This window comes from Thermobia domestica, chromosome 4 (assembly GCF_964235325.1).
Source record: "Thermobia domestica chromosome 4, izTheDome1.hap1.1, whole genome shotgun sequence".
Classification (NCBI taxonomy): domain Eukaryota; kingdom Metazoa; phylum Arthropoda; class Insecta; order Zygentoma; family Lepismatidae; genus Thermobia; species Thermobia domestica.
The window spans coordinates 179,870,693-180,159,050 of NC_137457.1; the positions used below are offsets into that span (position 1 = coordinate 179,870,693).

Genomic DNA, 288,358 nt, shown 5'->3' on the forward strand with positions numbered 1-288,358 from the left:
AGGTAATGTGTTGGAAAACCGTCCATTTAAAGACTGTTCGCGCACGAGTAAGAGAAGCTGGTGGTAGTTTAAAGACAAAAGTCATTAATAAAGTCAGACAGTTTGTAACTGGTAGGGTTAAGAGACTGTCGCGCAAAACAAAGTCTTCTGCAATTGGAAATTTTTTGCAGCCAAGGAAACCTAAACATATAAAGGATATCTTTTTATAATGTAACTTCTAAATTTAGATAGTTCTGAATGTTGTATCAATGAATTTGATTTATTTTCTATATCTGTGACACAATCAGCTATTGGAGCAAATACAAATGCTGCATATCGTCCTATTTCTAGGTTATTCTATTGAATTTCTTATTCTTGGACAAACAGGGGAATTAATTCGTCTTGCATCTTTATATCTTTATGTACATACTAAAATTACAAAAGCTGATGGTACAAATTTAACTGAAGATGATACTGTTGCACCAGTAAATAATTCCTTACATACATTATTTATTCAAATTGATATTTCGTTAAATGATAAATTAATTAGTTCTTCACGAGGATCTTATTCTTATCGTGCATATGTTGAAACATTATTAAATTATTCTTATGATGCTCTTAAAACATATTTAGCGTTTGCCATGTGGCATAAGGATGCTGGAAAGCAATTTAATAAATTAGAAAATACAAATGCAGGTTTTGAAAAACGTGGTAATAGTTTGAAAAATAGTAAGTCTTTTGATATGTACGGCCGCTTTCATACTGACATTGCAAGCTTAGATCGTATCCTTTCGAATAAAGTAAGTAAACGTGTAAAATTACACCGAAGTAAGGATACCTTTTGCTTTACGTCTCCTGAAAATAGAAGTTATAAAGTTGCAATTGAGGACGTTATTCTTCATGTACGACGCATTGATATAGCTGCTGATTTGGCTATGAAATTAAATACACAAATGGTTTCAGAAACTCCCAATTACCTCTCACAAGAGTAGAAACAACATATCATAGTCCTGCACAAGTCAAGCCTCTCAACCATGATAAGCGTTTCCTGGGTAACATTCCTAAAACGCCTGGTTATTGGTTTCATCTACAACACAGCCTTCAATGGAAAATCACATCATAATACATATGAGTTTCGAAATTTTAACGTTAACAAACTGCAATTATATATCAGCTCAAAATCATTTTCTATTAACCCTCTCACTCCTGATTCTAATAATGATTTATACCTTCTAAGTTACTACACTTTGATATCAGGTACTGGTATCAATATTATTCACACACTGTTACTCTTGATAAATATCCAAATGGATATGGTCTGTATCCTTTTACTCTGTCTCCGAGAGGAAATTTAGACAATAATACATAGAATGTAGTTCGTGATTCCCCTGTAAATTAATAGTAATCATTTTCAGAAACTTGAACTGAACTTTGTTACATGCATTATACATGCCAAATTTGATTCTTTATCACAAGTATACAAAGATAGAAATACTACTGATATATCTTCTAATTTATTCAGTGGAGTATAATGATGGTTCTTGTGCACTTCTATGCTTCCCACGATAAGGAAGATGATTTTATTGTAAAGAACGTTATAAATTTTGACGTTCTCTTTTTTCAAAACTTTATATTCAAACCACCATATCCACTAAATAAGTTATCTGAACCGATGATAAGTACAAAAAGTATCTAATTGAAAATGTGTATTTAATTACCTGGCACGAAGGTGATATAGACTATTCTCATCTTATGGAAATACTTCAAACATATTGCTCAAACACTACAAGTATTTACACTCACAGAATAACTGGAAAGCATTATGTTGAAGAAATTCTTCAATAAAAAGTTACAAATTTAGAAGAAACAAACTGTCCAATTTATATCGCATTACGTTTTCACGTTTACAAATCTACGCATAATAAACATAGTTTCGAACAATATAGGTGCAGTGTTCTTGTATTATTACTCTATAGTGAATACACAAAAGTGTATGATAATGTTTACATGTGAATAATAGTGATAATTACATATCTTCAACAATTAAGAAAAAATCTTAATCAGGTATTGTGAGAAACTGCTAAAATTTTACTTGCTGATAAAGTGACAGGTGCAAGTGTTACTGTAATATACACCACTGACAAACTTCCTGTAATGGTAGAACGACGTGCTGCACCTGTGATTAATTTTGGTTCATTAAATTCAAGTTGATCGCACTGGGTTCAGTATACACTGATGAAAAAACACAAGACTGTTATTTTGATAGTTTTGTTATGGACATTCCCAAGGAAATATTTTTTTTATTTAAAAGTATTAACATTTATCTTACCAATAATAAACAATATCAGCACGATGATTCTGTGTTTTGCGGATATTTTGGTATATTCCTTCGCACTCAATCATTTCAAAAGTGTTTAAAATGTTTAACAAGAACAATTTGTAAAATAATTTTTAATTCGTTTATAAACACGTAAGCAAATTTTTAAAAAAGAAAACTCAAATATCTTTTTTATTTTTTATTATATACAATTATTTTTTAATTTGTATTATATATACAATTTTTGATTACAATTAAGAAAACAATATATTTTTAAAAAGTACATTCCTGCATTTTATTTACAATTCCTCATTACAATCTTGATAATGGAATAGTTAACGCTGTTGATCTTTCATATTTTCACTAATAATTTTACTGCTGTGCGTTAAGATATGCACATCCTGATTTATTTACAATATTTGTGTGAAAAGAATAATATTCTTTAAAAATGTTTAAACTTAAGTCATTTGAGGAAGGACAATGTTTTGTATGTAAATCAATAACATTATCTAATGTAAATTTTCCCTTAATCCAAACAGATTTCTCTAAACATTTACAATAAAAGGTTGAGTTCTTTGCACATAATTGATATACATGGTTATCTCTGAATGATACAGTGTATCCAGTTATGCAATCGCACTTGAAACCGTGTTAATTTAATGCTAACCAATGATTTTTTGGGAACCTAATAACAATAAATTATATTTTATTGCTGATTTCACCAAGGAATGGAAATTTACTGCATCATCACATGTGCTTATACAAAACTCGCTAATAATAAATTCGTTATCAGATATTTTAAAACTTTCAATTTCAAAAATATACTGATTTTCGCAGTGCGAAATTTCATTTTTGCGCTGAATAAGAAATGGTATAATCTGCGCAACTATTTGATAGATCATAAGTTTTACGCATAAAGCATACAAATTAAGTTTTACTATGTTCTTATCCATTAACCTCAAAAAATCACTAAGAGTTTAATCAAGAGAAAAGTACTTCGATGCAAATACTCCAGTATTATAAAGACGATGACAATCATGAAGAATACTCAACTTATATTCTATGCTTCAATTGTATTATTATTACGTTAGTATATTTTATTGTATATAATACACAACTCACATTAGTATTTCCACCAGTATATAACACACATGAAACAAAACCACTGTTCGAATATATTTTTCCGATACGGAACGTTCAATTTCGGTCTGTCTTTTTTTAATAAAACGTCCAGCAATTCCGGGTGATGAGATTAAGATGTTAAGATTCCAAAATGTGCCTATTTGCATAATTTCATGTATGTTTCATGAAATAATAATTTCATGTATGTTTCATAACATTTTTCTCATGTTAAGATTCCAATAATGTGCCTATTTGCACACAAGTGAAACACATCTTAAACACTAGTGCTTGCTATAATACTCCAAGCTATTGTTTCCAATGATTTTGTGGGCACATTCATAGAGTCATTAGCAGAATCATGATAGGACCCTTTTCTACAATCGTCGCAAATTAATATATAATTAAAATTTCATCTTTCAATAGCCTTCTTTATACATTCTAGATCCAATTTTTGACTATTAGAACAACGATCTTAACTTCAAAATCTTGATGCTTCTGATAATACAGGTGGAGATTAGGGTGAGGTTTCGGAAACTGATAGTACTGGTGATTCTGTTGAGATAATATCAAGTTCTTCATCTGAAGATGATTCGTATATTTCTGATTCAGCATCAGATGATGATGCTTCAGTATTGCAACGATTCTTTTTAACATAAGACTGCATGATGTGTCCTTATATATTTTTCTCTTGAAACCTGTATTTAAAGCATTTTCATACGCACAAGGTAATCACGTGTTCACTTAACGCCGAGCCCAAATTGGTTTTCTATTAGTTATTGGCATTTAGTGATGTCTACCCACCGCGGCGCTTATGCTATTTTGCTAATAGGTGGCAACATTCTATGATGTTACATAGCATTAGGGTCAATACCTTGCGTCAGCAACTTTCACTTCCGCTCATACATCCGGGTTCCAAAAGCACGAAAACTTGAGTTAGTTTCCAGACTTCCGCAGCGAAAGATGTGCGAAGACTATGCTCTCTATATGTTCAGACAGTGTTCAAGTAAATCATTACGAGTGTTAAAAGATATGATCCTTCAAATCAAAAAGTACCTCATGAATAAAAATGTATTCCCTCCCACAATTTATAGTACTTCGAAACTCAATTTCTCCTGAGTTTGTGTAACAAATGAGGTATGAAAAATTGGATTAAACATAGGAAAATGAAATGAAATCTTTTAGTTTTATGTCCAACGGATATGCCTGTTAGGCTATAGGAGACCGTGATTATGAGAGATGAGTTAAATTTTGGAATGAATAAACTGGGAGGAAACTGGAAAACCCTGAGGAAACCCACAAGGACGATGTTTGTAAAACACAAAGTCCACACGGCGCGAGCTGGGATCGAACTAGGGACCGTAAGCACGGGACATGAACGCTCTACCACTGAGCTATCGCGCCCTCATAGGATCAAACATAGTGTTTGAGTAAATTACGAGAGAATAAATAATTAATATGATCACAGAATAGCTCTTCTAATGAGCTTCATACAAATACGAAAGAAAAAAAATAATTTTATCATAATCAACTTTTGAACGAGTGTCCAGGGGAATTTTAATACGATCACAGCATATATTATATATTTAAATAAATTGTTACCAGATATTAGATAATACGAGAAAATAACAAGCTGAGTCCGAGATTAATTTTATTTTTTATTATAACTGATTTAATGAGCTTCATATCAATTTTTAATAACGATCACAGCATAGCTGTTCAATGTAAACAAATTATTTTATTGTAATCAATCGTAATAATGCTTTGCACATTTTAACAACAGGTTCCCACAGAAACGACCCAATTAAAAATATTATTGTCTAATAAAATAAATAATTAATATGATCACAGCATAGCTGTTCTCCGTTGTATGCATTAGCATACGAACCAATTAAAATAATTAATACTATCACAGCATAGTTGCTCCATTTCAATAAATTATTACATCATAATCAAATTTAGCAACGAGTTTCCAAGGGAAGCGATCCAATTAAAAGTACTAGAAAAGAACAAATAATTAGTATGATCACAGCATAGCTGTTCTAATGAGCCTACGGATCGAGCAAATAAAAAATACTACGTAAGCAGAGTATGTTATCCATATGTTCACGTAATGCAGGTCATTCAGCTTTCCAGGAAAACCCTCACTTACTTTCTTATGTACCACTTAACGTTACACTTTCTATGCCTTGTCAAATCTCTTATAACCATTAAACTAACGAGACTCAAAAGTTTTTGACGAGCCGCTGCCATCATTCTACTTACAGATAACCTGATATATACGAGAGGGATACATATGAATAAGAACATGACAGTAGTGTCACAGAAACGGTGTTGCAATCCCAACACAAACATTTTAAAAATAGAACTCGTATCATTTTATGACACTAAAGCAATTGTCATAACACATGAAAGAAAAAAGCAATAGAAGGGTTATCAGTGTTGCGAAAGAGGGAAGATATTAAGCTCTAAGCTTCAGAAATGATGGGATCCGTAAAGTGATACGAACAACATTCAACAACAGCAGGACTGCAGGAAGAATAAATTTATATTACGGACCAAATACAGCAGACACAACATCAAGTGACAAACTGGCTTGCTACATTCTTCCCTCAAAAACGACACATGTTACAATAGCCGCAGAATGAAGAAGTATCAAGCGAATAATGCGGAATTGTAAACAGCAAGTGTTCTTTTAGCACAGCAATTCCAATGGCGTTTGTTTGGAATCGATGTCTTAAGAGCTAAAAAATGAACTGTTTTGAGATTGCAATACAATATAAAATATGCATACCTTCCAAACCAGAGAAATGACATTGTAGCACATAATAAGAGTATAGAAGAGCTGTGGCACGAAAGGTTAAAAATCTGTGACAACAACGTATGTCAATTAGATTTGCAAAGATTAATGAGCTGTGATATGTGTCAGTCTACAATATAGGCAACATTAGCATGTGAGACAGTGATGAAGACAAAACGCACTGCATTACAAGTAATGTCGCAACATATTTTAATATATTACAGCAATACGTACAACAGAAAGAACAGAGATAGTATAGGAAAATAAGTATATTTTCGCACTACCTGCACACTCGATTCGACGTATCAAGCCTGTAAGTCACTGGATGTTGTGCATGTTGTGGTTTACTCCCTACATTACATTTGTTCCTTCTGCAGTCGTGCTGTGGTTTTACATTTGTTCGTTTTACCGTACGGATCTCAAAATTCTTCAAATTTAGATCCTCATATCTCCCTTATTTGGCAAAACGGATAACCGCTTACTTTCTTTCACGTTTTATGCCAATTGTTTAGTGTCATAAAATAATATACGTTCTATTTGAGAAACTCCAAGTTTTTGTTGGGATGGCAACACTCTTTCTGCGACACTAGTGCCGTGTTCTTGGTCACATGCCCCCTCCGCTGGGTATCAGGTTATCTGAATATATTTTTCATTTTCTGCCTTCTTCCGGCGCTTTTTGGGGTATAACTTGGTACAACCTCACCCAATCTCTGTTTGGTATATGTATTATGCATAGTTAGAAAACAAGGCATTTCCACACTGAGCGATTATAACCACGATGATCCACAATTAGTCATGGCACCAATTTTCATAAATATCTAACTGTCACAATTTGCATACGTCCTTTGTTAGGTGAGTTCTACTGTTTTTTTAAATAGTAAGAGGGGTCAAATTACGTAACGTTTGAGAGTTGCTATAAAGGGGAAAAAGCTGGAAGAAGTATCGACTGTCAGTCCTATGCAATATAATGGTGGGTCAGGATGTAAACACTAACTTGGTCGAAAAGTGTATGGCCACTCCAATAGATCTGAAACGTTGATATAGATGTCGAGAGAAGAAATCACATATTCCATCATTTCTTAAGTAGGGTAAGGTAGAGACGCTCTAAAACTACTTAAGATTTGTTGTCTGTGCGTACGAGGAAAGGATTATAGATACGGGATTAATGCCTTCATTTTATGCCTAAATTGCTAGTCATGCAATATCTATCAAAGAAAAGTTAGCACTACATAAACTATTCATAAAATATAAACATGTCAAAACTGTTCAACTGTTGACTGGATAAAATTGGATTAAGCTATTGTTTCCAATGATTTTGTGGGCACATTCATAGAGTCATTAGCAGAATCATGATAGGACCCTTCTCTACAATCGTCGCAAATTAATATATAATTGAAATTTCATCTTTCAATAGCCTTCTTTATACATTCTAGATCCAATTTTTGACTATTAGAACAACGATCTTAACTTCAAAATTTTGAGGCTTCTGATAATACAGGTGGAGATTAGGGTGAGGTTTCGGAAACTGATAGTACTGGTGATTCTGTTGCGATAATACCAAGTTCTTCATCTGAAGATGATTCGTATATTTCTGATTCAGCATCAGATGATGATGCTTCAGTATTGCAACGATTCTTTTTAACATAAGACTGCATGATGTGTCCTTATATATTTTTCTCTTGAAACCTGTATTTAATGCATTTTCATACGCACAAGGTAATCACGTGTTCACTTAACGCCGAGCCCAAATTGGTTTTCTATTAGTTATTGGCATTTAGTGATGTCTACCCACCGCGGCGCTCATGCTATTTTGCTAATAGGTGGCAACATTCTATGATGTTACATAGCATTAGGGTCAATACCTTGCGTCAGCAACTTTCACTTCCGCTCATACATCCGGGTTCCAAAAGCACGAAAACTTGAGTTAGTTTCCAGACTTCCGCAGCGAAAGATGTGCGAAGACTATGCTCTCTATATGTTCAGACAGTGTTCAAGTAAATCATTACGAGTGTTAAAAGATATGATCCTTCAAATCAAAAAGTACCTCATGAATAAAAATGTATTCCCTCCCACAATTTATAGTACTTCGAAACTCAATTTCTCCTGAGTTTGTGTAACAAATGAGGTATGAAAAATTGGATTAAACATAGGAAAATGAAATGAAATCTTTTAGTTTTATGTCCAGCGGATATGCCTGCTAGGCTATAGGAGACCGTGATTATGAGAGATGAATTAAATTTTGGAATGAATAAACTGGGAGGAAACTGGAAAACCCTGAGGAAACCCACAAGGACGATGTTTGTAAAACACAAAGTCCACACGGCGCGAGCTGGGATCGAACTAGGGACCGTAAGCACGGGACATGAACGCTCTACCACTGAGCTATCGCGCCCTCATAGGATCAAACATAGTGTTTGAGTAAATTACGAGAGAATAAATAATTAATATGATCACAGAATAGCTCTTCTAATGAGCTTCATACAAATACGAAAGAAAAAAAATAATTTTATCATAATCAACTTTTGAACGAGTGTCCAGGGGAATTTTAATACGATCACAGCATATATTATATATTTAAATAAATTGTTACCAGATATTAGATAATACGAGAAAATAACAAGCTGAGTTCGAGATTAATTTTATTTTTTATTATAACTGATTTAATGAGCTTCATATCAATTTTTAATAACGATCACAGCATAGCTGTTCAATGTAAACAAATTATTTTATTGTAATCAATCGTAATAATGCTTTGCACATTTTAACAACAGGTTCCCACAGAAACGACCCAATTAAAAATATTATTGTCTAATAAAATAAATAATTAATATGATCACAGCATAGCTGTTCTCCGTTGTATGCATTAGCATACGAACCAATTAAAATAATTAATACTATCACAGCATAGTTGCTCCATTTCAATAAATTATTACATCATAATCAAATTTAGCAACGAGTTTCCAAGGGAAGCGATCCAATTAAAAGTACTAGAAAAGAACAAATAATTAGTATGATCACAGCATAGCTGTTCTAATGAGCCTACGGATCGAGCAAATAAAAAATACTACGTAAGCAGAGTATGTTATCCATACGTTCAAGTAATGCAGGTCATTCAGCTTTCCAGGAAAACCCTCACTTACTTTCTTATGTACCACTTAACGTTACACTTTCTATGCCTTGTCAAATCTCTTATAACCATTAAACTAACGAGACTCAAAAGTTTTTGACGAGCCGCTGCCATCATTCTACTTACAGATAACCTGATATATACGAGAGGGATACATATGAATAAGAACATGACAGTAGTGTCACAGAAACGGTGTTGCAATCCCAACACAAACATTTTAAAAATAGAACTCGTATCATTTTATGACACTAAAGCAATTGTCATAACACATGAAAGAAAAAAGCAATAGAAGGGTTATCAGTGTTGCGAAAGAGGGAAGATATTAAGCTCTAAGCTTCAGAAATGATGGGGTCCGTAAAGTGATACGAACAACATTCAACAACAGCAGGACTGCAGGAAGAATAAATTTATATTACGGACCAAATACAGCAGACACAACATCAAGTGACAAACTGGCTTGCTACATTCTTCCCTCAAAAACGACACATGTTACAATAGCCGCAGAATGAAGAAGTATCAAGCGAATAATGCGGAATTGTAAACAGCAAGTGTTCTTTTAGCACAGCAATTCCAATGGCGTTTGTTTGGAATCGATGTCTTAAGAGCTAAAAAATGAACTGTTTTGAGATTGCAATACAATATAAAATATGCATACCTTCCAAACCAGAGAAATGACATTGTAGCACATAATAAGAGTATAGAAGAGCTGTGGCACGAAAGGTTAAAAATCTGTGACAACAACGTATGTCAATTAGATTTGCAAAGATTAATGAGCTGTGATATGTGTCAGTCTACAATATAGGCAACATTAGCATGTGAGACAGTGATGAAGACAAAACGCACTGCATTACAAGTAATGTCACAACATATTTTAATATATTACATCAATACATACAACAGAAGAAACAGAGATAGTATAGGAAAATAAGTATATTTGCGCACTACCTGCACACTCGATTCGACGTATCAAGCCTGTAAGTCACTGGATGTTGTGCATGTTGTGGTTTACTCCCTACATTACATTTGTTCCTTCTGCAGTCGTGCTGTGGTTTTACATTTGTTCGTTTTACCGTACGGATCTCAAAATTCTTCAAATTTAGATCCTCATATCTCCCTTATTTGGCAAAACGGATAACCGCTTATTTTCTTTCACGTTTTATGCCAATTGTTTAGTGTCATAAAATAATATACGTTCTATTTGAGAAACTCCAAGTTTTTGTTGGGATGGCAACACTCTTTCTGCGACACTAGTGCCGTGTTCTTGGTCACATGCCCCCTCCGCTGGGTATCAGGTTATCTGAATATATTTTTCATTTTCTGCCTTCTTCCGGCGCTTTTTGGGGTATAACTTGGTACAACCTCACCCAATCTCTGTTTGGTATATGTATTATGCATAGTTAGAAAACAAGGCATTTCCACACTGAGCGATTATAACCACGATGATCCACAATTAGTCATGGCACCAATTTTCATAAATATCTAACTGTCACAATTTGCATACGTCCTTTGTTAGGTGAGTTCTACTGTTTTTTTAAATAGTAAGAGGGGTCAAATTACGTAACGTTTGAGAGTTGCTATAAAGGGGAAAAAGCTGGAAGAAGTATCGACTGTCAGTCCTATGCAATATAATGGTGGGTCAGGATGTAAACACTAACTTGGTCGAAAAGTGTATGGCCACTCCAATAGATCTGAAACTTTGATATAGATGTCGAGAGAAGAAATCACATATTCCATCATTAAGTAGGGTAAGGTAGAGACGCTCTAAAACTACTTAAGATTTGTTGTCTGTGCGTACGAGGAAAGGATTATAGATACGGGATGAACGCCTCCATTTTATGCCTAAATTGCTAGTCATGCAATATCTATCAAAGAAAAATTAGCACTAATATTGTTATACCCACACTACACTTGTGAATATGGGTGACTGGAATATTTACCGAAGGTTCGAAATGAGGAATACCTATTGACCAATATTGTATAATTGTTTTAGTAGTGTGTTCTTTTAACGTCACTTAGTTTCGAGAAGACCTACTTTTTGTTTCCAGTATGGATCAACAGATTTCTTCGTAACATATTTTCCTTTCCAAATTACATGCTCTTTTCCCTTCGCCATGTCGGACTTCGTAGCATTTCTGTCCATGATTGCTCGTTTCTCACTCGTTTTTTAAATCGCTTTCTGTTAATCAAGTTGTTGGTTAGGACGCTTGATTTGGTAGTTTCGTTGCAATCGTTCCGTGTAATTGGCATCTCATTTTCTCTTCCGAACTTGTACCAATAACACACTCTGTATCCGGACCTACTGTTATGTTCTCTGCCCGTTCAACACACTTCATCTTATAAAATATACATATTCCAGCTATTTTCTGGGCTACAAAAGCAACCTGTTTGCCACGTAGCGGACAAATTTTGTCGCATGATACACTTAAGTTCAGACTTGTCGGATTTTCCCACAAATTAGTGGAACACTTTGGTTCTTTCAGGTTGTCTTTCCATTGACAGAGGTCGTTTGTTTATAACTGACCATTTATGTTTTATGTCTGTTGGCTCCTCTCTTAACGTGTTTTTCAACAGAACACAAACACATGTGTTTCCTATTCCTCTTTTGACAGTACGTTGCATTACTTCATTTCACAAGTCATTCAAAAATTTTGTGTCGGACACATATAGAACCCTGAGGAACCCCGGGACCAAAAATATAACTTCAAAATGTGTGCCCAGATACATAATGAGACTCGTAGTCGCTGATTTGTCCACCTACCAAACCTTTTCGCAAAAAAGCGATATGGGGTCGCACTTTGTGGACGCTTGCACTTTTCTTCGGAAATTTGTAATTTCGAAGGGGGATTGCACCATGCAACTCTTTTCTCTCACAAACGACAAAACATATATTTCCTACTTTGAAGTGATTTTGCATAAGCAATTTCGTTCCTTTAATATGCCCCTTTTTACAAAGGTGGCCCTTTTTGTAAAGAACCCTTTGCCCCTTAATCTATTTTCGAAAAGAAACAAAAATACCTGTCGAATTATTTTCAGTCTATTATATATGTCCGAAGTTTGAAGAAAATCGGATGAGGAGAAACTTGTTAAGCTATTTGCTTTACAATTGCACTTTTTGGACTTCGTGTGTTTTTGCAACAACGTATTCAATTGTTCTCGCCTTTCCGCTATGTTAAATGAAATTCGACAAAGGTACCATTCTCTTATAAGGGTTGTGCTTTTTCTCATAAATTATTTGCTGTTTTTATTTCGAAAACTTAAAAAAAAGTCTTAATATATGTTGTACAATTTAGAGTTACATGTTTAAATACTGATTTGACATCAAGGTCAAAACTTTTGTTGTGTCTGCTAGTTAATGTCCATATTGCTAAATGTTAAAACTAAATTTCAATATGTTGTATTGTCTACGAGTTATATGTAGAAACATATTACAACCTTTATAAAACGGCGTATAAACTACAAGACCTAGATAAAAACAACCATAATATTTGTAATCAGCATGTTGGAAAACACCTACGTGCGGAGTGTCGCGTAAATTTGTTACTTTTTATAAAAGGTCGTATCCTACACACACCCTAAGACCTAGGTAAAACTAAATATCATATTTGTAATCAAAATGTTCGTAAACCCGTACATACTGAGTTTAATGCTAATTAATTACAATTTTAATAAAAATGCGTACCCCACGTAAACTATAAAACCTTCATAAAAGTTAATATATTAGTAATTACCTTATTGAAAAACTCGCATATAACGAGTTTCATTCAGATCTTTTAAAATTTTATAAAAGTCGGGATTTCATAAGACCTAGATAAAAAATGTAATATATTTAATTGTAATTAGTAAAATCCCTTATATACCGAGATTCATACAAATTGATTGTTTCTCATTAAGGAGTGTATTCCACACAATCTAATGTAATATTCGTAATGAAAATGCATGAAAAAATGCATAAAATAAGGGTCGTAAGGTCTCATACCCATCATAACCATTTTGCTACCTTAAGTAAAAGTTGAAAAATGTGCCGTGAAAGAGAATGAGTGATAAATTTACTTGTGTAATTTCTTCTATATTAACTAAGGGTTTTGAAAAGGAGATCGTTAAGAAGAACATGGTACAACACATACATGATCTCTACTATGTTAAATAGGGTTTCACGGTGTTTTACTTGATTGTGAAATGTGTTCGTAATCTTTGCTATGTTAAATAGTGGTTGGAAAACAGAAATGGTGTAATTTTTTTGGGGTGCACTGGAATGATTTACGCGTGGTTTGGTACTGCTTCCGAATCTTGTAAATTAATGCTTTTTCTTATTCTATATTTGGTATTGTTTGAAATATCGTTATCAAACCAACGAATGGTATACATATGTAACCATCACGAATACGTTAGAATGGAACATCTAATCTGATTGGTGCAGTAAGTCCTTTATGTATGAACTACCCATGACAAAAGTAGAAAAATACCCGAAGATATTCAACTTTTGTTTAGCAGTATGAAAATAAAGTCAGAGTTGTGTGTTCATCGCATACTTAATATATGTACGTAAATGATATAGAGAGAAACGTGACAAACGAGGATTGGATCAAAACATATATGTGTTTTACGGAATGGAAAAACAATTGAGTTGAATCGAAATTCAGTTGTTCTTTAGTCTTCCTATTGTTTCTAAATATATCATAGAGGAAAATAGAGATTCAGATTTGTACTGGTATGAAATACTAAGGTTTTAAGCGGCCATATTGCATTCGGGGTGGTCATAGATATTCAATTAAACTTTTGTTTACATTTTGACTCGCCGCCATTTTGCACAAGGATATTGTAGAAAGTCGAGACTTACTCCATCTTCTTTCATTTAATTACAGCTTTTAAACACTGTACTACTAAACCCCTTTGTGACTTGAAACTTTTTAGTTGGAGCCCACTCGAGACTCTGTGGGGGAAGGGGGCTGGGACAAGCCGTTTTAACTTGAATTGTTATCCTTTGAAAATTATGCAATACTTTCTTTCCTGTTTTCACATTTGTCACACCGTTTCTATTTTACAGGGGTGACCATGCACTTCTCAATTAAGTTTTTTTAGTTTTTGGTTCGAAGCGATTTTGCACAGGGTAATCATAGAGAGTCGAAGCTTGCACCATTTTCTTTCATTTTACAACAGCTTTCAAACTATTAATGCTAATGTGCTAATTGATCCCCCTGGCTAATTAATCCCCGTGGCTATTTTAAAATTTTGACTTCGACCCCATCTGGAACCCTGGGCCAACCTTTCTTTATCCTAAAAAGTGAGTTATTAAAAATGATGGGATACGTGTTCGTCGAGTTTTCCATTTACCCAACCATTTCCGAACAAATGACACGGTTCAAACTGTTCTGCCGGCTTTGTAGCTTGTAAGTTAGAAAATATGTTGCAACTCAATGACATTCCGCCCAGTGGCACGTATTACTTTGGGATTCGTCTAGTTATAATATATCGGATGCAAACACAGTTGTCTCGTTCGGATCTCAGTGGAGCTACTTAGTGATCTTCCCTTTTATGGCATGACATAAACAGGTTTAATACAGCTTGAAGATTTGTAATTGTGTATTAATAAACAACACTGAAATGGAATTAAACGGTAATTCCTATGTTCCCAAACACGTAAAGGTAGTATATTAGAGTTGGTGTTATGTACGATCGTGTTTCGCACAAATAGGAATTAAAGCCCATGTCGATGGGTATTAATTAACACGGACAATTTACCAGAATTTTCGTAATCACAGGATATTTCAATTATTTAGAATGCTCATTGTTTGGATTGGGTAAACTTGTTAATCGCATTAGAGAGCTCAGAATATTAAACAGATTATATTGGCACAAGGCATTTACAGAGATTACTTAGATGTTTGAATACTGATTTCAGGGAAAATATCTGGTTTATGTTTGTGAGAATTATTTCCGCGTTTGATTTTAAAAATATTAGCTATGCCTGAGGCACACAACAAATGATATTAACTTCTGACAAATGAGTTTAATCTGCTTTTATGACTTTCATTCGTACCTTGAAGTTAATATCGCATTTTAGTTAAACTTAACTTTAAAAATTGAGTTTTGAAATATATTAGTACATAAAATCCTTCCAAATTAGATATAACGTTATTTTTATTCAAGCGTTAATGCTAGTGCTTAATCCATTTCACTAAATAAAATGAAAGTTCATTAAATTAAATTAAATGCGAAAGATGATAGAGCCAATTTGTAATTGCTACTACATTTCATGTGATGCTTCGTCAAGAAACAAAATAAACTTGTACAATACTCTTGATGTAATTTTTGCATGCAATGAGCTTCTTTTTTATTTTTAAAAGTGATCTCTTAGGTTTGTGGTTTGTATGTTACAGGTCTATGATCCACATAATATCGGTTCTGTGCAGGCACATCCTAATCTGGTACAGATACAAGTGATTTTTAAATATGTTGTTATCATTTGCTGAAACTAATCCTCCATGTAGTGGAGGCTAGTACACCTCTCGTGACTAGGATAGGATCAATTAAATATACTCCTCTATTTCGTATGTTGCCTCGCCAAAACTTTTTATTCAAATTCTGTCAAAGTGCTTGATGCGTAGAGGCAAACTGTGAACTGTTGATATTCCATGAATTACCACATGATAGTGAAGGTTTGATATATAATTTACAATTCTTAGCACATGTAGTTGGTCACTTAAATGTATTTGTATAGTGAGGAATAAATTAAACGAAAACACTGTGTATTTGCATATACAGCTTCATTTTATATCAGTGATATTATGGCAATTAAAATATTTAGTGTAACATTCAACGTAACTTTCAAACAAAATTGCAAGTACTTTGCTTTAATATTTCTATTGCGAAACATTGACATGTCATTGTTTAAACATAAATATATATGATATATTTGGAAATTTGCATTTTTCTTTTGAGCTCTATTATCTGATTTCCGTATAACATAATCTCCTTTTCATTATTAATAAGTGTCATACAGCCTGTAGAAAACAGTATTTTGAAGTTCTTCTATAATCCATTGCCATATAGATTGAGGGGTCAGAATAAAGTCAGATCCATAGGGAAAATTACTTCAGATATGCTCAATACCAGGATGATATAATTGCAATGGCTTTGGGAATCTTACACAATGGTAACAGTAGTTCTCCTCAAAGGCAGATTGAAAGCTACTACGTAACGGTATGACATTACTAATTATATTCATCCATTCTTATCCATTAAATATGCAGATGCGGTTGGAATATTACAGTAAGTTAAAGATTCTTGTAATAATACAAACATTATTCATAGTAGTTCGAGAAGCAATTTCAACGGTTGGAATGATCCCATATTTAGCGGATTTTAATCTAGTATTTCAGGACATAGTATTGGATGTGATTAGATGCCAGAACGGACACATAGTATTTCAATAATTAAAAGGGATCAAATTGCGTGTACAGACAAGGTTCATATGTTTCCATTTACCTACTAAGCACTAAATACTTACATGATAAATCTCTTGTTGCTGTCTTAAGATTCATAGTATGACAAACTAATTATTAGGTATAATGTGATATTATTTTCTATTTTAAGAATAAGTATAAAGTACCATACAACAATAGTATGCATAAGATAAATAAGCCGTTTTAAAAGTAAATACGTCAATACCCTTTAACCTGATTCAACTTCTTTCTATATATTTAAAATTAGTTTTAACCTTTTGTTACTCGCGCCAAATTTAGTAACACAACTACTCGCGCGTTTGCTTTTTTAAAACATTGACAATTTGAGATACAGACAATATATTTAATAACATTCAAATGGAGTAAGGCATGCAATTGTTGAGTAAATTACTACAACCTTTCGAATTGTTGCTATAGTGCTGTCAAAATGTCTTGATCCGTGGCAAAAATGCGAACTAAAGCTCAAACCATCGCACACGCACGCGTTGAGCGAATAAGGGTTCAGCTGTTGCTAAACGAGAGAGTCTTTCCGAAAGGGAGTTGAATTCCTTGAGTCTATAGCAGCACTTGGAACAGAAGACTAGGTGTCAAGTCAATGTATAGTTATAGCTTGTAAATATCTCTTCTCTGACTTAGGGTTTCGAAGTAATCGAATCTAATGCCCTGACTAGCAGTAAAAAGCTCGTGTAACTCATTGCTGTTCTTACGATTGGAATTCCTGTTCTGTCACTTGCCCACTGTGATCTTACATCATCACGTACTCCCTTCTTTGTGGCAATCAAATAAAGACGTCGAAAAAAGCCATTAATTCCGCTCTTGAAGTTGCTGTACACTTGCAGTGCTTCTTCCTCGAAACTTGTTCGTAATTTGTCCAAATACTTTTTAGTACATTTCACAATTTCGTCAAGATAGATAATTGCAATATAGATATTAAAAAAAAAAAAACATGAATTTACTCAGTGATACCCTTAGCAGTAAGTTTCGGTCGTAGCGTCTTTTTCACAATGTTTTTACACTTTGCCTTGCCGATGCTGCCAGTTACTTCTTCCATTTTGTTTTTCTGTCTTTCCCAATGAAACAATATTCACTATTTTCACTGCAAGTGTAACTCAAATCCATATCGTTTGCATCTGCAGTGTTCTTATCTGCTTCACTCTCATGATCAATATCATCTTCATTCACTTTTTCGTTACTTAAATCCGCATCACTTTTAGCAGCCACTAATCTTCGATCGCTAGCATCAGACTCATCATTAATATTGTCAAGCCACTTCTGTATCTCACTTGTATTCAAGAAGGAAAACATTGCTTAGAAAAACAAAACTTCACTTATAAACAATAATTATTACATTAATGATCACGCGTTGGAAAATTTCAAACTCCATAGAAATATATGGTTGCTACTTTTATCACGAGCTACTCGCGCGTCTGAAAAAAGCAAACACAGACGAAACTATTTCCTCAACTTGTACTGGAAGCTACTACAACTGCAGCGCGTCAGCGAGCTTTTAGGTGTAAGAGGGGGAGGAGCAGTGAGGGTGAATCCGCTAATGCAACCGTTCGCAAAAATCATTAGTTTTTATTCACTTGTTTGCTTTTTATCCAACAGCGCGAGTGACAGAGGTTAAATTTCATTTCCTTATGAAATGCATCAAGCAATAATTTACTATGTTGACAAGCTGCAATGAGACATTGAACCTGCAGCATTATGATTCATGGAATGCTAGCATTATGATTCATGGAATGCGTAAATCCATTTCCTATAAACACGAATGATAAATTACTTGAGCTATATTGTACATAATACTGCAATATGTTTTTGTAAGTTAATATTTTTCACCAATCTCTTACATTTACTGTATTTGTTAACTGTTTTCCTTATATTTCTTGTGCAAGATATTGTTATAACATAATTACGTGTAGCTTCCTGAAAACAGCCAACTGTGAAAATAAATCCGCTACCTTCTGTAAGTAAGGAACCCACACGTATATGTATAATCAGTTTTATTTATTGAAACATATTTGTGTGTGTGTGTGCTCAATTGTGATGTGAACATATAGCTACATTTATTGCAACTAAACAGTATATTGCTCAATTAGATTTCTCTTACTTAAAAATAGTAATGCTAATTATTTATCAACATTAACACAGTAATATATTTCCCGGATCTGTCTCAAGTAATTATTGAATCTCTTCTAAACAAAAGGTCATATTATGTTTCATATTTATGTTTCTCTAAGCACTGAATTAGTTAATTTCCTATACTTGAAATTATTATCTTCTATTGGCAGTAAAGTTAGTTGTGTAACTCTTCATATTTTAGTCAGGTTAAGTGAGCACATTATTACTGTGTAATCCAATAATTTCTTTTCCTAATGCTTATTTTAAAATTTCAATGTGCATATCTTCTATTTCAATACCAATAGGAAAACTAGAGTAAGATAAAACGTAATGCACATGCATATTCGATATACTAACAGTAACTTAACAAAGAATTTGCATTCCATCATTAAAGGTGACTACGTAAATACAATATCACATATCATAAAACATACATCGTGTAGAAAATTACATTCAACCTCATTAAATAAAAGGTTTAGTAAAAAAAACACAATTCTTATTGACTTATATTCTTTATGTAAATTCATATTTGTTGAAAGACTTTTACTCTTAAGATGAGTGAAAACCGTAGAGTAAATTAAAGGGTCAATCGCCAACTTAGCTGATCGAGTATCAGCTGTTCTTTGCTACATGGTAGATAATTGGTTGTTAAATATAGCTAACGCAACTGCAGTATCGATCTTCCAGAAAACGATTAGAAAATCAGCAGAATTATCTAGAAAAGGATGGATCGGTCATAGATCAAGTTAGGTAGTTTCAGGTAGCTAAAAGTGGAGTGAAACAATCTGAAATTCCAAGTTAGTAAACATAGTTTGAATTTAGCTTGTTCTCTTAAAATTTGTTACGGGCTGGAAGGAGAGCGGTGTCAGTAGAAGATCGCATTTAGTTAGCAGTAAAGTAAACTATCTTTTCATCAAGGCGGTAGGATATGGATAAAATATAATCTTGTTGGAAATCATATTTTTTCTGTAATTTAATTTTCCTGTATAAATTAATGTTCCGAGATATTTTTCCTTTCGTTGATAATTCATTACCTCCAAATTCCTAGCTTAAAGTAAGAATAGGAGTGTCGTGCTAATTGCTGAACGTAAGGGGTTGCGCAATGGGTAAGAACAAGAATATATACTTCTACCTAGAATACTCTGTTGTATAGACTTCTTACCACTATTTGTCCAAGTTGATTTTTTTTCTACATGGAAATTTCGCTATACCAATAGAGTTGCTATTTCATTACTTTACGCAAGTATATGTAGGATTATTCAACCTCGTTGAAAAATTAACTAAAGCTGATACTGTCAGTGTGAAGTTGGAAGTAAATAAAACTTCATACCATATTCTTCATTTTGTGATAGTAACGTATTAATAACTATCTTAAAATTGCTTCGATACAAAGATCTGTTACACTTTCAGATGTCGGTTATACACGCATTGGAAGAAAATTGGTCAGTTATATAAATTGATTGATAGATAGATATAAGCTCGCGCCACATCTTTAACGAAAATATTGGATTAATGTAGGAGTTAGGTAGCACTAGCAACCGCTCGCCAGACGTAAAAGGAATTTTCGTATGTAGTCAGTTGTGGTGTGTTCAATGTGAAAGGTTGCCCATAGCATGCGACAGAGAAAAGGCAATAAAAGGATTTTTGGAATCGAATTTGCTTGCAAATGGTTAGGAGTACGACAACATGTCAGAGTTTCAGAACTGGCATGCTTAATGACATCGGAAAGCGCGAAAATAACAGTGAAACTAGAGACAAAGATGCTATATTCGGCGCCCAAATATCATTAGTAATTACATGACCTTATTAAAGAATTCAGAAATCTTAAACTCTCGACGTTGGTAGAAAAGAATGGGGTTCAAACTATTTTGTAATTCCCAGCATATATTTAGCAGCGGACAGCGTACGAATATATCAGAGTACAAAACTTACAATATAAAAATAGGTTCCAAGATCTATAGACATCACTGACATGGCCACAAATTTGAATCACATGAAACCGTTCAGCAATAGGAAAGAGTAGCGAGGTGAGAAGAATAATGATACTACTTTTATCGTATGGACAACCTGGTCAGAATTTGTTGTCACCAGGTCAGGGTTTGTTCCCAGAATTTGTTGCTGGGAACTAAACTATGGATGTGAAAAACTTAACTACTACTGTATATTTTATATCTCATACACACAAACCTAAAACCTACAAAATAATACTTATCATGTACTTTTGCATACGGACGACAGCACAATACCACAAATATCACAAACCGTAAAACCTTTGGATGTACTACAACATAAATAACTCAAGTGAGACGGAATATAAACAATACATCCTAACTACCTTAACATCAAATTCAGTATGCCTTATGGAGTATTCCGAACACGTAGATACACAATTGAAAGGAATATATATGTTTTGACAAATTACGGTAACAAATGAAACATTTCGAAAATGTGTTCAAGTGGGAAAGACAGGACTTAAAATTATATTTCTGGACTTTCGGCTTCAATGGGTAATTTATCTTGTTACGTATGAGAGATAAAACCCCCGTCAGTCACACTATCCGGGGAAAAACAAGGAAGCAAGTGGCCAGGGACCTATATGTTAGGTTCAACCCCGGCATTTGTATGATGTGAATGAGGAAACCTCATTCAGGATGATGGCCTAAAAAGCATTTTACACTTTTTCGACCTAGTGTGCCCACCTAGAATCGAACCCAGAACCGCTCGCATCGAAGGGAAGATCTTTCGCCACACAGGGCAACATACGGGGTTTAGGTAGTATCCCATTAAATGACATAGATTGTTTTAAATAGAGATACATATCATAATACTAATTACAGAAGTTAGTCTTCTCGAAGCATCGAGAGATTTGAAAGAAATGAAATAATTTTATAAATTGCTTTAAATGGAGTACTAGTGACATTATTTTAAAAAATCCTTTGATTTCTTTTGTTTTCATAACACAAGAGCAAAATTTTCTGGCTGGTACAAATGAAATAATTTCTCAGAATTAGATAATTTTAATCAGTTTACTCTTATTTGTCATATCTAAAGGAAATATTAAGATATGAAAAGACAATGTAATTATAATGTCTATTGAAAGAAATATAATTTGATGTTTTACTTATCAAAATATGTAAATGAAATGAAACTATCCAAAATTAAAATTCCCAAACCCTTATACCTATGTTATTAATCATTCTAATTGTGTCTTATCATGCCTTAGCTAAGCAGCAGAACGCCTTGGATCAGGATTGTCCTGTGTTTTTTACTTTGGTTATTACATCATACAGACGTTTGAGATATTCCTGTGTCATAAATTTGTAAAACGAAGTAATAAATATAACATTGTATTAACATGATGCAGTGTTGTAGACTATATGCCTTCTGATATTTACATGATACAAAGTTGCGATATTTTATTCGACTATCAGTTTAAAAGTTTTCAGGACGTAGAAATATAAATAGTTTAAAAGTATTTGACTATTAGTTTAAAAGTTTTCAGGACGTAGAAATATAAATAGATCAACGTATCTATGAGTTTGTATGTGTATATGATCTGTTTGTCTCTGTCTCTCTATCTCTCTATCTATCTATGTGTGTGTGTGTGTATGTGTGTGCGTGTGTGTGAATACCAACAAGTCAAAATATACTCATTTGCAGTTATAAACTTCCCTAAGTACTGTTGCGTCCTCCTACACTTGGTTAGAAATGAATTTCTGCATCATGGTTGAATATCCTTCTGTTGGGTTTGCTTAAAAGGGTGAAAGTACAGATGCACCAGATTGCATCCGAGAGAAAAGGATTGCTGTCTTGCTTCTGATATTCTTCCAAACTGTTCTACTTATGTTGCCCATACTTCTTGCCATAACCAGAATGAACTAAAAATTTACAAAAGCTGCGACACACACAGACATAGAATCATAACAGCGGACCTAATATCATTAGAAGGTTGTCATTTCTTTCTGTTTTAACATGGATAACTGGAACGACTTTTCACTTTATTTAGGTTAACCTTCCGTGTAACCCAAATCATATTCTTAAAAAATCTTCATTGATAACTTCTTTCGACACATTTATACTGCATTTCATTATTTCTACCGAAACTTTGTGAGAAGTTAGCAACATATGCCTTTGAAAAACTGTCCATTCCTCGTGCGAAAGCGAAAAGGAAGAACATAAAATTTTAATATTATAAAATATCTCTGTATCTAGTATTGCTGCACTTTTGATATAAAAAGACAATTTTATAGATTAGTAGAATTTTATATTTATGCTGTAAATGTACATTCTGTACAACATTATGTAAATGTGACTGATCATAAACTACACATGTTTACTATAGAAACTACAAATACATTATTGAAACTTCTTTTTTCTCTTCTTGGAAACACATAATTCAGTTGCGACAGCAATAGACATGCATTAGTTTGTTGTTAAAATTTTGAATTACGAATGTGGTGTATCCAGTGGTGTTGAGATTTGTGCAGTATAATTCACATAATGTCACGTGTCATTTGTGAATCAATGTTTGTATAAACATTAAAACGAAATATAGTGATAATTATTTAAAAATTTATTTATTGTGGAAAGTATTTCATTGTCATCAAGCATCAATCAGAAAATTTAACAAAAACCTCTTTTTTTAATACTGAGATTTTGCACTTGGTTCTTTTTTACAAAACGAACGAAAATCAAATAAAAGAAAAATAGCAAATGATAAGAAAGTATATCGAACTAAGGCTAGTAGTATGCGTGTGGATACATGACAGTATTACTTTTATTTTTCTTCCCTATTTCTGTCTGTAAATTGGTATAATTAGATATGTGTTGTTTCAAAGCTCTTTCTGACAGCTACATACATTTCTTATTATTTATTCCAGCATAGAAAAAAGAATAGGTTCTAATTCCCTAACTGTTATTAGTTATGCTCACTCAGAGATGTGGAAAGTGATAAACAGTAAATATATATATATATATATATATATATATATATAGATAGATAGATAGATATAATAGTCATTGAATAACACATACTTTATGTTACATATGAAATTATTGCTAAATAATGAATGCAGATAATATTAATTACAATAGTTATTTTTCATTGAGAAATAGACATATTATAGGGTATATGTTATATAAACAAAAGAGAAACCTGAAAAGATTATACTTCAAAATACTTTTCTGTGTTTAACAGCTGGCTGCATAAGTAAGTATATCTTCCTTTGATTCGTTGCGAAATAGTGTGCTCTTAAAGATAAATTTCGTAAGTTTAAGTTTATTAAAGAATTCAAAATTAGTTTTAAGATAACTTGAAATATATCTATGTAATTTAAATATATTTTTGCTTTGTCGTAAAGGAGAATGATATATTAAAAATAATGTTCACCCACTGTAGATAAAATTATTGTGATATAATCAAAATTTAGGAGCTGTTAGGAATTCATAGAGAATGTATTTATAAACAAACTGATTTAAATGAAAAAATCACATTCATATAATATTTAGAGGAAACAAAGTGTTTTATTTCATGAATTGTTTACTGCTCCGCAACAAATTTGGATAAGGAAAATGGTTCCAACTTCAGTTTTTTTTGCCGTATGAGCAAAGTTCCACTTAATTTTTGCTACTGTATGTGATAAGATAGGAATATGAAAGCATATAAGAAACATGAAATTAGCTTAATGTCCTGAAAACAATGTGAAATAATGTGACATAAAGAAAGGAAATTCTTCTGGTTTCATTAAAATATTTACTATTAAGATTCCATTGCTCATCGTCAGACGTTTTCTCACGTGTTGTAACTAGGAATTATCACAGAAGTGGGATTATCATAAAATTAGAAACTAAAAATAGCATCTTCAAGTGTAGTCACTGTCCTCCTATTAAAGAATAAGAACTATGTAATACATTAATATAAGATCTAAACATAAAATATGAATTAGTTTTCAATTCATATTTTATGTTTAGATCTTATGCTGTAAATGTACATTCTGTAAATTCATTCTGTACAACATTATGTAAATGTGACTGATCATAAACTACACATGTTTACTATAGAAACTACAAATACATTATTGAAACTTCTTTATTGAAAGAAGTTTACATTACTTATTTCATTATTATTACATAGAATACATTATTGAAACGTTAATTTACAAAAAAAAATATGAATTAGTAAAAATCACATCGTTAAATATTTAGATTCTGTCACAACTATAATAATTAAATTTTGGGGAAATTCATATTTATTCTGGAGTAGTTGTATCAAGAATAGGTTCATAAGTTACACAGTTTGTCTTCATACAAATTTTAAGTTTTCAGAATTTATTCTAAACTAATACTCAATTTTAAATTCTTCGTGACTAAGTGGAGTCCATAAACACCTTATATAAAGGAGACATATGTTTGACTCCAGGCAGAGGTTTTGTGGTTTGTATCCCTTCCAAGCATGACTTATATAATGTGATCTGAACCTGAAATTATTTCTAAAACGAACAAATACATTTTTACAAAGAATATGAGTGATTTGAACACAAAGGCATATTATTTAATTTGATTTGAGTTCTTCGAAATTATTACCATGAAAAATCTCGTAACTTAGTATGCATCGTTCTTTGATTGTAGTTATATACTTGTGAATTATTCCTCCCAGGATTCCTCATAATGGTAACTTTATGGAAACAAGCCCAGATTTTAACCCTAACTTATTCTGAGTTCTGATTTCTTGGAAGTGTAATTACTTGAATTTGTCCTACTCTGCGTCCAAGGAAACTTTATTACACTTTATTGCAGTGTACTAATAACTAGTTGAGTTGATTTTGAGTTTAACGTCCCGTTCAGCAGCGAGGCTATATGAGACTTGGACCTGCTGCTTAACGTGGAATCCGAACCACATGAGCTCCCGCCGGGAATCGAAGCCGGGTCTCCCACGACAAAGGAGCGTCCGCTAACCGCTTAGCCACGGAGGAGCTCTACTAAGAACTAGGGATGGCCATTTTCGGGAAACCTGTTCTTCGATTTTACGGAAATTTCATTCTTCGATTTTTCATTTTTTCCAATTTTTTGTCTTCGAAAATTTTTCGTTTTTCGTTTTCTCCCCAAAATTTTCGGTTTTCATCTTTAGAAATATTTTTTGTGTTCCCCCTATTAGAAAATAGCGTTTTTCGCAACATTTTTCGTTTCTCGAAAAGTTTCCGGAATAAGTGGAATGATAATGTGGGAAAATGGGAGTACCCCTACGAAATGCACGGAGACGATATTGTCCAGCACTAACTTACTTGGCCGTGGACATTATATACAAGATGCAAGCGTTCACACTGAGCGCACTTGGGTATGTATTTAACTTGCTTATGCCGAACGTAATTGTTAATCACAGATTTTGTTAATTTTCATGTTTCTGGGATACAGTTACACTAAGACCAATTTCTAAATTATTTCAAACTTCGTTGGGTGGAAGCGGAGTTAAATGGCATCCTACATATAGGACGCTAGAAAAATAAGATATGTTTTGAAAGCTATATACAGTAGAAACACGTAAGGAATACAAACGAGGGTCCTTTACATTTATTGTGCTGATTATCACAGCATTCAAAATAGCATACTCATAAAGATTAACATAGAAATATACTCATATAAAACAATTGAACGGGTGAGATTAAGAAGGGAAAGATTCCACATAACCAAACTTTTGGGAAACTGAAAAAACTTCATAGTAACCAAACAAGTAGACACAGGAAGAAATTTACTATTGGAAAGTTGCTCCTTATAACCTTAAGTAACATATAGGCCAAAGTGTTTTACCATTACGTTCTTATTATGGTTATTATATGAGTTTAAAAACGGTGGAATCCTTCCCTTTTTAATCTCAACAGACTTAGATGTCGAAAAAAGTAAAGAAAAACGTATTTCTGAGCTTAAAACTGTTCCTTACTTATTGTTAAACCAATAAAAATAATGAAAATTAAACATTATTCACACATGTTATAACAATAAAATACATGTGATATTGGGTTGTGCCTTTGTACACTGTTTCTATTATTACTCACTTTCCCACTCTCATGCTCATCAGTAGGCCACTCTAAATGTTTATTGTAAAATATTCTGGCTTGTTCCGGCAAATAGTGAACCGCTTTGGCAACATTCTCTAGTTTCTTCCTTTATATGAGACCGATTCCATTATATGCCTCTTCAACAGGAGGGTCGGCTTCACTACTTTGTACAGTTTAAAAACTTCAGTTTGTAGCCCGTCTATAAAAATGTGAGCTGTAACATAGGCCTATCCACTTTTTGCTGTTGTGAATGTTAAGTGTTTGTCGGTACAGATTTTTAAAGGCTGTTTGGTTGGAACACTAGCACAAGTCTTTTTGAAAAATGTCGGCCACAATCCTTTGAAATTCAGAATTTGTTCGTTTGAAACGGATGTCACCTGAAACAAAGACTGCTTGCTTTTTGCAGTGCTAATCATATCGTTGTATTGAACAGGTGAATAAATCCTATCGTGGCGTTTCATGGCTCTCTTAATAACAGCAAAGTTCCGGTCGCAGAGGAGAAAAATACATGTACTTCATTAAATCACCTAATAATAGTAAGAAACAGGAACAATCTCACCAAAGTGTGATTGCGGTTTTGCCCGGGACATGAGTCACTGAACACGTATAGAGTTTTTACTTGAGGGTCAATACTGTTGTTTATATAGTCATACAATAAAGAACACACCTCCTTTGCTCCTTTCTTTGCAACTCCTTCATGATAGGTGTAAATAGTAGCTTCTTCATTTCCTAAACTATGAACATAAAACACGTAATGCCATAACTTTCTTAAATAGAACATTTCCCTAACGGGTATGCACGACAAAGGAAGATTTTGCATAAAATCAAAGCAGATTCTATGTACGTCATTTCTATTAGAGCATAGTTCAGTTACTTCTTGCATTTTCTTCTAAAATTTACTTGCTCTTCTTTTATGAACCATCAATTCAGCTACAGCGACTCGTTTAGCGTTGTCATTCAATGTCGATGGTGATATTTTTGTATTTAGGTCTTCACACGTTGAACACACGTCAACTTGCGGCCTACCGAATCGGTACCCACAATTTTCCTTGTAATAAGTTAAAAAGTACTCGTATTTTATTAAGTCTTTTAGTTCTGGATGCTTTTCCAGAAACAATTTATGCTTCTTTGTGCACGTCAGTCCAGAATCTAAATATGTAACAGGATTTGAAGAATAGTGGGAGGTTTTTTGAGGTAAGACTCGATGTATTCCTTTAGCACTATTAAAACGTCATTGGGAAATTTCTTATGGTTATCGTGTTTTCCTCTCATGTCGGTAGGTTGCTCGCCTTTTGCTAAAATTTGTGTTAGCCGATAAACCACTTTATTGTAAACAGCATGCAAGCTCATGAAAGCTATCCGGCAAACTTCTACACGGTTAGAATCTTTCATAGCAAAATATTTAAACGATGAAGGAAATTTCTTAGAATCAGGACCTTTAGGCCGGTGCCGTTCAACATCATGTCGTTCTATCAGACCTATCAGATAACTGTCCTGTTCATTCTTTGGTCTACCACTATAAACACATTGAATTATCTTTTCTTTGGGTCAGTATTAAAACTAACTGTACACATTTTTTTGCATTCACAATCGGGTCCGGTCTTCTTTTTTTTCAAGTAACCTGAAAAAAACTTGTAGTCACAAACTCCTCCCCCTTTCGTCTTGCTGTTGTCATCATTGCTGTGATATTTCCAGATTCTCTTCTCTTTTTAACGAGGCTTTCTTCACACTCCGAAGCTTCAGACATTGTTTGAAACACTTATTAAATGATAACACAGAACAATCACAAATAAAATCTAAACTAATCGCAATCTCGAAATCAAGCAACTGAAAAGCACGTGTGTTGCATTCTCAAATCACTGATCGCTCTGTTGGAGGGAAGGAAAACTAAGCGCTGCTGAGAACATGGAGCTAAATAAGAATATCCTGGAGTGTCTACCGAGTAGAGTAAATTGAGACTACCACATGTCCGCGCAACGGACCTTAACTCGGCAATATTAACCGATCATATTTTCTATAAAAAGCAATTACAATACTCGTACTAACGGAGTTAGATATAATATGAACTAGAGGAACTGCATATGTGAAGCCTCTAAAAGTGACAACAAGGAACTTTCCTAGGAAATAACAGAAAACTGGCCTCAATTTGAACAAATTCCGTTTCATAGCAAAACAATAAGAACAGCACATACCTAAACACTCCAGTATGTTCTTATTTAGCTCCAAGGCTGAGAATAAGAAGGGAAAGATTCCTGGAATGTTTCCTTTCTTAACCTCAGTCAAATTTTTCACGTGCTCCTATGTCATAATGAAGAAAGGAATCTTTCCGTTTTTCATGCCAAAATATGCGACTTAATTAAAGGAACAAAATGGCTATTTCAACTCATTTTGACAAAAAAGTGGAATCTTTCCCTTCTTAATCTCAAAGATTCATTTCGTTTTCTCTTGAAATTTTACTTTTTTGTATGGAAATCGATGAAACATTTCACATGAACACCAACATTGCACTTACACATCTTGTTGTAGTTTTATATGCGAATTATAACATCGAGTCTGATTTTCTTGTCGGGTGTCATAGTGTTGATACCCTTCATATCTTAAGTCTTGCCCTAGAAGAAATGAAGAGGATGGCCTTCGTGTCGCTTTCGAGTACCTCTTCCGTACCTTTGACTTATATAGCAGGTTTCTTCTTACATTTAGCTGATCCAATTTTTTTCCTGAACTCTCTTCTGTAACAACCACGAATTTTGAACTACTAAATCAATCATATACATAATAAGACATGTGTATAACTATTTGTCTCCTATTTAGTTCATTATTAACATATAGTTTGGTCCACCGGACAGGCTACTTTCATGTTTTGATTGTACAATTTTAAAATAAATCGTTGGTCTTTCTGCACTTACCTTCTTTGAAGATTGAGACCAACGATTAGGTATGGAGAATGGTTCTAAAAATACAGAATTAAAAGCTATCGAGAAAACACTATTCTCATTCCATTGACATACTGTAATTTCTTTCGTGGTCTTTGCAACTGTCAAATGACCCTCAATTTTTATCTTCATTACATTCTATTGGAGTCTCGAGAAACCTCTTTTCCCTTATTATAACCGTTCCATTTATATCCTACTTCTTTTGAGTTCAACCAAAATGGGGATACTTGTAAAGATGATATCAAGAACAAAATGATATCTCGCTGATTTTCTCTCTACCAGTTTCTCTGCGTATAGAAGAACTACAGAACCACCTACACATGCACGTCCTGGATTATACTCCTAGTTTTGTCCTTGGAATGGTTCAAACCAAAGGCAATAACCTAATCGTATACAGTTGCACAACCTTTTAAAAGTACGTGCCTTCCAAGTTTTCAAACTCCAGAATCAGCAAATCAAATTGTGCAGGAAACAGAAGCCCGAATCTATATTAAGAAAGTAAAGGAGTATAATTCAGAAAACGACGAAACTGAAATATATGCGTACATAGACTTCATTATTTTGGCCCTATTGACAAAATCGGCAGGAGAAAGGTTGAATGAATTGTGGCCATGTGAAAATGGACGTTCAATATTCCAAGCAACGACGTCACGGAATCGTTTCAACTATCGCCTTAGCTTTTGTCAATTTCATAATATTGAAACTAGTCAAGATAAATTAGAAACACAAGATATCAGCGCTTCCATGACTTTTACAGATCTGGAAATTTGCAAGCTATGGATCAGTAACTTATACATATTTGTGGAAGATTTTTTTGTATGTTTATCTTCTAAGTATAACCGGAAAATACGATATAAAAATTTACTGAGTGTGCAATACTGAAACATCGTAATCATTCAGAGACAAAATATATGATTGTCAGCAGGTAGGGCATGAACGAGGCATTGTAAAAGAACTGGTGAAGTAACTTGTAAAGCCATGGTTAGATAAGCGAGGAAATATAACCATCCGTACGGAAATGATTGAAAGAGGTGAGCGATCAGAAAATACGTAGAAATAAAGAAAATGTATTATATAGAAAATTTCAGTACAATGTATCATAGTACACAGATGTTGCACTATATATATATATATATATATATATATATATATATATATATATATATATATATATATATATATATATATATATATATGTTTACTATATTATAGTAAATAAAACTAAGGAACTGTATTTAACAATGCAATAAAAATAAAACCTAATAAAAAGTGTATACTAACAACGTTATTGGTTGGGGTCAGCACGGACCCCAGGTTGGCATTAACGTAATCTTTGAAAGGTTGGCCTCATAAGGTTAAGCATGTTTTAAAGTCCGCTGCATCCTCGAAAAATCTGAAATGGTGAGACTGATATGACAACAGGAAACCTTGTCGTTCACTATTTCAAAGTATAACGTATCAAAGTAAAATAAATAGTCCCAAGCTCCCCTGCAGGGTACCCAACGGGGTCCAACTGAAACTTTTAAATGGGAAGGGGGTCAACTTGCATAACGTGTGAAAGTTGGTGTTAAACAAAAAAATATAAATCAAGTCTCGACTCTCTACGATAACCCTGTGCAAAATAGTTGTGGGTCAAAATATCAACAATCTTGATTGCAAAGTCTACGGCTACTCGTATGTATCTGAAACGATGGAATAGATATAGAGACAAGCACACATATATGCCATTATTTCAAAAGTATAATGATTCAAAGTAAGAAAATGTCCCAGGGTCCCTCGCAGGGTCTCAGACGGGGTCAAACTCAAAATATTGAAGTAGGATGGGGTTCAAATATAGTATCGTATGAAAGCTTATGTTAAGTGAAAGAAGAGGAAACAAGTCTCGGCTCTTGATGAAAAGATCTATTACCACTTCTATTAATCTGAAACAGTGAGACAGGTGTAAAAACGAAACAAAAACTAAAATGTATCAAAGGAAAAAAGAAATATCCCAGTTTCAACTCCAAGATTCCACACGGGTTCCAACTCAAAGTTTCAAGTTCCAAGGGGGTTTAAATAAGCACATGATGTGAAAGCTTGTGTTGAATGATACAGAATTGGACATTGGATAAGTCTCGACTGCCGATGAGCATTGCAAAATGGTACGAGTCATTTCCTTTGATACATTCTAGTTTTTCTATTGTTTTGTTTTGTTTTGCACCTGTTTCACCGCTTCAGATTAATAGGGCTGGCAATAGACTTTTTCATCAAGAGTCGAGACTTGTTTTCTCCTCTTTCACCAACATAATCTTTCATGCGTTACTCAATTTGAACCCCTTTCCATTTCAACATTTTGAGTTGGACCTCGTTTGGGACCCCGTTTGCGACACTGGAACTTTTTTTTCTTTGAATCATTATACTTTTGAAATAATGATATAACCGCGTTTTCGTTTCTACACCTATTCCACCGATCAGACTCATACGAGACGATGAACTTTGCAATGAAGATTGTGTTGATATTTTGACCCACCGCTATTTTACACAGGCTTATCGTAGAGAATCTCGACTTGATTTGTCTTCTTTTATTTAACATCAACTTTCATACGATATGCAAGTTGAGTCCCCTTTCCATTTAAAAAATTCAGTTGGACCTCATCTGTGACCTTGCGGAGGCAATGGAACAATTTCTTTTACATGGATAAGTTATAGTTTTGAAATGATGACAGACATGGTTTTCTGTTTTCATATTTGTCCCACCGTTTCAGATTTTTCGAGGTTGCAACGGACTTCAAGAAATTCTTAAAGGTGTTAATAAAAATGAGTAGCGTGTTGCTTTCAAGCGAAATGCTTGAGACCTCCTCAATTTCGGTAACCGGTTTTGACCTTACCTTGACTTAAGCTTTAGGAAATATATACATCATCCCAACTTTGTGGGTTCAGGTTCAAGTAAATCCCGTGTTAGTTTGAATATAAATACCAAGTGGAATTCCTCGAATTAAAGCCAACAGCATTTATAAATAGAACTAAGAACAGGTCAAAAGTTTGCTATTCTACCGTAGTTCAATAATAAGTTATAGAATTAACGAAATTCAATCTGCACTTACAAAAGTTTACCAACAAATTGTCTAAACTCACTTCTACCAATTGATCTCATTTGAACCAAATTAGAAGAAAATTTAATATTTGTATCAGTAAGACTCGACGTAAGCATGAAACACAATGATTTGAAACAATTGGAATAACAACTATCGCGTTCTTTTACGTATATACGAAAGTAAGATGTTCGTAGTGTGGCTAATCCAAATAGATTATCTTTCATTCAAATACATATTTAAAGACTCCATTAGAACATATATGAACCATTTTAAAGTTATGAAAGGAAATTTAAAAACTCACCAATATAGTAATTATACAACGCGATCCTCATCTTACAATTTCGATTTAGACACACTTGTTATATTCACAAAATGAAAAATCTAATAATTAACCAATTTCTAATTTCATAGTTGTATAGAACATACCTTACCATTAAATGTTCCGTCGAGTACTGTTTCCAGCACACATCTAATCAGCATAACTCAAATGCTGGCTGAAATCAGAGAAGTAGCCAGAGGAGGCGCTCTATTTAAAAATTTGACAAACAAAACTATTCTATGGAAGACCCAAATAGAATGAATTTAGATAATAATAAAACCAGCTAAAACAGAGTGACACGTTACTAACAGAGTGAAACGTTACTAACAGAGTGACACGTTACATCATGAAACTGTGAGCAATTATTAAGTTTAGAATAGCACTATCTCTGAGAGTAAACCTAGAAGAAGATTTCAGTATCAATATAAATAATGATGCCAATTATTTTGATTAAACCTAATTCATTATGTAACATTTGTATAACTTTCTGAGTATTGAAATAATAATATAAACATCGGCCATTACTCTTAAGGAAATTGCAATTTTAGTTTTGTACTGATTGAGGTTTAAAGGTTTAATTTCCTACATGAATAGCTGAGAGGTGCGGAATAGAAATAATCTTTACTTTTGTGTAGCAGTACTTCTGCGTTCATACGAAATATCATTGTTACTAAAATTCTTATTATTTTGTGAACAATATGCAAGTATTTTTATATTTGAAATTTTACAAAAATTGAAGCAAATATTAAAAGTTTCCTTTCGAATTTTGTTCTTAGTATAGGTATCAATAATTGCCTGATTACATTACCCTTCTTAATTTAATACCGGATTTTTTCTGATTTCATAAACGCAATTACAAATTAAAGATGTACATTTTTGCATAGAAACGTTCCTCTTTGTTATGTAATTTCTTAATTCGAATTTGACTTTTCTAAGTATGCTAATAAATTGCGAGTGCATTCCTTTTATGTATTTTAAAATTTATATTTGCCATGTTTTTAGAGCATGTTTAAAAAGTTTCTGCTAACATTTTTTAAGAAATATTTTTAAAACTTTTCATGTTGTAAAATAACAACCTTAAAATATTAAATATGAAGATAATTATTTTTCATCAAGTTCAACAATGAATTACTTTGGCATCAACAGGTTGTAGCGACATTTTTGTAAGGTGCGGTGATATAGGGGTAAAGATCAAGCTGTGAAAGATTTTGAGAATGTTCTCTCTCTAGAGCGAATTACTTTGATTAAAAGATTGGTTTTGCACGCCTTATACATGTAACCCAGTTGTAACATTCAGCTTTAATACCCACTCGGTTGTGACAGTCAGTCATTAAGGTATAGCCATAGAGTCGTTTTTAACTTTTTACAATGTATATGATTAGAGCTATACGCATGTATTTGGAAAACAGCTAAGGCTCTCTTTCTTTCTACATGCATACATATTGTTTACCAGAATTATCATTGATAAAATTGCCTACAATACGTTTTGTTTTCATTCACTGTTTTCTTTCGTTCACTGGTAAAATACTGATCTCCTCTACTCTCTCTACCTATACATATTAAAGTCGTAAGCATATATGTGTGAGTTTCGACGAACATTGACAGTGATAAATGAATTTATACTTAAAATTATGATATTTTTATATATTGATCAAAGTTTATGATCTAAAAAGAATTTCAAAGAGGGTTTTGGATTTTAAAATAAATTATACATTATGAGAGTAGAGTAGAAGTGCATTGTTATTTTCAGGTATATTTGAATTTGTCGAAAGATCTAAACGTTGTTAAATATTAGAAACTATATGAATGAAATAATAAAAATAAATTGAATAAGATGATCAATCAAAAATATTATAAGTGTCTATAAGTGACCATAACTTACTCTAATTTAAAAATATACAAATTGGTGTAAATTTATCGTCAAATATGACTTTTTAATTTTTACTTTCATAAAACACTTAACAAGTGGGGTTTACAAAAGTTAATCTTCAAATCATCTATTTCAGTACATTACTTCGTAAATGTCAATAATAATGAGTAATAAATTTTGTTATAAATTAGTTAAATTTAATTATATTTCAATTGTAGTTGTAATTGTATTTCAATTAAACTCCTTGGGTCAAATATGTGTATGTGTTTATGGAAATATCGAAATGCTGATAATATTTACTAGTATAAGTTTTCGGAGGTAACAAGTTAAGAAACTAGAAACAATTATGGCTTAATTTATTTTCCTTACTTGTTACAGACGGATTTTGTAATTGTAAGTACATGATATTATTTTCAATAATTATACCTAACACAATGCTTGTTTCTAACTGATGTGTTTAATATAATAATCAAAATACTGTTATTATTAGTAGTAATAGTAGCAGTAGGAATAGTAATACAATTATTATTGACCTAGCAATCAATTTTATACTTTCTGATTTTCTAAATTGTGACCAGATCAACACATTTCTTTTGGACAGAGCACACAGCTTTTGCAATTTATTATATTACACTACCAGTTCAAATAATTTTTGAGAAGAGAAATAATTTCGTAACATCAGTTATTAGCAGTCCACTTATAGTTTCATTTGCCTCCTAAAGTGAACGACCGATTATTAACAATTTTCTATAAGACCAATATCATAAAACACCGCAAACATCCTTTCATGACGTTTCCTGAAATATATGTCGTTGAAACAAAGGACATATTTTATATATTATTGATGTGCAGTATTTTCTTCCAACTTCAGTGCAATTTAATGACAGATAATAACATTTATTACTTTTTGTAGATATCTTGTTTCCACAATGACGATTTACGCAGCCTTCGTATCCTTGGATTAAGGTTATACTGTGGAAAGGAATACATATATATATATACATCCTCACGGCATTGTCAAGGCTCTATATTGGTATTTTATATTTAAAATCGCAACCGGGTGTTTCTGACTGCCGTATACTGTTGTTGTCCGATCATCACCTTTGTTCTTCGCGCGCACAGTCATTCGAAGAAGTGAAAACGTACTCTGTACACAAACAGTTTATAGTTGTGAACTCGGAAAGCCTGGTACTTCTGGTTGTCAAGGTCAAAAAGTGGGAGAAAAAAGGATGTGTAGAATGTAAAGAGGGTGCAACAGTGTAAGAAACATATTCATTTGTAATTCGTGCACATTCCGCCTGTAGCGCTACTGTGGCACAACGTATATTGAAACTGTATGACTCTTCTACACCGCTTGTAGTTCTATTGCCGTAAGTGACGACCGAAACTATGTTGTCAGCTGTGACTGCGATAAGACACTGCTGTACAACTTCGTTTATCTTTAATCTCATTTGTAAATTAGTGAGAGTCCAACCATGTTGTTTTTGCTTGTTGCACGCGCTGAACGGGTTTCCGCGGAGCGAAGTATTTAAGAAGTTGACTACATATTCTTGTTTACGATAGAAATATGATAAGTACTTTGAATTATAATACGGTCTTAAATTGGTTAACTGTTGAAAAAAATACGAAAATAAAGCTGTACTTGTAAATGTACATAAGTTGAGGACGTAACTACTGACAGTGTTGATTACAGATTTTCTCGTGAAAGAATTTCATTACACTAGAGGTGAAAAGCAGACGTCTATTTAGACAGTCCCCCCCCCTTCCCGTTTTCAGACTCAATCGGAAATGGTATCAATCGTTTTTACAGAAACGTGTAGGCGAAATTTTCGTTTGCACACAACTAGGGGCGCCGCCAGAACGAAACCAAAGTTGGAGGCTGTCTAAATGGTTGCCCTCACAATGTCGAATTCAATCACAAATGGTTGCAATCGTTTGTACATCGTTTGTACAGAAATGTCCAGGCGAAATTTTCGTTTGTACACAATTAGGTTCGGCGCCAGAACGAAAACAAAGTGAGGGGCTTTCTAAGAGGTAGCCCCCCACCATGTACAATTCAATCACAAATTGTCGCAATCGTTTGTACATCGTTTGTACAGAAATGTGCCGGCAAAGTTTTCGTTTTTAAACAATTATGGGCGCCCGCAGAACGAAAACAAAGTAGTTAGCTGTCTAAATGATATCCCGCGCAGCATGTAAAATTCAATCACAAATTGTCACAATTGTTTGTACATCGTTTGTACCGAAATGTTTTCGTTTGTACAATATTAGGGGCGCCGCCAGAACGGAAAGAGTGTGGGACTGTCTAAATGGTAGCCCCTACCATGTCCAATTAAATCACAATTAGTCGCAATCGTTTGTACATCATTTGTAGAGAAATGTGCAGGCAAAAGTTTAATTTGTACTCAATTAGGGTCGCCGCCAGGACGAAATCAAAGTGGGGCTGTCTGAAAGGTAGCCCGTCAGCCATGACCAATTCAATCGAAAATTGTCGCAATCGTTTGTACATCGTTTGTACAGAAATGTGCCGGAGAAATTTTCGTTTGAACACAATTACGGGCTCCGCCAGAAGGAAAACTGTGTGGAGCTGTCTAAATGGTAGCCCTACCATGTCCAATTCAATGACAAATAGCCGCAATCGTTTGTACATCATTTGTAGAGAAATGTGCAGGCGAATGCTTCGTTTGTGCACAATTAGGGGCGCGGCCAGAACGAAAACCAAGAGAGGGTTGTCTAAGTGGTTGCCCCCCAGCATGTCCAATTCAATCACAAATAGACGCAATCGTTTGTACATCGTTTGTAGAGAAATGTGCCGGCGAAAGTTTCATTTGTACACAATTAGGGGCACTGCCAGAATGAAAGCAAAGTGTTGCTGTCTGAATGGTAGCCCCTCAACCATCTCCAATTCAATCACAAATTGTCGTAATCGTTTGTACATCGTTCGTACAGAAATGTGCAGGCGAAGGTTTTGTTTGTACACAATTAGGGGCGCCGTTAGAACGAAAACAAAGCGGGGGTTGTCTAAGTGCTTGCCCCCCACCATGTCCAATTCAACCACAAACAGTCGTAATCGTTTGTACATCGTTTGTGCAGAAATGTGCAGGCGAAATTTTCGTTTGCATGCAATTGGGGACGCCGTCAGAACGAAAACAAAGTGGGGGACTGTCTAAATGGTAGGCCTCCCACCATATCCAACTCAACCACAAACTGATGCACTTGTTTGTACGCCTTTGTAGAGAAATTCGCATTAACAATTTTTGTTTGTGCACAATTAGGGGCGCGCCAAAACGATAACAAAATATAAGCTGCCTAATTGGTAGTACCTCCCCACGTCCGTTTCAAAAGAAAATCATCTCAATCGTTTGTACATTGTTTGCACAGCACTGCGCAGGCGGAAATTTTGTTTCTACGCTATCAGGAGCGTCGACAGATCGAAAAGAAAGGGGAGTTGTCCCACTATGTTCGTTTGAACCACAAATTGTCGCGATCGTTTATACAACGTTTGTGCAGAAATGTGCAGATAAAACTTTCGTTTGTTCTAAATAATATACGGATGTGAGTATTTTTAATATTTGACCTAGATGATATGAAAGTTGTTTGAGATATGTCGAATTCTCATTTCAAATGTTAAACCAGTGTGTCGTGTTTTAACGTTTTTTGATAGTTAACCTAGAAAGTGAGAAAGGGGTTTGGGACTACAGCTATGTATTATCGTTTTTGCTGTTTAGCGATCGACGTTAACCGGTTTTAATAAAGGTTGCTGAGATTGAAAATGGTACCAATTACATTAGTGGACAAAAAAAACATCTTTTTCTCTGGCACACGGAATGAAAATATCTGATTCTAATAGACCTTTTCACGTAGAATTCGAATCTGCAATAAGTTTTTCTCTATCATCCTTAGTTTTCCCGTCACAGAGGGATTTTTAAGAAATTTCCTCTAATATATATATATATTACAATTTTCATACCTGTAGATCGGGTACCTTAGGTATATAAACGCACAAATTATATTGTATGTTAGCTTGATATATAGTTAGTAAGCCCTTTAAATTTCATAAGAATAGCATTATTCTTTCTAGAGAAATAAACATATTTATATAAAAAATATACTATGTGTACTGTTCATTTTATCATATTCATTAGTGCAGAGAAAATCACATAAAACTTCCACGAAAATTACAATATAAGCAAGGTTTATATCTCACTGGATTTGAAATAAAATGTATTTTCAATGATGTATACTCCGTGTTACCATTTTATATCAGATTAATAGAGAATACAAAAGAAGTGAGAGGTATCTTCTTAATAAATGAACACTCACTTACCTCAACTAATACGTTTTAATTGTCGATTTTCTTCTGTGTTTGGGTTCTGGAACATCTCTTTTAAGTATCCAACAGTAATCAGCTAGCATTTTTGAATTCCACTGTCACTGGTATCTCTTTTCCATGGAAGAATGTCCTGATAAAAATGTTCCCCATACTCATCACTAACAGCCCCAAGGTTTTCAGGAACGCAATGTAAGTGGGAGTCTAGAAAGTGAACTTTAAGGGACATGTTGCAACCCATTTCCTTGAACGATTGCAGGAAATCACTCACAATCTCACGGTAATTTGGGGCTTTCGTGTTTCCTAGAAAATTCTCTGTTAAACATTTAAATGTACACTAAGCTGCTTTCTCTACTAGAGTTAAGAGATCCTCAAATTTTTGGTCACGAATCAAACATCTTATTTGGGAATCTACTAAAATCCTCAGCGTCACTAACCCGAGGAAATTTTTCCTTCAGGTAACAAAATCCTGCATTACTTTTGTCCATTGCCTTAACAAAGTTTTAGAAGAACCCCAACTTTATGTGAAGAGGAGGTAGAGTTGTCTTATCAGGGCTCACCAGTGAGGAATAAACAGCATAATTCTCTCCAGGAGTTAATACATGCGCTGGACATTCCTTCTTGATGTAAGTTCCGCTTTGTTCCTGCTGTCCCATTCGCAGAGGAAACAACAACATTTCGTATAACCAACCTGCAAACCCATTAACAAAGAAATGACTTTTAAATCACAGCAAACGGTCCACTTGTATTTGACATACTGAATTCTTTCTAGGGACCGCGGTGGCTCAGTGGTAGAGCGTTCACCTCCGGTGGTTGGGATCCCGGATTCGATTTCATCCCCCGCCAAGTGAGCCTTGTGGTGGACAAAAACCGCGTGGGTGGGTTTTCTCGGAGTTCTCCCGTTTCCTCCAACTTCCTTCATTCCACCATCTCATTCATTACTCATCATCACCGTCTCCTTTAGCCTAACCGGCATTAGCGTGGGACGTAAAACTCAAAGATTTTATTTCACTTTCATTTTGAATTCTTTCTAACACTATTTCGATGTTTTCATACGTTTCCTTCATATTGGTTGCATAAGCCAATAGCACAGAAAGAAATTTGTTGCCATTGTGCAAAAGGACATCCTTAAAACTAGTTTTAGAAGAGACAATAAACAATCTCCACTCTGTACTTATATGTGCATGTCCAAGTGTATCCATCACAGCACAGACATTATTACAATACACTAAATCATTTTCTTGAGAATAATAGTTTTTAAACTCTGTATGAAATTTTCGAAAAATACACACTTTAGTGTCACGATGGAGCAGATTCCAGCCTTTAAGTCAAAAAGCTAGAAGTTCTGTCTGTATCTTGGAGAGTTTTAAATCCCGAACGAGATCATTTAGTTCACCCTGAGTTATCAGATGAGAATCTAATGTAGATGTGCTTCCTACATAAGTAGGATCATCTTCTTCATTTGGAACTTCAGCAGTTGCCTCAAGTATGTAATCCTCATTTACCGTAAGATGAGGAGCAGGTACTGATATAGGTAATTCTGCACTGTGTGGAACTGGACTAATTGCTCATCGCAAATTAGGGTACTGTACTGTGTGGTTAGATTTACTGGTTATTTCTTTCATCTGTGTGATACAAAAGTAGCAGTCTGAAGAATGATCTTTTGTTCCCTTCCAGATCATCGGTACTGCGAAGTACATGTTTCGTTTGCCATTTGCCCACCCAGTCAGACGTTTCACGCAAGCACAACAAATGTAGTGAGGAGCGAAATTCTTATCTTGGTCTCCAACACAGCAGCCAAAATATAACTGGTAACACTTCCTCACAAGTGGAGTAAAACATCGACGTTGCAATTTCAATGTCAGCTACCCACATACATAACAGAAATTGTCCGGTTGATTTACACACTTCCTCGGCACCTTGTATGCAGTAAGGTATCACACACACATACAAACAGGAATCTACACTCCATCAAATTCCCACAAAATTCCTCTAGAAATTCCCTCATACAAAATGTAGAAATGGTGTACACATCATTGAAAATATGTTTTATTGCAAGTCCAATGAGGAATAAACTGTGTTATATTGTAATTTTCGTGGAAATCATGTGTTGAAGACCAACCTGACCCGACCCGTGACCCAAATTGACTGACTCGACCCGATGCCCCGACCTGTGATCCGACCCGATTGTCACTACCCGACAACCCGACCCGACAATCTCATACGATTAACTCGACCCGAATTTCCGAACCGAGCTGGCCCGATTGACCCGCCCCGAGCTGACCAGACCCGACAATTTAACCTGAGTGATCCGACCCGAAGTGAACCGAGTGACCCGACCTGAGGTGACCTAACCCGACAACCGACCCGAGTGACCTGACCTTACAATCTAACCAGTTTGGGAGAAATAGAACCTTACAAAGCTGCCACCAAAAAAAAAAATGCTGGCCAATTCGTATGCAGAAACTATTGTTTCGGCTTTTTTATTTGTAGTATAATTATCCTCCTCCTCCTCCTCAGTGTTCTCCCATTAATGACAGGCCAGTTTCCGTGAACTAGGTAAGAAGGTTCCATTTTTGCGATTTCCCGCTAATATCATCCTCGCAACCCAACATAATGTACCACCCTCCTTATTACAATCTATCAATCGCAACCTTCCTACACACTCTCCCTCTCCTGATATCACCCACTTTACTACATCTCTCAGAATGCAATCCCTTAGCAAGATCAAAATTTGTGATCCGTCCATTTTTTCGCTTCCTTATATCGTCCAATATAGGTCTCGTCTCTTGCGTTTTTTCAGCATTTCCTAATTCGCTTTCCTCTCTACCCTGCTAAACTTCTCTATTTAACTCCACATCCAAATTTGCAAGGTTAAAATTTAGGCAATCAAGATCGAAAGTAAAAATAAAATTTTAAGTTCTGAAGACAACATGATTTTCTAGTAAGGAATGTATATAGAATTTATTTTAATGTTTTTTGCTGTGTAATAAACAAAAATTTCATTACATTAACATTCCGATTTTTCTATTTAAAAACAGCATTGCTGTCTGATAGAATCATAAGGAACTAATTACAATGAAATATCATTCTGTAAGGAATTACCTTTTTAATTTTTTCTTGATTAATTTATCTAGAAGATATTTGCAACGTTATATACAATCAGCGAGCAATTTAGTGCCGAGAAAGTCAAATCACTACCGCAGCAATTTTAATAACAACAATAATAATAAGGCTAAGGTCAGTTGCTGGATGAGACGAGACGAGACAGAATTTTCTTGAAGGAGTACGAGAAGAGACAGAGCTCTTACAATAGAAACACATGTACTTTACGAGGCGAGACTACGTTCATGACACATTTTCGAGACGAGAATGCCCCGAACCTGGTCTCGTCAGCAACACTAGTAAATATATCCAACATACTACCTGGTTGTGGCTGTTCAGATACACCGTGAAGGTACGTAAGGACAGAGTGAACATGGAACCTTCACAGAGCGTCAGAAGGGCTTCTTTGCTATACTAGTTCAAATTGGGGTAAAACGCTGCTCCGCGGGGCGGAAGATATGACAGGCCTTTGGTGAGGGTGTCGGGACTACGCGGAGAGTGCAGCGGTAGGACGGTTTAAGGACGGTGACGAAACACTCGGAGACGCACCACGTGCAGGAAGGCAAAAAGATGTTCAAAATAAAGATCTTCAAGCAGCAATTGAGGCGAAGACAGAAATGTGAGGAACTGGTACTACAATTCAGAGTTAGTGGAGAAACCATTAGGCACCACCACCATCAACTTGTGAAGCACTGCAAGTTCCGTTGATGGGTCCTACATGATTTGACTTGGGGCCAGAAAGCAACGCGAGCAGACACCTATGTTTCTTTGGTGTCTCCTCTGAGGAAGAAGCAATATCTGGACAGGGTGTTGACATGTGATGGGAAGTGGATGCTGTACGAAGCTCTACGGTGCCGTTATCGTTGGTTAGCTTCCCATGAACCAGTTCAAAAACAGCCCAAGCCTGCACTGTGGATTCTCCTGTGCATTTTGTGGCCTGCGCGCGACATCGTCCATCGGGAATTGCTATCAGCTGCTCAGAGCATCAATGCAACTGTGTACTGTCACTTTCTGGATCCAGCACTTCTGAATCGCAATGGGTACCTCCTGTTACAAGGCAAAGCTAAGCCCCACGGGGCTAAGATGACCCAGGACACCATTCTACGCCTTGGATGGGAAACACTATTGGATCCACCATACTCCACGGACATTGTACCGTCCGATAATCACCTTTTCCATTCCTTGGACAATTGCCTTAGAGAACGCCAGTTCAAATCGCTAGTAGAGGTTCAATATGCACTTGATACTTTCTTCGCTTCACGTCCCACCAAGTTCGACTGCGATGGAATCCATAGCCTTCCGGAACGTTGGCAGAACGTCGTGGATGCTGGTGGAGACTATTTTTGATATTCCAGGTACGTCTTATATTACATATCAATGTTTGATGGTGTTGGTGAAGAGGGGGCGGAACTTTCTTGTCACTCTTAAAGTAATAATAATAATAATAATAATAATAATAATATTAATAATAATAATAATAATAATAATAATAATAATAATAATAATAATAATAATAATAATAATAATGTATCCTGCCCAAAGGCAGATGTTTGACCCTAAGGTCCATCGGTATTGATTCCAGTTCGTTCCAAGTAAGATCCCTGGTGGACAAACACCGTATGCATGGGAATTCTCGGTGTTCTTCCATTTCCTTCCACTTTCTTCATTCAAACACTTCAATTATTTCTCATCACCACTGTCTCTCTTAGCGTTGGTGTATAACGTGTTACCTTAACGAGATATTTCCTTTCAATTTCACTTAATGTGACTTTTAACTTGACATAAAAACGCTGAAAGGAAAAAAGTCAGTCGTAATATTAATTACAATTACCATGCCAATTAGTTAATATACGGTTAAATTAAAATTTTATTACTATTTCAGCTACAATTAGTCACAATTATCATTCATCCACCAACTTCGAATTGAATTCTACAACAAAGCTCCTTATAGTATTTCAAAATAAGTGAACAATGTGACAACCAGACTCGACCTGACCCGAACCGACCCGACCCGTAACCCGACCCGTTCGAGAGCACTATCAAAGGGATACAATTTACAGTACAATTTATTTTGTAAATAAATAAAAAAACTGCCATAGATTAAAAAAATATCGATAGTGTATAACGGAAATTTGTGTTTGTAAAGCACTGTTGAAAAATTTCGAAGTTCAATATTATGTTTTCGATTGCAGATTCCAAAATACCCACCAGAAGTGAGCTAATAAGAAGTTTGTACCGGTCACCGGCCTTAATCAAAATCAAGCAGTATTCCCGGCCAGGCCGGAGAAATACCGACCAGTTAGCAACTAAATCAGAATGCTCAATGCACCAAAATAATTCACCATGCATTCTATAGATTCTGGAAAATTAGTTAAATGAAGAGGTTCAAATAAAACAAGATACTGTGTTATAATTTTCCCTTTAACAGTCTACTTTCTGAATTCCTTATATCTTTCACTTATCTATTTCCTGTACGAGATAAGAATAACGGTTTCTGTGCAAGTTAGAAAAAAGTGCATTTTTCTCATAAGGATTCAGCTCACGTAAGAAATAATGAATGCATTTAGTAATAAGAGCCGAGGATTGATAAACTAACTCAGCAATAACGATTATAAGAAAAAATATAATTTCATCATCGTTAGAATAAGATGAATGTAGTGAATCCCACTTTTGTGTGAACATACCAATCGACATAATGGTGTGTACAAAGTCTCGTTTGAAACATATTCATAGTATTTGACACTTTTTTTAATGTTTCTACCATTTAGACAGTCCCCCACTTTTTTTCGTTCTGGCGTAGCCCCTAATTGTGTGCAAACGAAAATTTGGCATGCACATTTCTGTACAAACGATGTACAAACAATTACGATAATTTGTTTTTCAATTCGACATGGTGGGGGGCTACCACTTTGAAAGCCCTAACTTTGTTTTCGTTCTGGAGGCGCCCTTATTTGTTACAAACGAAAGTTTTGCCTTCACATTTCTGTACAAACGACGTACAAACGATTGCGACAATTTGTACTTGAATTCGACATGGTGGGGGCTACCATTTAGACAGACCCGCTCTTTTCTCGTTCTAGCGGCGCCCCTAATTGTGTACAAACGAATATTTTGCCTGCAAATTTCTGTACAAACCACGTAAAAACAATTGCGACAATTTGTGATTGAATTGGACGGAGTGGGGGGCTTTCATTTAGACAGCCTCTCCTACATTCTTTTCGTTCTGGCGGCGACCTTAATTGTGTAGAAACGAAAATTTGGCTCCTACATTTCTGTACAAACGAAGTACAAACGATTGTGACAATTTGTGATTGAATTGGACATGGTCGGGGGCTATCATTTAGATAGCCTACCCACTTTGTTTTCTTTCTGGCGGCGCCCCTAATTATGTACAAACAAAAATTTGGCCTGCACATTTCTGTACAAATGATGTAGAAACGATTGCGACGATTTGTGATTGAACTGGACAACGTGGGTTTGCTACCATTTGGAACGCATCCCCATTTTGGTTTCGTCCTGGCGGCGCCCCTAAATCATAACAAACGATTTTTGGTCTACATATATCTGTAGAAACGATGTCCAAATGATTGCGACGACTTGTGGTTGAATTTGACATGGTTGGTGGGGCTGCCATTTGAACAACCCCCCACTTTGTTTTCGTTCTGGCGGCGCGCCTAATTATGTACAAACGAAAATTTGGCCTGCACATTTCTGTACAAATGATGAAGAAACGATTGCGACGATTTGTGATTGAACTGGACAACGTGGGTGTGCTACAATTTGGAACGCAACCCCATTTTGTTTTCGTCCTGGCGGTGCCCCTAAATCAGTACAAACGAAAATTTGGTCTACACATATCTGTACAAACGATGTCCAAATGATTGCGACGACTTGTGATTGAATTTGACATGGTTGGTGGGGCTGCCATTTGAACAGCCCCCCACTTCGTTTTCGTTCTGGCGGCTCCAGTAGTAGGGGTCCCGTTATATTGAGCCGAGTCAGCAAAAATTTTTGTGACGTCATAGGTCAAAGGTCAATGACCTTGGCCAGGGGTCAATGACCTAGGGGTACCTAGGACCACCCCCTCTAAAATTTGGCAGGGGTACCTTGGCCCACCCCCTAAATTTTGGCAGGGGTACATAGGACCACCCCCCTTAAATTTTGGAAATTGCCAAATCTAAAAATTGGGTGTGGTAGCCTAGGAACAGGGTATGTACCTCTATCAGTATTGGGTGTCTATGTCGTTCCCTTTCATGGGTAAAAAATTGCCAAAAATTGAAATTTCGGGGGTTTTTGACCTAATTTATCCCCTTGGATGAGGTGTTATTACCTTATATAGTTATATGGTCGTATACAGGGGTTCATTACCTTTCATAAGACATGGGTATATTAATGCACCCATTGAGAAATTTGGGAGGGGTACCATGGCCCACCCCTTAAATTTTGGAAATTGCCCAATTTAAACATTGGGTATTATAGTACAGGACCCTAATATGTATCATGATAAATTTGGGTGGTCCACCTCGTCCCCCTTTTAGGGGTACAAAATTGCCAAAAATATAAACGTAAGCAATACGTTATACCACGTGTTTGGTTTTCGGCCTAATTTATCTCCTTGGATGTGGTCATATTACCTTATATAGTTATATGGGCGTATACAGGGGTCCATTAGCTTTCATAACATATGGGTATATTAATGCACCCCTTGAAAAATTTGGGAGGGGTACCTTGGCCCACCCCTTAAATTTTGGAAATTGCCAAATCTAAAAAATTGGGTATGGTAACCTAGGACCATAGTATGTACTTGTATCAGTATTGGGGGTCTATGTCGTTCCCTTTTATGGGTAAAAAATTGCCAAAAAATCAAATTTTGGGGGTTTTTAACCTAATTTATCCCCTTTGATGAAGTATTATTACCCTATATGGTTATATGGGCGTATACAGGGGTCCATTAGCTTTCATAACATATGGGTATATTAATGCACCCCTTGAAAAATTTGGGAGGGGTACCTTGGCCCACCCTTAACTTTTGGAAATTGCCCAATTTAAACATTGGGTATTATAGTACAGGACCCTAATATGTATCATGATAAATTTGGGTGGTCCACCTTGTTCCCTTCTAGGGTACAAAATTGCCAAAATATAAACGTAAGCAATACGTTGTACCACGTGTTTGGTTTAGACCTAAGTTATCCTCTTGGATGAGGTTCTATTACCTTATATGGTTATATGGGCGTATACAGGGTTCCATTCCCTTTCATAAGATATGGGTATTTGGTGCACCCAGGGAGGGGTACCTTAACCCACCCTTAAATTTTGAAAATTGCCCAATTTCAACATTTGGTATTATAGTACTGGACCCTAACATGTATTATGATAAATTTGGGTGGTCCACCTCGTTCCCTTTTAGGGGTACAAAATTGCCAAAATATTAACGTAAGCAATACGTTATACCACGTGTTTGGTTTTTTGACCTAATTTATCTCCTTGGATGAGGTCCTATTACCTTATATGGTTATATGGTTATGTATAGGGGTTTATTTCCTTTCATAAGACATAGGTACATTTGTGCACCCCGGGAGGGGTACCTTGGCCCACCCCTTAAATTTTGGAAATTGCCCAATTTAAACATTTGGTATTATAGTACTGGACCCTAACATGTATTATGATAAATTTGGGTGGTCCACCTCGTTCCCTTTTAGGGGTACAAAATTGCCAAAAATATAAACGTAAGCAATACGTTGTACCACGTGTTTGGTATTTTGGCCCAATTTATCCCGTTTGATGTAGTCTTATTACCTTATATGATTATATGGTTATGTATAGGAGTTTATTCCCTATCATAAGACATAGGTACATTTGTGCCCTCTGGGAGGGGTACCTTGGCCCACCCCTTAAATTTTAGAAATTGCTCATTTTATATATTTGGTATTATAGTACTGGACCCTAACATGTATTACTATAAATTTGGGTGGTTCATCTCGTTCCCTTTCACGGGTACGAAATTGCCAAATTTTAGTACAACCACGTGTTTCGTTTTTTGACCTAATTTATTCCCTTGGATGAGGTCCTATTACCTTATATGGTTATAATGTCATGTATAGGGGTCTATTTCTTATCATAAGACATAGGTACATTGATGCACCCCGGGAGGGGTACCAATGCCAACCCCCTTAAATTTTGGAAATTTTTCAATTTAAGCATTCGCTATCATAGTACATGACCTCAATATGTATCATGATAAATTTGGGTGGTCCACCTTGTTCCCTTTCATGGGTAAAAAAAATTGCCAAAATATAAACATAATCAATATGTTGCATCACGTGTTTGGTTTTTGGCCCAATTTATTCTGTTTGATGTGATCTTATTACCGTATATGGTTATATGGTCATGTATATAGGTTCATTTCCTATCATAAGACATGGGTACATTGATGCATCCTTTAAAAATTTGGGAGGGGTATTTTGGCTCATCCACTCGGTTTTAGAAATTGTTTAATATAAGCATTTGGTATCATAGTACAGGTCTCCAATATGTACCACTATAAATTTGGATGGTCCACATCGTTCCCTTTTCATAGGTAAAGAACTACCAAAAATCAAATTTCGGAGGTTATTGACCCCTATTTAGCATGTTATATGGTTTATTACCTTTATATGTTTATGTTCCCTTTTAAAATTGGGAATTATCAGATAACAAAATTCGGTAAACGTTTTCTAGGACCCATTGGTATTCCTCTTATGGCCAAATATTCAAAATGTAAAGGTTATTGACCGGCTTTATTATTGAATAAGTACAGGATTTATTACTTTTTCATAAGACACAGGTGTATTTGTGTACCAATCTTAAATTTTGGAAGGGGCACATTTCTTATTGTCGTATCAATAATTGGTAATTGGATAGTATCTCATTCATTGGGTAAATCATTATGATCACGTGATCGGTTATTGACCTATGATGGGATTAGGAGTCCAGGACATTGGTACATTGAATCTTTGTACGATAATTTGATAATGCGTCATTGGTTTTGATTATTCCCGTCAAATATAAACGTAAGCAAGACGTTGTACCACGTGATTGTCCTTGATGAGGTAGTGTACAGGGATTCATTTCCTTTGTTGTGGTACTTCTTAAGTTTGAGTACACACACACACTTCTAGAAAACAGTTGGTTCTACTCAGGTAAACAATTGACGGACATTATTGACCTTATTGAACATATTAACTCTAAGACTTAGGTATATCAAGAGAAGTATTCTTTAAATTTGGGAATGGTGATAAACAGAATTTTAACATAAGGTGCGAAATTTGAAACAATACATTGAACTTTAGTCACAGCTCATAGTCTAAGATCATTGGTGGTGATTGATTTGAAATCTGATAGCTAACCTTATTGAATCTTATGACTCATAGACGAAAGGCAATACATGCTACAACACTGGCAAAGTTATTGTTAATGCAATTTGATTGGTTGATCACTATCTTTCGTGCAATCTGATTGGTTCAAATCTTTGCTGTATTCAGTTTTAAGTTTTGTTTAACATTTAAAAATCTTGGTTTCGTTCAACATTTTGCACTCACTGATAAATATGATCAAAACCGTTTATTTGTTAATCGAATAGTTAAAAACCGGATAAAGTTTGACGGTTAACCGTGAAACGTAACATTTTTTAGTTTGAAATTTCTTTTTGCTTGAAATTTTTTGTTTGAAACTTTTCGTTTGAAATTTTTGTTTGAAAAAATTTTTGTTTGAAAATTTTGTTTGAAATTTTTTTTTGTTTGTAAATTTTTGTTTCAAAATTTTTTTGTTTAAAATTTTTTCGTTTGAAATTTTTCGTTTCCAAAATTTTTTTCTGTTTAAAAAATGTTTGTTTCAAATTTTTGTTTCAAAATTTTTTTTTGAAAATTTTTGTTTGAAATTTTTTGTTTGAAATTTTTCGCTTCCAAATTTTTTGTTTCAAAATTTTTTCGTTTGAAATTTTTTGTTTGAATTTTTTTTTCGTTTCAAAAATTTTGTTTCAAAGTTTGGTTTGACATTTTTTAAAAGTTTGTGCACTCATTAGTAAAGAACCGGAACTGTTAGAACAAAAACCTCTGGCAACATTGTGGTGCAATAGTACACGTCAGAACACGATAATGCAACGTCATCAGTTTTGCATCATCGTTCGCGTTAGTATTCATGATAACGTCATCATGGCTACTTGTCTGCAGTTTCTAAACACACGTGATGTGATAAAATCATTTACCAAGATTACTGATTTACAACGAAGTGTACCTTATAGAATCTTAGCTAGCCAAATGATCCCTACAAAGTTTGGATTAAGAATCGTAGTGAAGCTTGAAAATGATAAGAATATAATTTTACCAGCAAGATATTTACCCATGGAACCATCAAAACAAGAAGAACTGCTCCGTTTCTTAAATACTGGATCTGTATCTTTATGCTATAAAAGACTCTTGGGTCGAAGTCATCAACTTGAATTTAGTACACAGCCAGATTCGTCAGCCATTGTGATGAAATCATGAATCAGCACATCAGACATAGTTGTATGAATGTGGTTGGTCAGCATGACGTCAACAACTGTGATGAAACCATGAATTCAAACGTCAGCACATGACGTCAGCCGTAGTTCTATAAATCAATCAATACCGTGAAATCATTTGAGCAAGTGCTTTTCAGGAGGAAAGATGTGTACTTCTAACGATAAAGAATTCATCTTCGCAAGCTATTATCCAATAAACAAAACATGTGATGATTGGTATCAGTGCTAGAACATTTGACCCAATGATTCGATTGGGCAAAGCAGAACAATTTGGTGTACAACTGACCTGTGAAGAATGGCACGAATCGACCAAATGAATGATGAGCTAAATGTGACCATAGTCAAATCATTAGGCTCAAATCATGAAGTGGTCCTCGAAGAGAAGATGGTGCTGTTACGTAAAAAGAGTACATTTCATGTCCCTCGCAACATGGTGTATCTAACACAAACGGAATGGAACAAATTCATCAGCGTATTTCAGTGTGTGAAACATGTAGTGGAAGTGTGCAACAAAACAAGTATATTCCTTCAAAAATGTGTTATGCATATTGTACAACATGTATCTAGATATTGTGAACATCGTTCGTGGGTGCATACCTGTATTGATAAACAGTTTATTTGTGATCAAATGGACATTGAGTTTCCACCAATTGATATTGCAATAGACCTTAAAAGACTTCAATTGGAATTAAAATTATATGCTAAAGACAAACTAGTGCAAGAAGTTCAAAATACATTGTATCGACAATATCCAGAACCACTATCTGGTATGGATGTATGTGGAGTGTAATAAAATGATCCATTTCAATGAATTGTGTTTTTTTCATTTCAAGAACAAACCCCATGTTCTGACGTGTACTATTGCACCACAATGTTGCCAGAGGTTTTTGTTCTAACAGTTCCGGTTCTTTACTAATGAGTGCACAAACTTTTAAAAAATGTCAAACCAAACTTTGAAACAAAATTTTTGAAACGAAAAAAAAATTCAAACAAAAAATTTCAAGCGAAAAAATTTTGAAACAAAAAATTTGGAAACGAAAAATTTCAAACAAAAAATTTCAAACAAAAATTTTCAAAATAATTTTGAAACAAAAATTTGAAACAAAAATTTTTTAAACAGAAAAAAATTTTGGAAACGAAAAATTTCAAACGAAAAAATTTTAAACAAAAAAATTTTGAAACAAAAATTTACAAACAAAAAAAATTTCAAACAAAATTTTCAAACAAAAATTTTTTCAAAAAAATTTCAAACGAAAAGTTTCAAACAAAAAATTTCAAGCAAAAAAAATTTCAAACTAAAAAATTTTACGTTTCACGGTTAACCGTCAAACTTTATCCGGTTTTTAACTATTCGATTAACAAATAAACGGTTTTGATCATATTTATCAGTGAGTGCAAAATGTTGAACGAAACCAAGATTTTTAAATGTTAAACAAAACTTAAAACTGAATACAGCAAAGATTTGAACCAATCAGATTGCACGAAAGATAGTGATCAACCAATCAAATTGCATTAATAATAACTTTGCCAGTGTTGTAGCATGTATTGCCTTTCGTCTATGAGTCATAAGATTCAATAAGGTTAGCTATCAGATTTCAAATCAATCACCACCAATGATCTTAGACTATGAGCTGTGACTAAAGTTCAATGTATTGTTTCAAATTTCGCACCTTATGTTAAAATTCTGTTTATCACCATTCCCAAATTTAAAGAATACTTCTCTTGATATACCTAAGTCTTAGAGTTAATATGTTCAATAAGGTCAATAATGTCCGTCAATTGTTTACCTGAGTAGAACCAACTGTTTTCTAGAAGTGTGTGTGTGTACTCAAACTTAAGAAGTACCACAACAAAGGAAATGAATCCCTGTACACTACCTCATCAAGGACAATCACGTGGTACAACGTCTTGCTTACGTTTATATTTGACGGGAATAATCAAAACCAATGACGCATTATCAAATTATCCTACAAAGTTTCAATGTACCAATGTCCTGGACTCCTAATCCCATCATAGGTCAATAACCGATCACGTGATCATAATGATTTACCCAATGAATGAGATACTATCCAATTACCAATTATTGATACGACAATAAGAAATGTACCCCTTCCAAAATTTAAGATTGGTACACAAATACACCTGTGTCTTATGAAAAAGTAATAAATCCTGTACTTATTCAATAATAAAGCCGGTCAATAACCTTTACATTTTGAATATTTGGCCATAAGAGGAATACCAATGGGTCCTAGAAAACGTTTACCGAATTTTGTTATCTGATAATTCCCAATTTTAAAAGGGAACATAAACATATAAAGGTAATAAACCATATAACATGCTAAATAGGGGTCAATAACCTCCGAAATTTGATTTTTGGTAGTTCTTTACCTATGAAAAGGGAACGATGTGGACCATCCAAATTTATAGTGGTACATATTGGAGACCTGTACTATGATACCAAATGCTTATATTAAACAATTTCTAAAACCGAGTGGATGTGTCAAGATACCCCTCCCAAATTTTTAAAGGATGCATCAACGTACCCATATCTTATGATAGGAAATGAACCTATATACATGACCATATAATCATATAAGGTAATAGAACCTCATCAAAGGGGGAGAAATTGGGCCAAAAACCAAACACATGGTACAACATATTGCTTATGTTTATATTTTATCAATTTTGTACCCCTAAAAGAGAACGATGTGGACCACCCAAATTTATCATAATACATGTTGAGGCCTGTACTATGATACCGAATCCCCTCCCGGGGTGCATCAATGTACCTATGTCTTATGATAGGGAATGAACACCTATACATTACCTGACCTTTGACCTATGACGTCACTAAAATTTTTGCTGACTCGGCGCAATATAACGGGACCCCTACTACTGCTCCCCTAATTTTGCACAAACCAATGTTTCGCATTTGTGCACGAACAATTTATAAACGAACGATTGAGACCATTTCCGATTGAGTCTTGAAAGTTCTGGGTGGGGCTGTCTAAACGGACGTGAGAGGCAATACTGCAAAAATACATGTAATTCGCATTGAACAGCATGGGTGGCAATGTTCATTTCAGATTTTCAAGGGTGGGGAAATTGAATAAACGATGACTGAATATAGTACTGTGAAAATTATAGTAACTCAGATTGTTCACGCTCGTCAAATGCGATAAAGGAATTTCTAGGCTTTAGTCCAAAGAGACACCTTTTTAATCATGACTGACTGCCATTTCAATAATGTGTTTTATGGTCGTATGCCGGTGTTCCCATCCCTTCCCTCCCCCTCCAACTAGGTACTTGATATTTTTTCTATTCCAAATTTTTGTGCTAGTTTTCTGCCAAAACCTTGATTTTTTTTAATCTCATCGGTTTCGAGTTAGTTAATTATTTAAGTTTAGGATTCCCTTTCTGCATCGATGTTATGTGAGATATAGACTCAAAGATTATGATGAAATCCAAACACGGTAATCGTCCAAATTTTGTAAGCTCTACAGTTATCAACGTTAAAATCGGAAATGGCCCATTTCTACCACTTGCAGTTGGCGAATCACCTCCATGAAGGAATTCCCTCAAGAGGAATCACTGTAGTTATTTATTGCAAAAGCACAATTAAAAAATTCGCATTCGTCCAAATTTATCGTGTTAAGTAACGGCCGCTCGTATGTACGTACTGATATCGATAAGTTCCACTACGCGATCCCAATTAATACTTCATATATCCCGGCCACACACGCACACTATCATATTTACACAAGAAAGTATACCTGGTAGTATCCACACGCTTACGCCGAAAACTAGAATTACACACACAGAGATAGAGAGAGAGAGAGAGAGAGAGAGAGAGAAAGAAAGAAAGCGAGAGAGAGGGAGAGAGAATATCTTGTTGTACCTTTATACTGAATGCACCATTACTCACGAAATCAATTAAAACAGAAAAAAAGTTGTAAGTTAAATTTTCAAAGATTGGTACCACTGCTGCCTCTAACACATGAAATTGGTCCATAATGATTGATTCGTAACATTATATATATATAGGTTTCTTACAGCTAGTATAACAAAATGCCTTCAAATTGACCAAAAAATAAATAGTGAAATTTATTTCTCAAATTTTGTACAATCGAAGTCGGTGGGCATTATGGGAACAGTCTACAATAAAAACATATGCAAATAAATATTAATATACTTCACGTTTTCCAGTGGGTGCAAGAAAGCTTCGAAGAGTGTTTGGCGTCATAATCATAATCATATATATAAAATTCAAATTATAGCTTGAGGTAATGTAAATACTGCGGTAGGTGATTGTACATGACTAGTACACGAGAGAACGTCATGTGAATATATGTATATACATAATCATGAAAACTCCTAGTAATCGGGTAAATTGGTGAAAAGGAGGAAAAACGAAGAACACCACGCACGTATTCCCGATTTAATACTACCCATACCATTAATATATACAAAAGTGTACAAATGTAGTGTGAAGACTTCTGCCGGGTGAGCCTAAATCCTATGTTCCGTGGCGAGTAATGAGACTCTCATTCCAGATCCATGTCCTGGGTGTCAGTATTGTGAGTCAGTGAAGTGAGTGCTGCCATTTCAGTGTCGTATATCATAGTTTCAGTTCGTGACGTCGAATAGACCAACATGCCCACCGTGTTCCCAAATGCTGAATACGCAGAGATAATATTCGTCTCCGGGTTCTGCAAGGGCAACAGCTATCAGAAGTAAACGAGTACCGGCGTTAATTTTAAAAAATCGAACACCTAACATCCGTGTATTTTTTAAAGTTTACCAGTCCATCGGGGACCATGGCACAGTACCTACTCTTACATATGCTGAAAGGGATAGAAGGCTTCCTCCTGCAACACGTCGGAGTAAACTGCAATCTGGGGAACGCGGCCACAAACCAAATACAATCGCATAACATGTCGGCTCGAGATCGAGTCTGATATGGCTGTGTGTAGAACATTAGCGGAGAGAGAGACACGCGTCTGTAATATTTTTAGGGTGTACAAAACTTTCATGATGATGATGAAGTGATGGTTGCCCTCTGTACATCGGTAACGCAACATGATCATTTAATATCGCATTTTATGCTCACCGAGATGATATAAATGATACTAACAATGGGCATTCTTGGAGTATTACCAATTCGCATGCAATCATCCCCACAAATTTCCAGCACAGATTGTCGGTTAATGTGTCGGGTATCGTGTCGAACGACAAACTTAATAGCCCAATCATCCTAGAAAATAACCTGAAATGACCTACTTTACGTCAGTTTCTGGAGAAAATACTTTCTGCGTTTGAGGACACACCACTGGACATTAGCCAAAACATATACTTTCATTAATTGTACTACTAGTAAGAAATCGGTGAATACGTACGTGAGATGCTTTTCGTTCGTACTAATTTTCCTCAATTGGCTAGAATGATAATAGAAGAATTGATTTGATGAAAAGTGGGAAGAAGCAGGAGTACCTTGAGAAAACCCACTGATACGATCTTCGGCACCACAAACTTACTTGGCCAACCAGAAAAACCACACTACCACTGAGACACTGCGCCCAATGGTTGAATAAAGTCCATGATAATAGAGGAATTGGTGGAATTAATTGTTGGAGGAACCTGCAGTACCCTAACAGAACCCTCGGATACGATCTTGTCCACAACAAACTTACTTTGCCCACCAGAGGAAGCGCTCTACCACTGAGCCATCGCGCCCAATGATTAACGTAAGTCAATGATGATAGACGAATTGGTGGAATGAAGTATGGAAAGAAGCGGGAGTACCCTCAGAGAACCCACGGATACGATCTTGTCCATCATATACTTACTTGGACCACGGGAGAAAGCTCTTTAGCAGTGACCCACTACTCCCAATGATTGATGCAAGTCTATAATAATAGAATAATTTGTGGAATGAGATGTGGGAGGAAGCGGGAGTACCCTGACAAAACCCAAGGATACGATCTTGTCCACCACAAATTTATCAGGCAGGGGATCGAAACAGTAAGGACCACAGAGGAAGCGTTCTACCACTGATGCAGCGTGACCAATGATTGAATCAAGTCAATTATAGAAGAGGAATGGGTGGAGTGAAAAGTGGCAAGAAGCGGAAGTAACCTGACAAAACCCAAAGATACGATCTTGCCCATTGTCCATTACAAACTTACTTCTCACAACAGACGAAGCGCTCTACCACTGAGCCACCGCATTCAATGATTAAAATAAGTCAATGATAATACAAGAATTGGTGGAATGAAATGTGGGAGGAAGGAAGAGTAAACTGACAAAACCCACGGTACGATCTTGTCCAGCAGAATCTTACTTGGCCCACCAGAGGAAGCACTCTACCACTGACCCACCGCGCCCAATGATTAAACCAAGTCAATGATAATAGAGGAATTGGTGGAATGAAAAGTGGGAAGAAGCGGGAATACCTGAGAAAACCACGAAAACGATCCTGTGCATCACACAACTTTGTTGGCTGGGGTTCAAAAAAATAAGGACCCTACGCACGAGAAGAAGCGCTCTACCAGTGAGCCACCGCGCCCAATGATTCCAGCAAGTGAATGATAATAGAAGAATTGATGGAATGAAAACTGGCAAGAAGCGGAAGTACTTTGAGAGAACCTACGGATACGATCTTGTACACCGCAAACTTACTTGCCGGGGATCGAAACAATATGGACCCCACACACAAGAGTAAGCCGTCTACCATTGATCCACCGCGAGCCGCAAAAAGAAAAAGAAGATAGGAAATAGCTAGAAGATATTTTAGGAAGCAATATATTTCAATGGTAAAGACCACTACCCGATGATCGTATTGATAACTCCATGAGCATAAAAGACTGATACGTCCCTCTCCTATTATGTCTTTTTAAAACCATATACGCTATCCGGTTATTATACTTTATTCGTCATCCAGATGTAATCAGTTATCCGAATGTTCTATTATCCAGATATCCGTTATCTAAATTTTATAAATTATCCGGATAAATCCATTATTTGGATATTATTTGACATCCGGATATCATCCGTTATCCGGATCTTATCATTCACCCGTTATCCGGACATTATCCGTCAGACGGATATTGCAAATCCGGATAAGTTTCTATCCGATATCACAATAAAAAATTCTCCAGATGTGGCCATTTCTAATGAGTATCGTCACAAGCATACAAGAACTAAAAGTCTGCTAGAAAAGAGCAGGGGCGGATCCAGTGGGTGATCCTGGCGATTGCCCCCCAGAAAGAGAATCTTTCTTATTTTATGTATAAATAAAACCCATTCCAGAGTTTGGAGCTCTTAAAAGTAGCTCTAAGTAGGAGTATTATCAACCACCGAGCCCCCAGAAGTCCATCGTAGATCCGCCTCTGGACAAGAGAATGGGAAACACTTATTATTCACATTCAGTTTGCACATCTAAACAAATAAACAATATTTTCATTCACTTCCATCTAGTACTGCATTCTACTGAACTGTAACGACTTTTTATGTTTAAAAATAATCATTCATTTTTCAATAATTGTAAATGTTTATAAGTTCAGTAATTTACCATGAATAGAGTCAACTAGAAGTGTTTTTGTAACGAATAAATAACAACACGAACTGAGAAATATCTTCTCACAAATTGTCGAGAGTTGAGAGTCGACAAACTTTATTCTTTCCTTTACCGATTACCTCGAAACCGCTGTAGCCAGAATTAGCCCAGAATAGGGGACTAATATTAAGAAAATGAAAATCTCAGGAAGATGCAAAAGTCTTTTACTCTGATAAAAAAGAATAAAATCTCTAATTTCTAGTGCTGTTAGTCTTGTAGTCCGTATCAAAGTACTGATAGAAATATGACCAATGAATTATGACTATTTTGTAGAACATTCCACTTTAATATCACAGGAAACTTATCTTCCGACTAGCTTGGTTGTGAAAAGCTGTAGAGTGTATTGGTATACTATGTAAAGTATGTGTACTGTCGCTGATTTGTGAGAACAATCAGGAACAGAAGTAAAAGGTGAATTACAGTCACAGTTTTCCGTTAAGTTTTGTATTTAAGGGGAGACGGAAAACCTACTTTTATCTTAATATTTGTTTTTCTTAATATTTCTATTCGGGTTAACACCCTTCCCCCTCAACATTGAATACGGAAATTGGAGAACTTATTTAGAATTTGGTTGTTCATTCCAGTATATTTCAAGCATCACTTCTCGAATCTGGGCCTGTGATATGTCGATACATCGCCATCATCAATATTTATATTATCATATATCAACATTCGATATCTCGAATATATAGACATGAATATATCATACTAAATTTTTGTTATCCATATTCGGAGGGCGCGGAGGTATAAGTTACACCTAAGACTTGCGGTGGATGAAGAAATTAAACTTACTTATTGCAATATTGTTTTCTAATCATAATATCTTTATTACCACAAATTGCAATGTAAATACATCCACCTGGAAATTTGCAATATTATATGCTATAATATGTTAGACGCCAGAACTTTTCTGTTAACTGAAAAAAGAAACAAAAAATCAAGTGCAAAAGCAAGTGCTTCCAACTTTGAACTAGAATTTACCATAAGAAATTTTTTTATTTCTCTCTCTTGGAGATTTCCACCCCTTTTGGCCTTTGGGACCGCTCATTGACAAAAAGTGCACACATGATCGCTATGTGCATTCATGCTCTTAGGCAGAGTCAGAGATTTTGAAAAGGATACGACTTTTTAAAAATAATAATAATAATAATAATAATAATAATAATAATAATAATAATAATAATAATAATAATAATAATAATTATTATTATTATTATTATTATTATTATTATTATTATTATTATTATTATTATTATTATTATTATAACAATGGGGTTTACAACAAATGTCCCATTTCTTTATCTTGCGTGGGAGAGCCGCAAGTCTGCTACGCCACTGGTGTCCCCTATTCTGTGTTTGTGTCCTTTTCGTTTCGTTTAGCTATTTGTTTTCGTACTGTTAGACTTTTATATGAAACCTTTATATTATGTAACTTTCTTTTTATGAGCTTCTTTTTTTGGTGGGGAGGGGGGAAGAGAGAAATGCTTTCTTCTTATATCTCTTTCTTACCATTCATCTTGTTTGAACTGCTTAAGTAAGTCATTTTGTAACTTTTGATGTCATCCAACTCCGTCACAATAATAAAATTGTCATTCTTAACAATTTGTTTTATTCTCTTATTCGCAGTTTGCCACACTGATATATTTGTGACAAAATTGAGGTTTAGTCCAACGCCTTTCGAATTTGCAACCAACCCAACCGCCGAGCTTTTCGGGTTGCCTGTTATTGCAGGGAAAGGATAATTGCAGGTGGTAATGAACTTTTGGAGTCGTGTATACATTCAAATCTTGCAAACGGTCCGAGATATTGAAACAAATAATCGAAAAATCTCCCCTTTATGTTACCGCTTACAGGCTTTTATCATTCACGTGTGTCTGTAAAGGAACATGTATAAAGAAACATGATGCTTTGAGAAGTGACAAGGATATTCCTGTTCATATGTGAGTAATGTGCTGTGTACAGAGCGAAGGTTCAGCTAGTTTTGTATAAAAGACTTCCTCAGTGTATTCGAATGACAGAACAAAGAAGAGAATTCAAGAGATTACTGAAAACCTCTCTATAACTCCGTCTATAAAACCTGTCAGGCCCGTGCTGGCCCACCGGGACGTGTCCCGGTGCGCCCTCCGAAACATCACAGTATAATAAAGTTACAAGTTTTTAGTAATAAATTCTTACAGTTTTATTGGTAAAGAACGCGTGAAAGGTGCAGCGCGCTCTTTACACTATGTATCCTTGCGAGTCGACATCAAAGATGAACGATTTTATTTTCTCTTCTGTAAACCACAGTTCTGTACAATAAATACATGCAGTTACAATTGGTAAAGAACCCGTGAAAGGTACAGTGCGCCTCTTACATAAGGCGCCCTACGAAACATCACATTATAGGTAAGTGGTTTTAGTTATCCTGTGTACCAGCTTTATATAATAAATTCAAATAGTGATTGTTAACAAAGAAGCTGTGAAGAATACAAGGCGCCCTTCACAATTCATACAGTTGCTTTTGGCAGAGAACAGGTAAAGAGTATAATCACTTATAAAAATATTATAAAGTTATGTAGCAATAAAACGAAACAACGTGATACATCAAGAATAGTTCGGATAGTCAATGTACGATGCATTCATGAAATACTAAACTGACACTAGTCTCTATTTTACGATTTTTACGACATCGAAGCTTTCACAGTCTTAATATGCATCCGTATATCCGAGTATATTGATTGTTCCTGTGTGTTTTAAATCAGTGTTCGGATAATCAGAACTTATTGTAATTCTAAAATATAGCTATATTAATTTCCCTAAAATGTGGTCTTCCTGTCTCCACGGCACGGCGCGTCCTCAGGTTGTGGATCGAGGAGAAGGCCTCTGGGATATAGAGATTAGCTGCGAATATACTGAATAAGCAGTCGCGGACAGACAAGGGGTGATCCTCCAGTTTGGGAGTTTGGTGTGTTGCTAACAACTCATCCTGTGGAAAAAAAGGCTTGTTGAGATATATTCGCAGAATCCTCGGATCGGAACTGTAAACTTTGCAACATCCAGAAACCTTATCGTGATGATTACAAAATTCCCACATCGCGACGTTCATAAATATACTTGGACATCACCAGACGGAAAAACACATATCAAATCGATCACATTTTAGCAGACAGAAGAAAACAGTCTAGCACAACTGATGTTCGGTCGTTCAGAGGAGTTGAGTATGATAATAAGGGAGTGACTATCGTTGAATAATGGAACCGCCTAACAGAACTCAATATCTGAAAATGGAGTGGTTTAATTTAAAGAAATTAAAGGAGAGTCAGGTGAGAGGGGAGCCAGGTTGAAGTGTCGAATAGTTTTAGAAGGTTCGGAGTGCACTAGTGTTAAGGATACTTGGTTGAAATTAGGGAAAACATAAAGATTTCAGCAAAAGAAATATTGGGACACGCAGAAATACGAAGGAACAAATCCTGGTTCAACCAGGAATGCACTAAAGTAGCAGAGAAGAGAAAATAGAAGGAACAACGTAGGCTACAAAATCCGAACGAAATAACTACATAAAATTTCACTGTCGTCTGGCGGAAAACTTCCAAAACTTTTAGAACAAAGAAACGCGATTTTTGAAAGCTAAAATTAATTAACTTGAAGATAATCGTAAAACATTCCGGACATGTATAAATGCATCAACGGGCTTTAAAAAGGCTATCAATTTCGTACTTATATATTAAAGAAAGCTAAAGGAACAGTTCTCACTGATCAGGATAGCATCTTAAATAGATGGAAAGATTTCTTTGACGATTTGCTTAATACATAGCCAAAAACTAATGTGCGTGGAGAAAGTGAAATGCATACAGTATAACCGTATATTTCAGAACCTAACCAGACAGAAATATAAATCAGTATTAAAAAATTAAAGAAACACATATGTCCGGGTGTAGACGAAATTCTGGTTGACTTAATTTTAGTTGGAGGAGATTGTAGAGGAAGATACACAAACTCATTCTCCTTATCTGGAACAAGGAGGAATTACCACAAGAGTGGAAAGAATCATTGTTCCAGTTCAGAAGAAAAGGAACAACACTGATTTAATAATTATTGAGGCATTTCTCTTCTGTCAACATCCAATAAATTTTCTTAAACATTCAACATCCTATAAAATCCTTTGAAATATTCTATTAGCAAGATTGACTCCATACGCTGATGAAATTATTGGAGATTATTAGAGCGGATGTAGGTAAAATCGACCAGATATTTACTATTCAACAAATATTGAAAAGAAATGGGAATACAATATTCTGGCACATCAATTATTGATTTTAGACTAGGGTAGGAGGGAAACATTGTATACACGACTCCAAAAGTGTATTACCACCTGCAATTCTCCTTTTCCTGCTATAGCAGGCAACCCAAAAAGCTCGGCGTTTGGGTTGGTTGCGAATTCGAAAGGGGTTGTCAATTTTGTCACAAATATATCAGTGTGGCAAACTGCAAATAAGGGAATAAAACAAATTGTTAAGAATGACAATTTTATTATTGTGATGGAGTTGGATGACATCAAAAGTTACAAAATGACTTACTTAAGCAGTTCAAACAAGATGAATGGTAAGAAACAGATATCAGAAGAAAGCATTTCTCTCTTTCTCCCCGCCCCACCCAAAAAAAAAGAACCCATAAAAAGAAAAAGTTACATAATATAAAAGTTTCATATAAAAGAATAACAGCACAAAAACAAATATCTACACGAAACGAAAAAGAGACAAACACAGAATAGGGGGACACCAGTGGCGTAGCAGACTTGTGGCCTTCCCATGCAAGATAAAGAGACAAGACCCTAGTTGTAAACCCCATTGTTATAATAATAATAATAATAATAATAATAATAATAATAATTATTATTATTATTATTATTATTATTATTATTATTATTATTATTATTATTATTATTATTATTATTATTATTAAAAAGTCGTTTCCTTTTTTTAAATCTCTGACTCTGCCTCAGAGCATAAGTGCATATAGCGATCATGTGTGCACCTTTTGTCAATTAACGGTCTTAAAGGCCAAAAGGAATGGAAATCTCCACGGAAGAGAAACAAAAAACTTTCTTATGGTAAATACTAGTTCAAAGTTCGAAGTACTTGCTTTTCCATGTGATTTTTTTCTTTCTTCAGGGAACAAAAAAGTTCTAGCTCCTAAGAAATTACATCATATAATGTTGCAAATTTGCAAGTGGATGTATTTACATTGCAATGTTTGGTAATAAAGATATTTTGATTAGAAAACAATCTTGCAAAAAGTAAGTTTAATTTCTTCATCCATCGCAAGTCTTAGGAGACATTTATACCTCTCATCCCCACTCCCCGAATATCGATTTCGAAAATTTAGAATGATTATATTCATGTCCACATATTTGCGATATCGAATGTTGATATATGATAATATAGTAATCGATGATAGCGATATATCGACATATCACAGGCAAAGATTCCGAGAAGTGATGCTTGAAATATACTGGAATCAACAATCAAACTCTAAATAAGTTTTTCATTTCCGTATCCAATGTTGAGGGGGAAGGGTGGGAGTCTACTTAGCTACAGAGGCCATATCAATTGTGTTCTCAAACCAGCCATTACACCAGCTATTATCAAAGTCAGCCATTGTCTGCGAGTTACCCCAGTTCCATTTGAAGTTTGAATTGAAAACCTGAATTACAAAATATCCCAAGTCCACTCTTTTTCTTCGTATTTTTCGTTTTCTGTTTTTTATGTTAGCATCTACGTTTCAGGGATATTCACTTGCATAATACTTAAGTCCAAGTCAAAACTTTTTTTAAAAAAATCAAAATAATTTCAGCTAAACAGAATACCATTCCAAGTATAATATTCTTGTCTTTCTTCTAAAAACAAAAAAAGTACTCCGGTGGACTTCGGATGTTCTGCAATTCAGATCTTCAATTTTATTTACAGTCTTTAACCATCTTTAACTCGCAGGCTCCTTGCTTTCATAAAAAGCATTTGTTGTGTAGATTAAAATAAAAAAATAATTAATCTATATTCTTGGGAACTTATTGTTGCACCAACACACATATATACAGGGTGTAACAAAAAGGTACGGCAAAATTTCAGAGGTGGATTCCTTACGGGTAGACAAGCAAAATCGTTCATATGACCATATGTCGGGAAATGTATCATTACAGAGTTACGGCCATTGAGCCGCCTAATGGTGGAAATAGTCATATTTTGGTGGCTCCTAAATGTGACTCAATTTAAACCTCAATAACTAAGATCCTAATTAACCTAGGAAGATATTTTTGATATCTATATATTTCTAAAGGACGATGCTTTCCGCCTATATATATAGGGTGAGTCAAAAGTCTTGGACACCTGCATAAGTTTTAAAATCGATGGGAAAAGTAAAAAGGGATGATGGGAAAAGAGGTTTGATGAGGGGCTGCAACTTTTGGAGTTTATGTCATTCATGGCCGCCATCTCGAAATCCGCCATTTTGGATTCAAGTCTTTTTTAAATGGGAAAGTGTATGTCACATCAAATAACACTAGCTTGAGCTAAGAAATTTAGTGGTGTGATTAGTTTTTTTTCTATCTTGTATAGTTTAGAAGTTATTAATGTTCAAAAGTGGGAAATTACCTTGATACTGACCCAGTTGTCTCTGTTCCAGGTGATCTAAAATAGGTCTGACACGTGAACAGAAGATTGAAATCATCCTTATATCAGTGGAACGCAGCTACCGAACAATAGCAGCTGACTACAAAAGACGGCACTCAGACAGAGAACCGGTATCGCACAGCACGGTGGCTCACGTGATCACCAAATTCCGAGAGACGGGCTCTGTTCAAGATAGGGCACGTAGTGGGCGACCAAAGACTGCCACCAATGACGAAACTGCAACGGCGGTTGTTGCGTCGTTTGTGAAAAGTCCTACACGAAGTACCAGTCGTGTGTCTCTAGCATGTCCAATAAGCCAATCCTCCGTTATCCGGATATTGCACACCAATCAGTGGCATCCTTACAAGCTGCACATGCAACATAAACTGAACGAGGATGGCCCTGATCGCCGGTTGGAGTTCTGCATGTGGGCTACTGAACAACATGAACTGGATCCTGCGTTTGTCAAGGGCATACTGTTCAGTGACGAGGTGTATCTCACTTTGAACGGGGAGGTTAATCGACATAATTGTCGACACTGGTGTGACGCAAATCCGATCTGGGTTGACCCGAGTCGAGAACATAGTCCAGTGAAGGTGATGGTTTGGTGTGGCATATGGGACACCCGCATCATTGGGCCATTTTCAGTTACTACACCTTAACTGCACCACAGTATCTGATGCTGTTGCAGGACTTTGTGTTCCCTGCCACACTGAACGCTGACGGCATTTTCCCATCTTATTTTGAGCACGATGGACCCCTCCACACTATAGACTTGGTGTCCGTCAATGGTTGGATGAACAACTGCCACGGAAGTGAATTGGTCGCCGTGGTCACGTGGAGTGGCTGCCCAGATCCCCTGACTTAACACCCCTTGATTTTTATCTATGGGGACATCTTAAGCAGATAGTGTATGCTGAGACAATCCGTGATTTGAGACACCTGGAGGAACGCATCCAACAAGCCTGTGACCAAACTTCAGGAGACATCTCCTCCGTGTGAGACTCCAGTCAGACTGGTTACAGGGACTACAGTTGTGCATTGCACGAAATGGACAACATGTAGAACATGTGTTGTAGCATTCAGTATCAAGGTAATTTCCCACCTTTGAACATTAATAACTTCTAAACTGTACTAGATAGGAAAAACAAATTACACCACTAAATTCCTGAGCCAAGCTAGTGTTATTTGATGGGTCATACATCCCCTTCCCATTTAAAAAAAATGACGTGAATCCAAAATGGCGGATTTCAAGATGACATACACTTCAAAAGTTGCGGCCCCTCATCAAACCTCTGTTCTCATCATTACTTTTTACTTTTCCCGTCGATTTTCACTTATGCAGGTGTCCAAGGACTTTTGACTCACCCTGTATATTTTATGTATGTGTGTGAGTACCACGGTGGACATGGGAGGGTAATTACTTGTTTTTTGTTTGATTTTTGCATCGTCATTTTGGAGATGGCATTCCTTGGGGATACACTCATAAAATGCCTATCAGCGGAAAGCTTAATTTTTGCAGAACACGTTGATACTAAAATTACCTTCCTATCTTAATCATAGTTTGATATATTGAGGTTTAAATTGAGACACATTAAGGAGCGACCAGAATATGACTATTTCACACCAGTAGTCGCCTCAAAGGCCGTAATTCTGGAACGATGCATTTCCCGACATATGGTCATCGGAACGTTTTTGCTAGTCTACCAATAAGGAATCCACCCACGAAGTTTTGTCGTACCTTTTAGTTACACCCCCTATATACAAGATCCGTTTTGTTGATTTACGAAATCACTCTTTTTAACTCAAAGAATTTACAAAAAGGGTCTTGAATGAGGTGGTCGCACTAGTAATGACATCCCGTAGCGTCGTTACGCAACACACACAGTATAAATAAAGCTTCAAAACCACAAATTACAAGTTTTGCCGCAGATAATTCGGTAAGGTGTCTGCTTGTTGAGTGGGCAACCCAGATTCATATCACGGCTGGTACGGTTTGCTTTTTTTCCCTTTCAAAATACGTTTCTATATGTTTATATTTCTTCTTAATAATTACTTTCTTGCAATCTTAAATTAGTTGGTAATAAGTAGTCACAAGATTAAAATACATGTATGACTACTTTATCCGTATGTGTGTACTCATATATGTATCTTTACATATTTGTTTCCTTCTTGGGGCCGCGGCGGCTCAGTGGTAGAGCGTTCAACTTTGGTGCTTGGGGTCCGGGTTCGATCTCAGTTCCCGACAAGTGAACTTTGTGGTGGACAAACACCGTGTGCGTGGGTTTTCTCGGGGTTCTCCCGCTTTATTCATTCCACCATTTCATTCGTTACTCATCATCACCGTCTCCTTTAGCCTAACCGGCATAATCGTGGGACGTAAAACCCAAAGATTTCATTAATTTCTTTCTTTCAACTAGTGTAGCCACAAAAGCAGACAGAAACCTTTGATACGAGACACGAGACGAGAAAGACTACTTGTCCCGTCTCATTTCCGAGACGAGACGAGACGTCTCTTGAAATGCCTCGTATCGTCTCATATCTCAAAAATGAAAAGACTCATAAATTATTGCTTTCGAAAGTATACCAGCGTTTATTATTTCAAATGAGGACTATCTTAAAACAACAAGGAAGGCCTAAAGTTATTTTTTAAATGATTCTTACAAACAGCTTTCATTTCTATTTTCCAACCGATTCAAGTTTACCTATTTAGTGATACTGTTCCAGATTCAAGTAAAATGTTAAACCATTCTTTGAGATCAGTGTTTCAGAATATTTCATTCCGAGGGCTGGTGGTTATATCTATGTATAAAAATCCTTTATAGAAATACAAGTTCTCTTAATGCCAGTTTCATCAGCAACTAACCATTATTCATGAGTTTTCTCGTTCCGAACAAAGACAGAAATGTGTAGGCCTTTTCCTGTACTGAGTTTGAAAGGATGCTGGTTTGACAATAAAATTTGGTTTCGTTTTATTGTTTTCTGATGTTATTCGAACCAAAGTCATTTTTGAAATCAGAAAGTCACATGGGCCTTCTTATATTTTAAAGTCTCGCCAGAGGTTTTGAAAAAAGGATTTAAGAATAAGTGGGGAAGGCTTGCCTTTCGACTGTACCTGTCGTAATAATTAATTACGGGAAACCATTGGCGCCCGAAGAATTTTAAAGGGGGTCATCTCCTTGATTGCTATATTACGCCTGATATTTAATATTCGTAGTTTGCTATATTACACATATATTTTCGTGAGCAAGGGCGGCCGGGCCCCTCCCCTCCCTTCCGGCGCCCGTGGTCGAAACTAAGTAGTCGTTGTTTTAAGCAGTGTTTCTTCCAGACATGTTTTTGGGGTGCTGCCCCCTGGAACTCTAAGAGTACCCCCCACGGGGAGACCAAAGTAACACATCTATAATAGAATAATACCAGCAGTACCCCCGGAATCCTAAATATACCCTCCCAGGAACATTTTTTCTGAAAGAAACACTGATTGGAAGATTGTAGTCGTGTTGTGTGTTGTGCTGATGACCAAACAAAAGTGGTTAAAAGCTGTAATTTTAACCACTTTGTATAAGAGCTCCTTTTTGTGGGCCTCATCCGCTCTAGTGTTGCCACGAGACGAGACATTTCTCGTGTCTCGTTTCACGAGACGACAGCTTGAAGTCTTCTCTCGTCTCATCTCGTGGAAACACTACTTTCGACCATGTGGGTTACTGCCTCGATCTTGGAAATGTCCTCGAAGGGATTGTGCTATGAATTACAGATTTTATTCGAACTAATTGACTGACTCCGATGCAACATTGTTCGCAACATGCAACATTTCGCCTATTTGCAATGTAATGGAATAGACAAACATACGTTTATATGGTTACATGAAGGCGGTCCCGTGTTCGATTCCTGGTGGGGGCACTCGGTCGACAAATTTAAAAGTTTTTCAGGCCAGTCACCTTGAATGAGATTTTCCTTGGTTTTCCACATTCACACCAGGAAGATGCCAGGGTGATACCTTAGGTTTCAGATCACTTCCTTTCTTCCCCAATCCTTTCTTCCTTCCCTTTCCCCGGAAAGTGTGTTCGCCTAGAGATGTCATCCCTCGAACGTGACGGGTTAAATGGTCTCAGATGCCGAAAGCCCAGAAATCTAAATCCTAAATCCTAAATTTACAAAGTTACTTCTGGGAAACAATGTTCTTTCAAAATATATTTCTATATATTGATATTTATTGTTATTAATTGCTTTCTTGCATCTTTCCTACATTATTCTAGATTAGTTACCATCGGTTAGTTTAGTCACATTATGTATAGCTAAATACGGTTACGTATGTTTACCGTTTCTTTTCTTTTTTCCAAAATACATTTCTATCTGATCACATGTATTGTTAATAATTTATTGGTTGCATTATTTAATAATTTATTTCATACACACAACAGATAAAACAACTCATACATTTTAATTACACAGCAAATAGTTCTTTGACATGGAGGGAAATCTCCTTTGGCTATAGGAGCATATAGTATTACCAGTGGGGATTTCCCTCATCCCCCTTGTAATTCGCACATCGTCAACAGATATAGAACATTGTTGAACATTTCTTGAACCACTTCATCACACTCCTAGCCTTGTGATATGGTGCATTATTTTGTCGAAAAATGTCACTACCGTTGGGAAACATGGTCGTCATCAAGGGGTGTACGTAGTCTGCAAGCAGTGTGCGATACGCGTCGGCCGTCATTGTGCTTTACTCGAGCTATACTAGATACATGCTCACGTGTATGTCCCCCAGAGCATTATTATTATTATTATTATTATTATTATTATTATTATTATTATTATTATTATTATTATTATTATTATTATTATATTTGAAGTACAATGAAATATCACGACATTAATTATTAGTTTTAATTAACGGAATTGAGCTGAAAATTAAATCTTGATTTCGAAAGATTAACCATTAAGTTTATCCGTTCTGTACCTTTCTAAAGTAATAAATACTGGAATTGGTTTCAAGGGTGTTTCTGACTGAATACTTTTTTCAAAATAATATTAAAAATTATAGAAAGATTTTCGACACATTCGAGTCGAGTCGAGATTTTTACGAAAAGTCTCGACTAGACTCGTGTCTCGGTTCGAAAATTAGAGTCGAGAAATAAATTTGTCTTGACTCGTCTCGAATTTTACAAAGTGTGTCAACTCGAATTTCATTAGAGATTCGAGACATGTCTCGACTCTTGCGCATCCCTAAATATTCATATTTTAAATGTGCAATACTACCTCGCGAAAAATGACCCCGAAGTTAATTTTAAAAAGTCTACTTTCTTCTTGTTAGATTAGTCATCGTGGTTTAGGATAGATTATGTAAAGTCAGACATGGTTATGTATGTTTACAATTTCGTTTCTTTCTTTCAAAATGCATTCCTATCTGTTAGCATTTATTATTAAAAATTTATTTCTTGCATTTATTAATAACTATCAGAAAAACCCATTATTCGCATGGTGGCTGTATTTGGAAGTCAACGCCTCTATAGTATCGCCGTTGATTTCAGCGAGTGCGAAAACTTTGGATTTGACATTAATATCGGCCATTTTGGATTACTTTTACATGTCAGTTATCATCTTCGGTACCCTGACCCTCAACTAAGTGGGGTTAATTTGGAAGTTAATGCAATCGGAGTTTCACCATTGATCTCAGCGACCGCGAAAACTTTGAATTCGACACTAATATCGGTTATCTTCTACTAATTTTACATGTCCCTGTAAACGTCTCCTGAGACTTCCTGGTTCGATTTAAAAAAAAGTTTCGTCTTGATCCGGAACCTGGGCCAAGGTACCCAAGATTAAAATTTGGTAACTCTCGGTCCTCTTGTCTGGTCTCCAGGCAGCACAAAGATACATACATACAGACAGACAGACACACAAACAACCTTTTTATTTTATTTATATTAGATTAGGTGTATTTCAAACAGTGCTTCTTCCAGAAGTGTTTTTAGGGGTACTGCCCGCCCGGAGCTCTGAGAGTGCCCCCCGGAAGAGACCAAAATAATACATCTATAATATAATAAAAAATAGAAAGTTATCGATAGTGCCCCCGGAATACGAAGTGTGCCCCCCCCGGAACATAGTTTCCGAAAGAAACACTGATTTGAAACACAACAGATAGAGCCAACGGCTCCGACTTTCCAAAATGTATGTGGGTGCATATAAATGGCGGGACGAGTTATATGTTTTCAGGGGTCTCGATTTTTTTTGATTGATTTCTTTTTAGTTAAAATCTTTTATGAACACTGTCATAAAGGGCTGTGCTGTGATAAAGTAAAATATACCGGTAATATAAGGATAAGTTGGGACTGTCCTAGTTCAGTCGGTAACACGGCTGACTTAAACGTAAAGAAACAGGTTGAAATCCGGGTTCAAGTTTAATTCCTGTAATGCATATTCCCAACATATATAATCGTGGTATTTAGTGTATATTTTCAACAACTTACATGATGCGCAATGAGTGCAAGAGGCAGTGATATTATCAATCGTTACTAAAAGAAAATACTACATTCATACAAATTAAAATGAAAATATCATCATAAAAGAAAATAATTTTAATGGTATTGCAAAAAGAACTTGCAAGTCTTTTGAAAATGAAATCTTTGAGTCTTGCGTCCCACGGTTATGCCAGTTAGGCTAAAGGAGACGGTGATGATGAGAGATGAATGAAATGAAGAAAGTGGTAGGAAACGGGAGTGCCCCGAGAAAACCCACGAGCACGGTGTTTGTTCACCACAAGGTTCACTTGGCGGGGACTGTGATTGAACCCGGGACCCCAAGCACCAGAGGTGAATATTCTACCACTGAGCCACCGTGCCCCCTGCAAGGATTTTGTTGTGGACATAAAGTATAAAGTGACTAACTTAGTGTGTTCCTTGGTTGCCTTTGCAAAAACACATTTGAAACAATGAATTATGTTTTAGAGGTTAGAAATTTTAACTCCAATCTCTATGTTTTATTTGTTTATGTTTTAATAGTGTCAAGCGAGAAATATTTATTTTATTATGTTCATTATGTTTCGAAACTAAAAATCTTGCCTGCAGCGCCCTGACAAGATTATTTGTGTGAGTGCTTTAACCAGGGAACACCAAGGAGGCGGCGCACATAGACAGAACAACCCCTAGCATTTCTTACACAGTACAATGTTGTTTGGCATATAACGTTGCTCCTGTACTAGCGAGTTCCAGCTAGTCAAGCCTTTTATTAACAGCCGGAGGCAGCATTCTGTTATATCGTTGTAGTGAGTGGCGTGTTAAAATACTCCTAGTATCAGTTTTTTCATTGTTCGATTGACCTTGAAGGACCAACAAATGCCTTTCGAGGAATACAAGTTCCCTTTAATTCATGAAGTTAATACAGAAATGACCTTCAAACCTATGCTGTGCATAAATGCTGGAAGTCTTATAAAACGGTTTTATCCGTGTGGTTGTAGACCAGAGTCCTGCAAAGCCAGGCCCGAAGACGGCCCGGATGCATCTGTATTCTGTGTCCGTCTCGACCCGATCCGGCCCGAATCTCGAGCCGGGCAGAGAATAGGCCGGACTCTAAACTTGCCGGGCTCTAAACGGGCCGGGCGTAACCGGCCTGAGAACAACCAAGTTGATAAATCAAGTCAATCCTTCAATATGTAATGGCAAATGAAAAATATGTCGTCATAATATTGCACTGTCTATTTGTCCTTCTCAAATAGGAAAATCGTGTGAAAAGTTACCCAAGGTTTGTTTTCTATATCCCTATACTATCTGTCTATTTGTTATTTGTGCTTGCTCTGTGCAGCCATGTTTATTATACAATAATACAGCTCATGGACGTAAAAGTCTTATACTACACTCATTAATGCATTACAAGTAACAGAGAAGATATGTAAAACTTCTACACCGTATGTGATACTAATACTACAACTACTACTGCTAATACTATTATTACTATTGCGATTACGAATGCTAGTGCTAATTCCACTATTGCCCCCTGCTGCTACTGTCCCAGATAGCAGAAACAGCTTGCCACAAGCATGATATAAGCTTGTCGTGACAAGGATATAAGCTTGTCCCAAGCTTGTTACGACAAGTCTGTAAGCGTATATCAAGGCTGATTCAAGCGACGAAGTTGACAGGCGACAAGCATATTGTAGGCTTATACTGTAAGATTGTTTCAAGCTTGTCAGCTCAAGCTTATTGCAAACTTGTTACATAAAGCATGCTACAGGCTTGTTACCTCAAGTTTATTTCAAACTTGATACGTAATGCTTGCTCCAGGCTTGTTACCTCAAGTTTATCTCAAACTTGGTACATAATGCTTGCTACAGGCTTGTTACCTCAAGTTTATTTCAAACTTGGTACATAATGCTTGCTACAGGCTTGTTACCTCAAGTTTATCTCAAACTTGGTACATAATGCTTGCTACAGGCTTGTTACCTCAAGTTTATCTCAAACTTGATACATAATGCTTGCTACAGGCTTGTTACCAAGTTTATCTCAAACTTGGTACATAATGCTTGCTACAGGATTGTCACCTCAAGCTTATTTCAAGCTGTCCACTTCAAGTTTAGCACATGCTTAATATGTCTCGTTTATTGCAAGCTTCTCAGTAAAGCTTGATACAAATTTATTTCTGCACGTGAGAAAATCATTCATCTGCTTGGCGACATGTATAATGTTTGATGTGAAGGTTAGTATAATGTTCAATGTGTAAGTTACATAAATGACGGTGTGTATTCTTTTGCCATCTGAGGTGTTTAGATATTGCCATCACTTTATTGGCATTATTTTAAATATATATAGGGGAAACCATACCATACTTACTATTAATAGTAAACATAGTAGTAAGCTATGGTTTCTGCAATGTTTTTAAAAGAATGCCAATAAAGTGGTGGCAATATCCAAACACCCTCAGATGGCAAAAGAACACACACCATCATTTATGTAACTTACACACTGAACATTATACTAACCTTCACATCAAACATTATACATGACGCCAACCAGATGAATCATTTTTTCACGTGCAGAAACAAATCTGTATCAAGGTTGACACTACTGGGCCTCACATCAAACCTTATACAAAATGAAATCAACCTCATATAGACAATAATCCTGCAAAAATAAACGTAAAGGTGACGACGAAAGAACTGTTAAACCTACATAAGCAATGTTCTGAAAAAGAATAGTTGTGTTCGGTCAAAATGAAAGCAAAATAATGTATACTTTCACACTCTGTATTATGCTTCTTTCCTTCGTCCATTATGCGTCTTTGCAGCACGAGGTTCAGGTTTATTTCTGTTGAGTAACATTATTGAAATATCATGTTAAATTATAAATCCATGTCTCACACAACATTGGTGTTGAATATATACCCCATACTCCAGTCTATTGAGATTAGTATCTTATCTCAACATAGAAAGCAACACTTTTCCTGAGTTCCTTGGTGAATATACTATGCGACCTGGCAGATCAGCATCCAGTTAGTTTACCATTAACCACAGTTTGATGTTGAAGCTGAGCGTCCCGTTTCAGCACGAAGTTTTACATGAGACACTGACCTGTAGAATCCGAACAGTAATGCGTTCAGTGTTTGTAAGGTCTTCCACTGGGAATCGACCACGACCCTAGGCGCACCAAAGACGTACACCACTAGACAAACGTCAAGGGCTAAGCAAACTTTTAAATTATCAGATTTCAGGAAAGAAAGAAATATAAATTAAATCCTAGAACCACTGCTACACAGGGTGCGAAATACTGAGGATGGCCATTCCCATACTTCAAAATTTTGGAAGAAAATTCATCCTCAATAATTTACTGGAGAGATAAGGTGACATCGACACTGTCAGAAGTATACAAACTATTTACAGTAAATCTGTGCAGTTAGTGGACAACCTAGTGGATAAGCATTATCCCTAACCTTACATATATCAATAATTTTGGATGTTCAATATATGAAATCTTCATTTCAAAACTTTCCAGTGCAATTTTTTTTTACTTATTTATTTACTCCTATCTCTCCCCGATCATAACTGTTATGATTTCGCATCCTGCTGCTACATAATTGAAATAAATTATCCCTACATTCTACGCAATAACTGATATAAGGTTCCATGAAAACAATCAGCTTGTATTACAATGTTATTTATTGAACTTATTTACATATTTTGTATTATTTCTAACTTATTTCCTTAATTGGGTTCCTCAACTTCAACGGTGTGACCTTCCACTACAGGTTTTGAATTTCTTCGTTCTCTGCAAAATAACGATCATAAATACGTACTGAAAAACATGTAATTGATTGCACAGTTAAAAGAAAACATTCATATTGTTTACCTTATAAATACGCTCTCATTAAAATACATTATTATTCTTTGAAGTAAGTGCCACACAAGGCAACAGAGTCTGGCACTCGTTTCTCAGATCTGGTGATCCATGGCTTGGAAGCACTCCAAATATGATCTCTATAGCATTACGGTAGAATTTTTTATAGTGAATTAATATTCCCTAATCGAGCTCACCTATTCAGATGTTAGATTTGTAGTGTGACACTTCTTATTCAAAGTGTCTTGACTATGTCAAATACAATATAATTCATCTTCCCATACTGAAAATTAATAAAGTAATTTTAAACACTACTATACACAAACATTACCCAAACACTCTTTCGGTTTAGCGGCATCCCTTATATTCTACATTTTACGTTTTACAGCCTTATTTGATTAAATTTTGACGATCACTCATAAGAAACACTTGAAAGGAAAGAATCGCGTTTGTTACAATTACAACATACTCTCCCACAGTCTGATATTAAGTCGTCTCGGGATCGCACGAATCTGTCTGGGTCATACAGGGTCAGGGATCTGACTACTTCGGGATCACGAGTCACGAAGTATGTTACTCGTTTCATCACTGGTACCACTGCATGGTATTTATTCACTTTACGTATTTCAATGTTCTACTGCCAGTAAATTTTCAGTAAAGTTTTTTTTTTTTTTTAATTTCCTAGCTGAAAATGTGCATTGTTCTGTGAGAGCATCAATTGAGATAAATCCAGAAAATGTCATATTGACTCACTCGGTACTGTTGTATAAGCACGGCGTTACGAAAAACAAACGAAGTAATCACTGATATAAGAAATCACTGAGAGATGGAAGAACAAATATTTACTTATTTCTGTAATTTTCTCTCCATGCCTTGTAATGCCTTGAAATGCAATCTGATCTCACGATTCACAGGAAAGATAGGTCATAAGTGTGTGAACTATATACCTTGTTCACGGAGCAACATAAATGGCAGATGATGACCTACAAGGCGTTATCCTGCGTCACGTACAACAGAACGCATGGGAAAGTGTAGTTCGCAATTCACAGGAAAAGTGTAGAATTTACTAAAGTAGGCACCGTGTACACGAACAACTTCGTACCATTTTGCAACGAGTTTGGAACATACCTTAGAGCAGAGTTTCCCAACCGGTGTGCCGCGAGTGGGCCGCTGGTGTGCCGCGAGGAAATCGAAACAAATTATTAATTCTATAGGAACCAAATTGCAAGACATAGGGGAAATATATATTTGTATTTCACATTACTATGAACCTCTACTATAAATCTACAATTTTAAGTTTCATACTGTGTTACTTTTCTGTACATTTTTAATGTTGAAAAACGTATTTATCATCGTCATGACCATTATTGCTTCTTTATTGTTGCAGACTATTTCATAACTTGGAATTTTAACATATCATTCAATAAATTCAACAAAGCAAACATGCATACAAATTACCTACATTTGTGTTTTTAAAGTATAGAAGATTTGTTTATTTGTTCGTTATTTAGTGACCTTCCCTTTTAGTTAAAGGTTAGATAAAGCTTTCGAAAGAGAAAGTGGATTTTTAAAAACCCGAGTCCTATATTTCATTGCAATTGTTTTCTATTTTAAAATTAGAATGAAAAATAAGCATAATGATTTACCACGGGGGAAATCAGTGATCGAGCTTTCTTCTCTGTAAGAAGGAGATCAGTAATCACATTAAAATACCACAGTATTTTATATTTACAAATAATAATAGTAATTATATATATATATATATATATATATATATATATATATATATATATATATATATGGGTGTGCCGCAAGAATTCAAGTTGCACCTGTAGTGTGCCGCAAGTTGAAAAAGGTTGGGAAACGCTGCCTTAGAGGTTCAATGAAATATTTATCTTTAAAAATAAAAAATAAAAAAGTTACTGGTAACTAACACGTAAAGAGGTGTTAAACAACAATTCACTGGAATTATTTGTGACAGTAAAACAAACGGATTTTAATCCTGAGCCTTACAGCGGAGGAATACATCTTTGCAACGTTTCATTCTTTCAAAACACAAGAATCACTGATAGGAAGACATGCATATTGCCTTCATCATACATATCAAATGAAGAAGGGATGACTCATTACCGTAAATGTAACACTAAGTTTATTTGACCCATATTCATGGAACGTCGTGTCGGAGTCATTAGCGTCGTTTCACAATTCATTATAGAGAAGTAATAAATACTCCTGCGACCTATCGACCTAGTTCTTTATATCCCATCTTTGAAAGCAGAAACATTTCTCAGTGTACATGGCACAAGGCAGGAAAATCACTTCATTTACTTCAATCCAGTCAAATTCTGAATGCATTTTAAGACCTATGTCTCCCTATTTATTTTCCTGTTAATTTGTTGTTGAGTGTTTACGCATACGCATACTTTGGCGTGCTCTATCCTATTGAAATCTTTTTGTCTTTGGGGGGAAAAAACTACTCTTACTTTTTTAATTCTTTTTTATTACTGACACTGCTGAATGAAGTCTTTATCTTGTGGATAAAACATTAACCTTTATTTCTTGTTCAATTCTTTTTCATACTAAATGAAGTCTTATCTTCCCGAAAACTCGGGAATGTCTTTGTAAGAGAGAAATGTGCATTTACTATTATTTTGTCTTTTAACAAAATTTTCTAACTGCTGAAGTCTTTATCTTCTAGGAAAAAAATCTTTCTTGATTAGTTTTAATGTTATTTTACTTCTTTTCTATCTCCTGAATGAAACCGTATCTTCTGAGAAGGAAAAAAAAACTACAATACCATCTGTATCTTAAATAATTATAGTACTTTATTGCTTGTTTCTATACTAAACGAAATAATCTTATCGTCTGGAAGATACTGCAATTGCATATTTCTCTATTACAATGGCATTGCAGAGTTTTCCAGAATGTAAGATGGTTTCATTTAGTATAGAAAAGAAGTAATTAACTCTAATCAATCAAGAAAGAGGGTGGTATTGTAGTTTTTCTCTCATGAGATGAGTTCGTTCAGTAGATAGAAAAGATGTAAAATAACACTAAAATTAGTCAAGAAAAAAATAGGTTAGTTGCTTTCTGTTTTTCATGCAGCAGGTAGGAAATGTTTTTAGAAGGCAAATATAACAGTAAGTGCCTATCTCTCTATTACTCTGACATCGCAGTTTTCAAAAAATGAAATTTCCTGCAGTATAGAAAACAAGTAATCAACACCAAAATTAATCAATGAATAAAAGTTATTCTTTAAAAAAAAAAATTTCATTCAGCAGATAGGAGTAATCAAAAAATAAAATTAACAGAGGTACTTTCTTCCAGAAGACAAGAAAATAAAAATGTAAACAGTAATGAATCTCGATTTTAGTTAAAATTTCCATCCTCCGAGGAAAGTAACAGGCAAGTTGCTAAATTATAAGGGATAATAAAATAATAAATACATACAAGGTAAACATTTCATCTCATTTCACTGTGTACTAATACATGAGTGCGTAAAAATGAACTCATCTCGCTATATAAAATACAAAGACCTAAGTGATTGAGTGACCGACAGATCTTTGCACAGGCCAAATCGCTTAAGATAGACAAGTTGAATATGGACAGTACATGGGATTTGTTACGTAGGATACCACTAAGGAAGGATTTTTGCAAACTCGACAGGAAGGGGAGGAAAATAGGTGTGGGACGTATTTTTAAAATATGACCATATCTCCGAATTCCTTAAGGTTACAGACTTGAAATTTGATATTCGGATGTCTCATTTCAAATAATTTGACATATTTAAGCGGTTTTTGATATTTTAGTACAAAGGAAAAAAAGAAAAGGAGTGAGGATTACAATTATTATAAGATGTCGAAATCTCTGAATTTATGAAGGTTTGAAACATGAAATTTGGTATTTTCATATTATTTAAAATAAGTAGATAAGAATTTAAGCGCTTTTGAAATATGCCTCGGAGGTAAGAAAGGGGGGTGGAAAGAAAAATGGATAGGGATTATAATTATTATAGTAAAGTATTTAATCCCTTAAGGTGAGAGATTTGAAGTTCAGTATTTCCATTTCTCATTTAAAATACTTTGCCACGTGTTTCGGCCCTTTTTTTTTCTTTTTTGACATGCTAGTAAAAAGGGAAAGAAACGATGTGGAGAGGAGAAAAAAAAAGGTGGGGATTACAATTATTCTAATAAAATGTCGATATCTCTAAATCTTTTAAGATTTGAAATATGGAAGTAACTTCTCATTTAAAATTATTACAAAAGCGTTTTATGATACATATCCTAAAAGGAAGAAAAAGGGAAGGATTACAATTATTATAATAAGATGTTCATATCTTGGGGTCCGGGAAAGTAAGAGGCATTGAAACGCTGTAAATCTCTTTTTCCTCCAAATCCACAGAATTCTATGCATATGATATTGATCTAGTGACCTATAGATGTGAGAAATGTAGTGAATACAAAACGTATATGTAGAGAAGAACGCGTCCATGGACTAAGTTGCAGATCCCTAGCTTATTTAGTGATGGTAAGAACTTTCCGATTTCTCTCGTGATTGTAAGGAAAATAGGTAAAACTATACTTACCTACGCAGTAGTCTAGGCCCTGCCTGCTGCAGCCAAACACCCAATACTTCCTTCACCGTTTCTTCTGTTGCGACGGTGTACATCTTACGAACAGCAGCCGAAAAGAAAGATAGAATTTCAAGCAAATACTAGCGATTTTTATTCTTTAAAAAAAACTGTCATTTGAAATAAATTTCCCTCTTAAATAGCTTTACGGAATTATGGTATGGTTTCTAAACATGGATACCTAGAGCTGAAACTAATTCCTATATTATTTTTCAAGTCACCTAAGCTAGGCCCCTATTTTGTGATTTTTATGTAAGGGTACTATAGAAAGTTATCTTCCACCACACTTTTGGTATATTATATAATGGAAAAGTTACATTTTTCGATACAAGTGTAACAAGACTTTCTTCCGGTGCCCTTAGTGGTGATATGGTTTTGAGTCAACGTTTAAAGTCACCTTAAATAACACTACAAAAAACACATTAGGTTTTGGCTACCTTCGTTGTCACGGAAAATTGAAAGATGAAGACGACAGAAAGACGAAAGTTTGACTACTCGCCGTCTTGAAAGCTTGCAACTTTCTCTTTTTATACTGGAATTATGGTAACTTCGAAAGCTATGTTCTTCTAGTGTTTTATCTGCGTTCCAGTGTTAGACAAAGAGCTCTGAAATTTTGCACCTTTAAAATATCGGCAGGGGAGACAGTTTGGCATACTATGTAATACTACCAGACTAACAGTGTTGCCAACCCAACAAAGTTATATTCGTGTGGTAGACAGTATCAAATTTACAGGTATACACGAAAAGTCTGGTGCAAAATTATACTTCACAGTAGTGATTCCTACACTGTACTTCAATTTAAATTCGTTGACACGTGTTAGACAAAGAGCTCTGAAATTTTGCACCTTTAAAATATCGGCAGGGGAGACAGTTTGGCATACTATGTAATACTACCAGACTAACAGTGTTGCCAACCCAACAAAGTTATATTCGTGTGGTAGACAGTATCAAATTTACAGGTATACACGAAAAGTCTGGTGCAAAATTATACTTCACAGTAGTGATTCCTACACTGTACTTCAATTTAAATTCGTTGACACTATTGACTTTATTTAGCCCTGGAATCATTCCTACCTTGGAATTTTATTTGGTTTTAGATTTTCCGTACACCTTACAAATTCTTTTGAATGCTTTTCAAAGCAAAGATTTGTTTAAATATGTACTTTGCCAGTAAAGTTTTGTTTACAACATAGAGTGTTGGATCAGTTATTGAATTTCCTATACATTCTACACAGATGTTATATTCACCCAGAAAGGGTGAACACATTTACATATTTTACTACTTGACAGTAAAAGAATCCTAAAGTACTCAAAGCATACTTTATTCATGAAGAATTACTTCTGATTGCTTGGGACATACTAATATGAGAACACACGTCCAGTACGAGAGAAGTAAGACTTAATAATTAGTAAACTGGAATTTTGTATGGTTACTAGCATAAATAAATAAATGAAGTTAAATATTTCAGTACAACTTTTCAAATCAACTTACTGTGGATCTTATTGTACATTTGGTTGGACCCAAAGGTGTGCTTTTTTGCTTCATGATCCTTGGTTTCCTGCCAGAGTAGGAGAATTCCATTGCGAGTTTGTCGCACAAAGTTCTTCTTATTGCATTGTGAGCGAAACCTTTTAAAATCCTTACCACCAATTGACAGTAATACTTTTACCTGAAAGAAAGGAAAGTATTTAGATCTAATGCATGCTGAAATCAAAAAGAAAAACAATATATATAAGGGTCCGTATTGTTATGTTTTTCTACCAGTGGAAAAAAAAACAAAGCATGAATGAAACTAGATTAATTTTTAGATACCGTAATGTGAAGTGTGAAAAAAAAAAAGCGTGGGGTTCTGAGTTTCACGGAAGGTCGTATCAAATGGGCTACGTGACTAACAAAAACTGTTTGCCTGGGATTTATTTGGTAACTTTCAGCTTTATATCGGAATAGCGGTTATTTAAAAGGACCATTGTCCGTTTGAATTAGAAAAAAATACTATATATATATATATGTGTGTGTGTGTGTGTGTATGTATATGGAAATTACATACACTTCCAAAAGTAACAAGTAACAGTGGGTTAATCAGTGCTGCCAACAAGTAGTGTCAGAAAATAGCTAAATGACGCACAAAAACTAGCTAAAAATGGCTCAACTTACCTTAACTTATAGGTAACAGAATTTAGGAATAAAGAAACTAAATATTTGGTACTTTAAGTCTACTAGTTTACAAAGATGTTCTAATATTATTTATCTTTTGATATCCTCAAATCAAACAGTTTCACAATACAATTTGTTCCTTCATTGACTAGAAGTAATAAAATCTCTTGAATTATTTTCAACTTCTAATGCTGGGTATGGCTTGATAACACTATTGATCTATCACAAAAATATATACATGCACATGCACGCATCTCAACAAGAAAAACTCCACCCAAACTAAAAATACACTAGAAACTAATCAAACAAATTGACTATGGAGAAACCAGATCCAGGAATCCCAATTTACCGTGACGGATAGGTGAGACTGATAAAAGATATCTAATTTACTGTGACAATGTAAGTGCTGTTGTAAACAAAAGAATTAGAAAAATACCAAGATAAACTACTTTTTTTTAGGTTTTTCATATTTTCTAAAAAAAAATGACTGCAAAAGATTTAATTGCCGCATAAATGACTATATTAGCAAGTATGAATGGCAAGTTGACCAAAATTATAGTCCATAGCTAATGCACATGATAATGGCTAAATTGGCAAAAATGGAGTTGATGCTAACATTTAGTCAAAAGAGAGATGTTCCAAAAAGACGTAAATTAAAAGATATAACAAAGATTTGAAACCTGCTTCATACATTTGTACAGGTTTGATAGGATACTTACATATTTCTTTCCGAAGTTAGGTTCTTCAAGCTTTCTCTCAAATGTTTGAAAATCATTGAACGTTCGCAGAGGCAGAAGGCCAAGAAGTTCGGATTCTTCGTTTATGGACTCTGCTTTCACACTCACACCATTACTTAGAAGTGTGTCGACCTTCTTCTCGACGGAAGATACTCTTTCACTAAGGTCAGCTAAAGTAGATTGCATTTGGCCAAATACCATTCTGATATCTGCAATAAATTTTAGGAAATATTGTTTTGAAGGTGTTAATATAACTAGAAAATATATTATTTCACAAACCATTGAAACAATTAAATGTACATTCATGTTCAAAATGATTGTCGCATATCTATAACTGTCTTCTTGTGGAAAATTTTATAGGGAAAGAATTATAAGCACGTAAATTAGAATGAGTAAAACAAATGGACAAGAAAGTTTTATTTTCGTTTTATTGTTCTTATTTACTGCTCTTTTGACATGAAATTTGCCACATACATGTCTTTGCCGATTATGCACATACCAACATTATAAGAAATACAGGGCGAATTCGTTATCAAATTTTATTCCTACAACAACATATTTATAGACATGCGACAATAATTTTGAACATGGTACGTTTGTGGTGGACAAACACCGTGTGCGTAGATTTTCTCAGGGTTCTACCGTTCCCCTCCACTTTCTTCAATCCATTATTTAATTCATTCTCATCATCACCGTCTCCTTTAGGCTGCCCCGCATAACCGTGGGACAAAACTCAAAGATTTTATTTAAATATGAGTTCGCTGTTCATTTAATCAGAAATCTTGGGGGGAAAAGTGGGGAACAATTAGGAAGACGTGTGTAGAAGACCACTATGTTGCAGAATTATGACCAGGTCATTAGAGTATGACGTCATTCATCAGCACTGCGGAAGGAAAGGGTTGATTGCTCAGAGGTAGAACGTTGCCTTTTGGTGCGACGGATCTTTGGTTCAATCTCCGGCCTTATGAGTTTATGATGGACAATATCATATTCGTGAGGGTTTTCCCGTTCTCATGCCACTAATTCCTTCATAATCATTCACTATCATTAGTCATCCGTGTATCTTAACATTAACCCTAGGAAGACTAAACTATAATTGGTCACGTGAAAGACTAAGGGGGGTCAATTTTGCTCGTGGTTGTAAATTCCAATTTTAACCCTACTAATGTATTTTAAAGTTATTTAATGACTGATACTAATAAATGTGAGTTGTAAAATTATTTTAAGACTTGTGAAATTTTATTTTAATAGGAAATATTACAAGTCCCAGTACAGACTACTACCACATTTGGTTAGCAGACATGAAGTAGCTTGAAATACATTAGCCTGTGTAGACAAGTTACTATACTAAACCTGAGAGTATTACGTTTGCTCAATGTATAAAAGTAGATTATGTTAATTTAGTCATCCATTCAAAGAATAGATAAGTTTACATGATCCTTTCAAAGTGAAACTGTACTCCTCTTAACATTTCTAAGTTGCTAAAAAAAATGTACTTAGTCTCCTGCGCTAAAAAAAAAAAAAAAAAAAAAAAAAAACTACCACAATAATGTGCTTTCTAATAAAACTAAATTTAAGTTTAGATTACAGAAGAAAATACAAAAAAATTCAAACGTTGTAAAATTCATTTGTTCGGGCAAAGAGAAAAAGAAAGTGCGGGCAAATTTGACCCACCTTCGTCTTTCTATGGTTAAGGACATAACAGCGGGGTTATGAAGAACGGGACCTACAGCTTAAAGTGAGACTACTCAGTTTGCACTCGAGAGATATTGTTCTTCATTTGAACTCGAAACCAGAATCCCTTGATAACAAAAGCGATAAATCCACAGACTTATCATCCACGGAGGTCAACTGATAGAAATACGTTGCAGTGATCTTGCATACTTGTGAATATTTTAGGAGCCACTTAAGAACCAAAAGGGAAAGAACTGCAAAATGGAATCACTCTATAGTTATACACATTAAATCAATGGACAATTTTAAAAGACTATATAGTACAGAAGATCTAATTTAGTCAGTCAGAAATATAAGCTTAATTTAATTTGCTAATCAATACAAGAAGTGACTAATAGTTCTGAACCATTCATACTATCTTTCTAAATAAGTAAAACTTTTTATTATTATTATTATTAACAACAGTCAAACCTAATGGAAATCTCTGTTTCGTCGATCTACTTTCCAATGTTATAAATTTAGACACTTAATCAGCTTCTGTGGAAAAGTTTTGTTGACCGTCCGCTAGTGTGGCAGCGCACTACAGCAGTTCGGCGGGAACTCCAAACTTGATAAAATAAAATCACAATTAAAGAGACAAGTTAAAAAAGTATTTTTCACGAAACCAACCCCCACTCAACTTGTAGACTATCATGCCTCCGACAAGGAAAATTCAAGCTTAACCAATGCTGAAGGAGTAGACTGCTGAATAATTTATGATGTAATGGCAAATCATTTGCAGAACTAGTTGACCTATGACCTCTAGTTTGAGCGAGTTGCGTTCATTTCTCGAGGTTGCGACCCTGTTCAATCGAATCATCAGCTTCAAATTACCTTTACTCTTAAAAAAAAGGGGGGCAACGGTTACTCCACCTTAATCTAAGGTAAACGTATTTATATATATATATATAAAAAAAAAAACTGGTGTAAAGCAAACATTCCGGTTTAAGTGAAAAAAAGTTAAAAAAAAAAAAAAAACACGGTTTTGGCCAATCCTGAAAAATAGCGTTATTTCTTTATTACATCCGTTCAGATTGCAAATATTTTTCTGAGATTTTAGATCCAGACTTCATTCACCTGGTAGAAAAAAAAGTAAACAAAAGCACTAAAATCAATTAAGAGACAGAAGTTACTGTTTTTAGAGGATAAAAAGATAAAAATGTAAGCAACGAAAAACCTAGTTTTCTTCAAACTTACACCCTCGACTTCTTACCTAACAAACTTCAAACTAATATGCCAACTTATTTTCGCGTAATAATCCATTTTGAATTATTATTAATATCTAATAAGTAATTTTTCGAAATTCATCGTTCTTTTACCGTAAACCCAAAAGTCCATACCCTATCGAACCTTTCCTTGCTCTTATTGTAAAGCGATGAAATGAGTGATATCACTTAATCTAAGATTGATGAAGTATACCTTAGAATAAGTAATTGTTACTAAATAAAGTCGGACATAAGTATTTATATTCTTCAATTTTGCCCCCAACCTCCGAATAAATATGGAAGAACATAAGGAAGGAAAGATAAGCATGATGCATTCTAAAATGAGTGAAATGTCCAGGCTTGCTTGCTGCATTTAAATATCATCCGTACCGATTCTTGGGGAAGCCACATCAGTTAAAATTTTTAGTGTATCGGTGAAAGCTAAAACAAGAAAGCTTAGGGAATGTATTAATTCAAAGCAGTTTTCTCCTCGATTGTAGAGATAAAACGTAATTTTCATTACTTTAGCGGACGGCTCTCCAAATTTAAATCGATTTTGTTGATTTTTTCACTAGATTTGAGGCACTACTTTACAAACACTTCACGAACCACAGCTGAGCGAGCGGAGGGGATTAGAAGCCCCGTAGGACTCGTTTTTCCCCTTATCTTTTAAGTTACACACGATTGGCATTGCAGCCATTGTAGACTGTCATTTTCCAAAACTTAACATACAAATACTGTCATTTCGTTCCTTGCTTGTATTCAACCGCCTTCCGCCCGGGCAAATAGCTCCACCATAACATACTTACTTTCCCATGTATAGTCATTTGCACATACAATTTATTGAGTTTAAAACACTTACATTATCATTTAACTACCTTCATTATTAATATGGGGTTAACTTTAGCAGATGGCTCTACCTAATTAAATAAATTATTTTAATGTGTTTAGACTTAATAAATCGTATCTGTTATATAGAATCCTACGAAATGGAAAATTAAGTATGTTATGGTGGATCTAATTGACAAGGCGGTAGGCAGACGAATACAAGCAAGGAATGAGATGGCAGTAAGTACATATGAAGCTTTGGAAAATGACCGTCTGCAATGGTTGCAATGCCAAACGCGTGTAACTTAAAAAGTAGGGGGGAAAAACGAGCCCTGCGGGGCATCTATTCCCCTTCGTTCGCTCAGCTATGCTACGTAAAGTGTTATGTAACGGCATATTTTTTGAACTGGGGGTGGCAATATTTTGCTTAAATTTTGTACTTTCTTGGTATATATTTTGTATTTTTTTATGGTTTAGGTAGGTTAAGTTAGTTTGGGTTAGTTTAGGTTAGGCTGGGTTAAGATACTTGGGCATTACTCGAGCAGATGCTTCTACCAAATGTTCACACATTGCATTTCCCGGTTCCTTTTTGTAGAATATCCACTAAATGAGAAGATAGTGCATAAACCACGAACCAACTTGTGCTAGGTGGCCACAAAAAAAAGCACGAATGCCATCTAACCGAGTCAGGGCAGGAGTGTAGCTGGGAGTCCCGAGCGGAGCGAGGGGATGCGTCCGTAGAGAGCAGGCGTGTCAGCGACGGAGGACATGCACATAAACGAGGAAAGTGGAAAAATACATAAAATATCCGCAATAATTTTTACATGGTGATTTTACCTGAATTCGTACTTTCTTCCTATATTTTCTGTTTTTGATGATTTAGGTTAGGTTTGGTTAGTTATGTTAGTAATTACGGTTACGTAACACCAACTCATTTCTCCTGTAAACACGGTGGTTTTACTTGATTTTGGCCCCCAAGTTCCAAAATTCTCTATATGTAACAGTATTATCTCAAATCTAGTGAAAAATGACCATAAAATCGATATAAATATGGTACAGCCGTCTGCTGAAGTTAACTCTCTAATTTTTGTACTGATATTCAGGGGTGCCCGAGGAAAATTTTCTAGGGAAGGGCCCATCTCCATGGTTGCTATATTACGCCTGGTATTTAATATACATGATTTCCTATATTACGTATACATTTTCGTAAGCCAAAGGGGGCCCGGGCCCCTCCCCTTCGGGCGCCTATCCTGATGCTAATTGTCAAGAGCCATCACTGACTTTAAAGAATCCAATGGCTAAATATGGTATACATTATACGGATGAACACACTTAAAAAAAAGAAAACAACATAAAAGGTATAAACATAAAATTCCATTCATATTTGAAAAGTAATACTATCCTAAAAGCGCTCAGCGCACTAGTCTAAAATAAAAATCACCTTTTTATTTTGTAACTAAAACTAAAGTAGGGCTTACTATTACATGTCATACACATAGCTTACGTTTGTTTACCTTTTGGAAGAAATCAAGCGCCAAATCCCAGACTACTCACCAATCCTACAGATGGCTCCATTTGCTAAACAATCGACAAACGTCAAGCGTTTTGAATCAAGCTTGAAATAGGCTTAGTAGAAAGTTGATAAATTCAAGCTTCTTTTCAAGTTAAAAACAAGCAAAAATAAACATTGATTGTCGCTTGTCGCATTCAAGCTTCTTTTCAAGTTAAAAACAAGCTAAAATAAACGTTGATTGTCGCTTGTCGCATCAACTGTACATTGCTAAACCAAAATCAAGGGAAAGCGACCCTTGATTTAAGCTTACATGCTATCTGGGGTTACTATTACAACTACTGCTACTACTTATTACTATACTAATACGACAGCGAATACCACTACTGCTATTACTAGTAATACGAAAACAAAACAACGCCAATGAAATCTTTGAGTTTTATGCCGGCTAGGCTAAAGGAGGCGGTGATGATGGTGGAATAAATGAAATGAAATGGTGGAATTGATAAAGTGGGAGGAAACGGGAGAACGTCGAGAACCCTCACACACGGTGTTTGTCCACCACAAATTTCATTTGGCGAGACCTGGGATCGAACCAGAGACCCCATCCACCAGTGGTGAACTCTCAATCACTGAGTCACCGTTCCAGGAACACCTAATCCGCCCTGGCGTCTTGGTGATTTATTTTATCATAATATTTTGTTATATTTGTAGTATCATACTATGATATAAAGAATACATTAATGTAACATCATTTGGTATTTGGGTTGCTAATTGAACATAACTACAAATTGCACTGATCTTATGAGCACGCCAGTTCACGGTTTTGGCCTCCGTGGTCTAAAGGTAGCGTACCGAATTCTACTTAGTAGGTCAAGTACTTGACTTTGTCATACGTTCTTTAGGTAACTACGGCTCAGGCTGTATGGATGATGATGGAATGAATTGGTGGAATGAAAACAGTGGGAGGAAGCAGGACCACCCCGGAAACTCCCACGCACACGGTATTTGTCCACCACAAAGCTCACATAGCATCTGGGTGGTAGTTCTGTACGGATCCAATGAACTACGGAATAACGTAGCAAAAACTCCCTACTCTGTAAATATATACTGCTAATATTCGTAAGTTTCAAGCTTGTAAAAGAACGTAGCTGTTTTGTCTTTCTATTAAGGTTTACGATATTTCTATCGTATCTTGTCTGAGCTGCAAAACGAGAGGTAATACGTTTATCGATTTATGGTTAGGGATTGGTCCTTTAAAACATTTAATTAAATCGAGAGGTGATAGAAACATACTATCCCGCGAAAAACGTACATTTTCTTTTGTGACAGATGATAACAGTACTTCAAGTTTCACTATTGAATTCATATTGTTTGGAAATCTTCGTTTCATACTGTGAAACGATACTTCTTTTAGTTTGGTATTGGTACTGGTAACTCCTCTAATATATGCAACAAGTTGAAACTCTTCGTCATAGATTAAAAATGTAGCAATACACGTTGAAACCGAGCTTGGGTAACTTCAGCTACTTCATTTTTGAATAGGAATTGGTGGAAAGTATTCTTGGGATGCTGAATTCTTGGAGGAACATTTCCTTCCGACTCTGATATATTTTAAAAAGCCGTATCTTGATATCTCCTATTATTTTGATTCCTGGAAACAAGAATTGAAATAGTAAATGATAGTTAATTGGAACCACTTCCTGTTGATCGTAAAAAAAAGCCGTATCCTGATATCTCCTATTGTTTTGATCTATGGAAAAAAAATTGAGATAGGAAGTAATAGTTAATTTGAACCACTTCCTGTTCCGGTAGGGTGTTGACAATAATTATGGTATGTTGCCTAGAGACGGTAAATCATTTGGACAAAAATGTTCTATCTGTTACTGTTTTTGTTATATGGCGAGGAACGTTCAAAAAGAACATGGCTAATTTTAACAAATTCTGCTTTGATCAAAGCTGCCACGGAGATGGAGGAGGCTATTCTTGAGACGATGAATCGATTGCAAAAAGCCACTTTTTAATATCTTTTACCATTTTTGCTCTACGGAAATCAGTATTGGAACAGGAAGTACTAGTAAATTTGAACAATTTCCAGTTTTAGTAGAGTTATATGGATAGTAACTATATGTTTGTTCAGAGGCTGAATCGTTTGCTTAAAACTGTTTCTAGCTATCTGCTGCCGTTTTCATTCTATAGCGTTAAACGTTGAAACCGTTATTGAAACCAGAAGTAATAATAAATTCTAACTACAGCCGAATTTAGTATTGTAGATATTTGTATTTAGACTCTAAATCATTTGCAGAAACCACTTCTCACTATCCGTTAACATTTTCTTTATATATCGACAAACGTTGAAATCGGAAATGGCTAATTTGAAGCAATTCCGGTTTGAGTAGAAGGTTAACGGAGGAAGTAAAATATATTCTTTGGATACTGAATTAATTGCAAAAGACCACATCTTGATGCATTTACTATTTCTATTAGGCGGAAATTGGAAATTCAAACCGGAAGTAATAGTAAATTTCAACCATTTATAATTTCGGTAGAATATTTTGTGTACCCATGATGTTGACTCTAGATGGTAACTCGTTTTCAACAATCAGTTCTCGCTTTGTTACCGTTTTATGCTATGACGATGAAAGTTGAAACTGTTGTTGAAACCGGAAGTAACAATAAATTTAAACCATTTTCAATTTTAGTAGAGATTGTGAATGACCATGATATGTTGCCTATACACGCACAATCGTTTACAAAAAAAAAAAAGTTTTCATGTATGTTACCGTTTTCATCTATGGGTTAAATGTTAGAACCGGAAATTGCTAATTTGAACCACTTTTGGGTTCAACATAAAGTTAACGGATGAGATGGAACCTGTTCTATTCAATGAATGAAGAATCAATAGCAGAAAACCATTTCTCTATACAGGGGTGGATCCAGGACCGACTTCTGGGGGGGGGCGGCAGGTTGTCATAATGCTACTTTTAAGGGTTCCAAACTCTGGGATCGATTTTATTTATATATAAAAAATAAGAAAATTTCCTCTTCTGGGGGGGCATCGCCCCGATCACCCCCCTTGGATCCGCCCCTGTCTCTATATCACTTTCTGTCTTTGTTTTGGTATCTGTCAACAGACACACGGATGAAACCACTCTATAAGATTTCCGACTTTATGCACAGCGCAGTTTGGTAGTTTAAAGCCTGTCTTTGGTTCCATAAATATTATTAACACTAACATATCAATGATACTCTTGTGTATGAAAGTTAGCCGTGAAATTTAATCTAGATTGAAAGTAGTTGTGGGAAGGCCTTTTGCTATAACAGATTTGTGGGTGTTCAGATAAAACCAACATAATATTTCTATTTCACAACGGGTGAGTAATGCATAGGTCATTTCTACTCTATATCAACTTCACGGACCAAAGCGACTTGTGACTTCATGTGAAACCATTTGTTAGTTCTTCAAGGTCAATAACAACAATATAGCTAATACTAGCACTACACGCGACCCCTTTACTTCGATAGAAGAGGCAGATTCAATAGACGTGTTTACGTATAAAAGAAGTCCTACGGCACTTAGACTGGGTGAAAGCAACAACATTCTATGCGAAAGAACGCTGTTTGTTCTATCTGTTCGAGTTTGCTTGTGTGTCTGTCTGTGTGCGGCCTGGGGATCAGACGAGTTGACTAAAAGTTAATAAATTTTAATAACGGATACTTTTGTCCAGGCCCGAGACCAGGACCAAGTGGTTTTTAATTTTAAAAAAAAATCGAACCAGGGGTCTCAGGGGAGGGGGACGTTTACCGAGACATGCAATAATATTAGAAAATTGCCGATATTTGTGTCGAATTCATAGTTTTCACCGTCACTGAGATCAATGGTGACACTTCAATTAGCGATGACTTTCAAAATGAGCTACCATTGAGTGCGGGCCGGAGTCACCGGGAGGGGGGAGATGTAGAGAAACACGTAAAAATAATCCAAAATGACCTATATTAGTATCAAATCCTTAGTTTTCACGGTCGCTGAGATGAATGGTGATTCTTCCAGAGGCGTTGAATTCTAAATACAGCTCCCATCGCTTGGGAGCCAGAGGCGTTCTTTTTAAATTTTGAACCAGAGGGTATCAAGGGGCGTTTCCCGCGATATGTAAAAGTAGTAGAAAATTACCGATATATTTTCGTTTCGTTGTTCAGTTGGTTTACATAGATATTTTATCTGACCCATGCGAAAAGTGGTTATTTTCAGCTAGTTATTATTGAATGCAAGAAATAAATTATTAATAATATACAGGGTGGCCCAAAAGTATGTATACAGTACCGTACTGATCAGCTCATTGCATTTTATATAATTTCTTATTTTTATCCATCAGGTAGACTTACTTTCTTTATTATTTGTTCTTAATATCTTTTTACTTACATCTTAAGCTCAGAAGAGCCGAAGCAAATAAACTCATACACTAGAATGTTATAGTTGATCAATACAGAGGTGTATGCCTACGTTTGGACTACGTGAACAGATAGTAGTGCATTTTGAAAGAAAGAAACGAAAATGTAAACATACATAGCCGTATTTGACTTTACATAATCTATCCTAAACCCATAATCTATCCATAATCTATAATGTAGGAAAAAATACAAGAAAGTAATTAATAATAATAATAAATATGAACATATAAAAATATATTTTGAAAGAAAAAAGTTCCCCTGGCAGAACTTGTTTACTCCAGACGCCGAAACGTTAACCAGAGTTGGAGTGGGTGAGTGAGTCAATGGGTCGGTGGGTCGAGTTTTCTGAGTGGGACGTGGGTCAACAGCATGTGACCCACCGTGACCCACTGCGACCCATCACCCACCATGACCCACTCTGCTCACTGCACTGTAAACAGCATATTTTTTCACCCTCGACTCTAGCCATAGAAAGTAAAAACTAAAAAGAAGAAGAACATTGAAGAAGCAGTTGAAGTTAACTTTATATCATGGCAGTCACGGTGGTTCATATCAAGGACTGCCTAATATCAATATTAGGCAGTAAACTAATATCAATCGTTTTCGATTATTTTTAAAAATGAATCCTATATATAGAAAATGCCCCCTCCCCAACGAAAGGGAGTTTTAAAAAATTATATTGAGATTAGGGCCTAACTATGTATATGCCAAATGTAATTTCAGTTGACTTTGATGTTGATGATCACACATACATAGTTATATTAATTTTTATATAATAATTCATACATTATAGGTGATTCAAAATAAAACAAGTAGTTAGCTCCTTTAAAAACTCTTAGGCTGTGTCTGAAAAGTCAAGAAGTAAGTCCTATTGCTATTATTACAATTGCAAATATGATCAATTTCCTAAAGTTCTGCAAGAGTGCCTGAAGTTCTTTCTTCAATAGAAACAAATGAAATAGAAGAAAAAAGAAGGCCTTGAAAGTAAAACGTAGACAAATTCACCAGTGCTCAGAAGAAGCTGACTACAATGCACTGAGCAGAATGGGTTGGTGAGTCACAGTAGTTCGGTGGGTCAGCGTTTGTCAGAACGGATTGTTTGGTCAAAATGGGTCACGGTGGGTTGTGTGTCGCAGTGAGTCATATCCTGTTGACCCACAACCCACTTAAAAATCTTAATCTAATTGACCCACTGACACTCCATTATTTCAGTCATTTTTACCGAAATCCAGAATATCACCATCTTTGGTTACTTTCAAGTGGCCTGGTTGTGGCCAAAAGGTCAGTAATTATTGGTTGTACCCATTGGGACATTTTCACAGAATCACAATATCTACAACATATCACAGTTTCAGTCATTTTTACCTAAATGCAGAACATCACCATTTTAGCTTACTTTCAAAAAAGTCATCTCGTAGTGTCCAAACGGCCAGTGATTATTGGCTGTGCACATTAAGACTTTCACTCAGAATCACAATATCTACAACATATCACAGTTTCAGTCATTTTTACTGAAATCCAGGTCATCATCATTTTCGGTTACTTTCAAGAAAGTGGCCTGTAATGGCCAAACGGAAATTGATTAGTGTGTGCCCATTAAGACCTTTTCTCGGAATCACAAGATTTACAACATATCACAGTTTCAGTCACTTCTGTCGAAATCCAGAACATCGCCATGTTCCGTTACTTTCAAGAAAGTGGCCCGGTAGTGGCCAAACGGTCAGTAATTATTAGTTGTGCTCATTAGGACATTTTCTCAGAATCACAATATCTACCACATATCACAGTTTCAGTCATTTTTAGCGAAATCCAGAAAATCAACATATTCGATTATTTTCCAAAAAGTGGTCCTGTAGTGGCCAAACGTTGAATGATTAGTGGTTGTGCCCTTTTCTCAGAATCACAAGATCTACAACATGTCACAGTTTTATTTTTTCGAAATCCAGAACATCATCTTCGATTACTTTCAAGAAAGTGGCCTGGTTGTGGCCAAAGGTAAGTGATTAGTTTGTGTGCCCATGGAGACCTTACAAGATGTAAAACATATCACTTTTCAGTCATTTGTACCTAAATCCAGAACATCACCATGTTCCCTTACTTTAAAAAGTGGCCCTGTAATGGCCAAACTGTCAGTGATTAGTGGGTATGCCCATTCAGACCTTTTCTCAGAATCACAAGATCTACAACATATCACAGTTCCAGTCATTTTTACCGAAATCCAGAACATCAACATTTTCGATTACTATCCAAAAAGTGGCCCTGTAGTGGCCAAACGGTTACTGATTAGGTGTACCATTTTCTCAGAATTACAAGATCTACAATATATCACAGTTTCAGTCATTTTTACCGAAGTCCAGAACATCACCATCCTCGCTTACTTTCAAGAAAGTAGCCTGGTTGTGACCAAACGGTAAGTGATTAGTGGGTGTGCCCATTGAGACCTTTTCTCGGAATCTCAAGATCTACAACATATCACAGTTTCAGTTATTTTTTTAAGAAATCCAGAACATACCATGTTCAGTTACTTTCAAAAAAAGTGGCCCTGTAGTATCGAAACGATCAGTGATTAGTGTTTGTGCCTATTAAATCCTTCTTTCAGGATCACAATATCTACAACATATCACAGTTTCAGTCATTTTTACCGAAATCCAGAAAATCAACATTTTCGACTACTTTCCAAAATTGGCCCTGTAGAGGCGAAACGGTCAGTGAGTAGTGGTTGTGCCTATTAAATCCTTTTCTCAGAATCACAATATCTACAACATATCACAGTTTCAGTCATTTTTACCAAAATCTAGAATTTCACCATCTTTGGTTACTTTCAATTGGCCTGATTGTGGCTAAACGGTCAGTAATTTTTTGGTTGTTCCCATTAGGACATTTTCTCATAATCACAATATCTACAACATCTCACAGTTTTAGTCATTTTACCTAATTCCAGAACATCACCATTTTAGCTTACTTTCAAAAATGTGGTCTCGTAGTGTCCAAACGGCCAGTGATTATTGGCTGTACCCATTAAGAGTTTTTCTCAGAATCACAATATCTACAACGTATCACAGTTTCAGTCATTTTTACCGAAATCCAGGCCATCAATATTTTCGTTTTTTTTCAAGAAAGCGGGCTGCTTCTGGCCAATGGTCTGCGATTAGTGGTTGTGCCTATTAGGACCTTCCCTCAGAATCAGCAATCTACAACATATCACAGTTTCAGTCATTTTTACCGAACTCCAGAACATCACCATCTTCGGTTACTTTCAAGAAAGTGGCCTGGTTGTGGCCAAAGGTCAGTGATTAGTTTGTGTGCCCATGGAGACCTTTTCGTGGAATCACAAGATCTATAACGTATCAGTTTCAGTCATTTTTACCTAAATCCAGAACAACACCATGTTCCGTTACTTTAAAAAAAGTGGCCCTGTAATGGCCAAACGCTCAGTATTTGTTGGTTGTGCCCATTAGGACATTTTCTCAGAATCACAATGTCTACAATATATCACAGTTTCAGTCATTTCTATCGAAATCAAGAACATCACCATGTTCCGTTACTTTCAAGAAAGTGGCCCGGTAATGGCCAAACGCTCAGTATTTATTGGTTGTGCCCATTAGGACATTTTCTCAGAATTACAAGATCTACAACATATCACAGTTTCAGTAATTTTTACCGAAATTCAGGACATCACCATCTTCGGTTACTTTCAAGAAAGTGGCTTCGTTGTTGCCAAAGGGTCAGTGATTAGTGGGTGTGCCCATTGAGACCTTTTCTCGGAATCAGAAGATCTACAACATATCACAGTTTCAGTCATTTTTACCGAAATCCAGAACATCACCGTGGCCCTGTAGTGGCCAAACGCTCAGTAATTATTGGTTGTGCACGTTAGGACATTTTCTGAGAATCACCACATCTATAACATATCACTGTTTCAGTCATTTTTACTGAAATCCAGAACATCACCATGTTCCGTTACTTTCAAAAATGTGCCCTCGTAGTGTCCAAACGGCCAGTGATTATTGGCTGTGCCCATTAAGACTTTTTCTCACAATCACAATGGTTACAACATATCGCAATTTCAGTCAATTTTGCCGAAATACAGGCCACCAATATTTTCGGTTACTTTCAAGAAAGTGGCCTGGTTGTGGCCAAAGGTCAGTGACTAATGGTTGTGCCTATTAAGACCTTTTCTTAGAATCACCACATCTACAACATATGAGTTTCAGTTATTTTTACCGAAATCCAGAACATCACCATGTTCCGTTACTTTCAAAAAAGTGGCCTAACGGTCAGTAATTATTATTTGTGCCCATTAGAACATTTTCTCAGAATCACAATATCTACAACATATCACAGTTTTAGTCATTTTTACCGAAATCAAGAACATCGCCATCTTCGGTTACTTTCAAAACAGTGGCCTCGTAGTGGCCAAACGATCAGTGATTAGTGGTTGTGCTCATTAAGACCTTTTCCCAGAATCACAATATCTAAAACAAATCGCCGTTTCAAGCAATTGCTATGAAATCCAAAATAACGTTAAGTTCTGCTGTTGTCAAAAATGTGGCTCTCTAGTTACCAAACGGTGAGTGATTGGTGGTTGTGCTTATTGAGACTTTTTCTCAAGATCACAACCCATCATAGTTTTACTGATTTTCATTGAAATCCAGAATATCACTATGTTTGGCTGTTTTGAAAAAAGTAGCCCTCTAGTGGCCAAATATCAGTGTTTGGTGGTTATGACCATTAGGACCTTTTCGGAATCACAATATCTACAACATCACGGTTTTAGTATTTTTGTCCAAAATCTCGAATGTTGTTTTCTTCGGCTTTTTTAAAGAAAGTGGCCTCATGGTGGCCAAACGGCCAACGATTTTTGGTTGTGTCCATTGAGACTTTTTCTCAGGAACATAATACCTACAACATAACACGGTTCCAAGCAATTCCACCGAAATCCAATTTCCATAAAGATTGTTCGCGGTCCTTTCTCATTTCGAAGGAGCATTGCCTCTGCAAAACTTCTCTGTGAAAAAGTTCAAAACCCGTATTTTGTACTTTGAAGTCATCTTTGCATCGGCAGAGTATCGTTCCTTTAATTTGGTCCTTTTAAATCAAAGGTACCCTTTTTTAAAAGGGACCCTTTGCCTCCTTTAAGCTGTTCTCCGAAAGAAACAAAAAAAAGAAAACATGTGTGCATTTATTTTCGGTCTAGTATATATGTGCCAAGTTTGAAGAAAATCAGATGAATAGAAATCTTTGTGAAGCTATCTCCCTTATAGTTTCACTTTTTGGACTTGACAAGTCATTTGTCCCGAAGTCCTCAATTTCTTTATTACTTCAAATTGCATTGTAAATAAATGCACTTGCAAATTTGCAATATTATATACTGTAATTTCTTAGCCGATACAATTTTCTGTCCCTGAAAAACAAGAAAGCACCCGTCAAAAGCAATTCCTTGAACTTTCCCCTAGAATTTATCATAAGAAAGTTTTTTGTTTCATTCTCTCAGAGATTTGCATCCCTTTTACCTTTAGGGCCACTCATTGACAAAAGGTACTCACATGACCGCTATATACAGACATGCTCTTAGGTAGGTCAGATATTGGGAAAGTAGACGATTTTTAATAATAATAGTAATAATAATAATAATAATAATAATAATAATAATAATTATTATTATTATTATTATTATTATTATTATTATTATTATTATTATTATTATAACAATTGTGTTTACAACTAGGGTCCCATCTCTTTATCTTGTGTGAGAGGCCCGCTAGTCAGCTAAGCCATTGGTGTTCCTTATTCTGTGTTTCTCTCCCTTTCTGTGTCGTGTGGATATTTGTTTTGGGGTATTAGGCTTTTATATTAAACCTTTACATTATATAATCTTTTTCTTTTTTACGAGATTTTCTTTTGGAAAAGGAAAGAAACTTCCTTCCTCTTATGTGTCTTTCTTACCATTCACCTTGTTTGAACTGCTTAGGTAAGATGATTTTGTAACTTTTATGTCATCCATTGCCATCACGATAATAAAATGGTAAGTCTTAACAATTTATTTATTCTCTTATTTGCAGTTTGCCACACTGATGTATTTGTAACAAAATTGAGGTTTGGTCCAACGCCTTTCGAATGTGCAACCAACCCAAGCGCTGAGCTTTTTGGGTTGCCTGCTATTGCAGGAAAGGTAGAATTGCAGGTGGTAATGCACTTTTGGAGTCGTGTATACAACATGCTTACAGAATTTGCAATACTGAAAAAGGTAGATTAATTAAGATATGTTTAAATGAATCCCAAAGTAAGGTTCGAGTAGAGAAATTCTTGTTCACGAGCTTTCACAATGAGAATGGCCTGAAAGAAGGAGATGCGTTGTCGCCATTATTATTTAACTTTGTTCAGGAGAACACTATAAGGAAAATCAAAGACAGGAATCAGGTCCTACAGCTGAATTGTATTTACAAGGTTATGGCGTGTGCTTATGATTTAAATTTAATAGGGATGATAGAACAATAGAAAGGAAGGCAGAAATCTTACTTTACGCTTGCACAGATATGGGCTTAAAAGTAAATGCAGAGAAAACTAAATAAATGGAAGTTTGTCGGGATCTTAATATTGCATTTTATTGATACGTTAAAATACCAAATAATATTTTCTTTCGACAAAGTGGATACTTTCAAATATTTAGAATCATTATTAACAGACCAAAACCATAATAACAAAAAAAAAAAAAAGTGATGTCAAATGAAAGCAGGGATTTCGTGTTATTATTCAGTTAAAAATCTTTTGTTGTCGTGAATTCTGTTGAGGGATTTGTAGCTTAAAATATAAAACGATAATCATGCCTGTTGTGCTTTATGGTTGCGAAACATTGTCACTGACTCTGAGGGAAAATCGCAGACTGATAGTATTTGAAAACAAGCTTCTTAAACCAATATTCAGACTCCAAGAGGAACAGGAGAATGGTGGAAACTCCATAATAATGAATTGCATAATTTTATACCGTTTACAAAAGCATTGTTAGGGTCATCAAGTCTAGGAGGCTCGAACGGACAGGTTATGTAGCCATAATGGAAGAAATTAGAAACGCTTTCAAAGCTCGAACTGGAAATCCAAATAGGAAAATGAAAATTAGGAAGACCGAGGCGCAGATGGGAGGACAATATTAAAATCTCGCAGAGATTCAAATATAAAGTAGAAACTGGATCCAGTAGGCTAAGGCCGGAAATCAATGGATAGCTTTTGTAAATGCAGCATAGGCCATAGAACTATATTAAGTTGTTGATATATTTAGCTTCTTTTTATTTGACAGAACTGTTACTACAGGGACTACAAAAGTTTTTCTGTAGTAAAGAGGAATTCGATTCAAGGTTTCCACAAATGAGCTATTTACGTTAATACTAAAATAAATTTGGCGGTGATTTTGATATAGAAAGGCATCAATACTTTCTTTTAAAGTATATCTATCTATCTATATCTATCTATTCATCTATCTATCTATCTATCTATCTATATATATATATATATATATATATATATATATATATATATATATATATATATATATATATATATATATTCCCGTTTGTATGGGCGCCCTTTTAGTAGATTTGTCCACCGCCCTGATTAGTATACCAGCACGGCCCTGACTCCGCTGCTTTATTTCCGTGAATGAATACCTAGATATGTAATGAATTAGATTACTGAAAGTTTTAGCAATATCTATTTTTTTCTTTGACCGTAGATGTAGGCTGATATTTTAATGTAATCAGGATATAAATGTCACAACTATGTATTTTTATGTATGCCTTGACTAGTCTTATTCATATGCACAAATTCCTGCAAAATGTTTCATCATAAAGACGAAATAGAATGAAATTGCCAGTAAAAGATTAAGCAAATGCATCTGCATTTAATCATTTTTGTATAATTTAAAGTCGATATTTAATCTCAATATATCAGTTTGCAATTGCAATGCAACTAGCTCTTTTATCTTCATTTCTTAATGTTCCTTCAACATCTCTTTAAAAAAGTATTAAAAAATACTTGTTTCCACCTTCAATGATAAGAAATTTTGTTTGTGGCAAAGACTAGTTTTCTTACCAAAATTGTGATAACTAACTAAATGGAACAGGTGTTCGCTTCTGTTCGAGAATTATGTTGTTGTATTTGACAACAATAAAGCAAACGTAATGAAACCTAAACGTGATTTATGAATGTACTATTCCAATAGAAGGTCAACTTAGTAAATTTAAGAACCATTATCATGAAGTGTGTTTCCAAGAATAAATATTTATTTTAAATAATATTGTTATGACAGATTTTGCCACCCTGTGCAAATACACATGTTGAATATATGGTAGAGCCGGAACTGATGAAAGCTATTGTTGGAAAACTAAATTCATTGTCTTAATATCTCATTTTGTTTTTGTTGTATAGCGATCCAATATTCAAACCGAAAGTAGATAAATTCATCACTTACGGTCTGCATAGAGGATGAAAACTGAGATTTAACTTGGTCTTGACACATATTTTTTTAAATCGTTATTTATAATAGTTTTTACTGCTATACCTCTCGATAGACGAATCAACGGAAAGGGTGGGTCTGAAAGACTTTCCATACATTGGGCATAATATTTCGAAGTCTTACACTAGTTCAATCCAGAAATTGATTGCTTATGCGATTCTAACTAATTTTGTATTAGCAAATCTATGCCTAATCTTTGGCTATTTCTTCTTCAGTGCATTAGAAAGGCCAATATCAAGTATTTATTGTTGTAATCGAAATCCATTTTCAACTATGATTAGTTTAGTTCTACGCTCGGAATATCCCTTTGGGGATCCGACGGTACAACTTTCCTATTTGAGCTTTTCCGTGCGTTTGTTTTTTTTTTTGTTTTCCAAGTTCAGAGGCATTCTAGAAGACCTTAGGTATGGTTTCACACTTTCTTGCGTCAATACATAGGAGGTGATGACGTCATAATTCTAAAATATGTTTTCTTCTATTGAGCCTATGTTATTTATTTTTTTGGTAGACTTATTTCTGCACGTAGAAGATTGAAATTTTGCACAATCATGCAGTCTACCGAGTAGTATTTAGGAGACTTTTCCAGATTTCTGCATTAAAATTGGGGGGATCCAGATGGGCAAAAAGTTGAAAAAGGGATATTTTTACCTAAAAATCCCTTTTTTCGAGATTTTCCCGTTTTAGGTACATGATGGAGACATGTGAATGGTCCTGCCTGAGAGGCAGTTCTATTCTGAAGAAAATGATGTGCAAACCATGATCCTAGGGTAATTAGGGATTTCTCAGAGAATTTTTACAAAATATCCTTCTGTATACGGGAATATGGTACATTGTCGGTATAAATATTTTTTGGCAGGCTTACTTTTGCACCTAGAAGATTGAAATTGTGAACATTCAGCCCCCCTAATAGTATTTATCAGATTTTGTTCAGATCTCTGCGTTAAAACAGGGGGTCGAGAGGGGCTAAAATTTGAAAAAGGCATATTTAGACCAAAAATCCCTTTATCGGGATATTCCCGCCTTAGATACACGATGGAGACACGTGAGTAATACCGTCTGAAAGGCAGGTCGATTCTAAAAAGAATGATGAGCGAAACATGACCCTAGGGTAATTAGGGATGTGTCACGGAATTTGTATCAAAATATTCTTCTGTAAAGGTTTTTGGCGAGCTTATTTTTGCACCTAGAAGATTGAAATTGTGCACATTCAGTCCACAGAGTAGTGTTTAACAGATTTTTTTTTAGATTTCTGGATTGAACTAGTGTAACAGGGGGGGGGCAGAGGGGCTAAAAGTTCAGAAAAGGGGATATTTAGACCAAAAAAATCTCTTGTTTTGGGATTTTCCCGCCTTAGATACATGATGGGGACATGTGAATGGTTCCGCCTGAAAGGCAGTTCTATTCTGAAGATAATGATTGGAGGATTATAGTCCTGGGTTAAATAGAGATGTCTCAGGAAATTTTTTACCTGAGACATGGTGTTTTGCGGTAATTTGGGGCATTGTGGGAATTTTTGATAAAATTTCTTTCGCCCTTAGTGTTCAAGATAGAAACTTGAAATTTGGCACACACATTTAGTATACCAAGTACTATTTATCCGATTTTTTGAGATCTCTACGTTCACACAGGGCCGCTCCAGAGGGTCCCAAAGTGTGAAAAAAATCCCCCCGAAATTTTCCATTTGACATCATTTTTCCTTCTCCTGGTATATGATATGAGCATGCAAGTGGTACCATTTGAAAGCCAGTTCTATTCGGAAGAGAATGAGGTATGAAACATGATTATAGGATAAATAGTGACGATGCAGTAGCTGCTTGACTGAAAGTCTAAAAGACTCCCCAAACCCCGGATCCCTTAAGATATATACCCTGTTCCTTCGTTCGTCGAGTCGGCTTCCGCCTTAGTATCTGCGAATACAAAATGATACTCTGTGTGAACATTCTAGATTGGCGCATCAACTACCATCGTGATATGCCTCTTTCTATTTTTTTAACAATCATAATAATTAAATTTATTTTTTTTTATTTTTCACCATTTATAGAAACATGTTTTCTTAGACATGATAATTTAGAAAGCACAATATCAGACTTGTTAGGAAGAATCAATACCTTTTGCTCTTCATTTCTTGTAGTTGTTCTGCCAAGATTGGCACTAAGGTTGGTACCTCGGTTCCTTCCATAACATATCTTTCGTCTTCTACGAGCTGAAGAATAACAATGGCAATCCTTTCTTCTTTTACGACTAATTGTAAAAAGGGTTAAAGCCAATGTTTTACAAATTAGATTCTCATACATGTCATATCTATATTTAAAAAAAAAACCTTCCTCGTCTTAGTGCCTAGACGCGTGCTTTTATTTCACAAGTACTCGGTTCGATTTCTGATGGGAAAGTATTGAACACGCTACAGTGATTCAGGTCTAGGGTTCTTACCTTTTGATAAGCTTAAAACGCGACACAGTTGTTCAAGATGTGCAGAGCGACAGTTCCTGAAGCCCAACATTGTAAAGGGAACAATTTATTGATAACAAAATTGTAGGAAGAGGTACATTAATTCATGAATAAAAATTGCAATGAACGTAAACAAAAAACACATGGAACACGAAGCTCGTAGCATTAGTTCAGAGCTAAATTGAACAGAAGTTACCGACCATTGAACCAGTAAAAGAGTAATATCACTGGCGAGAGTTTCATTGCTGCCAGCAGTGCTGTATTTACGATTTTGTTTCGGGGGCTTTGCTAACTTTCGGGGGGGTTGCCTGATAATTTGAAAATTCAGCCAGAAATATCACATACTTTACTATAGTAAGATTTCTGGGGGGCTTAAGCCCGGAAGCCGCCTCCATAAAAACGTCACTGGCTGCCAGCATGTGAAATTTTAGCGATAACATCAGAAGGAAGCCCGCGGCAGTGGGGGAAGGTCCGTAGGGAGCATAAATGCGGGTAGTGGAAAAAAACACTTTATACCTACAGCTCACTTGTATACTGGGTTCCTAATGATCTGGAGAAATCAATTTCCCTGACTTCTCCCTGACATTTGGCAGGAAATTCCTTGACTTTCATGACAGGTGCTGGATGAGATTAACATATAAATAAGTATTAAATTACTGTGAATATTTATATATCAGAACATTTATTCTATACAGACAAACAGTAATCAATTGCTCATACGTACATTCCACTTCGCACCCATAAAAACTTGAGCACCGTTCCGTAGTGTGATCATTATTGGTTGGCTAAGCTGAAATTGATGCAAAATTAGCGTTAAAAAGTTATATATATATATATATATATATATATATATATATATATATATATATATATATATATATATATATATAAGGAGAGAGAGAGAGAGAGAGAGAGAGAGAGATTATAAAATGTCAGTGGCTTTCCCTGATTTCCAGTGAGAGTTTCCCTGACCTGCACCATTTTTCCTGATTTTTTTTCCCTGACCAGTAGAGACTTCGGTACGGGTTATGACGTGGTAGCTGTATATTTGTGATCATAACATATACTTTTCATAAATTGTGCAAAAACACTCTGGCCTGGCAATTAATGCTACACAATCGTCTTTCACATGCACTCACTCGCTTTCACCGTTATAATAGTTATAGCACTTGTAATTGTTTCACACTTGTAAAATACCAGTTTTCCATATTGTGCAGAGTACTTCACCAGTGCAATTTTGTATCCTAGACAGTCCTCTTTCATATGCATTCACCAATTTTAACTGTAAAATAACCAAATTTAGGATGATCCATTATAAACCTGCACCAATTTAAAGATGTGCAACTTTATTTTAGGAAGTAACAAGGAAGACTTCTAATATTGCTTCACCAATTTCCTTCGGCGCCCTAACTACTTAAGTTACTCGCCTGCCTACTACTGCATATAATGATGGGTTACGAAATAAATCCTCTGTTGCAAGCATATCTAGTATAAATGGGAAGTTACACGCGCACTTTAAGATATTAACTTACTTTAAGAAAGAAAACGAGTTATTAAGATATTAAGTAACTATTTTTTGCAAACATTTTATTGCTATATTTATTATATATAGCCATTTTCAACGCTATCATTACAAATAAAAGACTCGCGTTGGGTAAAATGTTATAATGCATTAGTATGCATTTTCTCGCTAAACATACCCACAACTGTAGTAGCACTTAAACACTGCACACATCAAAAAGGGTAACGCCATGTTAATGTATATTCTTCTTCAATGGGAAGATCCCTGGTTCGATCTCCGGGCAAGTAAGTTCGTAGTGGACAACATCGTGTCCTTGGGTTTTCTCCGGGTACTAGTTTCCTCCCACATTCTTATTCCACCAATTTTTCCATCATCATTCACTTGCAGTAAATATAGTGACCATTAGCCTCAAGGGCATAATTGTGAGATATTAATCCGAAAATTTTCATTTTATTTTCTTTCGTAAAGGAAATGAGAAATATTGGGATAGTTTTAGGACGTGGGGGCGCCAAAATCAGGTAAAATTATCATGTTTACAGGAAGATGAGTTGGTGTTACGTAAGGTTCAAAAAACGGAGTACTAGCTTAACTTGTCCTAACCCATCAAGAACAGTAAATACAAGGAAAAAAGTACGAATTCTAATTAAATAATTCAGGCCTTACCAAATCCTAACATTACATAACCTAAACTAATTTAAACTGATCTAACCTAACATTAACTATGAAGACATACAGAAATCATATCAAGGAAGCACGAAATATAAGCAAAATATTCTGGCCCACCAAATTGAAAAACATGCCGAAATATTTAATAAAAGAACACTAATCTTTGAGGAATTATTTCTAATCTTTTGTTTTTAAACTTAACCACACTTCTTATAAGTACATTGTAGATATTATTCGTTGGTCTTAAATCTTCATCTTCAAGTTTATCTTTCAAGAAAACAATGAATTTATAGTCATATGTTGGTCGAAGTATAGGTAATCTGCACGCATTTCTTGCAGCAATAAAATTGGACTCTCATTGTACATTTAAATCTCATTATGAATAGGAATTTCATATTTGTTTGCTGGCTGGGTGTTGTGGCGAACACCAGTAATCCAGCGTGCGTGGAGGCCGGAAATTGGAAATGGTAGGGTCTCCTCTAGTTCCGTGGGGAAGATCGGATGCGCATAGTGTCCGGGGTCTCATGAGGTGCTGCATGAGGTCCCTGCCAGCCCCTGCCTTAGTCGTAGCAAGGGGGTGGCATGGATAACTTACTCCACCTATGCAAATCACTACCACAAACCAATTTCTTTTACTCACGGGCAAGGTCGAAGGTTTTCCTTGTCGGTGCATGCATTGTGACCTTGTTATGACATGCATTTTTTCAATTGGAATTTTCTAAATTTAAGTTTGAGATAAAAAAAATTCTTTTTTAAAAATAGTTTAACTTAATATAAACTTGATAATTAAGATTTGTCCGTTCTGTGTAGCATCTAGTTTGCATAGAATTGAAGACGTATTTATTTTTAAGTGCATGCAATAAAAGCGTAATTGTTAACCATTTGCAACTGCATTTTATTTAAATTTTACCAGTATTTGTATGTGCTTACTCACCAATACTCATTTGACCAGAGTGCTCACTTTTCTTCACCCACTCACATAATTCTATGTACAGTAATTATTGACAGTAATTATTTATATAGTCGCCACCTAATAGCATTTGATGTAAGCTGCTCAAACAACATGATAAACCATTGTTGCAAATTTCTGACAACAGGTGATGTGGCAGATGAAATTCATATAACGAAAATTGAACACTTTGTTGAAGGTTTGAAATGTTTTAACACACACGATACTGGCGCCACCTAAGAGCATTTGCTGTAAGCTACTGAAGTAACATGATGAGCCGTTGTTAGAATTTGTAATCAATAGGTGCTGTTGTTGTTAAATACATAACTAGAATTACTATATACTATACTAGAATTACTATATACATATACTATAAATGAAGGTATAACTTGAAGGTAATTACAGCAGCGGATAGTTTATTTTTCATTGATAACAAACCAAAATTTCATAGTATGAATTAAAGAGAGACATTTGGTTCAAAGTTTTTTGGACATCTTTTGAGTAAATTCTTTTGGAAATTTGCCACAATTTCACTTATATTCATATAAATGCAAATGAATGTAACTATTTTATTCTCGGTAACTACTCTTCGACCACTTTTGATACGACGACGGTATATAAATGCACCATAGCCTAACTTAAATGTTTTGCAATTTCCCTCGAAGATGGTTGACTGGTTGACATGTAGAAATATGTTTGTTTGACTTCTAATTTTGCCTATACAACTGCATCAATTGTGATATTTTTTTTTTTTTATTTATGAGCAAACCCTGGAGTATCTCAGGTTTCCATTAGATTTGAGTCATGGTGAGAGCGCATACATGAAAAATAATCGAAAAAGACCGATAATAACGTTATATCAATGGTTGTCGGTATCGCAAAGATTGACAGTGAGCAATGCTCTTTAAATCAAATTTCGTCCCGCATGCATGGGGAATGAGAGGATGGAATGAAATATATAATAATTGCGAAGGACTTATATTAGTGTCCAGTCTATAGTTTCTGGGGTTGCTATAATGAATAGTGACATTCCCTTCCATGGGAGACGAGAAGGGTTAGTGGAAGGGGATACGTTACGGATTATTATCAATACACTTTCACTGAAATATTTATTAAAAGGATAGAGAAAGACTACAAATATTCTTCATCGACCTATTCTCACAGTGCGAGGAATGTACATTTCAGCTAGTATATTTTTAAAACATTTATGTGAACTGACCCTACCCAAACACACTGAAACTGGTAAGAACATCGCACTCATACGAGTCTCAGTTGAAATTTTCAAAATTGAACGCATTCGCTAAAAAATGATATGTCTGGAACTTATACCGCTTTCTTGTAAGATACTTTTAGGAGTTAAAAAACCGGCTAATGGTTCAAAGTTAGTTCTCCTATGATATATATATTGCACTGATATTCTTTCTAGTGATAAACCAATGTTCAAATCTACTTAATACTTCGTTAGTACTGTAATATTCGGTCTTTACTATCAATATTCTTAAATAACTGATATTAAGTCTCATTTTGTTGCTACATATTTTATATATATGTAGCATATATTAACGCTTTTATTTTCTCATATATTAACTCATTTATTTAATTAACTGATATATTAACGCTTTTATTTTCAGGAACACATTATGCCCATTGGCAATTCAAAGGTGAGTTAGGAGCTGTTTACACGGTTGTAAGTTCAGACACTAATAAACTATATTTCTGCTTGTTATTAGTGTATTAATGATATTACTAATTTCTTTATCTCTAAATCTATTATAGCGTTTGCTAATACTCAAGTTACTGATCTAGTTGTGACTTTATGATAGTAGTTATAGTTTCACTCATTTAGAATGACGTATGTTGTCTGTGTTCCAGGTACATCAAAAAGACATGAGATGTATTCCATATTACATATTCTCAGTTGGAGACGATGGATAATTGTACGCTGTAGGAGGTTTGCCATATATTTCTCTATTTTGAAAAGTGTGTTACAGACCGGAATTTGACACCTTAAAGTGATAATCCTTCTCGTAAGTCCAACAGAAGGATCGAACATGCATACTCCTTGTGAGTTAAGTTGGAAAGAAACGAGCTATAAACAAATGCACTTATGATGCCGAACGATATTGAAAGTTGTAGCCGGACAACTAATTTTTTTCTATTTAGGTTAAATGATGACAATAAAAAGGTTAAATAACAACAATAAAATTACAATAATTGAATCTCTCAAATTAATAGCATGCAAGGATTTTACAATCAAAACAATGTCTGTGCAACATAGCAATTAGGATCAGCATCTTTCTGCTGGACCCGAATAAGAATCAGAAACGTGTGCGTTGGACTCACAGAAATTATGAAAATGGACACAACGTGCTGAAAAGTGACGCAGATTTGGAGTACTTTGCTGCCATAACGCAAAAGGAACCTTGGATAACTCTGTACATGATTTGCAATTACTATGTATGAAGTTACCAGCGATCCTGAGTTATATCACTGGTGAGTCCTAAGTAGTCGTATACTTAGTTCAGGCAGGTTGGATTTGAATTTCCATGATTTTGCGTTGCTTATAAAACGAAATGCACAAAGTGAAAAATGTGTCAGGCAAATAGAGACTATTATTAGAATTAAGGATTGAAGACTATTCCAAATACTTTACGGAGATAGTAGGACAAAGCTGCAATAAATGCTAATTATTACACATGGATCATATCTATTTACTCTGAATTCCCTTTCTTAAATCTATCCATTTTTGTTTGAAAAAAATAACTTCTTCGTAACAATTCATTTAATATTTTATGTTGGTAGAAAATCGGCATTTCCGTAACGATACAATTTCCGGATTTACCATGAGGAAGTAGAATGTTTTATGTCTTTGGATGTCTTGTGTTTAAGGTTAAGGAGAATCCATCTCCCCACTCAATGAGGCGCGATCAATGCCGAAATCCTGGTCCATCGGCAATCGATGGAACTGAAGGAAACTCCGTGCTCGCTACTACAGGCAACTGTATCCGTCTTCACTCGTGAGTATGACACCATATACAATGTAACAGAATATAAGTTCATGACCGCCTTTTGAAAGCGAAAGTAAAAGTGAAAAACATAACCATGTTCTATAGTTTACCGATAAAGAATGAAAACATTTAATCAGCCCGAGAAAGATAGTCCTTAAATAATATTTGATTAAAATATGTTTTTTCCAAATTGAAGCGTTTCTGTAGCAGGACTAGAGTATCACTCGTCTGGGCACAATGTAAATTTTCCTGTAATCGTGGACAGTATTGTCTAGGACTTGCCGAAATGAGTCCTCTAATAGACAGCAACACCCTGAATGAAACAGGAAGCTAACGTAAATTGCAGTTCTTAACATGCATTTATCATAATATCTCTTCTTGTTTGAGTTTATTGAAAACCAGATAGTTAACTCGAACTTTAGCATTTTCTGTCCTTTCTCATTAGTTTTAGTGGGAGACGTAACCCCTTTTGGAAAACCTATAGTTATTGCCATCAATAATAATATTTTGGAGGAGCATGTTTTCACGTCTTCTTCGGTCACAATTTCAACTTTTATACTTTGCTGAAACTTTGGTTTTACACCAGCTAGCTAGCTTTCCTATCGAAATTAATTGCATTGATTTTGGAAGTGTGGATCTCAGTTCACTCTAATTGTCAATTAAATTGGATTTCGCCCGAAATTCCGTGTGCCCTACAACAATTTTATTTATTTACAAAAAAAATCCTTGATTTACTCACAACATTATCCAAGTTGTGTGTAGAATCCTAGATTAACTAAGTTTTGTGACTATTTCTTAACACTCAGAAAAACTCATGAACATAACCAAATATATACCAAACATAACCAATTGACTCTACTTAAGATATAAATTTACAATTAAGAGTATTAATCTCTGCTGTAGCCTAAGGGTCTGTACCCACATCTCCCTTTGGAATCATTTGATTATTGAACAAATAAATTGATTAAATCGATGTGCTGAACTCAATGTTTAGAAAACCCACATGAAATGTTATAAATAAAGGAGATAAATGTCTTTCTTAATGTTGGAATACATGAGTATGAAGGTAAAACAATCGAATATCAGTATAGCTGTTGCCCACCTCTCGCAAACACTAACCCCTTAATGCTCTAGCAGCTTTCTGTTGTTAATAGTGCATGATGCATGCTGCCTGTGTAAAAGAATTCTAAAAAATGTGTTTTATAGTAAGATTCGATCACTTACAATAAACCAGGCTATAGGTTGCAATGAATGGCCGTAGTCATTCCATGATTCATATATAGAATAAATACATGCGTAATATAATGAAAAGGAAATATATTTAAGAAGCAAGAATGGTGTAGTGTATTATACGCGGATAACAGTGGTAAGTATTTAAAGAACGTTCCTGGGATAAAATGAATATTGTCATATTGTCTTGGAGTGTGGAGAATGGTTCCCGTCGTTTGCGTGGGTTTTCTCAGAGTTCTCCCGTTTCCTTTCACTTTGTTTATTTCAGTATTTCATTCATTTCTTATCATCACCGTCTTCTTTAGCTTAGTGGCATGGACATGGAATGTAAAACTTTCATTTCTTAAATATAATTTCTTTTTTGCTGGATGGAGATCTCAGAAGTCGTTCTAGTAATTATAAAATGTATATTTTTCTGTATGTTCCCTATCACGAATAAACTTACAGTTTGAGAACAACTTGTAGAAGGGAGAAGATAACAGGGTTTCGTGTGGAAGGTGCAGATATTGCAACAAACTTAAGTGTGCTCTGTGTGCGTGGGAAAAAAGCAAACCAGTCAGGAAACAACCTTCGGCATACTGCGTATTGTCTGAGATAGACAATTAAATTCTAACGTACACTGATAGTCATCTCGATACCGGTCAAGCAAGCTGAACCTTTAACTTCCACAAACCCAGAAGATGGACATAAGCTTACCTAACGGTATTCATGTTTAGAGGCAATGAGCACTGTTAAAAATACTTACTTAAAAATGAGTAAAATTGACTCAAATTTGAGAACATTGTGTTCTCAGAATAGCTCCGAATACATTGTTCTCAAAAGTGAGAAAGTGTGGGTGTTCAAAATATAAGAACAATATATACTCAAACTTGAGTAAATTTTACTCACTTTTGAGTAAAAATTCTCTTAAAAGCGAGATAAAATATTCTTAAATAAAATGAGAAACTGCTATTTCTCAAAAATAACGAGAACATATTTTCTCAAAAATGAGAAAGTTATCCGTAAAATGAGATGAATGTAATCAACATTGAGAAACTCTTTGTTCAAAAACTAGTAATGCTCTCCTCACAATTGAGAACATGTATACTCAAAAGTGAGTAGAAAAGTATTCAAAATGCTCAGATAGCCGCAAAACTGAGAAACACACGTTCTCAAAAATTGAGAATATTTCCTCTCAAATTTAAGAAAAACTCTTCTCAAAAATGAGAAGTTTTTTTTAAAAAAAATAAGTAAAAAAGTACTCAAAAATGAGAAAAAGTACTTATTCTGCTGTTTTGCTGGCACAGGGAAGGTTTCCTGGTACTAGAAAGATAGATTACTCTCACACTACACTGGACAATTTATAGTAAGTACGCCTTCTACACATTAATACTGAAGTTAAAACATTTTCCTCTTAAAAGTTGGAAAACAGAAATCAGTTTTTGAAAAAAAAATACGAGTACTTCAAAAATTACTTCTATTTCCCAGCTTTGAAGATGAAAATGTCTAACATCAATATTAATGTGTACAAGGCGTACTTACTATAAATTGTTTAGTGCAGTGTGAAATTCATCTACCTTTGTAATTTTGGGGAATTTTCCCTGTGCCTGCAAGGCAGCAGAATAAATACTCCCATTCCTATTTTTGAATACTAATATAATCTAATTGTTAAAGTAATTTTTTACTAAATTTTGAATCTGCAAGGTTACATTGTTATGCTGAAACCTGTTGTTTTCATAAATAACATAGATGTGAATTTTAATTTAATCAACACACAAGCTCCTTGTAACTTATTGCGTTGGTTTGCGTAGTTTTAAACAAGTAAGCCTGATATGGTGGACAAATTTTATGTGCACTGGTTTTCTCGATGTATTCTCGTTTCCTCCTACTTTCTTCATTGCATCACTTCATTATCATTGCCTTCTCCTTTAACCTTGAAACATAATCATGCGACGTTACACACAATATTTCTTCAATTAATATAGAAACCAGAAGTTGTAGTAGACCTACCATTTAGTGTTTTAGCAGAGCGATTAGAGTGGAAATGGAATATATTCTGGGTACGCTTAATCGATTAAAAAATATACAATGTGAGATTACTGTCTATGCTCTATAGTGATCAACGTTAACCGGAAATGGTTTATTTCTATCACTACAAGTAGGTGGATCGCATCCATTAACGAACTCCTCCGAGATAATTATCTAGCTGTTGATTGCAGAAAACAATTTTAAAATTATTTTTTGTCGAAGAGTTATTGAGCGGTGTAACGGACGTACTTAGCCAGAGGTGTTTACCCTTGTGAGGATGGCCCTCTTGAGGGCATCCTCACCCTCAAATTCTCTCAACCATAATGACGCGAGGACGATGACAAGCTTGGACAGCGAGGGCGAGGGCCAACTGTCACTGTCAGGGCTAGAGCGAGAACGAATTCCCAACACGAAGGCGAGAGCGATGGTCAACTCTCTTCGAAGGTGAGGGCGAGGGCCAATTCACTGTGAGAATGAAGGTGAGTGAGGTCGGAGTAAAATGAACACCTATGGTACTAACATTACAATATTATATATATCCCACTTGCGTGATCCTAATAAACATCAAATGAAAGACTTAAGACCTGACTCGTCTATGGCGATCTTTATAATAATAGTAGGGTTGCCACGTTCTGGAAGGATTAATATCAATTGAAATAAGATTATAATAAATAAGGAAATTGAAAGGTAACCAAAAACATTTCGATCTGTTTCATCTATGCAAGACAAGGAAACAATAAACCTGGACATCAGTCATTTCTGCTTATGTGTGACGAAAAAAAAAAACAACATAAGTGGCGTCTTTTAGCGGAGCTTCCTGAATCAATACTTGTTCTGCCACACTTAATACACTTACTCAAAGTCGAACAGTTTTAAGAAAGGATATGAGTCACCAACATAAGTAAAATCCTCTTATCAGTTTCCTTCACTGATTCCCTTCCAGGAAAAAAAAGAAAGAGACAATGAATCACACCACAAATTCTAATTTATATAAAATTTAACCGTTATTCGATTTCTACTTTTTTAGCAATTGTTAAACGAATTACTAGAATGCTTTGAGAACAGTAGCGTAACTAAGAATGCTCGCCCCCCCCACCCGCGAAAATGCCAAAGGGCTCTTCCTGTTTCTACGTTCATGGCACACGTACAATTTATACAGTAGTCGAGTTATTTTTCCATCTAGTCAGACACTACTTGCTAATATAAAAAATGCACTTATTATTATTATTATTATTATTATTATTATTATTATTATTACTATTATTATTATTATTATTATTATTATTATTATTATTATTATTATTATTATTATTAAGCAATTACATCTGACTAAAAAGTTTCTTAAAAGAAATAATTTCTAGGAATTAGGAATTAGATTTCTGGGCTGTCGGCATCTAAGGCCACGTTAGCCCATCCCGTATGAAGGATGACGTCCCTCAGCGAGCCCACTATACGATGAAAGGGAAGGAAGAAATTATTGGGAAAGGAAGGATGCAGCCTGGGACCATTATATTAGGTACCTCCATCCCGGCATTTGAATGGTATGAATGAACGAAACCCAAGAAAGACTTCACTCAAGATGGCAGGTCTGAAAAAGCTGTTACACTCTTTCGGCCGAGTGTCCCCACCAGGAGTCGAACCTGGGACAACTCACCTCAAAGGCAAGAGCAGAAATAATTCCTTCCTAACGTTCACATTACAACTAACATATGAAAACTCGTCAAAACTTGTGGAACTTGCTCACATATTTCTAAACCGGCGTATTTTTTTTTCGGAGAGTAATTCGCTGACTACTTTCTCAGTATCAACGTGGTGCCATTCTTCGCTTTCAGTGCTCAGGATTGGCAAAGGGCTCAACCAATGCCGTAACTTTTGCGGGGGAATGGGGAAACTGCCCCCTCCAATTAAGCTTCCAGTTGTTTGATAGGATTCATTTGAGTTAAAACTTTGTTGCTTTGTATGATGTGATATGAACAGGAACTTATAAATAAAGCTTGGAATAGGTTTACCACATAACAGGAAAAAAAATGAAACGAAAATGTGTTCCGATCCTCATTCAGTAAAATGTGTCCTATTAGAGCCCCAGACAAAATATATATTTAGTAAGGCTTTCAACTGGGTGAAATATTGTCTCATTTAGTTAACTTGTGAATTACCGTACTATTTTCAAAAGCATTGCAAATAATTTAAGGTGTTTCTGCTGCCCCACTATCTGAACGAAATACATTCCTTTAAGATGTAGCATATATGTAATCTGGATCTTACTTTAGTAAACCATCAACTGGCGCCCCAAGAAGTATCGAACACGTTTAGTAAGGATTTTACTTCATCATTATTCTAGGGGACCTCAACTTGACATATTTTAGGAGGTCTAATTAATGTTTGGTCTTCAAAGAAAAAGCCCAAGTTACGGGGCTGAGCTCAATTTAATCTTCGACCTTGTTCTACGAATATAAAGTTTGATGGCTTTTAGTGTACTGAACGATCGCTCAGGATTGGCTTCGTCAGAGGCACAGTGAGATACAGTTGCAAAGAAGTACACAAATCCAGAACACTACTAACATAGGAAGTTATCTACGACTAAATAATTGGCTAATTCATTCCAAGTTAAAATTTCACTAAATTGTTTCTTTACTACTCATCGGAAACATGTTAGTTGTTGCAACAAAAGGCGATACATTTTCCGAATAGAATTCACTAAATCTATTATAGCTGGTTCCGTGATTTCTTTTTCCTCTAAAGTACAGAGTGCGCTTGCAGTAATATGAAACCTGCAAAGTGCTTTTGAATTGAGTTGAATTTCAGTTTAGCGTCCCTTTCAGCAGCGAGGCTATGTGGGACGTGGACCTACTGGTTAACGTGAAATCCGAACCACATGAGCTCCCGCCGGGAATCGAACCTGGGTCTCCCGCGCCAAGAGCGCGTGCGCTAACCGCTTAGCCACGGAGGAACTCTGCAAAGTGCTTTTAACATCCAAACATTATAAAGTTATACTCCGAAACTTTAATACCGGGAGCCTGTTAGTTATGCCACTGCTTGAGAATACAGATTCTTTATTCACAGAAAGGAAACTTAATGACTACATATCAGGGTTGGCTGGTTTAAAACATCTTTTAAAACAATGTTTAAAGCAGCTGTTTTTTTTCAATAAAAATAAAACCAACTGGTTTAAACCAAAAAACGAAAATGTTCGTAAAAGTGTAAGTGTTTGTAAAATCTTGATGAACATACATTTGTGGCTTATCACGTTTCACTCCCGTATATTATTCGTATTATATTGAGACCTAAATTCCCCATTCATTACTCAAAAAGATTATACTACAAAAGCAACTCTTTTTAATGTAAGTTTATAAATGTTTGTTTTGTGATTTTTTTGTAGTTATTATTGTTATGTAATTGCAATCAAAGAAACATTCTAAATATTGTTTTGTTTACTATTGATAAAATACATCGAAATGCCGTACTTTGTGTGTCTATGGGGGGAGGGTCATACGGACCCCACGAGAGGCATTTAGTGAAATGTGAAGTATCTTCGATATCTATTTATGTATAAATGAGTCTGAGCCAAAGTGGACTCAAATAATTCGTATCTTTGTGATATGCAAATTAAGAACGTTGTATTTCTTTAATTTGGACCAATAAAAGTCGTTGTTAACTAACTTGAATTAAATTAGTTCTTCTGTACTCCGTAGTACTTTGAAATTGTCCATATGTAATTCAGTATAATGGTTTCACTTGTGCACTGTTTATCTTTTTGTCCTTCTGAAATGACTCTTGAGAGCTATATTAAGAAGCATGTAAAGATCAGTACAACGTATTTTTATCAGGATTCCTTCGTGAGTGAGTCGGCAGACGTATCGCATTTGTGGCCAATTAGTCCTGGTTCCGAGTACAAATGGAGGACATTTTTTCTCGGATGTAACTCGAGAAGCAGTTTTTATTCCGCTTTAAGCTTATGTGACCCCTTCCAGCCCAACCCGGCTGTTGCATAATAACATCAAGGCGAAACAAACTTATTTCTGTCCATATATGATATGAATATATAGAGCAAATTATTTAAACTAAATAAACCTGGTTTAAACCAAAAAAACCTGGTTTAAACCAAAAAACCCGTTTTTGCCAACCCTGCTACATACACAGATGACGTTAGAACCATCCATTACTATGCAAACCAAATTATTTATAAAACCATCCTTCTATTAAGATATTTCCAAAACGTATAACCTGGAAAGTAAATGTATTAACTCTGTAATTATGAAACTATGACTACAATTGAACGATAATGGACATATTCCTAATCAGTAAGGTATACAAAAATTATGTGTCCAATGAAACGCCTGACACGACTTACTTGTAGCTCTGCAATGACATAATCGTGGCTCCTGTAAGATGCCGGCCTTCTCCTTACTATTTTAGCTCCTTTCTTACGTATGATTACACCTTGTGGTAGTAGAAATGGAAGCAAATGTAGTGCGCAATTGATTGCTATAGAGAGAAAATATGACTATATAATAATGTTTGAAATTAGTAGATATTGCTATTGTCTGCCAAAATATTTTTTGAAGTACAATGTAAATCACACTAAATTATTCAAAAACTACTTCCATGAGTTGAAATAAGGTTTTACTTAAAGTGTACTGCTTTCTAAAGCCCTAGACAATTGTTATATTCCTTAGCAAAATAATGGGGAAACATTTTGGGCCGCAGGCTAAAGAAAAACGAAAAAAATATAGTTGGGCCAATATAATTAAAAAAAAAATAACAGTGATTGTATCACTTGTAAAACCAAGCTCTATTAATACTCGAAAGATCATGAAGGGGAATGTGATAAATGGTATTGTGAATGCATTTTTAAACATTTCTCATAATTTGGCTGGAAGTATAATCCACTGATTCTCAGAAGTGAAGTTATATTCGTCAGGTAATGAATCACGTCGTGGGCTGGGTGGAAACGTTTAAGGAGCTACATCTAATCCGCGGGCCATGCTTTGCCCATCACTGTCTTAAGACGTGAAGATAATAAGCCCAAGATGTGCAATTTTGAGTACATGTACGTTTATTTCAAAGGTATTACGTGTTTCAAAATAGTGACTTATTTTTACTTCTCAAAGTAAAGCATATAAAAGCTACTATTTGCTGCGATTGAATTATAACAATAAAACAATGTTTGTGAATAGACACTATAAAAAGATAATGTAAAGAAAGAAAAAAAAACAAATGGGTGCTTTGCCAGAAGTAGGGTTGTGTTGATGACAAATATACTCTTGTACATATTTATACATGCAACCAGAAATATGATAAATATACACGAAAACTTGATCTTACTCACCAAGAACTTTCTCTAGCGAAACCTTAAAGAAAATTATCACTGCCAAACAGATGACATTGAAAACAGACTCTGTCGCGCCGAACAAATTTTTAAATTCAGCATCCATCTGAAATATAAAGATTTAATTGTTATACAAATATATTCTATTAAATAATATATTTTACCTTTTTCTAGTCATGAAGTTCCAAAATAGTTCATTGTCATAATGATTTACTGTAATGTTAGAAATGCGCATAAATGAATAATGTGAAGTAGCAATTAGACTCTTGTTCAGGCAAAGTAAACTATGATAAAACCAGGCAGATCGTGCTGTTACTTGTTGTACGTACAACTAATAAGTCAGATATTCCCGAAATTAGTATGATAAATTTTTACCTAATAACATTTAGTTTTATATTAATTTGGTATCTGATAAAAAACACTGAAATAAGACTAAACCTTCGAGCTAAACGTGTAAACCTGTTCTTCAAAACCTCGAAATATTTTCTGTTTACTTCGTGTTCTTTAGTATTGAGTATTATATTAGTGGCATTTCGGTAGAGCTTGCTACCTTCTCAGTTGCACGAATAACTCACACGGAAAATATTACACCTCTCACGATGTCATCGTAGAGTTTTGCATGTATACTTTGCTTGTAAAATTCTCAACTCTAATGAGGAAGGTAGTAGGGGCTACCGAAATTGTTTGGATTAGAATACTGACTACTATAAAAGACAGAATAAAAGATAAATGCCAGAAGTATTTCGTTACTATGAAAAACCCTGCCAAATCATATCATTGCAAACATTCAAATGAAACAAATGAAATCAAAGTTTCAGTATAATGCCTTACATTTATAGTCTGTATGCTACAGAGGTTGAAGTCTTGAAGGCCGAAGTCCCGAAACAATGAGGTCGTATGTTTTGTAAAGCTGTATATGAGAATGGTTATTTCTTATTTTGAAGGGAAAGAAAATCAGAAGTTCATTGGTTTCTTCCGAACCCTACTTTTGTTTAATTGAAGTAGTAACTAAATATGATATTAATTGATAGACTTGGATTTTGGGGACTAGTCCTTTTCCATCCAGGGGCATATACAAGGAAATTGCGGGGGGAGGAGTAGAATGGTACATAGTAGTCATAAGTATTGAATCTTTTCAAGGCAGATTTTTAATTGTAGATTCCATTACAGGGAAAACGAAGGTAGTAGTTGAATATAAAAAAAAACTTGAAAAAAGCTGTATCCCTTAAACAACGTGCTTTCCTTTCATATGTACGCAGGGAGAATGAGAGATGAATTTGTCACTTGAGAAATAAAGGAAATGGGGGAATGGAGAAGTGGGAGGAAACGGGAGAAATCCGAGAAAACCCACGCACACGGTGTTTGTCTACTACAAAGTTCACTTGGCGGAAGTTGGGATCGAACGAAGAACACTATGCACCACCTCGGCCCTTGGTCAGACGGATTCAAAAGCACTGTACTGTCAGATTCATATCCTGACTGAAATGTACCAGTATAAAGTCCCAGCATTGTACAGACAAGACATTAACCAGGTTGAACTGCACGAAGCCAAAGAATCTAACCAGACGGTAAAGGGAGACAGTGATGGATGAGACGTATGAATAATAATACAAAAATAGGTACAATGAAGGAATTGACATGAAACTCGAGAAAACCAACATTCTGTGCAATTCGCATACCTTCATTTTTCAGGCTCCTACACTTCCCGATGAGTAACGAAACCAACACCCGTGTTAAACAATAAGTAATTCAGCTGAAACAGCCACCGTAGTGTTCGTAGTTTGAGGGAAAGTTCCCTAGTCTAGGGAAATTTCATAGGTAAATTTAGCAAAAAGGAAAAAAGGGAATTTTTCGATAAAACGTGAAAAATTCAGGGGAATTCTCTAGTTGACTGATTAACGAACATCACTACTTAAATTGTTCTGTGTTATTCAGAAATAAACCAATACAATTGCAATAGTTTGTGTGTGCTGCAAGTAGCATAATTTGCACCCATTGTTAGCTGGTGGGGTGCACGGTGGCTCAGTGGGGAGCGCTTATCTCAGGCGCATGGTTTCCTTGGTACGATTTTCACCCAAGCAAGCTTGTGATAAACAACATTGTGTTCGTGGATTTTGACAAGGTACTCCCGTTTCCTCCCACTTTCTCATTCTTCCATCATCATTCACTTGCTTTAATCATCGTCTTCCTTAACCTAAAGGCATAATCATGGGATGTTAAACTGAAAGGTTTCACTATATTTCATTTTGTTGGCTGTGTGTATACTTTTGAAAAAAAAAACTAACGTAAACGTAAAAATAGAAGGAAAAAGTAAATGAATAAAACAAATGTGGTTGGTAGCAGAAGCGTCATTTCAGATTTTGCTTGTGGGAGGGCAAGACTCCTTGATATAAGAAAATTTTCCGTTTTTCACTGACCGTTATTCTACTCAAAAAATCTATATAAATCTCAATCTCAGGGGGTGCAATTACCTCTCCCTCCCCCTAAATGACGCCACTGGTGGTAGTTCCTTAATATAGCTAAATTAAAATTATTACATAACTTATACGTATTGGACGTATTGGACACTCAACAAACAACGGAAAATTTGATAAAGTGAAAAGTTTGTGTCAGTCGAGGGAAATTTTCTTAAAGAAACCTACGAACAGTGCCACCAGGTTCGTCCTGTACTGACTCGGTTAGATAGCATTCATGCTTTTATTGCCACCTAGCACAAGTTCGTTCGTGTTTATGCCATACGTCCACATCGAGCCCTTCTGAAGTTAATCTGTATGTAGTACTGGAGCTTCTTATTTAGTGCTGCTAAAAAAAATAGAACTTTAACCCAACCTGAGAATGTAAGAAATGTGTCAAAACTTGATAGAACAGTCTGCTCGAGCAATGCCTTTTTTTTCTTTTTACATTGTAGCTTTTATGCAACAGATACGGAATCCGTTCATATGGCAATCGTAAAGGAATTGCAATTTTTTAACTAATACTTCTGGTGGTCCCTTGAAATTTTATCTGTGCAAGTGAGCAGGCCGGTAGCCAGCCCAAAAATGTAGGGGGGGGATCCAACCAAATTATAGTTCATTTGCAAGCCTACTGTGAACATTTTAGACAGGCAGTAAAAATTTACGAGCCCGACCCCCTAGACCCCCCGCGTGGATACGGGCCTGCAAGTGAGGGCAAGGTTCTAGATTACTGGTCCCCCTTCCCATTGAGCAATAACAAAGACAGAAAACAAAGTGCCCTGCGGGGCTTTAAACCGCCTTCACTCGGTCTGCAATACTGTTTAGATTAAATGTATAAACTTTAGTAGAGAAAGAAACCAACCCAGCTACTAACCTACATGGGGGACCAGTAATCTAGAACCTTCCCGCAAGGGAGTTTCTTCACTGACTCAAATATGCAACTAAATTTCCTCATTCTCAGTTTTTGAGTTATTTTCTCCTCAAAATTGAGACAAATTTACTCAATTTTTTTTGAGTAGTAAAATGTATTCATTTTTGAATAAATCATTTTTAACAGTGAGGGTGCCGAAAGTATTAGGGGAGATGATTATTTAGAATTACGTCTTAAAAACGTAATCGGTATCCCATTCTGATGCAGTGAAATGTCCCGGCGCTAAATTTTCTAGGGCATGAAAATGAAGATCTAAGTAACGTAAAGCTCAATTAATGCATGATGACGGAAATAACGCGTCAATACCAGAAAATCGTAAAAGTATGACATAACATACGCGGCAGACGACACGTCCGACCAACGAGTGTCGTGAAGAATAAGCTGCTTCGATCCAAGCAAAGCCCGGGTGTGTTGGCTGGCTCCCCCTTTTACATGACTAGCAAAGGCTTTTGAATCCCTGGTTTAGTATGGACTCCAAGTGTGAAATTTCATTTACTTTGTTAACTGACAAATATTACATACGCATTTCATTCAATACAGAATCGCTTATGAATGAAGCATTCTTTTCTTATAGATTAGCCAGAGCGAGCTACTCTTTGGTGTAGAATTCCGACGCAAGACTTAACCTCCCTTACCACAATTCTAGATCAAAGTGAGAAAAAAGTAAAGGGAACGGAACCAGAAATATTTATATTACATGATCAATGTAACAGACGGCAAATCATACTGTTCTCCATCAACGAAGACCTGAGATTCGTTAAAGAAAGAAATCTTTAGGCATTGATGCAGAACTTATACACCGAAGCCGAAAAATCCGAACAAGTTGTACTGTCCAGCGTAGTCCAACACTTTTTATAGGAAAAGCTAGCAATGTTATTATCTGTAAGTCCTAAAATCATTCCCATGTGGATTTTGAAACAGAGTCTGAATTGAAACCTTACGGAAAAATTAAAGTAGTCTAGGCCCCGAGCCCTTCGTTTTCATACATAGACAACCCCTAACAATCAATAATAACCCCATCATTTCAAAATTTGGTTGAGAGTAATTCCTGTGGGAAATGAGGAAATAACCCAGAAAAAAGGGGACAGTTAACAGCCCGGTGGGAATTTGTATTCTGAAACGCGTATTAAGAAAAAGTCTCTCACATAAGTTCCTCGTCCAACGTGTATTTTAAATGTTTCTTAGTGTTATACATAAGAGAGTAAAAGATATGTTATTCCTAAGGTATATTGGTGTATTGAGGAACATAGGGTATATTTACACGTTAAGAGACTCATCAGAATCATGTACTGACCGAGCGGAGAAAATAGGCTTACGACAACTATGAACAGAGCATTCATTGGATTGGAATTAGCCATGGAATTCTACCAATATTTGCAATACACATTGGAAACCGAATCGTAACCTTAGTGTACAGCGAAGCGCAGGTGTTGCTATTGAAGGAATATTTTTACCCAAAACATCCCGATTTATGCTTATTCTAACGATTGTGTAACGGTGAGAGGTATTGGTTGGCAGGTGACTGATCACTTACCACTTTTTCGGGCATTCTACTATTTAAATGACCGACTACGACAAGCAATACGCAGGGTTTTGAATATGATTTTGCTAGATACGAAGTTTCCTTATGGTGTGATTTTGGGAGCAGATTTTGTGAATCAATTTATACTTTCTATACTGAAGGATCACATTGAAGCAATATGTAAGGAAGGGAAAATTTTAGTTAAATTATATTTTAAAACTCCGTATAATATTGAGATTTCTTCCAGAAAACGATTAGACCTGTCGCATGGGTCTGGCATGCACATGACAGATGGAGGAGGGAAGTCTAGCGGTCCTACTAGCTGTTTCATGCTCCTGAATAGTATAAAACCAGCCAACACAGCATGGATGAAATAAAAGAGTATTCCAAAATACTGCGTGTGTAAAACAAGCTGGACGGACTAACGTAGTAACCGCCCATTAGGCTCCATTCACTTAATGGCAGCTTAATTAATCAATATTGACTAGTCAAAAATTGTACACGATCAAGACCCATAAGCGAAGTTGTAGGCTACGAACCATGTTCCGTTGCTATTTAGATAAACTACACGTGGATATAAAATGAGAAACGAAGTTCAAACACAAACTTCCCGTACCTACCTTACCCCCAGTCATTGTTTCACACAGACAAAGTAATGCTAATTCGACGAAAGAACGGAAAGAAGTCCAAAGTGGCGGTCAAAATTGGCCACATAGCCCGCGAATCCAAAATCTTCTTCCTCCCCTATAACTCCCAATCTATTGTCAAATAACAGAAGGAAAGCCGAGGCGTCTGATATTGAAGATATGGAAAGAGAAGTCCAAACGTCGCTCATTCTCTGGAAATACGTCCTAAGTGAATGTTTGACAATCCTTAATACTAGTCAACAATCAATGAGTAAGATATATTCTACACAATTAATGAATGTACAGGAGTTGAATTTGTATACGGTGCTAAAGCCCAATGTCCCCCTGAAAAAGCGAGGGATGGCTAGTTGTGCGAAGAAGATAAACCAAATGTTTTTCACCACTTACCTTTGCATTTAAAAAAAGGAAGAAGAAGAAGAATAGAAATTGGCAGGATGTGATATTTACAACTCCCAATGGCGACGCTGATTTATGGGAATTCATCCCTTCTCAACCGATCTGAATTGCGTATCATTGAACTTATCATTTGAAATATAATATCATTGAACATAAACTGCAAGATAAATTTAAATCGGATTTTCTTGTCAATTTTTGGACTGTGGTACCCAACGCGGACTGAATCCGGAAGTTATTGTAATACTTGATAGTCTTGTAAGAAATTTTGACTTAATATTTCCATTTGCTCGAAATTCATTTTACTTATTATTTATATGTTTTTAGCTAAAGCGTAAAGTTCGTGGTTACCAACCATTAACCCGCATTGGATGAAATTACGAAACCTTAGGAATCTGTTGAATAATAATGATATTTCATTTAATGGAATTTTAAAATTAATTCTTACAAATAAATTGTTACCACTTTCATATTTAAAAGAATATGAGTAATCTGTTTATGTAGAACTTGCTGAGATCACTGGAAGGCTTGATTTCAAAAGTTTTTTTTTTATTATTATTGTTCAGAATACTTAAATTAATATTTGCAAAATTTTTTGAGTTACTTGACGGAAAACATTCCCTGAAGATTGAACCATTGCAGCAGTTAATTTGCTTTTATTTTAGTCATTATTCTTGGCTGAAGAAGAAGATGTTTAGTAAATGTGTAATAAAAATTATTTATTGAACAATTTGTCTTACTATCTGATATTGCTATTAATATTATTCGTGTGTGTGTATGCTCGGTTGTTTTATTTATTTAAAAAAAAACTGGACTATAAATTAACTGGAATTATTTCTTCGACTTTTGGTTCTTCCCACGAAAGCTCCGTCTGAGACAAAATTGAATTTTGTATTTTTTTCCGATTTAGCTACACATGGGAACGTTACAAATCGTATATAATGATCACGAAGCAAGCGTATCACAATACTGGTCAAGAAGATATTCTAAAACAGGGCTCATTCTTCCACTCCCTTCACACCGCCAGGATCTGTAGCAGCGAAGAGTGAACCCATTCCCGTCAGCGTATGACTGTTACATATGTTCTTACGAGTTGCAACTTCTAGTGGAAACAACGAAGAAATTAATGAGCAATCCAGAGACTAAGACCGGTAAGATATTCAGCATGACTCGGACGTATAATGCGTGCCTTAGGCTATCTAACATGAATTTGGGATCATCTTACGTGCATCTTCTTATCAATTATCGTGTTTCAGACTAATGAATTACCTGAATTAAAATCGCCCGTCAAAAAAAATTGTCGAATGTTTCAATTTTGATACCAAGAAGTGAAGTTATTTTAATTAATAAAAATCTTTCTACGAAGCCTTAGCACAATCGACATTAAGAGTTATAATTCTTTGATTGAGGTCGCCATTCTCAGTTGTTTCACGCTACGCGGATAGAAATGTCTTCAATCAGATTCAAATCAGTGTCACAAATTACAGTTCAGTCCTACAGCTGACGTTTTACATGCGAATCCTCCAGAAAATCTGTGTAATCTTTTATATAATGGAAATGTTGAAGTTATAGAAAAGCTAATGAGAGATAACGAGGCATATTTTAGCAAACGTGTCCAGTGATTATCAACTACTGAAAACCCTCCTCGACAATTAGAAAATGGTGTAGATTCAAGAAGTCAGCTTAGATTCAAGAATATTTCTAGACAAAATGATCCTTAACACTGACAAGACATCAGTCTCCACTTATTAATCATTCACAACTATACACCTGGATATTGACAGGCACCTATTAACACATTGGCTGCAATAACCTCGATTCCTATCTCCGTAAGGTAATTGGTCTCCTGGAAATTTATCAGCAATCCAGCAAATTAATTAGAGGAACTTATATTTTATTTATAATATGAGTATTTATTATTGTAAGAAAAAGAAATCCTTTAAAATAAAAGATGATTTAAATGTTTAAAATTTCTGTGAATAATTTCTTAGTTTCACCCCAAAAAGACATAAATTGGCTATAAAATACTCTATATATTTAATTAATAATTGCTAGGTTGATTGTTGATATGTAATATCTTGTATCTTCCAGTTGTTCTTTGATTCCAATGGTATTGCCCATTGGCATTGTTCTTACTTATTGTATTTATGATTCACTGATAAACAGAAAATCAATATAAAACTAAATATCCATGAGGAAACAGCTCTCAGAAAAGCACACTATACTAACACACTCAAAGACCACTTTTCACATGTTCGCACAATAAGATAGTTAACACTCGAATCCATTCATTCAATCACAAAGAACTCTACGTAGTCAACTATACACTTTTCCTTCACTATTTTGAGACACTACTAGAACGGAAAATTCCAAAAGTTGATGCGGTATGTGCGCTGTTCACCTCCTGTATCTTAGTTACAGGGTGCATAATGAACTTGCCAATGCTCAGCTAAACAATCTAAGCATGTAAAGTAGTCAAAAAAAGTAAGATATAAATCGGCTATTGCAAAGCTATAGTGGAAAATGAAGCAAATAAATCATCGTAAATATGTTAGACTTTTGTAAAGAAAAAGAGTTTTTTACAAAAAAAATGGAAACTCGTATCACTTTGTCACTCAGATGAGAACATATAACTTTAAAAATAGTGCGTGGGCCATTATGCGTTAGGTGAATGGAAGGTATAAGTGATTCATACGTGGGTGGTCCTAGGTTCGAATCCTTGAACGTTCTTTCTTTTCCTTTCAGCTAAGCTCACAGTGTACATAAAAGAATTTCTATTTTTAATTAAATGTCACCACAATTAGTGCGACGTCTCAGCATTGATATTAAATCATACTATATTAATATATTTCAATAACTCATTTCCCTATGTCACATAAAGATGAAGTGTTGCACAACGACGATAGTTGAGGAGTAATATGATACAATACTTCATTGCTACTGTAATATATTTATATATATTTACACATTTTTGACACATAAAGAAACATATTGTGGACCGAGAGTTGCAACATAGACTCTAAGTAAGAATTTCAAATGAATTTAGCATACCTTTATGTTAACATCTGGAAATATACTGTGGGGTGTAACGCACTGAAACCATTCCTAGGAGGAAAGGGGTGAAATGTGAAAGTTATAGGATAGGAAATATATTAGTATTTATTTTATAGTTTTTGAGTTCGAAGAGATGAATAGTGAAGCTCCAAATGAGCGCACTGCACTATTTCAGCCATGCATAAATGGAAAACTGTTTTATGTTTTTTCTTTGAAGTTTAATTTTTTAAAAGTAATTAAAATGTATTTTTATTTTTTTTTCTATTGCTTAGTTTTAATTACACGTAATTTATCCTTATTGATATTGTTTTATATTATGCTATACATTTATTATTAACATCTCATCCTTGAAGAGAGGCTTATGACATTCAGAGGAGCAGAGATATACCCAGAGTGTAGACTCTCACTGCCAACCCCCGTATCTTTCGATGTCACCACCTTTTTATAAATTGTTCAGTAGTAGAGGGTTCACCTCCGGTGCTTGGGGTCCCTGGTTCGATCGCAGCTCGCGCCGTGTAAAATTTATGGTAAAGAAACACCGTTCTCGTGGGTTTTCTCGGGGTTCTCCCGTTTCCTCCCACTTTCTTCATTCCATCATTTTACTCATCTCTCATAATTACCGTCTCCTTTAGCCTAGCCGGCATAACCATGGGGCGTAAAACTTAAAGATTTTATTTTTCCATTTTTTATAAATTTTAAATTATTTTAAAGATCATGTTAGACATTTTAGTACGGTATGTCCTCATATTGAGTTTCACCCCTCGAATGCTTTTGCTACTTTTAAAGCCACACAAACGACGTTGGTTGTAGTATAATCTGTTGCACATAACCTGATAGGAAAAAAGTAGTAGAAAATGGATCGATCTGGGCCAACCTAGCTCAACATCAATCAATTCAGGAGCCCCTGGGAAAATGACCACCGTACACCGTGAGCCCACGGTCTTTTATGACCTCAAATTTAGGGGTGAATTTAATCCCTTTTATGAGCACTTTTTAGGGGGTGTATTCGTTCTCTTTTACGACCTCCATTTTAGGGGGTGTACTCGTTCTCTTTTATGAGCATATTTGTCAACCCCTATTTTAACATAGGAGATAACACATACGATTACGAACACATAGAAGAGCAGATGACACGTTTTCAAGGGCGTATTCATTCTCTTTTATGAGCATATTTTTCAACCCCTATTTTAACATAGGAGATAACACATACGATTACGAACACATAGAAGAGAAGATAACACATAACACTATTTTAACATAGCAGATAACATATAAGATTACGAGTACATAACATAACAAGAGTGAACTCGTTCTCTTTTATGAGCATATTTTTCAACCCCTATTCTGAACATAGCAGATAACACATAGAAGAGCAGATAACACATAGCACTATTTTAACATAGTAGGTAACATAAGATTACGAACACATATAAGAGCAGAAGACTACATAACATAGCAGGTCTCCATTTTAGGGGTGAACTCATTCTCTTTTATTAGCATATTTTTCAACCCCTATTTTAACATAACAGAAATGACATAAGAATACGTAACTCATTCCAACCCTTATTTTAACATAACGAGCAAAGATTACAATCGAACACCCACGGTCTACATATAATCATTTTAGAGTGTGTATTCATTCATTCTCGTTGATGACCATTTTTTCCACCCCTAATTGAAATTACATAGGGGAGCAGATAATACATAAGATTCGTTCCCTTTTTTGAGCACTTTTTAGGGGGTGTACTCGTTCCCTTTTATGATTACTTTATCAACCCCTATTTGAACATTTTAACATAGCAGAAATTTATGAACACATTCTCCACCCCTATTTTAACGTAGCACTGATTTCGTTCCCAACCCTTAATTTAACATAGCAGAAGTGACACAAGCATGTCCCCAAACTACTGACCATCGTGAACAAAGGTCAAACTCGAAAACAAAACAACATATCGAGGTGCTGTTTCCACATTTCGTACAAGTTCCAAAATAATGACCATCGAGGTCAAAGGTCAAAACTCGAAAACGGAGCCACATACTCAGGTGCTGTTTCCACATTTAGTAATTGGTCATCAACTACTACGAGTTCCAAAATAGTGCCCATCGAGGTCAAAGGTCAACATACTTAAAACCTAATTACTCGAAAATGGATCCACATATTGAGGTGCTGTTTCCACATTTAGTACAAGTTCCAAAATAATGACCATCGAGGTCAAAGGTCAAAACTCGAAAATGGAGCCACATACTCAGGTGCTGTTTCCACATTTAGTAATTGGTCATCAGGTACTACATGTCCAAAAATTAGTGGTTATCAAGGTCAAAGGTCAAAACTCGAAAACGGGACCACATATTGAGATGTAGTTTCCATATTTAGTAATTGGTTACCAACTACTACAAGTTCCAAAATAATGATCATCAAGGTCAAAGGTCACAATACTTAAAAACTAATAACTCGAAAATGGATCCACATATTGAGGTGCTGTTTCCATATTTAGTAATTGATCATCAGGTACTAGAAGTTCCAAAATAGTGGCCATCGAGGTCAAAGGTCAAAATACTTAAAATCTAATAACTCAAAAACGGAGCCACATATTGAGATGGTGTTTCCACATTTAGTAATTGGTCATCAGGTGCTACAAGTTCCAAAATAATGACCATCGAGGTCAAAGGTCAACATACATAAAACCTAATAACTCGAAAACGGAGACACATATTGAGGTGCTGTTTCCAAATCTAGTAATAGATCATTAACTAGTACATGTTAAAAAGTACTGACCATCGAGGTTAAAGAACGGAGCCAAATATTGAGGTGATGTTTCCAAATCTAGTAATTGGTCATCAACTACTACAAGTTTCAAAAATAATGGTAATTAAGGTCAAAGGTCAATCTCGTAAATGAAACCACATATTGAGATAACGTTTCCTCATTTAGTAAATTTGTGTGATTTATTCAATTTTGTACAAAGCAGAAAAAAAGTGAAGAAGGAATAAATTTGAGTGGCTTATTTACTTTTGTAGTAATGAGAAAGAAATCAAAGGAACACAATTTTAACTAGAGCAGAATTTCTGTACCTTTTTGGGCTATTCAAAGCAAGAATTAACAAGAAAGAAAGCAAAGATATGCCATATTAACTAGCTGAGAATTATATGTCATCTTGTATTATTTAAACAAAACGAAGGGCTAAATTTGAGAAAGCGAACATGGACCATTTTACTCAAATTTGGATAGAGTATTTATCTTTGTATGAACCAGAAAAAAAATGAAAAAGGTTCAATATTTCTATATAATTTTGTACTACCCAAATAAACGAAATTTTATTTTTGTACCAATTACAAGAAAATCAAAGAAGGGTCATTTTATACCTCTTTGTGTTATTCAATTAATAGAGGGAACAAATTTCAGTGGTCTACTTTATTTTTGTACCAATCAGAAGAAAAGCAAAGATATGCCATTTTAAATATTTAAACAAACGAAAAGATAAATTTGAATGACCTATTCAGTTTTGTACAAACGAGAAATGCCATTTTGTACTAATCAAATAAACAAAAAAGCCGAAGAAGGATCATTTTAACTAACTCAGACTTTTATACCATTTTGTACTACTCCAATAAACAAAGGAATACCAACCAGAAAAAAAAGAAGTGAAGATTAGGTGGATTATTTTCTTTTGTACCAACTAGAAAAGAGAAGAAGAGCTACTTTAACTAGCTCAGAATTTATGTAACTTTTGAACTACTGAAATGTTCTATTTTTGTATTAATCAGAAAAAAGTGAAAAAATACCATTTTAACAAGCTCAGAATTTATATACATTTTGTACTAATCAAATATACGAAAGAATAAATTTAAGTGACCTATTCAATTTTGTACCCATGAGAAATTGCATTTTAAGTGGCTCAGAATTTTACTACTCAAATAAACAATGGAGTATTTAGTTTTATATCACTAAGAAAAAAAAATTGCACCATTTTGGAGTATTCAAATAAACAAAGGACTTATAATTTGTGTCAATTCTAAAATCAATTAAACGAAGTAATGCGTTTGAGTGAGCTATTTAATTTGAAAAACCGAAGTTGAGTATTTTATACCATTTTGTATTATTTCAACAAACAAAGGAATAAGCAAAAAAAAAAGGATCATTTTATATCATTTTAAACTAGCCTAATAAACGAAGGAATAAATATGAGTGAGCTATTTAGCTTTGTACGAACGAGAAAAAAGTGAAAAAGGTTCATTTTATACCATTTGGTGCAATTCAAATAATCGAGGGAATAAATTTGGATGGTCTATTTTATTTTTGTACTCATTCGAAAAAAGCGAAGAAGGACAATTTTATACCTATTTTTGCCATTCCTATTTCCTTTTGTTCCAACGAGAACCATTTATAACAGGCTTAGATTTTTATGCCTTTCTTGTAATATTTCTACCAAACAGAAAAAAAGCTACACAAATAAACAAAGGAATAAATTTGTAATAACCACAAAAAAAGCGAAGAAATGCCATTTTTAACTAGCTCAGAATTTCTAGACCATGTTGTACTATTTAAACAAACAAAGGGATAAATTTGAGTGGTTATTCAATTTTGTAGCAACAAGAAAAAGGAAAGAACTAACATTTTGTACTTATCAAATAAATGAAGGAATTTAGTTTTGTACCAAGCAAAATAAGAAGAAGCAGTGAAGAAAGAATAAAATTTGGATGGACTATTTTCTCATGTACCAACAAAAAAGAGAAACCGAAGGAGGAATAAATTTGGGTGACCTATTCAGTTTTGTACTACTAAAATAAACGAAGGAATAAAACGGAGAAGGGCCATTTTATTTAATTTTGTAGTACTCAAATATACAAAGGTATAAATCTGTGTAACCCATTCAGTTTTGTACTAAGCAGAAAATTTGTTGGCTTTTTTTAAAAAGACCATTTTATATTTTGTATTCAGATTTTCCGGCTAATTTTTGCGCTCTACAAATAGAGATCATTTTATGTGCCTTTTGTAACGAAGGAACAAATTTGAAGGAGGCTCATTTTAACTAATCCTGCTGCGAGTAGATCAATGTGGCATTATTGCGACTTTCATTTTCAAATACATACGGATTAAACCACTATGGTAAAAAAAAATACTACTCTCTTCTTATGCTTATTTGGAGTAGACTTAAAAGGATAAACAATTAGAAACCCACTAGTAGGGCGTCGATTTAGTAAAACCCGTTATGCTTTCTTCTACGGTCTTCAGCATGTATTTTAAAACAAGAGCAGCAAGATTAATACTCGATACTTGGAAATTGACCCAACAGGCATCTGTTAAATTTATCCATATCCGTAAAATATTCTTTGGTGTGTAAAATTGGATCCACTCATCAGTATAGTAGTTAAAGATAATTGCTTCCAATCTCGTAATACCCTGTAAAGGCTTGTCTGAACAATGAACAAAATAAATTAGATAGTTACCCAAGAATTTGGCAAATACATTTGTTGTAAATTTTAATGGAAGAATTACCTGTATTCCATCTAAGACAATCTACACTAACGGAATCATCGTTGTTACAAATAGTGTTAATATTCTTGTCCTTCGATTCAAAAATTATAATACCTGCAAAATCTTGTATAATATTCTGTTTGTAGATGTTCTGAAATTTTTTTATTGGCTCATCTGCTAACTCCATTCTAGTACTTCTTACTTATATCTCCCAAATACTTTTGCACAATTTGTGGTACACCTCTTCCTCATTTAATTTAACCTTAAATCTGAGAAATTAGATGGTATAAATGTGTTCGGAACATTGTCGCAGAATGGTGGTGGAATTGTTATCGGGTAAGTTTTTTCTTTACCTAATAACTCTCTCAGAGATGATTATTGCTGGTAGACTAGAATACACCTTTAAAACTCTTGTGCAATGTAACCTATTTAAAAAGTTTTAATGTTCTTGTAAAAACTACTCTCATTCGAAAAGTAAACTGCACTATTTCAGATTATTATTATATTATAAACACAGTGCAATACCGCTATTAATTGGAAATTCTTACACAATGTATCATTATTGTTGTCGAAGTATAATGTAATACCACCTAAATTCTCTTAAGTCTACTCCAAATAAGCATAAGGAGAAAGTAGTATTTTTTGTCATAATGGATTACTCTGTATGTATAGCTTTATTGTGAGAAAAACCCTTTGTTATTCTTTACCACCAAGTTTCCAAATACTCCGAGGTCTAACAGATAGGTATCAGGAGATACCGTAAGAAAGCCGGTTTTACCATATAGTGTAAAGAAACCAAGTAAATCTGCAATCTGGATACTTGGCCTGAACTCGCACTCATGATTCCAAAGTGTCCTGTGTTCTCCCATAGCGAAAGAAGCGATAATAGCGACCATTAAACAAATATCTATCCATCAAATAATTGTCTACCACATCGTTATAGTGGGCATTGTGTTCAACAAAACATGCCTGTATACCATTATCCAACCGAAAATATCTAACCTACAATACTATGCCTTGGTACAAATCTAAATATTCTATCCCAATTTATACCTTCATTTATTTGAATGTATTTTCTCGGTGGTACAAATAGTACAAAATACTTAGTTTGTTACAATGGTACAAAACTAAATTCCTTCACTTTTCCCAGCTGGTACAAAAGAAAATATTCCATTCAAATTTTATTCATTCCTCACTCCTTTTTTGAACGGTACAAAACTAAATTCCTTCGTTTATTTGAGTAGTGCATTTCCCTACATTTGTTTAAACAGCACACGATAATATAATAAAATGACATATATTGTTCGTACATATGGCACTCAAATTCATTTATTCTTAACTTTGATCTCTAAAATAATAATAATAATGATTTAAAATTTAATTGTCCATTTTTTCACACTCTCTCTTTATCTCTACTTAATTAAAAAAAAACCTTCGTTTCTACTACTACAGTATTTACCCATATGGAACTGTCTCAAAATTATCTATTCGTTTTCTTTTACTAGCTGTAACCTCATAAATTCTAAGATATGGATAAATTTAACAGATGCTTGTTGGGTCAATTTCCAAGTATCGAATATTAATCTTGCTGCTCTTGGTTTAAAATACATGCTGAAGACCGTAGAAGAAAGCATAACGGGTTTTACTAAATCGACGCCCTACTAGTGGGTTTCTAATTGTTGATCCTTTTAAGTCTACTCCAAATAAGCATAAGAAGAGAGTAGTATTTTTTTTGTCCATAGTGGTTTAATCCGTATGTATTTGAAAATGAAAGTCACAATAATGCCACATTGATCTACTCGCAGAAGGACTAGCTAAAATGAGCCTCCTTCAAATTTGTTCCTTCGTTTATTTGTAGAGCGCAAAAGTAGCCGGAAAATCTGAATACAAAACATAAAATGGTCTTTCTAAAAGAAGCCAACAAATTTTCTGCTTAGTACAAAACTGAATGGGTTACACAAATTTATACCTTTGTATATTTGAGTACTACAAAATTAAATAAAATGGCCCTTCTCCGTTTTATTCCTTCGTTTATTTTAGTAGTACAAAACTGAATAGGTCACCCAAATTTATTCCTCCTTCGGTTTCTCTTTTTTGTTGGTACATAAGAAAATAGTCCATCCAAATTTTATTCGTCCTTCACTGCTTTTTCTTATTTTGCTTGGTACAAAACTAAATATTCCTTCATTTATTTGATTAGTACAAAATGTTAGTTCTTTCCTTTTTCTTCTTGCTACAAAATTGAATAACCACTCAAATTTAGCCCTTCGTTTTGTTTAAATAATACAATATGCACTAGAAATTCTAAGCTAGATAAAAATGGCATTTCTCCTTGGTACAAAATGGAATAGATCACTTAAATTTATCCCTTCGTTTATATGGCACATCTTTGCTTTCCTTCTTGTTACTCCATCCAAATTAATTTTTGCGTTACAGAAATTCTGCGCTAGTTAAAATTGTGTTTGAGCTAGTTAAAATGGTTCTTCCTTGTTTGGTATAAAAAAAGTAGAACACCCAAAATTGTTCTTTCGTTCATTGGGCTAGTACAAAAGGTACATAAATTCTGAGTTAGCTAAATTGGACCTTCTTCGATTTTTCTGGTTAGTACAAAAAAGAGGTCACTCAAACAAAAAACAGGTCAGGATTTATCCCATCGTTTGTTTAAATAGTACAAAAAGGTACAGAAATTCTCAGTTAGTTAAAATGGGTTTTCTTCGCTTTTTCTGATTAGTACAATTTTGTTCTTTCGTGAAATCCTTTGGTTCCTACAAAATTAAATAGCTCACTCATATTTATGCCTTAGTTTATTAGACTAGTTTAAAATGATATAAAATGATCCTTTTTTTTTTGCTTATTCCTTTTGTTTGTTGAAATAATACAAAATAGTATAAAATACTCAACTTCGGTTTCTCAAATGCATTACTTCGTTTAATTGATTTTAGAGTTGACACAAATTATAAGTTCTTTGTTTATTTGAATACTCCAAAATGGTGCAAAACTAAATACTCCATTGTTTATTTGAGGAGTAAAATTATATAAAGTAGTCCTTCTTCGCCTTTTGCTGATCCAGTTAAAATGCCATTTCTCATTGGTACAAAATTGAATAGGTCACTTAAATTTATTCTTTCGTATATTTAAATATTCAGTTATTTCTTTTTTTTCTTGTTGGTATAAAAAGTAGAAAATCGAAGTTATTCTTACATAAATTCTGAGCTAGTTAAATAGTCAATTTTCGTTTCCTTAAACAGTACATAATGAGCTAGTTAAAGTAGCTCTTCTTCTCTTTTCCAGTTGGTACAAAAGAAAATAGTCCACCTAAATTTTATTCATACTTCACTTCTTTTTTTCTAGTTGGTACAAAACTAAATACTCTATTCCTTCGTTTATTTGAATAATGGCCCTTCACTTTTTCCAGTTGGTACATAAGGAAATAATCCAATCAAATGTTTCTGGTTCGTACAAAACTAAACACTCCATCCAAATTTGAGTATTACAAAAATGAAATGAAATTCTGAGTTAATTTTAAAAAAATGGTCCTTCTTGCTACAAAAGTGGAAAGCTCACTCAAGAGTACAAAATAGTATTGAACTTCTGAGCCGGTTAAATTTATCCGATTGTTTGTTTCTTTAAATAGTACAAAATGATTTAAAATACGCAGTTATTTCTCGTTGGTGCAAAATTGAATAGGTCACTCAAATTCACCCCTTCGTTTGTTTAAATATTAGAACATGGTCAAGAAAAAATGACATTTCTCATTGGTACAAAATTTATCCTTTCTTTTATTTAATTAGTAAAAGAAGACATATAATTCTCATATAGATAAAATGGTATATCTTTGCTTTTCTTCTGATTGGTACAAAAATAAAATAGACCACTGAAATTTGTTCCCTCTATTATTTGAATAGCACAAAAAAGGTATAAAATGACCCTTCTTTGATTTTCTTCTGATTGGTACAAAAAGTAGTAAAAAATGGTATAAAGATCTGAGTTAGTTAAGATGGTTTTTCTTTACTTTTTTTCTGGTTCATACAAAGCTAAATACTCCATCCAAATTTGTGTAAAATGGTTCATGTTCGCTTTCTCAAATTTAGCCCTTCGTTTTGTTTAAATAATACAACATGCACTAGAAATTCTAAGTTAGATAAAAATGGCATTTCTCCTTGACACAAAATGGAATAGATCACTTAAATTTATCCCTTCGTTTATTTAAATAGTTAATATGGCATATCTTTGCTTTCTTTCTTGTTACTCCATCCAAATTATTTCTTGCGTTACAGAAATTCTGCGCTAGTTAAAAAGGTCTTTTTTGCTTTTTCTTTCGTTTATTTGAGTAGTACAAAATGGTATAAAGTACTCAGCAAGTCAAAATGGAAAAGTAGAACACCCAAACTTGTTCTTTCGTTCATTGGGCTAGTATAAAGGTATATAAATTCTGAGTTAGCTAAATTGGACCTTCTTCGATTTTTCTGACCACTCAAATTTAACAAAAAGGTAAAGAAATTCTCAGTTAGTTAAAATGGGTTTTCTTCGCTTTTTCTGATTAGTACAATTTTGTTCTTTCGTGAAAATCCATTGGTTGCTACAAAATTAAATAGCTCACTCATATTTATGCCTTCGTTTATTAGACTAGTTTAAAATGATATAAAATGATCCTTTTTTTGCTTATTCCTTTTGTTTGTTGAAAATACTCAACTTCGGTTTTTCAAATTAAATAGCTCACTCAAATGCATTACTTCGTTTAATTGATTTTAGAGTTGACACAAATTATAAGTTCTTTGTTTATTTGAATACTCCAAAATGGTGCAAAACTAAATACTCCATTGTTTATTTGAGGAGTAAAATTATATAAAATAGTCCTTCTTCGCCTTTTGCTGAGCCAGTTAAAATGCCATTTCTCATTGGTACAAAATTGAATAGGTCATTTAAATTTATTCTTTCGTATATTTAATATTCAGCTAGTTCATTTTTTCTCGTTGGTATAAAAAGTAGAACATCGAAATTATTCTTACATAAATTCTGAGCTAGTTAAATAGTCAATTTTCGTTTCCTTAAACAGTACATAATGAGCTAGTTAAAGTAGCTCTTCTTCTCTTTTTCAGTTGGTACAAAAGAAAATAGTCCACCTAAATTTTATTCATACTTCACTTCTTTTTTTCTAGTTGGTACAAATCTAAATACTCTATTCCTTCGTTTATTTGAATAATGGTCCTTCACTTTTTCCAGTTGGTACATAAGGAAATAATCCAATCAAATGTTTCAGGTTCGTACAAAACTAAACACTCCATCCAAATTTGAGTATTACAAAATGAAATGAAATTCTGAGTTAGTTTAAAAAATGGTCCTTCTTGCTACAAAATTGGAAAGCTCACTCAAGAGTACAAAATAGTATTGAACTTCTGAGCCGGTTAAATTTATCCGATTGTTTATTTAAATAGTACAGAATGATTTAAAATACGCAGCTAGTTAAAATGTATATCGTTGCTTTCTTTCTCGAAGTAAGCCAGTCATATTTATTCATTCTTCACTTCTCTCTGCTTGGTACAAAACTGAATAGGTCACACAAGCTTTGTTTAAAGTTATTAAAGCTTAAATATTTGACCTTTAACCTCGATGGTCAGTGTTTTCAGAATTTGTAGTAGTTGATGACCAATTACTAAATTTGGAAACAGCACCTCAAAACGTTCCTCTGTTTAAGAGCTATTTGCGTTCATTGGTTCATTGGGCTTTCATTATTTTTGGAACTTGTAGTAGTTGATGACCAGTTACTACATTTGGAAACAGCACTTCAATATGTGTCTCAGTTGTCGAGTTATTAGGTTTTAAGTATGTTGACCTTTGAACTCGATGATCAGTATTTTGGAACTTATAGTAGTTGGTGGTCGATTACTAAATGTGGAAACACCATCTCAATATGTGGATCCGTTTTCGAGTTATTAGATTTTAAGTATGTTGACCTTTGACCTCGATGATCATTATTTTGGAACTTGTAGTAGTTGATGACCAGTTACTAAATTTGGAAACAGCACCTCAATATGTGGATCCATTTAAGAGTTATTTGGTTTCAAGTATGTTGACCTTTGACCTCGATGGCCACTATTTTGGAACTTGTGGTACCTGATGACCTATTACTCAATGTGGAAACAGCACCTGAGTATGTGGCTCCGTTTTCTAGATATTAGGTTTTAAGTATGTTGACCTTTGACCTCGATGATCATTATTTTGGAACTTGTAGTACCTGATGACCAATTGCTAAATGTGGAAACAGCACCTCAATATGTGGATCCATTTTCGAGTAATTAGGTTTTAAGTATGTTGACCTTTGACCTCGATGGCCACTATTTGGAACTCGTAGTAGTTGATGACGAATTACTAAATGTGGAAACAGCACCTGAGTATGTGGCTCCGATTTCGAGTTTTGACCTTTGACCTCGATGGTCATTATTTTGGAACTTGTACGAAATGTGGAAACAGCACCTCGATATGTTGTTTTGTTTTCGAGTTTGACCTTTGTTCACGATGGTCAGTAGTTTGGGGACATGCTTGTGTCACTTCTGCTATGTTAAATTAAGGGTTGGGAACGAAATCAGTGCTACGTTAAAATAGGGGTGGAGAATGTGTTCATAAATTTCTGCTATGTTAAAATGTTCAAATAGGGGTTGAAAATGTCATCATGAAAGGGAACGAGTACACCCCCTAAAAAGTGCTCATAAAAGGGAACGAATCTTATGTATTATCTGCTCTCCTATGTAATTTCAATTAGGGGTGGAAAAAATGGTCATCAAAGAGAATGAATGAATACACACTCTAAAATGATTATATGTAGACCGTGGGTATTCGATTGTAATCTTTGCTCGTTATGTTAAAATAAGGGTTGGAATGAGTTACGTATTCTTATGTCATTTCTGTTATGTTAAAATAAGGGTTGAAAAATATGCTCATAAAAGAGAACGAGTTCACCCCTAAAATGGAGGCCTGTTATGTTATGTAGTCTTCTGCTCTTATATGTGTTCGTAATCTTATGTTACCTACTATGTTAAAATAGTGCTATGTGTTATTTGCTCTTCTATGTGTTATCTGCTATGTTCAGAATAGGGGTTGAAAAATATGCTCATAAAAGAGAAAGAGTACACCCTTTAAAATGTACTAATAAAAGGGAATGAATCTTATGTATTCTCTGGTTTGCTGTTTTTTCGTAGTCTCAGTGTAATTTCCGCTATGTTCAATTAGGGGTGGAGAAAGTGAATACGCACCTTGTGCTATGTCCTCTATGTTTCATAGTGTTTGTCATGTTGAAATAGGGGTTGGAAAATATGCTCGTAAAAGAGAACGAGTCCACCCCTAAAATGGAGGTTGTGTTTTACCTAGTCTTATGCTCTGCTGTATGTTCATAGTCTCAGTGTAATTTCTGCTATGTTAAAATAGGGGTTGAACCCTTGTTATATTACGTACTCTTATGTGTTATCTGCTTTGCTGTGTGTTACGTAGTGTTATGTGTTGTCTTCTCTTCTATGTGTTCGTAATCTAATGTGTTATCTCCTATGTTAAAATAGGGGTTGAAAACGAGTACACCCTTGCTATGTTATGTGTTCGTAATCTTATATGTTATCTGCTATGTTAAAATAGTGCTATGTGTTATCTTCTCTTCTATGTGTTCGTAATCTTATGTGTTATCTACTATGTTAAAATAGGGGTTGAAAAATATGTTCATAAAAGAGAACGAGTACACCCTTGTTATGTTACGTACTCTTATGTGTTATCTGTTCTGCTGTGTGTTACGTAGTGTTATGTGTTATCTTCTCTTCTATGTGTTCGTAATCTTATGTGTTATCTCCTATGTTAAAATAGGGGTTGAAAACGAGTACACCCTTGCTATGTTACGTACTCTTATGTGTTATCTGTTCTGCTGTGTGTTACGTAGTGTTATGTATTATCTGCTCTTCTATGTGTTCGTAATCTTGTGTGTTATCTCCTATGTTAAAATAGGGGTTGAAAACTATGCTCATAAAAGGAAACGAGTTCACCCTTAAAATGTGCTCATAAAAGAGAACGAGTTCACCCCTGAAAAAGTGTTCATAAAAGGGAACGAGTTCAATCTGCTCTGCTGTATGTTCGTTATGTTACGTAGTCTGATGTTCTGCTATGTGTTCATAGGGGTTGAAAAATATGCTCATAAAAGGGAACGAGTTCATCCCCTAAAATGTGGTCGTAAAAGAGAACGAATACACCCCCTAAAAAGTGCTCATAAAAGGGAATAAATTCACCCCTAAAATGGAGGTCGTAAAAGACCGTGGGCTCACGGTGTACGATGGTCATTTTCCCAGGGGCTCCTGAATTGATTGATGTTGAGCTAGGTTGACCCAGATCGATCCATTTTCTACTACTGAAAAAGAGGAAGTTTTTATCCCCCCCACACTCCAGTGCAGAAAATGTTGGTGTTACGTCTTCCACGATCAGTTCTCGCACACGGAGGTATAAAATGTATCTTGATACGTCTAAATAATAAATTACAACTTTCATAATAACACTACGTATTTTAACACACTTAATTTCATTTAGCTGTATTAGTGATTTAAGTAACACGTGTGTTATTATAATGGAAATTTTATTACAAAGTTGTGTTATTATTTTCCTTCTTTTTCCATGTCGGGTTTGTGACATAATGTTGGAATGGCAAGACATGGCAGGATTGGTAATTGAATCGGTATTTAGTTATTGATACAATAATTTCATAATAATATAAAATCGAAAACCAGGTACATATATATGGGAAAATTATCAAAGTGTCAAGATCGTAACAATAAAAACATCTTAGAAGAAAAAAAAACACTTTTCGTTTCCTCACTTACAAATAGATGTCCTTACACTAAAAAGAACAAGAATGATAGAAATATATACCCATTGATAATAATGTTCCAATAACAACGTTTGTTTACTGAGTCTTTCTTACAGAAAAGGGAAAAATGACACTTTATTGTCTTCGAAAGATTATCGGCCTCTATTAACAGGAATAATCATTTGCAGTAATTAACTTGCAAGAGAGAGACGGTTATGGCGTGAAGGATAATCTAATGCTGTAACAAGAAAAATGAAATGAAATCTTTAAGTTTTATGTTACACGCTTATGCCGAGTAGGCTAAAGCAAACGGTGATGATGGGACATGAATGAAATTTTAGAATGAATAATGTAGAAGGAAACGGCAGAACCCCGAGAAAATTCATGCACACATTTTTGACACACGAAGGATCACTTGGAGCGAGCTGGGATTTAACCCAATGCACCAAAGGGAACGCTCTACGGAGTCACCGTGGTCTGCTGTTGAACAAACGTTCTTTATTGTATAAGAAAGAAAGAGTAATGATAAACACGAGTTCGTTCAGTTATATATAAATAACGAACATTGACTTAAATAGCTTAAAGGCTCGTCGTAGCAGAAACAACAACCATCCTTCAAAGATCCTGCTTTACCTTCTCCGTAAGCCTTCTCTTTCGCCGATCTAATAGTCTGTTTGTCCTAAGCTTTTTGGTTCGACTTGGTGACTTAGTGCGTATTTACCATACAAGCAACGTGTCATGCTTATCTTATACGTATTAATTTTACTATTTCTATAATGCCCGGTGACCTGTAGTTGTTGTGAAATAAAAGCTTGTATAGAGTTCTAATTCACCTGAATGTTTGCCTCTTTCGGTCCAAATATTTTTATTAACATTTTGTTTTTGAAACTCCGCAGTTCTGTTCTTGTATCCGTGTTAGGGAACAACTTCCACATTGGGGCAACATTTCTGGTGTATGGAGGCCCTGGTCCGATCCCAGCTCGCGCCATGTAAACTTCTTGGTGGAAAACTTCGTGTATATCTGTTTCCTCGAGGGTCTCCCATTCTTCCCACTTTTTTCATTCCACCACTTCATTCATTTCTTATCATCACCGTCTCCTTTAGCCTAGCCGGCATAACCGTAAGACGTAAACCAAATATTTCATTTCATTTCATCTTCCACAATCATACAAAATTGGGGGATTGAGTTCTTATTGATTTTAATGTTTTCGGTATTTGCTAAGACAATAAAATGTTTTATAATAGGATGAACTTTAGTACATAAATAATATGCAATACTTTTCTTCAAGATAAAAATTAAACACTGTAATTGTATGTTACTCTGGGTTAATAGCTAAAAGGAACAGCAGTGTTTTCTCAACATCAGGTGTAAGTGAATTGGTGTACGAATTCAGAGTTCGTTGCACGATTCTGTTAATGAGAAAGCTTCCCTCCTTGTGAAAGTCAACTACTTGCTTTCCCCTTTTGTAGTAGAAAGTTTTCTATCAGGTTGCCTGAAACAGATTTTAGTCTCGTATGCATTGATGCCAGATAAAATAGAGCGAACATACAAGGAACTGTTTAAATTTCTTAAAATGTGGTTTGGACAGAAGGAATCTCGAGTGTTGAAAGTGGATTTTGAGCTTGCTGCAATCAATGTTTTGCGTGCGGTGTTTCCTAATTCACAGGTTTCCGGCTGCAATTACCATTTCACCAGTGCATCTGGCGGAAGGTTTAGAGTTTATGTCTCCCCGAAGAATACCTCCACAATGAAGATGTACGTCATCATGTTCTTATGTGTAGTGCGTTTGCATTAATATCATCAAGCAGGGTCGATGAAGGTTGGCTCATCGTCATGGAGGACAGTACATCTGGTGAAAAATTCGAAGCATTAAACGACTATTTCATTGAACATTATATGGACATTCTAAAGATTCAGAGAAAAATAGAACTGAAATAGTCAAAGATACAGAGCAAACAATCAAGTGAAGGATTGGCACACGCAGTATATCTAAGAGTACACCACGTATGGTGAATCTTGCGAGTGTACTAAAAGCAGATGACGTATAGTTTTTATGCTTTTCCGTGACAGGACTTCAATTGCAATCCAGAGGAAAGTATAAAGTCAACTTACATCCATCTTTTCAGATTTCAATTAGTCCTGGAGAAGCTAGGAAAGGGCGTGGATTTTAAAAATGTTTGCGAAGCTTGAGGTTACGGATGGGAACGAGTCGAGCTAAAACTCGAAGGCAATTTTCTCTGTCGAGTGCCGTGAGGAGTCACTGTGTTTGAGGGTGAGTTTCGAGTCGTGTTGATAAATAGATCGCTTTAACTCGTTTTGAAATCAAGACGTGATTAGACTGGAAAGCGAAAAAGCCATGAGATTTGTAAGCAGTAGTGTCGAATAATTTTAGTGTTCCTCAGGAGAGGTAACATATCGCACCTTGTCTCGTCTCTGTCGCTCGATAACGAGACGACAATAGATGTTTATAACGAAACAGCCTCAAATATCGTGAACACCAATATAAGTTTATAGGGAAGGCTGTTGTACATTAAGCATAGTGTACCTTGAATCATTCCCTTTTCTCCCAAGTTCTTCAACTTAACAACTCTGCATTTAGCCACGTGCAAGATCATTGTTAGCAAAGTCACCAGTTTTAACAAGAGTGTGGCTGAGTGAGCTGCACTCTTGTTATACGTAAACATGTAATTGCATATCCCCGAACATTACTTTTGGGTTCAAAGAAAAAGGTGTAGTAGGTTATGTGTTCTTGATAACAGAATTTGCATAAATTTATCCCTATAATACCCAGAGTGTGATATCATAGAATCAAAAAAATATGCTTTCAAGTACTTCTGGGAGGACAAAATGACATGAAGTTCAGCAATAATCCAGTAGGTGGTGTTGAGCGTACTGTTACAGATGTGTCACAGTGGGCATTAGCAGCAAAACACCATTTTATTCAATATAAAGAAGTAAAATCCCAATGTTACATATATGTAACGCGGGGTATTATAGGGTTATAGTCGAAGCTGTGTTGTTCCTAATTATAAGCATATCTTGTTTTTAATTGAAATTTATAATAGGGTAGGGGGTGGATATTTTTCGTGACGTAGAACACCTCGTATACCTTGCAACATACATTAGGCGTATAGGCTACATCAGTGATTTCCATATTTTTGATTTACAGTAACACTTCACCATGCGAAGGAGCAAAGATGGACACACAAGAAATAAAAGCGACCAGAGAATGATGAAGGAAGCCTTGCATGTAATTCACACAGTAGATCAGAACAAGATAATGTCATAGAGTAGCTACGAACATGTATATTATAAGCTTCGTTACCTTCTCAAGAGAAGCAAAGAAATATAAAACCTGCTGGAAAAAATATCAATATATGGTGAACTACACTGTGGAACAAGTATTTGGTGAGTCCAAAGAACCTGATTTCGTGAACTATATACGAAAAGTTCCAGAATGCAATACAATTTAACGACGCAAAACGTAAGGAAGTTACTAAATAAGTATGCAGTGGAAATTGAATGGCAAACATACCAATGTGACATTGTTTAAAAAATCAAACAGCTAGCAACCCTTCATTTATTTGTAATTTATCTTGTTAGTTGGTTGCTGTTTTGTTTTTCACAGCAGGCCTATATTTTGCTCACTATATATTAATTATCTGTAGTGGTTTTATGCTGTATGTTTCTCTTTTTCATTTCTTTTTGTTTAAACATTAATATCCACTTTGTAAATTGATCACGGAATACACAATTGGAGAAACTAGGCCTGTTTTATATAAAGTACCAACAGAATTTACTATCTTCCAAGATACACTATGGCTGTTCCAAGGTACAAGAGCACGTCCTACCTAGGAACGCTTTCAGTCATTGCGCAAATTAACTAATAAGTGTCCTTATAAATGTTACACATACATAATGCAATATGCGTATTAAAGATGAAGCACCTACCTTTCAATTCCAAATAAATCCTTTTCTCTGCAACATATTTAATTACCACTTTTCCGGTATTTTCGGAAATGTGTTCCTAGGTACGACAGTCACCCCTACTGTAGTTCTTGCCATCAAAGCTGAGACCTGGACGGTCGAATTTTAGAACCAAATCAGATCCTAAAACCGGATAGTGATGTCAGCCGGCTCCGCTTCGTTCAACTGAGCAAACAACTCCAGCCGGCTCGGTTGGGATCAGCCACCGACTCGATTCGACTCGGCTGAGGTGAGACTTTGGCTGAGCTGGCTGAGTTAAGATGTGTCCATCGGCTCGCTTCGGTTCAGCTCAGGTGAGCCATCGTCTGTGTTCTTCTCATGTGAGCCGAGGGCTCGAGCCAGCTTGGTTGGATGAGCTGTTAGTTCGGCTTATTTCTCAGTTTGGTTCGAAAGTGAAAGCGTTTTCAGAAAGAATCAAGTGAGTGAATTAACACACTTCACCTGCAGAATGATTAATCCTATAAGGAAGGCCGTGTGAAATTGCTCGATAATGAGCACTGTGCAAAAATGCGCACGATTATTATATGGAAACGACAAAATAAAGAAGAGGATATCGAAAAACATTGCATTTTATTTTAGTTGAATATTACGTCTATCACCTATAACCTAGTATGGAGAACACCCTATTTATTTTTTATTTTTTGTTTATTGTTATGCGATAAACTCCATTCTTATTTTCATAATTGGATTTGTCGTATAGGAATGTTCAAAAGTTTATTGTAGTCAATAGTTACGGGTTACTATTCATGCAGGAATCTAGAATCCAGTCCCAATAGCTATTATTTAATTGTAAATTGCATCCTTCTGTTGGCTGGTAGTCCATAGATATAGACTAAATAGAATCATTTATGCACATAGATTAAATCAATTTTCTTAAAAAGAATACTTATCGGAAAACGTATTATGATAAGCAAACAACAAAATGATGTAGACTTATAGGCTTACAGTAAGTCAAATATACATACAACTATTTACAATTTAATTATGTATTAGATACAGGTTGTATAGTATTTGATAATATTCAAGATCTTAAAGATTAGTACAACATAAACAATATTGTTTTCAGTGAGGCGTGGCTATGACTAAAAGTTACTGCAATAGCCTTCGACGGTCAGTGGATAAGATAATGCATGTACAACCCCAGGTGTTCAAACTGGTTCAGGGGACGAAATGAAACTATTTAATGACAGGTGACGAAATGAGAACGCAACTTTACTGCCTAAAGCCTTAGTAAAGATTAAGAGAAAGTTAAGCTTTGTATTAAAAAAATAGAGTCCTTGTCAGTACTGATACCATATGATGTGAACCTAAAGTTTAAGGTGGTTCTAAAGGAATCCAAATCAATATTCACCCACAGGAAATGGAAACCACAACCAAGGGCATCATAGGCAAGTGCGTTAACCACTAGACGAACGAGGAGGTAATATAGATATTTTTGTATATCATTGTTCATATTTCTTTATTGAAACAATTGTAAAGTGCCTAAGTTGGGATTTGTATTTATAGTACATTACGAGTAGATATGAAACAGTAATGTAGTATTGGGTAATATGCATGCTAATTTGGTTGATAGTACCCTCGCATCAATTGGTTTGGGGTTGCTTATAGTTGCCGAACTTTTCAATATTCAGACTTAACGACCATTTTCCCTACTGAAGTCTCGTAAGACGTTGACATGACGCAATTTAAACTAGAGTCCAAACTCAAGGCTACCAAATGTCCTGATTTAGTTGGTACAGTCTTCTATTTTTCTCCTAGTTCTGGCTTTTTAATGTGAAATCGGGCTGCGTATATGCATATTATTTCTGACAGGCATACCTTAATACGATGACCACTCTGTAGTATTGGTAATGAAAATGAAAGGAAAATAAAAGCAAGTCATTGTTTATTATACTGTACGTACAGCATACACTGAGAAAAATCCATTCTCCGGACAGCGGTATATTTTACAAATATACGGAATCCTCTTTCTTCCTACAGAAATCAATACGGAGCATATGTTATCCGTACGCTACATAGGCACTTCCCTTAGATGTAACATGATGAAGTTGAAGGATGACTGATATCTAACAGTCTTCCCTATAATACATCCATATATAGGTCAATCCATGCAAAAATATCGAGAATAAAGAAAAATTGCCACTCGACGTTTTTTAAAAAAATCTAATTTCTTCATGAATGTTTAAGCTATATCAGGGTACTTCCAAACACAAGTAATTATTATTTACAACATCCTATGGCGACACAGCGGCTGCCGACATTCTGCGTTTTTTTTTTTAATTTTAGATGTTTATGTTGTTTTGAATATCTCAGCATGTATTTGGCCTACCAAGTTGAAAATTGCTGGACATCTCCAACTCGTGTTGATGTAAAGCATTTTTGCCTGAAACCACCTGAAGGGATTGAAATCAGGGTCTACACTAACAACATTTTTGGACTTTGAAGACATTCTTGTTAAGATTAAACAACTGACGTAGAGGTCTGAATTTGTGTGTGCATGTAGTCCGGGGGTCATACGTTAATACACAAAAAATTATAGACCTGTGGCTGCTTCCAAAGCAATGCAAAAATTGTAAAGTTGCATTATGCCAATTCGGCATATTTACTGCCCAATATCTCCAATCGGTCTGGATGAGAATATCTGAAATTTTGGGAATAGTTACCTCTTCAGTATACCATAACAAACAACAAAACGCGTTTTGTGTTTTTGAGCAGAAGGGAGTCAAAGTATTAAGGAATGACGGCGTACTCTAGGAGGCGTTTTGTTCATAAATTTATCTGGGAATTTGTTGTTGTGAAGTAAAATAAGGTAGGATGTATGGTTAGTCCAGTCAAGGCTCTCAAGCTCGTTTCTTTCCTCTAGTTGTAACACTGTCCTATCACACTCGCAGCAGCACTGGTGAAGAATGCCTCTACCAGCAGAAGCCGAGTAAGGTCAAAATGCATACTTGACAAAAAATCCGTGAGTAGTACTTTCTCTTCCTGCTTGATACATAAATGATATTCAATCATGTTCATTCTTGTTTTAACTGTCAGCTCATGCAGGTGACTGTTGTCCTTTCGTGTGATGTACATTTCCAAGTCAGTGAAACTTACTCGCTGTAAACACTGACTGCGAGGGGAAGGGAGGGGAGAGGGATTCATAAAAATCACCGAAAATGAACAATGTCAAAGAGCACTTCAGTAAAAACGGAACATATTACTATTTTTTTCTTATTTAACCCAGCGTAATCGGGGCGCGTGTTAGATTCAAGGACGTCTTGAATTCGAGTAATTATCGAGAAATTCTTAATTAGAGATATTAATAACGTGTTATAAAGACTACATTGCCAGCCGTAATTATTCAACGAACTTAAAATAGTCCGTTACTAAATTCTCTATATCTGTGTGTCTGTCCGTCTCTCTGTTATTTGCGATTGTTTTCAATTTTGAACCATACATTCAATAGAGCATCAAAAATAACCGGTGAAAGTGGTTAAATTTTTAGCGTCTCTCTTACATTTTCCGAGATATTGGCCAAAAATGGCCGATTTCCAGATATTTGAGGAGCCATATCTCGGAATGCGTAAGTCGTAGAGAGATTATATTGGCGCTGATCAATATCTAAAAGAATGGTAAATATCTTGGCACCAAATAGTAACCAGTGGCCACTGTCCAACTGGCCACTGGTTTGGCCAATGGCCACCAACTAATATCGGTATCAAAATGTGTATCATCCTCTTAGGTATTGAATATCACTAATATAATCCCTCTACTACTTATCGTTCTCATGATATTGGTCAAAAATGACCAATTTCTAGATATTTAAGGGGTCATAGCTCGGGAATCCTAAGTTGCAGAGAGATTATATTGATGTTGATCAATACCTAGGAGGATGGTAAATATTTTGGAATCAAATAGTAACCGGTAGTCACTGTCCAACTACCCACTGTTTTACCCAGTGTCAGTTGGATGGTGGCCATCAATTAATATCGTTACGTAAATGTTTAGCATTCTATTAGGGATTGACTACCACCAATATCATCTCACTATGACTCACCGTTCCCATGATATTGGCCACAAGATAGTTCCGATTTCGGGAGATTTAAGGAACCAAATCTCGGGAACCGTAAGTCACACAGAGGTCATGTTGGTGTTGATCAATAAGTAAGAGGATGGTGAACATTTTGGTACCAATTAGTAACCGGTGGCCAAACTGTCTATTGGCCAACTGGCCAACATTCAACAGGTATTGGCAAAATAAGTTCGAATTTCTGGATATCTAAGCAGCCATATCTGAGAACTCTAAATCACAGAGAGATGATATTTTGCTAATCTTTGCGAGAAAGAGAAGGTGGGGATAAAAAGATGTAGTTTTACATCTAGGAACAATCACAGTTATCTTTCCCACTTGGTCTCTCCATTCTTTTTAAGCTCGTTCTGGCAATGCTCTTGTAGCATTCTTAACGGCTTTTAATCTCTCTTTTAGCGCTTAGAGCAGTTGGTTAATATTGTTTTTTTTTAGTTTTTATCAATGATTTTTCTCCTCCCTCTACATAAAATTTCAATGACCCACATGAGGATCACGGTGGCTCAGTGATAGAGCGCTTACCTCTGGTGCGCGAGAATCATTGTTCCTAGCTCAGCCAAGAAAGTTTGCCGTGGACAATATCGTGTCCGTGATATTTCTGCAGGTACTCCCGTATTCTTCCACGATTTTATTCCAGCAATTCTTCGATCAGTGTTTCTCCAACTTCTTCCTCTTCTTATTCTTATTCTTCTTATTTTCTTATTCTTATTCTTATTCTTATTCTTATTCTTATTCTTATTCTTATTCTTATTCTTATTCTTTTTCTTCTTATTATTATTATTCGCAGTTCGAATATTATACGAGTTCTGCAGTTATATTCAAATTATGTAGTTTTACGTTTAAAATAATAGGTCTATTTTCTTCTTGAAATGTACCACCAAACTGAATGTTGCGGCGTGCTTGTAGGTTTTCTCAGGGTTTTCCCGTTCCCTCCCACATTTTCATTCCATCATTTCACTCATCTCTCATCATCACCGTTTTCTTTAGCCTAACGGGCATAAACGTGGCACGCAAAACTTAAATATTTCATTTCATTTTTGAATGTTGCGATTTTTGATTTGAGGAAAATTCAGTACTAAGCTAAAAATCACAAAAATTCGGAATTTGTATAGTAATAGCTAATATGGGACAAAATGTGAACTTCCGTCTTATGTGTTTGTATGTGTCTTTCGTTGGTACTGAGTTTGTTTTAAACGAGGCATGCAAAATTTTCATTCTATATTCTTTTCGTTCGGAAATTGTACTTCGAACTAGCAGGTTTGAATAGAGAGAGACTTAATTTTATGTGCTATCTGAGTGTAAACAAATTTGATCAAAGATAGGACTGATTAGACAATCGGTCGGAGATCGGAAGTTGAAGACCCCCTTTTCGAATCACATTGTACATATCCACGTCCCACATATCCTCGGTGCTGGTCTAGACGTTAAAATACAGATCTAACAACACTCTCACAGTTCAATGAATAGTGTCAGTGATAAGCTCTTTACAGCAGATTGGGCGGTATCCTTTCTCAGTAAGCGTTAATAATTAGTAGTTTCTTGAAATATAAACCAATAATAATAATAATAATAATAATAATAATAATAATAATAATAATAATAAAAATAATAATACTCGTAATAATAATAATGATGATGATAATTATAAATTAGAGAAGTGTCCAGATGTTGCTAAGAGATAGGGGTTGCATAGGAACAAATATCCAAACTAGAGTTGTGGCACTATAGCTGACTGAGTCAGCAAGAAATTTAAGCTCCCAGTGGGATACTTTTGGCCCTGGAAACGTTCGCTGCGGTCCTAAACCTGTGTAAAATAGTATGTTGCTATATGCTCATGCTCGTGGACGCATATCGGCTGTAGAAACAAGATGAGATATACCATTTCCTCTTCTTGTCGTTTATTAGCTAGTTATTTGAACCCCCTTCCCTCCTGCGAAGCTAAGAACGGAAGCTTCTCGTAGGTTATAAGCTGTAGCTGTGATATTCAAGCTGTGATCGAAGCTTCCCACTAGATTGTATGAAATTGGTCTTAATTGCTAAGGCAAATAATGTATTTCAGACATTTTTTTTGAAAACGTTCGACGAGAATCGGTACATGCAGATGTTCTGATAGGCTGGGCGCTGAGTGGTTAGTTTGGAAACACATTCCTCTAGAAATTAATGATTAGTAATGTAAATTATAAAACAGGCTGTTGCTAAGTGTTAGAAAACCTTGTGGGAAAGTTATCGTCCTGGGGACGCTCCCGGGGCACTGGGTTGCAAAGATGAATATCGTGGTTGATGATTGTTTTAAAACGTGTTGGACTCCATTGATTAAACATGATCTAATAATGGAAGCTTCTCAGAGCATTTCATAATGTTTTTACAGTAGGATGAAAATTTGTATACTCAAGTCAACAGGGGCCCTTGTTTTGCATGTGAAAAGTGTTATATAAAGAATCAAATGAAGGAAATGATGATGATGATCTATGTAATGACTAGTAATTAAAATCACTTATGCAGAGAATTCAAAGATCAAATTAAGCCAACGAATTTGCTGCTTATATTGGAGCCGTGATGAGATATTGCTTTGAAACATATTCTCATAGCATGAACAACTGCATCATCGTATTATTGATCGTATTCCCTGAGATATTGTTTCGAAACATTCCCGTAGAGATACCTATATACACAAAATGGAAAACGACTTTCCCTAGTCTTGATGTGAAAGGTATTATATGATGTCTGTATTGAAACCGTGATGAGAAATGTTTTGGATGTCTAGTATGCGACCCCGGTTATTGAAGACGTGTCTGAACTTGTGTTGACATTTCTTATCGAAGGTAATTACTTGTGTATGTCTGTTTGTGTGTGTCTAGGCCGGAAAAAGAATAAATCGAATTCAGATTGGACAGTGAAGCTATGTGCAACACAACCTCTTCAGCCTGCAAACTTTAATAGTGTATTTGGTGAATCGTCTTCCGTTGGAATCGCTACCTGTGAATAAGTGTGATTACCGGAAAATTTTATTAATATAGGTAAGTAAAAAAAACAGAAACAATAATATATTACTAAAAATGTTACGGTCCATGAATATTTTTCAAGCGAAAAAAGAGTATGTTATGTCGTTTGATTGATAGTTTATAGTTTCTCAGTTACATATTTAGTTTATAAACTCTTTACAATCTATAGATATTTAGCAGCCGTTTCTTTCCTTTTTTGTATTTTGTTTCACATAAAATGAACCCTCCTAGTACTAATAAACCGTTGTCAGTGAATGATCCAGATTTTGAAGATACAGTACGCAGAATGTTAGAATGTGACGAAGAAGTGGACGATCCAGATGATTTTGACGATTTTGATTAGATACTGGATGACTCTGACACCGCCCTTGACTATGCAATGTGGGAAAGTGAGGAAGTGTCAAGTAATTACACTTCAGATAACGAGGCAATGCTAGAAGATGACGAGGGTGAGTCGAGCGATGAGTCAAGTAGTAAATTCAATGGCTTTACATGCTCCGATGCTTACATATTTCTTTAACCCTGGAACTCCAGACATATTTTTATACCTTTCTGTACCAGTCGGGTCCAATGGACCCACAGTAATATATTGGAACCCTCTAACCATATAATTAAATTTTTGGGAGAAAATGAACAACTAAATACTGAACAATGCCATTTGAGCAATGTATTTATGACGAATTAATAAAATACACTTCGTACTTATTGTATTTACTCCGTACACTAGAAATATGGTAACTTATCAGTATTACTATTTCTTTATATGAGCTCAAATAGAAGTTCTAATTTTTAGGCATAATGAAATAGTCAACCTTTTATACTTGAAATACCTGAAATATACCTGAAATAGTCAACTTTTGTACTTCTTTGGACAGTACGAAACTATCATGGCACCCTGTTGCAATCCAAACAAACTGCTCCCTACAGCCCTACTTTTATCCGCTTTGGTAAATGAAGTTGGGAGTTGTGGCTTACTCTTCCGTATAGTTCCGAAGTAGGTGAGTCTTCGTTCCTTCAAGTTACGTGCAAGAGAAAGACTTGTAAAGAAGTTATTCCCAGTAGTATTTCTACCACTTCCAGCAATTTCTTCTGTCAGTTGAAGAATGACTCTTTCCCCTTGATTTACTTCTCTTCCCTGTTCTGGACATTTCCGCTATATATTTGCATCTTCCACACATAGCTTGTGGTGCTATCACAAATAACCCAGAACTTTATTCCATGTTTACCCGATTTACTCGGTATGTATTGCCGAAAGGGCACGAAAAGTCACAAGCTGTTCGTCCACCGTCATTTTATCTCCCGGAATATAAGCGTCCTGTAGAGTTTTAACCCAGTCTTCAAACACTGCACGAAATGGAGATAGTTTATCATCAGGTATTCTCTGCCGCCTGAGCTCTGCATCATCAAAACCTGGAGCGGAATTGATTTCTTGAAAACGATTCCTGCTCATAATGGAATTGAAGATAGGCCGACCGTTTTTCTTACTCCAGAACTGCCTAGTTTCTTCATTCTTTGATTTTTATACCCTAATAAGTATTAACATGCCGATATATTTCTGAAGTTAATCAACACTACCAGGTTTCCACTCACGAGAAAATTTTATCCTACCTTCCTTGTTAGTCAACTTTCAAATTGTTTCCAGAATGTTCCTACGAAAAAATAGACAAAAAGCAGATTTCTCATCAACTTCCCTGTTAGCATACCGTGTAGGACCACGGTCCTTTCTAGTTACATTGGCAGCACCAGCACGCCCGCGACTGGTAGAACATTAGAATTTAGTACCTCTCACTATGCCACTTCTAGAGCGGAATATTGCTTCATCTTGCACGTCGCTGTCACTAACATAGGAAAAACCACTCTCACATGCAGATAACTCTAATAATTCACACTCCACTTCTCCATCATCTGTCGAATCACCAGAAAAATCCTCCTCTTCTGTCAACAGACATTGGCGTATGTCGTTATCGGAAAGTCCGCCACGTGCCATTATCCTCACACACTAAATCCAATGACTAAAGTGAAACGTACACTGGCTGGTTTAGGAAATATTATAAGTAGAAATTTATAATATGCCCCTGAGAAGTGGTGTCAGGAAGAAAACACCATAAACCAGTAGGCATTACGCAGAAAAGAAATAATTAGTTAGTTAGGAAAATTTACTAAAACTGCATTAAACTCCTTTATAAATAAAACATTTGTAAACATAATACTGATAACAAAGAATAAAGAACACACTGACGTTAATTCTGTCATCTATGCTCCACAATGTAAATCATAACTAAAGTTAAACCAGTATTTATATTTAAAGTATACAGTGGGTCCACTGGACCCACCTGGTACACAATGCTATAATATTTTATATACACCACCTGACTTAAAGGAGCAAAGTATTTCTGACATAACATGGGAGAGGAGCACCATAAAGAAAAAGTCACGGAATATTAGCGACCACTCACGTAAACTTACTCTGTAATTAATAAACGAAAAGTCATATGGGTCCAATGGACCCGTTTGGGACTCCCAGGGTTAAGATAATGAAGAAAATGAACAGGGTCCTCCAAATGCTTGGACAAGTAAACATCCACCTAGAAATGTAAGGGCCCTAGCCCATAATATTATAAGAGGAGGATTACCAGGGATAACGGGACCTGCACGACATTTGACAACTTTTTTTTTGACGCAGATACTATTTCAAAAAAAGTTACTAACCATGATGTAAAGTTAGCATCTGTTCGTGAGTAAATACTCCCTGGGCAAAGAAAACTTAAGTAAAGAAATATCACTTTTCAAGAGATAAATTCTCTAATTGGTTTGTTTCTATTATACTCGATTATAAAATCCAATGATGAAATAAGAAGTCAGTTTTCACAAAAGAAGACTTTAGCCGACCGGTATTCCGGGCTACTATGTATCTGAATCGATACAAAGTTCTAGTGGCGTCTCTAGATTTGATGATACTCAAACACGAGAGCAGCGAAAAGCTAACAAGCAGCAGTTTTTGAGAGATTTTTGATAAAATCATTAGTAACAGTCGGGCTGTTTATCGTCCTTCAGCCTACGTCACAATTGACGAGATGCTAATACCCTTTCGAGGACGACGTAGTTTCATGATTTACATGCCAAACAAATCTAAGAAATATGGCATAAAGGTCGTGTGTTTGGCCGATGCCAAAACCTCCTATTTTTGCAACGCATACATTTACACTGGCAAAGGAAGTGATTGAGTTGGATTCACTGAAGGTGAAAGGACACTCAGTATACCAACACAGTTAGTCATTCGTTTCAGCAAATCTATTGAAGGAACCAACAAAAATGTGATCGCTGATAATTGGTTTACGTCGCTGGAAACTGTGGAGGAACTCGGTAAAAGGAAGCTCATTCTGTCGGCCCCCTGAAAAAGGACAATACAGAAGTATTGTAGTTGCCGGTGTGGATCTCAGTCGTGGTAGTGGAATTCCAGAAAATTGTAAATTTCAGGATTATAAAATAACAGTGCATACAGGATTTTTAGGAAGTGATGTTATGTTTGAAAAAAAACCAATGGATAACGAGAGAACACCTTTAAATTTACTTTTCATGGATTGAACGCTGGAATTATCATGGAATTATAACGTGATTGAAAGCTTGACAGCATGTTTTAGGTGTGTTTTATTGCGGAAGCTGTCAGAAGAAATATACAACAAAGCATAGAGATTTGAAACATTGTACGGCATTATGTTACCATTGTCATCAGAAGAAACCAAATGATTTTAAAGAAGCGCATATTACATGCAATTCTTGTAATCGAGGATTTTATGGGCATTCACGCTATGAATATCACAAGTCACTTCCTCATCAAAATGGAAAACATTTATGTTCAATTGTGAACTACTATAGCCAGTGTTTGAAAATTTATGTTATGAAAGAAAAAGGATGCCACGTTTGTGGAAGAAGGTATTGCAATATTTGCTGTACTACTGTACCACCTAATCATGAATGTTACATGAAAGTGAATGAAAGAAAAAATCAAACAGCCAGTGAAAAAATATTATGGAGAAAGAAGCTATAATTGTATTTTGTGATATATATTATACACAAGATAAGAAAACAGCAGATGTGGCCGCAATTATATATACAAATATACCTAATGTCTTGGCTAGTCAGCATGCGTGTTACCGTTGTTATGAACATTACAACAAAAAATGATTCTATAGTTTGTGGAAAACGAGAAAATATATTTGATGGAGAAAATGTCATGGAAGGCTTTCTAACATATCTACAAAAACGAAGTCCAAACATGAAATTAGTATCATGCATTGCAAAATTCTAATGACAATGATACACATTTCGTCATTAAGACCATGGTTGAGAAGATGAATTTTATTCCAAATGGGGCGAAAGTTCTATCTTTCAAAGTTGGGAACGTAATCTTCATAGACTCACAGAGATTTCTTCCTATGCCCTTAATAATTTAAGTGGTGAGTTTGGTCTTCAATCTTGCTAATGACACTTTTTCTTTCGACGTGAAAACCAAACATATGAAGGGACATTTCTAGACACTACCCCCGTATTATGGAGCAGATACCATCAAATTAGAGGAAAGGCACAAGTTTCTGCAATGGTATACTGATCATCGTAATGACACTTTCAAACTGAAAGAAGAACGATTTAGGATTTAAGATTTAATTTTCTGGGCTTTCGGCATCTAAGACCATTTTGCCCTTCATGGTTATGAGGGATGACGTCCCTCGGTGAGCACACACTCCGGTAGAGGGGAAAGAAGGAAGCGGCCTGGGACCTATAAATTAGGTACCAGCCAGGCATTTGCCTTCTGTGAATGAGGAAAACCAACGAAAATCTCATTCAGGTTGGCTGGCCTGAAAATGCGGTTTACACTTCTTCGACCGAGTGGTCCCACCGGGAATCGATCCCGGGAAAACGAAAGAAGAACTCATCAAGTAATGTGTACAGGATGTTGACAATTCACGCCTAGCATGTATTTCCTTTATGAATACATTTGAATCTGAAACAAATGTGAATCCTTTACTTGAATGCATTACAATCGCCAGTGCATTTAACTTGGTGTATCGAACAAGTTTCTGAAAGGAAATAACGATTGGTATTATACCAAAGAACGGGTATCGATAGAGAGATGGACAATCAATTGAAGCAGTACAATGGATAGCTTTGGAAGAAAAAAACAAGAAACATTGAAATTACCAATGCTGCAAGTACTGAGGGGAATCGAATTGCATCAATGAAAGTAGATGGTGAATGGACAGATCTCGATACTGGAAAAACACACGAACGGGAGTATGAAGGATTTTGGAACATGGCAGTATTTTGCTACCCTAACAAAAAAAATAAATCCATGTATAACAACGCTGCAGATACCATGGTATTTCGATATGAAGCAACAAAGAATAAAATTCGAAAATTTAAGGATTTTGGCTGCGGAGTGCACGAAATATGGGGCTGTGAATTTAGAAAATCGATTGACAAGAAATGAAGAGTTGAAGAAGTATGTTAGCAATCATCTTTACGTAAAGTAAGCATCCTTGAATTCTCATTACGCTTTTTCATGGCGGACGTATAAATTCCATACGTTTGTACCATAAAGGTCAAGAGTCTCAAGAAGAAACAATCTGTTACAAAGATCTTTTAGTCTTTATCCGTATATAATTAAAACTAAGAAATTTCCAATTCGTTATTCTACTATATATCTGCCTGGAGATTCAAATATTCCCAGCATTGAAGTAGTAGAAGAATTAGTTAAACCACGTATTCTACCTTCAAAGATCTCTTTCACCCAGTATTACCTTACAAATCAAATGATAGTTAGATTTTTCCACTTTGTCGCACATGTTGTGATGAATTAAACGAGACACCAATGCGACGAAGACCTTGTTCTACAAGGTACATGGGTAGCAGATGAATAACAAAAGCATTGGAGAAAGGGTACCAAATAATGGATTTTCATGAAATTTGTTCATATGATATTTTTAATATGTTGAGTAAACAAAAAGTAACTGCTTAGTTGCAAAGTACATAAACACCTTCCTGAAAGCGAAAACGGAAACTAGTGGATGGCCATCATGGTGTGAAACACATAACCTAAAGGAGAAGTACATACAGCAATTTTATTAAAAGGAAGGAATACTTCTAGATGTAAAGAAAATTAAACAAAATCCAGCACTTAGGAGTTTAGTTAGTTAATGCTAAATTCCTTTTGGGGAAAATTTGGTCAACGTTACAACATGGATCATGTAAGCATTATTAATGACTCCAAGGAATTATATGAGAAATTAACATCTCATGATATAGACGTACATAAAATATTTCCAGTTAATGATAACATGTTATATGCATAGTGACAATACACAGATGAAGTTCCATTTCACTATAAACAGTAAACGTTGCCATAGCCACATACACAAAAGATTGTAATTGTACAATATTTAGGGTAACTACAAAAAAGAGTATTGTATTTTATACTGATTCAGTAATTTTAAACCGAAAACCTGGTGAAAGTTCAATTCCAACTGGCGATTTTTAAGTGATTTAACAAATGAATTACTCGAAAATGCTAGACCTATATTTCAGAATATGTATCGGCTGGACCCAAGAACTACTCGTTACATATTTTTTGATCCCAGTTCGAATGAGGAGTTTCAAGTATGCAAGATACGAGTCTTTTCATTAAACTATGAATCTTCTAAACACCTAAATTTTGATGTAATGAAGAAAATGATAACAAATAATGAAGAGGCAGAAGAAGAGCGAGACTGTCGTCCCATCGAAGTCAAAATTACCAACGAGAAAAATATTGCCGCAGGAAAGATCCTACTATCGTCAGCATGCCCGAAACAAAAGTTTATAAGATTAATTATAGTAACGACGTAGATTGTAGAAACTATTCCATATTGGTACGCTCCTTCCAACAAAAGAAAAAGTGAAATGTAATTCGTGGTCTTACAAGAAGAAAGAATTATCATACGTCTTAACATGGATACGACATGGAAGTATCCTTTGTTCATATATTGTTGTTGGACCAAGTGGATGAGGAAAAACATATTTTCTTATACGAATCCTGTCTAATGTATCACATAATGTTAGTACATGTCCCCGTCAAATTTATTGGTGCTATGTAGAATGACAAAATGCATACAGAGAAGTTTCGACAAGAGTACAATTTATTGAAGGATTATATCGAAGAAAAGACTGTCTACCGGAAACTGGACCTCATATTATTAATCTTGATAATCATTTGTGTGACGGGAACCGCAATTTAGTTGATTTCTTTACGAAGGGTTTACATCATACAATATTAATGTACTATTTATAACACATAACATACTTTATCGTGGAAAAGGAAGCAGAGATATCAGCTTGAATTGCTCTTTTCTCGTATTATTTAAAAATCCAAGAGATATATGGGAAATTAAAAATATGAGTTATCAACTATCTCTTAAGAATCCAAAATTTCTTCAAGAAAGTTTAAACGACGCAACAGAGTTATCATATGTATATTTATTTATTGATTAAAATCAGTATACGATAGATGAACCTCATTTACAAACAAATATATTTCCTGATGATATTTATTATTACGTTTATATTCCAACGAAATAGAAGAATATGTTTCTAATGTTAGTTTTAAACTGTGATTCTTCATTCTGGCAATGTGTCAGAAAGTGTAAAACACGGAGATCTTCTCCGTATGCTGAGCAAAGCAAATTTTAATTTACGTAAAGCCATTGTGGTCAGTGCCGACTTTTCACTTATTCGTAGTATTTCCAAAAGTTGGTATAATGTATTAAAATTGTATGTACCTCTTACAAAGACACAGAAAGCAAGATTAATTGACACAAGAGGACCCTTCGATATCTTTTGGAGAAAGGAAACTATCGAAGAGAAGAAGCATTTAGTAGCAAGACCATCGCAAACAATATTGGATAAACATATTGTCAGATATAAACCAATCAGTCCACTAGCTGATAATGCACCTATAGAATGTTTTATCTCAGGAACAAGTGATGAGTACATAGATCTACCACATGCTCTTCTTTACGTTTAAGCTCAAATCGTTAAGCCTGTTAGATCAGCATTTTGTGAAAGTGATAAAAGTGTTGCTTTTATTAATGACTTTTTAAATTCTATGTTCGGTGAAGTGGAAGTGTATTTAAAAAACAAACTGATTTCATTTTCATCTCATAATCATCCATATCGATCATATATTGAAAAATGTTAAATTATGATGAATCTCCAAAAAATACTCTTCTTCAATGTGCATTCTGGTTTCAAGATAATGCTGGACATATGGATGCAACATCTAGTGGTAATAGAAGATTTCAACAACGTCACGAATTAGCAACAACAGTACACAATTTGACATGCTTGGACATCTTCATTGTGATGTTATTATCAGGATATTTTTTTACTACAAGAAGTAGAATTACCTTCAAGTTAATTCCAAGAAACAAATCTTTGTCTCATCGCTAGTTATTCGTCTGTTGATGCTAAACTAAATATTTTAAAATATTCTAACTGCTTTACACATTAAAAAGATTGATGTTAATCCGATAATAAAACTAGCACACGACAAGCTTCTGCAATCAAAAACAGCCCAATGTCCTCTCACAAGAGTGAAAATGAAGTCATTCGTCATTCTAAAGGATCTTGAATCAAAAGCAATCGATAATTTATTTATGGGAATATTACCAACTGGAGGGATTGTGGCGTTTACTCAAAATTATTTCTATACGGTAACGATAACTTCAAATCCATTTCATTTCAAACATTTTGACATCAATTTCTTCTGATTTTAAATTGATGGAGAACCTATGCTTTCAAAACCTTTACAACCAAATTTCTAAAACAACCTATATGTTTCTTCATATCGTACCTTATTCTGTGTATCAGATATTCACTTTTCCAATGGTGGCAACAATACTTTTCACCTTGACTTTCCTCCAAGATACTCTATCTCTGTTTTCGACATTACGCAAGATGGAAAAGAAAACGCTGTGCAGCATTGGAATCTAATACACCACAGATGTGTTCATCTGGAAGTTCATTTTAAGAATCCTTTACCAGCACGGGTCTCATGCATCACATATGATGAATTCCAATCTCTCTTTAAATTGGATCATTAGAGGAACATCATAATGGATTTTATAAGGACGTTAGTATTACTATTATTTAAATACAGTAACATATAGGTACATGTCTGGATTTTCATTTATGATGTCCTCTATACTAGATTTGTTGCATGCACTTCAAACAAATTCTATATTACACAATCATTTATTGTCGTAGGTGCAGCGAACGAGTTACCAATGTATGTTCCACTACCTACCGCTATCATCATAAATGCAGTTCCCGCTAATAAAATCTGTACCCATTGGATTTATGTACATATTAATACTGATGGACGTGGCCACTACTTCGATACATTTTGATTTCCTCCAAATGTACTGCAACATACGTAGAAATTCACTTTATTATACACTTAATATTAAACAAGTTCAGAGTGTGAAATCGTTCCTATGTGGACATTATTCATACCCATTCCCATGCTTTAAAGCTAAAGAAAAGCCCTTAAGCAATTTTCCTTATACCTTTTCATTAACTCCACAGAAAAATGATTTCCGATTGCTCTATTTACTACTCCAGGTTATTATTTCTCCTGTATTCGTATTTTCGTGTCTTCATGATATTATTATTATGACTTATTATTGTTGGCGTTATTATTATTGTTATTTTCTCATCTACGTTTGTTTTGGATGCTTTTTATTATAGATGAAATAAATTTTAAACTTCTGCTATTACTGCAGATAATCATTTATCCTTCTTTATTATTATAACATGTTTTGTTTACATATTTTCATTTTTTCATTTGTTGTTCTTTTATTTGTTCATGGTTATAAATAAAATGAATGTTAAATTATGTTTTTCCATTTTTTCATTTCAGAGAGTAAAACATCGTCAGCGTGTGTATGGGCAGCATCATTTTACAGTATGACTTCTATCTACGTTCCGTCATCATCACCAGCACCGACAGCATCGTTATATATTTCATCTGTTGAGTCATCAGCAAGTGGCCAAAAAGACTTGAAGAACTGTGACTTTTTAACTCATTTCAACAGTGAAAATAAAGTTAAAAAAGATGTATTATACACACCTCCGTCTTTCTTGTGTAAATATTATTATCAATAAATAGTTTGTATTCTTTTTTTCTCTTCGAAAACAAATGATTAATTTATTATTTTCTTCCATTTCCTAATATATAAATGTTTTATGAGTTTCTTACTGTTTTAAAAAACGAATCAAGAACTGATATTTAATTCAATGATTCTATAATACAACTGAATAATAGTAATAAATTCAAATACTTAATCAGATATTCTTCCGTAAAATAAATCAAATCCGTGGATTCACTATTATTATTATTATTATTAAAGGACTTTGTTATTAAAATTTAATATTAATGATTTTAAAGTTTCTTTTTTCAAAATAAACAAGGCCTATCTTACTTAAAACAGAGTGGTATAACAATAATGATTTCAGTTACTAACATTTATTTAACGAACGTTTCAAGTATTTGTATTCAGTTTTTATTTTTATACATAATACTTATAGCATGCAAGGAAAAATATGTTAGGAATTTCTTAGCATAAAAACGTTAGTACACGAATAAAAAAGACTATGATATTGAAGTGTATGAAACGAGCACACAACACAAACACAACATTTCATTTTCACTATATTTTTATTTTTAATTTATAACTACACTTTAATATAAATCAATTTTCCATTTTATGAACAGACTTCCACTTCATTGATACCCTCCAAAGGTTAAGAATCGGGTTCCCCCCACCCTGGCTCTGTCTGTACACTATCAAATAAATCAGCCGTAATTGAATCTATGAGTTTTTGTTTGCAAAATACTTTTATTTCCAATTTTAACCTTTCACCATCAATGTTCACATCATTGTTCTTTTAAGAAATACACTTGGAAACCTAAAGTTCATGCCGTTAATAATACTCTGTTCATCTACACACGTATGGAGTCCGGCAAGTTTTCTGCATGTATGACACTGCAATTCTACATTATTGCGAATAGTAACTTACACAATGCCAAGTATTCACGTAGCACAACACTGTAAACTTTCCTGTTTTTCACAGCATGTTTAATTCATGGTAATAGTTCCAAGAAATAAAGCCAATCACTTTTAGTTAAGTACACAACTTTTCGAGGATCATGAAGTGTTCCTATTTTCTCTAACTTAACTAATTTTTCAGCCATTACTTTTGGCACCGCCAGTTCGTTGTTTCGTCTAGGAGATTTTATAAATGTATTTTCCACTTGAGAATTTAAATAATCCGTAACAATCGTGGTCAAATGTACAATTTTCTTCCACTCCGATAATTTTAACTCCACTCCAAACACAAGTCCATTACCAACACGAATCACTGGCTTAAATGTATCACTATCCTATTCAATATAAATTAATTTGGTTGTCATTGAATTAAGTCCATAATCTATATTTAACAAATACTTCTTCTTGGTATCCATAGTTGATGCACAAGCACTCAAAGACATTTTACTCCAGTAAGTGATCAACACACGATAACGCCACTATGCATACTGATGACTGCGCATGCATGAAGGGGACGGCGAAGAGGAAAATATGTTAAACATACATTACCACTTTGGAAATACGTTAATAATGCACAACTATCTGGTTCCAGTTTTCAGTACAGTTCCTGGTAAAATCACTTTTTTGCCTCCTTCAAATGTTACAAATGCCTTCCTACCCTAGAGCGTTGTAATTATCTCACCGTTAACAATACAAAATGGTACGCCAATCTCTAAATCGCGCATTTTTTAAATGGTACCATTAATGAGATATTAAGTTTATGTAACAAATTCATTGACGATGACATCTTTAATTTAACGTTTCTTCCTTTGCAACAGCTGGTAACGGAATGATCTACACAAACACATACGTTACGCTTGCGCTCTTTGCAGGAGGGGCGAGCGCGGGTTCAAATAACTAGCCAATACCCAAGGAGAAGAGGAGAAGACAAATTTCATCTTGTTTCTACAGCCGGTAGGCGTCCAAGAGCATGCGTACATAGCAACATACTAATTTACACAGGTTTAAGACCCCAGGGAACGTTCCCAGGGCCAAACATTTTCCCACGGGGGAATCAAATTTTTTGCTGACTCAATCATCTATAGTGACACATCTCTACTTCCAACTTGACAATAATTGGTTGGAACGACTTTCTGGTGCGTTCAGCCTATTTTAAGTCTTGCTCTTGTGACTCATGTTTGATGTTGAATTAATTTACCAATAATTCACATGCGTTCTTTACATCCTAACATTCAGTTGGCAAATTTAAGTTTCAGAAACATGTAACTATTTTGTACTTTGAAATTATTATAGGCCTATGCAAACCTCACAAACTCCCATAAATATTACTGAAGTGACATTTCACATGCGAAAGGCAGGAACTCTCATGCTTTAGAAAGGTGTGGGGTTTCTTCATTATTACTTCTTCTTGATGATTGTACACCTTTCTAAATTACTTGTAAAATGCTATATTTCTTCTACTGACAAATAAAACAATAACTACTAAAATGGAATATGTTATACTAGGGCGTGTCATTTTTGGGGGTGAAACATACTTTTTGCAATTTTTCGTGATGAGGGGTCTTAAAAGTATGTTTTTAGGTATGAGAAATTCAAATCCGTACTTAGTTTTGTGATTAAATAAATTCTAGCTAGGTAAATCAAGATTTGAATATAGCACAAGAGCAGTTTTCGGAATTTCATACTGAAATATTTTCGAAAATGCCATGCAATGCTATAAAATAAATTATTTTTCCGTATGAAGCATTTTATTAATCATCAAACATATTAATAAAGCTAGAGGTACAGTAAGAAAGAGTATATATTTCCAATACTTTGAGAAAACACTCAATAAAATTTCTTCATACATAGACCTACGTACTGAAATACTGTATTTAGACTCTATATTATTGCATTGCAGTTACTAAGAACAGAAAGCATTATTTTGATTACGTATTATTATACTTTATAATTGTTTTAGTAAAACATGTAACATTCTCTATGTTTGAAGTGTGTAGCTTCTGTTACAAATCTTGAGAAACACATTTTTCATTGGTTTTAAAAGCACCTTACTCAACCACATTGACAAACTACTAATTTTCAATTATAATGAATTATTTTGTAACTGCTGCATCATACAGTTTATACACTTCTTACATACTACTATAGTATTACTATATATATGCTACATCTGTGTTACATTTTGTGATAAAGCTGTAATTGTTTTACTTAATATAAATGTATTCAAAAAACAGCAACAAGTAAGCAATACTATTAACGCGCAAGTTACTCACAAAAAAAGTTTCATTATATCCTGTTTTGATTCATTTTAGGGCATCATCTGAGGCATTGCTTCTTGAACTATCATGTACTCCTCACGTTTCCCATGCGTATAGACTTTAGCTGCTGCCTTTGTAACTTGTTTCATACACCTTTCTATAGATTGAGAGTGATTTGGCCACTGTGGTACTTACATCGGAACGTCTACTATTTTCTTTACTACTACTGTTGAAAGTTTGCATGTCAAGGGAGGTTCATAAATACGTTTAGACCAGTCGATCATCTCTAGCACGAACGAGGCATTGGGGTCGATAGCAGGTGCTTTCCTTGGACGTACAGAGAGATTTTCTTGTACTGCCTCATTTCTCAAGTTAAGTATCTTTTGAAGTACAGCATCCACAATAATCTTCTTCTGCATATTAAGTCACTACAGTTGAAACAAGATGTGGCGTGGCCCTTTTTCTCAGCAATGCTTGACTTTGATGTTCAATACGCAGGATAATAGACACTAACAATGTATTTCACTATCCGCCTAAGACTTATGAGATATTTGACGTCCATCTTAAATGACTGACTGGACCAATTTCAAGAAGCGCCAGATCCCATGGAGGTTTTCCAGTGAGAAAGGCCTGTGTAATCTGATATCCGTATGCTCGATCTGTAGATAAATCTTTTACGATATTTTCACTCAGCGCAATAAGAGGCTCTCCAATTGAGAGATTTTGCTATGAAGGATCGATTCCAAGTCCAGTAACTGCGTCTAGCATATCTCCAATAGTACCTATCCACTGATTGCTAGACAAAATTATGCCATCCAATGTTGTGACTAAGTGTCGCAAAGGTAACCCGCTGGTGTGAAGAGCACACACTAACCAATTTAGCTTACGACCGAGTTTGACTTCTACCCAATGCATAGTACGACCTTCCCAACCAGTGTTGACGTTAGTAGAATCACCTCCAATTGCTTGTAAGATTTTATCAATGCCCTTCTAAAATCTTCCAAGATTATCAGCAAAAATTTCAGCTTGCTTTTTATTGTCACAATCTTTCTGAGGAATGAAATGATAAAGATAACGTCCACCTGGCTCGCTGTAAACAGAATAGTGTTGTTCTCATATAATCCCAGGGAACTGGTGATTTGAATTTTCTGCTACCAACATAATGTTCGTAATATATTCACGACCGTCAAAGAAGATGCAGTCGATTATACCTTGCTGACAGATCTAATCAAATTCTTGGTCCACGGATTTCATTATTTTTTTTCTTGTGCTCTCTTCACTTTATTGTAATCAATCACAAGCCTTTGGTCTTTGTCGGTCATCAAGCCAACATCCATAAGGGCGGCAGTAGATATGGCAGCTATGGCACGCAAGCCGATACCATACCAAATGCTCTGCATGACAACATGGCTTAATGACGGGAAGTTCAGAGGGTAACAATTCTCTGCCGGTTCCAATTAAATTACTCATATGTGTAAATGTTTTACGTTTTGTTTTTGTCTTAGAAGTCATTGTAAAGAAACATCAAGAAACCACGACTAGTTGACTATAAGCACTAATATAAGGACTAGTTGAAAAAGTTTACGCTCAAATTTGAAGCTCTTAATCTTATACCCTTGGAGTTATTATATAATAAATGTGAAAACTTTAGCACCCGTTTAAAATTGAAAATGTATCTAATTTAATAATTGTAGAATATAAATTTGACATAATATTAAAACTGTAATTCAGCAAGGTGCAAATAGATAAAACTAATGCATGTATTTCTGCTTAATAAATGAAATACAACGCTGGCGCCATCTATGAACGACAAAAGTAAATTTGTAAAAAAAAGGAACGAAAATGACAAAACTTTGGACTGATATTTACCTAGCAAAACAACAATATATCGAATTTGTAAATATATGCTTCGAAATACAATGTCAAGTCTCAACTTTTTAGCACCCCTCATTTTAGGATTTTGAAAATTGAAAAAATCGACACGCCCTAATGTTATACTGAACAAGTTATTGATTTTGATCTAACAAGTCAACTTATACACACAGTGCATAAACCCCCGTTCAGATTGAGTTTTCCCTACATTTAGGAGAATTGCTTTGATCCCTAGTACAAAACATGCAGTTTAATGTCCTACTCTCATACAATCTCCATGCTGAAACGGAATGACTTATTTTAGCTTTATTGAATCAAGCGAGATAAGTTCGCAAGTGTCAACTTAACCACTGGCTTGAGGCAACTTTCGTGTTAAAAGGTTTCAACATAAGCCACATTAACTTTTTCTTTAAAGCATTATAGTGATTATAATGTTCTTATAAAGTGTCTTAAAGTATTATAGCAGTCCCAATACCAAACCCATGTGCGCAAACTTGAGCGTGCTCCTTGCTCACGAATATAACTCCAATAATTATAAAATGAGGACAGGAAAACACCTTCTCTTTATTTTATATTTATTGTCTTCAGTCAACATTCGCTACAATTACTGTAATATTCACTTTTCAACATATGGGAAGGTTGTTTTTTCAAGACACGAAAGAATCAAGTCCAATTTCCAAAGTTGTGAGAAAAATAATAAAAGATACGAAAATAATAATAAAAGGTATTACAACAGTCCTAAAATTTTCACAGGGTATATGCTGTTTTGAAAACATCTATGATTGGCATAGAAGACATATATGGCATTAGAAAATGCATTTTAAGAACTAAACTACGTAACACATATGTATTACTAATCTTATTAAAATATAAGGGTTATGATATTTTTGTATTACCTAAAAGATTTCATGCAAATTTCTTGGTAATACTTCTTATATACATATATCATTTAATGTTGTAAAACGTTTAGGTACATGTAAGGAGTCAACCAATTGCAAGAAATTACAGAAAAAATCGACCATGATGTACTGAAATGAATTATAAAAATTGTAGAGTGGAAATATGAATATGACAGTAAAGCAAAGATTTCGTGCTGATATTCTGTCATGATCAATATACTTCAACAGCAACTAAGAAAAAGATAGAAAAGGTGTTGTAGACACCTTTTTATTGGAATCAACACAATCAAATAAATAAATTAATTAATAAGTATAAACGGAAAAAAGTACTATATACCCCTTGAAGCAGAAAATATACTCTAAAGACTAAGATTAAACAGAAGGTGTACGACATATACCACCTACAGTTCTGTTTGTACATTAATACTTTAATATTATTATTATTAATTGAAGCAAGAACGTTCGTACGCTTTTTAACCACTCCTGCATCCATTTGGCTGCTGTGGCGACATTTGTTAGTGTGGTGTGTAAAAATCACTCGTGATCCTGTCAGTGTCAAATGAAGTTCTTAGAGCTTATTTGCTTTACGAGTTTAATTTAGGAATAGATGATGAATAAGCAGCTAAAAATGTGTTGCGTTCTGAAGGGGTGTAATAAGTGTACGTACAGCACGAAAATGGTTCCAGACCACTTCAACTGATGACGAGACCTTGCAAGAAAGCCTCACTCTGGGGGGCCTAAATCAGTGGGTATGGATCACCTGAAAGCCGCTATTGAAGATGATTCCAGTCAAACATGTGAGGAACTTGCTCACCGATTCAAGGTAACCAGGGAAACCGTTCGGAAAAGTCTGCATCAGTTGGGGAACTTCTGGAAACTGGGTCACTGGGTCCCTCACCAGCTGACCGCTACGAGTAAAATTCTAAGACTGAATAATATATGTTCATCTTTGTTGGCGAGACACAAAATCTGTCCAATTTTGGACCGTATATTAACTTTTGACAGGAAGTGGGTCATGCATGACAATAAAAAACTGTCATACCAAGGGTATCACCGAATGATCTGAAGCCTTTGACTGCAAAATCGAACATAAATCAACGCAAGATTTGGTGGACTACAAACGGTATTGTGCACTACGAATTCTTGAAACGTGGTAAGACAATGACCAAATAAGTGTATTAACCGTAACTGAGAACGGTAGCCACCAAACTGACCTAGAAAAACCAGCACTAGTGAACAGAAGAGGTGTGCTCTATCATCTGGAAAATGCGCGACCTCACACCACAAACACACTTTTAAGTGGAAATATTCGTAAGCAGTAACAACATTAACCCTTAATTAGTCGCATGCGGAATTTTGTTCCGCACTTTTACATTTCTCTTTTTGTTTTCCTTACTTTCCATCGTATGCTTTTGAACTTTTGTCTAGCTGTCTTTTAAAGTTTCATGATTAAACAACAATACATATTTCAATTGTTGCCCAAGCTACTGGTAAATATTTTGTTATTTATTTTGGAGTGATGCAGTTTGCGGAGCAAAGTTCCGCGCGCGACTAAATAAGTTACCCTTTTTTTCTCCTACAAATTCTACGCTTTCTTTTAGTTTATTATTTTTAGCCGACAACAATTAAGCGATTCGGTGATTACGAAACATATCACAAGAAAACGCCACCACCACTATTTTTTAAAATTTATTTTACAAAAATATATTTTCAGGTACAGTTCATTTGTAAGCAACTGAAGTTATAAGCGGTTTATATGCGCATTGTGCGCTCTGAAAATAAATACATAGAGAAGAGAGTCAGTCTTTTCTTTCAAAATGGATCATCATGAACGTGATGTGGACAGAATTAGAAACATGTTGCTGGAAGTTCTGGCTGAAGACGACAATTTAGATGTTCCGGATATGGAAGTTGGTGATGAAGAAGATATCATTGAAGAAAGCGACCATATCTCTGCCAGTGAAGAATCAGGAGATGAAGGTGAAGTGTTGCCACAAGCAGATCATGTGAAATCACTCTCAAATACTACTGCACGGGGACCATATCTTCTAGGAAAGGACAATGTCACTAAATGGTACGCACATGCTCCGCGGCAAATTATACGAAGAAAAAGTCCATTTTGACCCATTTACCAGGAGTCAAAGGACATGCTAAAGAAGCGAAAACGCCGAGCGAATTTTGGAGTTTGTTCTTTAGTATGTATATGCTGGAGAGAATCGTTGAATTTACAAACCAGTGCATTGAAACACATAGGGACGCTTATAGCAGAGAAAGAAATGCTCAAAATACTAATATAACAGAAGTAAAGGCCTTGCTGGGCCTTCTGTATCTTGCAGGAGGACTGAACTTGCAGGAGGAGGATAATTAGTCAATAGCATAAAATAGCTTAAGACGACTATTAAAACAAATATTTGAACCTAAAATTAAATAAAAACTTTTTTAAAAAATAATATTACACGAGTTTTACTATGTAGTTATTATGCGGAACAAAATTCCGCACGCCACTAATTAAGTAACTTTTTTCACGCGACTAGTTAAGGGTTAAACGGTATAAGGAAGGTAAGTGCACCCTCCCAGCCCGCGTGGTTACACCTACCCCATTGGCTGGTTTCCCATGTATATATTGTAATGTTGAACAAGAAGTATACAATATTCTCTTCGGTATTCAGAAACGTAACTGACTTCCTCAAAATTCTCTGTTTTACTGTCCTCCTCCCCGAAAAAGGAAAGAAATTCAAGCAAGCATTGTCACTGTATCTAACTACTTTATTATGGAAGTATTCTGATTATGACTGTAAAGTGCACTGCAACGACTTGACAATAATGTGAAAAGACAGAAGAACATAGGAATAACTGGGCGTTTCAATTGGCTCTCTGCAATATGCTCAATATTACAGCATGTAGTTGCTGAACTCGTCATTAAAAAAACTTAAAACGCATTGTCTCGTTCAGTTTTATCTATATGAATATAATTGAAAAATAAATTTCCGCATGAGGATAAGTACTTATTATTTACTCAAACACTTTAAAAACAATTTTGAACTTCAAAATAAATGGTTGCACAATCATGTAACACCCAAATCTCAGAACTTGGTTGGGAGCTTGTTCCTCATCGTCCCTACACCCCCGATGTTGCCCTTTCGGTTTACCATTTATTCTTGGCCATGGACAACTTTATGCGTGGCAGGCAGTACAAAACTTAACGAGACGTCAAAAATGCAGTTGCTGAGTTTCTCAAGTCTCGGAAACAAATATTCTACAAAACTGGCATTTACATGCTTGTTGAGCACTGGGAGAAGGTTGTAGAAGCAAATGGAAGTTATAAACCGTTAAAACCCTGTAATTGACAGTTTTATTTCATAGTACAAAAGCGCACGAACTTTATTGCTTCCCTGGTATTATTATTATTATTATTATTATTATTATTATTATTATTATTATTATTATTATTATTATTATTATTATTAAATCTTTTTACAGTATTTGGAAAATATTTTTAACCTGTGAAAGGATCTTCAAATACAGGTCTCAAATACGAAAAATGTTCTAAATGACTAGAAATACATATTTTATCTTTGTGCACTGAACGCAAAATATTGAAGAATTAATGTTCAATGTAAGTTGCTTTTAACAGACTTTTTACATCGACCTGATTATACACTAGTTGAATGAGGTATATCATATGCTTTAAGGCTTAAAAAATATTTTTAGAACTACGTGTGCTGCATCGTATTTAAGGATTGGAAGCCACTCCCACACTCTCCAGGCATACTAGTAATAAAATAAAACATACATTTATGGTATTGATTGAAACAAATTTCGAACTTATTAAACAGCATCCTGCCTGTCTTCGTGAAAATAACTACGGGGAAAATAACTGTCATGCTCACACTTGTATACGTTTGTAAAACATTTTTGTGAGCTTTAAAATCTTCCCTTTCTTTCACTCTTCCGCCACTTACTGAGAAGATATAAAAATATTGAGTCAAACACTTGTAAGTGGAAATATTCGTAAGCAGTAACAACATTAAACGGTATAAGGAAGGTAAGTGCACCCTCCCAGCCCGCGTGCTTACACCTACCCCATTGGCTGGTTTCCCATGTATATATTGTAATGTTGAACGAGAAGTATACAATATCCTCTTCGGTATTCAGAAACGTAACTGACTTCCTCAAAATTCTCTGTTTTACTGTCCTCCTCCCCGAAAAAGGAAAGAAATTCAAGCAAGCATTGTCACTGTATCTAACTACTGTATTATGGAAGTATTCTGATTATGACTGTAAAGTAGGCTGCAACGACTTGAAAACAATGTGAAAAGACAGAAGACTGGGCTTTAATGTGAGAGATAGGAATAACTGGGCTTTTCGATTGGCTCTCTGCAATATGCTCAATATTACAGCATGTATTTGCTGAACTCGTCTTTAAAAAACTTAAAACGCATGGTCTCGTTCAGTTTTATCTATATGAATATAATTGAAAAATAAATTTCCGCAGGAGGACAAGTACTTATTATTTACTCAAACACTTTAAAAACATTTTTGAAGTTCAAAATAAGTGGTTGCACAATCATGTAACATATAGCAGTAGTTTTGTCCACGAGACTAGAGATACACGATTTTCTTGATGATATATTAGACGAGAAAGAGGTCTTTCAATACGAAAAGTTATATTTTTCGAGACGAGAAAGGACTTTAACGACTGCATTTCGACGAGACTCTTCCAAATTGCTACTGGTGGGCAGCACCAAGTAGCAACTGCAACGTCTGTTTCAATCCAGGAAAAAATGTAGAGAGCTCAAGTGTTAACCTTAGGCATCCTCTGTACCTTTCTCTAGTTTAAATATAACGTTCTAATAATAATAATAATAATAATAATAATAATAATAATAATAATAATAATAAGAAGAAGAAGAAGAAGAAGAAAGAAGAAACCACTTTCTTAGGAGCTCCGAACCATATAGTTAGCGTACGCGTTTTGGTCACGGAACATTCTGCTTCTATTTCTATTGAAAGCTTACGTGTTATGGATACCACAATAAGCTATGGATTTCTGTTTTATGTAACCTAGTACCTAAAATGAGACGCTAAACTTTAATCGAACATCGGAAGTTAGAAGTATTTCTACTATGTAACTTCAAAGTTAATTTTCACAGATTTCGAGGTGCTTGCTTATTTATAGATAGATAAAACTGACACTACCTTTTATTTCACATAAGGATTTTCATTATCACTCTTGTTTCTTGAGTATAGGCGTTGATTTTTATTATACTTCCAAACCATGCTAAGTGTCAAAAGGCCAATAGAACGACTCTCTCCGTCCAACCGTCTGTCGACAGGAATCAGAGCGAAAACAGTAAGAGATATTGAGGTGCACTTTCTCAAAATCTAATCAGTGTCTGTAGAATAGGTACCATCTCCTCCATTCATTCTATATTCAAACAGGCACTGGTTCAAGTAGTATTTGCATATTTCAACGGTTTATTACCATAGAACGAAAACGGGGAACATATCGCCCGCGACTGCTTATTCAGTATATTCCCAACTAACCTCTATATGTAGAGGCCTTCTTCTCGAACCGCGACCTGAGGACGCGCCATGCCGTAGTGACAGGAACCCACTTAACAAATGAAGAAATGTCAAATATAGAAATGTCGAACAACTATTCAGTAATAATAATAACGAAGAAGAAATAACATATATAAATGAATATCTGCAATAAGTACATCAAACGGAGATGTATTCTTTTTAGTGTTGATGAAACCGTACGATGGAAATCCCTTAGTGACTTTCCTTCAGCTTCTGATCATAAATATAAGTAAGAAAAATATGTAAGAATATTCTTCAGAATAATGTCCGAAAACAAAAGATGATTTCACACTTTCAATTTGTATATTATTGAATTAATAATAAACAGAATTTCTACGCAGAATTTGTATGTGCTGTATTAGATTTAGAAGAAATCCAAATCTTTGAAGTATTCTGTAGGTCCGTCATTATTAATACACTCTGCTATCCAATGCACAACTATTTTAGTAGTAAACCAGATTAGATATTTATTACCATAGGTGTAGGTACCGGGACATGAAAAAGAAATTGATTCGCTGCAGATACACCTATGTAATAATTATAAAGTAAAGAATGTGTTTGAAGATCATGAAATAATTCTAACGTAGACCAAATCATATATGCATGCTTGCATATATGATGTGTTATTTAAATAATCATAGTAATAATAATAATAGCCGCAATAATAATATGATACCTTTGAGAATCCATTATGATACCCCTCTGGTGATCTACGTCTAAGAGGAATTGAAATTTCTCATATGTTATAGAAGACACCGGTGCTAGTATGGGGTTCTTCTAATGAACTTTCACACGAAAACAGCCGTGTCTAACGAGGTTCTGATGTTGCACGGCGCTAGCTTCTCCATCTGGCGTAATGCCACAAGCAAAGATACTGTACCATTGAGAAAAGTTAAGACGCAGAATGTTATTACCATGATAGAAATACTTAATGTCTGAACTAGACAAGAAAGTATGACATTAAGAAACGTGTAGTGTTTTTAAAATGTTGTTGTAAAGGGTTTGAAGGTACAGGCTTTCCATCAATATTCAATGAGAAGAAATTTATGCTAAAACGTTTTAAATTAAATATGTTTGAAGTTATCGTTCCTATATAGGTACCATTTTATTAAATGTCACAGTCACTCAAGTTGCTAATACTTCTATGAAGAAAAATATTGTTTTTGATTTACGATCCTTTGGAATGAACAATGACTCCATTTGCACTCTTCTTAGAGAATATTTTGCTTATTTTGATTGTAGAAGCTTGTTATGTGTGAGTTTTATTGTAGGAATAACATTGATACTTTTAATATGCAAAACATGGTCTAAAATATTAACTTTAACATAACAGAGGAATCACTACTGATGGGACAAAAATTTGGCTTAGAAGAAAGTAATTTGATGTGTATTTCCATTTCTTGTATTAAAAATAATCCTGATTAAAAACTGAATGAAGATATCCATGAATGTCCATGTAAATTTTGCATTGTTTTTTTTTTTTGTCAATTTATAACGTTGTTGAAATCCCTAATTTACAGTAGTTTTTGCATCCCTATGTCTAAAACTATCTTGAAACCATAATGCACATTGTAGATGAGTGTTTTTAACAGAATCTTTATAATTCAACAGAATTTCAATGTGTGATTGATATGTATGAGTATGAGATTGAAATGAAACTAATTTGTTATTTAAATATACTTCCACTTTGATAAACATAGGGTTAAACGTCATTCATAGGAGCCACAGATTTATCACTTCCTGCGAATGATGAACAAACGGGTTTAACGATTTGAGCTTCAATATAAAGGAAAGTGTTTGGAATATCTATCTATTCATTACTTATTCCTCGTCTGACAAATTATATCTGTATATTATTAGCTTGTGAAGCGACTGGATTATATGTAGCAGTATGATTATTTAATATACCGTTTGCGTTGGTTTTGTGGAAAAGTATATTTCCCTTTTTACAAAGTAGCAGTATTGATGATCTAACAAAAGCATGATGATAATTTAATCAAATATGTCGTTTGATATTTTCCTCTTTTCATAAGACTTGTTTTCCTTTGCGTGTACGTTGACTCTTTTACATCTCTAACTTTTCCTCTTGGAGATGTGTAACCATGAACGGTGAAAGAGAGAATGATGTGTAACTTTTCTTTCCGTTGGTATATATCCATTCCTAACATAGATTTCAATTTATTTTTAGCTTTTTCCTGTAAGATAGACCCCTTCGTCAATCATACGAAGGATTCATTCAGAGCATTGTATTCTAGAGCAAACGGTTGTTTCCTGTATATCACGCGTGATGTTATAATCTTCTTTCATTCCATGTAGTTGTAATTTTTCTCTTTTTCAACACATTTTGGATATGGAGAATAATATTCTTCTTTCTACTTCAGGCTTCCTTGATTTAGTTTGCATAATCGAATGTGTCACAGTTTCTTCTTGTATTCTCAAGAAATGTAAATATTTTAAAGATCATTAATATACTGATTCAATATTTCTTCATCACTAAGGAAGGGGATATCTAAAATGTTTTCATTTCTTGATCCAAACTAGAGTCACGTTTCTCCAACGCTGATTATGTTAATGGTGATTACATAATATTAAGAACTTTAGATGGAATGAAAATTTTCTTGGATTGTTCCATATCACTAAATGAATAGTAAACTTGAGAACGCACCACTTAAAATAGGAGCTAATAATGTAAGTAACAATTCCCTAGTAAAAGCTGCTTTTTGATGGAGTTGTCTTTGTTAACGAGATATCGAATCATCCTCTTGGATTGTTTTAATCTTCCTTTTCTGTTTCTTTCTAACAGGTGCAATACATTTTAATATCACTCGGAAAAACTACGAATCACTGATGAGTCTGAATTTTTGTTCCACAGTGTTCCAAGTACATAAACCTTGCTCTGCTCTTGGATACAAATTCAGAGAATGATGAAACACAGTATAAAAGTGAAGATAGAAAGACAGCTTGTTCATTGTAATTTTCTTCTTCTTCTCAAAATCATTTGAAAATTAGCGTAATGATAATCATCAGCAGGAAATATATTTCTTTGAAGCGAATTTCATCAGACATATCCTGTTTTAAATAAATAAATATCCATATGGTAACCTTGTTGCTCCGTTAATGATTTCTTGAAGAAATGTTGGATTCTTAGGAGTTAATTGATAACTCATATGTCAAATTTGTGATTTATGGCCTCCGTTATTGAATAATGCAATATAAGAACAATTTAAACTTATATTTCTGCTTCCTCTTCCGTGATGAAATGTGTTTTGTGTATTAAATATTTCACTAAGATTTCTATGATGAGAATCCTTTTCAGACATGCCAACTATTTTACTGTTCACCCCTCATATGACCAACAACTATAACAAGATGAGGTCAAGTGTCAAATAAAGAAGTCTTTTGTTCGAGAAAATCCTTCAATTTATTGCACTTTCACTCGAATTTCTCTGTATGCATTTTGTCACTCTCCATAGTATCAATAAATATTAAGAAATGATGTATTAAACATGCGTGATAAATTAGAAAGTACGGTATTATAAAGGATTTTTTTCCACACGCAATTGCTGCACCAACAATACATAAAAAGTTGTGTTTACATGACGTATTCATGTTAAGGAGTGTGCTATGTCTCTCTCAAATCAGATATTTGTAAATATCTTTATTATATATCTCTTCTTTGCTTTGAAGGAGTGTATCCCTATGTCATAGTATCATACAGATTTTTAATTCTAGGAAGTTTAAGTTATTCACCTTGTTCACCTACAAGAAACTATCATCTTCTTCATCACATCAAAATTTATGTGTTTGGAAATTTAGTGAAAATCCTCGTACAATACATACTTTGTACTTTTGACTTTACTGGAACTTAATAAAAATAGTTCTTGGAACTATCCGCTACATATTCTACGATATATACTTCTTTACCATATTCGAGTATTTCATTTGTTAAATTACCTAACGACCATCAGTAGAAATTTGGTTTTCACCATGTTTCTTTGTATTAATTATTGAGTCGGCATCAAAATATAGTACGCTTCCTTGTAGTTGCTTTCATATCACACATTTCTAACCTACCTTGTGCTTATGTATATGACGCTATAAAATAGTTTAGTGTCGGTTCTGAACAGGGATTATTTGTATACACAACAGGTGTCATCATTTACTGGACATATTTTATGAACATTTACAACATGAGCTGCAAATTTATCATATAATTCCTTATTGTTATTAAACATGCTTACATTTTCCATGTTCTCAAATTGACCAAATTTTTCCCAAATTGAATTGAATATTAGCTTATTAACCTTCTAAGTGCTGAATCATGTTTATTTTTTTTTACATACAGACTTACTACTTTTACTTCATAAATTTTTGGGATGAACTTTTCTTTAGTTCATATCCCTCACGCCATATCGGCCATTCCGTAGTTTCTGCTTTTGTTTATAGAAACATTTATATATTCTGCAATAATACACCATATTTGTTTCTACAGCATATTGAACAACATCGCAATTCCAGATCTCTGTAATATCATTTATTTTTATTTTTTTAATGCTTTCCTTCTATCATCTGTTCTCCAAATACCAGGCAGAACTCTTTCTTGGTCACTTAATTACAGGTTGACTGATTTAATTGATGACCACATGCAGGACAAAATGGTAACATTAATCTGCCATTTGATTTATAAGGGAAGACACATTGATATAAATGTTTTCAGAGGAAGGATACCTAAGTTATCTAATCGTTTAACATCTTCAGTAGAGAAAAAAGTGGATTTGTAGGCAATAAGAGGGTGAGATGGCGAATTGGAAATTTCTTAGTTGTGCATATGTATGGGTAGAGACTCTTAACGTCACATCAGTCATTTGACCTTCTACATCACTTTTCCTTCAGGCTGTTATGCTTTGTAACACAATCGTATGGCATTCATAAGTTTTCCATAAAAAGAGTAACGAGAGTTTCATGGTGTTTTCTTTATGTATGGAAGATTTATAACATACTTCTTCGTCTCTTCATTTCCTGCCAATGCTGTTTAAATTCACAACCAAAATTTCGTGAATTTCATATTTGAAAATCTTTTCTTTATTTAATCTTCTTGTTGTCGCTTCATATCAAAATTGTATGATGTGAAAAGAATTTTATATACAGGTTTATCTCTGTAATTAGGGTACCATATGAGAGAGCAATTTGTAAAACAGTTTTCATATTTCCACACGTTTGTTTTACTTCTATCGCCTTTCCATTCACCATCTACTTTCATAGATGCAATTTGCTTTTTCTTACACGCACAGCAATACACAGACGATACAGGTATAAGACTAACTAACGATCTTAATTTGGATATTTCTTGTTTTCTCCTTTCCAAGCTAACCACTATTTCAATCGTTATACACCTCTCCACCGATTACCGTTCTTTGATATGACACCAATAGTATTTTCTTTAAGAAATTTCTTCGATACACTAAATTACAGGTGAGCGAACTGTTAATGCATTTCAGTAATGGGTTTACTTTTCTTTCTTACTCAAATGTATTCATAAAAGAAATCAATGGTATGCAAAACTCCTGCATTTTGTACAGAGAACTTTATGAGTTGTTTTATTTATACATTTTAAAGCTGTCATTTCGTTGTTCATTATGTAAAATTATTTCTTCGTTACATTCTCTGATTCAAATATACTTGGAATATTTATAAGTTTACGGTATGACAAATGAATTGCACCTCACTTACGCACTTTGGGATTATATATTTTTCCACGTTTGACCTTAGTTGTCACAATTAAAATAATATACATCTACTTATAAGAATATGGTTCTTCGTTCTATATCTTTTTGCATTACTATATCAACCAGACAAACAAATGGTCAAAACAACGAAAACAAGAAATACTACAAATATGATTAATATTATAAAAATATAATACAAATATTTAAATTATTTTTCATATATATCTTCTTCTTTTTCTTAATAGCTTGGGCACTTTACATAGCACTTTTACTCGTAAATAGAAACAATATTTTGAAATACATAGAAAATATACACTATCGTTGTATAATGGCTACCGAACTACAGGACTTCTTTAAATTGATCACAATTAAAGAAATAATTCTGGACCGTTAGACATTTCATACGGATAGTCACCTTATTTCCTTCCCTTCACAAGTATAAAAATTCCAATTCATAAAATAATATGTTATTTTCATTTTATCTCAATATTATTTTTATATTCATTCAATAATCAATATGATTTTATTTATATAAAATTATCGTCGAGAAGGACGTGTTCAAAATGTGGTAAATCTGTTGGTTATTTCTAGGTACTAAAATAGATTCTTTAACTCAAAGCCATTTGTACTCCTTAAAAATAAAGTAGGTGTGACTTAAAATACAACTTAACATGTTTAATTTATTCGGACATATTTAACATAAGTTTGATAGATGATATTTGTATCGATGCGTAGATGTAATTGCATTGAATGGGAACGAAGTAAAAATTACAATGAAATCATAGCAATTTCAAAGTGAAACAAAACAAAAACCAATTGATATCACAAAACATAATCGCATAATGAAGAATTCATTACACTAAGGATTAATCTGAAACTTCGATATTATCTATAAGTTTAGATAAAACTTCTGTATTAACTAACTTTTCAACTAACTGCATCCATTTACTTTTTGTATATTTGTAGGACGCCATAACTTTATTTCGTCTATATTTAGTAAAACCAGAAGTTTACCGGTCCATACATATTTTAATTCAAGTGACATTACCAAAAGATTCGATTAGGTTACATTGGATAGCACAGTCTTGAGTAAAGTTCTGTGTACTCTTTACTTCACCAATTCTTTTGTCCCTATTTGAAAATTTCTGTCACCTCGGCAATTACTGCGAAATTTGCGAGTTCGTGAGAAATTATCTTGATTATTTACTTTATTCCTAAAATCGATACTGTTATTATTTCTGTTTCTTCTGAAAGTAGGTTCGGTCGTATTGCCATTACGAGAAAATCTATTATTATTACAATCTTCTCTAACATTGATATTTCGAACAATGTTAGCTAACAGTTAGCTTTATAACTGTTATTATTTCCTTGCAATCCAATTTGACTTTCATAATTTTGAACTATCATTATTGAGTTATTAAAATTAATACATTGCAAATAGATCAATACTTGGTTTGACATAAACGGTAATAATATTCTTATTCATGCGATAATACGTGATTCCTGCTGATGTGAGTTGATCTGTTTCAAATCATTACGCTCAGATTACAAAATCCGTAAGTCGTTTGTCAACTTTAGTGTCTAAACGTCGGGTTCTGATCTGGGGATCCCGGTCTGCTAACATAAAGTTGCTCTCAAAATTTTGTAACAGGGCATTTTTAAAATCAAAATAGTTACGTGGACTACCTCTGATTGTTTTGTTTCTTACCGAAAAAGGTGGTAACAAAATATGCGGTAAAATTTTGAGGAAATTAACTTTATTTTTCCAATTAATTCATATTCAATCTCAAATTTCTCTAGAAAATTACTCGCTGGGATGTCCTCAGTTCTCCAACTGAATTTAGTTAATTGTCTTATTTCACTGAATTTCACGAGACTATTATTATTACTAAAACACCTTAGATGTCGAGGTTTTATGGGTATATGTTTCCTGCGACGAGGTCTTCGTCCTCAATACTAGAGATGACGTCCTCACTTTCACAATAGACTTCTGATAAGTCGTTGTCTTCTTCACAGGGTATTGACTCAGGTCTCCTATGCTCTTCATACACAACGTGGAAGGCAGGGTCAGGATTAGACATGGCTGTAATAACTTTCTCATTGATGGTATGCATCTCTTCTTGTAGTCTTCGAATTCGTTTTGTATTTTAGTTGGCTTGCCTCTCGACTACATCAATAGTACTTCTCACCACTGCAAAGCTATGAATAATTTGTTCCTTCCTGTTGCCTGTTATTTGAAATTTGGTATTTATCTTCCGCATTACTTATTCCAGTTTAGAATCTATCTCCCTTGCTATTTGTTATCCAACTTGGTACCCAACTTGGAATCCACCTGCTGTCCTATTTGTTGTACTAATTGTTGCAATCTTGTATGGAATTAGGAGTCCACTTGCTGTCCTATTTTTTGTCACTTTTTCCAACCTGGTATCCAACTTTTGTGTTACTTGTTCCAATTTGGTATCCATCTCTTGTATCATGGAAATCATCTGGTGTCCAATCTGTCGTAAAAGATCCATCATATCCGTTGAAATCTCAAACGTTGGGAAATCTGCGTCTTCAATTACTATATTGGCATTAATTTATGTCTTCGGTAGATTTTTCTTTTATTACATAACAAAAGATAATAAGTGATGCTGATTGAGATAGTTTACTAATACTTTTGACTAATCCTAAAGTTCCACGGTTTCGGCACCATATAAATATTTGACGTAATTTCTTTGTTACCTTCCTTGATTCAAATATACTTTCAATATTTATAAAGTTTACATCACAAATGAATTGCACCCTAGTTATGCGCTTTTAGATTATATATTTTTCTACATAACTCGCTCTATATCCTTCTACAATACCATATCAACTAGACAAACAAGTTGTCATAACAACGAAAACAGGAACTATCTTGAAACAATACACATATTTAAATTATTTCTTCATATAATTTCTTGTTCTTGTTGTTAATAGCTTGTGCACTTTACATAATACTTTGCCCATAAACAGAAGCAATATTTAGAAATACATATAAAATATTCACTACCGTGGTAGTTATACCATTCCAGGAACAAAATTATTTCTTCTACCTTCATGGTGTCTGGTCTATAATGCTTATTATCTGGAAGTGCAACTCCATACGTTTCGTTCTCTCGTCAAGTGAAGATGTTTGGGAAATACCCCTTGGAAGATTGAAGACCAAATGCACTCCTAATTTACTTAATGGCATAAGTATAAAGCTTGTTTAATGTATTAAAGTTACATTACCTACTTTAAGAGATAAAATTTTCGCCCTATTCATTATTACAACTACTTTAGATTTTATGTTCTCTACTATAAGCTTTATTTTGAAGTGCTCATAATACCTCTTTAAATATTAATGATGGCACGTCGTTCTCAAAGATGCGTATCACATTTTCTCCATTCCATATATATTCACGTTTTCCACAAAAATCTAGTAATTTTTCATGTTGCTATCTTCATAACAACTATAGTAGGTAGCTGACTAACCAAGATAGTGGGTATATGCTCATGTTCCTTTGCTTCATCATCTTCTATTTTAATATCTTTGGTGCATTCAATATCATACCAAACATTTATATATATATCTTTTACATTAATTTTTTATGAATTGTCTTTTTTGATCCTCTTTCATTCATTTTCCTGTCACATTCGTGATTAGGAGGTACTATAGTATAACAAATGATGCCATACGTTTCTCCATATAGATACTTTTACCTTCACAAGTTTTCGGAGCACTTTGCATTTCGCATTTTAAACATGAACATCATTTTTTTAATTTAGTAAAAAGTTTGTTTTGTTTTGTTTTGTTTTGTTCTTCCTGGGCTGGTGGGGGTCTATCTTTTTGTTGGACAGGTTTCTATAGTTTTGTTTCACTTCTTCTTTTTCCGGGGCCACGCGTTTTTGTCGACGGGAATGGTTTTCTTGCACTTCCATTCCCCTTGACCGCGTTGGCCCCATGCTGATCCTAAGGTGTTAGGCGTGCTGAAGGGACTGCCAGTAGGTAGCGTTAGTTCTCCCCATTAACGCCCCGGTGTGACCTCACACCCTTTTTTCATTTGTAACTGTTTCTAAAAATCATACTTATATGGGCAAAAACACTTTAAAATCTGATCCGGGCTCTCCCTCACGGAAGAAGCCCAAACAAACTGAAACGGAGATAGTGGAAAAGACAAAAATGGTGACTCCTGTTGTGCGATATCTTGTAATCAAAGATAAAGATGTTGACAGTGCCGACTCTGAAGAAAACCGTCCGAGTGCTATTAATTGCTTATCCCCTTTCGTTATTAATAAAGTTATTAATTATCAAGCCGGACAGGTTAAAGATATCAACAAATTGCGGAATGGCAATTTATTGGTGGAAACCATGGACAAGAAACAAACGGCGAAGCTCATGAAATTGACTTCAATTGGACCAGTGAACGTGTCAGTTGAACCCCATCGTCTACTGAACGTTTCTAAAAGTGTGATATCGTGTTGGGATCTCCTCAATGCTACCGAGGAGGAGATTAAATCTGAGTTGGCGGACCAACATGTTATAGATATCACTCGCATCAAAAGTAAGAAGTCAGGTGAACAAGTAGCTACACATTCACTGATACTTACTTTCACTTTGCCCACACATCCGGATTCCGTCAAGGCTGGCTTCTATCGTTTACGAGTTAGGCCATATATTACTAGTCCCTTGCGCTGTTTCAAATGTCAACATTTTGGGCACACCAGCACGTCGTGTAATGCGAGTGCTGCTCTTTGTGCAATTTGTGGCCAGGGTAGTCATGGTGCGGAACCCTGTACAGCGACCAAGCGCTTCTGCGTCAACTGCAAGGATGAGCATTCTGCTTGGTCTCGCGACTGTTCAGCCTTTCAACGCGAGAAACGTATCCGAGAGTTCATGGTCGTTGAGAAGATTTCAGCTGCTGACGCTAAGCGTCGATTAAAGGACAACATTCCTCCCTCGCTTTCTGTCCCATTTGCTCGAGTTGCAGCTGCTTCTCAGAAATATGTAGCGACCCAAACGTCCAACGTTTCCACCCAGACGGATATTGTCCCTGAGAACCGTAGTGACCCCAAGACCCCAGTAGCATCCACAAGCGAACTTTCTAAAACCCCACGTGTTTCGGTTAGTGGTGGTCTTCGGCGTACTCCTCCCCATCGCCAATCGCCTTATATCGCTGGCCTCAAGCTTAGCCAGCATATACGAAGGCTCAATGAGACGGTTCTTTCTCCTAAGAGACAGAAATCTACTGCAGTTCTTAAGCCACCTGCAGTTTCTCTGAAATCTGACATGGTGGAGGACGAACTGATGGATTCCGAGTGGGCTGTTATTGGACCTCGTGGGAAAGTTCGCCTTAATCGTTGACATCTTCCAGTATGGCACTTCTTCAGTGGAACCTGAATGGCTGCAGTTGTCATCGTGACGAATTGACACAACTAATATTTTATCACTCGCCGGTTCTCATCTGTTTGCAGGAAACGCATTTCAAACCTACCCAGTCTTTTCTTCTTTCTGGATACACTATGTATCATTTTGATAAACCAGATGGTGACCACGCTGCTGGCGGCGTGGCACTCTGTGTCACTGATTCTTTTCATTCTCAGGAGATTCCCCTTGTCTCCCGCCTGCAAGCAGTTGCGGTACGAGTATCTTTCCCTCACAGTTTGTTCATTGTATATTCCTCTCCTAGAAACTTTTACCACCGCCGATCTGCTCCAGCTCTTCCATCAGCTCGATCCGCCAGTCTTGCTTGTAGGAGACCTTAATGCCTATCATCGCTTGTGGGGCTCTGCGCGTACTGACGGTTGTGGCCGTCAGGTAACTGCATTTCTTGAGGAAAGTGGCTTGCTGATACTAAACGATGGCTGCCCCACGCATTTTTCCACTGCTCATGGTACCTAATCCTGTCTCGACCTCGCCATGTGCAGTGCTGGCCTTTTGGCTTCCCTCACATGGAGACTGCATCCTGATTTTTGTGGCAGTGATCATTTTCCTTTGTTCATTGACGGTCTCCCTGTCGCAGCTAGTTAACCTCTTCCCCTCTTTAATCCGAAGCGTGCTGACTGACACAAATTTAGCGGGCTCAGTGAGTTTCATTGTCGTGATGATCTCCCTGTAGTTGCTGTTACAGAGAATTTTGAGAAGACTGTTCTTGATGCTGCTCATGGTTCTATTCCAGAATATGGTGGCGATATGTCATGCCAACGTGTTCCATGGTGGTCTGCGGAAATCCTTGAGGCTATCCTGGCTCGTCGACGTGGTCTTGTAACTTTCACTCGTCATCCCACTGACGAAAATCTTTAGCAGTTCCGCATTCTGCATGCTCGAGCTAGACGTCTTATCAAGCTCTCGAAGCGCCAAAGTTGGAAGACTTATATTTCGTCTATAAATACTACCCTCCCGCATTCGCACGTATTAAGACTCGGTTAGAGCGGAACTCGCTAAATTTCCGTAGCGCCAACAGCGAGGATTACAACTTCCCTTTCACGCTTGTTGAGTTCGATTCAGCTCTTCGTCAATCGTCCAATACTCCCCCAGGGCTAGACCGTATTTCGTACGAAATGTTGCGCCACCTCTCCCGCGATACTCAGCTAGCGTTATTGCAGCTGTATAATCGCCTCTGGGTAGAGGAGTTCTTTCCGCCTGCTTGGCGTGAGGCCCTGGTTCTTCCAATCCTAAAGCCTGGGAAAGTCGCAACTAGCCCCAGGAGCTACAGACCCATAACTCTTACGAGCTGCGTGTGTAAGTTGTTTGAGCGCATGGTCAACAAGCGCCTGGTGTGGTATTTGGAATCGAATTCACTTTTGAACCAGTTCCAAAGTAGATTTCGTCGTTCCCGATCCACTAAGACAATCCCGCTTACCTTGAGGCTGAAATTCAAGACGCATTTCTCCACGGCGAACACCTTGTAGCTATATTTTTTGATTTAGAAAAGGCGTATGACACTACATGGCGTTACGGAATTTTAAGGCATTAAATGACTAGGGTCTCCGTGGCCATATGGCAGAATTTATTAGGAATTTCCTTTACGAGCGACATTTTCGAGGGCGTGTGGGATCTAGTCTCTCACAGCGGTTTGTGCCAGAAAATGGTGTTCCACAAGGCAGTTTCCTTTGTTTGCTGTTGCCGTCGACAGTGTTCTTTCGCAGATCCAGGCTCCTGTGTCTGGTCTGCTTTATGTTGACGACCTTGTCATTTCTTGTCGCTCCCGCCATCTTCGCGGCATTACTCGACAGCTTCAACTGACTCTCGATCGTCTTGTTCGCTGGTCGAATGAGGAGGGATTTCGCTTTCCCACTGTGTTCACTTCTGCCGCCAGCGTACTTGCATTGTTGATCCGGACTTGTATCTGGGTGGCACCTGTTTGTCCTTCGCTGATACGGTCGGTTTCTTGGGTCTGGTCTTTGACCATCGCTTGTAGTGGGCACCATATATTCGTAATCTTAAGTATACTTGTCTTCGAGCTCTGAATCTCTTTCGTGTCGTTTCCCACGGAACATGGGGTGCTGATCGTACTGTTCTGGTTCGCTTGTACCGTAGTCTAATTCGGTCCAAGTTAGACTATGGCTGTATTGCCTATGGCTCTGCTCGCGATTCCTTGTTGCGCCAACTGGATACAGTGCATCACCTGGGTATTCGGATTGCTACTGGCGTCTACCGTACTAGTCCCGTTGCAAGCCTGTACGTTGTAGCCAATGAACCTTCCTTAGCGTATCGTCCCAGGAGACTCCTTCTTAATTATTCTGCATATGTGCGCTGTATTCCAGACCACCCTTGTGGACCACGTGTCCGTGATGGTAGGAATTACGAGCGGTATGCTGCACGTCCTCGCTCTACACGTCCATGGTACATCCGGGCGTGTGAGAGTTTCCTCGCTGATGATTTCGTGTGGCAATCTCCTTCGTTGGTTCAGTTTTGTGCTATTCCAGCATGGTTGCTTCGTATACCTCGTTATGACACCAGTTTGTCTGTACATTCGAAACAGGCTACTTGTTCCCAGGTGTACCAGCAAGAGTTTGCTGCACTGTTAGATCAGTACCCCGAATTTAATGTGTTCTATAAGGACGGTTCTAAGGATGGTGATTCTGTAGGTTGTGCTTTTGTCACCGACGAGGGCAGCTCAGAATTCCATTTGCATCGCCTGTGTTCCGTCTTCACTAGTGAATTGACTGCATTTAAGCTTGCCTTGGAATATGCTCTCACGCTTTCATTACGACGTTTATTCGTTTGCACAGATTCGCATAGCGTGGTTCTGAGTATACAGAATGTTTTCAGCATCAACTCTCTCGTGCAAGACATTCTTGTGAGATGCCATCAATTGCAGCAGCAGGGTTGTGTCGTCGTTGTCTGCTGGGTGCCGGCTCTTGTCGAACGTGCCGACACAGCTGCCAAGAACGCCGCTTTGGGCGTTGTTGCACTGGAGCATACCCTTCCCTGCTCCGATCTTTGTCGTCATTTTTCCAGCTTGATGCGTTCTCACTGGCAAGCGGATTGGGACCAGGCGATTGCGAATAAACTTCACGCAATTTAGCCGATCCTCGGAACGAGGCATACATCTTCTTCCTCTTGTCATCGAGATGAAGTGTTCCTGGCGCGTCTGCGTATCGGACACTCTCATCTGACGCATAGTTATTTGTTGCGTGGATTAGATCGTCCGTGTTGTGAGGAGTATATTGTCCCCCTGAGTATTCAGCACATTCTTGTTGAATGTCCTGAATACTCAGTTCTCAGAGAACGTTACGGACTGCCTTGTCTCATTACCCGTCCTTAGGGGGATTATCGTAAGCTTGTTAGCCGGGTAGTTAAGTTTGTTTCTGATTGTGGAGTTGCTCACATTCTCTGAGCTGTTTTTAGTCTTTTGTGATTGTTTTATTCCTGCTAAATTTTTATATTTTCTCTCGTCTTTTATTTATTTATTATGTATATTGTAATTGTTATATGTTTTAACTTATTTATTCTTTTATCTTCTACCTTTGCCTGTGTTTCCTTTTTCGTTTTGATTTAGCACCGCTTTCGTTGTTTGCACCGTATTCATTTTAGTTTGTTTTCATTTTAATATGCAGTCCTGAGCAACGTTGTTCATCGAGACGGGGACATATAGCCTCGTTGCTGACGTCCCCATTAATCCCCCTACTCATATTCATAATCGAGTCTAATTTATATGACGTATGTATGTGAGTAATACCATCTTGAGAGTTTATTTCGTATCCGTTGGAAATTCCGGAATTATTTAATTTAAGATCTAATACTTCTTTACGCTCATATCGAACTTTATTTCACACGTTCTAGTGTTCATGAAACAGGGGGATCAAATGTAGTTATGCATATTGGTTTGCAGCCATAGTTGTGAAAATATGGGGAAAAGATCCAATCCCCCACAGCTGAACTCTCGCACCCAGGAAATGTCAAAACTCCCAAAGAAACGGTCAAAAGCACCACGCAAATGGACGTATGGTGCAAATTCATAAAGGATCTTAACCCACACAGAGAAAACAATCACTTTCAAGAAATATAAAAATGAGCATATAGTCGCACTAAACCCCACTCGAATGTACACACACCCCAAATGCAACGAATGTTATAACTCACAGAAACAAAACTTCACATATATATGCGGTCATAGGCCAAACACAAATGGACAAAATCCCCACACATTCGAACAAATCCCTCAGATTGTGAAGAATCATGATTGTACATCTTGTGAGGTTCACACGCTTGATTTATCTTACGTCATAATTGTGAAGATTTTAGTAAAATTGACAGATGTGTTAATGGTTTCTAAATAATTACAAGAGTGAAGTCCATTATACGCATTTATAAACAGAGTACATACATGCGATCCGAACCCGATCATGTTATTGGATTACTGCCACATCGTTTGTTAACACCACAGTCCATTTTATTAAAGTTGAGGTGGAGTCGATATAATCATCAACGTCATATAAGATTTTGCATTAGAGGCTAAGAGGTGAGCAAGATTGTTAACTGGCAAAAGTTTCACGTTTTCTATTAGTATATTAGAACGCAGTTTACTGAGGGCATATGTTTATTGAAACTCAAGCGGGGAATTTGCCTCCCTCAAGGTGACGTCTAGGTTACAATAGTTAAGCAGAAATAAAATCTAACATTGTGTTTAAGTAGTTTCTCTTGTTCTTTTTTAACACACTGTGGTCACGTTTTTTTGTGGCACGGAGGTCACACTGGGGTCCACAGGACCCCATCACCTTTTTATCTTATTTAATTTTTGAAATATATTTTTGCAATAGTTTTTGCTTTTACTGTTATGTAATACGTTCCATTTACAATTATCAATAAATTTGCAATTACGAGGGTCGGCTGATATGTTCTCGGCCCGAGCTGCTTCCGAACGTACTACCCTAATATTGTTGATGTCATGTGAAATGTTGATCTTTTATATGTTTAAGTACCCAATGGCAGGATTCTACCATGAACAGTTTTTATTTTACAGGTAATTAAATGAACCATGGTGCAGCTACATGTCAAATTCACCAAAGAGAAGTTGCGATGTGTAATGAAATTCTCCTTCCTGCAACAGAAGTCGCCCAAGGAAATCCATGGTTGAATGCTAAACAAAGTGGGTGGACAGTGCCCTTCATACTCCACTGTCAAGAAATGGTGTGAACTTCAAGCGTGGTGAATTTTTGAACAGAAGATGATGACAAGTGTGGGAGGCCGATGTCAGCGTCAACGCCGGAAAAATTGGACCAGTTTCATGAAATGATTTTGAGCAACAGACAGATTTTGCTTCAGAAGATAGCTGTCAAAGTGCATATATCCAAAAACGTGTTTGGTCAATATCCTATGATCACTTGGGCATGCACAAGGTTTCTGCGAAATGGATTCCGAAATGTTTGAACTTGGATCAGAAATGCGAACGTGTGAGATCATCGCACGTGATTTTACGGTATTTTTCGAACTCCAAGGACATTTTTTTGATTCGGCTTGTTACCCAGGACGTAACGTGATTGCATTACTTTGATCCGGAAACCAAACAACAGTCATGCGAGTGACGCCACTCAGGATCTCGAAAGCCCAAACAATTCTAAACACAAAAGTTCGCAGGGAAGGAGCTTGCCTTAATATTCTGGGATAAGGATGGTGATTTGCTCTCAGACTACCTTCCAAAGGGCCAAATAACTGCAGAGTATTACTGCAGTCTGCTGGCTAAGGTAAAGGACGCTATTAAAGGAAAGCGCAGGGGAGAGTTGACACGAGGTGTCTTGTTCTTGCAGGACAAAGCTCCCGTTCACAAGGCTGCGAGAACAATTGATCTTCTAAGGAACCCAGGGTTTCAGTGCATTGACCACCCACCAGATCTTTCCCCTTATTTTTATTTTATGTTTCCAAAACTCACTAATTGTCAGAGTTATGAATTATACCTCGTTGTAAAGCTTCTGTAACACCAACTTTAATCAGCTAACATTTGTGTCATCCGTGCCAAAGCCTTAGAATGATAGTAATAAGAATATTTTTAAAAAACGGGAACTTTTTATTTGTTTTTGTAAATTTGTGAAACGCTGGCAACACTGTTACTTCTCCTACGGAGGGGAAAAATTCAAATGCTTAAATTCACTAGAAATGAAGGGCGAAAATTCAATACCAAGCGAGAAAAAGTTCCGAACGTATTTCCTAAGAGAATCATCCTGTATATATTTTATGAAATACTTTTGTCTACCCTGACGTTGGCTGCCCTTGGTAGACCCCTAATTATCACAGAGATATAAACCATACCTGATTCTGTGCTCCATACCATATCATGGAGCACATATTTCAATGAGGAAACTCTTGTGCCCCCGCGCTTGTGACAAATAAAAGTGATGGCAGCTTCCCACAATTTCCAGGTGTAAAAAATAAACACTGAAAAAGGGTAAATTCAATATACCTCTGATTCATCCCTTTCGAGCCCAATGGCCACACACAGGGTATCACTAGTTAGCATGTTCATTTATCTTTGTTGATGCCACTTTTATGCTTGTAGCTAATGTTTGGAGAGAGTTTCTCCCCTTATGCTGAGGTGAGGGGAACTAATACATAAAATTTTCCCGTAGCTTTCCGTTGCGAAACCTCTGATGTTAATGAAATACACTCCATTGGAACGTGTAATCCATCTTGAAGAGATAGACACTTGAAACATCTTCTTACGTTAATTAGGAGGTTAAAATTGCGAACTACGAAGGTTAAAATTACAGGCTCAGCGCTTGAGCTGTTGGTCCCGAAAAGGTTAATGCTTTGGTAATTGTTCTTTAAGAAAATACTAAAATCTTTTATACCACTGCCGCCATCATTATTGGTAAACAAAAGTTCAAGTATTTCATCTTCTTTTAACTTATTCTGAGCCATATTTCATGAATAGAAATGTCAGAAATAAAGGAAAACAATTGGAATTAGAAAGCAAAAAAGAAACAAACGGTTACATGCTGGTAACACTGGGGTCTGTTGGTTCTAAACACATTTCACAACCATCTTGTGTAGCACGCAGCTCGCAATTGACGCAGTTTGTCAACCATAACAACAGGCACTGTTACCAAATGAATTTACATGAATGGAAAATTAAAAAAAATACAAAGGAAAACAGAAAAACATCTGATCAAACCCACAGTGACCACGAAGGGTTTATAAAAATGGACCAAAATGAAGATAGTATCCGTTGAATCTTATGGCGATAGAGCTTCAGAAACACCTCCAGCAAAACCTGAAGACAACTATCTATATAATTATGTAATATATATATAATTGTCTTCTTGTTTACCTAGAGTTGTTTCTGAAGCTCCACCACCATAAGATTTAACGGAGAAGGTCTTCATTATATGCCAGGTGATTCAGGTTGAATGACATATTTTTTTTTGTGATTCTACATGTGAAAATAGGCCGAAAAGCTCCTATTAACTCGTCCGAATTTCGATCGCGTTACGGAACTGGAACTCGTTGAAGACTTCACACATCCATGAATGATTTTGAAGACAATTGTGAATATTATTTACCGAGATGCTCTGTAGGCTATGTGCTGGACAGAATAATAATGGGATAGTTGCGTGATCCATCCTACAAGAGATATTCAAAACGTCCATGCACCATAATCATTCCACTTGTCAACCCGTTGAAGGGTATGTTGTGTAGCACATCGAACTATATCTCGGCGGTCTTAATGTGAGCAACAACGTCGGAGATGCGAGCGACAAGTTCTCCATTTGCATCGTTCTTCGTAGCGTACACATCCCACTTTAGCTAGCCTATAAACAGAAGTCTAATAGGGAAAGGTCAGGCGATCTGGGATTCCAGTTAATTGATCCGCCGATGCCAACACAGAGTCGAGGGAATATGTTATTTAAAAAAACCCTTTGGAATACCTTCCTTCTTGGAATTATCAAATGGCTGTAGTATTCTGTCACAATCTCAGGGGAACTAGCGTTATACTAACCGTACACAAACAACATGTAGGCGTTTTCCGCGTGGGTAAACGTATACGGCATTTTGGCACCACGGGCACTGTTGACTTGCTCAATTAAGAAACACTGAAGCACGACTCGCACACGGTCTCACGACTGCTCACTTAACCAACCCATTTAATATACTGGGTACACTTGAAGCTGTTGTTTCTGTGCAATGTCACAATTGGTGCCATCTGTTGGAGAAGCCCCATAACAATTATAGCATATATCAGTCAACACTTCCACCATTACTGTGTTCAACACATAGACTACACATTTCGATAAGTAATATGCAGACTGGTGTTTTCAACCAGCTAAAATTCTGAAACGATCGAAAATCTGACTCATGTTCATAGAACTTCTTGAAATTACTTTCACCTGTACATTCAACTCACAAATTATGTGATATTCCTCGGGAATCAACCTTTCAAAGGGAAATATAAAATAGACTGTTTTCAATTATTCTTCTCAAATAAAATTATAAATTGAAGTTACAGTATATATTTCCTGAACCTTGCATTGCACCCAATTTTCATTACCCTGCTACTGCCTTTTCTAGGTGACAGACATTGTGATCAAACAACTCAATGCTAATAACATTCTATCGTCATGACAAGAAGAGATACGACTGAAAATAGTGTAATATCATTACTAATCGTATAGTTACAATAGGAAATGCAATAAGAGATGTATCCAAGCTGAACTATTTCAAAATTGACATAAACATTGTTTTATAAAGGCCAACGTTCATGTTATATTTCACGAGTCCTATGTCCACACAAATTTAGATATTGTTACATTCAATACGGCATTGTGAAATTTTTATAAGAACACTATGGGATATTTATGCACGTGTGGACAGTTTTTACTAGTGGCATTAGCGTTGGCTATTTGGGCCGATAGAAAGTAGGCAATCTAGTACTGTTATGCATATAGCATGAGCTTACCTCTAAAATGAACTCCCTTGAAATTATTAATGATTTAATCCGGTGCAAGAGAAGAAGATTCACTATACAGTCTAAGGTTTCTCGAAAGCATTTAGTTTAGAGTACAATATTTACTGAAATAATATGTCAGATTTAATATTTATGTTTTGTGAAGAATGGAAGTATGGAGCATTACTCAGAGAAAAATAAAACTAATGTATACAAATCTTGAAGATAAGATACTTTCCCTAAAGTGCTAGATTTAACCTGTAGGTTCTATAGACCTTCTCTCAGACCGCTGCGATTTTTTGTATCATTATATTTTCCACAGCCTTACTACTGCAAGTGGATCTTCTCGTCTACTTTGCAGTCTAGCAATTTGTTACATGTTCTGAAATTCGTGTTATAGTTGATTTCATGTGCGTAGCGTTGGAAGGGTCAAGCGGTCTCAAAGAGTTACTATAGTAGTTATGTGACTATTTTGCTGTTGAGCTGTCTTTCGTTATCTACCGATTATTATTAGTTCTGTGAATTATCATGTGGTACGTCTGTCACCACACATCAAGTAATGACCCAGAGAGTGGAAAAAACAAAATAATCATATTTCGCAACATGAGTAAAGCGGATTGGATAGTCTAGACAAAACATGTAAAGAACATACATCAATTTTTCTAACAAGGCGATGGCCATTGGCGATTTTATGAGTGGTCTTCTTTTGAAGCTTAGTCTCATTTTCACTGATATAAAAAACAAGCAGAATGAGCGCTAACACGGAGCAGTTGCAGTGATGGGTTTTGAAGGCAAAAAGCTTAATGGTACACGTTGTCAGTCCTATTTGTAACTCCATATGGTGTTCTTATCTCAACATAATGATAAATCGATTTCACAGTGATGGGAAAGCTCTTCTCGGTTCGTTTCTACCTTAGGTTTGCAGTTTCGTTATTTTTTTATATTTTCTGCTTTTCCTGTATGTTTGTTTCCTGGGTAATGTTGAAGGCTGATTCTATGAAGCAAGAAAAGTATTATTTTCTAAGCAATGAAATGTAAACACAATTAATTTGGAATAATCGCCTTTTATCCCGAATATTTCCTTTTACTTCTTGTTGTTTATTTCTGCTTTCTTTCTATATTTCTCCAAATTACAAATTAGATTAGCTTTAAATTCCTTCCTTTATGTTTCAATTTTTCTTTAATGCAAAATTATAACTTGAAAACACCTGAAATTGTTGAAAAATGAATAAATGAATCCATTAAACATAATAAAATTGAATGAAAATTGAAGTTGAAAAATTTAAACGCATATATATGAGAAAACAAATTCAAAATGAAGGTGTATTTAAATTGAAAGCCCTGTATATCATTCGTTTCCTAAGTATGTTACTTGGATTCATAAATAACTATGGCTTAAACAAATGAAAACTAAGATAAAAAGTATGAATGCAAAGATTCAATATAAAACAATATCTCGAACTAATGAAAATTATCAAACTGCAAGACAAGATTAATGTATGAATTCGTAATTAATTGCTCAAATTTGTAAAATATTTGTATCATAGAATAACAAAATTAAGTAATAAACAATTATAAAACATATTTTAAAATTACGGCAATAAAAGTGAATCAATATTCCTGAAATGAAAACCTATTATTGCATACTTTGAAAATATTCATCTTTTAGTAAGGTATGTAGTGATGCGTAGTAAGCATTAGCAAATAAAACAAAATGCAAGATTATTTAAGTAAAAGTCAAAGCGATATAAACTAATATTGTAAAGACATTTATATATTATTCGCTTCTAGACTTCTGTGTTTTACCAACGTACTCAAGCACGAATTCCTACACAAATTGAATGAGAAAGAATTCTTCTCTGATTGAAAAAATGTTATTGTCGATATTATTAGCACATAAGGGTATGCCACAATCTTAATAATAAACTTTTAAAGAAACCAAACCCCAAAATCGTATTACAGTTTCTTAGGAATATTAGAGTGAGAGGAGGGGTGGTATAAACCGCAAACACAAATACAGGTCAACGGGAGGGAAAAGTGAAGGAGAAGGTATGAGGTATCTTCTATACGTCACTCTCAGTGAATGTCAATATCAACGTGCAAAGACGATAAAGTTCATGTGCGACGAATACTACAGAGAAGGAGCAAGGCGGCGCAGCATGGAACACAGGCATGAGATAAATGTGTATGAAGAAAAGACAAATAGGTTATCAGACACGGTTATCTAGTCAAAGCGCTGTGATAAAGCATGCGCTGATGCAGGAATTCAAATCAGGAATGTTTTCATGGGAGAGATTTCTAAAGCAAAACGAAAATAAATCCTTGCTACGAAATCAAGTATATATATAAACGTTTCTTTAAAGCCCCAATACAGAGATAGGTGAAAGCATTCGAGGCAATCCTATAACATATAAAACGCACGAACAAATAAAGGCTGTAGTCGTCATAAACTAAGTTTATTAATAAGTTTACGTAAATAAACAATGTTTAAACCACTATTAGGTTTCCTATTATATCCTAACCTACAAGTAATGTATAATATCGAATATATATATATATATATATATATATATATATATATACTAGTAAGATCACAATATTTAAAATTTGTATGGAAAATCCGAGTAGCGTACGTAACAAACGGCACATAACCTTTTTGAGCCGGCACCTTCTGAGACTTAATTTTTTATGTAAAGTCGGATAAGTTATATATATAATATTAGTTTCTGGTGAATATTCTTCCTAAAAGACTAAAATTAACGCAATTAAAATTCAAAGAATAGCAGAAGGACCGTGAATGCGGAGTGCTACAAAGAAGAAACGAAGCAACTACAGAGAAAAGTAGGAAGACCTCCGAAAATCCATTAGGTGAAACTGGTATGAAAATTGTCTGAACTAAAATCATCTGTCACGGAAATGAAAAAGCATTCAAAACGTGTAACATTGGAGATGATTTGAAGACAAAACTTACATGACGTTAAAGAAGGAAAAAGATTAACCTCTTATGGATAACTTTTAGCTAATCCTCTAGATAATGAAAATAATGACCTATTTGTGTAACCTCCATGTCTTTCCCCAGAATACCAGTCCAAACCTAAGAAAGACGAGGAATGTAGGCAACGAGATAGCACTCGAACTTGAACCTTGCTTGGCAAACGGAACGGAGTTGGAACGCCACAATGGATGGGGAAACCAAGGTTCACCTCCTAAACTAAAGGAAAAAGTTGGGCTAGCTTTGTAGGGTAAAAAAGAGCCCTATTTATTGGCCACAGAAGCAAATCTCTCGATGCCAATAATCGTGAGGTGGATTTATGAGGAACGGTCATTGACAAGCTGAAAGGTATTTCTGAGTTGCTACATAGTGCAAGTCCTCCTTAGGATGAGATTCATGACAAGCTTTCATAACTTGAAGAAGGTCGACGTTATGGAACGACCGAGAATGAAAGAATAAACTAAAAATCCTACCAGTGTGACTATGTGAAGAAATGCCAATGCTAAAGCGCGATAAGTAACCATTGCAGACCCTGAGCAAGTCAGCGATTGACTATGAATGACAAGTTACTAACTTTGTGACTTAATACGTCCAATTTGACTGCAAACGCGTCAAAATTAGCGGAATAGTTGAAATTCGGCATCACAGTGGGAAAAGAACCATCCATGAGGATACTAAAATTGTCACAAGGTACTATTTCGGGTCAAACATTGTACAACTGACATGTTTATATAAAACGACCTGTTGTAAGAGCCTTTGTGGATGTGTACATCCAAAAAAGATGTAAGCAGCAAGCCAACTAACGAATAGAGATACACAAATTTCTCCGAAGTATGATCGGAACGAAATTTATAATGGGACAAGAACAAATCATTAATACAAAGTGAAGGATGTTCTGGAGAGACGACATTAATTTGACAAGGAAGATATGACTATGCTTTCGACAGAGTGCCATATTCACAGTATAGAAATGGTTATTATGCAGGTAAACAAACGGTGGTAAAACAAGAGATGTTAATGTGTTGTCAGATAAAACTCAGGTGTTCACAATGGAATTGAGAAGAGCTATACCCGTACTGTATATAAGGGGAATCTCCAATAGAGTGGTAATGACGTCATGGCCAAGGCAATATTGCAACAAGGAGACCGTCGTAACAGAGTATAATATTTTTTATATTTTATTTTTTTATTTTCTGCTTTTCCTGCATGTCTGTTTGCTGGGTAACGTTGAAGGCTGATTGTATCAAGCAAGAAGAGTAATATTTTCTAAGCAATGACATGTAAATACAATTAATTTGGAATAATCGCATATTCCCCCGAATATTTCTTCTCTACTTGTTCTTGTTTATTTATGCTTTCTTTCTGTATTTTTGCAATTTACAAATTAGATGAGTTTTAAGGTAAGGTTCAGAGACTTGGGTATTACTGAAGTTAGAGAAGAAATATTTAGAGAGTTTCGAAATGTGGTGTTGGAGGAAGATTGAAAAGATAAAATGGACAGAGAGAGCAACAAGCGAAGATGTTTTCAAACGGATAGAAAGATAAGAAAACACATCTAGCCACCATTCTTCGTAGAAAGGCAAATTGAATTGGACATATCTTTCGAAGAAATTTTATTCTTCACACCACCATGGAAATAAAGATGGAAGGGAAGACAGAACTAGTAAGAAGAAATAGTTATTCGATGATTTGAAATATAGGAGAAAATATTGGAAATTAAAAGAGGAAGCTGAATATTCAGAAAATTGGAATAAATATTTCCAGGTCAAATCTAAAAATTGAAAAAAAAATTATAAATTAATACTCATTAGTCTCAAGTCCTGCCGAAAGGAAGGATATTTGATAATACTAGTAACTGTGATATAAATTGTAAGTTTGACATTTTGTGAGGGTGAAAATCTCTTAGAAGATCATTATGTTAAGTCTTTAAAAGGAGGTGGTACCATCCTAAACTAACGCTAATTCGGAATTTTGAATTTTTATTTTAATGTTACTTTTGATATTACAAAATTATATACTGATATTCCGCTAGGTTAGGTTGATGTTACAAAAGTTTTAATAGAAGTACAAAATGGTTTAATAGAAATTCAATATTTTAAGAATTTTTGATAATTTAAAATCATTGGGAAAAAGTGCAAATAAAACCAAATATTGAACTTTCACTTTTTCTCTTCAACTGCTTAGGCGCAATTTCTCGCACTGCACTGAAGTCTGTGTATTACATACATCTTTAGAGAACATAGACAAAACATTTTCATGATTTGATTTTTAAACTGATGTCAGCAGATGGAAGACTGTAATGGCATTGGCTTCAAAACTGTCTGTTTCTCGGTATTTTAATTTGTATGATAAGGTATTACTTCCAGAGGCGAGCTTAACATTAGTGTTCACAGTAATTGCGTGAAATAGTGTTAGGTGAAATATCAAATTCCAGATGTTTTTTTATATCAGAACCATTTCCCGTCTTTCTCGCGTGTCTATTCAATCCTGGTAATCCTCCCTTTACTACGTTTTGCACAGGGGTTCGAACACAAGTATCTCTAGTTTGCTCTTTTATGTACCATGGGTACAGTGGATTATACTCGTTATTTCTCGATCGACGAAAAACATACTCAGGCAGATTACTATTATCAATAAGTAGTCCAGTCTTATCTGGTATCTCAGATTAAATTTCATCATCTTTTTCCTTTTCATCTACCTATTGCTTACATAAATTGAATCTTCCCCCGCTCCTTTTTCTGCAAGAACATAATCTGGAGCAGCATCGGAATCATGCACAGGGCACATATTTCACTGCCACAGTCACTAAGTTCTCCGTTATCTAACATCAACCTGATACTATCAATAGGCACAAAACGGTTATCTCTAAGTAAAACATTTTATTTTCATTTGGTTGTTTCATTATGCCTCCAGAAAATCATGTGTAACTAAAATAATAACAAAATCTACGTTGCTATAATGAAACTAGTCGAAATACTGTATATGGCGTACAACGTAATATGTGGTATGAAAGACTGGGCAGGAAGTGACATATACTGCAATATCCAATATCTGAGATCATGGGGGTATCGAGAAATAAACTGTAACAATCGACTCGCCCACTCAAACTGTGCAACAATAAGATTATCGTGACGATGGTTACTGAAACTTAGACAATGCTAGGTGAATCAGTACTACAACATGAAAAACACAAATAGTGTTTAAGGTCTCGCAGACGGGTATTACGCTTAAGGTGTTAATGGTCTCTAGGGACTCACTCCGTTGCTGATGGCTCCTAATTTTTAGTGCAAGAACCTATGCTTGCTGTGTTTATTGAATGGAGTAGGTTTGATTCGGATGCACGGTTGTCAAGCTTATGTCAGCTCCGTGTCATTAATAGTAAGGGTCTATTAAAATCCAAGATGCAAAACGATGCAAAATGGGTGCTAAATAAAGAGATATATAACAAGATGTTTGAGATGATTGTGTTCCAAGTTAATAGACCTCTTTTCGCCTCTGTATTTTAGTTCCCATATTTTAAGTTACATACGCTATCATTGAGGTTATTCAAAGTATTATCGGGGTTACGATCTTTTCTTTTCTTATTTCACAGCTCATAGTAAGAAGAGTGAATGATTTAATTTGCAACTTGAGAACTCTCAGAGTCGAAAAATTCTTCCGAGGAACGGTCCTCACCTCAATGCCAATCAAAGGGGGCCGCGGTGGCTCAGTGGTAGAGCGTTCACCTCGGTGCTTGATTTCCCGGGTTCGATAACAGACCCCTCCAAGTGAAATTTGTGGTGGACAAACACCGTGTGCGTGGGTTTCCCCGGGGTTCTCCCGTTTCCTCCCACATTCTTCATTCCACCATTTCATTCATTACTCTTCATCACCGTCTCCTTTAGCATAACCGGCATAGCCGTGGGACGTAGAACTGAAAGATTTTATTTCATTTCATTTCAATGCCAATCATGGACCACAACTGAAATTTTGCATTCAACTACAAATAGGTTTCATTTTATTCTATGACTTTGTATCCCATTTTTCTCTCTTATTTCCATCTGCAGTTCGTTTATCTTTCCGTCTGTCATTTTACTACTGTGTTCTGTCACTTTGTCCGGGGCCATAATGTTTACCGTATCTGTACGAGGTTTCCTTAAAGGTTTCATAGTATTCCTGAGAAGGTGTCTTTACTTTGCCATTTTGCCCAACAAATGCAGTTCGCTTTATAATGGATATCAGAAACCCAATCTTGCCCAGTGTCACCTATCTCTTTTATCTATTTTCCGCTAACTGCTGTTTAATTACAAACCCCTACAGCATTTCTCTAAAAGGATCCCTAAGGAGTAGGTTATCATTGAGGGTGACTTTTATATCAATCAAAATTTCCAAAAGTAAATTGTTTATTTTGTATTTCCTACCTACATACTTGAGTAATGGCAACGGATTAGTAATGGCACACTTTGGGAAACAAGAACGTTCAGAACGGAGCCACATTTTCACTTTCTCTCACTAAACCCATGTATTTTATAGACCCATGTATACGCAAGGACTTTAGTAGAGGAGCAGGATTATATTAGTATGTGTCCGCAATCGCTGACAAATATGTGTCTAGATCTATATTATCTGTATGGATCCTCCTTAGTTACGTCACTATTTATGTGAAGAATAGTCGACCTTATATTCTGACGAAATATTGCATATTATATAACTACTGTTTACGGAAGTTCTAAAATAGGTTAATAAGAGAAAGATTAAAGTTATCAGTTTTACTGTGATTCTTGTGTGGTTATAAGTTGGCAAGATTGATTGCAATATTGCCTTACATGACTCTAGTATACATGAATATTTTAAAGCTTAAAATATGTCCTTGTCTTCTTCCAATCGTGTGAGTGTCCGTCTATCAGTCTTCATATATTTACTAGTTTTCTACACATACTTGTCCCTATATTCATATGTTTTTAAAGATACAGTGCGTTCTACGAATAACACTAAGGTCCACCTCCTGAAGAAACGAAGGCAGATAGAAACATGAAACCTATTGGAACCTTCAAGGAACTTAAAAGGCAATATTCACCTGAGAAGGAGAATCCCCCACAAGGGGGCTAAAGGGGGTTACTGGGGGTAATTCAAACATTTTAAATAGCAACCCCCATCTTGTGGTACCTCGTTTGAAAGGTAATCACGAGTAAAGACCACTTGTTAAAATTGTAAGTCTCTAGCATGTCCGTAGCCAACATGGCGGCCATCCGTGAAGGACGGTCGAAGTGCGTTCAAAGAATAACACAAAAGCTCGTCTCCAGAAGCAACGAAGGCAGATAGAAACGTGAAACCTTTTGGAACCTTCAAGGAACATAAAAGGCAATTTTATGCTGAGAAGGAGAAATCCCCACAAGGGGGCTAAAGGGCGTTACTGAGGGTGATTCAAAAATTTTAAATAGGAACCCCCATCGTGTGGTACGTCGTTTGAAATGTATCACGTGTATTGACCTGTTCTGGAAAGTGCATGTCGATTGCATGTCCGTAGCCAACATGGCTGCCATCCGTAAGCTATGATCGAAGAAACATTGCAACCCTGTAAGCAGAAAGTAACATAGTATGATTTGGAACATACCTCATTAATGCAGGAGATGCTCGAAGTGTGCACCGCCCACTTCCTGGCAGTAATGTAAACGTTGGACGAACTCCTCTTGAACACTGATAAAAGTCATTACCGGTATAGAGTGACATGCATCAACTATGCGTTGGCGCAACTTCGCAATGCTGTGCGGAAAAATATAGTTCGGCAATGCTGGTTCGGCTGCGTGCGGAAAAATATAGTTTTCAAATAACCCCAGAGAAAAAAGTCGGGTGGACCAAGGTCTGGCGAACGTTCCGGCCATTCAATGGTGCCGCGACGACCAATCCATCGTCGCGGAAACTCACTACCTAAATAGTCAAGTACAAGGCGGTGAAACTGGGCAGGACAGTCGTCATGCTGAAAAACGGGCGGAATCTTTCAAATTCTTGCGGATCCTTTTCCATTGCCTCAACAATCAACGGTGCAATAAAGTCTTGCAGCAGCGCCAGGTACTTCTCACCCGTTAAATTCCATCGATGAAGAGGGCCCGATTATGTGATTACCTAAGATACCCGCCTAGACATTCAGCGACTCCGGGTATTGAGTGTTGTCTTCAGGAAATACATGAGGGTTTGTGCCACACCAATATCGGCAGTTATGCCTGTTGACCTTGCCATTCAAGTAGAACGTACTCTCATCGGTGAAACACACGTTTGTCAGCACAATGGTCCCACGTGCCAATGCCTCACACATCTGCTCACAAAACTCGATACGCATATCGGGATCATGTTCACTTAACTCCTGGACCATATGTAGTTTGTATGGATTGAAGGTATGTTTTTTTTTAAGATTCTGTATGTGGTTGTGCGTGACACACCACACGTTTGAGCGACAGTTATTATGGACTGTTGGGAATGCACATTCAGCTCAGCCAACACTTGTATCTGTGTTTCGTCCGTAGCAACACTAGGGTTTCGCGGCTTTGGGGCTTTGGTCACACTGCCTGTCGTAAAGAATTTTATTAATAAATGGCGTACAGAAAAAACACTAATTGGGTTGCGCACATTTTGTTCATTGAACAACAGTGCTGTTGCACTCTACGAACGATTCATAACACCAAAGAGTAACACAATTTCAATTCTCTGTTCAATAGACCACATTATGTAAGATGGTCAAACGCACCAGCACAAACACACGTCTACGTCCTTCAGACCTAGTGTTCCGGGTTGTAATGTAGCGCACTGTCGGTCACAAAAGCACATCTGATAGTGGTGGACGAGTAAACAGAGTAGCTTTGCTAAAGTACGTGTGTCCAACACCAAAGCGCCACCACGGACAACTCGTCGTCGTGAACTACATCTCTTCGTCCGTAAGAGTAGCAGTTCGACAGTAGCGCAATGGTAAAGTGTTGGTTCAGTACACGTGCGGTCCGGAGTTCGAGCCTCGGAGAGTTCAGATTTTTCAATAATAGTATGGTACTCTCTTTCCTATCGGTTTCATTTCAATTTGCATGTTTTGTATTTGCAATACTGTTATAGTGTTAGTTGTGTGGTATGTGTATTGTGCATTCGTTCCGAACTAGACTTTAGAGTTTGTTGTGGACACGGTCTGGTCTCTATACGCGATTACTTTTCCAGCGAGGTACAACACGATCGGGGTTGCTATTCAAAAGTTTTGAGTTACCCCCAGTAACCGCCTTTAGCCCCCCTTGTAGGGGATTCTCCTCCACAGCATAATGTTGCCTTTTAAGTTCCTTGAATGTTCCAAAAGGTTTCATGTTTCTATCTGCCTTCGTTTCTTTTGGAGACGAGCTTTAGTGTTATTCGTTGAACGCACTTCGACCGTCCTTTACGGATGGCCGCCATGTTGACTACGGACTTGCTAGCGACTTACAATTTTCACAAGTGGTATTTACTCGTGATTACCTTTCAAACGAGGTACCACACGATAGGGGTTGCTATTTAAAATTTTTGAATTGCCCCCAGTAATCCCCTTTAGCTCCAATTGTGGGAGATTCTCCTTCTCAGCATAGTGTTGCCTTTTAAGTTCCTTGAAGGTTCCAAAAGGTTTCATGTTTCTATCTGCCTTCGTTTCTTCAGGATGTGGATTTTAGTGTTATTCGTAGAACGCACTGTATATACATTATTGTACTGACTAACCCTCATGTATTTCTATCAACTCTAATATTTTTTTTATTACAGCCATCTATAATATATTATATTTACTAATTCCTAGAGTAAAATCTATGATTGTTAGTGTACTTATCGTTAAACATTGGTTGTTTACATTTCGTTATCATCAACTCATATTCTGCGTCTTGAAGGTAATCACAGTCATGCATGAGAATGTATTTCTAAGACTTGCTATTCGAGGATAGCGTTATTGTATAATCATTTCTCTGTTCTTTGAGTACGCAAGGATATAATTCAACCATTCATTCCTTTTTGAATTCCTGTTGTTGAACGCTGCAGCTGAATGGATGTTCAAAGTAATTAATATTTTGTAGTCACCAGTGAATCATACCATCTGATACATTACATTTTTTTAAATATGTTTCCCCATTGTACACGAGGGAAGAAAAACGAGTTCGGAGTACTTCTCGATACCACTTTTTTCACATACTATTATTCTTTCTTAAGAATGTTTCTCTTTCTTCTGCAGTGTAACTCTACATTTTAAGGTTGATTCTGATGACAAGGTGAGGTTGATTTTGCTACCAAAGAAAGGTCACGAAATGGATCAGCTGAGATCCGAAAGTTAAATCATATTTTGTAGTGTAAAAGCTATTAGCTGGTAGGTAGTTTGCACCGGGTCATTTGTACGCAAACAATTGGGTAGACGGAAAAGTCCAGGAACAAATATTCCATCATTTTAAGGACACAATTGCTTGGGTAAAAAGTTCGCTCAGCGTCCTCCTTAGAGTCAAAGACGGGTTCAACGCAAAAGTTTCAAATGACAATGGGGTAAAGTAGCATATCATTTGAAAACTGTTGTAAAATGAAAGAAGATTTAGCAAGTGTTGACTCTGTATTATAACACTATGGAAAATGGCGATGGGTCTAAATGTAAACAAAAACTTAATTGAAAATTCCATGACTACCACTATTAATCGGAAATGATGACACAAATCTGGAAACAAGAAAACATATCTGATATTGTTTTCAAAGTGCAACGATTTAAAGTAAAAATGGCTTGTCCCAAAGCCCGGAAAAGATCCCAGAAAGCGTCCAATTCAAAGTGTTCAAAAGGCCAAGTGTTTAAGTAGAGCTTCATTTGTAAGCTGTTGTTAAATGAAACAGGATGGAAAAAGTCTCGACTTTCTACGATACCCGTGTGCCAAATGACAGCTTTCAAAATGAAAACACTAACTTAATGGAAAGGGTAGTGTCACCTTGAAACAAAGATAGCCGCTTAAACCTATGTCGAAAATGGAGACACTTCAAATTGGTGAAGCTAGGAAGACCGAACATCGTATGAATGTTGATTAGTAAGAGTATATGACGAAAAGATACGTGATGTTCAGAAACGAGACATCTTGAGTTCAAAATACCTGCACTATATATCACACACATGTCCTGCTCAGATCACTGGACCTGGAGAAGCAAAATGGTGAATTTACGTTTTTGTCAATTGTATATCTATTGTCAAAATGTCAAAAACGGTGGTCTATCATCTGTAACACAATATAGCTGCCATCGTGAAAATGACTGTATATAAATGCTGACAATTATGTCGCATTTGCAACCACAGCTGACAATTACGTAACATCTTTATTCCTTCGACCTGCTGAAATAAAAAAAATCTGCTAGTGCCGACCGAGTTACAAAAGTTGTTGCCACCAGACGGTAAAAGATAAATTCGTCTGTCATTGTGAACTCATATTTTATTTGACAACAGTTTTCAAACTGTGATATTTAACCCCCTTGCCTCCGAAATTTTGAGCTGAACCCTACATGTGTTTTTACTTTAAAATCGTGCCTCCCATGCTTCTCTGCTTTCACACTTGTCTCACCTTTTCCGATTTATAGGGGTTACATAAAATTTAAAATTAAGTTTTTATTTATATTTTTACCCGCTACCACATTGCAGAGGGTTGCCGTAGAGTGTAGAGACGCGCTCCATCTTCTTTCATTTCCCAACAGCTTTCAAATGATGTGCTACTTGACCCCTTAGTTGTTTGAAACTTTTGAGTGGGACCCCGTCTTGGACCCTGCGGGAGACCTTGGGGCAAACATTTATACATAAAAAGTGTCCTTAAAATGATGGGTTGCATTTTCGTCGATTTTTCCATTTACTCAACTGCTTCCGAACAAATGACCCGGATCAGTCTATTCTGCCTTCTAAAAGCTCCTACTTTATAAAATATGTTCTAACTGCGTCATGCTCTGGTTATTCTAACCCTTATTGCCATTTCTAACTCTAGTTTTGGTGAAGTTACCCTATTTTTCGTTCTCCGATCCTAACTCCTGTTACACTAAACACTTAATTTGTACTGTTTCTCAACGGTTTCTTCCGGGCTAAGAATATTTGCACTATTGTTTCAACCTTTTCCTTTCTTATGGTTTCTGTCTATTCTGATTAAATTTATGTTCAGAACTTTGTCTTTTCTTTGTCTTTTTCAGCATATTTAACGACTACTAAATGGACCTTTAGAAAACATTGTTGTCGCTTGTTCGTTGTCTGACCCTATTTCCAAGTCTGTTGTGTCATATTCAGTGTAATCAATTTCTGATTCACATCCCATGGTGCGATCGTCGTCGACATCTTCAAATTCGATACGCTATTGGAGTACTATTTCGCATATACAGTAGTTATCGTTCTCACCTTAAAAGTTGGGCCACTACAGTGACTTTCTCAACACCTTTGCGAATGTCGTATGGTTTTGTTCTAATCTTTTTACGAGATTGCCAATTTGTTTTCCTCTATTCCTACCAGAAGCCTCAATGCGAAAAATAATGTATAACAAACATTGCGGCTGTTGGGATGAGCTTACTGTTCCGTGTTCCAAATCAAGGCCATGTGACAGGGATCGAAGACACAATCCTTGTTGAACTATTTCTGCTTGATTGATGTTGTTTAAGAACGTTCGCATATAAGTGTCGCGTTTGGGGATTGTAGATGGCACCTACCGGCAAGAACGAGTTAAAATACTCAAAGTTCGTGGTGCAAAAACGTTATACGTTTCTTCCTCCTCACCATTTGATTCACTTTCTTTTCACGATCTTTCCCAATGTAAAACTGTCCGGGGGCATGGAGCTCTAAAATCGTTCACAAATTTCTTTCTTGTACATTAATTCCTTTTCTGGGACAAAACTATCTTACGAATGTTGACTAGTACTAATGATGGCAAAATAATCACTTTCTACGTATATATCGTTACTGGACTATGGTTCGACTACTTTCTCCGAGTATTTAGCATCATACGCTTTAGTTTTTGGTGAATCGTTTGATAATAGAGTGAGAATAAGCAAGGATTGAGAGGATACCGAAATCACTTAGACTTGGTTCTGAGGTCGATGTTGTCCGCCAGTCTAGCGTCTGCTTTTCTATAGACTTAGCATCACTTTGTTAGTGTGAACCATTGAATTGCCCGTCAGATTGGATGCGCGGAGTTTGTGTTTGAACTTCGTTCAGCCTACTCTGTGTATGTATCTTTGACTTACATGCTAGCGGAAGTGTAGGTCGTGGCATATCACGCTTCGAGTCATTCCTTGCGTACGGTTGGTGCTGGGTACTGATTCAGTTGTACCCCTAGGAAACAGCATATACAGAGGATTGCACCATATGGGACTCAGGATAGATGTGGTAGGCGAACTGCGGTGTCACGATTTCCTCTTTAAACGTTTTTTTATTTATTCATTCCCACTGACAATTTCAACATCCTCGTCTTCTCTAAACACGAGAACATTTATGAAACTATGGACAGACTTTTCATTCTTTGCACCTTGTTAGAAGTCGTGGACTTTGCATCGTCGACCTTACACAAGGCGGCCTTAGAAGTAAGATGGGAATTTTCGTCCTCTATAGTTGCCACCGCCCCGCATGCTGGAGACTGTGTCACGACTGGTGAGCAGGTCCTTGCCCATGTATGAATAAAAATGTTGTGTCTCTTGTGTTATATCCCTATGACGTTTACGAATCCTTCCTTTATAAATCTGATTACAGATGGTTTGAGTAGTAAGCCCCGGCGTATATCTACTCCAGTCCGCAAAAAATTTAGAGACTTTATAGGTCAAAGGTCAATGACCTTGGCCCGGGGTCAATGACCTAGGGATACTTAGCAGCACCCCCTCTAGATTTTTAAAGGCGTACCTTGGCCCAAGCCCTAAGTTTTGGCAAGGGTGTCTAGGATGACCACCGTAAAAATTTTGGAAATTGCCAAATCAAAAGAACAAAAAATGGTGTGGTAGCTTAGAACCATAGTATGTACCTCGATCAGTATTGGGGGTCCAATTTGTTCCCTTTCGTGGGTAAAAAATTGCTAAAAGTCAAATTTCGGGACTGTTTCACCTATTTTATCCCCTTTCATGAGGTCTATTTATCTTATATAGTTATATGGGCGTATACAGGAGTCTATTCCCTTTCATAAGACATGGGAATATTGATTCACCCCTTTAAAAATTTGGGAGGGGTACCTTGCCACACCGCTTAAATTTTGGAAATTACCCAATTTAAACATTTAGTATAATAGTATAAGGCATTATTATGTATCACCATACATTTAGGTGGTTCATCCTGTTCCCATGTAGGGTAAAAATTGTCAAAATATAAACGTAAGCAATACGTTGTACCACGTGTTTCGTTTTTGGCCCAATTTATCCCCTTTGATGAAGTCCTATTATCTTATATGGTTATACGGTCATGTATATTGGTTCATTCCCTATCATAAGACATAGGTACAATGGTGAACCCCTTTAAAATTTTAGGATGTGTATCAAGGCTCATCCCTTAAATTTAGGAAATTGCCAAATTTAAGCATTTGGTATAATAGTATAGGACCGTAATATGTATTTCTAGAAATCTGGATCGTCCATCCTGTTCCTTTTTATTGGTAAAATTTTCCAAACAATATAAACGTAAGCAATACGTCGTACTATGTGTTTGGTTTTGAAATAAGTTATCCCCTTGTATATGGTCCTATTATGGTGCATAATGGGTGTATGTATAGGGATCAAATATCTTACATAAGACATCGGTATATTAATACCATCCTTTTAAAATTTGGCAGGTGTACCTTGGCCTACCCCTTAAAGTTTGGAATTTGTTTAATTTAAAAATTCTGCATCATAGTATAAGACCCAAATATGTATTACTATAAATTTGGGTGATCCATCACGTTCCCTTTCATGGATAAAAAGTTGCTAATATATCAAATTTTCGAACGTTATTGACATATATTTTTCACTTGATGAGGACTTATTATCTCATATGATTTTATGAACATGTATAGGTTTCTATTCTATTTCTTAAGATATTGATACATTGTTGCATCTGTTGAGAAATTTGAAGGAATACATTGGCCTCCCAACTCAAATTTTGGAAATTGTCAAATTTAAACAATTAATATAGTACTATAGGACCCTAGTATGTATTAGTATATTTCGGTGGTAGATTTTGTTCCCTTTTAATTATCAACAATTGTTAAAAGTTCAAATTTCGGAGGTTATTGACCCATTTTATTCACTTTTGTTGCTGTTTTATTACCTTTTGTGTAAATATATGTATGTGTTTGTGCTTAGGGGTTCATTTTCGTTTATAAGGCATGAGTACATAGATGCTTTCATCGAAAAATTTGGTAGAGGTACATTGGCTCACCCTTAAAGTTATGAAATTGCCCAATTTTCTATAATAATGTAGGATCTTAATATATACCATTATAAATCTCGTTCCCTTTCATAGGTGAAAATTTCCAGAAATTAGTATGACAACGTGTTCGATTATTGACTCAATTTATTCCCTTTGATAAGGATTTAGCACTTTATATGGGTATGTATAGACGTATATTACTCTTATGTTTTCATGTTTCCCTTTAAATTTTCTTCGGGTACATAGAAGCATTTCTTAAATTTTAGAATTATCAAACATCAACTTCTGGTAAACGTTTTCTAGGTCATATTATTGAATGAGTACATGAGTTATTACTTTTCTCTTATTGTCAAAGGGGTACATCTCTTATTGTCAAAACAAACATTGGTAATGGTTTGTAGAATTGGGTGATCCAGTTTATTTAATTCTTCGGGTAAATCATTGTCAAATATTAGTATGTTCACGTGGTCAGTTATTGACTTATGATGGGATTATGGGAGTACATGACATTTGCACGAGAACATGACATTTGGGAGGATAATTTGAGAATTGTCAATACAAAATTACGTCATTTGTATTCATTATTCAGCCTACGGGGCAAATAAAAGCGTAAGCAATACACTGTACCACGTGATTGACCTTGATGAGGTAGTATACAGAGATTTATTTCCTTTTCAAAATGGTGGGAGTTATCAAATAACACACTTCTAGACAACAGTCGGTTTTGCTAAGATAAACAATTGACAGAGGTTATTGACCTCATTGAGTATATAATGATAGGGTCAATTCTAAGACTTATGTATATCGAGAGAGGTACGTAGAGCCATTCTTTTAAATTTGGGAATTATGATAAAAAAAAATTAGTATGAGGCGCGACGTTTGAATGTTTAATACCTCTTAATATGAAGCAATACTTTCAAATTTAGTCACAGCTCAGTCTAAGATCATTGGTGGTGGTTGATTTTACCTTGAGTTTTCAGAAATCTGATAGGTAACTTCATTCAATCTTATAATTCATAGTCTAAAGGCAATACATGCTTAAACACATTGAATTTTGTCACAAGGTAGTGTAATATGATAACTGGCAAAGTAAGTGTTAATGTAATTTGATTGGATGACCATTATTTAACAAAATTTTTTACACATTAAAGGGAACGTGATGGATCACCCAAATTTATAGTGATACATATTAGTGTCCTATACTATTATGCTTAAATTTGGCAATTTCCAAAATTTAAGGGATGAGCCATAATACACCTTCTAAAATGTTAAAGGGGTTCACCATTGTACCTATGTCTTATGATAGGGAATGGACCCCTATACATTATCATATAACCATACAAGGTAATAGCACCTAATCAAAGGGTATAAATATGGCCAAAAACGAAACACGTAGTACAACGTATTGCTTACGTTTATATGTTGGCAATTTTTCACCTCTAAAAGGGAACAAGGTGCACCACCAAAACTTATAGTAATATATATTAGCGTCCTATACTCTTATACCAAATGTTTAAATTGGGTAATTTCCGGGATTTAAGGGGTGTGGCAAGGTACCCCTCCCAAATTTTTAAAGGGGTGAATCAATATTCCCATGTGTTATGAAAGGGCATAGACCCCTGTATACACCCATATAACTATACAAGGTAATTAGACCTCATCAAATGGGACAAATTAGGTCAAAAACCAAGGGAATTTGGCTTTTTGGCAATTTTATACCCATAAAATGGAACGAGGTGGACCCCAATACTGATCTAGGTACATACTATGGTTCTAGGCTACCACACCAAATTTTTTGAATTGGCAGTTTTCAAAATTTAAGATGGGTGGTCTTAGACACCCCAGCCAAAATTTAGGGGTGGACAAAAGTACCCCTGTAAAAATCTAGAGGTCCTAAGTATCCTTAGCTCATTGACCCCGGGCCAATGTCATTGACCATTGACCTGTGACACCACCAAAATTTTTGCTTACTCGACTAGATATTCGCCGTGACGTACTATTGTATCTTTGTAATAAGGTTAATAAAGTTATAATCAAAATGGGTGTTCATGTTTAATTTCGTACTATGCGTTTGAAATATTGTTTCACTTTATCGTAATGTTACAAGTAAATTTATAATGATTCTCTACTAACGAACACACAGAGAAAAATATTATAATATTAAAATCTCGATCAACATCACACAACTGTTCACGCGGAAAACACTAGCCTGATTTCGAAACACTACATGAAATATTAGGTAAATACGTGATATATCAGGAATGTTCTTTACACAAAAGGATTGGATAAATCTTTAACACTACAATACACTACATATATCATTTATAAAAATTTATTCCATTTTATCGAAGAGGAATGCGTTGTACCTGTGAACACTTTGAAATTTTGGTGCTAATATACAGCACATTTTCCCCAATTTTTGACGTACATTTGAAGAGTCATCTCTTTGCTATCAGATAGTATGATTTTTAAACGTGTTACATAATTGCAATAGCTTTTATAAGATAAAATAAGAACAACTCCGTTTTGTTCACAGGTACATTATGGTCGTGTACCCCTGAACACACCCTCTTCTATCTTTGAACAGTGATTATTACAATGTTTCTTCGCAAATAATATAAAAAGAAACCACAAATATTAACACTTATAAATTGCAATAAAAGGATTAGCTATTAAAGCTCCCCAGAATTAAAATTTTATCAATTAAATTAAAAATATAAGAGAAGTTCTAACAAAAACTTGTGAACAATAAAGTTGAGCATACACAACTCTTAACATTGTTATATAATAAGCGAGTATATAGAAACTACCTAAAATTATAATTAATAACTTTATATCCTAACCTAACCTACATAAAATATATCAATTGTTTTAACTACTTACATTGTGTAGCGTTAAGCAGTATTATTTATTGTTCAAGGTACACGATGCATTAATGTTCATAGGTACAGTCCGCGGAATAAAATTTGTTACAAAAATTCTAAGTCCAAATGAATAAACTCTTGCTCAGTTTCCTTATGCATTCCCGCAATACATGTATCAATCGATTAGTTGCTTCTAGTATTTATTCCAACTCCTCCCCGTCCTCCACCTCTCCTTGTCTAAAGCAGTGTGTGTGACGTAGTACACTCTTTCCATTCACCTAAAAAAGAAACAGGAATCAAGTTTACAACGTTATAGCTTTAAAACAGTCTTTTCCATTCGTTTGTTCTAAAATATTTTTAAGAGCCTAAATTAAAGGAAAGTCACACAATCTTCCCAGAGCTTCATAAATATCTTTAGTTTCATTCTTTTCTTTCTTTAAAGAGTGCAAGCTAGTAAGATGGTCCCTAAGAAATCTATGGAAATTGCCAAGAGCTCTAAAATATCTACGGACAGAAACGAGTTTTATTCAATGATTGATTTAATTTCTTTTCAGTAAGTGCAAGCAAATCTTTCAGGGGCGTCATTTGGGCAGGACAAGAGGGTGTAATTCCCCCTCTCTTGAGCTTTATAAATACGTATTTTTTGTCGAATGTATAGTAATACACTAATAAAATTGAAAATCTTATGTCGCAGGAGAATCCCTTCCTTCCCCCCCCCCCCCAAATAATGTCTAAAAGACACTGATTTTAACAACAAACCTATAGAGTTACGATAGCACATTGCTAAAGAGCTTACATTTGGTTTCAAGAGTCGAAGGTTTGATCTCAAGCCATATGACTTCGGTGACATTGAGAGAGAGAGACAGTGAGGGATTCAAGTATGGAGACAGAGATAGATGATTTGTATACACAGATTTAGAAATGGGGAAAAATTATCGGACAGCATTCGTATTATAACGAAAATTCTGATTTTGTGAAAGATAAGAAGGGAAGTTTTCGAACTGCGAGAATCACATTAGGCAGTTGTCGAATTAATGTGGAGAACTCTTTTTAGAACATCAGATGATTACGAAAGGTAAGAAAGATCTTCAGAACTGAGGAATTAAGATTTTAAAAAAATCTTACTTCGAAAACGGGTTTCGAACCACGACTTTATCCATTCTGCTACGGGGTATTCTATTACTGGTTCACATACGTTTCCCTTAGCTGCGTTGAAAGCTGCCTTAAGGGAATATTCCAAAAGTTGACTCGGTGGATGCGCCGTTCAGATAGGACGTAAACTTCTTGTAACTTAGTTACAATGTGCAAAATGAACTTCCTCTTCTTCAAGACACTTTTTAAAGCTTTAAAATTTGTTACTATTGTTTTAATTAAGTTACAGTTGATAGAACCATCTGATAGAGTAGTGCCAAGCTCTATGCGTCATTGTCTGTTAGGTGAATGGTTAATGTAAGTTACTTTTACGTGGATGGTCCGAGCTTCCAATCAAGACCATTCTTATTGATTATTTTATTTGAGCTACGCTCATACTGTATATTCCACAAGTTCAATTTTGAAGTAATGTAGTCACACCTAGTTTAATTCGAAATAATTTTCCAATATTATATTTGTTACTAAATTTACATGGCACTCCTCACTGTTTGTAGCCCTGCATAAATACAAAATTGTTTTAAAAGTATATTTTAATTTCAAGTTGTATTATATTGTTTAATTGTCCTTCAACTTTATTTTATAATTATTTTCTTTTTCTTAATTATAATATATTTTCTATTTATATTGTATTCTATGTTACACGTTTAATATTTACATTTTATGTCTTACCTTTGAAGAGGAACATTTGACAATTCAGAGCAACAGAGACATACACAGGATGTAGGCCTCTGCAATCAATAGCTTTTGCCCTTACGAAATCACTACTTTTTTTGTAAATTATATCTAATTTTATAGATGGTGATAGCAGGGGCTGATTCAGGGGAGTCCGTTTGGGAGATCACATCCCCCAGAATAGGGAACTTTTTATACTTTTTATATTAAAAATAAAACATATCCTAAGTATTTTTCATCTTTGTGTTATAAACTTAAATTAAAACCTAAAGTAGATAGGCCTCACTTTCTTAAGAAAGTTAATTCTGCAGAAGAGCTACTTCTCCTTTTCTAAATTTGTTTTTTCTTTTCTTTTCTTTCTTTCTTTCTCTTTTTTGCAATCCGCTCTTACCTTGATTTGACTTCGAACGACCGCCCCTCCCAAATAATCATCCTGGATCCGCACCTGGATGATAGACATTTTAGTAAAATATGCCCTCAATCGCTGAAATAAATTCGTGTTAAGCTTTCGATCGCTGAAATAAATTTCTGTCTACGGCCCTACAAAACAATGACGATTTTAGGGAGTGATTAGTTAGTAATGCCTCCCTGGAGCAACGACACTTCCCCAGAAGTCATATCTCCGATAATTCAGAATGTGATTTGTGCATTATCACTTTTCACTCTCAGTGTCTTGAAACGCACCAAAAATGAACTGTTCTGAAGTATTTACTGGTTCTCCCTATGACCCCATTTCAATATGGCCAATCTTGGACATATACACATCTGAAATATCACCTTTTATGTCAGTGATCCCGAAAACTATCCATTCGACACAAATATAGGATATTTTCGATTCTTTATTCCTGTCACCCTCCCATTGTCAACTCGAAGCCAACCGAGGCTTATTTTGGACTTACGCAGCATCCACAGTGTCACTTTTCATGTTTGCACATGAATTCGACAGTAATTTCGTTCGTATTTGACTGCTTTTACATGTCACCTTCACCTCTTGGTAGGGATTTTTCAGTATCTCGCCTCCACAACTATGGAGAAATTTCAACCAACTAAGTATAATTATAAATTATCATCTGAAACACAACAGTACGGGTGATCTTTTTCACAGAGGAATTCGTTAACTACTGTTTCAATATCAATGTATTGGCTTTTTTTTTGCTCTGCATGCTCGAGATTGCCAAAGAACTAAACTTCATTCTGTACTATTGTGCTATGAATATGGTGGTTTAATTCACTGAATACTCGCTTAGATGTTGCTCTCGTCACAGGAAAAGTGAGATACAATTATGAAAGAAAAACGAAACGAAATATTTAAGTTTTACGTCCCACGTTATGCCAACTACGCTAATGGAGACAGTGATGTGAGATACGAATGAAATCGTTTAATGAAGAAAGTGGGAGGAAATTGGAGGAACTCGAGAAAACTCATGCACACGGTGTTTGTCCATAAAAGTTCATTAAGCGCGAGCTGGGATCTAACCAACAACTACATGCACCATAGGTGAAATTATAAAAGAATAGGCGTCTAAACAAATACGGAACACTACTATCAATGAAAGCTTGACAAGAATTTATTTCAGCGATTGAGGGCATATCTTACTAAAATGTCCATCATCCAGGTGCGCATCCAGGATGATTGTTTGGGAGGGGCGGTCGTTCGAAGTCAAATCAAGGTAAGAGCGGATTGGAAAAAAATAAAAGAAAAAGAAAGAAAGAAAGAAAGAAAAGAGAAGAAAGAAAATAAAAAATAGAAAATGAGAAAGAGCTCTTCTGTAGAATTAACTTTCTTAAGAAAGTGAGGCCTATCTACTTTAGGTTTTAATTTATGTTTATAATACAAAGATGAAACATACTTAGGATATGTTTTATTTTTAAAATAAAAAGTATAAAAAGTTCCCTATTCTGGGGGATGCGATCACCCCAAACACACTCCCCTGGATCCGCCCCTGCTATCACCATCTATAAAATTAGATATATCTACAAAAAAGTAGTGATTTCGTGGGAGTCAAAAGCTCTGGATTGCCAAGGACTGCATCCTGTTAATATCCCTCCTGCACTGAATTGTCAAAAGCTCCTCTTCAAAGGTAAGACATAAAATGTAAATAATAAACGTGTAACATAGAATACAATATAAATAGAAAATATGTTATAATTAAGAAAAAGAAAATAATTTTAAAATAAATGTGAAGGACAAGTTAAAAAATCAATAATACTTGAAAGTAAAAATATACTTTTAAAACAATTTTGCATTTATGAATGGCTACAAACAAGTGAGGAGTGCCATGTAAATTTAGTAACATATATAATATTGGAAAATTATTTTGAAGTAAAGTAGCTGTGACTACATTACTTCAAAATTGAATTTGTGGAATATACAGTATGAGCGTAGCTCAAATAAAATAATCAATAAGAATGGTCTTGATTGGAAGCTCGGACCATCCACGTAAAAGTAACTTACATTAACCATTCACCTAACAGACAATGACACACAGGGCTTGGCACTACTCTATCAGATGGTTCTATCAACTGTAACTTAATTAAAACAATAGTAACAAATTTTAAAGCTTTAAAAAGTATCCTGCAGAAGAGGAAGTTCATTTTGCACATTGTAACTAAGTTACAAGAAGTTTACGTCCTATCTGAACGGCGCATCTACCGAGACAACTTCTGGAATATCCCCTTAAGGTAGCTTTCAACGCAGCTAAGGGAAACGTATGTGAACCAGTAATAGAATCCTCCGTAGCAGAATGGATAAAGTCATGGTTCGATGACCACAAAGGTCGTGGTTCGAAACCCGTCGCCGAAATCAGATTTTTTAAAATCTTAATACCTCAGTTCTGAAGATCTTTCTTACCTTTCGTAATCATCTGATGCTCAAAAAAGAGTTCTCTACATTAATTCAGCAACTGCCTAATGTGATCCTCGCAGTTTGAAAACTTTCCTTCTTATCTTTCACAAAACAGAATTTTCGTTATAATACGAATGCTGTCCGATCATTTTTCCCCAATTCTAAATCTGTGTATACAAATCATCTCTCTCTGTCTCCATACTTGAATCCCTCACTGTCTCTCTCTCTCTCAATGTCACCCAGGAAGTCATATGGCTTGAGATCAAACTTCGACTCTTGAAACCAAATGTAAGCTCTTTAGCAATGTGCTATTGTATCTCTATAGGTTTGTTGTTAAAATCAGTGTCATTTATAGTTTATTTGGGGGGGGGGAAGGAAGGGATTCTCCGGTGACATAAGATTTTCAATTTTATTAGTGTATTACTATACATTCGATCAAAAAATACGTATTTATGAAGTTCAAGAGAGGGGGAATTACACCCTCTTGTCCTGCCCAAATGACGTCCCTGAAAGATTTGCTTGCACTTACTGAAAAGAAATTAAATCAATCATTGAATAAAACTCGTTTCTGTCCGTAGATATTTTAGAGCTCTTGGCAATTTCCATAGATTTCTTAGGGACCATCTTACCAGCTTGCACTCTTTAAAGAAAGAAAAGAATGAAACTAAAGATATTTATGAAGCTCTGGGAAGATTGTGTGACTTTCCTTTAATTTAGGCTCTTAAAAATATTTTAGAACAAACGAATGGAAAAGACTGTTTTAAAGCTATAACGTTGTAAACTTGATTCCTGTTTTTTTTTTTTTTAGGTGAATGGAAAGAGTGTACTACGTCACACACACTGCTTTAGACAAGGAGAGGTGGAGGACGGGGAGGAGTTGGAATAAATACTAGAAGCAACTAATCGATTGATACATATTTTGCGGGAATGCATAAGAAAACTGGGCAAAAGTTTGTTATTCATTTGGACTTAGAATTTTTGTAACAAGTTTTATGCCGCAGACTATACAAGAGGGTCACCATTACAAAAAAAAAAGTTCTCCACCAGCTTAAAAATTAAACAGAAGTTAAAACTAAAAATATTACTGTATTCACCAATGATTCTACTGCAAGTTTGGACAAATAAATATCACAAGTTGCGAAAATCGAAGAGTACAAAACTTAAAAGGTAACTATAAAAATCTTCGTTTTGGGGGTGAAAAATTAAAAGGAACATTACTCGACACAGCACTCAGTAAACAACAGCCAAACGCGTCTGCAGTGCTTTATCTCATTTAATTTTTCAAACGAATTTTAATCACTGCACCTAGATAGCTCTGAATTCGAGAAAAGCACAGGTGTTCAAAGGTACATTGTTTCAAAGGTACAACGTCTTCCCCTATATTCAAGTTACTTATTTCTTATATTAATCATGGACGAATAAGACATATTTACTTGGGCCTTCTCCCTTTAGACAATGGAGAAGATATACATTTCCAAATGTGGCTTAGGTTCAATAATGCCTGCTTCAACAGTGTAATGGTACATGTCGATTTCACACGAGAGATTGGTTTAACTCAAGCAGTCGAATTTGACTTCGAGGAAACACGAACTGTATTAATCCTTTACCAGAGCCGCAGTCCACTATGTAAAGTTGACAGCAAAAAATGGTGCCACTTTCGCTAGGTGGCCGATTGAAAAATTGGCGTTTAAGGTTTGCACCTTCATAAAGCATGTCTTCCAACCAAGGAAAGACGTTTAACTTTTTCTAACTGCATACCGTCCCTTAAAGGTTTTTATGGAATTAAATTTACCCTTCGCCTAAATACCATTTTCTAAAGAAATATAATAATTTAAAAAAGGGTACACAACATACTATTCGGCTACAGCAGGGAATAATACTCTAAATTTAAAATTTCCAACTTAATTACTGCTCATCTTTCATATTACACTCATGCATGTCATGAGTTCAAATTATAAAAAAATAGACAAAATATGAGAATCCGTGGTTCGGTAATTTGTATTGAACTTAATACATGAGTTGAGGAAGACCTTGAAAATTGTCCAAATTTTTAAAGAATATCGAAATTCGAGAAGATTGACTTTATCGATTATTATGCTGAATTGAAACGAGTTAATCATGGTTCAATGTAATTTTCCTTTGGAGGCTTGCTCGCCAGGTCAAATAGTAATTTCCACATAAACTGTAAAATATGCAATACATCTCCAAATTGATTAAATTTAATCGGGGAAATTGGAGCAATTACCCACACCTCGAGCTTTATCAATATTGATGCCAATAGTCAAAATTATAGTTTCCAAGAGGGGTAAAGTATGTGAGAGCTTGTTCCGAGACTATCGTTATAAACATCTACAAATATTTACAGAAACTGTTAAAAGTATCCCTAAATTATCGGTGTTTCAAATAATCTAATCAAAATCATGTATCATGCTGACTTGAGGTTAAAACTTCTAAATTAGCCTCATTTTTAAGTTATGCTATGCATACTATAGTAATCAATAAAATAATTTAACTAATAATTGAGAGGTTTAAGGAACTTAAACTTATGTTCTACCACATGCCTAAATAGGTTCAATAAAATAATTTAACTAATAATTGAGAGGTTTAAAGTACTTAAACATATGTTCTACCACATGCCTAAATAGGTTATGTTTAATCAAATTAAATAGATTATGCTTTGTAATGTGGCCGACAAAAGCGTCTTGGGTTGACAAATAAAAGAAAACAAAGAACTTATTATTCTCCCATAAACGACGAAAACAAAAATATTTCATTCAAAAAATTAATATCTTGCTTTAAACTTGTACTGAAATGCTTGTTTTATGTCAGAAGAAGCCTGTTTGTTCAGGTTTTGTTCCTAGACTTTCAGCCATGATTGTGTAGTGTCTGTCTCACTTCCTAACACTCGCCACTAAAGAACCGAACGTGCTACATGATGTTGGATCAATCTCTTCAACAAACGAATCTAGGGCAGCGATTTTTCACCACACTAGGAATGGCACATATATATCACGCCTCTAATGAGTCAAGCAAACGGCGCTGTGGCGACGAACCCGCGCTTCTATACTATGGAATCAAGGATATTTAACTTTCAACCCGTCCCAAGAAGGGTGAAATAGGCCTCATCTTGCACCTAAAAGACGAGAGAGAGAAACACAGCGAGGAACAGAGAAAATATTTACTTCCGTATTGTTTTACTGCGGATATTGTTTCTTTTTATGAAATCCTAGACTTCCAACAACACACAGATTTATATGAAAGAACAAAAAATGTGTAAGAAGAAAATACAATTTTGCTGCTTATGACAAAGCGAGTTTAGCGAAGAACGAGATTCCTAAATTAAAGTGATTGATGATGTGCAACATCGATTATTCTCCCATGCTTGTCGGACATTGGAGATGGATGGAGATTTTGCTAGTCTCTGTTTATCTGGCATGTTCCATGAATTTTTTTTGTGTGTGTTTCTCCTTTTGTGACATTCCTAACACAGAATTCAGGTAACAGCTGCGAACAGTCCAAAGTAAGGTTAGAGCTGGTTTAGGGCTTCAACCGTGACTTACTCAAAACCTATAATAGATCTTTCACATATTACGTATTCAGGGGCGGATCCAGGGGGGGGGGCGATCGGGGCGATCGCCCCCCCAGAAGAGGAAACTTTTTTATTTTATATATAAATAAAATATATAGTTTATTTTTTGACGCTCTTAAAAGTAGCTCTAAGTAGCAGTATTACAACCCACCGCCCTCCCCAGAAGTCCGTCCTGGATCCGCCCCTGCGTATGTTCACGCATACAATCAGAAATGCTTACTGTCGAGTTCAAGCACGAAGTACAACTTTATTCATGTCGTAATTCAGCTTTCTACTGTCTTCTCACACAACATTTTCGGTGTGTACCGAACTTGACTATGGTCGAAAACACTGATTCTTGTTACAGTGATGTTTTTTACACTAGAAGTACCGCACTTTCTACTTACCTATAATGCACGCAAGGGTCATTGTGACCCATAATTATTTTTATACTGATATTGTAGAATTTTCTGTTGGGTTCTTGTCTTTCTGCACTAGAGGGCGTGAATTATAGTAAATGTTAGTTCAAAAGTACTTTTACGTAAATTAAGGGGTAAACACAAATACTTATATACTTATATATACAGATATACTTATATATTCTTACATATACAGATAGATAGCTATTTACAGGATGTGTGGAAGTGATATATGCTTCAACAATACACAACTTATTTTTCTAATTTGTGTGAGAATTAAATTATGAAAGAGAAATAAATGATTTATTACAAAATGATGTTTCTAATTGTTTTCCTTTTATTATTCTTATTTTGAACACGAAATTGTTTCTAGGCAGTCTTTTATTTTACAGATGAACACTTTAGTTAACATTTTTCCTTTCTTATTGAAACAATCTTGGGAATAACATGAGCTATAGAGCTTCCCGTACTCATGAAATTGTGCAAGGAGAAAACTGTCTTACACGTCTTTCTTGCACTCATTCACACCAACAGTTTCGATGAGCACTTTCCGCAGGCAAATGTTTTCTATGATGGGCAGCATGCAGATATCTTGGTGGCACATTTTGGAGATACCTGGCCGTGCTTTCTTTTTTTAGAACACTTAGTTTGCTGTGGAAGATATTGTTTGGGTTGTAGATTGCCTTTCCTTTCTTTTATGACTTATGGCCATATTCGTTTTTATATATTTTTGTATCATATAGATTACGATTTGGTTCCACATTCTTGACACCGACTCGTAATTCTCTACGTTGTTTCCGAACTGTGACAACAATGGTGATAACATCGTTCTTGAACTTCTCAGCTAGCGATACAGAAGTAAACAAGTTGTCGCATGTGAGGTTCAACCCGGTTTTCTTATATGGTTCCATTAGAGGTAAAACTACATGTTCGGGAACAGGCTGATCTGCAGGCTTATTTCAGTCTTGTCCTAGGTAAGGAAACCCGTTAAGACAGTATTTGGTATTGACGTCAGCTAACAGCCAGTACTTTACTCCAAATGTATCCGGTTTCGTTGCAACGTACTGCAAAAATCTGCATATACACTTTGTGGGATATAGTTGTTCGTCACATGTAACATTTTCACCAGGGTGGAAACAATTCAACGAATTTTTCACAAATATGTCCCATACTGAAGATGGAAGGTCAAATTTGTCAGTTTGTAGCTTGATTCTTCTCTCAGCACGTATAAAGAATCGAATGTACTCCTTGATTTCAAGAAGTCTGTTCCTAGGCATTTCATCTCTAAAAAGAGCTACTCCCCATTTGCTGGACCAACAACTTTTCAGTGGCATATTCTAACGCAACTCTAAAATAGAGCAATGCTATGAAAATTAGAAGTTCACCTTTTTCTACTGTCCAATTAGGTTTTTCTTTCCATGCCTCTTTCTCGGTACATCTCTTGATAATTGATAAGAATTCATCATTGATAATCAGTCGAAATGCACTAAAGAACGAATCCTCGGTTATATTTTGCTTTTCATAACGTGTTGGCCCGGGAGTAATACGTACGATGTTATGCGTGTGTCTCTTACCCTGAGATGGAGCTGATGAATCTATAACCTACCATTTTGTTTCATCAGCCACAGTTACAGATCCTGGTAGATTATGTGTTTGTGGTATGGAATCTTCAATATCGCTTGACTTATTCGAAGAGGATTCCGTTGATCTTTCGGACACGTTCGCACATTCTTCTGTAAATTCAGAATCCGAACCTGAAATCGGCACATCTTCATCTCCAGAATCGCTATCTGAAATACTTCGCAATTCTGCTAGTATTTCTTCGTTGTTACGTAAAAGTTTTGATCTTTCCTGTAACATGCTTCCAGAATGATTGCATAAAAATTGTATCTTGGTCTACAAGGCAGTCTGTTTCATCACATCACCCGTCATCAATAACACAAGTAAGTTGTAAATATTGAGTAAGTTTTGATTTTTTTAAGGCTAGCCGGAGGCTAGCATCCTTTTAGAGGGCTACACCCTCTTTTAGGTATAGGATGTGAGAGGATAGTTTAGGTTCAGAGGAACAATGGTTGAGCTAGGTGATATTCGTTAGGCATCCTTTATTATTTTATTTATCTGAACCGGGACGTTATGATCTTTGCGACCATAATCATAGCGTTAGGAAAGGTATTCTACGTTTATTAGACAGAACTTGCAATGTAGTTTAGGTGTTACACATAGAAAAATATATAATAACAATGACTATGATAAAATATATACAATAACAATAACTACGAAGGGAACGCGACATAATTGGATACAGTAAATGGCTATTAGTTGATATGAACATATACAAAATAATTAACATGTAAAGTATTAATCAGACAATAATGAGGGCGAAGAATGTGATGAAGTGCGATGTACGGGACAACACATGGTTATGTTATGAAGACGAATGAGTGTTATCTTCTGCCTAGGGGCATCTCTAGGCTGATAAGGACGATGGGAGCCCTGTTAGGCACAATAGGTATCACTGTGCAGTAAATGAATAAGTTTTGATTTTTTTTTGAAGTGCTAGCCATAGGCTAGCTCAATTTTAGAGGGCAACACCCTCTCTTAGGTGGGAGAAGTGAAGGTAATATGGTAAAGATGTAACGTATGGGTGGGCTAAGAGTAATTTATTTATTTATTTATTACTAGAACTACGACATTATGATCTTTTCGATAATAATCATACTTGAGTGGTAGGTATAGTTTTAATAACATAAGAGCAGTAACATAATAACGACGAGTATAATTGAACACAACATAAATATAAATATGATAATTATAGAAATGTATATTTAAGTGAGAAAACAAAGCAAAACATGAGAACAATAGAAGTGCCAAAAGTAAGATGTGATAGATTATATAAATAGATGAATGAAACGTTATTTTACATATATATGGTTGTTAATAAAGGAAAATACATAAGGAAATAATCAGACAGTATATTATAAGCAAAGAACATTAATGATCATAACGAAGGATTAAGTATAGCATGTACGATACGGATGATCTAGTAATGGGCGTGAATGATGTGGTGAGGTGCATACACAGGACAACACGTGGGTGATGTTAGTTAGACAAATGAGTTTATCTTCAGATTATGGGCTGCTCTAGGCAATGATGAAAACGAATGAGGCCCATGTTAGTAATTGATGGTAATCACTGTGCTGGAAATGATGGGTGAATGAGAGGAAGATGTTCATGAATGACGTAATCGGCGATGATAAGTAAAGCGGGATCTAACGGTGGTAGAGTATAGTGATATAAGGTGAAAAGAAGTGAAAGTGGAGAACGATAGTAACGGTGAGGTGTTGGGTGAAGTGCTAATAACGCATTGTATCCTGAAGTAAAGGATGTCGGGTTTTGAAACGTTTGGTGATATATGTTAGCCGCAGCTTTTCAAGATAGTATTGTAAGGTCGGAAAAGTAATTCGGCGGTACAGTTAATCTGTGGGACTAGGTAGCTTAATACGGAACGCTGTACGAAAAGCATGAAGTTCTAGGACTAAGAGTTTATTGTAGAATTTTGTCGGAGCAGCTTACCAATCAGTGAAGCCGTACGTGAGGACTGGTCGTAAAGAAACTTTGTACGTATTTAGTATGGTGTGTACTTTAATTCCCCAAGTGGTACCAGTCAATCGTTTCAAGAGATTAAGTCTGTTATAGGCTTTAGCAAGTTTTGATTTTTTTTATAATGCTAGCTTAATGGCTAGCTCCTCCAAAGGGTTATGCCTTTATATGGGAAGAGAAGGAAGAGGATTGTGGATAGAAGGTATATAGTGGTGGTCTATGAGTACATTTTTTATTTATTAGCTTCAATAACAAACAAAAAATAATAAACAACAGGTATATTACGGAGATAAGTATAGAAATAGATGTGAATGTATGATACAACAGCAGACATTATAGTATTATGCTATAATCATAAGGATGGGGAGTAGGTATTATTGCAAGCGATGGCATTGCCTTTATTTTGGTTATGGGATCATACGAAGGACATTATAGCTGTAATGCTATAATCATAAATGAGGGGAATATATGAGATGAAAATGAAGTGCATCGGACATCACAACACATGGATATCTTAGTGGACGAATGAGCTTATCTTCCGGTCCTGGGGTGGCTCAGGACCATGATGGAGATAGTGGGAACCCTATTTGAACAAAAGGACTACTGTGCAACATAGGATGGAAAGATGAGAGGTGAATAATAGTCGGTTTTATAAGCAGCAACGGCATGAAGATCGGGATGATCAGGGGGTAAAGTGTAATGATATAAAGAAAATAGAAGGGAAAGTGAAGTATGATGAAGGGGGTGAGAAGGGGTATAAGCTTATCAAAATTCATAGTTTTTAAGTGGAGGGCATGTCGTTCCTCGAACCGTTTAGTAATATATTTCAGTCGGAGTGTTTCAATGTGGTATAAAATATGGGGAAAAGTTAGGCGCTCATAAAGTTCATATGTAGGGCTGGGTAATTTAATGCGGAATGCAATACGTAATGCATGGCGTTCAAGAATTTTTAGTTTCTCGTAATAAAAGGGAGAGGCGTTAATCCAAGCCACGAACCCACACGTTAGTATTGGCCGGAGAAAAACCTTGTATGTGTTTAGGACGACAGATGATCTGAGGCCCCAAGTCGTTCCAGTTAAGCGTCGTAATAGATTCAATCTATTATAAACTTTAGCGACAACCGTCTTTAAATGAGGACGCCAGGTAAAGTGTTTGTCTATGGTGAGACCAAGATATTTAACGTAATTAGCGGGTTTCAGGCGAGTGTCGTCAACGGTTAAATTGAGATAAGATGGATTTTTCTGAATTTTACTACGTTTTCCGGGAGGAAGAAGAAATAATGTTTGTGTTTTATCTGGATTTATCTTGAGCCTCTACTGGTTGCACGAGCTGACGGAGGAGTTGATAGCAGACTGCATAGTGGTATTAATTTTATGTACTGTGTTCCCTAAGGCAAGGAAGGCTGTATCGTCTGCGTATTGAAAAAGTTGGATGTTGTCTGGAAGTTGCGGTAAATATGCAACATATAGAAGATATAATAAAGGAGAAAGTGCTGAACCCTGAGGCACGCCAGAATGTAGAAAGATGGGATGTGAAAGAGCACTGTTGATTGAGACATAGGCCAATCTGCAGGAGAGAAAAATACTTCATATATATATATATATATAACGGACGTAGGCGAGAGGAAGTTTGAAATTCAACAATTTAGCAATGAGACAGTGGTGCCAAACTTTATCAAATGCCTTTTCAAGATCAAATAATACTAAGCAGGATGGTTTGATGGTATTGTAATGATCAGTTATGATAGTGAGCATTCGTAAAAGTTGGTCGTTGATACAGTAATTTGGACGAAAGCCTGCTTGATGATTCGGGAGAAGGTTTTTAACAGAGAGGTGTTGATGGAGCCTGTGAACGAGAATACGTTCAAGAATTTTGCTGTAGATGGATGTTAATTGAATTGGTATGTAAGAAGCAACGCTATTGGCAGGTTTGTCCGGCTTTTGAAACATTAGAGCTTTCGAGGTTTTGCAGTGAGACGGTATGTAACCTGTTCTGAGTATAAATGTAAAAATGAGAGCTAAGAGGTGTAGGAGAATATACGGTCCTTCTTTGATATGGCGATATGTGATCTCATCTAGTCCAGGGGCAGTATTGCGTTTTCGTGCTATGGTGTCTTGAATTTCGAATGTGGTGATAGGAGCTGTAAGTGGATGGTTAGCGGGAAGAGAGTGGGGTGGATTTGGTTGAAGGTGAGGAGACTGAAAATTAACTTTTTCGACTGGATGAGTTTTTAACTGATTACTAGGTGGTAGAGGAGTTACAATGGTTTGTAGATAATCGGCAAAAGCGTCCGCTTTATCTTTATCGGAATGAAGAGCTTTGTCATGGTGAATTAATGGATATGGTGTATGTGTCTTTTTACCTGTTAGAATGTTGAATTTTTTCCAAACTTTCGTGGGGTGAACAGTATCTGAAAGATTATTGCAAGTGTCTATCCAACGCCGTTGTTTATATGCCCGTATGTAATTCCGGACTGTCCGCTGAAATTGTCGATGAAGCCTTAAGGATTCGACATTGCCGGTGCGTTGATAATCTCTATAGAGTTCTCTGGAACGACGAATAAATGGAAGGTAATGAGGTGGGAGTTAAGGATGATGAGGAGAAATAGTTGACTTGGGAATACTGGAGTTTGCGGATGACTGAATAAATGATGTGATAACGTCAAGCGCATCATATAATCCTTCTTCTGTAGTAGGGGCTTCTAAGTGTTGAAGACTGTGTGCAACAGAAATGCGGTATGCTTCCCAGTTTGCTTTATCAAAACGTGGGACTTCACGTGATGGAATAGAATTGGAAAGGTTGGAGACTCGGCGTGTGATAGAAAGTTTAATTGGAAGGTGATCACTGCCCATCGGATCGAGTACGTGCACAGTGCATCGGTCTATGAAATTATTCGAAACTATGAATACATCTGGTGTAGTGTTGGAAACATGTCGAGTTGGTATGGGTAGTTGCAGAATAGTGCCGGTAGTATGAGTGGCGATGAAATCCTGGAAGTTGCGTTTTTGACGATCGGTATGGCTGTGAAAATTGATGTCAGCCATGATTACAAACATTCGGAAGTTATTGGAAACATATTGAAAAAAACACAAGGAAGCTCATGACCAGGGCGAATGTAGATTGTGGCAATGGTTACATAAAGGTTTGAAAAATAGAGCGTAACAACCAAGTTTTCAGACAGATTTTGTATTGGAGGATGAAAGATGCGATATGGTAAGCTTCGAGGGAAACCAATAGCTACCCCACCATTTGCTCTGCGGGCTGGTATGGTGTTGTCATGGCGAAGTACATGATAATTTAAAATTTTGCTAGAGCGTGCAGCTGTAAGGTGAGTTTCGTAAAGTAAGAATGCATGAATGGTTTCCTCCAAAAGAAGTTGTTCAAACAAATTCCTATGTTCCTGTAAGGAGCTGATATTCAGAAACAATAAACTAATATGAGAGTCCATGTCTGAAAACTCAATGTGGATCAGTGGTGAGGTCAGTGTTGAGAATAGAAGAGTGAAAATATACATTTTGACCAGAGTAAGTAGCTTGGAAGTTAACATTGAGGATTCTTTTGGCTGAAAGTTGAATTTGTTGGAAGACGTGTTGCCGTTGAAAGGGAAGAATATTTTGAAGTGCTGTGGTGAGAAAGGAAAGAAACTGGTTGATTTGAATTGTTTGAAAAACAGAAGTTGGCGTATTCATAGGATTGTCGGTAGGTGCCGTAACCTTTAAGGGCACAACTAGTTCTGGCTTGCTTGGTTCAGGACGGGGCCGTGCTTTGCACCTGTAGCTAAAAGTGGGATGAACATCTCCACAAGTACTACACGCTGGCGGATTTTGGAGGTTTGGAGAGGTTTTCGTGTTATGAAGTTGCGAGCAGTATCCGCATTTCGCAGGATTACGACATTCCGCTGTGCTATGCGAGTTATAAATTTGACATTTCTCGCAACGCAATGGAAGGGGAGCTCTGGTGTGTGATGGCTCCACTCTATGGCGTTTTTATAGATGAAAGCTCCATTGCAAAGTAAATCGTCAGTGGTCTCGTGAAAGCTAGTCAAAACGCGGACCATGTAAGTTGATGCGTACGCTTTTGATGCGTAAACACTTGAGAATGGAGTGCTTTTCAGCTTTTAGTTCCTCGCTGACTTCATCGTCGCTTATACTTGGTTCGACTCCATGTACGACTACTGATAAAGCAGGTTATCGGCGTGGAAGAGGTTGCTGTTTTATATGTTTATCTGTTAGTTTCTGCAGGTTAGCGATTTTCCCAAAAACTTCAAATGAGTATTTCGAATAGTCGTAGCAAAGTTAGGATCAAGTGATTTAATTATGATCCCGTTGCGAGTTTTAGTGATCTGAGTGACTTGTGCTCGAGTGAAATACTTTGTTAGTTGAAGAAAAATTTGCTTCTCGTTTTGGAACTTCGGATCGTAATTAGTAAGCAGATCAGAATAGAACGTCGGCTTTGAGATATCTTCTAGAGAAGGAAATTGCTGCCTATCGTCTGGAGATGGTACGTCCATCTCGGTAGAGTGAGGCTGCACAGGTTGCGAAGAGTGGTGCTTTTTTGGCGGTGGCGATTTTTGCTGGGGATCGGCGAGTGGTTCGCACTGGGGCTGGGGATCGCGACCGAGATCGGACACCTGCCCGCGAACCCTTGCTGTTTTTGCGTTTATCAGTCTTGCTGGTAGCACCAGTTGAAGCAGAAGGTGAGGGTGTTGTTTATCCGGTGTCGATATCCAGGGTCGTCTAAGTCGATGTGATGAATCAACAAAGTACGTAACTCAGATGAAGGTAGCCTGAATGAGAAAAATGAAATGATGCAATAGCCAAAAATAGCGGGCCTCTCTCGGGTGAAACCCTCTATCTCGGGTGAAACCCACCACTACGCCCGTAGCAATGATTGCTTGGTTGCGTCCACAACTCAGGATCGATCAAAGCCTAGACTCGATACCTAGGTACCTCGGCCGGAGAGTTGAGAGCCAAGTGGAAGTATGTAACTTTGAGAACATCAAGAGGCTTTTCTAGAAGGCAAGCCACCATTTCTCCATGGGAGCTTATTTCGTTATTACTGATAAGGATTGGAAATGAATAAATATGGAATAAAAAATAACCGACGTAGTGAAAGAAGACTTTTATAGATTACAGCATTAACAAATAATAGCTAGAGGTAGGATTAAGTAACGCATTTGATAGTAACATGTATTTTATCCTTACGCACCATCTGTCTGTCACATCAAAAACTTCAGTAAAAATGAGGTGCGTTTAATTACGTGTAATACAGTTGTAAAATACAATGGCATAAAATATGTTGCTATGTGTTTAGTTCGTACCAAACATTTAAATTGAAATATACGGTAAAAATATATGGAATCTAACATGGGTCAAAATGACCCATTGCGGGCAGGTTAGGTATAGCTATAAAATTTGCCTTAGTTTCTGAACCCACAATGCTCTGAATTTTAGCAATGGTGCAGGCCAATAGCATTAACAAATTCATAAAATGTTATTCACTTTGTATTTCCAATACGTTTACAATAGAATATTTAAATATGGTGATGGGTCATTTTGACCCATCCGGTCCTTCTAGTGTTAAAATGGTGTCTTTGAGATACTAGCTTGGACATAAAATCTGTAGTAATTATCGACTAATTAATTAGTTTAATTTTTAATTTTAATTATTCCTTTTATTTTCGTAAAAGCTCTGTTTAAACTTAAAAAGCAGTGGGCTTTTAACTGTCTGCACTCCCAGTGCTTAACTCGACTACAATTTCCGTCTACACTTCACTTCAATAATCGCTGGTGAATCTCTCAACCACATTCACCCAGATTACATGTGTTTGGTTCTCGGGTACATGTCTAGACAGGGTCGTATACTGTAGGCATAGGGCCTCAAAAATTTGTATTGTAATAGAATGAGTTATTATAATCTATTACTTCAAGATTGTTAAATTATAATCTCTTAGGTTACAATAAAGCGTATATAGAGTTAATATCAATGTCTTTATAATATCATAAGAATAACCAGGTAACAGTCGCCTTATTTCTAGCAGCTGTTTTAACACCTATAATTGATTCCGAGAAAGCAGCAATTTTCAACACACCTAATTTTTAAGATCGGTCTTTCTGTCTTTGTACATTAGAAGGAGAATATTATACCAAAGTAATATTGACTAATTTCAACAACTCATCCAAATTTTTCTTGATGAAACAAATTATATTTTCTCGTTATTAACACACTGTTTACACCTTTACATCCTGCACTATGTAGTCATCACATGACATCTTTCACAGAAACGAATTGTAACAATCACTAATATTTATATACACATTTACTTTTAACAGTGACAACATTAAGCACCATAGGATCTTTAGTACTTACCTTAGATACAAAGGTTCATTTTCAAATTTTGAACATTCACTAGAAACAAAGGTGGAGGATGTCTTCTTCAAAATGTACATAAAACAAGTAACATGGCAGTTTGTGAAAAACTAATCACTAATCTTACAGAAATAGTGTGAGGAATGTCCTATCTTCAGGATTGTATCAAAAATGAAAATACATTATAGTTTCACTCATCTTGAAATATACTCAACATAAATCACATTCCTTCAGTTGAACCAGACTTCCATACACACACAATACGATAGACACGATGTAATAGAATACAAGCTACAGAAGTAAATTCACCACGCATCCAAAAGAACGAAACTGCACAGTTAAGTATTCTGGTCTTAGTTCTGAAAAGTGTAAAACAGGGAGTCTAACTTACATGATAAGGACAGTAATTGCGATACGCCTATAGAAGGAAATTTGATTGTCCACTGAGGACCATACTTTAAACATTGGACTATTAAAGGACATGTAGTCGCTCATAACTTCAAGTACCCATGAAAGTTCATAGAATCATAATAAACTACATTAGATTATATACAATGTGGATAATACTAACACTATCTGAAGGAACCAAGTAGTAAGTAACTGGTTTTTTCCACTTCTGAAAGACAGTGGTGTTATATTCAACAATACATTAACACACGTCATATTGGGCCAATAAGCTATATAATTTTAATATGTATTCTCCCTCTCCAATTCATGTCAACTATTGAATCATATTAAAAAGATTATAGTGTTTTGCTCATGATCCCAGAGGCTCATAAGTTAATCACGTATAAATTTTATAATATCGAAAACTCATTCATAAGTATAGAGTTATATCTACCTGCTGTATGTATTGCTGTGTGCTGGGTTTCATACCTCTTGCATTAAAGAAAACAAGCTAGACAACAGGGATAAAAACAGCAGGTCCTGGAAATACTTACAAAGCAATTGTGTTCCAATTATGTAAACATTTTTTATTAATATCAAATCAATAAAAAGGCATCTTAATGTCATTCATAAACAACAGAAAGTCACAAATGATGCAAAGAATACATTCAAATCAAACATAGGATACATGAAATATAATACCCAATTACGAGAATGCATATATTTATATGACCAAACACACATTCACGAGAATATCCCATATGACAGGCTCTCTGATAGCTGGCAATAAACCTAACGCATCCACGAAAACAACGTATACAAACGTATACTCATTTATACCCAGAAAATTGTTGAAGAAATTGGCATAACCCTCAACAGAACGATAAACCATAACATAACTGGTAAATGATCAAATAGACTAAAAAAATGGTTTTATTCAATTGGACGAAATGAAAGATCTAAAACCCTATGCTTGATAGAGGGACAACGTGAGATTTTAAATACCTTTCATTTGTCACAGTTAATTCTAAAATTGAAGTTGTAGACTAGTACAACCAGCACAGGCCTTTTAGGCTATGTTAGCATTCGCTCAATACCAAAGAAGTATTTCACCTTATGATGTTATGCTTGTGATACTGAGGAACGATCGAGTCACTTGACTCCCAAACGGCAATAGAATCGTTTTCCACCAGTACCTCTTGATTATACTAACATTATGTGCATGTTGTTAATAACAACTACTGGTATTTGTTAAGATAATCTTCTTATAGTATTCTACTACTGAAAAGTAACTCTTGAGGTCCTTTTATATCTGTCAATTCCATCGAGTTATTATTACACATATACAAGTAGTTAAAAATTGGTATTTTGTTCGACCAAATTCTTGATTTATGTTGGTTTGTTGCTCTCTTTTAAAATTGTCTCAACTGACTTAACAGTGTTTATCAAAATGTTTCCCATTTAAAACCATGTATAAGTACGCACATAAATCACAAAATTATTTGTTTTCTTTTAGATTTAATAGTTTTAAGGTAATCTTCAACATAAGGGTATCCTGCATGTTAATTAACTTTTAATAGTTGTATATAAAATTTAGCTTTGGAGCAGAAAGTTTAAAGGGAATATAACACCCCAATATTAATTAGTCAACATTGTATCAAATTACTATGTTTTTCCGATCTTTCCCACGAATTATTTTTAAGTTCCTAAAAGAAAACAAACGCTATGTATCGTTGAGAGGTATATGCGGTAGTTGAATTATGGACGTTACAATTACTTTATACTAACTTTCTCGTATATATATATATATATATATATATATATATATATATATATATATATATATATATATATATATATATATATATATATATATATATATATGCATTATCTTTAATTATGCAATTAACATACTAACATGTTGTTTTTCTTTCTAATTGCAGTTCATCTTTAGTGGGATCTCCTTACACAAAGAAGTTTCGAACACTATAGGCGTAAATTACTAATTTTAATATTACAATGTTATGCTTTGTTGTAAACTTTGTACATAAGAAGAAATAAACTGTTAAAATTTCATGCAAATTGCCTTTTTGTAAAACGTCTTATATAACAAATTTTTAATTTCCATAAACGACTGAAGTATTTTTAAGAAACAACATGAATTTTCAGATCTAAACAAAACAGTTTTTAAGATATAAGATCACCATGTGTAAAAAGATGTATTTCTACCTGTTTGTATATTTATAAATATACCTGTATACATTGTAGTGAAATGAGAACTTGATCAGCTGTTATCTGTCATATTCCCCAAAAATGCTTATATAGAAATATTTTCGAATAAAACTTCTGCATAGTCATGAGTATCAATTTATATTATCCCTATAAAAATAAACATTCCGTTTATACAAATATATTCCTTCTGGAATATATGTGGTATTTTGTTTATATTTTTTTAAGATTGGATAATCTAATTGCCAATATTTTTAAGTTACTCTCATGTTGCATATGACTTGAAGCAAAAATTGCCTTTCATAAGAAAACTTCTTTAAATATAGAAGCACTGCAAAATAGTTAATCTCTTACGAGCTATAGTTCATAAAAATTTAGCATGAAATTGGTTAAGTATGATGTAGTCGAACATATACTTTTTTATCATCATTAATTTTGGACCTATTGCTTTGCAACAATTTTCAATTCCATTAAAATAAATCTAATTTTGAGTTAAAATGACACAAATTGCGCTGGTAGAATCTTCTAAGAGCTGGCTCAACAAAATATATGTGTAATGCACATTTGGGTGTATCAAAAATATGATTTTCAAATTGAAAATAGGCAATGGGCACAACTTGGTACTTGTGGTAGACATGTTGAACAATAATTTGAGATTTTGGTACCAACCTTTAAAATGCCGCATCCGCATTGAACATTTAAGGTTTTTGGAAAACAACAACCTATTTAACTCTCATAAACATCGACTGTGGAGGTTTCTGGCCTGTCTAATAGAAGGCAAAAAACGTTTAGAGCATAAACTTAGTCTCATTGACATTAGGAACTGTTTCCTGAATATCTAAATATGTAGCTATCTGCTTGTTTTCCGTTCGGAACTATCTCAAAAGAACCCAGAGTTCGCCATGAGGACTTGGCTGCACAGCGAGCTCTACCCATTGACCCATTGTAATATCATGTTTATATCTGTGTGTCAATACATCTTTTAGTTGTAGTTTTTAGAGGCTTAATTTTTGCAGAGGTAGTAACACATGTTTCGTGTCATTCCTTGAAACGTTTGTAACACTGATCTGCGTTTACCATCTCGTTTGTTTTTAATTGTATTGTTGCTTCCAATGATGATATCCAATTTATGTCATTCGTTTTACAAAAGCAAAACTTTCTAGTGGGTTGGCAACACTCTCCATCCGGTGATGATTGCCAATATACAGGCAATGTCCTCTTTCTTAAGTTGCTTCGTGTAAAGTTTCGTCTCTCTGTGTCTTTTGAGTTTTCCGTTTTCACGGTTGGACATGTAAATTATTTTATAATATAGAAACATTAGTTTTATTACTTTGTCGTAAAGACCTACTATTAACGTTCTCGTTAACGTTCTCCAAGTTACCTACTATTTCACTAATACTTGTTTGCGGGAACACATAATACATTTCGTGGGTGTCTATATCGTAACCACATAAAGGCAAATAAGACGAACCGTTTAAAATTTACAATTTTATGACCTGACAAACCAGTGGAACTCTAAAACAGTACTTTTACAGTATTTCAAATACTAATACGAGAACGATATTTAGTAACAATATGGATATGAAGTAATAAGAATATAAGTAATATCCCATGTGTTATGTATTCATTAGTTGAGCCACTGCAAAAACTGAATTTTACTGAACAAGCTTTGGCACTTAATAAATAGTTTGAAAAGACTCCACACATAAAAGTACTTTCAACAATGTTTGCACTTTATAACACTTGTAACAAATGATTTTTTTCACTATCTATATCGGTCAAGCTTTGCATCCTTTATAGCTTTGCATGTGACTGATTCACTTTTGTCACATACTGAATAATACTAGGAAGTTGTATAGGCTTCTAGTGTTGGCAGTAGTCTTTAGTGCTCTTGTGGCTGTATGAGCTTTCTAGTTCAATGACTTCGACAGAAATTTTGTTTCATTATACTTTCGGTGTAGGCATTAGTTCCTAGACACGTGAGATCGTATATTGCTGATTGCGAAAATTGGATAAGGTCTACACAGATAACAGGTCAAGTCTATTTCCATTCTCTTCAATGTCTGTCGTTAATGCAACACTCTCTTCACATGCTACAAATTGTTTTCGTAGCTAGTGGATGTTGACAAACTAGTTGCTAATTCAGAACTAAATCGCCCTAATCCATTCATACTACAATTACAAAGCATGTGCGCGACCTCCAACGTTCTGAACTGCACTAAATCTGCTTAGAATATACATCGCTTATTCCAAAAGCAGTATTATGGGTATTTCGCATTCATTAAATTAGAGATTTGCATTATGAATGACACTAATACAGAACTCGAACTTGTGAGCCCCATAGTCAGCAACTAGGCTCGAATACGATATACCGTCCAGACAGGCCAGGATATTTTTGATGGGCCTTATTTACTAAAACCTACTCTCATTTTATAAATCATTACTTATAAACATGTTTCGAACTAAAACGAAGTAACTACTATCCCGACTACTAAACACTATAATTATCACAAATATGCAAGAAATTTCGAGTTAGGTTTATTAAAAAAAATCTGTTGTCTTCTGATATTACATCAGTACATGGAAACGGGCTTCTCGCTTATTCAATACTCATAGACTATCGTCTAACCATGCACAAAAAGCGGCCCATATGAGCCACATGACGGTACAATCTACTGTAAAACTCTTTACACCAATGGATTTCCGAAGTAATTTTATATGAATTTGATGTATCATTTGCACTTATTTCCATTTGCAAAACCGAAAGTTGAATTCAATATGGCGGATCAAAGAGTACAGCCGGAGTAAGTAACACTTATCATAGAAGCTGTCCTTGATCCAATTTGTTTTGCATATCCCACACTAATGTATTGTTACATCTAAACAAACTAAAATCAATTTTCTGACTGAGCGTTATAGTAGTGAATGATTTAATTACGTATATATGAAGGCTACTGAATATGCGAATTACCCATATCGGCCGCTAAAATTCTTATAATACACATTGAGCCGCCGAGAACTTTGCATTTGAATCAATTTAACATGAATCCCGGGGGAACACTTCGCGAATGTACCTTCTAAGTGCGAATATTGTCAACTTCACATATTGTCAGATTAAAAATGTTTTGATTTTCCAAATTTCCAGAAAAATATTTTCATTTTCATTCCACATGGAAAGTGGAATCCCTACATGCTATATGATTATGAAATCCTAAATATACGGCCCCACAAATTTTATGCTGTTTTCATTATTAAACCATTCAACTAACCTATGAATATTTTTTGCCAATTATTGTACTTAAGCAAAATCGAAAGAAAGAAATCAAAAAATGAGGGACAAATCTTTTTGTGTGTTTTGTAAGACCAAGAGTTGCAGTATAGCTACTTTAATTTTTTTTTAAATCTTATAAATTTGTATTACTTGATCAAATCCTTGCCTCAACATAAAAGAATCTGGTTCGGTGGTAGCAGCAGTTGTATTCTAAATGAAAGAAGCTAACTGAACCACATTATGGAAACATGTATGATGAAGGAGAGTCCGCTACGGAATCATGCACTTCGCTGACGTCAGTCGAAATGTATTTCAAGGAAGTTTCATATTCGCTTCTATCCGTTCCTTGACACAGGTATGCGATGTCTGTTAGCCACATTTACTTTGATCACGCTTTATGAAGCTAAAATTTCACTGGATAGTTTAGTGCAAATAATTTGTCAATTACAGATGTTGATAGGGTTTTACATAATATTTATCCGCGCCATCGCTTACGGATTATGGTAGAAGATTCTTTTTCAGTCCTGCTATACCTAGCACTTGCTGTCAGTTTTCCATTAAACCATTGTGCTCCTTTCAACCAGTTATCACGGGGAAGAAGGCTTTGAGAATAAAAGAGGCCGAGCAGAATATGTATCTTCTATACTCAGATACAGATGTTTGATGTATTGACTAAAAACAGTTACAAATGCGAAAATTAAAATTGTGATAAAAATTTCGATAGGACAAGTGGGTTAACACTGGAATCCCTTCTTAAATACGACGATGACTTGGAAATTATAACTTCTTCACTGAAAATTATTATAGATATGAACAAAAACACCAGAGGCGCAAAAAGTGCAGCCAAGTTTGTCAGCCTCAAAAAGTGTTGAGATGAGGATGGATGAGCCAAGTTCCTTGGCCACTGCATCTGAAAGCAACACCGGAACTTGGCGCGAGGTGTCTAACATATTAGAATACATTAAGATGTCTGTTCCTAGTTTCACGGCCGGGACATTTCAGCCCTAAGGCTAGTGGTGACCCCCAAATCCACCACGCTCACAAACACCATCCCTAAGGCTCGTTAACATCATTTACTTTGACACTTCGTGGAGGAATATAAGTTTTCCTTGTCTGGGTTTCGAACCACCAATCTTACTTCAGTATATTGTATATGTGCCTTAGCGCCTTATCAAAGTTGATATTCCTAAGGTTGATGGTGGTCCCAAACCCACCACTATTCCTAAGGTTGGTATCTTAAGGGATACTATCACCACCACTATTCCCATTTTCCTTGACACCTCGCGCCAAGTTCCAGTGTTCCTTTCAGATGCAGTGGCCAAGGAACTTGGCTCATCCATCCTCATCTCAACACTTTTTGAGGCTGACAAACTTGGCTGCACTTTTTGCGCCTCTGGTGTTTTTGTTCATATTTCACTTCTTTTTGTAGTTCACCATGTGAATATCGTATATTGGGATTCTCAATTGTGGCTTATTGCTGGATTTAAATTCAAAATTGTACATTTTTAAAGGAGTCATAATGTGTTACATACAACATTAGTTCCCAAGGGCTCTCCCACCGGGAATCGAACGCAAGGCCCTGTACAAGAAAGGCACACATGCTAGCCACTAGAACGGCGGGGAGGATTTATTCCATTAAATATCTGTCGGAGAGTTATGTCCAAACGAGATTCCAATTCATTTACCCGAACTACAAAATCACGATCGCTAACATCTCATTTTTCATTACCTAAATACAAAGAGTATCAACAGGGCCCAAAACCCTTGATGCTGAATCCTCGCTGCTACATCACTAGACATAGCTGGTGTTTCAATTACTTAGTTGTTCCCATTGCAAAATTACGGAGTTCATTACATGACGCGCATGTTGCGCAGTTTCATACTGCCTCGGGTTTTCCTTCCAATAGTATACACCTTTCAAACAGCTTGTAAACTTAATAATATTTGCCACCAACATATCCTAACTGTATATAAAACTACATGAACTGACATAAATTAAAGGGGTGATTCCGGTTGACGTGGAAAGTTGAAATGGTGAAGGGGGATGAAGAATTTTCCCATGCTATTTAAATTGGTCTTTATTTATTTATTTATTTATTTATTTTTTACATATAATCTCATGTTTTAGGAACCTGGAATCGGAATAAAAAATTGAAATTTGGTATGCGTGTACGTTTTCATTAGTATTACCTAAGTAAATCAGTAAAAATAAAACATTCCAAATTTAGAGTGGTTTTATGGGGAACTGAAAAATCTTTCCCATGGTACGTATTTATATGGGACACCTTTTACACCTCAAAATTATACGGCACTTCCTGTAGGACTACAGTGATTAAATTTGGCATGATTGTAGTTTTTCGGAACCAACCGACAGAAAAATTGCCAAAGTGGATATTTTTAATTTTTAGGGAGTCTAAAGGGGAGATGAAATTCCCCATGCTATTTAAATAGGCCTTTTTTTGGACTTATAATCTAATATTTTAGGTACTTGAAGTTGGAATATAAACGTGAAATTCGGTATGCTTCAACGTTTTCGTTAGTATTTCCTAAGTAAGTCAGTAAAAATGAAAATTTCCAAATTTAAAGTGGTTTTATGGGGTACAGAAAAAACAGAAATGGATTTTGGGGAATGTTATTTACGTATATTGGACGTCTTCTACTCCCCAAAATGTTTAGGCACTTCCGGCAGGATTAGAATGATGAAATTGGGCACGATTGTAGCCTTCCGGGACTAACCAACAGGAAAATTGCTAAAATTGAATATTTTTAATTTTTAAGGAGTCTAAAGGGAGATGAAAAATCACCATGTTATTTAAATAGGCGTTTTCCTGGAATACAAAATCTTATCTTTTAGATAGTTGAAATAGGAAAAGAAACTTGAAATTCGGGAATTGTAAGCTTAAGAGGTGTGAGGAAGTAGGCCGAGCAAAGGCGAGGGTGTGGGGGCGAACCCCCGGAGGGCAAATTCAGGAAATATGAAGAGCAAAGGCACGAAATTCACTGTTGATGAAAAGGCTGATACGTAAGAGATTCTCACACTGTTCACAGATAGAGACACGAAGTATCAAGAACATTTTTACATAACGACTGTGGTAACTATAATATAACTCGTGGTACCAATATATTTACGAAATCGGTTACATTTTGTTGCTAGTCTCACATAAATTCGAACAATTGGATTTCTCATTTCTTCGAAAACTTCATTAATTTTAAACATTCTCACCTCTACATTATATTACTTATCAAATTAATTTCAATATCTATTTAATACCAATGACTGCAATAAAGAAAAAATATTCGCTGAAAAAAGACAAAATATTGACTTTCCTTGTCTGGGTTTCTAACCACGAAATTTACGGCAGTATGTTCGTGTCTTAGCCCACGTTTTTAAAAGTTAACTGATTCACAGAACGTGCCTCATTAACTTGCTTAACTACTTATTACTAGCTTTCAATTATTTTACTCGCACACTGAGAAAATCTGTATGTGGCGTACGTAAAAACGTTGATTACATGTATAAATCCTGTAGTTCTTGGACTTAACGTACACTAAATGTATAACTGAAAAAGTATACTTGAACGTACTTTCCGTATAAGTGTTCCGAATAAACGTACTTTCCACACGAACGAAAAGACTGTATGTAGGCGGTCAGGATCTCACATACAGATGGCCGTATGTAACTTATAGCTGACGTACGTAATGTACGGAAGACTGTTAGATGTCAGGCATCCTACAACGACATTGTGTAACATCTAAGCGGAAAAGAGGGCAGTACGTATGTAGCATATGAACAACGTATGTTAAGTATTGATTTATGTAATAAACATAAGGATCCCGTATACGTGTACACTATACCGCTGTCCAGATAGCGGATGTTTCTCAGTGACCTTAGCTCGTTTTTTTATTAACCTAGAACGACAGGGACACGAACACAGAAACATTGAGAAGAGTTAAGATTCCAAAGGCTCTTCCACCGGGAATCGAACCCAGAACTCCATATATCAAATGCGCACGTGGTAGCCAATAGACCAGCGAAGAGGGGACAAACTCGATCACTCTGACGATTGACAACATTATCACTATGCACATGATGTGTTCAATAACGGAATCGTTCCCGATTTCTGATTGTAAGGACAGGTTTTCTTTTTTTCTTTTCTTTTCTTTCTTTTTTTCTTTTTTTTCTTTTTTTTGCTAATGAAAAAAATTCCATAGCAAATTCCTCAAATTTCAATTTCAAGCCATTATAGGGTACCTTTATGGAGAGTTTCGCATCTTTATTTCATTAAGATGTACTTAATGGCTATGAAGAGTTTTTCGCCCATAAAATCCCATAGTACATTCCTTAAATTTGGAACCTTTAATTACACATGTCATTACATAAGGTAGGTATCATTATGCAGAGTTTCAATTCTCTATCTCATTTGGAAGCACCTAGTCAATGATGAGCGAGTAAATGAACCGATCTCTGTTTGAGTAAGGACAGTTTTTCGCCCATAGAAAATTCCATAGAACATTCCTTAAATTTCGGATATTTTTCATATTCAAGCCATTATAAGCTACCTTCGTGTAGACATTCAAATCTTCATCTCATTGGGAAGTACGTAATGGCTACGGACTATTTTTCGTCTATAAAAATTTCCCATAGCACATTCGTCACATTTCGGACTTTTTCCATACTCAGGTCATTGTAAGATACCTTTATGCAGAGTTTCACGACTTATCTCATTGGAAATACAAAATCAATGTGATGAGCGAGTGAGTGAATCGATTTCTGCTTGACTAAGGACAGTTTTCACCCATAAAATCTTTCCATAGCACTTCCTTAAATTTCGGACATTTTCCATACTCAAATCATTATAAGGTAATTTCATGCAGAGATTCATTGGGAAGTACCTAATTAATGCTATGAATGAGTCAATCAGTGAGTGAACCGATTTCTGCTTGGCTAAGGACAGTTTTCACCCATAAAAAATTTCCTTTAGTACATTACTTAAATTTCAGATATTTTCCATACTAAAGTCATTATAAGGTGCCAATATACAGACTTTTACGTCCATATTTCATAAACAAGTACTTAATCAATGTGACGAGTGAATGAATGAACCGATATCTGCTTGGCTAAAAATAGTTTTTCATCCATAAAAAAATCCCATTGCACATTCCTCACATTTAAGACTTTTTCCACACTCAAGTCATTATAAGGTACCTTTATGAAGAATTTCAAGTTCCTATCTCATTCGGAAGTAACAAATCAATGTGTTGAATGACTGAATGAACCGTGCTTTGCTGAGGACAGTTTTTTGTCTATGAAAAATTTCCAATAGCACATCCCTCACATTTCGGATTTGTTTCACACTTAAGCCATTATAAGGTACCTTTATGAATAATTTCAAGTTTCTATCTCATTGGGAAGTACCCAATCAATTTGATGAGTGAGTGAGTGAAACGATTTCTTTCCTGGTTAAGGACAGTTTTTTGCTCATAAAAAAATTTCCATAGCACATTCCTCAGATTTCGGACCTTTTCCATACTCAGGTCATTATAGGGTACCTTTATGGAAAGTTTCACGTTTCTATCTCATAGGGAAGTACCTAATCAATTTGATGAGTGAGTGAGTGAAACGATTTTTTTTCCTGGCTTAGGACAGTTTTTTGCCCATAAAAGATTTCCCGTAGCACATTCCTCAGATTTCGGACCTTTTCCATAGTCAGGTCATTATAGGGTACCTTTATGGAAAGTTTCAAGTTTCTATGTCATTGGGAAGTACCTAATCAATTTGATGAGTGAGTGAGTGAAACGATTTTTTTTCTTGGCTAAGGACAGTTTTTTGCCCATAAAAGATTTCCCATAGCACATTCCTCAGATTTCGGACTTTTTCCATAGTCAGGTCATTATAGGATACCTTTATGGAAAGTTTCACGTTTCTATCTCATTGGGAAGTACCTAATCAATTTGATGAGTGAGTGAGTGAAACGATTTTTTTCCTGGCTAAGGACAGTTTTTTGTCCATAAAAAATTTTCCATAGCACATTCCTCAGATTTCGGACTTTTAAATACTCGAGTTATTGTAGGGTACCCTTATGCAAAGTTTTACGTTTCTACCTCATTGGGAAGTACCTAATCAATTTGATAAGTGAGTGAGTGAAACGATTTTTTTCCTGGCTAAGGACAGTTTTTTGTCCATAAAAGATTTCCCATAGTACATTCCTCCGATTTCGTACTTTTTCCATACTTAAGCTATTGTAGGGTACCTTTCTGGAAAGTTTCAAGTTTCTATCTCATTGGGAAGTACCTAATCAATTTGATGAGTGAGCGATTGAAACGATTTTTTTTCCTGGCTAAGGGCAGTTTTTTGCCCATAAAAAATTTCCATCGCACATTCCTCAGATGTCGGACTTTTTCCATAGTCAGGTCATTATAGGGTACCTTTATGGAAAGTTTCACGTTTCTATCTCATTGGGAAGTACCTAATCAATTTGATGAGTGAGTGAGTGAAACGATTTTTTTCCTGGCTAAGGACAGTTTTTTGTCCATAGAAGATTTCCTATAGTACATTCCTCAGATTTCGTACTTTTTCCATACTTAAGCTATTGTAGGGTATCTTTATGCAAAGTTTCAAGTTTCTATCTCATTGGGAAGTACCTAATCAATTTGATGAGTGAGTGAGTGAAATGAATTTTTTCCTGGCTAAGGACAGTTTTTTGCCCATAAAAGATTTACCATAGTTTTTTCCTCAGATGTCGGACTTTTTCCATACTCAGGTCATTATTGGGTACCTTTATGGAAAATTTCACGTTTCTATGTCATTGGGAAGTACCTAATCAATTTGATGAGTGAGTGAGTGAAACGATTTTTTTCCTCGCTAAGGATATTTTTTTGTCCTTAAAAGATTTCCCATAGAACATTCCTCAGATTTCGGACTTTTTCCATACTCGAGTTATTGTAGGGTACCTTTATGCAAAGTTTTACGTTTCTACCTCATTGGAAAGTACTTAATCAATTTGATGAGTGAGTAAGTGAAACGATTTCTTTCCTGGCTAAGGACAGTTTTTTGTCCATAAAAAAATTCCCATAGCACATTCCTCAGATTTCGGACTTTTTTCATACTCGAGTTATTGTAGGATACCTTTATGCAAAGTTTCACGTTTCTATGTCATTGGGAAGTACCTAATCAATTTGATGAGTGAGTCAGTGAGTCAGTGAGCCTGAAAACTGCATATTTTGGGGGTCCAGTACTCGAATATGGTTGAAGGTAGGAATGTGAGATTTGGCATATGAGTAAATCTCTCGGATATCTTCTCACATGCTAAATTTCATGTTTCTACCCTTAATAGAATCGTTTTTACAAAGCCTCAAAATCGGCGATTTTACCCAAAACTCTTGTTCGTGTATAATATGCTTACGGCAGTGCAGGCCAGTTTTCATTTTCTTCCCGGAACTTGGCTGCCATGCACTGCCGTGCATGTTGATTTGAGAAAAAACTATAAATACTACAACCTCAAGATGAGTCACACTATAAGCATGCATGCTCTCAAAACAAAGAGAGGTTGGTTACATAAAGTAGGCCCGTGCAGGTTTTAAGGAATGAGACGCAAGATTTAAAAGATTGGGAACCCGTGGTATACATACCGTATATTCACCCACACATTTTGTATGCATTTCAAGGTAATACCTGAAAACAAGTATTTTTAGTGCTCTCAATGGGTCGGGTCGGCTCAGAGCAGCAACTAGGGTCACAGATCGGGTCGCGTCAAAATTACTCGATTGGCGGGACGGATCGGATTAAACGTTGACCTGACCGGACCCATAGAGACCACTACTTTTACTGTTCCCGAACGGATTGAATCTACTTCTGAATTCCTTACTCCATGCCCCCGCTATATCTTTGTTTTGACATTATACGTCCTTATCATGTGTGTGACACTTTTTGAGATTGTAGTATTCAATAGTAATTTTCCAAACAAATAATAATAATAATAATAATAATAATAATAATGATAATAATAATAATAATAATAATAATAATAATAATAATAATAATATTAATAATAATAATAGAAGTAGAATCAACAGCAAATTTGAGATGTGGCATTTCTAGACTGCTGGAAGTTTACATTTCGGAAGTCATATGGGGTTTAATTTATTGGAAAGCTATCTAAATTGACGTTTTGAGTCTTACAAAGTGAAAACTTGACTGGTACTTTAATTACAGGCACTGCAGACAACTTCTGCAAACGATATCTGCATCATTTCTTCCTTCGAGCACTCTTACAAGGTGGCGTCACTTACTACAGTTTTTTACAGATAGTTTTGAAGCCATGTCCTTTATTTAACAGTTGATTTTGCAATCCAATGAAAAAGTCATACTGAGGCCGATCCTGCATTTCTGAGTCACCAAATTTTACGTGTAGAATGCGTGCTTCATGCTGATCATCTCTTTTTCCTTGTCTTGAGTAACTGACTCAGTGATAAAATACTTCTACGTCTGTGCTGGGACAAATCAGCTGTGATGTTTACACGCACCTATTAGTAATCGCACGTTTAAGGAGAAGCAGGTTAGGATATCTTAAAACTAGCGGTCTACTGTGCGGTCTTTCCTGACCCGAACGAAACAAATCTTATTATATTTCTTAGAGTTTTAGTTCTGTTGTGGATATAGTAACTGAGTTTTCTTTCGAGAGTTTATTGTGTATGTTTTAATTTTTCTTCGAAGTGTCTTAGTGCTAATACTCCCAACCGGTCGGTTCGATGTTTGACTCTACCCAATCTGAGCCATGACCGAAGTTTGTCTTACTCTTCTCGACCCCTGAACCGAGTTTCTTGGGTCGGGTCAGGTCACATCGAGCCTTTTCCGAGCACTAGTTGAAAACGATCATTGAATTACCTGTACAGCTTGACCTACTTCATGTAGAGGACTAAAGAAAGTCTTAATCATATAACATCGTTGTTACGTAATTCAGTTCGGGTTAGCCGACCCGTGGTCCGAGTTGCGAGGCCCGTCTCGAGCCGTTATACAAGTTAGTCTGACCCTACCCAACCCGTCACCTCTGTTGCTGTAACCTGATTCATTTGAGAGCACTGATAGCGGTGAAAAAGTCACAAAGTGAATTTTACATCTAAAACTTTACGCTTATTTACTTATTTAGGGCAGGGGTGAGCAACCCGTGGCATGCATGTCAATCGTTGAATGCCTATTACTTGTTTCTGTCACGTGAAACAAGTTCTTGCTAAAACTATTTAAAATTTTTGCGGGCATCTCAGTAAACATTTTAACTCAGAAGGAAAACGTAGAGTTTCATGACCTGGTTATTCCGGTTAGTGGTGAGAAATATGTAGTTGCTAGATTTCTAGATAGTCGTCAGTAAAAATTAAATAAATGAAACTAAAAGATCAATAGTAAGCTTTCTGAACATGAGAAAGCACATACACATACGGTACAGTGTACTATTAGATATGCAAAAATATCGTTAATTCAAAACTGCTTCTTCCCTTAAGATCCCGAAATAAAAAGAATTCAATAGAAGGTAAAATGTGAATTGTCTAAATTTAATGTCAACAGAAATTAAATCCATCGAACGTATCGGCTCCGTACTAACTTAAACACACAAAAATTGAAATTATTTGCATATATGCATGCATTTTTATGGTTGAGTAGTGTTATTATGAATTATACTTAGTAGGTATTGATAAATAATGAATGAAAAAATGTTTTTAATATTCAAGAAACAAAAAGAATCATTTTCCGGTAGAGTGCTTGGTAGATCACTCACACCCACCAGGTGACAGTTTCTAGTCCTATAGAACAGTTTGATTTCAAGCTATAAATAGAAAGGTACCCAGTCATACTAACCGTAAAGTTGTCCAGGTTTGCTGCCTCTTTATCACTTTATATCTTCTGCTATATGTTCATGCGCTACTTTTATGTAAGATAACTTGACTTTCATCCTCAGACAATTGACATATAATTTCTGTAATAGATAATCTTATGTTTACAACAGAGTAGACCACAGAAAAATTAAGATATATTGTATTAATGGTAACTGTGAAGTGAGAAGCTATTACGTTTCTGTCAGTGTCAACAAAACACTTTAGGGGAAGGTGAAACCAGACGGATTATATGGAGGCGGTTTAGTACTTTTGAAAGTGCTGTTTACAAATATGAACTTCATTTCTCAGTGGAGTCTTTAGAAAGTCACCTTTAGGTGTCAAACCTAAAATTAACGATCACTAACAGGATTTTAGAGCTCGCCCTACAAATAATTTTTGGGGAGAAGAAAAATAAGCTGATTTTATAGATTCAGAGACATTGATTACAAAATATGACCTTTACTTTTCCGTAACATGTAGAACTTTTTTGAGGAGGCAAAATGATAAATTATTATAATATTCTGTGTTTTGGAGATCACTGCCTATAAAAATATTCGGGTGGATGAAACCAGACATATGTTATAGTTTTGAAATTGTTGATCTCGAATATGATCTTTATTTTTTATTGGCGTCAGTAGAAAGTCACGTTTGAAGGAGGCTAAGTGATTAATTCTGGTACTTTTCATTGTTTGTAGAGCACACCCTGTCTACAAATCACTTGGGGCGAGGACGAAACCGAACAGGTCTTATACTTTCAAAAGCGATGATCATCAATCTGAACTATATTGAAACTGGAACAAATCTTATGTTATAGATTCGGAGGCGCTGAATACGAATCTCAAATTTAATTTTCAGAAGCGTGTTTGTAAAGTCACTTTTCAGGGTGAGTTACTCTCATTCAGGACTGACTGTGATCCACTATGAAACATTATGCTTTGCCATAAACCGTTCGCTAAGGAAAAGATTGACATACTTTTATCTATCAAATATAATTTAGTTGAATTACACATCGTGAAAGGAAATTTTAACACATTATACAGTATATGTATTGTGCGCTGCTGTACCATAGCTGAAAGAATTTTTGAAACCGGTTCAGTAGTTTCTATATAGTTCACATATATAATGAATCAATAAATGACGCACCCAACACCCAAGGCCCATTTTCCGGAAAGAATATAACATATCTTCACTAACTGTATTTGCGCTTCCAACAGCGAAAGAAATTTTGAAATACGTTCAGAACATTCTGAAAATTTCTTATATATATAAACAAAATGAAATGACGCTCCCAGACCCCCTTGGGCACATTATCCAAAATAAAATATAGCATATCATCACTGGAATTAGATAATATTTCGAAGAGGAAAAACATTTAAATCGGTTCAGTAGTTTCTGTATAGTTCTGAATCAAAAAAATGACGCGCCCAGCGCCTAGGTGCCCACTTTTCGGTGTAAAATATAACGTATCTTCACTACCATTAAGCAAGCTTTCCAATAGGGAAAGCATTTTTTAAATAGGTTTAGTAGTTTCTGTATATCTCATATGAATAATGAATAAAAAATGGCACCCAAATTGAGGGCCCATTTTTCGGGATATACTATAATATAACTAACCTACATTAAATCATCTTCCTACTGGCCAAAAATGTTTTAGAATCCTCCGATTAAATTCTGAGAGAACTCTTGATATCAAAAATAAACACGTGAGTTCACGCATGTTCAAAAAATATTAGCACAAACGTAAATAGAACACATGATTATCGTGAACAGAGTTGGGTAAGCGCGGAAGCCTATTCTTTTTTTAACCTCCATTCTTCATCTTACTATTTCACGAACACGTATCAACCAAGTATTTGCTGTGGAATAAATACATACACATGGGCTAAAACAGAAGACGGGAGCGTGAGAGAGAGAATCGTGGATCACGTGTCTCCGCGCAGTCTTACAATTGGCCAGTGTTGCCACAGTCCCATCTCTGAACTGGGCTGAAAAATAGTACCAAATTGAAACAAAAAGGACTGAATTCATCATTTTATAAAGCGTAATACATGGCTCTATAACAGGAAACTAAAAAAGGTGAAGTTCTAGAATCCTCCTACTCCCCTCTTCCAAGAGTGCAAAGCAAGAAAGTACTCTTTTTTAAAGATTGCTTTTTAAAAACGTCCAAATGGGAGTAACCCGAACAACCGTGGAAGTAGATGAAACGTTTATCGCACGTAGGAAATTTAACAGAACGCAAATTAATATTGAAAACAGTTATCATTTTCGGTATGTATTGTAAGGAAATCAAACGCGCCTTTATTTCAAAGTGACCAATAAACCAAAAAAGTACGAGGGTGGTTCAATAATTATTGTCCCTGTCCTATAGTGAGTATTATTTTTCCAAAAAGTCTCCTTTCATAGTAATGCACTTCTTCCACCTATGCTCTAAAGCCACCATCCCAGCTTCAAAGAAAGTGGGCTGAGCCGTGAGCCATTCCTCCACAGCTTCAATAACAACTGCATTTGAGTGAAACTTCTTCCCCTTGAGGTGCTCCTTCAACTTTCGGAACAAATGAAAGTCACTAGGGGCGAGGTCGGGTGAGAGAGAGGATGTTCCAACACATCAAACCCAGCAGCATGGATTGCGGCACAAGCAAGATGGCTTTTGTGGGCCGGAGCATTATCTTGGTGGAACAGCGTTGTTCGCTGCTACATCCCGCACCGTTTTTCCTTGATTGCTTCGTGTAACTTAGGGATTAGGGCTACATAATAGGCCCCTGTGATAGTGTGTACAACCTCCAGGTAGTCAATAACGAGCACACCCTTCGCATCCCAAAAAATTGTGGCCATAACCTTGTGTGCTGATGCTTGCACCTTGAACTTGAGTGGGGGAGGCGAACTGCTGTGCCGCCACTCCATACTCTGTCGTTTGGACTCGGGATCATAGTGGTGGAGCCACGTCTCATCCAATGTCACAAATCTATCACATAACTGTTTCAGGTCTGCCCCCATAACCTCCAAACCAGCCCTTGAACATCGAACTCTATCTTTCTGATTTTCATGAGATAACATTTTGGGTACCCATCGCGCTGACACCTTTCTGAATCCCAAGTGTTCATGCGCAATGGTTCCATTGAGCCTACAGAGATGTGCATGATGTCTGCTAACTGTTGCAGCGTGATTCGTCTGCCTGCTATAATCGTATGCACAGCATCAGTGTTTTCTGGGGTGCATGCTGTTGTTGGAGGACCAGCACCAAGGGCCTGTTGACAGCTTTCCCTGCCGCAATGGAAGTCGCTGCACCAGTTCTTTACCACCTGGTACAAAGGAGACCCATCACCCAACACACTGATCATGTCCTCATGAATCTCCTTTGGGCTTAATCCCTTTTTCTGGAGGTTCTTGATGGCAGCTCGTCGTTGTTCGGTTTTCTCCATTTTTCAAGCTAGGTGCCACCTGTCACACCTGAAACGACAAAAAAGAATATTAATACTCGTATAGCAGCTATGGTTCTGAAATTTAGCATATAGTCATCTAATACATTAGGCTACAATATCCCTCATCAGCCATCCCAGCTCAAGTATTTTAAATATGCCGGGGACAATAATTATTGAACTTCCCTCGTATTATGGCCATATACACTGAGAAAAATCAATTCTCCGGAAGCGTTATATTGTACAAATATACGGAATCCTCTTGCTTACTACAGAAATCAATATGTAGCATGCTACATATGCACTGCCCTTAGTTGTTACACCATGCCGTTGCAGGATGCGTGACATGTAACAATTTTCCGTATATCACATGCGTATACTTATGTTACATTCCTCAGCTATATGTTATATACGTCCACTTGTATGTGAAATCCTGACCGCCTATATTGTTTCATATGGAAAGTACGTATAGATGGAACATTTATTCGAAAAGTATTATAAAACATACGTGTTCAGTTACACGTCTGCTGTACGTTGTCCAAAAATTACGGAAATTACGCATGTAATCTAGCTTTTTAAGTACGCTACCTACATTTTCCCCTCAGTGTATGAAAAAAATATAAAACTAGAAACAAATCAATCATCGAGTTTGTGTGTAAATAGTACGTTATAATAAAATGTTAAAATATAAATGATTGCTCCTTATTCTTGCTCATTTCACGACCGAAGGAGAATAATAGAATGTAAGAAGAATATAAGGTAAGTAAACTGACATCTGAAAAAAAAGTAAAACCGGTCCAGGCACGACGGATGGGAATTCTAAGCTGGTTACCCACCGTCACTAACGGGTGTCCGCGGTCCGTCGTACAGGGTCCTAGAACCTTCCCTGAAAGAGATCAAAAGAAAGAGATGTAGGGAAAGTCTTACTGACACTTTTGAAAATGTGACAAATATTTGTTAAATGGTGCTAAATTGGGTAGAATAGTACCAACTTTGTCAGAAAAGGGGCTGAAAATGCCAGCGTGGTACCAACGGGCCGATGAATGACAAAAAGGGCGGAATTTGTACAATTGTACCAAGTGTGGTAACAGTGCAATTGGCTGTTCCTTCCTATGAAATCCTTAAAAGCCATTTAAAGAAGCCGGCCAGGGGGAGCTTCTCACACGATGTGCAAATCCATTTGAAATTTCGGCTTTGCACATGACGTCACGATAAGAGGAAGTGAGTACGTACTGATAACAGCGATTTTAAATACAAGCGGAAAGATTCGGTTTCGCTATTCGCGGCTTATTGAAATGTTGATTCTTTGCATTCATTGCTGAATTTTAATTTCTGCTGCTTTCGATATTAGGTGTTTAGTATCTTAATATTTTAGTTTTATGATTTTTTCAATTGTTGAACTTGCGTGTGTGTGTACGTGTGTGTGGCGTACAGTGTTTAAAATATATTTAAGTGAAAGTTGTATTATTTTATATTTTCATTTGTATTATTTCGCGTTGTGTTGTGACTATACACTACACGAAAAGTAAAAATAATACAACTACGAAGTCACCGAGTGTCATACGTACCATAGAAAAGAAAAACTAATAGTAAAAGCATAGTGTACTCTTATCGTGCCTAACGGAAGTTAGTTTATCATTCCTCTTCAAAGAGTCTTCTTTTACAAAAACTAAATAAATAAATAAGAATAAAAATAAAAATAAAAATATAACAAACATAAAAATAAAATGGGTCAGAGTGGATCACGATGAATGATGGGTCAGATGGGCCAATGGGTCATTTGGGTGTTGGGTGATACTGGGTCATTGTGGGTCGTGGTCGTGGATCAAATTTTCATTGACCCACACATCTCTGGTTAAAGTTGTACTTAAGAGAAGAGGCACCGAAGATGCATGTCGGCTATTATGCTCAAATTTTGCACATAGATAGTACCCCGCCAGAAAGAAATAAATCTGAAACGGTTCACGGTATCACCTCCTAGAACTCGAGAGGTAGGGGTTTGTCTGATTGGCTAAATTAAGACGTCAATGATTTATCCATCAAGAAGCACGCTTTTTATGATGCCTTGGGGAAATCAAAAGAACACGTGCCCAGTAATCGTAATATTGATAGTTCGCGTCCAACCCGGGGTATTTGTTTTGTGTTTTTTTACTCACCTAAATATAAACAAATCACACATATAGGCATTTTAACATATTTTGGTAGAGTAATTTGGTGGTTCGTTGTCGTTTCATCGCGTCTCTGCCGCTGGTAGTAAAGTTTTCAAAATGGAACTGGGGCCACCGCAGATTGTCGCTGCGGGGCCACCAATTTTTGGCGAGGAGTCAATAGTCCACCATCTGTAGTCCACCGACGCTTACAGCTTAGGGTAATGAACGATGTCTTTGCCTTGTAGACGTCATGACTACCGACGTCGGCAGTCAACTAGCTTTTAGTATTCCTTTACTAACCATCTATCGTTCATGTTTATACACGGTGTTGTAATAATAATAATAATAATAATAATAATAATAATAATAATAATAATAATAATAATAATAATAATAATTATAATAATAATAATTATTATTATTATTATTATTATTATTATTATTCGTAGTAATAAGAGTATAACTAAGAATAGAATAATTATATTGTCTATGTATTGTCTAGGTAGGACTACACACAGAATTTGGCTCGTTTTAGTTCGACTCGACTCTAATCCGAGTCGAGTTGGAGGATACTTTTTGCGCCGAGTCCTAGAGTAGACCTCAAAGATGTCTGTTTCGAATCGAGTCGAGTTTCAAAGAAAAGTCGCTCGTGCCCATCCCTACTAATGAGAGCTTAAGCGGAGTTAAACGAAATCGAAAGTCACACTATTTATCTAAGCGACTCCGAAAACTATGAATTCGACACTAATACCGATCATTTTCTAGCAGTCTTTTATATGTATCCCCCTCCCATTCACCATAGGTAACCCGACAGCACTCTTTGTCAGACTATAAGAAATGTGGTTTAAATTACTCTAGGCCAGTTGTTCTCAATCTAATTCCTATCACGATCCCCTTTTATCACATCCTCTTGCCAGCGACCCCTTTATAATTTGTGTTTTATAATAAGCTTGTGTGGGATTTTTAACATACCTATTTCTATAATAGTAGAATCCATTTCTTGTGTATAGTGAACACTGCCGTGGCATGGAAAATCAGCGCTCGGGGCGAGAGTATACGGCGATGTCTCCGTACATATGAATGAAGTCGACACACTAGCTGCGAAGAGCCACCATGGTTGGCACGAAGCTCAATAAAATTTTCAAAAGTAAGCCCTGCCTTTCCTTGATTCTGAGCACATTTTATTACTTTTTTCCTTCTATTTTATACATGTGCACATGCACTTTCCTATCATGAGTTACACACTTCCTCCGAAATTTGAGCCCCCTTTTTTCGGCGCCCGGCATTGACAGTGGATACAGTAACTGTACTATCTATATTCCTAACGACGAAGGTGCTGGTTCAAGATGGATGTTAAACTCCTTCATTGAAGAGGCAATTAACGTATCCGATCTAAGCCCACAACTTCTTGACCAAATAATAGAATGATCATGCGACAAGTCTTTGCAACTGGTTTTCTGTAAGGAAGACTTGGACAAGTTCTGCCTGATAAGGACAGAAGAATATCCTGGTCTGGTACCTGCTTCTTTAAAAGTAATAATTCCATTTGCTACATCATACTTGCGCGAAAGTTTTTTTTCATAGTAAACATTAAAACAAAGACAAGAAATCGCTTATCAATTGAAAATGGCTTTATAATGTTCGTCACGAAGATTGAACCGGGCATTGCTGCACCAGTGAAATTACACTATGCTTAGGTATCTTCATTAGGTTTCAATTTTAATTGTATTTCAATGTGCAGGTTTTGTTCAATGTGTATCTTTCTAGTATAAGACACAAAAGATAAGACCCAGTACAATTCTTCATACCTTAGCTTCCAGTAGCTAGATACATGCAATTTCTGGTTAGATACTGAAACTCCTGTCGGATTTCAATACATGACGTATTGCAGAATCCAAAATGCTTTGCACTACTTGTTTGTTTGTAGACAGCTACTAGCTTAGTGTTCTGAAAGGTTGTGTATAAACTAGGGATGGCCAATTCCGTAATTTTTACTTTCCGGACTCCCGAAAGTAAAACCGGATAAATTCCGAAATTCGGAAAATTCCGATTTTGGAATATATCCGGAATTCGGTAAAATCCAAAATTTAGAAATTTCTGATTTCGTTAACATCCTGGAACTCAGAAAAGTCCGGATTTTTTCGAAATCCGGAGTTTTTCTAAATTCCGTAATTTTCTAAATTCCGGATTATTTCCGAGTTCCGGAATTCTTCTAAATTCCGGAGTTTAACTGAATTCCATATTTTTCCGAAATGCGGAAAGTGAAAGTTCCGCTTCCGAAAAATAAATGTATTTGGTTAATATGAATCGTGGCGGAAATAATCTTTGACCAGGTAATGGCGACTGCTTTAAAAGAAATGTAGAGTATGATAATTCAATCTGTCATATCTGTAGTTTCGTGTGGAGAAAAAACAAACTTCTGAACCAACGGTTTAAGAACAACTCAAGTTATTAATATAAACTTTGCCGAAGATTATTCAGTCAGAAGAATGCGAAAGACATTTTGAATCCAAGAAATGTAACGTACAAGATTGCAAGCGGAGGCAACAAACCCTAACGTAACCAGAGTAAAGACGAATCGTTTATCGCATACCGATCGGGGTTCAGTACTCAACGTGCTTATGCGAATCCAAGTCGCACATTATTTTCACTTTAGGATATATAATGGCTATTGATCGGCGATGACATACGTTTTATTATATTCAAATATTTGAATACTCCAATGATTCAATACTTGAACTGTGAAATCTTCAGGAATAATAATAGTAATAATAATAAACTAATAATAATTATTATTATCTGGTAGAAGATTGAAAGCTAGGAGCTAATTATCGCTCAGGTCATACCATTACAAGCAGAAACGTGACATTTGGAAAGAATATTTCGGTTTGTATTAATGTTGCCCACGAGGAGAGGAAGTTCTCATCTCGTTTCTAAAACAAACAAAATAACATGAGAATTAACATTTACAGTCGAGACGGGACAAGGCTAACTCAAAATTTTCGTCTCGCTTTGGAGATAAGAATCGAGACAAGACGAAAAGTATCGTAAACCTTTCTCATCTTGTCTCGATTCTCGAAATAGTGTATGTCCATTTTTTAAGTAACAATTGCTCTGTAGACTGAATCTCATAGGCTATTTCGTTACTTTGTATTTCAGAGCTCATTGTATTATGGTCTGTGTAGGTATTTTTGTAGCAAAGCTTTTATTTTTACCTGTACATATCCTAAAGATTAATTTATTATATACCTTACTGTTGCGTGATATTCAGTTATTTTTATTACAGTTATTTTTATTATATCCTTAAAGCATACAGTAGAATACTGTCTACATGAAACTTCAGTGGAATGGTCTAGTTTAAAATTTTGGTGTTGCAGAGATGTGTCTTGAAGGAACGGAGCCCTTTCCGCGAAATCTCTACTTTTAAGTAAGTTTTGCCAAATTTTAGGGCAAGTTTAGAAGTTTGAATGCTATTATTATTATTATTATTATTATTATTATTATTATTATTATTATTATTATTATTATTATTATATCAACACCCTGTATAATCTTTAAAAGATATGCGGTTTGTATCTGAATAGTAAAAGTTAATTAACTCGGTCGTCTCGGTCGTCGAGAAACCTTCAGGAGGCAATGACATCTGTCACGTTCTGGGTTTGAGTTCCGAAGGGGCAAGTATTCGAGCTCGAGCCAAAAATTGTTAAAAGTTATAGGCTTCAGCCAAAAATGTTCAAAGCAGCTGGGACAAGGTTTAGGTTTCTGAACGGCTCGAACGGCTCGGCTTACAGCTCATTCACTACCGAAGAAAACGAGAAGTGAGCCGAGGCAACAGCTCACCCAACCGAGCCGATTTGAGCCATCTGCTTAGTTGAGCTGAGTCGAACCATGCCGATGGACTAGTTTCAACTTAGCTAACTCGAACCGGTTTACAAGAGCCGAGTAGGTGACCCATCCTAATCGAGAAAGCTGGAGCCATCGGCTCAATTGAGCCGAGTCGATGGCTCCTATCAACTGAGCGAACAGCTCGAGGCGGCTCAATTGGGTTTAGCCGACGCTCATCCAACCGAGCCGACTCGAGCTGTTTGCTCAGTTGATACTAGCCTAGCAGGTTCGATATCACTACCCGGGTTGGTCTTCTTCTTGGGCTCAAGAATTCGACCGTGCAGGTCTCAGCCTTGATTTTAAGAACTACTGTATATACTTACATTGTTGATTACGACATTCGAGGCTGTCTCGTAATAATAGAAAGAAAACTGTTGTCCTCTCGTTATCTAGATGAGACGAGTTACACTAAAACTGCCCCACGAGATGCACTAGAATTACGAGACGACATGCACCCCTGCCGTGAGTAACACTAAAAGTATTCCACATTACTTCTTATATTTCATATGGCTTCGCTTTCCAGTCTAATCAGGCTATTATTTCAAAACTAGTTAACACGAGCTGAACGAGCGAGCGAGCCATTATCAAACTCAACTCAACTCGAAACTCGACCTTGGAAACAGCGACGTGGCTCGGAACTCAACTTAAGAAAATTACCTTTGACTCGACTCAAGTTGAACTCTAGTCGAGTCGAATTTTAGCCCGACTCGCGCTCATTCCTATTAGTATTTGTATTTTATGTTTGCACTTTAACAATTTCTACTCTTTTTTCTCCGTTTGCCTGCTGTTTCTGGATTTCTCTTTCGGTGTCGTCCTTTATTTACACCATGCACTATTCTTATTCCCAGCTTGTGACCCGCTTCAATGTCTTATTCAGTTTAGGCTTTCCTCCTTTCCTTGACAACACATGTGATTGATTTAATTCTCACTTTCCGCGCAGGACTGATGAAAATTATGTTATTTAGTTTATTAATGATCACTAAATTGTCTCCAGATCATCGAATAAATTAACTTCGGCATGCACTTTGGTGGATATATCATTACAGGAACATTACCGGTTCGTTCCAAACATCAGGGCTGAACTTAGCAATGATGATTTAGCTTATGATGTTGCATGAGAAGATGGGGTGATGTACTGGACTGGTGAGTTAATAGCTAATCAATATAGCTTCAAATCCTTTTCAAGTTATTTTATTTTCAAACTAATCCTTTAGAATCAAAGAGCGACTTCTCGTCCTAAATGAGCAATCCTTAAGAAAGTGGACACAAACACTTGTATCATGATAGAGACGATTTAAGCATGTTAATTGGGAAAGAGCAAGGAAATTACTAGGACATTCGAAACACTTCGCTCATCTGCAGTATGCACTTTTTAATTTATCGTTCTAAAAAAACACTACACCAATTGTTATTGATAAACTAACTTTGGCTAGCGCAATCGGTGGAATATGTTGGTCTCTGTAATAGGCACATTTCTGAAGAACTTTGCCTATTATAGACTCACATGTGTGATATTTGGAAAAACATTCATTTTATCGATCACCACTCTCTGATTCATACCTCTGATAAGATATACTTTCTTCCTCATTTTCATTGTATCATTTCTCTAATAAATTTCACCGAAATTTTAACTCGTTTTTCACTTAACATATCAAACGGGTAATACGCTATCTTTTGCCACCTTTTTATGTGCTGTATGCATTATTTAAAAAAATAAAAAATATACTACTTGGAAGAGATTCGAACCGCCGTGCTTTGGATTTGTAATGTATCGCCTTAACCACTTCACCAAGATCGTTGCTTGGTACACGCTTCGTTGTTGGCATATTTGTTGTATTGTATTTTATGTTCCCACTTTGACAATTGTTACTCTGTTTTCTCCATCTAGCAGCTATTTCTGGCTTTCTCTTTCGGTGTCGTCCTTTATTTACACAATGCACTATTCGCATTCAAAGCTTGTGCCCCTCTGCAATATCTTATTCAGATTTGACTTTTCTTCTTGTCCCTCAGTAAACATTTGATTGATTTAATTCTCATACCCTCCATGGATGAAGCGCAGGAATGACAGACTCAAAAAACAGGTGTACATTTACTTTCCTGACATAATATATTATCACGTGAAATAATGGGTATATTTTATTTTGAACATTTTGCATTTTTCTATAATAGGGGCCAATTTTCACACAAATTGCAAGTGTTCAAAGTGTTCATATTTAAGGGTTCAAATTTTTAAAAAAAAAATGACAAATGAATTTTTATACTATAGAGAAAGGATTGAAAAACATTCTGTTATATGATATACGACATAGTTTTATGTTTTTCTACTTTAGATGTAATCTTAAAAATCGCGTATGTTCAAAATGAAAAAAAACATGTAAAAGATACATAACTGTCAGACCTAATAATTCTTGCCTAACAATGGAAAATTGATTTAATTGATACTTTTGACGGTTTAATTCACTAAACCAAATTGTCTTTAGGTTCTTACTTTCCTTATCACATTGGACTCAACATGTTGTTTTATGCTCCGTACAAATAGGCAGGTGGTAGAGGATATAGTAAGTGGTAGGCAACGTCGTTTTAGATGCTCGGCAGTAAAACCATGTTCTCCTGGTTCCAGAAAACTGTTGTCCTTCAGGCTTGATAGGAACTCTAAGAAAATCTTATATTCACACCCAAAGATTCCGCTGCAAATGTGGTTACTCAGTTGACAATGTATGGGAGGACAAACTAGTTGTTCACAAAGCTCGCGATTAAACTGTTCATTTTCTTCTTCAAACAACAACTTGCTGACAGCATCCTGCTCCAGAGGTCTATTATGAACCATTTCGAGAAAATGACACTGTAAAGTCGTACAAGTCAGATACAATGCTTAATGTAGTTAGATAAAATTTACAGCACTCTAGTAAAAAACGTGAGTTATAACTATTCGTATTTTTTACGACTAAGAATTACTATAATTTACTAAAAATTACGAAACGCAGTCCCCTACATCCAGAACGAATTGAATAACAGGATTGGTCGCCCGCGACAAGCTTACTGATCCGGTGAGAGAGCCTGTCATGTTAGGGGAGAGTATATGGGAGTACGGTTTTCTTTCTATGTCAGTTTTACCAACCCCGTTCGTAAAAATTACGAAAGCTTTGTATTGCAGGGATAAGTCCTAGGAGGTTGTTAGGACAAGTTTGATGGACAAATAAGAGATATACTATGGATACACCTGGTACAATAAAATGTAAGAGAAAGTGAAAGGTTACGACTCAGTTAAGGCTAGCAATATCAACAGCAAATATACCTCAAATTAATTGCACAAGTATTGTTCCTAAACAGGGGATGGCTGATAGTAGATTTACAATAACCGTTGCTCCTCAGAGTGATAATTGTCCTCAGGGAAGCACATATCCTACAAAAGCTGGTGCTAGAACTAAAAGTAGTTAAAGATTGGCCAAAGCTTGAGAAAATATCCTATGTGAAAATTGGGCTGTTACTAGTGGTATGTAGGCATAGAGGTGTTGCTAAGTGTTAGAACCCATGTGGGAAAATTTTCGCCATGGGAACGTTCCCAGGGCGCTGGATTGCTAAGATGAATATCGAAGTTCATGATTTTTTTGAAAACTTTGTATGAGAATTATGCAATTCCCCGCCTTTGGTGCTGCGTGAAAGTTGTTGCAAAAAGAGCAGCAGCATCGAAACTTAGCCTGGGTTCTGTTGCCCTGGAGATGCCTGTATAAACAAAATAAAACATGACTTTCCCCCCGTCTTAAGTGAATATTTTGTTATTTGGATTCTATTCACCATTATCTAATAACTGAAGTTTCTCATAGCATTTAATAATGGTTTTACAACGAAACGTGAAAAAATTTTATATTCAACTCCACCAGTGGCCTTGTGTTTCACGTGAGAGGTGTTATATGAAGAACTGGATCAACGAAAACTATAATACATGATGATGAAGCCTGTAATGGCGCCATGATGAGATATTTTTTTACAAAACACATCCTCATTTGTGCAGAGAGCGAAAAGTTCAAATAATGTCAACGAATTGGAAGTTAGTATAGTCTTAAGGTCACAAGAGAAATTGGATGTGAATAATGCGGCCCTGAATATTAGAAGACGAGTTAGAAAATTAAATGAGGCTTTAACTAAAGTTTCAAAGCCTCTTTTTATTTTAGCCGGAATAATATGAGAACATAATTACTTTCTAGGTTAAATAGAATAAAACTCCGATTCATGTTATGACATGCTAAATTTATGTCTCGATTATAATTCAAGAAAGTGGGAGACCCGGGTTCGATTCCAGGCGGGAGCTCCTGTGTTTCGGATTCCACTTTAATCAGTAGTTTGAAGTCTCATATAGCCTTGCTTCTGAAGGAGACGCTAAGCTAAAATCAACTCAACTGAATCTCCAAGGAGTACGTTCTAGCCCAGAACATACCTCACGAAAATCAAACCCAAGGAAATGCATTCGGGGTTATAGCTTTGATTTTCTAATGAAGTAAAACAATAATATGGAAGAAGCGTTGTACCATATATAGAGAGATGAATTACAGTTTAAGGTGGAACTCGAAGTTGAATCACAATGCTCTTTCACCAAGAATCGAACCTGGGGTGGAAAACCGAGGGCGATGTATAAATAACTCACTCAGCAGTTGTTACTACCGTTTCATTTGGTATAGCTTGGGAATTTTAGTAACATCATAATACGTAAGAATAGTTGTACGATAGAAAAACAGTTATCTGCTTAGATTGGAAATTAGTGTTCCTTTGTGAGTACTGTAACGATATTAAACAAAAAAAATAGTAATGTTGTTGTAACATATGTCCTTCCCTATTGTCGATTAATATGAATATTTGCGTTTGACTGACATAGTCCAATCAGGGTGAGTAACTCTTCATTTTACGTCAGTGTCAGACGGAGAGAAACGTACATTACGTTTCTTTCTTCTCGGACGATTTGAACTCTGAAGTTGAATTATATACTTCTAAAGTCGGAAACACACTTAATTGTTTGCATAATTACAAACAATTGTTTGAATACTTGCATACATACAAACACCAAATTTTGCATACTTGTTCGTCATGTGATGTGAGTAATGGGAAAATTCGGATATCATGAAAAAGGCGACATTTTACATGTAAATGAAGTGTCGAAATTTTTCATCGTTTCGAAATGCTGGTTTTTAGAGTAGTTCTGCGCATCATGGAAACGTGATATTTTGTCAGACAGTGCAGATAGGAATATTGTTTATGCTAGAAACAAGGTCATTAAAATTTGTTTGGGTTTGGCGGCGCAAATCGAAAAAAAATATGAAATTTGTAATGGCTGTGTGTAGGACGTTGAAATTATGAGGTGATGTTTATATTGATGCCTAATTTGCGAATCCGCCCTTATGCTTCAAAAAAATTAGTCAATTTTGGTGTAAGAAAGTGCTAGGAATGTTATAAGGTGGCGTCTAATACTAGACAACTTGTAGATATGGTGGAATCATGAAATTGCGTTCAAGTGTGTAGATTACAGCGTAAATAAGGGGGAAAATCGAACATGTTGGGAAAGTCGTCTTATTCGGTTCAAAATGGCAGTTTAAAAGTTTGTAACCATGAAAATTGTAAGTTGTTGTCACGGTAGGACAGTCATGTTTCGCTATACTCTTAAGGAAGAAGTGCAGTTTCAATGAAGAAACAAATCATTGGAGAAGTCGCCATCTTGAATGCAAAGATGCCATGTTGTTGACTTGGCTTGATCTGTCTTGTTATGAGCTTTGTTAAGCATAATAGAACAGCCATGAGTTAAAGTACGAGCACAGCTCAGAGGTAAGGTTTGGGCTTTCTAAGTAGCAGGTCTGGGTTCTATTCCCGACTAAACGGTTTTCTATTTTCTTCTTATATAAATTTTTTCGTATTAGCAAAGTACTTTCTGTTCGTACTGCGAAAAGATAATATTTTCATTACTACATACGTAGAGGGAAAATATATATTTATACGGAAACTTTTGAGATAGTCCCGAAACGAGGCAGTATGTTCGTGTGAAGTTTCGAGACGATACTGAAGTATTTAAAATCAAACATATGTAGCTTTGGAAATGGAGCATCACCAGTGTGTCTTTCGGAAGCAATGTTCTGGGGGGGATTATTAGGCCGGGGGCACTGGTGATAATGTTCTATTTGTTATTGTATTATAAATGTATTATTTTGATCTTCTCCTGCGGTGCTCTAAGGAGGCAGTGTCCCCCAAAAAAGTCTGAAAGAAACATTGGGCACCATTTTCACAATATAGTATCTACACAAGACAACAGTACATTTGGTCTCGCGACAACAGTGTCTGCTTCAAACCGGAAACGGTTGCAAAATATCTCTCCCCTTTTATATCCCTCGTTAAGATGCATGCGTATACCAAGTTTGAAGTCAATACCACAAGTGGAAAGTATAAATACACACCCACACACACAGAAGTGGGCACCACTTGAAAATTGTCACGTCGGCAGCGTAGATAGTTATATAAGATACGTGGAAAAGTGTCCCTTTCGATTTAATAGTTTTAGTGGCGTGATCGGTTGGAATGAAATGCCGTTTATAATAGAGTCAAGCTTATTGGCAATCACCTATGCTACAAAAATAAACTTTCAAAAAAAGAAAAAGCAAGAAAAAATTGTTGGGAACCGAACCAAGGTCTCCTGCTTGGCATGCCCATGTCATTCCCCTGCACTACTGAATTCCTTAGATTTCTACTTACTTCTCACATAGTACTGGTACGTATCGGGCCTGCGCCTGTAGAATTATAAACTTCTAAAGTCGGAAACACACTGAAATGTTTGCACACTTCCGCAAAACATATAAACACCAAATTTTGCATACTTGTTCCTCATGTGATGTGAGTAATGGGAAAATTCGGATATCATGAAAAAGGCGACATTTTCCATGTAAATGAAGTGCCGAAATTTTTCATCGTTTCGAAATGCTGGTTTTTAGAGTAGTTCCGCACATCATAGAAACGTGATATTTTGTCATACAGTGAAGATAGGGACATTGTTTATGCTAGAAAAAAGATCATGAAAATTCGTTTGGTTTGGAGGCGCAAATCGAAAAATGTGAAATTTGTAATGGCTGTGTGTAGGACGTTGAAATTCCAAAGTTATGTTTATTTTGGTTCGTAGTTTGTGAATCCACCCTTATGCTTCAAAAGATAGTCATTTTCGGAATGTTATAAGAAAGTGCTAGGAATGTGTGCTAGGAATGAAAGTTCTAGATGAAAGTGAAACGTTTTTCTAGTTATTTCTTATCTCCGTTTCTTCGTATTAGCAAAGTACTTTCTGTTCGTATTGCGAAAACAAAATATTTTCATTACTACATACGTAGAGGGAAAATATATATTTGTACGGCAACTTTTGAGATAGTCCCGAAACGAGGCAGTATGTTCGAGTGAAATTTCGAGACGATACTGAAGTATTTAAAATCAAACATATGTGGCTTTGGAAATGGAGCATCACGAGTGTGTCTTTCGGAAGCAGTGTTCAGGGGGGATTATTAGGCCGGGGGCACTGCTGATAATATTCTATTTGTTATTGTATTATAAACGTATTATGTTGATCTCCTCCTGGGGCGCTCTAAGGAGGCAGTGTCCCCCAAAAAGAGTCTAAAAGAAACATTGGGCATCATTTTCACAATATAGTATCTATAGAAGACAACAGTACATTTGGTCAGTATATATAAACATTTCAAGAAGTCTTGCTGCCCAACAATTACTTTTGTACGAAAGGATACCATTATAATACAGTGTACTACGTCACTGTGCAAAAACTGGTGTTCAAACAAACGTTATAAACTAATGTTTAAAAAGCCTGAACAAAATTCATATTTGTAAATTACCTACAAATTATAGTCTTCATTGAAAATACAAGACGAGAGATGTAGGTAGACTGCAAGAAATTGTATAGTAAATATGAAATATTTCAAAAAGTCTTGCATATGTCCTACTATGCCGAAGGATTCTATTATAAGGGACTTTTCTATATTACAGTGCAAAGTGGTGTTCTCTCAAATGTTACGAACAAATGTTTAAAAAGCCTCCAACAATATTCATATTTGTAAATCACTTACAAATTGTAGTCTTCATTGAAAATACAAGAATAAATATACGGGGAGACTGCAAGAATTTGTGCAGTATATATTAAACTTTTCAAGAAGTCTTTCTGAGGTAATATGTACAACTATGGCCAAGGTTTCCATTATAATCCACTGTACTACATGATAGTACAAAAGTAGTGTTCACTCAAATGCTATGAAAAAAAATTAAACAATCTCCAACAATATTCATATTTGTAAATTATCTAGTAAAAAGTAGTCTTCATTGTAAATACAAGAATAAATATGCAGGAAGCCTTATATCACAAATATGAATTACTTTTCCTGCAGGTAAAATGTACAATTAACTACAACGACAATTATAATACATTGTAGTAAATTACACTGCACAATATAATATAAAAAAATGCTAGGAATAAATATTTAAAAGGCTGCAAAAATCACATTCGTAAACAGTGAGTTTTTTCGGAAAATGCAAGGTTTAATAAGTAGGCTATTGCAAGACAGTGTCCGCTGTTTATGTTTCAGAAAATAAATTCTGTTATTCTCTCTAACATGTATAAATGTGCGCAAAGTGTACATAATAAGCCATGTAAATGATTGCCAGAGTAGAAGGAGTAATACAGTTCTTTGTAATAAATTGTGTGCTTGTTTTTCAAAGTTACATGGAAGGAATAATACCGGTTGAATTGAAGTATGTGTTGGTAACAGGTGTCTGCTGTAAAGGGAAGTGAATTCCTGAAGAAATAGTTTTCTAAAACTTAACTCCTCATGGGAAAGCCATTACCGGGGTCTGGGGGCGGAGCCCCCAGCGAGCTTTAACGAGTTATATGTATAAAATCTCTTGCACGGAACGAAAACTTACTTAACTAAGGATCAAACTAAAGATCCACAGAACAAAGATGATCTAACTTTATGTGCGGATTCCAATTGAAAAGAAGACGGAGACTCGGGTTCGATTCCTGGCAGGAGCTCATGTGGTTGGGATTCCAAGTTAATCAGTAAGTCCATATCTCGTATAGCTTCGCTACTGAAACAGTTACTAAACTAATATAAACTCAACTCAACCAATTCAAAAAACAAATTTCTCGTTTCGTTTAATAGTTTAACAAGTCTCGTCTCCTTTCATTTACTCAGTTGTAGAGTGTTCCTATCACATTTCCTATTACAAAAAATCTAATTATATTCTCTTGTCTTTGAATTAGAGGCTTGCTAGTCAGTAAAAATGAAGTTTCTGGTCATGGTTAATGATTTTTAATCTTCAAGTTGATTTAAAATACGCATTTTCGACTGAGAGCCACACAACCTGCGCCAAACTCATGATTTTAAAGTCCATGCCCTGTGGAAGCTCATGATCCTTAAACTGGAATTTACTGCCCTTTATTGTGAACAATAGGTATACCACGTGTTAATGATTGACATAAAGGTGTGCTTTCCCAACGGAAAAGAAACCAGGACTAGGGACTACAAAAATAAAAGTACAAGCCAAAACAGTAAAGAAATGCCATTTTAAAGATGTGCTAATGAGTATATATATACAGGGTGTTTATAAAAGAACTCCGGTGTTTTAAAAATTCGTATCTTATTAATGATAAAAGAGAGCGAAATTTAGTTAGTTTCTCTGAAACGACTAGCTCAAAAAGTTTTAGTCATACTAATTGGAAATGTTTTCATCAACAGGTTGCAGCGCTACGGAGCGTTGACCTTGAGACGACGTAGCGCCTGCGGTAGTCAGTGAATCAGTGCCGTGCCGTGTGGATTGTTGAGCTTCGCTCTATGGTGACGCCACAACAAAAGGCTCAATGTGTTATTTGGCTCATAGAAACTAAGTCTATTGTTACCGTACAAAGAAACTTTCGACGTCGCTATGGAGTTGACCCGCCTACGGACAAAACCATTCGTCAATGGTTAACTGCATTCAGGGAAACAGGAAGTGTGCTTGTGTGTGAGGCACTGGACGCTCGGTTAGGCAACAGATGGATTGGAAGGGAGGGACCTATTCCATGGCCTCCAAGGAGCCCTGATATGACTCCATTGGACTTTTTCTTCTGGGGGCAAATCAAGAATCTTGTGTATGCGTAGAAAATTCGTAATGTTCGCCATCTCACCGAACGAATAGTCAATTCCGTGGCAATCGTCCCCCCAGACATACTGGCCAGGACATGGCAAGAGATAGAGTGCCGTTACGATGTGTGCTGTGGCACTCACGAGGCTCATATTGAACTTTATTAAATTGTTAAAACAAACGTGAACATGTAAGCTTTCCAATCATGTATAACACATGTATGTACGTTTTTTTACTTATTTTGTCTCAAAACCCCGGCGGGGCTCATATTGAACTTTATTAATTTGTTAAAAACAAAATATGAAAATATAAGCTTTCCAATCATGTATAACACAATATGTACGTTTTTACTTAGTTGAAATATTTTACCTCAAAACCTCAGAGTTATTTTATAGACACACAATATATATATATATATATATATATATATATATATATATATATATATATATATATATATATATACAATCGAACAAAGTGGTTTTAAAACGTAAAAAAAACCGGAAATCGAGCTTAGGTCTGTATGTATATATGACACCTGCGATAACCACTAGAGCATCAAATTTTCACGTGTAACCGAGCCTAGAACGGTTTTTAGAATGCTCTCTTTCACCTACTAGAGCAGCAGTACAATGGCTATGTTTCACCAAGTGATAATGATCTCTACTACAGTACATTCTCAATAACATTACGAGGTATCGTGGACTAAGAATACAGAACTTATTGTTTAAAAGTGAATTTAATTGTTCCACTGAGAATAACTTATTGCAGTCATCGATCCCTAGAGAATCGCAAACCGAAGTCGAACATTCAAATCAGTCGACAGATGTTATTGAGCTGAACAAAGTGACTTTAAACTTAAAATGATATATGCTTTTACTTTTGAATGTTTTCTCACCAGATTCGAACGCAGAACCGTGATTCTTCGTAACTGTATAGGACATATATAAACCAGATGAAGCAAGATTTTCATCTTCCTACCCGTTCATGCGTTCACAGATATCTATACGCATAGTGGCATGGGTCTCTGTTGATCAGTTAGTGAAGTAAGAGGACGATGTATATCATGTGTTGTAATATAACATGAACAAACTCCCAATAACAGGAAATATTGTTTTGCATAGACTTCGGACATAATTGAACACAGAAACGTAAGCAAGATTTCGTTTAAGCAGAGGATTAGAAAAAATCGATATGTATGAGGTTAAGAATGGAACTGCGACCGAATTACGTATATGAAAGAATACCGTTCCAACAAGTGCGAAAATTACCATATATTAGAGCATATAAATGTTTTGGTCCTCAATATTATCAGTATTGTACAACAGAATTACTTTGGAACATTCGAATATTGGCCTGTTTCAATAAAACAACGTCCGGAAAAATTAAGTTATGCTGACTGTTTTACACGAAGCAAATGTCTCGGTGGATTAAACGACAGCACTCATAACGATGATCCATGGATAGAGCATACAAAATGGTTTCCTAATTTTTCATATATTCGCCTGAAGAAGAGACATGCCTTTATTAAACGAATACAAGAAAATTATTCTTATATGCAAGTATTCCGTAGCGTTCACAATGATGATATATAAAAAAGTCAGTAAAAGTTGCAATAATGAATTTGCTTTTCAAAACAAATCTATCTGATTTGCGTTTCAAAATGCAATTCTATTAAAATTGCATTACATATTTTTTCTTTGTATATAACTGCAAAAAGTACATGGACATATTCTATCAAATTCATATTTATCGTAAGTGTGTAGAACATGTATAAACAAGATGTAACCTGATTGTTCCTCTTCGTACTCCATGCATTTACAGACGTTTGCATGCATAGTGTCGATATTCTGTGTTGATCAGTTACTGAAGTAACACATCTTTGAATGCTTGTGCATCAACTCTGGATACAAAGAAAGAGTACTTATTAAATCTTGAATACGATCTTAATTCAATGGAAACCAAATTAATTTGTATTGGACCGGATAGTGACACATTTGAACCAATGATATGTGTTGGTAAAGTACTTGTATTTGGAGTGAAGTTAAACTTGGCAAAATAGGAGAAACTTGTACATTTGATGCCGTTTGTTTCGGACTATTTAAATTCTCAAGTGGAAATTACATTTATAAATCCTGTTGGAGGAAACAACAAATTGGTGGGGCGAAAACTAATGAGTGAGATATTAATGATGCTAGAGAAGAAAGAAAGATTGCATTCTTCTCGAAGAACTTCAAGTGATTGGCTTTATTCCTTGGAAATATCAAAGTGTATTGAGCATGCTGTGAAAAACAGTAAAGTTTGCAGTGTTGAGCTACGTCAATATTTTTATTTGTGTACACATACTATTCGTAATCATGTACAATCGCAATGCCTTACATGCAGAGGGTTTTTCCGAATTCATACATGTGTGCATAAAGGAGTATTATTAATGGAATGAACATCTGTTTTCCAAGTGTGTCTCTTGATAAGAACGGCAGTGAACATTGATGGTGAAAGATTAAAATCTTAAATAAATATATTTTGCAAAACAAAAATTCATACATTCAACTATGGTAGATTTATTTATAGTGTACAAACGCAACCATGATTGGGAGAAAACGATACTCATCCGTTGAAGGATATCGATGAAGGAGACGTCTGTTCATAAAGAAGAAGAAGAAAAGAAGAAGATATTTTTCATTCATGGTGAGCAGTGTAGCACTAAATTTAGTGCATTTAATAATAATAGTAATAATAATAATAATAATAATAATAATAATAATAATAATAATAATAATAATAATATAGTGAAATTGAATTCTTTATTACGTAAAATATGATAGGACTTTTATTAGTGTACTAATGTTGGCATTTTCCGTCAGTTCACATGTGCACCAAGTTTTTCATAATCATTTATCTTCTGAGTATCCATCCGCATATTTTAACTTAAAAGGAACGTAAAACTAAATACAGCATTATTTTTTAAAATTATTGTTCCATTTATGTCTTGAAGATGAAAGGAGATTGAGCTTTTTTTTATAAATTGTTGAATAAAGGAAATTAGTAACACATTATTAATCAGCATAGCATCACATGGCCTGCAGTCGAACTAGGAATTTGTGCCATCAGAGATGAATGCTCTAGCAGTGTAACGAATTAATTTGAAATAAATGAATGCTCTTAAGTTTAATGTCCCGCGGCCCTTTTGTTTAACGCAGACGATGAATAAAGGAAATAAATTCATCAAAAAAACTCTCTTTTATCGTTAACTTGGGATACTTATCCTAACTTTATTTACATATGAGATCTTCCCCTCACTATATATAGTTAACAGTCATGTCTTTGATGTAATAGATAGAAGTATAATTCTCAATGGGAGCTTATCTGATTCGAAAATAAAGTGAAATCTGAGAATAACGCCCGACGAGTATGCACTTTAGGCTAAGGGAGACAAATATTTGAGGTAAGTGAATGACAATGAAATGACAATATGAAAGGAGAGTACTTCAAGAAAACACATGGCTACGACGTTCTTTGCCATAAATCTACTCGCTCAAAATTATACCAGGTACCCTAAGCATACTCTATCACTGAGACACCCCGCCCCTCATATAGTTCGAGTCGTGCATTAAGTAGAGCATGTATCACTAGTCTAGGCACTCAAAGGCGAACTCGACTCGAGAAAATTACCTTTAACTACAATCGATACTGGAGTCAAATTCCAATCGCAGTGATGAATTTCGTGAATTTCGTCCATCCAAATCTGTTGGATTGTAGCCAGTACCGTTGCATGTTTTCAAAACAGATTAAAGCAAACTGAAGGAGCGAGCCATCTATCATACTCGAGAAAAGTAACTTAAACTCGAGTCAAACTAAGTTTTAGTTCCACTTATCCCCAACCCTATTCTTCATGCTATGAACCTAAGGTGGGTCCTGTTTGGGGCCACACCCAATCCATCGATACCTATCTAGACCTAAATTCCACATCCAAACTAAATTAATTAGTTTATGAAAACAAGGAAGAACAAACGCTAATTGTACGGAAACTTTGTCATAATCAAAGACAGCACGAATTATGTAACATCAAATTGTTTGAAGCACGTAGATGTCACAGGAAAGTGGTGCAAACCACATTTGAAGAATTAATATTTGATACAATTTCTGAGAAGAAAATGGTAGTAGAAAGAAAAATCAGTACTTTTGAAATCGACCACTTTGATACAGGGAACGTAGCTCCCCCAAAATATGAATATTCTGTGCCGTTAAGATGTTCTGAAAAAAAATTAACATTTTTCGTTCGAGTGGCCAATCAGGAATCGAACCCTGAATACCCAAGGTTGAGTCTACAGCTTATTGTGAATATTATGCCCACACCCCGTTGTGATCAAACAAGAGCCTTTTAGCTCTATACGTCTCAAATATTAGTATATTTCTTACCTATTAATAAAAAGACAATTGCACAAAATAACTTTCAGTACTTTGCCTTCATAAGAGTTATAATGCAAAAGACAGACAATGAGGCGAATGGCGAACTTGTCGTTCTCAAAACAAGAAATAATGCTAACAAAGTTAAGATAACAACACTTGCAAGAAATGAAGAAATACTGACCTTACTTCTTCAATATCATTTGAAGAGAGAAAAGAATTACAAATGAATGTAAGTAAGATGAAGGGAAAAACATTACTACACACACAATATTAATCACCATAGCCTCACAAGGCCTGTAGTCGAACTAGAAACCTTTCACAACAGAGATAAACGCTCTAACGCTGTAATGAATTAACTTGAAATATGTGGACGCTTTTTTTAGTTTGATACCCCACGACCCCTTTGGTTGATGCTGCCAGTGATTAAAGCAAATAAATCCATAGAAAAAACTCTCCTTTTAGTGTTAACTTGGGACACTTAAACTAATTTTCTTTACATATGAGATCCTCTCCTGGCTATATATAGTTAGCAGTCGTATCTTTGATATGAGAAATAGAAGTATAATTCTGAATGGGAGCTTATCTGATTAAAGAGTATAAAGAAATCTTTCAGTTTAACGTCCCACGAATATGGCCTTTATTCTAACGAAGACAGATATTTAAGGTAAGTGAGTGACGATGAAATGACAATATGAAAGGAGACTAGTTCAAGAAAACTAATGGCTACGACGTTCTTCCGCACAAATTCTTTGACACAAGATCAAACCAGGAACAGTAAGCATACTATATCACTGAGACACCCCGCCCTTCACCTAGTTCGAGTCGTACATTAAATTTTAGATCCATGTATGACTAGTCTAGGTACTCAAAGGCGAACTCGACTCGAGAAAATTACCTGTTACCCGTTTTTGCCCGATTATTTTTACTTTGGAATTTTTTTTTCAAAATTTGTTTTTCTGAATGAGAGGCCCCTATTTGTACGATTAATATTAAATTCCGCCACTGTTCGTAATTAATTCGGCTATTTGGTCATGTTCCAATACTAGAACACCAGGAACGAACGGGTATAGTAGTATTTGTATCAATATTGGAACACCAGGAACGAACGGGTCCACTAGTATTTGTTCCAATATTGGAAAACCAGGAATGAACGGTACCAGTAGGAATTTTTCCTGAACTCTGACATTACGAACGAACGTGACAGTAATGTTATTTTTATATGTTATTTATTCTGCAAATGGAATACCCCTCTACACCTCTACTTTTTCTAGAAAGAAATATCGTTTTAAAACAAGCGATATTTTATTTTGCACATATACTTCGTGCGAGTATTATAGTATGAAATACAGAAGGAAAAATATAAAATATAAATGTTTACTACAGAATATAAATATAAATATTCTTTAATGATCCTAAACTATGTGTGCTATAGTTCTTATAGGGAGGTATAGGAATAAAACATTCACACGTTAAATTTTCAGATATATGCAAAATCAATACAGATTGAGATTTAGGAAATAACGTTTTATTTTGTTCCCGACAGATCTGACATTTCAAGAACTTAAATTACATTTGAATGTGGTTAGGTGTGAAGCCAGAGCTATCCAGTGATCAGAAATCTCTACGGATGCGTGACAGAAATCTCTTGCTTGTTTTCGTCCTTCCGCTTGAAGATGGTAGAGAACTATATTTCTGTAAATATATTTCGATTATACTTCTTGTGAAGCCGAGATAATCTAATGATGAGTTTATTTCTGTTTTCCTGTCGAGTTGCTAAGCGTTGTGGAAAGGGATATCATTAGAGAACGCCAAAGCAGGCCACCAATATTTTCTGGATCTGCTTGAAATTATGTAACTTTCAAAGTTTTCATTCCTCCTATATACTCTTCCCATGAACTTGTTATACTTTGAAACAGTATTAGATTGTGGAACTGGTAATTTCTTCTCCCTAGCAATCCATCTCTTTACAGGCTCCGCACTATTGCATGTACTTACGGAATGAACTACACGAATGTCATTCCATTCCACCACCATGCATTTGCTAATTGCGTCGGGTTTCAAACAAATGCCCCGACATTCGTTCTTTTGTTCCTGTAGATCTTTTAGTGGGCAATTCTCTATTCGGTTTTTCATAATATTTCAAGTGAAACCAATACCCAATTACTCTAACTCACTTGCTAATGAAAGCGATGAAAACAGTCTATCCGCGTATATCTTGAAATGCATATCTTTTGGAATTCAATTTGATGACTGTATTACAACGTATTCTACCAAGCCAGTGTCTTTAGATATATTTACATCTATCGGAACGTATTGCTGAAGGAAACACCAGGTATCCTTAAGGTTCACACATACACTACACAAATAAAAAAGAATTGTTGCACAATAATAATAGGTTATAATAATAATAAAATAATAATAATAATAATAATAATAATAATAATAATAATAATAATCTCTTATTACTAAATGGCTAACGTTCTCGCATTTGGTGCAAGAGACCCAAATTCCATTTCCAGCAAGAGCATGTGTGATTCAAATCCCATGTTTTTGTTTGTTTTGTTAAATTTAAAAATCATTAAACCATAAGGTACCTACCTCTATAGAATGTACAATAGTACAAAGGGAATGGAGCCTCGGGCTCAGTGCACGAAATACATGCGTGATACTAAGTAGTTCAGTTCAGATTTATACATCCAGCATAAATTAATGCTCCACACCTTTTCAGAAAAGGATTTATAATATGTATATACTGCAAATATTATAAAATTACAACCAAATAATATTATGAGGTATTTTCGATACTTCAAAAATCAATTATAATTTAAATAAATAGGAATATACATTCCAAGTTGTGAGACAGAAATAAAACTTTACAATAATGAAAATAATGGACCCATTCGTTCCTGGTGTTCCATTATTAGAACATTGTACTTCAGATTACACTTTACAAACTTTAATTATTACTTTCTTTATAAATCTTTAATATGACTTGACACAACTATTTATCAAGGTATCTGATGCAGTCGGCACGTTCCCAACTAATCGCGATACAATGTAGCCAGCTGAGCAGGTATTTGCGTCATCTTTAAAATTGTTCCAATATTGGAACATCGGCAAAAACCGAGTTAACTACACTTAAAACTCGAGTCGAATTTCAGTCGCAGTGATGAATTTCGTGAATTTCGTTCATCAACATCTGTTATATTTTAGTAAGCATTGTTACATGATATTAGTGCCTGGGATGGTTCTTACCATTTTCCTTTGACGTAACAACGTAAAGCTTGAGTGGTCGGTTGATATAGAAAAAAATAATAAAAATAAAATGAAAGTGATCAAAGTAGGTGTGCGGCACTTGACACAAGGTAGCTGAAAAATCGCCTTTTTTCACTGCTCCCTAAAGGTGAGGGCTCAATATTCCTATGTTGCACACTACGTGATGCCATTCATATCTCCCAGGTATGGAAATTTGGACACCCCGCAAACTCGTTATCCTTCGCGACCTCGTTTTGGGGGTGAAATTTTTCTCTCTTATGACTATTTTCAACCCTTATGTAAGATAGCAAAACTTTCATAAGACTATGCACACAGAGCATAGAATAATGGGTATGTACTTGTTCTCTTTTACGACCACTTTTCGCCACGTCTATGTTAAATAGCACAGCTGATAAAAAAGTATCACTTATTTTCAATCCCTATTTAGCTAAGCAGGGAAAACATAATTCTGTGAAACAATAATAGGGGTACCTTTTATCAATCACTATGTAACATAGCACAGAATACCACAGACTATAAACGTATTTTTCAACATCTGTTTAACATACTACATATTACGAAAAAGACTGCGAACAATTATTGTAGCAACCCCCTTATGTAACATAAAAGACCTGATAAACGAGTACGTAACATAAAGCAAAAAACATACCAGAGAATAAAGGGGTATGCTCGTTCTCGTTTTCAATCTCTTATTTTAACATAGCAGGGATTACATGAGGTTATGGTATATAATACAAATTTAAACCACTATATAGCATAGCAGAGAGTAAAGAGTACGACACATATGCCAACACAGTAACCTTTTAACCCGTCTATAGCATATAAGTGTATACTCCTCTTTTAAGGTGATTTTTTCAACCCTTAATTAACATAGGAGAGATTGTAAAAGAGTATGGAGGACTTTTAAACTTTTTTATGAAGCACTGGCTTTTCACCAAGAAGCAGAAACCTCACTTATTTCAACCTATTTTTGTAGAGGGAAAATTTAATAATAGTATTAGTTTATGTGGAACACGCCCTTTCATGACAACTTTAGCCGATTTGAATGAAACCCGGTAAACAGGGATTTTCGATCAAGATGATTATTAATATTATATTCATGTTAAGTACGTCCTATAATTTGTGTAATACGTCCTTTTTAGACTATGACCCTTAATATAACATACCAAATATTGTATATCCAATTTAAATTTTTGTCCTCTTTTTTTGAATCTTACACAATTTATTCTCGTAAGCGGTACAATATAAAATATTGTGTTTTTATATTTGGTATGAGACTATTGAAATGAGACTTCCGAATTTTATATTTGGTATGAGACTTCTGTATTTGGTGCAGCCCACACCGTAAACAATTGTCATAAGAGACAATTAAAAAGTAGTTAGTACGAAAGGAACTGCGACATATGTTTCCTAATATCCCCTAGCTGTAAGTTGCTTAGAACTTTGTTCTAGCTTGTAAACTTTTCTACCAAAGAGAAAAAATCAATTTTATAGTGCAATTTAACTGGTCTGGAATATTGCATTATGTTTAAGATTCTTTTGTAGTGTTTAAGAAGCAAAAGAGAGATAATTTAAAATTAAAGTCACTTTAATTATTTGTAGTGTAAGATTTCTTATTTTAAATTTAACTAGCTTGGAATTGTGTAACTTTTAGTAACATTTAAATAAACTGAGCATAGTTTGGATTACCTATTATTTTTTGTATCAACCACAAAAATTGTATTATTTAAGTAAAAGTTGAAATACCATTTTTAACTAACTGCGAACTTTATACCTTTTTTTACTATTCAAATAAACGAGGGAATAAACTTGAATGTCCTATTTATTTTTGTACCAGGAGAAAGATAAACGAAGAAGTTCCGTTTTAATTTGCTCACTATGTTTGTACCATTTTGCACTATTCTATAAAAGGAATTAATATATTTGGGTCGCTCATTTACTTTTGTACTTACGGGAAGATATATTGTATTATGTAAATAAATAAGGAAATGCCATTTAAATAACTAAGAATTTTGTACCTGTTACGCTATTCAATTACACGAAGAAATAAATTTAGGTTTCCTATTTTTATTTGTATCAACCAGAAAAAGAAAACGAGAAATGTCAATGTAAACTAGCTCAAAATTTTGTACCTTTTTGCGCTACTCAAATAAACGAAGAAATAATTTTTTTGTTCTATTTAGTTATGTACCTCCGAGAAGAAGCAAAAATAATATTTTATCTAACTCCTTATTTTCTACCTTCTTCAGGGATTCAAATAAACTAAGGAATATATTTAAGTAGACTATTCAGAAGTGGTGCTAGATTTTTTAGTATTTTGTATATTTTTGTTTCACGAAGATAAAGGATCATTTTAAAGTTTTGCAGACAAATTCTTTATATGCAAATTTGTAATTCAACATTCTATAGTATCTTCTACAAGGGGAGCCATATTAATATGTTTGTGCATTTTACAAAGCACTCAATAAATGGAAGAAGTTTCATTAAGACATGGTACCACATTTTTAAATTCGAGTTTTTCGTACCAACAGAATATATATTCCGTTTAAATAAAAAAACACATTGTTATGAAACTTCGTGTCTGGTGTGGTATCTACAGTTATAGGCCATGTTCGTTATAAGGAAAATGCTAAAGACTTTGCACTGCTAAATATATTTTAAATGCCTCTGCGGTCACTAAGTAAGACTCATAGTTATATTGTTAATGGATGTAGCTTAGCGAATTAAGTCTTACGTTTATTTTTAGGTTGATAAAATAGAACCTGGAAAGGCAACAGGCCAAATTTTCCCGGGCACAAACTAAATATTTGAACGTAAAAGAAATATAGTATATAAGCAGCTTTTGTCTAATGAAATTACACTAAAGCAATGAAATAAAAAATAATTTTAATTGATGTTTGCCTTCCACATTGATAAGGTGACCTATGTTATATAATTTGAGAACAATATACTGTACCTTAGGACCGTACATTACCAATGGACTGTACATTAAAGATATAAATTTTAGGTAACGCTTTCCTAACGTTCTTTTCTTTTTTTAAATTTTACTTAAGTTACATTAACATTGAGAAGGAACAATGTTAATTAACTGAAGGAACACAAAGAATAATAGGTTTGAGAGTTTTATAAAACTGTTCACAGCTAATAATTCAGCATTTTTATAGTGAGACTTTTTGTTTCTCTCAACAATAGATGTGCAACGTAGAAATTTTAAAAGTTTTCTTTTAATTTGTGACCAGATATTTATTTTGATATGATTTCTTCTTCGTAATTGCAAGTAAACATTTTGTCCTGGTTTTCCTTCTATCTTTTCCTCCATCAGTACAGTGATCGAATCAGAGTGTCAAACAAAATGGCCGAGCATGGTGTTTCATCTGTTTTCTATTATCGTCATAATCGTCGTCCTTTTATAGTTTTGTTTAGTACGTCTTCCTTCGTTAGTAACACAAAATGTTATGGAGTCTCTACTACATAATTAAGTAAAAATTGAATGTATGTCGTTACTCTCTTCTACTTGAATATTTTTTGTCCGTAGACAAAATTTAATTTCAATGGCAGATCATGGGGATTAAATATTACGTGTAGTTATAGGTCAACGGATTAGCCATTAAGTTCTATAGAAATTCAAAAGTCAGAAAAATGCATTTAAAAATTTACATTAAAAAGAGTTATATATTGTTTGACCAACATATTGTTTTTTGCACCATAGTTCATAAACCTAATTAACCACTAAATAAAATAAAAAAGAATGCTACGAATGCATTACCTAACATATGTATTGTTAGTATAGTGAGGATCCTAAGCACAGTCTACTGAGCGAAAATCCTTTTTTTATGTATAACATAAAGCACCTTATCAGTGTGGAAGGCAAAAATCTATTAACATTATATTTTTGCTTTAGTGTAATTTCATTAGACAAAATTTGCTTATATTGTGTATTTCTTTTACGTTCAAATATATAGTTTGTGCCTGGAAAAATTTGGCCTTTTGCATCCCAGTTCGTATTTTATCAACCTATAAATAAACATAAGACTTAATTCGCTAAACATACGTCCATCAACCACATAGCTATGAGCCTAACTTAGTGACCGGAGAGTCATTTAAAGTTTAATTAGCAGTGCAAAGTGTGGCCTATAACTCTAGATACCACACCGGACACGAAGTTTCAAAACAATGTGTTATTTACTTAAACGGAATATATTTTTGTTGGTACAAGAAACTCGAATTTAAAAATGTAGTGCCATATCTTAATGAAATTTCTTCCATTTTTGAATGGTATGTAAAATGTACAGACATAATAATATGGCTATCCTTGTACAAAAATACTATAACATTTTGAAATAAAAATTCGCATCTCAAGAATTAGTCTGTAAAACTTTAAAATAATCCTCTCTCTGGTGAGACAAAAATATACAAAATACATAACTGAATAGTCCACTCAAATTTATTTCTTCGTTTATTTGAATCCCCCCAAAAGGTAGAAAATTCTGAGTTAATTAAAATGCTTTTTCTCTGTGGTAAGTAACTACATAGATCAATCAATTTAATCCTTTGTTTGTTTTAGTAGCACAAAAAGGTAAAAATTTCGGAATTTGTGAAAATGGAATATCATTGCTTTTTTTGGTTGGTATAATAAAATTCTGCACCCAAATGTATTTCTTCATTTATTTGTCTAGCATAAAAGAGTACAAAATTCTGTGCTACTTAAAATGATCCTTTATTGCTTTTCCAGGTCAGTACAAAAGTAAGGAGGACACACAAATTTATTTTTTCGTTTATTTCAATAGCACAACACGCAAAATGCTTAGTTCATTAAAATGGCATTTCCTTACTTATAAAAATAATTCAATATTTATTCTTGTAGGTACAAAAATAAATGAGCCACGCAAACTTATTCCTACGTTTATTTGTATGTTATAAAATGATACAGACATACTGACCTAGTTAGAAGTGGAAATTCTTGACTTTGCTTTCTCCTTAGTGCAAAAATAAATGGGACAGCGAAGTTTATTCCCTCGTTTATTTCAATAATACGAAAAGTATAAAATTTTCATTTAGATAAAAATGGTATGTCATATCTTATTTAAATAATATAATTTTCTTTGTTTATACAAAAATTAATAGGTCACCCAAATTATTCTCAGTTTATTTAAATTATAGTGAAAGGTAAAAAACTCTAAACTAGTTAAATTTAAATTTAGAAAATTCACACTACAAATAGTTGAAGTGACTTAATTTTTAAAATGGCTATCCTAGTTTCTCAAATAGTACAAGAGAGGTTTAAACTAATGCAAATATCAAAACTAGCTAAATATGCACCATAAAACTTATTTTTTTCTGTTTAGTACAAAAATGTACGAAGTAGAACAAAAACTTCTAAAATTTTCCAACTAGGGGATGTTACGGAACATAAGTCAGATTTCGGTTTTTAATCACTACTTTTTAATAACCTTTTATAAAAATTGCTTACTTTGTGGGTTGCGTCAAAAAGAAAAGGTCATCACTTTTCAGAATCCTACTAGGAAATATAAAAAAGAAACCTTATATTTGTACAGTCATCATCAAAAAATTGCGACATCTAACGCCGTGCAGCCAGGCCACCCAATATACACCTTCTTATCCCATAATCCTGTCTGGTAAAGAGACCCCCTCTCTCTCCTCCTTTCTTCTTTACATAACTAAAATTAGCTAACAACATGAACGCAATTCCAATTTCAAACTACACATGCATTAGTATCAATGAAATGAAATAACAAAACGGAGACGAAACAAGATGCATAAGTTGATTTAGGGAGAAACTGCAACACACAAATTGAAAAATTGAAACCAATGGATGTATATTATACAGAGGATCAGAAATGAACCAGAGAGAGAAAAGGCGAGAAGAGAAGAGAGAATATATAAAAATGTGGAATTTTAAACTTAGTAAGAAAACAACGTACCGTTATGATGTGCCGTTACCAGAAATCCAACAGTAATATAGAAATATTTTCTTATATTCTTTCAGGACTATTCCAATATATAGAGGATGCTTGAAACATTCATTAAGGCACTTTTCAAAGGGACAGTATACTCAATCTGCAGTAGAATTGTAGATCTCACAGACACATCTAAGATAATGTGAACAGTTTAACACCATGCTTTGTTTCCGCGTCGTTAGGTTGTAAATTCGGTAGTGTCCATTGGACGTACTGATGCAAGCCTCATTCTAATAATTCCAGTAGGTGACGTAGGTCATATCTTCCATTCCAGACTACTAATGCAAAGTGAACAAAAAAGAAAAAAACGAAAAGAAAAAGGAAGAAAGGAAGAAAGAGAAAATTGAATGAGTGCTATTTTACTTGTAAATTTTTATCAGATATATCCTATATTAAAAGTCCAAACCGTATCATTATGAAAAGTTACAAATGTTCAAATAGAAAATTGGAAGTTCCTTATAGATGTAGCAAACCTTGCATGTTTCAAATTTAAACGTGAATATATCACATTGTATTATAGGATGGAAACATATTTTGTATCGAACTACTATAAATAAAATTTTACTTTCAAATAACCACAGAGGTTGCCATTTTCTAGTCTTTTCCGAAGATTTATCTATTCCAAGCCTCCATCATCACTTTCATCTCTTGCGGATAAATCGTTGTAATTTGCACAGATAGAATGAACACGCTAGAGCTCAAACGGATCATAGTGTCAGTCGGATGATGTTGGTAAGCTTATGGACCACCCCTTGGTCGAGAATTCGAAGCCGTAGTGACTCATTGAGACTCGGTAACCCAGATGATAAAAGATATCTTGCTTATTGTTTTTTTAAACAGTATTTCTTTCAGAGAACACCAGGACTGGAGATGTTATCCCCAGTTCACGACGTTGGCAGATAATACATTTTCCAAACCAGGTCTATCGATCTCTTCGTCCGTGTTGACTTTGGAACAGGCACACGTACTTGAAGTTCGTGTGTACGAGAGAGAGAGCGAGAGGAGAGATGTGAAAGATGCAAAGACAGGATAGCGAAGCGTTAAGAAAGAGAAAGAGAGAGATAGAGAGGGACACGAATATAAATAGAAACACACACACTGTTTATTGGAATACTCGCCAGAGATACTTTGTAAGTTTTCCAATAGAAGATAAATCCTTGTTACCAGCCATTATTTTATGCGAAAAATTTATACTACCTGACGGGGAATCGAACCTAGATTTTCCGGTTGAAGATCTGCTACCTACAACTACACCACTGATTGATTTACTAAACTTTGTCCAGCAAATGCTGTAATATTTCTTTCTGAGAACGATAACACGAAAATTGTTTACTACAGATCAATGAAGTGTTTAGAATATCCTGGCAAATCACTTGCCATTTGCCAACCAACATTTGTAAATCGTCTCTAACATGATAATGGTTTTTGTTTCCACATTTTTAACCAAGGCACGTCTCATATGAGAAATTTATTCTTCACCATCACTTTGTAAAAAATGCAAGTTTATCGTTAACAGGATTCGAACCTATGTTGGAGAGCTGTACTAATCGTAACTCCGTTATGTTCCGGCTACACTATCATGCCACCTGCAACCAGAAGCCAAATATTACTTACTTTATCCTTGATCATTGGAACGATCAAGCTTCTTCATGTAACTTTATTTGCATCTAACTGAACAACGAAATTAATTTATTCAACGAACTAGATGAGAAAATAGTGCCCACTAATAAAGAAAATCACATTCAATCCAGAAAAAATGCAGAAATAAAAACATTTAATGCAGTAATCTCACCCTGCAAATTCAAAAGGACGCGAATAATAATAATAATAATAATAATAATAATAATAATAATAATAATAATAATAATAATAATAACCGATATTATGAAATTAAAGTGACTGTCCAACCGATCTCGATCGAATGTTCAACATTTATAATGTTCGGACCAGGGGGTATTTTTATCTATTCGTTTGGATTATGTTACTTAGGGAAGCGGGAGAATGGAGAAATATAAAAAATAAAAAAAACTTAAGTTATGAATCAAACTACCAATCTGGGTGAAATTTTCATCAGATTACGTTTGTGCATGGAATTCTTTTAACCATTTCACCTTGATGGAGGAATGTAGGGAAGGGGAAGGACGGGGAGATATAAAAAGATCAATGCAAGTAAAAATAAAAGTGGCTATGTTAATTAGTTAAAAAGTCTTGAACCACAGGACAGATCTGCATCAAATTTTCAACATGTATGAAGATTGAGCCTGGAGTATATTTCATCGTATCACTTTGACGGTAAAACTTAGTGGAGAGGAGGGGAGGAGAAAGGTATATAAAAATAAATAAATTTTAATAAATTTTGAACTACCGACCTATCTCCATCAAATTTTTAGCATAGATGCCTGATCGGGCCTGATATGGTTTTTATTATTTCACTTTGGTGCTAGTATTTACAGAAATAGAAAGGGATATGTATAATTTAATAAGCCTTGAACCACCGTACCAATCTTGATAAAATTTTCAACCTAGAAGAAGTTCGAACCCGAGATGGTTTCCCTCATATCTTTTTGATGATGAAACTAAATGATGGGTGAAGGAGTGCAACACTTAAAAGACAACGAAAAATGACCGATATTAGTATCGAATCTATAATTTTTGGAGTCGCTGGGATGAACAGAGACATATCTGATGTCGTTTAAATCCAAATTCCGCCCGCAACATGGTGGAGGGGAAGACATATAAAAATGATCAAAATAACCAATATCATTGTCGAATTCATAGTTTTCCGGGTGGCTGAGATGAACAATGACACTAAAGCTGCCGTCGTCCACAACGTGGGAAATATAAGACTCTTCGAAAATGACTGATATCAAAGAGCGCTTTAGTAATAGAAAAAGTGACTGTATAACGGAGCATATTATTATTTTTTCTCAATTTAGCCTAGCAAATCGGCCAATTGATGCTACGAATAATAATAATAATAATAATAATAATAATAATAATAATAATAATAATAATAATAATAATAATTATTATTATTATTATTATTATTATTATTATTATTATTATTATTATTATTATTATTATTATTATTATTCGTGTACTTTTGACCTTGCAGGGCGAAATTAATTCAAAACATATTTTCATTTCTATAATTTTTCCTGGATTGTATGTTGTTCCCTTTACTAGCGGGCAAAATTTTCTCTCTAGGTAATGGAATAAATGAGTTTCGTTGTGCACTTAGATGCAAATAAATTTACAGGAAGAACTTGATCGTTACAAAGATCAACGCTAAGGTAGGTGATATTTGGGATTCAGTTTCAGGTGGCATGATGGTGTAGCGGTAACGTAATTGAGTTACGATTAATGAAGGTGTTAAGTATAGGTTCAAATCCTGTTCACGCCAAATTTGCATTTTTTACAAAGTGATATTGAAGAATAAATTTCTCATATTAGACGTGCAATGCTTAAGAATGTGGAGGCAAACACCTTTATCATTATAGAGACGAATTACAAATGTTGGTTGGGAAAGGCAAGGGATTTACCAGGACATTCGAAATACTTCAGTGATCTGTAGTAAACACTTTTCGTGTTAACGTTCTCAGAAAGAAGTATTACAGCATTTGTTGGACAAAGATTGGGTAAAGCAATCGGCGGTGTAGTGGTAAGGTACCACACTTCCAACCGGAAAATCTAGGTTCGATTCCCCGTCAGGTAGTATAAATTTTTCGCATAAAATAATTGCTGCAAACAGAGATTTATCTTTTGTTGGAGGACTTACAAAGCATTACTGTCGAGATTTCGAATAAACAGTGTGTGTTCTTCAGCATACACTGCAATGATAAGTATGTTTGTTATTTATATTCGTCTCTCTCTGCCTCTCTCTCTGTCTCTCTTTCTTGACATTTCCCTGTCCTGTCTTTGCATCTTTCACTTCTCTCCTCTCTCTCTCTCACGTACACACGCACTTCATGTGCGTGTTCCTGTCCAAAATTAAAACGGAGCAAAAGACCGATAGACCTGGTTTGGAAAATGTAATTATCTGCCTACTTCAGCGTCGAGTTTTTGTGCTCTGGGGATAACATCTCCAGTTCTGGTCATCTCTGAAAGAAATACTGTTTGACCGCAAAGAAATAAGCAAATATCTTTTTTATCATCTGGTTTACCTAGTCTCAGTCGAATTACCGGGTCACTACTGCTTTGAATCCTAGACCGAATGCTGGTCCGTAAGCTTACCAACATCATCCGACTGACACTACGATACATTTGAGCTTTCCAAATTGCAACGATATATCCGCAAGAGATGCACGTGATGCTGGATGTTCGGAACAGACAAATCTTCGGAAAAGACTAGAAAATGGCAACCTCTTTGGTTATTTGAAAGCAAGCTTTTATATATACTAGTTCGACACAAATTTGTTTCCATCCTATAATCAATGTGATTTATTTACGTTGATATTTCAAACATACAAGCTCTGCTACATCTATAAGGAACATCTAATTTTTCATTTGAACATTTGTAACTTTCCATTAAAAAAGATTATAACAAAACGTTGGATTTAGTGTTATCTAATGTAAAGTGTGGTATTACACTAACCCATAATATGCCTCCATTTGCAAAATAAAATAAACATCATCCTTCTCCTATTTGCCAAATTTATGTCAAGGAGTATGTTAAGAATAGCAACTGTAGTCCGGTCACTGTATACAATTCTGCGAAAGCAGACTTTTATAACTTATATATAAGCAGACTTTTATAACTTATATAAGGGATTACAGAGGTAAAATTGGATTAGATTAATTATAGATAAGGATGTTAATAATGCTTTAGATTGCTTTTATAATTTTTTTCCACAATATTATTGATAAATATGTTTCAAAGACGGCGTTACATAAGAAACAATTATATCCATGCTGGTTTACTAAAGAAATAATTAATAGAAAGAATATTATAGAAAACGAAAACTGCATTCAGATTATAATCTAAACAAATTTTAATGAACTGCGTAGAAAATTAAAAAGTGTTATGAATAAGGCCTGTAAATCGTATATTTTTATAAACTGAAAATATGATAAATACAAATCCGAAAGGCTTTTGGCACTTTATCGTCAGCAAAAAGAAAATAAATTACTACTAATCATATTACCTATCAAAAACAATATCTAAATATCAACAATTGTATTACCAAGGTTTTGCTGCGTTCGTTAAAAGATTATATTCTCAAGGTGGTGCTAATTATAATATAACCGATTCGGTTAACTTGCAGTTATCCCAATGCTTCAATATACATTTTATTACAGAAGAAGATTATGTAAAAAGCATTTAGAAAGTTGAAACCATGAAAATCCTCGAGACATAATTTAATACCTGCTTATATATTCACAGGTTGTGAAGAAGTATCGATGAAATCATTGTGAAACTTGGAAGATTAGCAAAATCTGCCCAATTCACAAAGATTCAACCCATCTGAAGTTGAAAACTATAGACTGATATCTTTAATTTCTGCTCCGTCTAAAATATTTGACCAGATTTCTTATACTAAACTATATAATCATGTCAAATCTTATGTATTTATATACCACCATGGATTTTATTCCAGGAAATCTACAGTAACTAACTTAATTAATTTTACTCAGTACCTCTCTGATTCACTTGATAGCAAGAATAATGTAGATGCTATCTGTAAAGATTTCGCTGAAGCATTTGATAGATTAGGTCATGAGATATTACATAAAAAGTTACCTGGTTTTGGTTTATCGGATAACCATTTAATATTAATTTCATCATACTTAAAAGGCAATATATTTTTTTAATATTTACTCAAGTCAGTTCCCAGTTGTACGAAGTTAATTCCGGCATATCTAAAAGATTAACCCTCGGACCTCTGTTCTTTTTGTTGTTTATTAATGACCTGGCGACAGTAATAAAACATTCTAATTGTTTTTTGTTTGCGGACGAAGTGAATTGTATACCGAAATAATAACCCAAATCGATGCTTTACAATTGCAGGAGGATTTGGATGAGTGTTGTAAGTGGAGCATTCTAAATAAGCTACACTTTAATCTGAAGAATTGCTTAGTTATTACTCTTTCTAGAAAATTTAATCCACTTCGTTTTGAGTATACGCTAAACAAAGATGATATTAAAAGAGTTAAAAAAGTAAATGATCTAGGAATAAGGTTAGACAATAAATTGTTTTAATACACACATCTTAAAGGCAATTAATAATTGATACAAATCATTTTGAAGTCTAAACAGAAGTACAAAGTATTTTACAAATACAAAAGCGTTAGAGAATTTATTCAACAGTCTCATTCGTATTAAATCGCAATATGCGTCTACAATTTGGACACCTTGTTACAAGTATATCAACGGGAAAATTGAAAGAATACAAAATGTTTTGAGATACTTATAAAATATATAAAATTTGATTTGTATGGTAGAATTAAATTTGTGAAACTTATTTTCCTCTATAAGTCTGTAAATGGAATAATCGATAATCAAGAGTTTCTCAAGTTGTTGTATTTTAATATCGAGAAGAACTTTCTACGAATGAGACATGTGTTTTGCTGTAAAATATCACATTCCTTAGCTCGTTCAAATTTTCCTGTAATTATATTATACAAAATATATAACAATATTATAAAAAT

At 35.4% G+C, this 288,358-nt stretch overlaps 1 protein-coding gene and 1 long non-coding RNA gene across 2 annotated transcripts; one reads left to right on the forward strand and one right to left on the reverse strand.

Annotated features, from left to right (window-relative positions):
- Window positions 1-35,551: 35,551 nt before the first annotated feature.
- Window positions 35,552-235,167, forward strand: LOC145683409 (uncharacterized). Its single transcript, XR_014131081.1, has 3 exons — window positions 35,552-35,566; window positions 108,693-108,722; window positions 235,029-235,167. It is a non-coding gene; the product is annotated as an uncharacterized LOC145683409 (long non-coding RNA).
- Window positions 81,849-88,492, reverse strand: LOC145683593 (uncharacterized). The gene is made up of 3 exons (XM_081754934.1): window positions 88,450-88,492; window positions 83,245-83,471; window positions 81,849-82,040 (listed from the first exon to the last, which is right to left on the reverse strand). The coding sequence occupies exons 2-3, from the start codon at window positions 83,461-83,463 to the stop codon at window positions 81,849-81,851; spliced, it is 411 nt and encodes a 136-aa protein (XP_081611060.1). The 5' UTR covers window positions 83,464-83,471; window positions 88,450-88,492.
- Window positions 235,168-288,358: the final 53,191 nt, after the last annotated feature.

Excerpts from the sequence above, each read along its gene's own strand:
- LOC145683593 (XM_081754934.1), bottom strand. The coding sequence starts at position 83,463 with ATGGTATTTGGCCAAATGCAATCTACTTTAGCTGACCTTAGTGAAAGA. Across the intron at positions 82,041-83,244 it reads CTAACTTCGGAAAGAAATAT|GTAAAAGTATTACTGTCAAT; the intron begins GTAAGTATCCTA and ends CCTTTCTTTCAG.